Source organism: Rhipicephalus microplus, unplaced genomic scaffold (genome assembly GCF_043290135.1).
Source record: "Rhipicephalus microplus isolate Deutch F79 unplaced genomic scaffold, USDA_Rmic scaffold_43, whole genome shotgun sequence".
Taxonomy (NCBI): Eukaryota; Metazoa; Arthropoda; class Arachnida; order Ixodida; family Ixodidae; genus Rhipicephalus; species Rhipicephalus microplus.
Window position 1 is genome coordinate 941,924 of NW_027464616.1, and position 288,358 is coordinate 1,230,281.

The 288,358-nt window shown below is 46.6% G+C and overlaps 2 protein-coding genes across 3 annotated transcripts; both read right to left on the bottom strand.

The window, feature by feature from the left end:
* Positions 1–50,087: 50,087 nt before the first annotated feature.
* LOC142787054 (uncharacterized) lies at positions 50,088–53,449 on the bottom strand. Its single transcript, XM_075884686.1, has 3 exons — positions 53,044–53,449; positions 51,975–52,237; positions 50,088–50,758 (listed from the first exon to the last, which is right to left on the bottom strand). Exons 1-3 carry the CDS (start codon positions 53,357–53,359, stop codon positions 50,123–50,125), a joined length of 1,215 nt encoding a protein of 404 aa, XP_075740801.1. The 5' UTR covers positions 53,360–53,449; the 3' UTR covers positions 50,088–50,122.
* Positions 53,450–58,480: 5,031 nt separating this feature from the next.
* On the bottom strand, positions 58,481–236,512 carry LOC142787053 (solute carrier family 35 member F1-like). Of its 2 annotated transcripts, XM_075884683.1 has the most exons (8): positions 236,322–236,512; positions 169,178–169,636; positions 82,448–82,557; positions 80,291–80,484; positions 77,346–77,674; positions 68,532–68,587; positions 63,514–63,668; positions 58,481–62,411 (listed from the first exon to the last, which is right to left on the bottom strand). In XM_075884683.1, the coding sequence occupies exons 2-8, from the start codon at positions 169,423–169,425 to the stop codon at positions 62,118–62,120; spliced, it is 1,386 nt and encodes a 461-aa protein (XP_075740798.1). In that variant the 5' UTR covers positions 169,426–169,636; positions 236,322–236,512; the 3' UTR covers positions 58,481–62,117. The 2 variants fall into 2 exon arrangements, with proteins under 2 accessions (XP_075740798.1, XP_075740800.1); XM_075884685.1 differs by lacking the exons at positions 169,178–169,636; positions 236,322–236,512 and adding an exon at positions 102,889–103,075.
* Positions 236,513–288,358: the final 51,846 nt, after the last annotated feature.

The following is a 288,358-nucleotide window of genomic DNA, read 5'->3' on the forward strand; positions in this document are numbered from 1 at the left end:
ACCCTAGTGACCGCATAAACCTAAAGTTTACTCAGTGGATCCAGGAAAATCTGAAGTAAATACAAGCGAGGAGGAGACACAAAAGAGGAAAAGTGGAAGGAGAGAACAATGTTTGAAGGCACAGAGAGACAGCAGAAGGCGACTGCTGATTTCTAGCGAGAGGGTCGACCCGAGGTATGATCTACTAGGCCGGGCCAAAGGGTTGCGTTGCCTCCCCCAGAGAGCCCTAAAGATCCAATCACCTAACGACAGCTCAATCACCAGGACACTCTTCTCCCCAGGCACGGCTCATATATACGTACGGCTCGTGGTGGCAGGGGGTCAGAGCCCTCTCGTTAGCGCAGGTCTATGGAGTCGTTACTCATGAAACGCCGACAAAAGCAGACACCGCGGACCCTTCTGCTCGAGCCTATCAACAAACAAATGACAAGGCATGCTTTTAAGTAGATTTCTCTTTATGAGAAGACTGAGATAGAAAAAAAGTGGCACTCTGATAAATACTGAAGTTTGGCCCAGATTGATTGTGGTCGTTACCCGTATTATTTCATTGTATAGCTTGGAATTATTAAGGAGCATCATCAGATGGCATTCAATGATTGGCAGGGTCAGATAGGACGATGCCCATGCATATACCACTGGACGACCAGCACTGCCGGCCTGCGTGAACGGTTACCCAGTTAGAAGCGTGCATACGGGGGTGACGGGTGAGGGAGTGATCTAGGGAGCATGACGGCTAATCATAAACCGGCTCTCGTAAAGGCCGCAGATGCTGGCTAAATAATGGAGCCAGTAGAACGCGTTACCATAGCAACTGAGAAGGGTGCGAACGCATTGTAGCACAGAGAAGTCTGGCACTGTCACATAGCTTACAATAGAATATGTATATATATATATATATATATATATATATATATATATATATATATATTGGCATTAGTGTCTGTTATGTCTCATTAATATTGTGTAAAACACGAAAACGAGCCCTTAAGTATACACTTGTTTCCCTTATATATATATATATATATATATATATATATATATATATATATATATATATATATATATATATATATATATATATACTGACGCAAGGCAGACGCACAATGCAAACTACACGCGCTAGTTTGTGCGCCCCCCAAGAGACCAGCGGCTTGATGATGAAACAAGAAGAGGCCGTGACGGCGCGCGCCTCCTCAGCACGGGATTTTGATGAAAAAGAAGTGGTGCACCGCTCGAGGGATTCTCGGAGATTGATCCCCTTTTGCTGATCGCCTGTTAGAAATGCCGCTACATTTTCCTTTACTTTCCGGGCACAAGTTAGCCCCAATTAACAATTATTCGTACACCATTTGGATTGTGCGTAACAATTCTGGTGGAGGAGCCGGGTAATGATCCCAAAACCAGTTGGACTTCGAGGAAGCAGCCGGAATCACGAGCAGTCGAACCAACTGAGCTCACGCCAGTTCATCAGCGCTCCAGCCGTCGTCTACGTGGTGAGCCACCGGAATTTCCCTGCCACCAGAGCCTAGCGTGTCTCCAGCTGTCTCCGGTGAGAGTACCGAAATGTCGTCTCCAACCGCTGCCGCACACGTCGTTTCGTCTCCAGTCGCTGCCACGCCCGTCATTGTCGATGAGCCACGGACACCCGACCCTTTTCCTGGCGATCCTCATGAAGACGCCGAGGATTGGCCGGAGGGTTTTGAGCGCGTCGCCAACTGCAACGAATGGACCGAAAAACGGAAGCTCCGCTGAGTTTATTTCACGTTGCAGGACAGCGCACGAACGTGGTTCGAAAACCATGAAAGTGCCATTCGGTCGTAGAATGATTTCCGACGGGAGCTACTGGCCACATACCCGAGTACAGACCGCAAGGAAAGAGCTGAAGCTGCCTTGCAAACAAGAAACCAGCGCAACATTGAAAGCGTCACAATGCATGTGGAAGACATGTGCCGGTTATTTCGCCGGTCTGATCAAAATATGAGCGAAGACAAGAAACTTCGGCACCTGACGCGTGGGATGAAACAGGAGATTTTTGCTGGTTTGCTCCGATGCCCCCCGCGGAACGTCGCTGAATTTCGCACCGAGGCGACAGCGGTTGAAAAGACTCTGCAACAGCAAGCGAGACACTACAATCGTGATGTTAACGTCGCATCCGTAGACGCGGTGTCAGCAGCCTTCGGGAATGGCATCGACGTATTACGAGAGCTCATTCGATCGGTGGTTCGAGAAGAGCTCCAGAAGCTAAACGGCAACTCCTCAACGGTATCGTCATTAGCGAAAGTTGTTCGGGAGGAAGTGAGACAGGCAGTCTGTGAGCAACAGCCGCAAGCCGAGCCTGCTCTAGCGTTGGTTCCGATGCAGCCCAGAAACTCGTACGCCGAGGTGCTGAGAGGCACCCCTGTACCTCCTTTCGCCGCCCCTGCACCTCATTTCGCCGCAGCAAGCACGCATCTGCCGAAACCTCGATTCACGCCGTCCCCAGCCGAGACGAGGATACGAAAAGCTGATATATGGCGTACTCCTGATTGAATTCCGCTTTGTTATCACTGCGGTGAAGCTGGCCATCTTTAACGGATGTGTGAATATCGCCGAGCTGGTTTTCGAGGTTTTCCCGTAAACGCAGCCCGTCCACGGAATGGGGAGCGACTTTTTGAAATCAAGGAGTACTTGTTAACGCGTCAATGTGCTCACTCCTCGCAGCAGCATCAGTCTCGGTCGACAGCGCCACTGAGGTATCGGTCACCAAGTCCGCGCCCATCTGCAAACTGTCCGAGGCCACTTCCCCAAAGCCCGCTTCGCGAAAACTATAATCGGTGACCTGGGGAGGTAAAGTCGCTGCCGACGCAAGAAAACAACCTCCAGTGCCGACTTCAAAATGTGATGATGGACACGAGACTACTTGCGGAAACGGTAACGTCGCATCTGATTTGTCGGTAATTATAGACGGCTACGAAACAAATGCTTTGGTAGACACAGGCACAGACTGTTCCGTCATAAGCAGGGGACTTGCCAGAACGCTGAAAAAAAAGCTGACCCCTTGGATAGGACCACAATCGCGAACCGCCGGGGGATACCTTATCGATCCGGCAGGCATGTGTACCTGTAGAGTCGGAATACGCGACTTCACATACGTCGCCAGCTTTATTGTCTCGTCGGAGTGTTCAAGAGAGAGAGAGAGAGAGATAAAGATACAAGGAAAGGCAGGGAGGTTAACCAGGTGCACATCCGGTTTGCTACCCTGCACTGGGGAAGGGATAAAGGGGAGAAAAGAGGTTGTACAAAGATGAGAAGGTACACACAATCACGAGCACACTCGGTGAGCACACACAGTTCACAGGCGGTCGCTCAGGTTTGTTGACTTAAGGTAAAGAAGCAGTGCTTTAGTTGCTTTCTGCGCAACTGAGGCAGATGCCCAAGGTCCTAGTATCTTCTGCACACAAAATGGTCCGGGGTCAAGTCGATTCAAAACCATCCGTAGCTGGCATCGCTGTGTGTCGTAGCAAGCGCAGCTGCAGAGGACGTGTTCGATGGTTTCTTCATCTCCGCAGTAGTCGCATGTAGGAGTGTCTGCCATACCAATGCGAAAGGAGTACACCTTTGTGAATGCAACACCCAACCAAAGGCGGCATAACAGTGTCGCATCGGAGCGGGAAAGTTGTGATGGTAGCTTTAGCTTTAGCGAAGGATCCAGTTCATAAAATTGACACCTTTGGAAGCTGGTAGACGACCAGAACGTGCGTGTGAGATCTCGAGCCAGCAGGTAAAGTTGTCTTGCTGCATCATTCCTTGATAGAGGAATCGGGACTACACGGGTTTCTTCATGGGCTGAGCGGGCTGCATCATCGGCTAGTTCATTTCCGGTAATACCGATATGTCCAGGCAGCCATTGATATATAATATCATGCCCTCGTGCTAGAGCTTCATGATGGCAATGTCTTATTTCTTGTACCAGTTGGTCATGGCTCCTCCTACGCATGGCAGACTGCAAACTCTGAAGCGCTGCCTTCGAATCACAGAATATGACCCATTTTCCTGGACGTTCTTGAACGAGATATTGTAAAGCAGCCCTTATAGCAGCAAGCTCTGATTCCGTAGATGTAGTCATATGAGACAACTTAAACTTGATTGTCATTTCTGCAGCCGGAATTACAGCGGCACTTGATGAGCTGCTGGATGAGACGGACCCATCAGTGTATATCTGCGTTCGGTCTAAGTACAACTCATGTAATAATAGCAGTGTTGCTTGCTTCAATGCTACTCTGGAGTGACTGCTTTTCTTTTTGATTCCCGGAATTTCTAGACGTACTTGCGGCTGGTCGAGGCACCACAAAGGGCATGCCGTTCTCGCAGCTGGCATATATCCTGATGGAATGCTGTTTAGGTGCTTGGCTATGACGTCTGAAAACGTAGCACGTGGTCTTCCGGAAGGTAGAAGGGCCAAGTGGTGGTCGGGGACACGGCTAGCATGTCGAATGTGCGCTCTGAGGCAATCCACAGCTATATATGTCCTGACCGGATGGTCTTTGGCAAGCATGATTGTGGCATAAGTAGAAGCGCATCGGGGCAGTCCTAGGCAGATACGCAGTGCCTGACCCTGCAAACTCTCCAATGAATGAGTATTCGATTTGCAAGTGTTAGTCATTACAGGCAAGCTGTAGCGCAATAAACCCAGAAATAGGGCCCTGTACAGCTGTAGCATGGAGGCCACAGAAGTTCCCCATGCTTTACCGCACAAGAATTTCATGATATGCACAATAGATAGCAGTTTCTTCTTCAAGTACGCACAATGTGGGCTCCACGAAAGACTTCTGTCGATTATTATGCCCAGGAAACGATGCGTCCGTGCATATTTGGCACTCTGCCCATTGATGTAAACAGGGTATGGCGTCATTGGAGTGTTCAAGAGATGCAATTATCGGAATGGACTTTTTGCAGGCCAATGGCGCAGTGATAAACTTTCAGGAAACGTGCGTCTCGTTTTCGACGAAACACGCCATCGCGACATTCGAGAGTGAAAAATGATTCGATGCACTCCAGATTGCAGGTGATGATGTAACAGTACCTGCAAGATCCATCATCGTTGTCACCATAAAATGCAATATGTAACGACTATGAAGGAATGGCAGAAAGTAATACTGGGCTATTACTCGAGAAAGGGATCTGTGCAGCAAGAGGTATTGTACGACTGCGTGATAGGTGTACGAGTGTCTTGCTGACAAATTTCCGAAACGAGGTGCAGCATCTTGCGAAGGGAACTGTTGTTGGTCACTTGCACTATTACGTTTCGATTACGGATTTGAATTCTTTCGAGACTGCACCACTACACCCTGACGGTATAGATTCCATACTCGCATCTATCCACATCGAAGCAGCCCTATCACCGGACCAGAAACAAAAAATCGAGAGCCTTATACGGGAGTACGCCTCGTGCTTTTCCACGACATTGAAAGTCCATCCCCGTCAATGAGCATCCATCCCCGAACACCGCATCATAATCGATCAATCTGTTAGACCTATTTGCCAGTTTGCCAGCACCCGTACCGAGTGCCACAAAAGAGAGAGAAGTCATCAAAGGCCAATTTAAAGAAATGCTCAGGGACGACCTAATTCAACCGTCGGCCAGCCCATGGGCCTCACCTGTAGTGCTGGTAAAAAAAAAAGACCAGACCTTACGCTTCTGCGTTGACTACCAAAAATTGAACATTGTCTAAAAAGCGGAATGTGTATCCCCTTCCAAGGATCGATGACACCCTTGACAGACTACGAGACGCGAAATTCTCCTCTCTAGACCTCAAGAGCGGATACTGGCAGATAGAAGTGGACGAACGAGATCGCGAGAAAACTGCTTTCGTCACCCCAAATGGGTTATGCGAGTTCAAGGTACTCCCATTTGGCCTGTGTTCCGCACCCGCCACATTTCAGCGGATGATGGATATTGTGCTGTCCGGGTTAAAATCGCAGTCCTGCCTTGTTTATCTGGATGACGTCGTGATCTTTTCGGCAACTTTCGATCAGCATGTGGAACTACTACGGACTGTGCTCGAAGCGATTTGTTCAGCTGGGCTGACGAAAAAACCGCAAGAGTGACATTTTGGTTTTCATGAACTGCTTTTCCTTGGTCATGTGGTTAGCTCTGAAGGCATTCGACCTGACCCCGAAAAGACAGCAGCTTTAGAAAAGTTTCCTAGACCGACGGATAAAAGTGCAGTGAGACGATTCTTAGGACTTTGTGCCTATTACAGAAGATTCATGAACAATTGTTTGAAGATTGCGGAACCACTAACCCGACTGACGGAAGAAGACACGCCTTTCACCTGGACAAGCGAGCAAGAAGACGTGTTCAATGAGCTACGACAGCTACTCCTAAACCACTTCGTCCTGGCACATTTCCATGAAAAAGCCGGAACAGAGATTCACACGGACGCAAGCAATTTGGGACTAGGCGCCGTCCTTGTGCAGCTGCAAAACGGAGAGAAAAGAGTGATCGCATATGCTAGTCGCACTCTTTCGAGAGTTGAAATAAATTATTTGGTGACGGAAAAAGAGTGTTTGGCGGTAATATGGGCCATACAAAAATTCCGACCATACTTATATGGTAGAGCATTTCGAGCCGTGAGCGACCATCACTCGCTGTGCTGGGTCCCAGGCCTGAAGTACCCATCTGGGCGACTTGCTAGATGGAGCCTCAGGTTGCAAGAATACGACATAACAGTCTTATATAAGTCGGGTCGCAAGCACAGCGATGCTGATTGTCTGTCACGCGCACCAATGGAATCTGCATGTGTGGAATATGGAGACGACTTTCCGTTTCTTGAAGCCGTCAGCACCACACACATCACTGAAAATATTGTCACGTTACAACGTAACTGTAACCTGTAGATAATGGCACACAAGGACGTCAAACTGATTTGAACAACGGCAATACAACTTTATCGTTTTTTTCTGCACGCGCATCTTCGTCCTCTTCTGAACAGCGGCACATACAAGCCTGCCAGTATCTACGGAAATAATACTTTCAGAACTTGTAGTAGTGGCATTACCCCCCTTCCCAAAGAACATCGTCCCGATGTCACAACATAATTACCAGATGGAAAGAAAAGACATACGATAAGCAGTACACAAGGGGGTGTTTACACTCACTGTAAGTCTACTCAAGGACGTTTGACGAATAGTCAGCGTTGTTAAAATGGTTTCATCCTCGAAACATGGACGACGTGTGGCTGTTGTGAACGGTGGGATTTATGAGCCATGTCCTCGTCAAGGACCTCGTAATTTACTTCGCTGAGAAAGCGGAGAACTCTACAGGGACCAGAATAGCGGCGTAACAACTTTTACGACCGGCCCCGTTGTCTAGTGGGAGTCCACAACCATACTCGTTCTCTGGGTTGGTAAGAGACATCGCGACGACAAGCGTTGTACCGCAACGAGTTGATGCATTGTTGCTTGTGGATTCGTTCGACTGCAAGCTTACGAGCTGCGTCTGCCAGTCTGATAAATTCGTTCGTCTTGACACTAATCTGGCGTCTGTCTGGTAGAAGCGTGGCATCCAGCATTGTAGTGACCTCCCTTTCGTGAAGCAACCGGAATGGTGTGAATCCAGTTGTTTCTTGCACAGCGGTGTTGTAAGCGAAAGTGACGTAAGGGAGGATGTCATCCCAGTTTTTGTGGTCTTGGTCGACGTACATGGATAGCATGTCGGTGATAGTCTTGTTTAGTCGCTCTGTGAGGCCGTTGCTTTGTGGGTGGTATGCAGTATTTTTTCGATGTACTGTGCCGCTAAGCTGCATGACGTCTTGCATCATCCGGGCGGTAAAAGCTCTGCCACGATCAGTTATGACAACTGCTGGTGCTCCATGCCAGAGGACGATGTTCTTCATTAAAAAGTTGGCAGTCTCAATGGTGGTGCCACGTTGTAATTCCTTCGTTTCGGTAGCGCGTCATGTAATCAGTAGCGACTACAATCCAGCGGTTGCCGTCACGAGATTTGGAAAACGGTCGGAGTATACTATCTATAGATCCATGCCAATTTGTTGGAACGGTTGTGTCGGAGGAGTGACGGGCTTCAAAAAGCCGGCGGGGCGCTGATGTGGTGCTTTACGACGCTGGCACTCGTGACACGTCTTCACGTACTGCTTCACGTCTCGATTGAGCTTAGGCCAGTAATAGTGTTGGCGAATCCGGGCCAAGGTACGTGTGAATCCTAAGTGGCCTGAGAAAGACTCATCGTGACAGGCGGACAAGACATCGGCTCGTAACGCTGGCGGGACGACGAGCAGGTACTCAGTCGCGTAAGGGTCGAAGTTTCTTTTATAGAGGATATTTCTGCGAAAGCAGAACGATGATGGCGAGCGGGCGAATGCTGGTGGTAGATGCGGCGTACGGCCTTCGAGAAATTCGATGAATTGTCGAAGCTCTGAATCGTTCTTCTGCTGTTCAGCCAAGTCGGATACACTAATGGCGCAGAGAAAACGGCCGTCGAGATCGTGATCACCTGACGCTGTCTTAAGAGGAGCTCGGCAAAGGCAGTCCGCGTCAGTATGCTTCCGGCCAAACTTGTACACGACTGTCAAATCGAACTCCTGAAGGCATAGGCTCCACCTGGCCAGACGTCCGGAAGGGTCTTTAAGGTTCGCCAACCAGCAGAGCGCATGATGATCGGTAACAACTCTGAACGGGCGACCATACAGGTATGGTCTGAATTTAGCTATTGCCCAGACAACAGCTAGGCACTCCTTTTCAGTGGTTGTGTAAATCACTTCCGCAGATGATAAAATCTGGCTCGCATAAGCAATAGGGTGTTCGACGCTGCCTTGCCACTGGACGAGGACTGCACTAAGGTCGATGTTACTGGCGTCTGTGTGTAGTTCAGTGTCGGCATATTCGTCATAGTGTCCGAGTAAGGGCTCAGACTGGAGACGCTGCTGGAGCTCGGAGAAAGCGAGTGCTTGCTCAGGGCCCCACACGAAGGGAACATCTTCTTTTATCAGACAAGTGAGGGGTTTGGCAATGTTTGCGAAATTTTGCACAAAGCGTCTGTAGTATGCGCAGTGGCCTAAAAATCGACGCACATCACGTTTGTTGGCCGGTGGTGGAAAATCTGCGACAGCCAATGTTTTGTCTGGGTCTGGCCGAATACCATAAGGGCTAACAATGTCGCCGAGAAACTTTAATTTGTTGTAACCAAAAGGACATTTTTCTGGTTTCAGTGATAGGCCTGCCGTGCGAATTGCAGCAACCACAGATCTAAGTCTCTGCTAGTGCTGCTCAAACGTTTGCGAGAAGACAACGACGTCGTCTAAGTAAACAAGGCATGCTTCCTACTTGAGACCGGAGAGCACTGTATCCATCATCCTCTGGAATGTCGCAGGGGCAGAACACAGACCGAAGGGCAGTACCTTGAATTCGAACAGACCATCAGGCGTTATGAATGCTGTTTACTCTCGGTCGCGTTCATAAACTTCGATCTGCCAGTAGCCACTGCGTAAATCCATAGAGGAGAAGTATCGGGCGTGTCGGAGGCGGTCTAGTGAGTCGTCGATGCGCGGAAGCGGATAAACGTCTTTCTTTGTGACTTTGTTGAGTTTGCGGTAATCGACGCAAAATCGGAGAGTGCCGTCCTTCTTTCTTTACTAGTACGACGGGGGACGACCATGGACTGTTCGAGGTTTGGATTACGCCATCTTCGAGCATCTGCCTCACTTGAGAACGTATTGCCTCTTGTTTGTTTTTGTGATACTCGGTAGGCATGCTGACGTATGGGTCGCTCAGCATGGTCAGTGACAATGCGGTGCTTTACGGTAGGCGTTTGTTTTATCTTAGATGCAGACGCGAAACAGTCGCTAAACATGTTGAGAATACAGTGGATTTGCTCTTTCTGCGCACATGACAGCTTCGGATTGACATCAACTGTATCGGCTACCGCGGTGTCACTTTCAACGGCTGCAGAAATCGGGGCTATCGTCGGACGCGCTTCGTCGTCAATGGCTTCGAAATGAGCGATAGTTGTTCGCTTGGCCAAATGTTGGTATGCTCCACTAAAATTGGTGACCAACAACTCAGTCGTCCTACGTTTAAATTGAATTATGCCGCGGGAACGCAGATTTGCTGTGACAAGAGCACCGAAAGGTTGGCTTCAGCGCTACCACTACCATCATGGTCTATGTGACCCTGTACAGTAACGAACATACTGGAGCGTGGCGGAAGTGCGATGGTGTCGTCGACGTCGACAATGCGAAGCGCAGTCTTCTGTGGATCGGTATCACTAGGTTTCGGGCCATAGTCGTCAGCAAACGTTACGAGGCAGTCTCGAAGATTTATAACAGCGCCGCGCTCGCGAAGGAAATCTATGCCAAGGATGACTTTCCGGGAGCGTTCGGGAAGCACAACGAGAGAAGCAACGAACGTCGACTCACAGATTTGCAGCCTTGCGGTGCATCTCCCGATTGGTGTCAAGATATGACCACCTGCTGTCCGAAGATTTGGTCCATGCCCCCAAGGAGTCGTGACCTTCCTGAGTTCAGCCACAAGTTCAGCGCTGATAACTGAATAGTCGGCGCCGGTGCCGACCAGAGCAGTTACTGGGTGGTTGTCGACAAGGACGGCAATGTCAGCAGAAACGGCTTCGTCCGCGATGTGAGGTGTCGGCTGAAAGGAATCGTCGAAGGTCGGCGGATGGGTCAGAGGAGGCTGTTTTGACGATAGCTTAACAGCAGTCCCACCCCCGGAGGCCGCTGATTCTAGTTTCCCCGGCGTGGACTTGGGGACCTAGCGGATCGTCCCGCAACAACATCGGCGAAAGTAGAGTATTGATTCGTGGACGTAGTGTGTCGAGGAGACGGAGAGCGTGATTGGCGTCGCTGAAGATTCGGAGACGGTCGACTTGCTAAGTATTCTGCGATGGCGCGGCGTCGTTCCCCGTCCCTAGGCCGACGAGCGACTGGCCGAAATCCAGGTAGGCCCATCTGTCTGTACGAGCACTCCCGGTACAAGTGACCTGGCTCACCACAGTGGTAGCATAGTGGCCGATTGTCGGAAGCGTGCCACACACTAGATTTCCGCAAACTAGGTCGCGGATTCTCATAGTGTGGCGGGCCCGAGAGGTACTGCGGCATCTGCAGACAAGTCGGTCGTTGGTTTTCATAGCGTGGCCAGCCAGAGAAGTACTGTGGCGTCTGCAGGCTAGTCGGTCGGGGAAAATAGCTGGCTGCCGGTGCAGGAGTGCGTACAGCTTCCGCGTACGTTAGCAGATGAGCTTCGGTTGGAGGGGGCACCAATGGTCGTACCAGCTGCCACACCTCTTCACGGAGGACGTCTGTCAGAGCAGCCACTTCAGGCTGTGAAGGCACTGCGTGAAGCTTTTGTAGCTTGTCGTGCACAATGCTACGGACTAGCGCAGCAAGGTCTCTCACGCTCGTGGCATCGGGTGTTACCACGGGTGGTGACAGACATGCAAGGTTGTCGGACCGCTCATACTGCGAAGACCGCTGCTGTAGCATTCGCTCCATTGTCGTCGCTCCACGGAGGAATTCTGCCACGGTAGCTGGTAGGTTTCGTACAAGTCCTGCAAACAGCTGCTCCTTGACACCCCGCATCAGAATGCGTACCTTTTGTCTTCCGTCATTGCAGAATCAGCTCGACGGAACAGACGAGACATCTCCTCAACGAACATGGCCACACTTTCATTGGGTCTTTGATTGCGAGAATTGAGGAGACGTTCGGCTTGTTCTTTCCGGTCGGCGCTACCATACGTGATCCGCAGCTGAGTGCAAAACACCGGCCAGGTTGTCAGGGTGGCCTCATGGTTCTCGAACCAAATACGCGCCGAATCCTCCAGGTAGAAATAAATATACCGCAGTTTCCGGTGCTCGTCCCACTCGTTGGCGACAGCGACTCGATTGTATTGGTCCAGCCAGTATTCAACGTCTTCGTAGGGCTCCCCATGGAAGGGCTTTGGGGTTAGAGAGGCTGGTAGCCATGGAGCTGGCGGAGTTGCGGTCTGTTCAGTCTGGCTTGCACTTGTCGCATATGCCATGATTCTGGAGCGTTCCGGAAAAGGGCTGAATTGGGGTGGTAGGCCTAGTTGCCGCCGACTGCGTCGAAGGTTGGCTGTTTCTACCAAGGCGTCGATGTTGGGGCCGAGATCTTCCTCGTAGTAACAGTGCATAGACTATTACCCAGCGCCTCCACCAGTTGTCACGTGTAAGGAAAGGACTTAAAGACGCCGAGGAGCATCAAACCAGAACTGAAGAAGACGAGCGGAGAGCAGGTGGCACGAAGGCGACAACAAGAAATGAAGAAAAGAAGGCACGTGCGATTACGAGTCAACTGTGCGCCAATCAGCTCATGACCAGTGGTGGCCCATAGAGGTGGCGTGCCACGATTGGGCCACGGGCGACCATTACGTGGCAGTAGGCTGTGTGGCTGGGGACGAGCCGGAGCAGCGGCAGACGGGAGACAGCGGGCCGAAGCGTCGGACGCAGGCGATCCAGCTTCCGGCCAGGGAACGCGGCCGTTCACGCTACTGCCGTCCTACTACCAGCTGGGGCGGCGTTGCCGGCACGAGTACTGCATCTCGGGGCGCGGCCTGGCCTGCTGTTCTCTTCCTTGCCGAGGGCATCGCGGATCTCGGCGAGGCGTCTCCACGGTCAGCCGTTCGACACAGCGATGAACGTGGCCTGGCTAATGGTCACGGTTGCGTCGAGCATCGCGTCTCGGCGCACGCTCTTCGCTGGACGGGCTGGCCATGCCCCGCATGGAGCATCGCGTCTCCGATGCGGGTTGACTGCTCCGTGGCCGCACCCACGCCATCAAGCGCCGGTGTCACTTCGGCAAGGGACGAGCGAGATGTTCTGCCGGGCGAGACGCGGGCGTGTGTACGGAGGACCATGGAGCCGGGCGAGGTTCAGGGTGGCCGAGGATTCAGATGCCAGGGGAGTTGCTGGCTGAATCAAGGATCGCCGAGTGGTGCCGAGCCGTACCGAGCGACGCACCAGCCTCGGAAGTGGGCCGCGAGCTCACGAGGGGCGCACCCGAGGGTACCTGGCTGTGCCCTGGCCAAGGCGACGAACGCCGGTGAGTGATCTGCCGCACCGCAGCTGTAGCGAGCAGCATTTCAGCACGGCACAGACGGTGCTGTGCTGGCCAGAACCCGCACGTGGAACCGCTACGCCCGGAAGGTGATCAAAAGCTTGGAAACGAGGTCCGAGGTCGCGCTGGTCAAGGCATCTCCGCCACTGCAGCTCGAGAGTTGAGGCCACGAAGGCAGACGAAACGGTGTGCCGCTCGAGAGGACGAGTTCCTGGCAGCGTTCCTGAGCCGGACGTGAGACCCGTACGTGTCGGCCAGGTCGAGCTCCGGTGTGTCTGTTCAAGGTTCAAGGCCGAGACCTGCCGAACGGCTCCTGCCTGAGTGCAGAGGCCGGGAGCAGGTTCGTGGACGAGGCCTACCGGGTGTGGTCGTCGTGAGCCGTGGCCTGATCCAGGACCTCCGGAGTTGCGACCCTGACTGCTGGGTTGGCCGCGACGTCCGACTCAACGGCGCTGCACACGGTAGCGTATCCGTGCGTCGTCAGCCGTTCCACCCATGCCATGAAATAAAAAGTTCATGTTAATGCTTTCTCGTCCGCTATCAACAAACATAGTGACGAACGTCCGTTTAACCACTACATCACGTTACAACGTAACTGTAACCTGTAAATAATGGCACACAAGGACGTCAAACTGATTCGAACAACGGCAATACGACTTTATCGTTTTTCTCTGCACGCGCATCTTCGTCCTCTTCTGAACAGCGGCACATACAAGCCTGCCAGCATCTATGAAAACAATACTTTCAGAACTTGTACTAGTGGCAATATATATATATATACATATATATATAAATAAATAAATAAATATATATATATATATATATATATTGCGACGAGCAAGGTTGCGTAAAAACACAGGTTATTATTCGAGAAACTTTAGCCGCAACAGGCTGGTACAGGCAGGCACCCGGCAAGCACGAGCCACACACGGACGTCAACGTCTTCTTTTACGCTGGCACAGAGCTGGCGCCACTATGCTTCGGTACAATTACTCCCCGCGCAGAAAGGAGCCAACATGGCGACCTAGGGAAAGGACACGATAAGGGGGTCATAGCACGGTTTGAGGCGGGATACGTGTACTGTTTCACGCCCATGGCAGCGTTGGTCCGAAGGTGGATCAATAGGCTCAACTTCATAGTTGACAGGAGATGTTTGCCGCACCACACGGTAGGGGCCATAGTATTTCGACGAAAGCATCGGGGGAAGACCGGGAGGGGTAGACGGGACCCAGAGCCAAACCAGCATTCCTGGGTTATAGTGTACAGTAGACGCAGAGGAATCGTGGTCAGTTTTCTGGCGCCATTGGTCTTGTGCGGTGAATGAGCGAGCGAGTTGACGACACTCTTCGGCATAAGCAGCTGCTTCGGAAACAGGCGTCGCTTCGGAAACATCAGGCCTGTAAGAAAGAATGGTGTCCATGGAGCATGATGGCTCACGTCCGTACAGGAGGAAGAAAGGAGAAAAGCCAGTGGTTGTTTGTGGCGCAGAATTGTACGCGTACGTGACAAAAGGGAGCACTTAGTCCCAATCAGTGTGGTCGTCAGAGGCGTACATGGCAAGCATATCTCCAAGGGTATGGTTAAAGCATTCCGTCATGCCATTGGTTTGAGGATGGTATGCCGAGGATTTCCGATGGACAGTGCGACATGCCTTGAGCAGCTCGTCGACTGCGTTCGGGAGAAACACGCGTCCACGGTCACTCAGTAATTCACGAGGTGCACCGTGTCGCAAAATGAGATGGTGAAAAAAAAGGACGTAACGTCTTTCGAAGTGGTAGCAGGCAGCGCAGATGTTTCAGCGTAGCGTGTCAAATGATCCACGGCGACGATAATCCACCGGTTGCCTCGAAGAGAGTTGGGTAGAGGACCATAAATATCAATTCCGACGCGGTCAAATGGTCTCGCTGGGCAGGTTAAGGGTTGCAAAGGGCCAGCAGTGCTGTGAGAAGGCGTCTTGCGTCGTTGACACGTGGTGCATGACCGAACGTACTGGCGAACGTGCCGTTACATGCCGCGCCAGTAGTATCTTAGACGAAGGCGAGAGTAAGTTTTAAATACTCCAGCGTGGCCACACTGGGGGTCATCGTGAAAGGCAGCGCAGATGTCCGAACGCAAATGACGAGGGATGACAAGGAGCCACCTACGGCCGTCTGTCACGTAATTGTGGCGATACAACAAGCCTTCTCGGACAGCAAAGTGTCTTGCTTGACGAGAGAGGGAGCGTGAAGTCGTTTCTGACGAACTGTGAGAGAGGACGTCGAGCAAAGAATTTATCTAAGGATCCTTGCGCTGTTCGGATGGCATGTCAGTGATGCTCAACGATGACGAATCGTAAATGGCAGTTGATAAGCAGGCAAGGTCAGAAGACAGTGGAGAACGGGATAGTGCATCGGCGTCTGAATGTCTGCGTCCTGAGCGATAAACAACACGGATATCGTATTCCTGAAGGCGTAAAGCCCAACGAGCGAGGCGGCCAGTAGGATCTTTCATGGACGCTAACCAGCATAAGGCATGGTGATCTGTGACAACATCAAACTGGCATCCGTAAAGCTAGGTGCAAAATTTTCCTATAACCCAAATGATAGCCAAGCACTCCTTTTCCGTGACGGAATAGTTGGACTCTGCCTTCGTTAGTGTACGGCTGGCATAGGCGACAACCTACTCGTCGCAGCCATCCTTGCGTTGAGCGAGAATGGCACCGAGGCCGACACTGCTTGCATCTGTGTGAATTTCAGTGGGTGCGTTGATTGATTGATTGATTGATATGTGGGGCTTAACGTCCCCAAACCAACATATGATTATGGGAGACGCCGTAGTGGAGGGCTCCGGAAATTTTGACCACCTGGGGTTCTTTAACGTGCACTCAAATCTGAGCACACGGGCCTACACCATTTCCGTCTCCATCGGAAATGAGTGGGTGCATTGGGATCGAGGGGGCGGAGAACTGGTGGAGACGTGAGTAGCCGGCGTAGCGCCGTGAATGCCTCATCGCAGTGGGAATTCCAGCCAGAGAGGTCCGCGCTACGGGAGAGAAGCTGAGCCAGAGGGGCAATTATAGAGGCAAAATTGCGAATGAAACGCCAAAAATAGGAACACAAGCCTACGAAACTACGAAGCTCCTTTAGGGTAGTAGGCTTGGGGTACTCGGCAACGGCACGCAGTTTGGCAGGTCTGGCGATATTCCTTCCTTTGAAACGACGTGGCCGAGAATTGTGAGTTTGAGGGCATCAAAACGACATTTCTTGAAGTTTAGTTGCAACCCGGCTGCCGTAAGGCACTGGGGAACTTGTTCCAGACGGGAAAGATGACTTTCGAAATTCGCCGAGAGTACAACTACAGTAAAACTTGCGTTGGGTCTAGTTGGTACATAGCACAAAAAAAGAAGTTAACTTCTTTGGCGCAAACAATACGGAAAAAGGAAAAAAGAAGGCGAGGAAAGAAACAGATTGACGCCAATCTGTTTCTTTCCTCGCCTTCTTTTTTCCTTTTTCCGTATTGTTTGCGCCAAAGAAGTTAACTTCTTTTTTTGTGAGAGTACAACTATGTCATCTAAATAGCAAAGACAGATGTGCCATTAAAGTCCCCTGAGGACACTGTCCATCACTCTTTCAAAGTCGCAGGCGCATTGCAAAGACCGAAGGGCATTACACTAAATTCATATAAGCCGTCAGGGGTCACAAACGCCGTTTTCGGACGGTCTGGTTCAGCCATTAGCACTTGCCAATATCCAGAGCGCAGATCCAGTGGAAGAGAAAAACTCCGCACCTTGAAGGCAATCCAAGGCGTTATCAATGCGTGGCAGGGGATAAACATCTTTGCGTGTGATGCTGTTTAGTCGACGATAATCCATGCAAAACCTGATGGAGCCATCCTTTTTTCGCACGAGGACCACTGGCGAAGCCCATGGACTGTGTGAGTGCTGAATAACACCACGTTGCAGCATCTCGTCGGCGTGTTGAGTGATGACGTCACGTTCAGCCTGCGAGACGCGGTAGGGGCGCTGACGAAGTGGAGTATGATGACCGGTGTCGATATGGTGAGCGACAACTGACGTGCGTCCCAAGGGAGGTTGTCCGTGGTCGAAGGAGGCGCGGAAACGGTCAAGTAGTTGAATGAGCTGATTGCGCTGGTCTTGCGTAAGGCCGGTGTCTACGCTGCGCAACAGAACGTTTTCGTCAGGTAGAGAGGGTGCGGTGGCAGCAGTGACAGCATCCACGGATATCGGTGTCGTATCAGAACGGGCTTCGAAAGGAAAGATGTCATCATAAGTGTCGAGACTCCCAATGTATTCGCCATGCAATAACGTTGCGGGACAAGGAAACGGATTGCACACGTACACGGCACTGGAGCCATCGGCAAGTGTTATGACGGCAAACGGGACGACAAGGTTTCGGTGACGAGCGCATTCTTGTGACGGCATACATAGGGCAGTTGAATCGGAAACGGAGTTGCACAAAAGAGATACCACGGTGACCGAAAAAGCAGAAATGACGACGTCAGCGGCGACGATCACCTTTTTGGGGGAGCGAGGGAGATCTATGAATGTCGTGCTGAATGCAAAGAAAACGAGTTGAGCACGAGCGCGGTCAACAACCGCATGATTAGCGGAAAGAAAGTTCCAATCCAGGATCATTTCATGAGACGCATGCGGAAGGACAACAAATTCAACAAAAGCACTCCTTGAATCACAACACGAGCAGTGCATGTGGCAGAAGGTTGGACGTGTTGCGAACTCGCTGTGCGTAAAAAAATTCAACCAGTGGAGTCGTCACTTTGTTCAGTTTTCGGCATAACACTTCACTGATTATAGCGGCACCTGTGTCGACAAGAGCAGTTGTGGCGAAACCGTCCACAAACACGGCAATCTCGTTAGGGGGCAAAAAATGAGGCCTTGGAAATTTCGTCGGTGGCGCAGCGCTTGCCTCAGGAACTGTGACTGTTAGTTTTCCTCCTGGGCTTGGTTGGAACGGCGAAGCATGGGGGAAGGAGACCGAAGACGGGGTGAAGGAGATCGACGTCGGCTGAAGTCTGGTCGACGTGAGCGGGGGTCATGGGATTCAGGTGTCACATGCGATTCTGATTGCAGAGGTATGTTGCCGGAATGCTGAACATCATTAAATTAGAACCCACGGCGACGACAGTAGCGCGCGACATGTCCTGGAATACCACAGTTGTAGCAGACGGGCCGATTATCCGGAGTACGCCAAGAGTTTACAGTTGCTCGAGGTGGTGGAAAGGGCCGATTTACCGGATAAACCAAAACTGGTGACCTGTAGTAGTTGGTGGCTGGACTGTATGAAGGGAGCGGCGGTTGGGCAGGAGGTCGGCGGACGGCTTCTGCATAAGTCAGCGGTGCAGCCACTGATATTGTGGATGCGGGCGAAGGGAGAGCCTCGGCAACTTGCGTCTGAATAGCACGGCGAAGTGAGTGGTCCAGTGTTGTGGGGGTCTCGTTGATGGTGGCGACAAGAGAAAGCTGTCGAGCAACTTCCTCCCGGATGTACTGTTGAATTTGAGGCATTAACACGCTGTAGTCGGGGCCACTTCTTTTGCACTCCAAGGCCGAAATATCAGCTGTTCGCGTATTAGCGCGACGTGTAGAAATTCGTTGCTTGTGCAGCTCATCGAAACTTTGACATAGCTGAATCACGGCCGTGACGGTCTGTGGGTCTTTGGCCAAAACCATATGAAAAGCGTCGTCATCAATGCCTTTCATTATATTCTTTATTCTGTCAGCCTGGCATCAACTCGCCTACAGAGGCTGATCACATTCTCAATGTAGATCGTGAAGCTCTCACCATTGCGCTGAAATCGTCCCCGCAGTCCCAGTTCAGCACAAAGCTTACGCATGGCTGGACGACCGAAAAATGAGGTGATGGCCTCTTTGAAAACCGACCAGGTGGGGATGTCGGCTTGGTGGTTGGTGAACCATAGGTTGACCAAATCCGTCAAGTAGAAGATGACGTGAGTCAGCTTCGCAGGGTCATCCTACTTGTTAATCGCGCTGGCATGCTCGTACTACTCTGCCAGCCAGTCCTCGACATCTTGATCTTCAGTGCCGTTGTATACTGGTGGGTCACGCAGACGAAGTACACCAGAACACATGACAGGTGGCAGCGCGGAAGAACCTTGTGGGGGATCGACGCGCTCGGTCATCGCGGACTGAGATGGTAGCTTACGGCTGCGGAACTCCAGGACGTTACCCAGCACGTTTCCACCAAATACAACGAGCAAGGTTGCGTAAAAACACAGGTTATTATTCGAGAAACGTTAGCCGCAACAAGCTGGTACAGGCAGGAACCCGGCAAGCACGAGCCACACACGGACGTCAACGTCTTCTTTCACGCTGGCACAGAGCTGGCGCCACTATACTTTGGTACAATATATATATATTATATATATATATATATATATATATATATATATATATATATATATATACTGAGCGGTTTCCTATAAGCACTCAAAGCAGCGAATGCGCACAGCCATTTGCTGGCCTACGCCACTGTTGAGGCATACAACGAAAAACAATGCAGGTTAGCAGTACAGAAGGCTATGGGCACGAAGCCCAATTATGCCATCGCGACTAACTCTTGAAGGCGAAGATTAAGCATCCACGATTTTTAACAGTATTTTCTCTTATACTTTTGTTTAAATACGTGTCGTGTTTATTCCACTTTTGAGATATAATGTTTCTCGGTCATTTGGGATTGGACGAAGTCTAGGTCATATCTATATATACGAAAGACCTATTAAAGTGGTGTATGATTGTCCCACATTGTGCTGGAATGGAATAGAATGAAAAACCTTATTTGAATGGAATAGAAAACTTCACATTGTGCTGGTTGGCCAATCTACAAGACCCTACAAGGCGACTAGCACGAGGGAGTCTGCGCTTTCAAAAATTCCATTTTATGATCAGGTACAAGTCGGGCAAAACGTACCAAGATGCCTATATGCCCCCCAACCGCCTTTCGAATCTTACAATGCCGCCGCAGAAGAGGACGGTGTTTTCGTGGTAGCACTCAGTGCTCCGGATCAATTGACAAAACAGTGAAATGACGTTACCTACGACTGACAATCTATTACTTATAATGTGGCTACGGACTGATTCCTCGTCTGCTTTTGTTAAAGTTGGCATCATTTTGTCTGCGCGAGAGCGTCTTCTACAGATCAAACGCCGGGGCTCGCCACTGATCTCATATTCTGGTCTTGCGTCAAGCCCTCTGCAACGTGATACTCTGAGCTGCCACGATGAGCATCCATCTGACCATCTGGGCCACTCAAGAACTTCCATATCGTGTCGGAGGCGGTTGAGAAGCTTGACCTGACGGTCTCGAAGTGAACGTCGCTCTCCAAGAACCAATGTACGTCTAGCCAGACCTCAAAAATTTCGCACCACCGATCCCACCATAATCACTGCCCATTGGATGCCTGCTAACAGCTGTCTGCAAACGCGCCGCCCCCCCCCCCCCCACCCCATAATTTATACACACTACGGCGCCACCGCATCTGAATCTTTCGTCATGCATACCTCACTGCATAGAGTTTCATACAATAATATCTAGAAGAAAATCTGGCGCTAGTGTCTACGCAGGCTCCTTCAGCGGCGCTTGTACCCGCGCGGGAATTATGGGAAGTACAGGCTTCAGATCTGCTTCGGATGAAATACATTCTTGAGATTCACGACGCTTGTTTGTTGAGTGTAAAACAAAGGGATATAAAGTTATGCCTAGTTGAAACTTCCTTCATTGTTTGTACGCAAACTTTCTTGCAAAATGTTTTTGCGATTAGGTGATATCAGAGAAACCTGGACAAATTTAACCACCAGGGTATGCATTGCTCTCCCATTGCGTTCCAGATTTCGCATAAATGTTTAATAAATTATTCCTTACAATATTTCAAAACAAACATTCTTGTTTTGCTCTCGAAAGTATGCAATCCATAGTTATAGAAATAAGAGCCCTGTATTAAATGAGAAACACTTAACGTTTCGTCTGCTGCGATGCCAGGTGCGTCTGTTCAAGTGGTCTGCCCCCAACGCACCTCTCGTTTTGTTGTGAAGTCAAGTCGGAAAAGCGTGGCGGTGCGTCTACTTCGCGTCGCCATCGTTTTGCAGAGCTTTGGCAAGAAGCACTAACAACAAACGTGAACTCGATGTAACATCCTGCACTGGCATGCGAGGCTACATCTATGCGCAGCGGTGAGTAAACGATGCTTCGCTTAAACTGTCAAACAGGACTTATACAGCTCCAGCGTTGCAGTAAATTGAGAGGCATGGCGAATTTCAGCTTCTTTGAACAACAAAGGCGCGATTTCAGTCCTTTGCACTCACCCCACTACCCACTCTACGCGAAGAACGAAACTGAAACTGTAGAAAGAGATTTGTAAACAGTTTGCTGGCTAACGCGATCCAATTTGAAGTCTGTACTTCCCATAATTCCCATGAGGGTACACCATCGCAGCGCCAGATTCCTCTATTGGCATTATTGTATGAAACTCTATACCTCAGTGTTTTCAAATGACGAAGTGTGCCACTCTCGTTGACGCAATTATGCCAGTAAGCGTACAATCAGGACGAAAGACAGACCTGAAGTTATCCACCTTGAGAGCCGTACAACACTTTGACCTTAATGTGTATCAGTAGATAATCACGCATATATAATATAAACTATATATTGTAAAATAATAAATACAACCAGTCACTTCAGCGGTACGTACAACGAAAGAATGCTAGACGACGGGAAATGCAAGAGCGGCTGCGAGAAGAATCCGAAGCGATGGAAACCCAACGCGAACGACGAAGAGCCCGTACATTGATGCGAGACGCGACCAGTCGGCTTCGGCGCGAGTTTCTGTCTTGGGAGTCTGGACGCCCGTGTCGTCTCTGTGAGTGTCTGTGATTGATCTCTAATTGCTGTGCGCGGAGCACCAACGAAGAAACAGCCCTTCATTACCAATTTAAAGCCTAGCGACAAGCTCAGAAGCACCCTGTATATAACGTCGTATCACCTAACCGAAGCCCAGAAACAACACAGAAGCAACCAAACTAGACTTCAGAATCGTTGTTTTTTTTATTGATAAATGTCGTAGAACTCGTTTTTAGGCTATACTGCCTCACGCCTAACTTGAGAACAATAATAAGTATGCACCTATTTTTATTTTAAGTTTGGACGTATAAACAGGCTCAGAGTGTGTGCACAGAGTACGCATCGACATAATTAAGCACCATGTACGACGAACAGTACCTCTTGCCCTGCTAAGCAAAAAGAGTCGATAGCAATCATGCGCAGTGTTCAGCGGCCGGCGTATCGTATGCCTCGTCTTTAATGTTGAAATATACTAGAATCATTTTTGCCACCCATCCTGACTAAGAACTTCATGTTCCATCGTCTTTGCTAATATTTCAGCCCATCAACCGCCGAGCGTGTAGAGATTGGCGACGTAGTCATACGCTATTGGCGCTAATAAAAATAGCAATAAGAATACACAACAGAATGAAAAGTCGGGCTAGTTGAATATGCATGGTATAACAGTCATTCAAGCGCACGAATAATTACAAAGGAAGAGAGGACAAGCGCTTGTCCTCTCTTTCTTTGTGTTTATCCGTGCGCTTGAACGACTGTTATACCATGCATATCCAACTAGCCCGACTTTTCATTCTGTTGTATATTCTTATTGCTATTTTTATTAGCACCAAAAGCGTATGACTATCTATGACTACGTATGACTACGAACACAAAACGTATGAACTCTAATTCCCAAAACATCTTGCTCTTTGGAAACGCTTTGTTAACAGTCTCTCCGCTCGTCTGCACTCACGCTGCTTTTTCAAAGTCTGCCGGCCTTTTAATCCTGAAGAGTTGCTCTGGGCACTGGCGGAATCCTCCTGCAAACATCGGCTCCAATCAGACGGCATTTGAAAACTCGCAGTACTTAAAAAAGAGAACATTGAAAAAAGCGGCGTCATGCTAAAGTGAAATGTAAATTCTGTCGACAATGCAGCAGACAGCCAGCCGGATGAAGTTGTATGTGTCTCTCGTGCACGACATGCAGCAAGATGAGCCTGCCGTTATTAAGTTGATCGCATTCTCATTTCATCGTTTCGTTTCTCATGAAAAGCTCTTTTGCCGCATTTCTCGAAGGAATATACAACATGGATTTAAAGTATGCTAACCAGTGACAATTATTTTTTTGTGCTGGTCGAGCCACCGACGACTAGATGAATTGAAGCAACTATGTAATCTTACAACCAAATCCTCCAAACTTATCTCTCTAATTCTGGGCTACGGCAATATAAGTCTGTAGATGCAATTAAACGTCCCGTTAATCCAGTGGTAGCATCAACGACAAAATGATGATATTGTAGAAAAGTTCAAGCCATTTTTTAGCAAAAGGCTGAATGGTGGAGATTAGTATGACTGTTTCATTCTAGTTGGCTCAGCTTTGCCGGAAAGAGGTTGCGGTTACTCTACAGGAGGTTATATAAAGATATGCAAAGTCTCAATCAAGCTTCCCGTATCTAAATTCTTGAGGGGCTCCCAAAATTTACGATGGGCTCAAAAAAGAGGTCACAGCAGCATACAGTTGCAAATCTGTGCCGAAGTATGTGAAAAACCCGTCACATCTCGTCGAGCAAGCTGATCTAACAGGGATTATACAGGGACCTGTTTCCTCGAAGCCTATTTGCGGAAGTCAAAACTAGAATGGAAAATTGAAAATGAAACCATAGCAACATTCTAAACAAAGCCTGCTGGTTAGTTCACTTTCTCTTTGACGTTAGCCTACCAAGTAATATCATCCTGCGAATGCGCCAGCGATAATGTCGATCAACATTCATGCACATGCACATTATTCTGCAAAATAGTCGACCTATGACAAAACTATTGGTTCGCACAAAGGCGAGCGACCATCAAATGCAAATTAACTCATTGTTTATTCACATATAGACTAGTAATGTGCCCCTGAATGTTTCCGCGCTGATTTTGGTGTTGTATAACCGGCTGAATGAATAGTGTGTACAGCCCCGCCGCGGTGGTCTTGTGGCTAAGGTACTCGGCTGTTGACCCGCAGGTCGCGGGATCGAATCCTGGCTGCGGCGGCTGCATTTCCGATTGAGGCGGAAATGTTGTATATCCGTGTGCTCAGATTTGAGTGCACGTTAAAGAACCTCAGCTGGTAGAAATTTCCGGAGCCTTCCACTACGGCGTCTCTCATAATCATATGGTGGTTTTGGGACGTTAAACCCCACATATAAATCAATGAAATATTGTGTACAGAGTCAGCGGAGTAGTAAGTATGTTTACACCAGCCCCGAAAAGAAAAAAAAGCACCAGGCCTGCGCGGAACCTGCAGGCCAGTCACAGCAAAAGTTGGAAGAGGAGCCTTTCAGAGCCTTTTTTAAACACTCCTTGAGTAACTGCTACAAGCGCATTTGCAGGGTACCAAATTCGCCATAAATCATGATTCTTGTGTAGTCTGGCGTCGTTCGCTTCTCTATCCTTCGTCATTTTTCGGAGAAGCGTGGCACCCGTTACACGCTTGCAACAAATTCTGTGGAATTTTTCGATGCTGTGGCTGACAACGGTGAAGAATCAGGCCTGAAGCTTTGTTAATGGGGGTTGGTACATCTGACAACCCACTCTTCACGCGATTCGCATTGAGTGGCGCCTGGTTGTTCCTTTGGTGTTCTAAGGCACTTTATTATTCATATACTACGCGATTTTTTTCCCGACATCAAGCCTGCCTATGGTCAGGTTGCAATGGAGTTTCAAGTACCGGCGAGGCTCTTTGGCAGAACGCTGGGCTGGCACACAGGTAACCCGGGTTTCAATCCCATTGTGTCCTTAGTTTTTTAATTGCTTAATATTTTTATTTGCTGCGATAGTGGTTATTGACAGTGGCGGCGGTGGCGGACAACTATGGCGCACGCGACTGTTGTTGTGATCTTCTAACAGGTTGCGCTGCAAAATAGCGGTCATTCTTTGATACTTTTCAAAGCTCCCATCTGAAATTTGTTTCGACATTGATCTTTTTTATTTTATAGTGCATTGCAACAAAATCAACAATAACTTCGGTAGACTAGGCACGGCGTACAACGCTAACGCCTCACAAGCAGCAGTTGAAATCAGTTCACCAAGATGCAGATGTGAAAAAATATTGAACGAAACTATAGGTCTCTAACAGTCGAAAACACTGCAATGTAAGTACGATGGACAAGGGTGCATTGTCCTGTCAAATTATTTCGCGAGCAGTCTCGCGGTATTCTTCGAGTCCAATGAGATAAGTGTGACAGTTAGTAAGGAGAAGAATATGGGAAAGGAGGAAGAAAAGTAAGTGACAGCGCAGCGTTGTTTCGCTAGTGAAACGTGGCACGTTAAATACCCACTGAACCCTGTTTATGCTATAGCTTGACTCAAGTCTAATTAAACCTGGTCATCATGGAAATTACTTACGGAAGTTCCTGTATACTGAAATTACCACTCTCCTTGCCTTTAACATTCAGCTCTAGCTCAGAGCAAGAAGACGTGCATCGAGGTGATACTGCTATGTCTTGAAGGTGGAAATTTTTCTATCATTTACCTTATAGGATAATGAAGCCTATCACGAGCTAAGCCCATACTAAAGATTCCACTGGCAGCCCAGATATAAGACTTTTAAATGGCAGCGACAACGACATATTTCGTGTCAGTCAAGCAATCGAACGCATTGCATTTTCTTTCATATCTATGCTGTGTTCACGACTAACTTTTTTACATTATCAACACAATAACTAGGCCTGAAACTGGAAACTTCTTTCTACTGTGAGTCCCACTTATCAGTAGAGCACCGGCTTTGCAAATGGAACGCCAAGTATCATTATGAAAATAAAACCTATCTTTTTATTTCGTCGTTCTTACGAATGTCAATCGTGATTCGGCTCTTCGTCAGCAGTAACACCGCGCATCCTAACTATATACCGCATGATAGTGATAAGCAGCGGTCTTCATAACAAGAATTTAGAGTGCAGATAAACGAGTCTTCTTGACGAACGAAGGCCCTCAGCGAGGAGAAAAAAACAGGAACGAAAGACACAAATCTTTGTTGACTTTACGAATAGCGATGATGCGCTACAGTTGCTCACTCGGATTGATTAGGTTGCAACAACACGCTCAAATTTTATTCATTTTATTTTTTTTCTTTAGCGCAGTCACACAACACTATAAAAAGGCAAAGCACGCTTTCTTCGTACCCTACCAAAATCCCGGCAGAAGGCAAGCGGCTCAATACCAGCAGTTACAAACTCCTACGCAACCCATTTGCATCTGTACGGGAACTACAGACGCCTATGCCCCAACAACTGATGTAGACTATGCAAAATAAAAAAAAACGTCATACAATTACGCATACTCTGAAAAAGTCCCGAAACATCATCAAGTTCTCCTGAACCTCTCCGTGAGCACTGGCGCAGCGCAGCTATGCTAAGAGTTTAAAGATAAAAAAAATTGGCCCTAATCTACATGTTACACGGTAAATGTCATCTAAAGGCGATAGTCTTGCGTCTGGAGAGAATGAACAAAACGTTTATTTGATATTCTGCGCAAGAAAATCGGTGAATGGTATTCTGCATGCGCTGTGTTAGAGTGCCTCAAGCGCGTGGCGGAGGCGAACAAGCGCATCTATAGGCACGTTAGACACAAGTGCAATCTGACAGTTATCTTCGAAAACGAAGGCGTGACGCCCGTGGAGAAAGGTGCGCGCCAGTCACGGAGGTGATAAGGTGTAGAATGCAAAGCGACGGGCAGGTGCCACCACCTTGTCGTCGTAGCAAAGCGCTGGAAACACCTTTTTGAGCATCGCGTTGCACTGTCAGCGCAGCGCGATTAAACACTACATTCCTTGGAGTTACTTTGTGTGTGCCTCATCTAGTATAAAGGCAGACATAGAAAACATCGAAGCGTTGTTGTGGCGCCTTCGATATGCGCAATAACTGCATTTTAATTGACAATCGCACAACTATGAACGCTTAACCTTGAGCAATATTGGTGGGAGCTGCAGATGGGGTTGGCCGTTTGGTGCCGTTTGAGAACAGCAAGATCATAAAATGTAAATCATGACGTTCATGACTTAAGTTTCATTATTTTCATGTTATGACTAGTCAGTTATGTTCGCCATACAGTCACGTCATGCCAATTTCGGTATCGATACCTTTGTCCAAACGGCCAGGAGAACTAAATGTCATAGGCGGCTAGATAGATAGAAAGATAAATAAATAGATAAATAGATAAATAAATAGATAGATAAATAGATAAATAGATAGATAGATAGATAGATAGATAGATAGATAGATAGATAGATAGATAGATAAATAGATAAATAGATAGATAGATAGATAGATAGATAGATAGATAGATAGATAGATAGATAGATAGATAGATAGATAGATAGATAGATAGATAGATAGATAGATAGATAGATAGATAGATAGATAGATAGATAGATAGATAGATAGATAGACCAAAACTTTTCGCCGAAGGTCCCGAAGAAAGACTATCGTCTTTGAAAGTAACCTATTTAGCTGACCAAGGCGTCTGAAGGCGGGATCCCTCGAACTCCCTTCACCTAACGGGCCGCACGTAAGAAAATTCACGCCCGCAGGGGCCAGGACAGCGACGATGGTAGAAGCGGGAGAGAGGGGGGAAGAAATATTTTACACAAAATATTAGCTAAAGTTTCCTCTTAAAGTAGGCCTTTCTGATCTCTGATAAATGGTCAACTCGAACGGGGATTTGGTGTGAGGATTCAATCAATACATTGATAGGTATCTCCGCTCTTAACTAAAGCTTGGACGCCGATTCTGTAGGGCTCAGTTTTGTGTCACGATTATTTATCATCAATGGTGAACGCAGGGTTGCATGACGAATCAAATTATTTCCGCAAGTCTTGCATGTGTCGTTCATGAACATGCTTATAACAATAAAGTAACAAAATAATATGGAAACAATCACGTGCGGATCGCGGGCCGCATGCGGTCCCCGAGCCACACGTTTGAGAACCCTGGTATAAGGATACGAGATTTCCTTGCCTCTACATTAGTGGTCTAGGATGGACCACATACCAGGCGCATCTCATAATAAACTCACTCACTCAATCGCTCACTCACTCACTCCGAGATATGGCAGAATATAAAGACACGCAGTGTACCTCAACATTTCCGGACGAGGCCTACTAGTTTTGTTCATAGTAGTATACATGTATAAGGTATGGTCAATCAAATATCTCTTTTATTCTTGATTGTACATGGAAGTTTGATTACAGCCAGTGCTGCGGGACTCCATCGATAAATGCAATGACTTATTCGGGAATGCTCAACCTCTAACCGTTACAGTTGGTTCTCACCCATTGTCATGGTGTAATAAATAATCCCTTAATGTTCGCGTAAACTTTCTACCTCCACAGTATTTCGTTCAATGTTACCGTGGAGCTTTCTCTTTACTTGACGTCAACAACGTGCATTGCTTCTTTTCCAGAGCTGGTTATATTGCAAACGTTATATAAAGGATAGTTTGCCTGGATGTTTTCAGTTTTATCTTGTGTTATGCCTCTCTTGTGCTGCCCGGTGGAGAGCGCGAACAAGAGTTACGACGCGCTTAAGCTCCCGCGGCAACTGCGCGCATTTGTCTATGAATAATGACTGTAGGCATACAACGCCTAATTAATGAACCACGTCGTAATCCAACGCGTAATTTGCTGTTGGTCGGGTTGTTGCTTCTCGCGCCTGATTAATGTTGCTATCGAAAAGACGAGAACACATGCACAACGAAGGTTGGTGCTGTTATAGCTATGTGGTTGCCGTTCTCAGTGCTAACCTTGAGGCATAAATTTCGCACATCAGTCTTTCAAAAAAATTTCAGAATTCATTAGATTTCACACAAAGTGTTAGTTCAAACAAAGCTATGTTTTTGCAGTTCAAAGCACCTAATCTTGCTTTTGTCTCAAACGCAATAATTTTATTTTTTTTCACAGTACCACAGCCCTTGTTTAACTAGAGCATATGAGCGTTTTACTTTCATTTTAATAAAAAAATTAAAGTGTGTTTCAATGTAAGCCCCTTCGTCTTAAGCTTTCGAGCTTCCGTAGTATCTTTTGTCCTGTATTGAGTCGCAGTAAGATCGCAGCAATTGCAGCAGTTGGCAAAGCAAAGTACTATATTTGCCTATTCACATACCAGAACTCTACCAGCCGAGCAGTAGTTGCTATAGAGTGAGCCAAGCGTGCGGACTCCGGGTAGAGGCTCCTTCTTCTTCTTCTTAGGGAGATTATGAAGAAAGCAGTTGTCCGGTGGGAGGATTACACGATATCTGTTTTGTGTGTACTAAGAGATATTCGAGCTACGCCGGTGAAGCTGCACCTCAACAAGAGCAGAACCTCAACAGGAGCAAAGTTGTAACAGTAATATCAACAAAGTTTAGCAGTGTTCCACATAAATCGTCCATGTGTAGTAGCAAAACGCAGAAATGGCTTCATCTTGAAAGTGCAACAAGAGGATTTGATTTATATGTGGGGTTTAACGTCCCAAAACCACCATATTATTATGAGAGACGCCGTAGTGGAGGGCTCGGGAAATTTCGACCACTTGGGGTTCTTTAACCTGCACTCAGATCTGAGCACACGGGGCTACAACATTTCCGCCTCCATCGGAAATGCAGCCGCCGCAGGCGGGATTTTAACCCGCAATCTGCGGGTCAGCGGCCGAGTAACTTAGACACTAGACCACCGTGGCTGGGCAAGTGCAACAAAAGGGGAAGCACAAGTAACAGCAAAGCGACGCACTTCGGGTATACATCAAAACGAGCCATTCATTAGAAAAATACATATGTATAGGCGAATATGTTTGCGGATGGTTTGCTGCGGTTCCCTATATATAGAGAGTGGTGACTTACACATAAATGATGGGACGTTATCAACGAATCATGATAAAATCAGTGCCTGATATTACATGAATCGTGTTTGAATTTTCTTTCTTAGTCATCCGGCCTCCACGTAAAGAAACGCTAAAACGACACTTCTCTGAATGAAGACTGTCCTTGATACGCGCATCGTCATATGCGAAAGGGGGGGGGGGGGGGTTGGATGGGTGTTTAATACCGACTAGACATACATGGGTACATTACACATTGTCTATGTCTATATGCGGATAAACGTGTATATGACGATTACCGCGGCAGCTAGAGTTCTTTACTTGCAGGCATAGAGATTACGCAGACAACAGAAGACACACACGCCTTCGTACGAATAATATTTCTGGCGTCACCTGGGATTTTTGACATAATCAACACACACTATTTGCAATTGACACACATGCCTTATTTACCGAAGTATTTCAGACCAGATAATAGATGATTCACAAAGGACAATTCCAGTGAGCCATCAGCAGTAAGTCACAGGAGCTCAGCAATCGTGCTTAGAAACCGTGCACTTGTTTGGAAGTCACCTGCAGCACTTCTCGAAAATTTAAGCGAATAGGTATCTGTGCAAATTAGGAAAATAATAGTTCGCAAAGATTTGTTTGCAGAACAAAGCTACGAATGCGTGTGAATTTCTCAAACAAATCCTTCTCATTCGACAAAAACTGCAGTTTCGAAATTCTCGTTTAGGATATCAAACCAGCAGGAATGTTTCTTCAAATGTGAAGTTTTCTTCAGAGCATTTGATAAGCATCATGCTTCAGCTTTGTGCTTCAAGCAAATGCATGTGAATTTCGTCTATCATAACCCTTCCTCCACCACGCTGAATTTCGCAAAGTTTATTTGTTATCTTTACAAGTGATTTTCATAAAAGTTAATGGTGCTGGCTTTTCAAACAAAACTTTAAGTAATGCTCTTTCTTTATGCGGGGAATCTAGATCGTCAGGTTATTTTCACAAAGTAGAAAAGTACGACCGGAAAGACGAAATATAACGTAATTACGACGATAGCAAAGTGAAAGAATGCCTGAGTCTATAATTTCAAGGAGTGGAATAAGAGATGTGTACGTGCTCTGACAAATACAAAACACAAAAAAAACCTGAATAGTGTTCACTCAATTGCCGATAGGCTAATCAATGTCTACCATCTGGCACGGATCAAACGCAATTCTGTTCGAGACGCATTGCTGAAATTCGGCATGGCGGTCTTTTTTTTTTTTCGAAAAGATGTATTTTTCTTATTACAGTATTTAAAGAAACTCAAATCCTTATCTAAACTCATTCTGGAGGCTTTGTCATGCGTTCTGGCTTCTTTTATGCATAAATTACTTTTTGATGGGGCTACTTATGGCATAACGCAATCAAATGTAGAAGTTGCATGATACAAGTATCGTAAAAAAGATTTCTAAACGTTGCATATGGTTTCACCGTTCTCTCTGCTGAAATTGCACAGTATTCAGCTACGATTGTATGAAATTAAGTAAGAATTTTGCAGAGGCGAAGAAAGCAGAGAAAGGAAAATCAACACGATCAGTTGCCTGTTTGCTATCCTAAGCTAGGGTAAGGCGATCAATACAATGAAAAATAAAAAAAGATATTCAAATAAGTGGTGAGCAAACGAAAACTGTTTCAAGTTAGATACTGCCACGTTCTATGCACGACCAACAAAGACTAAGTTCATGTCTTGACAGTTTCGCGATATGAGTGCAGGACCTCAGCTGTTTCACGTTCGCCAGCACAAATCGATGCATTTCCAACCTCATTAGTGCATAAACTAGTTCCTACACTAGTTTACGGAAGTTGGTGCCTCCTCAATAATGCCTACTCAAGTTTTGCGAGTTCTAGACTTGAAGCAAACAGTGCCTGTTGTGCAAATCGAGCGTGCTGTGATTTGAGCTTGTCGATGAATATGCTGTGCGTCGGTTACAATTATAAAATCACTATGATCACTGATTTGTCATACAAAATCAGCTAGTCGGTCGAAGCTTCAGAGTTTAGTGCTGCCAATGTGCACTGGGAACCTGCATGCATGTCACTGCAACTTCGGCACCGCAGGCCAAGCTGCGTCAGTTTTATTTATGCCTTCTTTGACACTCTGGTTCGTACCGGCCAATCTGCGTGACTGTGGTTTCTACGGTTCACGCCAAACTAACTGAGCCCGCAGCAACCATGCTTTTTACGGAATTCTTCCTTCTCCTGTCCTCCAATGGCCTGGGTGTAAGGGAGGTGGTGAATAAGGGCGGGGAAGAGGAGTTCGAGATGCATAGACTTTGTTTGATGAACTTAAGCGACGATGGCTCCACTTTACTGTGGTTTTAGCAGCTTTGCGATGTGATGAATGGTGCGTCATCATTTGTTTTACTGTTACTATCTTCGTCTTGATACTTTGGAATTATTTTGAGGAAGATCCGAGTGATACATTAAAATTCGAATCTTTGATAACAATAGTTTTTCACATATGCGCAAAATGGCTTCCAACGTATCGAAATTATATTGCCCTAATCTCGCTTTCCCCTTGATGCAACTTCAAGCAGTCTTCACATTGAAGTGGTTAATGCAATGACATTTTGTGGCGGAGAAAATTGAATGAATACGTAAAACTACTCGGTTTACATATGGAATGTTTTCAATCGGGTGCGGTAAACATTTTTGTGCAGAGTGACTGCAAAAAGACATTGTACAATCACAATGACGTTACGAACTGAAACACAGAACTAAGGGGGCAAGATGCCCCTAATGATCAAAGAACATCGCAAGCAACAAAATAACATGCCACGAGCTCAGTGAAATTACTAATAAAATACACGCTTATTACTCTAACAACTATTGTTAAATTTTTATTGGCCCCCTAACACTGCCTCTCGCAGCATTGATAAGGCCCCAATAAAACGACAGCATGTGCAATGAGCACGATTTTACAGGAGTGACCAATTTATTCTCGCAATAGATTGCATGAAGTGGTTCAAACACAACCTGATAAATTACAGCTGGAGAAACTGGAGCACGTCGCCGGGAAAAAAAAAGGGAGGGGGGATTCTTTCGAGAAAGGTTAGAAGCAAGAAGTGGTGCCACTAATTCGCTGTAGCGAACTATACGCTGACTACTTCTGGTGTCTTCAGCACTCGGTGTAGCCTCCGAATAATCAGAAATGATTATAACGACCCTGATTCAAGATCAGTAGCACGAAAAGTCTGAGGAAGCCAATCAAGTAGGAGTGTCCACATGATGTCCCCAGGCACCTGATCTTAAGCGCGGTGCTCTTCCTTCTGTGTCGAAGGGAATCGCTATCACCCTCTTCTTCTTGATTTTCATCCTTTTTCTCTGTGTGTACTTTTCGTGTTCATGACTCCATCGTCAAAACATGGAAGTAGAGCCAAAAAAGACACCCTTCGTTACGTTGCAGTTGCCCCAGTACTTAAAGGGGTCTGATGTTCAGTACTATCTCGGTTGCTGATGAGTGGAATGCGCGGTGAATATACTCCCCGCTGTGTACAATTAGGTTAGCTGTCTCCTCTCCCGGTCTCTAACGAAACTGCTAGGCTAACGTAAAGCAAACATGTGTTGCCCGTAGACACTATAGTACATTCCCTAACTGACGGTGACCTTCTGGCTTTGTTTTGTTGTGCCTTCACCATGGCAAAACTTTACTGAATTGGCGTTTTCTGCCCTGTATAAATTATTACTCAATGATGGCACTACCCATCTAACTCAGTGAAATAACGCTTCAAGCAAGACGAGTGATACACCTATTTCTCGTTAGGAATTTTTGGGGCTGGCCTATGGGGGCCCTTCTTGGGACGTTCACTGATTGATACAAGCCGGATCTTCTAAAACTTTCTTCGGCAGAAAGAAAAAAGACTATAGCTTGAAATATCCACACGGGAATACGGTAATTCTACAAAAAAAGGTCACCTCCTCCCTCCACCCGCACCCACACCCGCAGTGTAAGGCCGAACCACATCAAAAAATCTGGTAAAACATTTTTTTCGTGCGTGACACAGATATCGTCCTTCTCACATTTCGCTTGAGCAGATAATCTTACTTGAGTAACCATATCTTGTTAAATTTGGAGTCCAAGCTTGCATATAACCACAAAAGCTGAGAGGAATGCGCTAACTTCTAAATACCACACACAGTAGTTCATTGGTGTCAGAATTCGCCAGCATTCTGCGGCAATGCGATTTATTAGTCGCCATACGTTAAAAACTTTGTTTCAGTGGCTTGGTCATCATGGCGTTCCTCTGCTCAGCAAGAAATCTCGGTTTCGGTTCAAGTCACACAACTGCCGAATAATGATGGAATCGTAAAGCCGGGAAGCCCGTTTACTGAAATTGAGGAGACCGTTATAACTGTCAAATGAATTGTGGTTTTCACTCCTCGAACCATTCGATTTGATGGCCTATATGTTTGTTTCAGTATGTTTAGACAAAGATGTTGATTTTCCTGAAATGCTAGTAAGAACCAATGTATAGGTCAATTGTCATTTTGTGTACGTTTGATTATAAATTGTGGCGAGCCAACCGGCAAAATGTACGCAAAATTCAAGCTGTTTTGGAAGCTTTAGTCTACCACCCATCCTCTTTTTATATGGTGTTTGCTTATTTGTGTCTTAATAGCGTGGAAGCTTTGAAGAGAATTCGGCCAAACCACTTCAGTTTTCTCTCCGAGTGAATTCGTTGAAGTTTTGCAGGTGTTCAAGGGGGCTGGTCTCTCAGGGGCTGACAACCTCCTTCCATCTCCCCTTTCCAGCTCTTCCTCGCAGGGAGAGTTCTTGTTCTCCTTCTCCCCCAAGTGTCACGGTTGTGCTGTCCTCACCTGAGAGACAGTTACTGCGTCACTTAACCCCACTCTTCATCCTCCTTCAATTCAAAAATCTCTTCTTGAGAACAAGCCGCGTCCAATTCTTCGACCTTGTGCATAGACTTGGTGCAGCATGCTCGTGACCTTACTGGACGTTGCCTACCGCTATGCCATGTCTGAGTGTATTTCGCGGACTCTTTCCCCTCTCTCGTAGGTGAAGCGCCGAGACCGCAGGATACCATATTGGCTGAAGGTGCAGGCAATGGTTTTAGTACCCAGAGTTGGCAGACGCAGGGCTACAAAGCGTGTATATATTTTGTACAATAAGTCCTTCTCGGCCACTTCTCAACTATTTCTCACTTCTCCTTAAGATTTTCACTATTGCAACGTTAAGGCTGTTTTTTACAAGTGTCTCTCCTCTCTTAAACGTCGAACGATGAGTCCGAAGACGGGGGCAAGCTTCCCTTGAAGAGACCCGCCAGACAAGGGTTCCCAGCGACTGGTATGAGGGAGGAGATGCTGCAACTTCCAGGACCGACAACTGGAGGCAGTGATGGAATGCAGCCTATAGGAAGACGGTACAACTGCTACCGGCGGTGGCATGCTCCTGAACTCTGAGATCCAACAGAGGACTCTGAACGAAGACGACACAACGAGTGCAAATCACCGCTGCTGTGTCTTCTTCGTCCTGTTTGTCCTGCCACATATTTCGTGTTTTGTAACATCAGCGCCAATAACCATTTATACTCCAACGGGCTCTTACACGTGCCGAAAAAACTAAATTGCCGAAAAAACTAAATTGCCGAAAAACTAAATGCCGAAAAAACTAAATTGAGTCAGAAAAAAAACAGGCATCAAGTCTGAGTAAAAATCCCACGGCGTGTCATGATGTGACGATCATTACTCCAACTGCTGTCGATGTTATAGGCCGCCCTGAAATGTCACCAGAAAAGCTTTCTCCATCAAAATATTTTTTCATAACTTCTAGTATCTCACCTCCTTACACTATATTATAATCCTGCACTTTTGCACTACTCTTTATATTAACACGAGAGTAGTTTATGCCGGAGTCCAGCACGGCTCTGCTGATGTACGTCTGTCACGGAAGTGACGTTGAAAAATATATTCTATGGTACTGCAAAGAAAAAAAACCAGAAGACAATGTTCTGTTGCGCGAAATTTCACCAGCGACCTCTCGATTCACAGTGCGCGGCACTAACCACTACGACACAGAGCATACGTTGTCTGGAAAGCTAACAGTAAGTCATTTATATACACCAAACCCGTCTGGCAGTACTGAGAGGTTGAAATCTTTAGCGCGCCCCGCCGCGGTGGTCTAGTGGCTAAGGTACTCGGCTGTTGATCCGCAGGTCGCGGGATCGAATCCGGGCTGCGGCGGCTGCAAGTGTTGTAGGCCCGTGTGCTCGGATTTGGGTGCACGTTAAGGAACCCCAGGTGGTCGAAATTTCCGGAGCCCTCTACTACGGCGTCTCTCATAATGATATGATGGTTTTGGGACGTTAAACTCCACATACAAATCAATCAATCAACATTTTAGCGCGTTTTCGTTATCAGACGGCACGACAGGCTCCCGTTGCGTAAACTGCTTTAAAGGTCGTCGCCGCCACGAAGCGCCACCTCCATGGAGCGTGGTTTATTCTGCGCGCGAGCTTATAAGACTCGTAATTCATGAGAGGTCGAATGTCACTTAACTTGGCGCCACGGCCGCGTTTGCGAAAAGAGCGTGGTGCTGACACACGACGCAGGAAGAATTGTGACAGTTGTTCGCGCTTGACCTGTGTATAGTTGTGCGCTCGGTTCGCGCGACCTTCAGTTTCAACAGCGGTCTTTAGGTGTCGAACTGTGAGAGTTGTTAGTGCGCGCTCACCCCTTCTATGCTAATGTCGTGCGTGCTTTCTGCTTGAAATGTGCGCTGCAAGTTTGGAGCTGCCTGCCGTTCCTAACGTGACTTTGCAATTTTTTACTTTTGCTCAATTAATCCGCAACAAGTTTCCAGCTACCTCTGTGAAGACAATGTTTCTATTTCGCGTTATACCGGTTCCTGTGTAGGAGGATCAGCCACGTTTTTTTTTTTTTTACTTCAGATGCCTCTCTCTCTCGTCATTCCTCTCTTAGGCTATATCGTTTCCTAATGGAGTAGGTGGGCATTGCGCTAGAATACAAGCACTTAGCATACTTGCTCACGTGTTTTATTACAATAGCGACTATAAATACAGTCTCACCTGGTTGTTACCGTTGTCACCGCAGCTGTCATGCACAGTATATGTATACGTATCTATATATAGGAAACTCAAGAAAGCAAAAAAAAAGCCGCCCGCGCTCGGCACCCAGCTCGTCGCGATGCGTTAACGCGCGCTTATCTCCAACGCGTACTTTGCCAGACACATGGGGGCGTGGGTTAGGTGCTTGCGCACCTGCGCTTATCCCTCGGTGGCGCAAATCGTGTGTCTTGGCCTTTAACCGGAATGACTGCGTCGCATGCCTGGGCCACAAAAGTCAACTTCGCTCACTGGGCAGGCCCCAATTGCCAAAAGAGCGCGCTTTTCAAACACAGCGAAGTAACAACTGGGACACTCTTTAGTTCGCCCTCATATCTGTACCTGTCATTACATTTCGTGCGTCGTTTATGTTTCAACAGCGCGTTAAGCGTCAAGCTGTAAATGTTGTTAGGCAGCTCTCGTCAAGAGTGTGTTGTTTTCGTGCGTGATTCGTGCGTAAGCAGCGCTTCTCGTTTCGACCTGGTAGCAGATCTCGGCATCACATTCCAAGTTATTGCTGTCCCATTTCTTGCTTCGCACTTGCACCGAAACTGCGACTTTTTCTCCGCAGCTAGTTTTTCAGCGTGTACTACACTGTCCTACTGTCGAAAAAGCTCAAAACACCACACCGACGCGATCCTCATAGATAGTCCATTGCGATCACCCCAGACAGTGCTACGTAATATCCTCATGCTGCGCTGCATATCTTGCCATTGAAAGACGACTCAGTAGAGCAGACACGAGCTCTTTTCCCCCTCTATCTTTTGATCAAATTCCTACTCAACATCCTTTCCCAACACATGGCCACGGGATATTATTTTCATTTCATTGTACCCATGCATACAACTGTAAATCATTTAGTAACTTATGTTCATTTCAATTACGGACGGAACCTTTCACTTGCCTCTTTCTTCTCACCAGTAAGAAAACAAAACTATCGTCCCAGAAACAAGCCTGGGCTTGCTAAAAGCGCGTTTTCTCACAGGGTCCTTCTTGTGATTTTTTATTTCTTAGCGCACGCGAGTCGCACTTCTTCATCTCCACTCCGATGCTATGTGCTCAGAAGGAAGACGTAAGTCGGGAGACTCAGGCGTCAAAGTGCTGTTTCCCCACAGGGATGTTCTCGAACTAAGGAGGTATGTGCACGAACGTAATATTACATGAAAGCACGCCTAGAGAAACACTGGCAGCAAGAATAAGAACAAGCACACACGATCTGAGAGCGCACTGTAATATCTATAGTCGGCTTCACATTTTGGCAGATGGCCAATATTGCCTTTCTATTGCCGCTTCAAGAGGATGAAAAGGCGTGAAGCTTCTCGGCGTGAAGCTATGAAGAACCAATGACGGATCGATGACATTCCTGTTCAGGTTAATTGGCAGAAATGTGGCCACACAGACTGTTCGAGGTTGTTAGCTTGTTCCTCAGAAGCTCGGACAGCAAGCACTCGGGATTTCTTCGAGCCATTTTCGAATGTCATCCTCAAGTTCATCGGTAGGAGTAGCAAGTCCTGAGTATATAGTAATCTAACAGAAGGTTATAGCACTGTCACATAAATATTCATATCAATTCTTTATATAATTGTTAGCACGAGTGCTATCTACCATAGCCGCATGCAAAAAGTGATCGTTGCATTTGTTTACTTGTGAAATATCAGAATATTCGACATTTGAAAAGATTAGTGTGCTAGGGATCACAGTGTTTGAGTTGTCTTTGAGCCTGCAGATTGCAGCCCATATTTTTGCGGGGTCACCTGATATCGATGCAAATATATTTTTGTGGTGCTCAGTGCGAGCTTTACGAAGATCTGAGTTAAGCTTGTTCCTCATATTTTTATATTTCAGAAGTACCGTTTAATCTTTTACGCGAATGAAAGTATATATTAATCGATCCCTCATTCGAAATTTGTGGTATAATTCACGGGTAGCCCATGATTTCCTAAATGTCCGGTGATCTTTAATTGAATGAAGTGGAAACTGAGTGTCATACGAGTGTTTGACCTTTTGCAAAAATAAATAGGATAAATTCGGATCTGTCTGATTATACATCTGTTCAATCTATATTCTTGATCATGAGCAGACAAGCATCCAGTGTCTCACTATTAAAGTTTCTTCTAAAATGGGGGCATCGTGTGCGCAATCACATCTTTTCAGGCGTGGTACGAAAACAGATTGGCAGATAATAACTGACGTCAAAAGTAATGATTCCGAAAACACACCTGCGACAATATAATTTATCAAACACGAATCAATTAAGCTTTCTGTATCGGCCGTTATTCTCGTGGGCGAATTAATAGTGTTAGCACAATTACATGACTCTATTCCATTGATAAAAACTTGCGCTTGCGAATCGGCTAATGACTACTTTATATTAAACCGACAGACCTATTATAGTAGCAAAATGAAGAACCCTCCTCAAAAAAAAATTCAATTCATGAAACGCACCAGTAGGTAGCGATAAATAGTCGCGATCATTGTACAGCGACACTTCACAGCAATCGACTTGTAATCACCATTAACAGCCGAAGATTGAGCAAGAACAGTGTAGTTCCTGTGATTTTTAATGTAAAGTGAACAACCACCACCTCGACATTGTTTTTTGTATGCCACTTTCAGTGTTCCAAACCACGAAAGCATAAACAATGACATCAGAAACCGAATAAATACACGCGTCTGTAAATGCGATAATGTAGAATTTATGATTTAATGCATCCAAAGCAATTCTTAATTTAATGTCCTTACTACTCAAGCTACAGCCATTCACAATAAATATAGAAAAATGATCACTGGGTTTTTAAAACCGATCCCGCAAAGCAGAATTGAAGATACAGCTGTTATAGTAACTGATACTATGTGATTCGGCCATCAGGAAAAAGAAAAGAAGTTTTCAAGTTATGAATCAAACAAGCACTCACTCTAAATCCACTTTGAGGTCAATGCGGATCACCCGCTCACCAAACAACTTTCCTTCTTTGTGCCAAACAAACTGATATTGTTTTTCTTCTGTCCTACTCCTCATGAGTCATAAAAGCTTCTTGTTTTCTGCCGTCACATTATTTAGGAAGTAGACGTCCGATTGTGTGGTCTTCAAATGGCCTTTCTTCCATTCGTCCCGTGTAACGCGCGCCACAAAGCGAATGAGCACCGCTGGTTCTTAACCTGGCTAAGGCGGAAGCCCACGAAAGTCGTCAAAACTAGCTGGCGTGATTTCAACAAGATTTACCTGTTTCGCTACATTGTTCAGTTTATCAAGCAAGTGTTCGTTTAGGCTATGTGGCTGACCATGAACTTCTGAATTTTCACCTGTCGTATATATGGTTTCTGAATTTCCAGAGTATCGTTGATCGTTGCAGCACATCCAACTATTTCATTTAGAGTAGCTGTTCCAGGTATTTTCTTTTTCATCTCGATGAGTGCTTTCTCGTACTGCGCCGACAATTGTTCGACTGATTGTTCCATGTTTTGGACTGTGTCCTTCAACCGCATTAGTTTATCCTCTTTGCATTTATAGGCGGGTATTTCTGAAAGCTTGAGATTAATTTCTGCCAAATATCTTTTCAGTGTCAGGTGTCTGCTACAGCCGCAACTTTCCGATGCCAGCGTTTGTGTGGGTAGCTTGAATAAGACACGTTTGATGTTTCCATGCCTTCCTTGCTGCCTCGTCACTCGACTTAAATGTTGTCTTTGTGACTACTGAGCAGCTCCCATTGTAATAACCATACCTATATTCTGAACACATTAGGTAACTTTCGGTATTGGGAAGTCCCTCATTTCACACTAAACACAAGTCAGAGTCGTGGCATATTAAAGGCATAATTTAAAGTCAGAAAACCTTTGGTAGCGCAGAGCTCGTAAAAAAAGAACAAAATGCAAAAGAGCAAAAAAGCAAAACATTGTGAAAAAAAAAAAACTAGAGTGTGCATGGTCGTGTATGGTTGGCGGCAGAAGAGAGAAATAATAGTAAGGCTTAGTGACTAACCCACAAGATTCGAAGAAATCAGTGGCCTGTGAGTCCTGTGAGTGTCTGGTGATGGGCTCATTTCTTTTTCATGTACCACAGCAACGACGCATAAACTGCACCAGTTCTTCATTTTCGTTAGGGAAGGATGTTAGGCAAGGTGTGCGTGTGCGTGAGAGTGTGTGCGCGTGTGCGCGCGTGTGCGCGTGTGTGCGTGTGTGTGTGTGCGTGTGCGTGTGTGTGTGTGTGTTCAGAAAGCATTTGACTATAGCCGAAGATGTGGGATCTTCAAGCTAGTCGTAAGCGGATAGACGTAATCCGATAACGCGCCGCAGCTCAGAAAAGGTTCTTGCTAGTACAAAACCAATAATACTGGTGGCGTTTTTCGGCATGCTGCTATTGCTGTGAGAGATTGGCAGAGTTTGTCCACTAATTCCTTCCTTCTACCAGTCGTATCATCCTGGCTCGACACAGCGAGCACTCCCGGCAACTCATTAGGTTCCAATGTAGCGTTGCGAAGCCGCGAAAAAAACTTCTTAATGCTCTTGCTTGTTTCCGGAACCCGCAGACGGAAGGAAGACGCATACTACAGTTCACTCTCAAGCATAACTCTTTTCGACCCTTAAAGCCATCTCGGCCGCACTGCGAAAGCCTTCAATCAAGGGGATAAATCAAAGTATGGAAACAGTGGCTTGCCTTACTGATGTGCAGCCGCTTGCGAAGAGCATGCCTTATCTGAAGTGAGAAATAAAATAGAATTTCTGCAGAGAGCGTGAATATTTGCAGCGTCACCCCACGGCTCCTAATTGAAGTGTAAATTATGGTCTCCGGCATTTCTACTGTTCTTCAAAATTTAAGAGCCGTAGTTGAAATTGCGGTTGAATGTCGTGCGATGTCGTGGCAAAGAATTACGCTGACTGTCGGCTTTTTTTCTATTTTACTTCTCATTTCAACTTACCTTTTCTAGTAATACGTAACAATCACAGCTAGATTGAAAAACAAGTGCAAATGATACCTCCTCAAGAAGTTGTGCTGAAACAAAAAAAAAAAAACGTCGACATCTGGGATTCAAACCCCGGCCTTCCGAGTCAGAAGCGACCATTCTACATGAGCATTCTTTTGTGGAAGCATGCGCAACTCTTAAAACAACGACGCATTACAGACTGACAATCCCATCGCCCCAAGCGGAGTTACCCTGCTGGAGTTTCTTTTGGAGGTTCCTGGGACTCTCCTACACACAGTGTGTTCCTGTACGCTGAATATTTCAAATCTATATTGCGGCTAATGTCTACATAGGCCACTGTCGTCGATTCTCAGGAATAACTTATTCACTAACAGCTCTAACCGAATGCAGGGAAAGTTCCGTGTCTTGTCCCTCACTTTTCGAGTTAGAGCGATGGCGTCAACTTGGACTTGAATTAGCTCGTAAAAGGGGTCTTACACCACTTGAATGTATGGTATAGAGGCATTTTGCGATGAAATTGGCACCATCTGCGTGCTTCCGTCGGGCGGTGTGGTGGCAATGAGTGGGCGTGAAGAGTGAGTGGTCCATCCTAGCAAGAGCTGCGCTATTCTAGACTGTATATATAGACAGCGTTTTCTTGGTCTTGGTTTTTATCGAAAGGCTTAAAAAGTGGTCTAGGTCTTCTTCCGAGCTCGTTTTATGCCGTGCCGTTTTGTATGGTATCATTTCTTCTTCAAGGAAGAGATAGGTGGCCAATACCTTTATTTACTGCAACCTATTTCAAATGTATCATCTTCGGCCGAAAGAAGGGTGTCATACTCTATAGCGGTAAACTCGAAGAGAATTGTGAAGAAGCGAAGAGAAGTAGAAAAGTCGGCCTGTTACTTTTTTTTATGCTTGTTGTGCCTTACCGCATCGTCTGCTAGCCCTAAAATTTGAAAAAATAATTGTTCAACGCAAACACTCTAAAAAGCAACTAGGACACAAATGAAACAGACTGCATAGATGAGAGCATGTTGGTTGCTTTTTTCACAATTGTTTACGCAGCGCTGGCTTGATGAACTTGGCTCAGTTTAAATTAAACAAATGCAAGATTTACCTCAATTTTAAGATGGAAACTGCCTATATGATTTCACCTTACAATCAAGAATTGGCCCATTATAGTTCCTATTGTTTTAGAAGTGTACGATACTTGAGCATGCTCTACGCTCCGGTGAAATTCAGCCTATTTACGGTTTCTACATATGGATCTTTTTTTTAAATGCTTCGTATATCACATGCAGTGTTGTGCGCTTAAACCTCTTGTTTTTTAGCTTCATTATTGTTTCTTTCCGTTTTAGGGCTGTCCGGATGGGGAAACTTCCCGAGTGCAATGGAAACCTATTTAAAGATAGAACAGCTGTGTCTGAATTGTACGCAGAAAACTCACAAAGGTAAAATTATTTAAATGCCTGTTTCATTTATTTATTTATTTATTTGTTTATTTATCAAGAAGACGACGCAGCTCGTGGTGCACTCATCATGCATCGACGTTGCAGTGGCCAGAGAAAGCGAGAAATATTTGAAAATGTATGATGACCGAAGTGAAACACGCTGATCTGCTTCCCGGGAGAAGGCTTTTCTTTTTTTTTTCGTGGGTTTAGTGCATCTAGTGATCTGCGGCCGATGAGCGAATGTCGCATACTTTTTCCGGGGTTAACATGGGCTCCACATCCTGTTCTTTCTCACCGCACCTCACCTTTTTCGTTCTGTCTTCGTAAAGAATAGACCGTAATCAATCATTTACTGATACCCGCCCTACGTTTTCCTGCCCTTTAAGCAAATTGCTTTTTGCCACATTTTCTGCTTTTTGATATTGTGACAAACGTCTGAATTCAATACACATCTTACGGACGTCAACTACTGACTGTGCCTTGTAAAAAAGTATTCCCAAATTTTGTTATTTTCGTTGTTCATACACAATCGAAAGAATCAACACAAACCGAATAGATATGCAAACGCAACGTTAACAACTTCGAAAAAGCGCAACCCCGAACCATAATACAAGTATTGCTACTTAGCGAACAAATTGAAGAAAACAAATTGAAATATCGGTGTCCATGCAGGCATGTCGTTCGCAAAACGCTGAAAAGAAAAATGCATGGCGAAAAGTCTTACATGCAGCGACCACCACTATATGGACATTCTAAACGGGGCCTTTGTTGTCCCCGTTGCCGTCGCTGTTGCATCATGTTCCGTTTGATGTTCAAACTATTACAGTACGCATTGTATGTTCTACCCGCGAGTAAAACCGCGCACGTTGCACGGAGGGCGCATGCGATAACATCATCGCAGGTGCGAAGCCTACCACCAATTGCTGCCCAAGCAAGAAGGAAGCGGCCCCCTCCACCGTTTCGACGTTGCATGAAGCGACATCAGAATAGGGAGTGTGCATGTGTGTGCGCGGGGGAGAGGGTGGTGGTGGTTTGAGCAACAACATTTAACTTTGGTCATAAGGACACGATCGGCATGGCTGGTGCGCGCACTGCATGTCTCGGCAGACAAGAGCAAGCAGCTCGTATATCCTTTCAGGTGCAGTGATCTCACCGATTCACGTTGAGGTGACTGACCACACGCAAGCCGCTTTTCTGCCTGGATTAGCAGTGTTTTCGTAAAATCTGCGTTTCGTAGAGCTACACGTGATCGAAATAAAATAAGTTAGCCGCTAGCCTTAATTTGTTTAACATTTCATTTTCTTGCTATTGCATGCACTGCTTTGCTCTTTGAGCCAAACTGTGATTTTCCGCTTACTCTTTAATATGAGTGTGCAACAAAACTGCCTTTTTAGAGAAAGGGTGTGGGCGACAATTCATTCTCTTTAGGTATATCTTGTTACGGCGCATCATGGCTCGACCTGGTTTTTCGTCGCACCTTTTGACCACAACAGCTTTTACAGTGCACACATGCACTCAGCTTTCAGCAATGAAATTGTAGCAGTTGTGAGGTTGTTCCTTCCTATCACTTGCCATTGTAGCGGCTGTAACATATTGTACCTCATTATGTTAAGCGCAGAGCAGACTTCTTACCACACGCAAATTTGGTAAGCTAGTCATTAATCAATGTCAACTAGGTAAAGAGAAATGGTCAGAGCAGTCTCGCGCGAAAAAATATTCTCTATGCTTAGTCTGTTCTTGCCTAGCTTCATTCACGCTGTACCCTGCGCTGTGTCGCTTTCTATGAGTTTTGCCATTAACTTATTTCCCAGCACTCTTCTCCTGTCTTCATGCCTTATTACTTTTTGCTTCGTAGCAAAGTGCAAAGGTATACATGGCTTTTTTCAGTAACTATCTGTGTGAAGCGTTATAACTCTCTCTCTCTCTCTCTGCCAATCCGTCACAAGCGAAGAGTCAATTACGTTAATTCGTGATTGGGGAAAACACGCACGTATATTATCCTTAGTGCGGTTGCAGTATCGATTTTGTGTGCTGCTGTGGTTCGAATTAAATATGTGCATTCATTTTTTTTTTTCACCTGCAATTACTGCCTCTCTCACTATCAGCATTCTCGGGTTAGCGTGCACATAAATACTCCACAAAATGAAAGACAGGGCGACCGCCACCAAAGCTAAATTCATAGAGCATACATGACTATTTTGATACACTTAAAAAGTCCCCCATGGCCCTAATATGGCGTGAAAAATGTGCAAAACTTGAACATAGCGAAAGCCGTAAGACCTTGTGACGTCATTTTTTGTATGTCTTTTTATTACTTTGTTATGCGTACGAAACAAAAGAACTGAATGGGCACTCTGGTTCGGTATGTCACCACGAAGTGAACTGTTTCGAAACTTGTTGCAAACCAAAAAGTAGGGTGTGCTAGAAATTTCTGCCAGTTTTGAGAAGGGACACCATAAAAAAGTTCTCATGTATTTATTGTATATACATGCACTTTAGATAATATGAATAAAATATGTGTGACCTTTCTTGCTACAAGCGTACACGTCATCTTCTTTTGGTGTTCCGCAACATAACTTCTCACACTCATTTTTTCCACGCAAGTTGCACCCGTGTGGCCGTTGGGTGGACATCAAAAGGCGCCAGAACTCCAGAAGTTTAAAAGTACTAAGAAAATAGCCATGGTGCCAACTAGAATTTTTCGTTGCCAAACGGGTTGAAAGGTAGCCGATTTGGCGCAATGTAGCCCCCAACGGAAACTCTTGTGATTAACGAAGGAAGCACAGCTGACCTCGATACTGCAAAAAAAAATTGTTCCCTATTTTGGGCATTCTTTTGCACGCAATTAGCTAGCGTAGTGCTCTCAGATCGTGAGGTCGTAGACAGGGAGCAAAGCGTTTTGCACACGTTGTCATGGTTACCGCCTCATCGACACAACCTTCCAGTGATCTACCCCTCTCGCGCAGGCTGATCAGCGAGCGAGCAAACAGGACTCGTCTTCCTTGAATTTGCTCTTCGCAGATGAGAATACCGTGCGTTATTTACGCAGACTCGTTTCCACAGTGGCGATCCATCACATCGTAAAGGAGACTGTAGTGAGAAAGTCCCGTCCAGCGTAAAATACGATCAAGACAGAGACTGAAAGAGGTAGAAACAGAAAACGAAATGCTTTCAATTCTCTCTCTCTCTCTTTGTTTGTTTTGTATTGTTTTTATATTCTCATTGTTTTGTTTTCTCTGTCATTCTTTTGCACTGAACGTCACTTGTTCTTTATGTAGCAGCTTGCGTGCAAGAAAGATTTACCGAGGCGGCATCATTCACTTGCAGTTTTCACTAACTTCCGTTTTAAATGCGAAGCATTTTTTTTTCAAACATGCTTGTTTGACCACTTTTATACCTATCTGTCTATCTAGCTTTATGTCTAGCCATCTATGCTTAAGTGCTCTTGTAGCCACCTCCAAAATTTGGCCCATACTTAAATTTGCGCAGCTGAGGGCGAGTTTTTGGTGAACATGACTGACAGGTCTAAACCTGAATAACGCGTAAAGCCATTCAGGTTCGTTATGAAACCCATTTTACTAGTCTCGCAGTCGAGTGACACATACTCACAAACCATGGGTCTTTGTATGCGGGTGCGCCCATCAAGTGCTTAACGGTCTCTGTCGAGCTATACTTTGTGAATCATAATTCGACAGGTTAAAGGAGCCCGCGTTTCAGAAAATGTGGCACCCGTGTCGGTGGAGTTGCCCGTGGACATACTATGCTTATCACAATGAAGAAAAAAAGAATTCTGGCTTGAGCCGGAATCGAACCCAGGCGTTGTGCATTCCTCTGAAGTATATATTCTACCACGTATTCGTCGAAAATTTAGAATCAGGTTTTTGAAAGAATCTGCCTGTCGAGGAAACGTCGATTGTGGCTGTAGTGTTGCCTATACACTTAAACATATATTAGACAGTAATGTACACTGCTATGACTCGGCAAGTTGTGTTCAAGCGCTGTTCGACCCTCGAAGAACAACCACATGAAGATTACTGATGTCATGCACACTATAGCACCGTAGCGCGCACTTCATTGCGATAAAATTTACGTCTGCGCTTCAACACGAGGGTTGACGTCACGTCGTGCACCAACCAACTTTTTATACGTCAGCGTAGTCGACATGTCAGTAGGGCCACTCAGACTAATTAGGCCCGTAATCACAAACGCTCCTCGACTCGACCCTTTACTCGAAACGCTCCTTGAGTGGCGTTTTTCCATTCAGAAACCGCCCTTCACTTGAAACGCTTCCTTCACTTGAGAAAATCTTGGGCGTTTCCTCGAGATTTCCAAGGAAGCGATCGAGCTACCTTGAATCGTCCCTCGAGCCAAGTATCATAGCGGACTACGCGTCGTTCGTCGATTATGTTCTCCACGTCGACGAGCTGTTTGGCGACGTGGAGGACTGTGTAAGCATGCCACGCCAACAATTGAGAGACTAGTCGAACCCCATGGAGCACTTCACAGACAGTGAATTTCTCGCGCGCTATCGCTTCACCAAGAGCAGCATGAAGAAGCTACTTGAGTGCTTGCCATTTGAGGAGAGCTGCAGCAATCGTGGCCACCCTCTTCCACCTGTGATGCAGCTTCTGATTACGCTGCGCTTTTATGGAGCGGGTACTTTTCAGGTAGTGATGGGCGACTTGGTGAATGTGTCTCAGCCGATGGTGAGCCGCGTCATCGAACGTGTGTCACGGCTGATCGCGAAGCACTTGTTCCTGGCTGTCGTGAATTTCCCTAACTCCGATGACAGGTTCCGTGAGACGATGGTGGAATTTTACCGGATCACCAAGTTTCCTGGTGTGACAGGGTGCATAGATTGCACCCACGTCTGTATCAAATCACCTGGTGGGCCGAATGGCGAAGTTTACCGCAACCGGAAGGGGTACTTCTCCATAAATGTTCAGGTAACTTGCTCATTCTTCGCTGCTAACGTTGAAAGCTTTGCAGTACTTCTAAAATGTAGTAATTCAACATTAACCTTGCACAAGGCATTCCATGAACTGCATATTACCAAAAAAAAAAACTTCATGGTAGATAATTCGATTATAAAACCCCGTGCATGCTATTGTAACAACGCGGCGTTTTTTTTATTATTTCGTTTAGCTTGTTTGCAACCCAGTAAAGCTGTATTCACAAGAAAGACCAAATCGCGATTTAAACCCACGGATTGCTTGCTACAACACCAAACATCACATGTTCTCTCGCGGTCCTCCTTAAGTCCGCGCTAAGCAATTCGCGAGATGAGCGAGCAGGCCCAGGTCCCATTTGCAATGCTAGGGGTGGAGTGGAAGGGGGGGGACTGAAGTTTTTGGTTGCAGTGGTAATTCACCCCTCTCGTGCGAGTGCTGGCTGTGGAGCGATCCGAATAGCGTCATATACATTCCATGAGTGTTTCGTCTGCGATGACGCCTGTCCCGTGAATGCAGCTGATATTGGCCCACAAATGGAATAGCTTTAAATTTTTATGACTGTAGCTTTGCACTCTGAAACAAAAGTGAATACTACTGCACTGAAACAAGATCATGCAGGCATTAAGTACGTTCGTAGTAGACGGCTGCTTCAGCACAAAAACACAGTATAACATGTATTGCATTTTCAATAGGTGATTGCAGGGCCAAAGCTACAATTATACGACGTCGTTTCGAGCTGGCCGGGATCAGTGCGTGACAGTCGTATTTTCGACAACAGTCGTGCACGCTTTCTGGACGAGAAAAAACGAGTACCGGGTCTCCTACTTGGCGATGCTGGATGCCGCTGCACGTCTTTCCTCATGACACCGATGTTTGACCCGCCACCGGACAGCCCTGAGAGCCGGTTAGTACGCCTGTATAACCCTTTAACTTTCATCTCCAGAACGAAACGTGTACGTGTGTGCTACCTATCGCGCTTGGTCTTTTATTACAATAAGTGTGGTACATATTTCGTTTCTTGTGCCCTGAATATATCCCACGTTACAATAGAATCGGCATATTAGCAGCAACAGTTTTGACTAGCGGCCTGGCTATAATACTCAAGTGTATCGTTTAATAAGTGTAAGTTCATACAGTAATACGACATTGATTTCTTTACATAGGTATCAAGCAGCTCACATGCGCACTAGAAACACAATCGAGCGGGCCTTTGGCGTGTGGAAACGTCGCTTCCCGTGTTTAGACATGGGGCTACAAAACTTGGCGGAGCGCTCCGCCGTCATTACAACGGCGTGTGCTGCCCTACACAACCTTGCAGTCCTAAGGCAAGACGCGGAACCACCACCTGTGATTATCCCACAACATTTAAGGCGGCAGCAGCCTGATGTGGCGAACCAAGCCGACACCCTACTCGGATCTCAATGCCGAATGTGGCTGATTACTCGTGCATTTACCTCGCCTAATGAATAAATTGTGTAACATGTTCTTTTGAGTAGACCAACAACCTCAGATTGGGAAGTCTATGCATGTTCACATACGAGAGCATGCTGAAAAGTTCCTGAATTCGTCACGTTTTAGGTTTTCTTTTCATCCTTGCTGACTCGCAACAATAAAATTTTTTATCACACATGCAGCTGTTGCAGATGTCTTTTAAATAAAAGCATCAGGTGTGTGAGATTGCACACATGCTTTATTTTTGTTCCGGCTAGGTTTCTATGCACTGCTGCTGTTTTTCATGTAATTCAAAAAGAAGCTTCTGGCGCTCGATGTTGAAGCGCCATTTTTGCTGCTCCAGCTGCTGCTCCAACAGCTGCACTTGCATTTTATGCAGCTCCTGCTCCCGCTGCACTTGCATCCGATGCATTTTTCGTTGGTGCAAGAGCTGCTGCTTACGTAAGCGCAGCTCCAGGGCATGCAGCTGTGCCTTGCGCTGCTCATCAGTTTTCAGTGCCTCCATTCGGGCCGTAGCTTCTGGGACGAGCCCACGCTCTATGGCTGCTAGGCGGCTTCGCGTTGATTTCGGCCGTTGGCGTTCTTCTGCACCAACTAAATTTTCCCCATTTTCTTCTGAAGCTGCTGCTGCTGTTCGTGACTCCTCGTTTCCAGGAGCAACTACTGCCAAGGTGTGAGAGGGACAGCTTGCGCAAGCACCTTCCGTGGATGGCTGTGTAGTCTGAGGTCCTGGGGAACCAGCACCCTCGCTCGATCGCAGTTGTGGCTGAATTGTCTCGTCTGCACACACACAATACAATTGCATAAGGTAGGGAAATGTAACACGTGTAAGCAGTGTCAGCATGACTGTTAGATGCTGCTGCAAGTATAAATACAAGCACGTTTTATATCACGCATCAGGCCTGCAAGTAAAAGAGAAGTGTGGCAATTTATCCGGGTCATGCCCGGCCTGTTACTTGCACACATAATTCATAATACTTTCCTGTCCAACCTCAATATCGCTATGGCAGTAGCTAAGAGAGCTTTACTGCGGAATACCTCAGCAGCATTTTATTTAAAATAACTTTACCTACATCCTTTTTCTGAAGTGTGTGATATACGTTAACCACATATTTCATGCAAAAGGCAGGCTTTTTTTACATAAAACTGTAGAAATAATTTATCTTCAATATTCCTGTTTTATGTTAGTCACACAACCCAAGAAGCCATGTCGCCAGCACTTTTATATTTGCATGCAGTTGGGCCGTATGACTAGCGGCGCCTGTGCTCCCGATGTCGGCAAACCCATAGCTCTTGGCGACTCCAACAGCTGGCCATGGCATGAAATTGGTTGTGTCTGCACATACAAAAGAAGCAGAACTGGTGCTCTGCTGGCATGCGACGTAATCAGAAAAGCCTCTTTATGGTACAGGCACAAATATTTGTGTGTTTCCATGCTTCTACGTGAACACGCGACATTTTTAACAAATCAGTACGTGATGGAAATATAAAAAGTAATAACAGTTGTAAATATGAAAATAAATAATGTGAGCTGGTGGCATGCAACACCGTCACTCTGCAAACATACAAACCCCTTACGAGTAATCACACATGGTGACATACTTCATGTGTATGCATACGGTATCAGACACAAACACAATAAAAAAAGCGACTGCCCTTCACGAATATGAGCTTCAGTTGTAGCAAAAATATTGAATCAATTGGTGAATTCTATCCCTGGCAAATGAAGAGAACTAGCTCGTGGGCTAGTCAGCTTCTTGCTGCCGGGAAGTGGCGCTGGGAAAAGGGCATCTGCACACAAAAGCAAAGTTGAAATACGATTCCAAAGTTGGGCTTATTATAAGGCCACCCATGATGTGAAATGTATGTGTCACACAAGTACTTGCTGAACCACGTCAAACTATGCTAGGAACGTTTTAAAAGAGTAATGGCAGGCTTATTACATAGCATTACTTTCTGTTAACACCATGGCATGTTCTTGTAATGAGAATGAGAATTATTTGTACACGTAAATTTTAGTAAAATGGATATACAAATGGTAGGAACAGAGGCATTAGTCACAAAACAAAACAACATTGAAACGCAACACCTCCCACATTCTATACATGCATAAGTTGATGCAATATAGCAGCACGACAGTTGCTACATGTGACAGTTTTTGCCCATTCGTCTTTTACCAAGCAGTTCTTCCGTGTTGTCTTGGCTACCAGTGAGCATACCCTCGACGGCGATGAAGAAAGCACTTGCTGATAGAGGTGGACTCCATCGCTGTCATACGAGTTCTGGAGCCGTGTCCCCATGTGTGATGCCGCCGCTCCAACAAGCGCCAATGAGGGGCTCATTGGCCGGCAGGTAGATGGCCCGCCCCCTAAGGTGTGAAAATGTTGTTACGTGGATACATTGAAATTTCAAGTGACAGCACAAAGAAAGTGCTTAAGGAAGACAACGCATATGCGAGAGAAATGGGCAGCGAAAATTTATGGTACACAGATAACTATTTAATGTACTACTACTACTACCCATTTATTTATTTATTCATCAAACCTTACAAAGCCTATTACGGAATCGAGTAAGAGGGGCTAGTACAAAGTAAATAGAGAAATATACATCAGTAAGTACAAGAAAAGAAATTAAGAGAAAAAACTGTACAGTGATTTAAGTTGGAGGAGAAATTATGTCCTGCAAAAATACACAGAAATACTGACAAAGAAACCAAAACTTGCACTTATATATAGTATATATGTATATAGAGTGCAAAGCACGTTCAAACTGAGCAAAAGCATTTCTTAATTCATAATGAAATGACACACTTGGCGCCCGATGGCGAAAAAAAAAAGTGCAGGAAGATTTTGCCGAAAAAAAATGAACGGTGGCGACCTGATGCTATTTTAAAAAAAGTTTCTGCAAGCGAAAAACCGTCACCCCCTTCCCCTGAAGGAGAACCCTGTGCACGCCTATGATTCGCACAATTCTTGCAGGTACACATTTATTTACGACATATAATTCAGAGCGGAACCTATGCCCTTATTAGGGCGTTTTCGGATAGCTTACGCAAGAGACGCAATTTGAAAACTCATATATGACCCCCATACGCAAATGCTACGCCCCCGAGGCCTGCTAACTTAGTGCTATTCGAAACTCCCCGTTTACAGTAGTGAACAAACGTAAACTTACCTGTGGCATGCAAGTTTCGCTTTTCCCCTGACTGCTTCTTCTTCCACCTGGACTTTTCATTGTCCCACAACTTACGCAGCTGTGCCACCGTAACGCGACGAATGCCTGGTTGGCTGTTGTATTCGCTCGTCAGCTTTTCCCAGGCACTGTCCTTAGCGCGCTGGGCGAGCGCGTCTGTTCCCTTGTTTTCGATAACTGCCTTGTGCCGCGTCACCAGATTGACAAGCAGTTCACGCTCCTCACGCGTGACCGCGAACCGCGTTGCGGTGGTCTTCCTGCCGTCACGCGTGACGCCCCGGTCATCGTTGAAAGACATTGCACCGTTCGTCACTACGGCACCACGACACGAGGTGCAACAAAACTTCGTTCACGCGTGCAAACGAGTCTTCGCAAAACCGGCATCTAATCCTGGCGGCTTCGGCTCTGGCGTGGCTTGACTAATATGGTGCCTGCCTGATATCGAAACTAGCTTATAGTATTTGAACTCTCGCTTAATACTTCCACCGTATACACATTTAATGACAGTCGACAATTTTTAACCTATCCAAAGTGTTTCAACCTAAATTTGTGTTATTTAATGTGGTATTTTATCACATACCCTCGCTACCGGATGCGTCTTGCGTAAGTCAAGTGAAGGAGCGTTTCTCGAGTCGGCCCTTGGCGAAGGAGCCCTCGAGTAGCGTTCATGAAACACATCGGCTCCTTGAGTGGAGGAGCACGCTCCGCCTTGACTTCGTCAAGTCGAGGGGAGCCCTTGAGTGAACGAGCGTTTGTGAATACGGGCCAAAGCCCTTCTACAAGAACGTTGTCGTCTTCCATTCAGCGCCATTTCAATGGCTCAGCTGAAGCGGTGTTTCTATAGTCGTGACAATATAACTCTTTAGTTTAGACGCATTTATATGAATAATCATAAACCCGGAAGTAAGCACTCGACCGGAAATACTTGAAAGAGAGACAAGAGTGTCACTCGGTTGTCACGCCACTAGCAAAATCACTGAGTATTGTTCTCGCTTTCTGAAAGCGTCTTTTTTTGTCTGCGTATACTGAAACTAAATTTACACGAAATTCACGACAGTACGAACAAGGAGGACAAAGAAGAGACCGGAACGCTGCGTCTTTTCTACGGCATAATGAACCAACTCACCGAGCAACGCACTTTATTAATATGCAAAATAGCTGTTCAAATTTTACAATGGAAGAAATGAGCTCCTGTATAACTGGTCCTGCTTGAAAAGGCAGGACAAAAAGTCGAAATTGGGATAAGCACGCTGGGAAGTACGACAGCCAGCATTGTTTCGCACTTCCGCTGCATCATATTCGTGAATAAAATTTGCGCCTATATGAAGCATTCAATAGCCACACATTCCCGACGTCGTTCACTTATTTGCATATATAAGCAAATAAGGGACACGAACGACGATCCTAAATTACAAAGCTGTAACGTAGTTTGAAAATATTATCGCTTGAATTCTCGCACCATCTTACGCTATTAATTTCTACCACAGAGACAGGATGTTTCTTGAGCTATTCATCTGCATAATTAAACACTGATGAAGAGTTCTTCTTGTCATTATTGCCCTGGTAACAATGACGCTTCCGTCAAGTTATCCTGCATTCTAAAGGGTAAATGGCAAGCGTGAGGACGCGAAGCAACTTTAGTATAGCGCAGTATTTCCCTGAGTAGTGATACAGCTCCAATAACAAAAGTACCATGGTCATTTTTCCACTCTGTACCCCCGAATCATGAAGCTATGCTTGCTGACGTCCATAGTACGCGCGCTACGTCGCCACGATAAGCCAATGAGCACAAGCATGATGGTATGAACCACGAAACTTTGTTTTTATAAATCACCACGCGTCGTGTCGGTGTGCGTTACATGGGCGAACCGACAGAAATGTATATTCGCGCTGTAAACAAAAATGACAACGTACTCTAACAGATCTCCAAGCAGCAATAACTTCAGAATCTAATTGACCATTTATAAAGTATCATTAACGTCATACTAGGGTGCAGTTTCAGCGCCAGTGTAATTACTTCATTACACTGGTGTAATGCGAGAAGAGACCGTATATACAAAGTTTTTGCATGAAATCATAGAAAGCTCAGGGGAAAATGAAAAATTAGGTTAACAAGACTTTTTCGTGAGCTGCTCCTCTAAGCTAAAGGCAGCGCCGAATAAAACCACCCAAATTTAGCACAGTTCATGCACACCAAAATGTTCAGCGCCACATTTTCACACTATTCCGCAAGGCTACAGCGGTTAACTTGTAGTTCATCTATGCTAAAAGACAAGCAGTTGGTTTCTATGAACGGCGGCCGCATTCGATGAAGGTTTCTCGGTTGGTAAAATTTTACTGCTGGTCCTCAGAGACGCGACTAGCGTGCGCTCGTCCCCTCCCATGCTGACAAGGTTATTGGTGTGACCGTAACATTGTACTACATCTCTAAACATTGTAGATAAAAACATCATCCGTGCACTTCAGTTGGGCGCACGTTAATATATCCATGGGGTCATGGATCCTGTAACGTGTGCCTAGCTTGACAGGCTACCGGTAGCGGCAGCACCGTGAAAACATCGCTCATACCTTGACGCATCTGTTACAGTTGACGTTGTCGACGCTGTGGATACTTCATTCCTGTGCTCTATCCTCCAGCCCGACCAACATGCACGTCTTGAGATGCTGCGACTATGATCCACCAAAATTATGACACACTGCAAGTGACGCCCCTCGTCGCGTGAACATGTCGGCTGCGCTGGTTCCAACCCATCCGAGCGGAAGTTGCACAGGCAAGGTTCCTTGGCACGAACTTGATTCAAGTGGCACATCTTCACGGTGGGCCAAAGCGCTAGCGGTAGCACCGTGTCAACATCGCTCACACCTTGTCACACTGTTACGGGTAAATTATTCAACTACGCTTCTGCTGACGTATGTACAGGCGCTGCAAACGTTAACCGAAGCATGCGAGCTGTGGCCCTTCGGGCGGAAAATGCGTGCCAGCGCGCTCTATCGCAATGTGCGCTGCATATACCGAGAGTGTGACAGCATATCAGGCTCACACATTTCGATATCCTGTTGCCCACTTTATCGCCGGCTCCAGCAAAACCGCGCTGCTACCATCACCGCTCGCCAGGGAATGCCTTTTTTTTGTCCACATTATGAGGAAACATCTGAAAGCATGCTTTTTTTTGCGCATTAGTTGAATGCCACCACCTTTGCCCTTGACGAGGAGTGATCCATGATAGTAGCGCGGCATCGCTCCTGCCAGCGATAAGGCGCGCACCACGATATCGAGATATATGAGCTAGATATGCAGATGAACTCTCGCTTTGCGCAACGCACCTTCTGATAGAGTGCATTGGCATTTAGTTTAGCGCCGTAGTTTCCTGGACTACCGCGTTTAGTCGCGTACTACAAGCACGGATTGCCACAGGCTAAGGTTCGCTAGTGTTTGTTACAATATCGCTAATGTATGCTATATGATGGGCGACGTTGAGTCATGCCCACTGAGTGATCCCTTGAGTTGATTGATGTTGCTTACTACTAGCCAACGTCTACTAGTTCTGCGACACTCTGGGTAAATTCCCGTAAAATATTTGCCTATGCTAGCTAACCGTTGCATGGGGGCGGCGCCTGACTGGACTGGTTGGTAGATGATTACAACGTAAACGGCACCAGTGTCGGGACACCTCTTCCTCATCTTGTTCATCGATTCAGCAAAAAAAAAACAAGCTTCGAAGTGAACGCAAAAAAAATGAAAATGAGGCGACGACGTGTTTTATAATAAACAACGGCCTGCCTCAGGTTCCCCGATTTAGGGGGGTTCAGATTGGTTGCGTACAGTCCATAGCAGAGCTACAAGGCTTCACCACAAATGCAACATCCGCGTTCTTTCCTCGGTTGCCTTTATCCTCCAAAACCTGCGTGGGCATAAATTAGGCATTGCCATAGACCTGTATATCCAGCAATGACGGGGGCGTCCTACAAATCGAAGGTACGGGACAGGCACGGCGTTCATCCCTCAGGGGGCGGCGGCCACCCCTCGGTCCATGTCATGCGCGCGCTTATGAGGCCAGGACAAACAAAGCGCCGAGTGATAAGCGACAGCGCCTTCTCTATTTTTCAGGCACCATATTGTTTCAACAGCTGAATGTAAACATTCGTTATAAGTCTGTCTGCTTGGGTATAAAACTGGGAGATGATTTAGACTCCAACCAAACACATTGAAGAAACCCGACGTTTCGAAATCGACTTGGTTCCTTCGTCAGGGGTGACTGCAGGACTACGTAGCAGCGACGTCTTCAAAGCACTCGTGGGGTGGATAATGACCCTCTCTCTCTCTCTTCTTTTGCCGTGGAGCGCAGTCCATGTGTACACACTGGGGGAAGTGTTCCGAGAGAGCGGTTTATGTTATGGGCTGTCCTCTGTATGTGCCATCGGGTTTCTTCAAAACCTTTGGTTGTAGTCTAAATCATCTCCTAGCATAGCCTTGAATAGTACAGCACAGCAAGTACGTAGGACAGGGAATTAAGGGTGGGGAGTGAAAGAACGGGGGGGGGGGGGGGACAGCGTAGTACACATCGTAACCTTCTATAGTATTTCAAGGTGGTTTGAAATTACGAAAGGTAAAAATGAGGAGTAGGGTGAACGTGAGTATGTGAATGATATAGTGCACCAAGAAGGTGAGAAAGAGGAGCGAGAGGGAGGAGGAGTGATGCAAGGTTAGGGAGGAGGGAAACGACCGGGGCGCAGAATGAAGCCTAGCATTCTGTTCTGACTTCTGTTTGCGATACCCGTTCATTCTCTGCGCTATATTATGCTGGTTTCATTTTCTGCCACTTTGGTCGAAGCTTCTCTCCAACAGCTGTTCTTTCAGAATTAAGACTGCAACTTCTTTCAAGACGACGGCACATGAAAACTCTGACGCTTTTGTGCACCCACGAAAACCCGCTTTCTTGCCTTTCTGATCTTTTTCTTTCGAAGCCTGCTTGCTTGACATGAACTAGAGCAACTTATCGTACCTCAAAGATTAGATCATTCTATCCAAGCACTAACACATTCAAATTGTTGTTTTTTCCGCACGTCTGAACATTCGAGTTTGTTAGCTGCTGAAGTTCATTTTTCGCCGATTTCTCAATTTTTAAATGTCATTGCTAGTGTACAGTTTCCTTATATGATCATAATTCATTTCCTTTTATTTGGTTCTAAATGTTTTAATGTATGCTGTCTGCATACATTCACATGTACACTCACTCCTGCCACAACCCTATAGGACTGTTATGTGTATGAACAAAAAAATATCAATAGCCTTGCATTGTGTAGTATAGCAAAAGGGTGCCCAACTGCTGTTGTACAAACCGACACACGTACTTTAAATACGGTACATGTCTAAAGCCAATACAACATTATCATGAATAAACACAATAACTGCCGTACGTTTTGGTTTTTCGACGAAAACCGTCATTTATTCTACAAACATTTGAAGAAAAAAGAAATATTGTTCTAAACCAACCTATGCCCTAAATTTTCTATGGCAATATGTACAAGTAACAGTACCACACCGCCGGCGGTAGCATTCACACTTCTCGTAGAAACAATCATTTACAAACCCCACAGCGTTCCTGATCGCCGTTCTCCCACTTGTTCTGAGCTTTATCGCAGAAGTTTTGATTTTCAATTCCTACCGTCAATGAAGCTATGTCACAGCAGCGAGAAGTATCAACAAGAAAAAAAAAGCAGCCGCATGGCAAAAAAATCTTAACTCCCTACACCTTATCATTACTCGGCCGTTGAAAGTAGAATTTTCGATGCAAAAAACTAACAAAATAATATACGCATTATCTAAAGTGCGGCAAGCACCAATTCGACAAACTTATGCGTGAAGGCATTGCAACACTGTAATTGCTGATAGTTTCCGTAACCACCGTGCTCAAAAGCATACACACAAGCCAGTACACCACAAACGCGCTGCTGACGGCATCGGTATCTGTGACCCACATCCCAGTGATTCGAAGGAAACAAGATGAGGTCCGCGACGTGCCGTCAACTCGCATCCGAACGAATTTCCTCAGAAATTTAATGATATTCGCTTTGCGAAGACACAGTCTCTTCGAATAAAATTGCAGTGCCGCATGTCCACGAATGCTTGATGCATGACACGACACAATGGAGGGCTATGTCACAATTTGAGAAGATGCTTTCGTGGAAGTCAAACGCTGAGAACTCAGAGAGGTGGCTCGTTGAAGGTCCTGTGCTATCGGACGGTAGGGCAGTGTGACTCGGAGTCACAATGAGGAAACACCAGCATTTCGAAATATCGCAGACCGGACCCCAAAATATCGAGTGAGACATCATCAGTGAAGCCCTTGCTGCTGTCGTGTCTCAAGAGATTCCATCCGATGGCTAGAGGTGACGGGCGACTCCTGACGTATTTGACTGATATTTTTACATAAATTTTTTCTTCTCTCGCTTATTGTTATAATGAGAGAACGCAGTAAAAAGAAGTGCATTATACTTCGCTCCGTGTCAGTGATGTTTTTTTTTAATGAATACGCATGCTTGCTCAGCCATTAAACGTTCAAGTGTGTCTACCCACACTTTAAGTCATTAAGTGAAGTGCCCTATTTCGTACTATGTCGAGCGTGAGAAATGAGCTTATTTCCCAGATAGCGCGTAAGTTCATTTGACCGATGTACGTAGGGCAAATGCACCGAATATCTGACACCTTAATTAAAGTTACACACAAGTGACTGTCGTCTCGTGAAACCAAAAAAAAAAATACGGCATTACAACAGCTAACTCATGCATATGAAACAAAAGGCTCGATTTGCAGAAGTGCATAAATACACTGTAGAAAAAGAAGGGGGAATAAAGGCGTGCAAACGAGCACTGCAACACAAGAGGAGAAAGTTTAAACCATGAACGACTTTCAGTCTTGTTTCTTCGCCAATCAGTGGTTTTCCTTTACATACACAGTTGCGAGTAAGTACAAGTTGGCCACGCGACTTCTTCGCAAATAGTAATGAAGTATCACAAAACTCTCTTCGGCAAACACGAATCAGTATGATCAATATGAAGCAATTCTTTTCTTTTTGCATCAAACACGTGCAACATCTTCAAAATATGTTCATTAAGACCACAGTTTTAGTCTACCATGTTGCTTGTGAAGCCGAGCCAAATAGTTTTGTTAGCATAGACCGCTCTCGCTTTATCAGGTTAGCGGAGTTTCCTGGCAGATTAAGGTAAGTAAACTTATATTGTGACAAATGCATCAGCTATAAATGCTCCCAGAGATAAGCTTCCTGCCACCCAGTTCTTGGCCCATCCCCCTTTGTGGGTGAGCGCCATTCATATGAGGTCATCATGAACATCATTATAGAAAAGAAGCTGTTTAGCAAGACTGCTAGAGTAGGCTAAGTTTTCAAGACAAAAAAGAAAAGAACGCTGCTTTTTTGTTTGCAATAGTGCACACTACAAAACATGTATTTCTGGTGAGCACACGAGTTACACAAACTTAAGGCTACTAGCAATAAAAGCCTGAATATTCTGGAATCTCTAAAACCTTTGTTACTAGCAACTTCAGAAAAAAAACTTGACTGCATCTATATATGTTCTTGCAAGCTAACGAAACGAAAAAACTGGCATAAACATTTAAAATTGTGCTGGTTTTCTTTTTCCAACTACTACGTTTTACTTATAAATAAGAGCAATACATTTTGTACTTTATAAGACTTTACTTCGCTCAACACACTATCTGCCCACCATTTACCCACTTCTGCAGAGAAATCAGAGGTTAAGTTATGCATTTGTTTGACTGAAAGGCAGGAAACAACACTGACTTTCGGGCTGTTCCAACGTCTCCACAAACACCTAAAATTATCCAGCAGCTGTTTAGTTTATGTAAGTGGTGCAACGAATATTTGTCGACGGCTCTGAGCATAAAAAGCCCTGTTGTCAAGATGACACTGGTCAAGCATAAAAACACCCCGCGATCCCTAGTTTAGATTGCAATGCACTAGTTTAGATCAAAATAAATTTCTGTGTGATTCCGCAACAGGTGCTCTTTAAAACGTAACAAAGGCGTTGAGCAAAGCTACGCTGAGATTATCAGATAAGCTTGAACAATAAGAACGACAAACAGTGTTCAAACAGCACCGGAATCGAAACATATCGTTCAGGTCATAGACAAGCTCTAAAATGTGTCATACATATGCCTCTATAATGAAGAGACGCGTGCACGCAGCGTTCTCTTGTTCTTAAAGAGATCACATTTATATGGCGAGTAATCGAAGATTTTACATAATAATCTTTCATCACCCCTCGTAGCAACAAACAAGAAATGATCATTTTTTGTTTCTGTAGCACATAAAACTCTATTTTTTGATAAGTCATATCGTGACTATTTTAACAATAACATATTCCCACAAGAGAAGCACTATTGGAACTTGCTGCGAAACTTGGAAAACTTTCATCGACTCGACAAAAAAAAAAAACAAGGTCACTCTGTTGATCACCAAGCACATCAATGCCGAACTTGCACTCAATAGTCAACTTAAGGAAGATGCACAGGTGAAAATTGCTTCCCGCAAATAATGAACGAAAAATAAAATATACGCCCCTTACTTTACCTAATCTATTAGAACCAGTTCCCCTCATTTTTATATCAATCAGATTCTTCCGAAGACAGTCAATGCAAACATGAATGTCACTGTGGTGTCTGTTTTAAACAGCACATTGAACAAAACCAAGTACCGTGAGAAGCCATTACTGGCCAGGTCAGTCTATTTCTTATCGTTCACGCGGTAACCAGCATCTGGCCTATGCTTACAAAAGCACGTCGATGCAGGTTCGATGACGTTGTCAGCGGGGCCAGGCTGTTCCACAAGATCTACACTGACACAGCAGATGTTCCAGTTTTCGAACTTTTAAGAAAGGGGGTCACGTTCTCCTCGCGCAGGAAACGACCCCACTGCGTCGTAATGAAAAAAAAAATGGAAGGCGCACGGCATCAGTGTGGTTCATTGAGCAACGTTGGTCGTCGGCGTAGCAGGCGGAGGCGCTGGGCAGCCGCATGATCAGGAGACGGCACCGTTGGTCTTGGGGCTGGGCTCGTGCGCCGTGCCGAAGGCGTGGTGTACGCTCACGGCGTGAGACACTGAGATAAGAGGCCCCGCGCCGTGCTCGGTGCCCGAAGAGCCATACTGGGTGACGGGACACACGCCTCCGGCTACTCCTGCCGACGGCGCGTAGGCCAGCGCTTCTTCGGAGTCCCCTTCTCGGTGGCCCAGACCGAGCGGAGTGGGCTTGCATGAGTACAGCGCTACGCCCGCGATGACGAGGCAAAAGGACACCATGTACAGCCAGTGGAACTGCGACGTTAGATAAAAAGGCGTTGAAGAAGCAAAGGAAAACTCATGGCCCACACACTACGTACAGAAGATTAACCGTGCAGCGAAGCAAAAGCACCCGACACTGGCTTTAAGTATTGGGTCAATTTGGAGGGTTCATTAAAGTTCTACTAAACTATTCATTATACACCAGTCCAGAAACATCAGTTGGTCTTCACCGCCGCTGTGTTCCCTTCCTCGTCTTTAGTAGACTGGCGGTGCGTAGTGGTATTCGCCCTATTACCGAAGTATAAACGCTTTTTCCCGCTGACGACTCCAGTTTTAGTCGACCAGTTGCGAGTAATGGGGAGTGTTCGATATTGATGGCACACATGTGCTAGGAGTTCCCGCGTCTATTTGACGGTCGAATTTTGGTTTCAACTAGGCACATAGAGCGTCCTTGTAAAAGCAGAAATATTTAAATTCCCTTTTGTTCAAGTTACATAAAGCATCTTGACAGCTGTGTCATTGAAGAAAATTACCCTAAAACGAGATACAGAAAAGGCTACAACATTAAGAGCAATTGAACGCAACGTGTCGTGCTATAGCTGACCTTTCCTTTTAAACTCGCCCGGTGCTCTAAGACTCAACATCGCAATTCCAGAAGTTGTTCAACTGCTTCTCCTTCACAGCTAGGAACCAGTCTTTTCGAAAATGTTTTCCCATGCAAGTGAAGAATATAACACGTTAAATTGTAGCAAACAATGCGCACTGAGAGGTGAACATAACTCCGTATATCGCTCTTTCTGATTCATCGGCAACGTTTAATACTTTCTTAAGTTCGCGTGCGGGGAAGATTTCAACCACAGCTAACTTCGCCCGGTGCCCATTGTTTAAACTCTTTCTATTTAAAATGTATGTTGCTAGAATAAATCTGAATTCGGAAGGTGGGTAAATAATTCACTATACCAATGACATTATTCAATATATTGTTTACTAAGAGTGCACGCCCAAACGCTCTTCGCAGACTAGCTTCTCTATAGTAACTAGAAGTTTGCATAATCATGCAAGTGCAAGAAAATAAATCAACTACGTTACAGATAGAGAATTAGAACGCACATTGTATACGAAAACTTCACCGTACCTTGTAGTGGAAGACGAAGACGCCAATGGCGAGCGCGTAAAAATCTGCTGAGAGGATGGAGAGATTCGCCGCTGTGGCGCTCGACAGCCTAATGACCACCGGCATCAGAATGTACAGCAGGAACAGGCAGCCGGAGAAGCCTAGCAACATGGAAACTGCGAGGAAAAGGTGCGTGCGAATCACGCGCGCTGTGTTGTAGTGACGCCACTATAAGCAAGATTTGCAGCGATTCTTATGAAAACATACCAATATAGGAGCACACTATAGACCTAACGGACGAAGCCAATGGCCGATAGATAACAATAGATAATTTGCCACGGGCTACATATAATCACAATATTATTGAAAAGAAGGAAATATCAGCGTAAACTTACGGGCTGCTCTTATGTTGAATGGAAGTGCGCTGGCTGCGCCGACTACCGATGATGCTACGCACAATGTCACACGACCCATTGCTTTTGAGTTGTCTGCAACTGATTCGGCACGTTTGGCACTTTCTAAAGCTCGCATTGAATAACACCCCTAATGAGCTCGCTATGGCACCCAGCGATGGCCACTCCGGGTGATTTCGAACCATTTGGCCTTGAAGTCATATTCTGTAAACGAGATTCCGGGACCATGCACTTGTGCCCCCCGACAGCGTAGATGGCAACAAAAGGTCTACTAAAGTACTTACTCAACAGACCTGTGCGGCCACCTGGATGTGCTTCCCTAAGCATGCTTGTGATTCCTTCAATCTCTCTTGTTTCTCCTGTCTCTCTTTCCACCTCTTTATCCCTTCCCCCCGCAGGGTAGCGGACAGGATGTCAGGTTGAACTCCTTACCTTTCCTTGCTTCTCTGACTCTTTTTTTACATAGCGTGATACGCTTTGTTTCGCGGTTTATGCGACGATCCTATAAACATGTAATACCTCTGCCTCTACCGCCATTTCTCTGATTCCGTCTGTGAGTGTGAGCGCACTTATATGTGAAAACGCTTGCTTGCAGACGTTTTCGCAGAGACCTGCTGTAAACATAACTACGTTATATGTGCATAGAGCGAGGAAAGGGCCATAATTCGCATATGACAGCGAAAAGCAGGCGTTTCCCGTCATGGGCTCCAGCTGACAGACTATGGGCGAGCCAGTATCACCGGACATATATACGCATGTCTAAGAGATACCGCCATTTCTTAGTCATATAAAGGGCTGTCCCAGAGCTCCTCCGCTAGAGGGAACTTACTCGGCGAGCGTAACCATATCATGCCCAGTTTATAAGCCATCAGCGCCGAGGTGAGACCCCACGAGCGGAAAAAAGCACCATCTCTGGCATGGCTGTACACTGTTGCAGACGCTTTTCTTGCGGTGGTAGCTAAGTAACAGGCTTGGTTACTTGTTTTCTCTATAATTGGTATGGTAAGAAATGAGAGATTAACGGTCTTATGTGGCCCTACCACACAAACCTGCCAACTCATTCCCTCTCTTTTTCGCTTAGCATAAAAAGTCACAGTTTCGCCGCAAGGGCGAAGCAATAAATGCGATAGCAACAACTTGGAATGTAATGCTGATAGCAGATCCAAAAATGCAGTGCGCTGCTTACGCACAAATGACGCACAAAAACAACTCACACAAGACGAGAGAGAACTAGCAACGTTTACAACTCGACGCTTAACGCGCTGTTTAAACAACAACGACGCACGAAACTTAATCACAGCTGCAGATATGAGTGCGAACTAACGAGTGTCCCAGTTGTTACTTCGCTGTGTTTGAAAAGCGCGCTCTTTTCGCAAACGGGGCCTGTCCAGGAAGCGAGGTGACCTCTGTGGCCCAGGCAACTAACGCAATCGTTCCTGTGAAAGGCCAAGGCACATGATTCTCCCCACCGAAGAATAAGCGCGTGCACACAAGCACCTAATTCCCCCTCCCCCCTCCGCAGGACTAAGTAAGCGTGGATGATAAGCGCGCGTTGGCGCATCGCGACGAGCCGAGTGCAGAGTGCGGGCGGCTTTGTTAAAGACGATAGTCTTTCTTGGGGACCTTCGACGCATAAATTTTGGTCTGTCTGTCTGTCTGCCTGCACATTTGTCTGTTTGTCCACTCTATACGGCATCTGGTACCTGAAACGGCCGACCCCATCCGCAGCGCCCACCAATGTTGCTCTAGGTTTTGCGTTCATACTTGTGCAATTGCCAATTAAAAAGAAATTATTGCGCATGTCTGGGGCACCATAACAATACGTATATATTCTGCATGTGCGTCTTTTACTAGAAAAGGCATACATAAGTAAGTGTAAGGACCGTAGCGCTTATCACGCTGCGCTGACCATGCAACACTTGCACGAAAAGGCAAGTGTTTCCAACGCTTTCCTAAGACGAGACGGTGGTGGCACTTACCCGGGCGCGCACACCCGTGTCAGAGCCACGCGCTTCGTTTTGCAAGAAAACTGCCAAATGGCGCTCATGTCTCACGTGTTACGTGCCTTGCTTGAGGCGCTCGTTCACCTCCGCTGAGCGCTCGAGGCACTGTAGAGCAGCGCCTCCAGAATACCATTCACCAACAATCTTGCGCAGAACATCAAATAAATGTTTTGTTCACTTTCTCCACACGCAAGACTATTGTCTTTCGACGACATTTGCAGATTAACATGCAGATACGGGGCCTTTTTTGTTTCTTGAGCTTTCCTATATATAGATACGTATCAATATGCGCAGCATGATGGCGGCGGCGACGGCAAGAACCAGCTGAGACTGTCCATACGATTGCTATCGCCATAAAACAGAACCGACAAAGTATTACCTGAGTCCTTCTGTAACACACTTCGTAGTGAGGCCCCACCAATCTCATATCGGCGTGAGGCAACCACTTTGCGTTTAGGCCTGCGACGCCTGAAAGGCCTCCTAGTGGAACATTTCAAATTTACATATGCAGGCCGGTTGACCAATGCGGGGCTGCACGTGTAGCGATGTTTGGGTCTGACTGACGTACTCATAGAGATGACAGGGACATTTGATGAAAAACAAACAGGCATTTAATTAAATCAAGCGCAATGCAAGAGCCTACAAAAGTTAACAAAAGGGAAAAACAAAGATACGCGTGATGAAAAAAATAACTACAAAAAAACTAAGCTCTAAAAGTACACTACAAGTGGTACAAGTAAACAGAACTGGGTAAGTTCACGCTTCTGAGTTACTACATGCGACGCAACAAGCACAATACAATTATTGAAAGCGCGGTATAATAAAATACCGGTTGAAAAAAAAAGTACACTACATAGTTTCATAAGGACCAGTCGAGCTCATGGTTCACGTAAGGGAGTTTACGGGGCGCCGCTGATGGCCTCGCCAGTTTATGCAGACGACGAGGGTGCCCGGTGTTGCAGCCATCTCAACACGTTGCTCGGCACACTTCGTGCTTGCCGCCTACGCGTGACTCGCGACACCGACGACCGCGCTTTTCGCTGGTTCAACGTCAACTGCTCAAGCTGTCAAAATCTCTTCGGGGCGTTCGCATCCCCCATCGTGGAGGTCATTTGCCCCGAACAGCTCCGCGCCTCTCCCCTTCAGCACAGTAAGGGAAGACACGCCGGTGCCCTGAGGAGTAGTTGGTCGCCGGCAGCTTCTCCCCAAATACCAAGGCGCAAAGGGTGCAAGGGCGAGAATGCCAGACGTTTGTGACGTCTTCAATACTCTTGTATGACGTACATCCGGCCGAAATTATTGCGGTGGGGTTGAGCCTATGCTGATATAGCATAATTTTTTATAACGGTTGTGCAACACCGCAAGACTTTAAATCGTGACGTACACCACACAATGCTGGCGCTCTGCGCTGTGACGCCATATTTCGGAGCGTGTGTGCTCCGTCTCTCTCTCTTTTTTTCTTTCTTTACTGATCTTTCACCCCCCCCCCCATTCCTTTTCCATGTGGAGGTAGCACACCGATTATGCAAAATTGATATACGTCCTCGCCTTTCCTGTCTTTCTGATGTCCTTTCTTCCTAACGGTCTTTTTATACGCCAACGAAACGGCCGATTCCTGATTAGTCTGCCCGATTTGAGGCTTATGGCACACCACGAAATGAAGTCCGGCTCAATTTCCTTCTACGGAAGAAAAATGTTGCAGCACATCATAACGCCCTGCGAGATGCGACACAATTTCTCTCGCGAGTGTAACTTTTTCGTTGCGTGGTGCACAGGAATGAACTACAAGGAACCGCAGTCATTAAGAGCGCGGTAAAAAAAAAATGGCAGCATATCCGCGGGATGAACGATGGAGAGTGGGGCGAAGCATCCGTCCGTCCACTCGTTCTTGCTTCCGTCCGTCCATGCGTCCGTCTGTGTAACCGTCCGCGCGTCCATCCGCCCATCCGTGCGTGCGTCCATCCCTGCGTTCGTCCATGCATCCGCCCCTGCGTCAGTCTTTGCGCCCATACGTCCGTGCAGCCATCCATGCGTCCGTCCATGCATATGTGTGTGTCCGTTCGTCCATCGAGTCAACTCTCCAAGTACCACCATCTCGCATCTTTTCATCTTATATTCCGCATATAGAAGCACCGCCATCCGGCGGACATTTCAAGGACTAAACGAGAGGTGGCACACGCACACTTTCTTACGGCTTGCGCTTCATGTCTACTTCCCACCTTTAGCCACCTCAAGTTCATGGTATGTACTAGTTCACTGTATTCATTGCACTGCGTCCCTACGCTCGATTAACTTTTTTAAAACCAAGGAGGTTACGCCCAGCGAGTATAACGTAGCAACCTTTTCTTGTCAGATAGTGCTCAATGTATATGCCAATGGCTACTAATAAGGAATGAGAGACAGGAGAATTCGGCTTTTAGTGAACGCGCACGCTGCGAATTTTTTATTGTTCAACGACGCACAGGAGATATCTCCCACCGGCACCACATTGCAGGTCAAAGCGTGAAACATGTTACGTACTACCACGAAGGACGAACGGGTGCCGCTTTAAGGAGCTTCGCCCCTAAAACGTGCAACCAGACCAGGCCTTAAGCGTGACGTATTTTATCTACAAGGTACTTACCTTCTTGCCAATCATCCCAGTGAATTTCGCCCACTTTTTCCTTCTCCAGCAAGGCCCTACAAAAACAATGAAATAAGCGAATAAGCATGACGTTTACTAAACTATACTTAAGTCATCTTCAAAAAAGTTCACGTTTCTCTATATTATATAAATTTTCGATTCACTTTTTTTCATTTTGGGTGATATTTTTACTACCTTTTAACCAATGTACCGCCACATGCATGGTCTAGATATCCTTCCAGGTGGGTCGGGTCAGAAGAGTGTGACCAACAACTAACCATATAAATTTTCGATTCACTTTTTTTTCATTTTGGGTGATATTTTTACTACCTTTTCAACCAATGTACCGCCACATGCATGGTCTAGGTATCCTTCCAGGTGGGTCGGGTCAGAAGAGTGTGACCAACAACTAACCAAGAAGTCACAATTGCAAAACTGTGTCGGTATACGTTTAAATCGGGACTTGACGGAATGTCATAAGGTGCGCCTTAATAGCAACCTTTGATCCTAGAGACAGAGACGCTAACTTTTAGAATAGACCACGTACACCATGATAATGAAAACCGCAAATGACGTGACCAGACACCTGAACGAACAGAATGAGTTAATAACCGTGCGCACACAGTGCAACCTAAATCTTCTAGGAGGCCAAGTGCTTTTGGGACAACATAAATATTGACAACCACACTTATCGAGCTCCACCAAATAATACGGTTTCCCGCTTGCATTGCTGTAGATTACGTATGTTATTTAAGTTTTAATGTGCCGTTTTAAAAGAAAAATCACCGTTTTTCATTTGGTTTTCCTTCCACTGAGTGCAAACGTGCGCCCATGCAATGAATGTGTCAGAAGCTTTTCCTGATATTTTTGAAAGGCACGAGCTGCTTAAGTTAATTATGAAGCTTTTAATGCCTGCACTAAGTCTGCTTTAGAATAATCAGCACGGTAGCCTCTGAGATTCGTTCCTGACGAGCACCTCTCATCAGCGTCACCACAGCTAAACCTGAGGATCCGTATTAATTATCAGCCTGTACATTCTAGCGCGCTTCTCGGCTGGTGCGCACCTTATTTGTCCCCTTCATCATCTACTAGCACCCGAGCACGTGGCCGAGCTAACTAGCTATTTGGCCGGGCGCTTTACATGGCTAGTTATGCCAGGACATGCTATGACCAAGGTAATTTATCAATCCATAGTAAGACCGAGGTAATGGCGCCACATACTATAAGATCATGGTTATTAAACGATGTAAAACTAGAACTGTTATAACAATACATGCTACTTGGCACGCGAACTAAACTATGCTAATTAACGCGTCGTTATTCATGAGCACGCAAAGTGGAAGAGTGCTAATTAGACCTTACCAATATGATGACATTTATTATCGTACCAATAAGAATTCCGTTTTAGAGCTCTATACTAATGCTGTCTTTGCCAAATATACCCGTGATAATTATTGCCGTTTTTATTGAAACCTTATCAATTAACACAAGAGTGTTCAGCGTTATGTTCATTAAGCCCAAGGTAATTGGTGTAAACAAAAAAATAAGACAGAGCTGATGCGGCCTTCACTTCGAACCATACCAAGCAGATGAGTGGACGACCGAATTGAAGAGCTTTAAGCAGTTGTTTATCAAAAGCTGCTCTATGGCAGTTCGAAATGACCAAATTATGTTATATGCAAAGAAGCTGCTGCTTAGCATCCACAGCATCAAACACTTGACAGTTTCACAGGCACCATGACAGTCACGAGTTGAACGGGCCTATCAACGAGTTTGTATCCGAGCTCATCCGTCAATTAGTTTGATTGGCAGACGCCCGCTACGAAGGTCGGGTCCGCCCATGACTTTCACTCTTGCCAAGGAGCAGTGCTCACGCAGCAACGTCACTGAGCGGCAAGATTCATCTATCAGCTATATCGCGTGGACCATGCGCACATGCTCGCAGGCATAAAATTTATACCACCCCATGGCTACTACGTATCGCATTCGATTTCACCGCACTCACGACGTGTCAACTTACATCTGCGTTGCCGCCATGATGCGAGCGCCCATGGTGGCAACTTGTCTTTATATTTAACTGCAATATTTGATACAAGGAAAAAGAGCAGCACGAGAGTGCTGCGTGTGCACCCTTGCTGCCTTCGAGAGTGGAAATGCTCATGCTGAAGGTAAAACGAAAGAAGCTGCCCGAAAGAGCGCAAACGCCCACGAACACGACTGTGGGAGGCGCGTGCTGATTCGGCGATGAAGATAGCGCGGCAATCAAGCTGGCGGTCCTGCACTGCTGAAATGTTGACTGAGTTGTGGCGCTGACGTGTACGCACGTACGCTGTGTTGCTTTGACAACTACCGCAAATGTCCCGCATGCGTTTCTGTCGCCACGCGCGTTCCTGTAGTCATTTTTACCAGCGCTGCTATATATCACGCACTCCGCACTGTCTTAGTGCCATGGCCACCGTGGAGCGAGCTCGGAGCAACGTTGCTCGAGCAATCTTTAATAGCACCCCTGCGCAATGAAAAGAATAAAACTTTGTGGCAAGAAGGTTCCCTTCAGCACATGACGTAAACCTTTCACCGAATATGATGTGGGGTTTAACGTCCCAAAACCACCATATGATTATGAGAGACGCCGGAGTGGAGGGCTCCGGAAATTTTGACCACCTGGGGTCCTTTAACGTGCACCCAAATCTGAGCACACGGGCCTACAACATTTCCGCCTCCATCGGAAATGCAGCTCCCGCAGCCGGGATTCGAACCCGCGACCTGCGGGTCAGCAGCCGAGTACCTTAGCCACTAGACCACCACGGCGGGGCACATTCCACCGAATATTCAAAATGACTGTAGTGATGTCGCACAACTGAATGTCCCACAACTCTGAATGGACTGTAACTCAGCGTACAAAGCATAGCCAGCTATAGGTGACGATTCCATAATTCACGTTTACCTATAAACACGAAATCTCGGCTCGAACCCGTATACAGTGGCTGCGTTAAGATTGCAGAGGAACGCGAAAAAAAATGCCGCCATATCCACGAAGTGAATGATGATGAGTGGGCGAAGCTCCGGAGGTAAACCTGGTAAACCATGAATCCTCCGTACATTTTGCCCACTCGATTTTATTGCAACGCTCCCCCTAGCGTACGTCGCCGCACTATATCGAACGATGACACGCGCCATATGTGGCATCATTCCTATTTTATAACACCTCGCATCTTTCATAATCAACTACACGTACCGCCGTCTAGTTTATAACATCTTGCATCTTTTGGACGGACGGACGGACGGACGGACGGACGGACGGATGGATGGATGGACGGACGGATGGACGGATGGACGGATGGATATGGCTGTACCCTTTAGATCGGGCGGTGGCTAGCGTAATACTACGCTAGCCACTATATGTAGCCACTGTATGTAGTCCCCTGTATGTAGCCACGAGAGGTGGCTACATACAGGGGACGCACAGCCCACGCCTTAAGGAGCTTCGCTCCTAAAAGTCACAGCTTTGCCGCAAAGTTGGCTCAGTGGTTGGAGCAAAAGGTGGCTCCTCGGTGGCTCAGTGGCTAACGCCTCACACTCATGATTCGGAGGACCCAAGTTCAATTCCGCACGCCGGAGTCTTTTTCTCGTTTATTTTGCTTTGTGGCGCTTTCATATATATCGATACGTATACATATACGGTGAGCGACGACGACGCCGGCGGCAAAATCCAGCCGAAAGTGTCCATGTAATTGCTATCGCAAGAAAACTACCGAGATTTCCGTGCCTCCTGAATGACTTCTGCTGTTCGAAAATTGTCGATAGCACTCCAGCTAGCTCACCAATCGTGGCAGCAGCAATAGATTCAGACGTCTGACGATATTGATCAGTAAATAAACAGTGAAGAACCTTCAATGCATCTCCGCAAGACCACGTCAGTGTGTTTTGTTCGTGCACGCGAATGCAACTCAGTTTGTCTGCTTCCTCGCCCTTTTACAAGAAAAGCGCTCGCCCGCCCGTCTTTGTATAGCGTGCCGCCATTCAGTCACTGTCACACTTCTCGACTCGCCGCCACCGGTAACCAGCCGCGCCCTTCATGACGGACCCAATCGGCGGTCGCACCGCTCGCTAACGACCGCGTGGATTCGCATTGACGGTTCGGAAGCGGCGGGCTCACGTTCGGCAGGCCGGGCACGCCTCGGCTGGCCGACGCGCTAACGACAGTCCCACCACCACGGTAGCAGCGAGAGGTGCGACACACAACCGCGGTAATGACCACAGGGCTTCCCTAATTAGCATCCACCGGTGAAGCCCAGAGGTTCCGATCTCTACCTCCCCACCTTCCTACGATTCCTCCAAAGAGGAAGCGAAAATCGCAAATGACTTCGCCGGTGGCGAACACCTCGCTTGTTCGAAACGCGGTGCACGCCACCGGACGTTGTACCTTTCTTTGCTGCCTTTCAGTCCATAATGACAGCCCCGTTCCCGTAACAACCACGTTTCTCATTATCTTTCGCGCAAACAGTGCGCCGGATCGTAAACTTTGTCCCCCGTCACTTGCCTCACGTTACGTTCTCTTCTTTTCTTGAATGGTCTAGGATACATTGCTCGAATGAGATATACGACGTACTGAGCGTAATGATAGAACAATCACCAACATCATCCTCATAAGCATGAACACTAAAGAAGTGCGAACAATCCAAAAAAACCAACGAAATACAAAAGGGCTAAGCACGATTGGACTGCTGTGCCATTGTTCCAATAGGTGACCTCGTTCATGGGCGTAGGCAGCAAATCTCGCAAGCTCAAGCATTGAGAACATGTCTTGGACTGCCACGCTGTACTTCAACGATGGAAGTCGTTTCGGGAGCATGCGTAACACCAATACAGAGATATCTTTTATGCGAATCTTCAAGAGTATATCTCCGACTGTTGACCCGTCACAATCGTTATCCTTTATCAACAGTGCATACCCACCGACCGGACAGCACTTGCGCAAAAGCAATTTCACGCCATGAGAGCGTCATTCCCTCAGGCTTTGCTCCGGCGAAAGCTGCATAGGTACCAGCACGGACTTTATCAAGACCTGAGAAAGCGGGCGAGCGAATACAACGCCGCCTAGAGACGAACACCTATCACAGTCCGGCGGTCGCCAGGCATTTTTCACCAGACATCAGTGGCACCTGCTCGACTTTCCAGGTCCTGACCGACACCTACCACGTCGTCGCTTCGTGCCCCAAAAACCCCCTTCTTTTTTCACCCCCTTTCCTTATCCCAACTAGAGAGGCTAGGGAGAAGTACCTGCTCGGCTGCTCGACCTTGGATGCTCAACCTTCCTTGGTTAGGCGCGCTCGAGCAGCGGCCAACTCCATTGGCATCACGGAATAGGGTCCTGCCACACAAGCATGCAATATTTCGCAACTCTTAGGTGCATTTTCCTTAATAAAATGTTTTCTACTACCACCACCGATCCGTTCCCCGAGAGGGGAAAAAATAGCGTATACCCTCGCGTGGCCTAAAAACACTCACGTTATCTTTTATATCTACAGAATATTCCTCTCCCACACATGTCTTTACTGACGGGTCTGTGTCACCCACTGCTTCAACAGCGGCGTCCGTCATTCCAAAATTAAAGACCAGCGAACGCTTTCGTCTAGAGCATCGAAAAACATCAACAGTGGCAGAGATCGTGGTCATACGCGAGGTAATTCGTTATTTATCGACGAAGCCTCCTTGCAGCTGGACTATATATATTGTGAATCTAAACCAGCACTTGCTGCCATAGATTCGGCGCTTAAACGGGGGCCATATTATCTTCTTGCTCAAAAAGTGGCTGAATCACACAATGTAGCCCCGAAAACGGACCATCGTATAAGATATCAGTGGATTCCAGGTCACTGCGGCCTACACAAAAACGAGCAAGCCTACGAGGAAGCAAAGATGGCTCACAATAACGCCACAATATTGGCTATTCCGTTTTCACGACTGGATACTAACACAGTTGTGTATACACTCTTCCGAAAAACTACGGCAGCCTACGGCAGCCTATTTGCCCCTATCAATTCACCATCACCGCCATCTTCACGAACTCGACCTAGATATACACATTAGGTTATCGCCAACCATGAAAAAGGTGCAGTACAAGCCTATTGCGCCGGTTACGAATAAGTGTGGCGTTCACTCGTCGTTACGTAAACGTTATCGGCAGTGCCCCCAAAGGTGAGGCCTGAGACAGGTGAACATATCTTTTGCCCACGACATATAGCGCCAGGTAATTCAATGGCCACCGTCTTGATGAAATGTACCGAGCAGCAAGTTTCTGAAAAAAGTTCTGTTGGGAACACCATTTTGTCATCAGCGCGATATTCTGAAAGCGCTAACCAAGTTTTCACGACAGGCAGAACTCGACAAGAGAACTATAAAATGATCTAAGGTCTTGCTTCATCTTCATCTTCCTCATCATCATCAGTAACACCTTCTCTTTTCCCTTTCTTTCGCACCCCCTCCCCTCGCCCAACGCTGCGCAGCAGGCTGGAAAATGGATTCAGACCGACCTGCCATAGCTTTTCTGCCACAAGAAAAATTCCTCTCCCTCTCTAGGCAGAAACGTTTTACAGCGAAAGCTGTTATAAGATCACAACGTGGGTCACGTGCGGCACCGTAGTTGTCCGCCACCGCCATCGGTGTCCGTAACAACTATTGCACGCAATAAGAACAAAAAAACTTAAAGAAAAAAAGTTAGGCAGATCCCACGTACCTGGGAATCGACATTATGTTAAGCACGCGGAGGGAAGGTGACCGTGTTGCAATGTTTTTCATTGAGCGAGACGTCGTGAAATGGTGCTGAATATATGCACAAATTTTTCACGCACAGACATAGGTTGAAAAGTTGCAGATGTTTATATAGCCAGTTGTTTGAGCTTGCGCAACGATGTCAAATGGAACATGCGTATTAGCGACACCAGAAGCTGATATGAAGCGCTGATGCTTGCAAAGATGCTGGGCTGGCCCTGGGCACTGCTACATAAATAAACTTCAGCGCACGGCACCTAACCACGATTGACGTTAACCTGACGTGACGGCTTATCAAAGGAGTTCATATTGATATGATATATGAGGTTTAACGTCCCAAAATCACTATATGATTATGATAGACGCTGTAGTGGAGGCCTCCGGAAATTTAGGCCACCTGGGGCTCTTTAACGTGCACCCAAATCTGAGCACACGGGCCTACATTTCCGCCTCCATCGGAAATGCAGCCGCCGACCCCGGGATTTGATCCCGCGACCTGCGCATCAGCAGCCGAGTACCTTAGCCACTAGACCACCGCGGCGGGGCAAAGGAGTACATATGTAATGCTTTTTTTTTCTTTCAGGGGAGGGGGGAGGGGTTCATTTCGAGGTGGGCGCCTCCTTTAAATGGTGATTTTTAGCTCTGCATGCCATATTGAAACCAGTTTTGGTGGAGAGAGGGGACACGGGCCCGGGATACCACCCCATGGCTACGCCACTGATCTCGTTACGCAACCCTTGTCGAACGAGTTCTTGCAGCTGTAACACGAGAAAGTGCACAGTGCCGACTGCTTCAGAGACGCACGCACAACATCGTGGCAAGTTGTAAGCTACTTACTCCAGTCACTAAAAATCAGACACGAACAGAATATAGTCACAAAAATTATAAACAACCCGAACCATAGCAGTAACAAGCGTAATATCACGCAACGTTCGAGAACGGTGTGTCTCGTTGCAAAGGCTACTTAAAATTTTAGTCACCACTTGTGAACCAATTGTGAAATATGAATAAGTCTCCAGTCATTATTATGAATCATCGCTTACATAAGTGAGGAGCAACACCAAAGCAATTTAGAAACCCTGTATTTTGCCATGCCGCTTTAGCTTCCCAGTGTGGGGTGCCCCTCAAGCGACTAATCAGAAATAAATAACGTTTATTAGTACTGTCTGTTAGTAACTAAAGTAGGTGGGGCTGTTCATCTAGAGCTGCACTGGCTATAGCGGCTCGCCGGGCCTCGTCCAGGGTTACCAAGTGGCTTCCCAAGGCCTGATTCGAAAACCTCGCCTCCTACTGTATGGGAGCTGTATGAGCGTCAAACTTGCCGGAACAGCACACGAGGGAACCTGTATGTATTGTGTGTAAGTGTTGGTATCCGCCCGCACCATCGTGATATTCGGAAGGGTGTACTTTAGAATGTGTGTTTATACTGGGGTACGCGTTCGTCTAAATCAAGAAACGAAACCTTCCAATTGTGGTAGCATCACTTCGAAGCTTGCGTGTACCTGTTGTACTGGTAGGCAGCCAGCGACATGGGCGAGTGGATATAGCCGAGTTTCGGGTTGGCTGCTGCTCCATCCCTCGATAAACCACTTGGTCATCGAACGGCACTGGGTATTGTACCCGGTACCTCCCACATAGCAATTACCTATCAATCAGCAATACAATTTTAGGAAAGAAAAACTAAAACAAGTTTTCTATCACCTTTATTAATTACTAAAACGCTTTGCAATCTGCATGACCAGTTTTCGCAGTGGTTGCTGCCATCAACACCGACACCTTGAAGCTATATAGCTCTCCTTCAACAAATGAAGTACTTTCATTCTCGTCGTTTCATCAAAATGACAGAAAACCTCCAGACCTGAGTGCAACGCACAGCATATATAGTCAAAGCAAAAGGCACGCCAGCACAATAACAGCTCGTAATATATAAATGAAGTCGACACACGCGACAGCAGCGCAACCATGCAAAAACACACCTGGCCTTTTTTTTTTTTCGAGCAATCAAAAGCTTTGCAGCCGATGGCAGAACGGCAGCGCACTCACAGCTGGATGCCGTTGATGACGCTCCCGAAGAGTCCCACCGCGCCGAGAAACTCGACGGTGCCGCAGAGCTTGACGGAGGCCTCTTGCGCCACGTTGGATATGCCGTAGAGTGCGGCGCCGCCGAGGCAGAGCATGTCGCCCAGCAGACGGTTGGCCGAGGGCGACGCCTGTCCCGCCGAGTGAGATGCCTCGTGCGCGTCGGCCCACACCAGGCAGCCGACGCCCAGCAGCGCCACGCTGACGCCCATCACGTGCACCGGGTGGTAGCGCACCTTGAGCGCCAGCCAGGACAACGCCAGCACCACCGGAATCGTGAGGCAGTCCAGCAGCTGCGGTTTTAAGGCCAGACATCTATGGGCTGAACTCCATACCGGCTGTCCACTGACGATGACCGCCAGCGGCATCAATAGGAATGTTACCTAAAGGCATGTGAATGATGAAAGGGCGCCAGTGATTCTGTGATGTCATGCCCTGATGACGTAATCAGCGACGTTATGCTCAGACGTCATCTAGAGACCTTATTCGATGACATCGACCTTAACCGATATAGGAAATGGTGCAACACCGGATTAAGTGCGCAAGGTGGTGCAACAACTCAGAAGGCCTCACTTAAAAATTAAGGGATCCTGAAGGTTTGGCTTTAAGAGTTGAACGCAATAGCGATATCGCGTACCTAGTGCGTGCTTCAATCACTTTGTGCAAGAAATCTTTTTAACTTGCTGAGCACTCGTTGCGTGGCCTTTAGGGAATAGGCTCAGTAATGTGTGTGCTTATGTAGTGGGCGACAGACTTAAAACTATGAAGTCATTATGATAACCAAGTTTTCTGACGCCTGATGGCCATGTACACTTGTATCACGCATATTATTGCAGTATTCATGTTGTATTGTGAAAGCGAGTGTACAGTACGCTTGCGTTTGTAAAAGATGAAAGTTACTTTCACTCTATTTCAGAGCAGGGGAAGTCATTTTCGCTATCTATGCGATCAGACGCGTGGCTCTGTGGCCCGCTTGCCACCCGAGCAACAGGGTTCGATCCACAACCCGACTCAGAACTTTTATTATTCATTTCATTTGCATCTTTCTCAATTTTTCGGTCACGAACAAGATGATGACTTTTCCCTCACAACAAACGACGCCGACGCCGAAATTTCTGCGAAACGAGCTCTTTAACACTATCGCGTATTGAACTGTTTCCCAGGAGCATAGGTATCTAACTAAATTAAGGAAATGTCTAATTATTTTGCAATCAGCCAGTCTTCACTCCTGCGTAAAAAAGAGTCAAATACAAGGCTCGAAACGCAACCTAGTTTGTTCCTTGTTTGTATTCTTTCCGAGCAAAGAAACGTAAAGCTCTCGACATTGGTCCTGGAACACGGGGCGTCGAACTATTGTTTAACATGGCGGTGTCTCCAGCAAGGTAATCGAAACGAAATAAAATATAAATGACCTCTAGCTTTTCGATCAAGAAGCCCGTGCAAATGCGTTTGAAGCCATATGATGAAACACGCAATTCGTGACGCGCCTCCGCAGCTGATGCGTACAATTGCACACCCCGCCGCTGAAGCGGACATGTTCGATATCGATATTAAAACAACTAGGAAACGACCGTAATTCTAGACTTGCCTGTCTCGTAGTGGCTGTCTGGCATTTATTTGAACTTCGGATAAACTCATGTTTCGTCGCACTGACGAGGTGAAATTGATCAATTACTTAATTCTCATTATTAATCCTGACAGTCTTTTGGTCATTGTGTTTATTTATGTGTCGATCTCCTATGTAAACAACTCAACCTAAATCAATGAATCATAACCATCAATTTCGTACCTACTTGGAAGTGCTTGGAAATTGGAAGTGCTCGACTATAGACGTGTCTCGGAGAGAAGCAAGAGTGTCGCTAGGTGTGTGTCGCACTAAAAAGGCCTCTATTATATAGGCCAGATTGTTTTGACACTCGCACCCACGTTTAAAACAAGCATATGTAATCTTAATCACATTTATCTGCATATGAGGCTGGCGTTTGGGGCGCGGGATAATTACATCACAGACGATGTCGAGTCGACACTGGCGGCCATCATGTGTGGAGAACAGCGTAGTCGTCCGTTCCACGTAATCAGCTGTCACTCCCAAAGATGGCTGCGCCTTGCAAGTAATTAAAAAACTGGTCTATACAAAACCCCTCAATAAATATAGCTAAACGTAAATTCGACCTGGAGCGTGACTGCCGACGTGGCATTTGGGGCCCTTCATGGATAGTGAGCCAAGATACCGCTGCTTAGCGACATGTGCATATACTTAAAAAATCACCACCCAAGCACTCCGTACAGATGGTTAAGTAGCGAAGCTGAAACGTACAGCCGCAGGTGGCTTCAGACGTCACAGCCTAAGTCGAAGAAGCGGGCACTGTCCCCAGCGAGAGCGTTCCCGCCATCACCTCAATGACGCTGCTCTGTCCGCAACGCCGGTTCATCGGCTCGCCGTTGTCGCTTGCGTTTAACTCGGTCAGCTGCCGGATCCTCGGTGCGCAGTTTCTGCTTGCTTTTCGCCACTCATGCGTTTTCTTGTGCCCACACTGCTGCATCGGCCCGGCGAAAATGAATTCTCTCAAGCATCAGCTGTCAGCGATGTTCTTGAAAACGCGTCTTCTGGTCGGGCGTCTGTACAATCCTGCACGCGAGCTCGGAAGCACGGCTGCGAAACGATGAACGACGTCACTAACTACGCAGCCAATGGCACGCGTGCATGCTTGGGCACGACGCAGACAATGGCTTCCCTAACGGCGCAGCTGCCAATGGTGCGCGTGCTTTGGTGCGACGCAGATAACGACGTAACTCACGGCGCTCACAGAGGAGACTCTTATGACTTGTTTGTGGCGAACGTACAGCTTTGGTTTCGCCTAGCCATACACAGCCTTCACCGTAAAGTGGTCGAAGCGCACGGGGCATACCTGTACGCTGGTGAGCGTGGTGTACTGGTAGGCCTTGACCAGGAGATAGTTTGCCTCGACGTCCACCAACGCAAGGAGGAAGTAGCGTCCACCACGGGCTCTGAGCACAGGTATGAGGCCTGCATCACCGCCACGGCACGCCAGCCACGTGGTGAACACCGCACACAGCAGCACGTAGTTGACGAAGCTCTGCGCTGAATTCGAGAGGAGGCGTCGTCCGCGTTGTAACAACACGGCTGAATGCCGTGTCTATATACTGCGCTTCAACACTTGCAAGCAAATCTGTCAAGTTCCATCTGATTATGGTTGAGAGCAGCGCGACAGCCAACGACGATGATGAACCAGCAATTAAAAGGTTTTTCTTTTTAATTAGGAAAAACAACATGAAAATTCATCATTGTAGAAGCGCTACTACAACAAAGACTTCGCGAAACACAGGGCGAAACACTACTAAAACAAAAAATATTTAGGAACAAAAAACACCAAATTTAAGTGAAGTGTACGACCGTCATCACAAAGCCAGAGTCGTTATATGAAAAAAAGCCGTTGAACGAGTAGCGTTCACGACAGACTGAATACATGCAGTCACAATGCACATGTACGACCAATTAGATTTGTGAAGACACCTTGTTCATGTCCCACCTACCCGAGAATTGGCGACGCTTGTACTGAGCACTTAGCCTTGCAAGCCATGATACAGCGAACCTGGACGATTCTGGAAGGTAACCTCGTCGCTTCTAGGTCATTTCTAGGCCTTCATAAACTACAGTTTACGAAGGTTGTTTCTGGATAGATTTCTTTTAGGTTCTAGCTAGGCTGTGGCGAAGTGTTAGGGCGCTATGGCCAAGTTCAACCGATGGCTACGACGTTTTAGCCAACTACTAGTACGTAAGTATGAGTGAGAAAACAGCAAATATAAACGAGAGGTCACCTGTCGTGAGCAAGCTTAATCATCGTAGCCGTCGCACTCATCATAGTCATCATCATAAAAATCTCCTTCAATATAAACTCTGGGAAACTCATCGCGTTCATCCCTGCCACGAAAGACTTCGACCATGGTTTTATCTTCAGACACTAGCATTTCTTGTTGTTCCTCTTTCGAACTATGGGTCTGCGTTGCTTTACCAGGCGACTCTAGCTTTGGCAAATCTAATATTGCTTAGAAGCTTTATAGCCAAAACGACAGTTACTGATCACGGAGTACAAGTGTTATCGTAACTAGGACTGGGAAGAGCTTTATGGTGAGTCAGTGAATCGCGATACGGCATACTAATTACGGGAGCTCAAGCAGCTAACCTATTGAAATAAGGAATCCCTGCCACGGTGGTCAAGTGATTATTGTTTTCGACCATGGACCCGCAGATCTTGGGATCGAACCTCGGCCACGGCGGCAGCATTTCCGGGGACCTACACCACAGCATCTCTCATAGGTCGCTCCTTGCTCACCCCATAACAAAATACTATCATCATTATAAAACGGAAGGGGAGGAGGAGGAAAAACGAAGGAGGAAGGACAAGGACGTCAGCCAGTAAATAACTGGTATGTGCCACAAAAACTGCATGACTACCACTACGCACCGCTGGTTCACTACAAATGAGCAAGGCAACAGTTAGGCCAACAAATGGCTGAGAAGCCAAAACAAGAGCCAAACACTCTGACTACATACAGCGAGGCAATGCTAGGAAACGGGAGAGGCAACGGTGGCTGCGAAGATATTAAGTGTTGGAAGGCCAACGCCAACGACGATATGCCTATGTCGTGCGTATGACTTTCATCGACTAAACTCGAACCTCTCTGCGCTGAGAATCAACACAGAAACAACCTAACATCACCTAGCATCGGCATAAAAGCAAACCAGATTAGTCTTCAGAATCAGTTTCACTGTGTCAAGCGTTGCGCGGTTGATTGCAGCCTTCACAGATTTTTTTTTGGTGATATAAATTAAAAATGCAGTAGATCCAACATACCCTGGGAATCGAAGTTATGCGAAACATGCGGGTGGAAGGTGACTGTGTTTTTTTTCTCTCTCTTTTTGTTAGGGAAAAGTAACGAAATGGTTCCTTGCAGCTTACGCTAAAGATGGAAAACCGCTTACTTGCCCCTTAGCGTCTGCTGTAACGGACTGGGAGCCAAGCAGCCTTGATTGTATCACTCACCCGTGGGAATTTGCAGGTTGTGCTGCGACTGTAGGATTTGGCTGGTGACTCCAGTGCCGCACAGGAGGCCCGAGAGAACTTGGCCGAGCAGTAGCGCCTTCCACACCTCCCTGAAGAGGGAAGCGAAATCAAAATGAAGACGCAAGTAAGTATTTGTCAAGAAACACATGAGAAAAAAAAGATAAGAGAAAATGATGCGGAGCCAAAGTGTGCGGTGCGTACACCCAACAGCAAACAGGACGCCGGCTTCAGGAAATTTTTGCTCTTCTTTTGAATGACGTTTTCAATCTAGCGAGTGAATGTATAGGTTGCAATAACTGCGACAGGCTAGAATGTTTGTTCGGATGCTATGTTTCCAGGCAAAGCAGTAATATACGTTTTTCTGAAATGTCACGTCTTGCAAGTTCTTGCTGTTCGCTGTACAGTATCCAGAGCAATATGTTCTCAGCGAAAAAAGAGCAGGAAAAGAACGGGTGGACAGGTGGGTTAGCCGATTTTCAGACCATGTTGCAACCTTCTGTGCGGCAGGGCGTAAGGAGAATAAGATATGATAGAAAATAGATGTTATGGAGGAAGGAATAAAAAACAATAATACGGTAAACGACAATGCTTTAAGTCTGCCTCTACGAGCAGTTGTCCTCCAGAAACGCATCCACATTCAAAAGCCTTCCGTGCCGAAGACTGTCCCGGCCGCTGTTCTAAGGCCCTTTTCTCCGACAACGGACGATTGTCAAGTCTAACATTTTTGAAAGTCCGCTCACTTCATTATTCTTCGAGAGGTACAATTCAATTGCAAAAATGCCGCGTTTATGTTAAAATCAATTTACTGTGCTTAAACAGACTTTACATACGGCTGAACACAAAAACAAATGCAGCAGAAACTTCACGCGTACCTCTCGTTTCACTAGAAGCTTGAAGTAGCCTTTTAACTGCAACAAAACGTTGCAAGGCTTACAAGGCCGTTTTTAGTTAGTATTTGCGTTGCTTCTAGTTTTACAAAATTACTCGCAAACGTTGTTTAGCAAAAAAAAAAAGAACATGAGAATAGATTTCCTCACTGGTTTACACAACACTCGACTACCTGAAACAGCATGTCTTCTTTCTTGATCAGTTAATACAGTTGGGAATTGTTTTAAACCGATACCACCTCTAAGCACATGTTATATTGTTTATATGCTGTCTATTGAACGAGATAAAAAAAACAACCAGCCTCGTTCTCCGTCATCACAGCTCACACTATGCGTGATTTCAGGCTAAGTACGTTATCACGAAGAAAGACACAGCTTCTGCAAGTGCCTACATTCATATTTATTTCAATTCTCGACTAGTAAGTGTCAAAACAAATCTTATTTTTTTAGATCAAAATCTTATCGAGATCGCAACAAGGGTGCCGCAGCTGTCCGTCGCGGCCACCGCAGGTGTTCGTAACCACGATCGCGTGAAATAAAAAAAAAACTAAATAAGTGACGTAATGGAGTTACAACCTGGGCCCCCTTTGCGATACCCCTGTGTTTTACCACTGAGCTAGGCCAGTGCTTTTTGTTTATTTAATGCATTGAATCACTAGTTGTAAATGTTGCGAGTTGAGAAAAACAAAATTCGTCACACTAGAGTTATTTCAAGATAAACGACGCCCACATTGTTTCAATCTGTAAGAGGTATTTCAAACAATCGGGCTAACACACACAAGCGTTCAGAAGAGTAAGCCACTGCGGCACGGGGTCAATAGTTTAAACATCACAGCGCACTTGAGCAGCTTCGTCAATCGGTGCATGACACTTCATTCCAAAATCACCCTATACAGGCTCTATGTATAAGGAATCAAGTTAACATGTGTAATAAAGCGTTTTAGAACAGCAAAAAAAAAAAACCAGGCATCACACAGTGTGAACTACGTAGAGTAGGCAGTTGACTCCTCCAACTAATTACAAAACCCTCACATATAATTCTTCACTGTTATCACCCACAACAAGAACGAAATGCTCGTAGTGCCTTACAAGTCCATGGCGGGTATACCACACTTCTCCGAGAAATGGTGAATAATAGCATAGTAGACGCTCGATATAATTTATATCGCCGATTTGAATGATATGTGGGGTTTAACGTCCCAAAACCACCATATGATTATGATATGATATGATATGATATGATATGAGAGACGCCGTAGTGGAGGGCTCCGGACATTTCGACCACCTGGGGTTCTTTAACGTGCCCCCGAATCAGCACACGGGCCTTCAACACTTCCGCCTCCATCGAAAATGCAGCCGCCGCAGCCGGGATTCGATTCCGCGACCGGCGGTTCAGCAGCCGAGTACCTTAGCCACTAGACCACCACAGCGGGGCTAATTTACAGCAATACTTTTTTGCAGACTAGTTGGTTTATACTTAAAAAATTGAATTGCTGCACAAACTTGAAGAAAAAAAGAAGGGAGACAGGAAAGAGCGCAGCGCTCATTCAGACAGGAAAGGCTGCGCTCTTTCCTGTCTCCCTTCTTTTTTTCTTCAAGTTTGTGCAGCAATTCAATTTTTCAACTAATTTACAGGGCAGTGGGTACCGTGCAAGTGTGCTATGTATACTAGTTGCCCTAGACGTGTTTGAAAAGGCTCCAGAAAGGCTTTCAGCTTTCGCTGTGACGGTGATGCGCGTTCTGTGCAAGCCAGGTACTTTTTTATAGTCAATTTTTGTAAGCACGTTTTTCGCAATGCGCACACTGGTTCTGTCGCGTACATGCGCGGTTGCTGTCCATTGAATGGATTCATGCCCATCTAACTCAGCTGCAAGTTCAGCGTTTTTCCCGTCTCTACTCTTCGTCGATGTAGCTTGATCGTCAAGTTTTCGCTCATCAAAGCCACACGAACATTGTGAATGTCGCTACACAAAGAAGCCTGTGTTTGCACAGCTGCCCGTCCATCATGTTTTCTTGAAGGCAGCAAAGGCACAGTTAAAGAATAAAACAGAAATACACCAAGACGACGCAGAAAGAGTATGCCATTATACGTACAAAAAGGAGCACTGCAAAGCATTGCCTCACTAGGTTTCCGTTGCTCGCTCTTTTTGTGTTCCATCTTTTCATCACGCTTTATTTTCTCTCGCTTTCGCTCGCGCCTACTTCCTTTCAGCTTAAGTGCCGAGGGACCAAGTCGGGCCCGCGTCATGCATGCAAGAACTCGCACAGCCTGGCTCACAGAGATTAGCGGGACGGCCGACTATTTCGGAACACGAAGGATAACGCAACCTCGTGTTGGGGCAGCGCGAACGATCATAGCTGCGCGCATTAAGACAATTAGATGGGCGGCAAACATGGGATTACCACGACGAAACGCTTGTGAAGGAAAGGTGCGTTGACCTGTTCTTTGGAGGGGAGGAGGGGAACTAGGTGGTGTGCTTAAAGGGAGGGAGGGCTTGCCACCTGGGGCCGTCATTTGCAACGGGTGCAGTGATACCAACACCATGTTGAAATAAGCAGATATAACCTGAGAATCCGCTAATTGGGTGTTGCAAAACGACATGGCTTGAGGAAACACCGTGTGAGAGGGGCCCGAAGCAGTTGTGGTCAAATACGGTCTATATGGTTTACCGCATGGTATACATGGCCCATATAGACTACGCATTTAAAATTGCATACGACAACTACAAAAGGCTGTCCCGCATCGTATGTTGCTTCGATCGGTTTTAAATGTGATGTGCCTATTTGTACTACACAATTCGCGAGGGTCCAGTTCATGCACGTTAAACTTTTAGGAGCCTCGGAATAAGGTTGTGCAGTTTTGGAACATTTGTAACAAAAAAAAATCTGGAGAGACCCCCCCCCCCCCAGGAAACGAAAGCGCAACCCATACCACCTTCACAACTAATTAAATAGTATGCCCCTACAATTAGCAATGCGCTTCCAAGGCGTGGCCCCCGGCAAGACGTGTCATGACAGCCGTCTGGAGTACGCGCCAATGTTGGCGTTCGTTCCCTAATGTTTAATTGTTAACTTTTTTTTAACCCTAGTAGTTGCGCTGATGTTGTATGCTGCTAAACACTAAGTTACTGGATCAGTTCCCGGCCACAGCGGTGACATTTAAATAAAGCAGACATACCGAATAAAAATATAAACGAAAAATATGGAAAAACAATAGGGGTTATAGGCGACGAGTTAAGCTACACTTGCGGGACACAGGGGAGAAACAATACACTGCGGAATTGTTCCTCTCGTTGTTTGTTGCGAGAGCTCCTCTCTCTGATTGGATAAAGCTTTAGAAGTGCACGGCCTTTTTTTCCTTGAAGGATCATGCGCACAAGCCCATGCGAATCAGCGCACATTAGGGTTGTCAGCCATAGGATAATTGCCACACTTGTATGGTATGTTTTCTGGGGTAGTAGGGCGGTAATACGATTTTCTTATTGAGCGTAAGATAATTTTCACTTTTCGAATGCCATCGATCACCGGAAGAGCTCAACGGTTGATACGACATCCGTGAAAGTAACATTCCTGAATACATCTGAAAACTAAATCTTTCTTTAAATAAAGCCAAACACGCCGACGTTGACGGCGAAATCCAGCCGAGAATGTCCATATAATTGCAATAAATTGTCTCCAGCATAGCGCAGACTCGAAGGGTAATACGCTAATCTTTGGAGGGCACTGCAATGAATACAGTCACCGGAGAAGAAGAAAAACATGGTTGATCCCTTGTCCTAAGAATCGGTATAACACTAAACTGAAACGTGTTCAAACAGAAGTATTTGATTTATTTCTGTCACCGACCTGCTTACCTCTCCAATGCTGTCCCTAAAACCCAAGCGCTCATGTGGGCTAGTGACCTAGCACGCACCCAGTTGGATGACCGACTTAAACTAATCATTGAACTAAACTAAAGCTGAACCTTAAACTTAAACTAAACAGCACATCAGACTAAACTCCAAACTTGCAGCGCACACCTCAAGCAGAGATAACGCATGAAATGAGCGTAAACAAGACGAGCGTGCACAAGCAACACTCAAATCACACTGCTCAAACAGAAAGACGCACGAAATTAGTGCACAGGCATACAAAGAACGAGCGCGAAACACTGTCACCATTCTTACTTCGTTTGTGAGCAGCGCACTTCTTTCGTAAGAGCCGCCGTGGCAGCGAGCGCATTGATGGTCGTGCTCTCTTTCACTACTGTAACTTCAAAGCTAACTTGCAGAGGAAGCACAAGAAGTAAAAAGCGCTCGAATCCTGAGATAAGCGCGCGCGCGAGTGTGCCACCCCGCTAAAGAGCATCTATACGCACTTAAACCCGTCATGTGACTGTGGCCTAGCACGCAGCACCACTTCTCAGGGGTGGTGCTTGCGAGAAGTGGTGGGTCCCACAGCCACGCGAGAAGCGGTGGAGCACGACGACCTTTAGCACGCGCGCCCGACGCGCGTCAGTCGTGGCATCTCACTACTGATGACGAGAACGCGCTGAAGAGGACCCCCAGTGGTACATGGTGCATATAAACCACTGCTCGCCGTTAACTAAGTGTAGATGGCTCGCTTTGTGGCTTTGTGGATAGCATCGCGTGCTAAGGAACGCGAGGTCGCGGGTTTGATGCACCGCTGCGAAACCTTTCCTTGTCGTTTTTTTTTTCTTCGCCATCCTTTAGTACATATTTTACAACGTCATATCCGTAACGGAAATACGTCATCGGAGCTGTAGTGGACCCCGGCATAAAACACTTTCGCGTTAAGAATTATGAATGATAAAGTAGGGTAACTTTGACTATGACGTGGGTACTTTTCAAGACAACTTTAGCGCGCGCGCGCGCGTGTGTGTGTGTGTGTGTGTGTGTGTGTGTGTGTGTGTGTGTGTGTGTGTGTGTGTGTGTGTGTGTGTGTGTGTGTGTGTGTGTGTGTGTGTGTGTGACGGGGGATAATTTGAGGCTTCATAGCGTACCGATCGGTAAATGTTCATTTTTTTTTAAATACGCTGGATGTAACTAGACAAGTGTAACATAGACGGCCCAAGAGAAGCAAGAACGAAAGAGAACGCCGAGATCGCTGAAGCACACGAGTACCAGAAATATAGAATACGTGCGTCAACAGCACCGCACCAGTTTAGAGCTCTTCACTACGTAGCGTCATACGCCCTGCCGACACGAAACCCTACACAAATTGTACGAGTGTACTGAAACCAACTCATTAATAAGCAACAGGTTCGGACAACTTCGTAACTCCACTCCACAAAATAAAGGTAGGGGGAGGGATCGTTACTTTCACCTAAGGGACGCACATAGTACTCCAAAATCGCGGTATAACGAAGTCACGAGCGAAAGCTAGCGCGAGACTGCAGCCGAGATTCAAGGGTGATTACAAAACGTGAAAAAAGAATCCCTACAAATGCTGTGAGGGCGACCTACAAAAGCCATCGGAAGGTAAGCGCAAAAACTACATTCTTGCCCTGCTCACCGGTGGCTCGCAGTCGGCTCACTCTACAGCGACACAAAGGCTAGAAAAAAAACAATGAAAGAAGGAGAATCTGAGCAGATTGTGCAGCGAGCTTGGTAGTGTAGAAAAGGCGGAATAATTCGGGCAAGATAAAAGAACGAGTGAGGTACGTGTACCCACGACTTTGGCTGCGCATTCGTCGGGCTTCGCGATTTTCCCGCGACAAGCTGGAGTCTATAGCTTCGCCACCACTGTTCTTTCAATTGTTTCTTTTTTCAGTTCTCAGCACTCGCACTCGTTTATTTTTTTTTTCGCGTAAATCTACAGCAAAATGGAAGAATCAAAATGAGGACTAAAATACGGAGAAGAGAAAGAAACGCGCTCGGCTTCGCGAGGGCTTTAATCTACCCCGCTCGGTTCTCCTCTCAGTGGCGCAAGCGACGGAGCAAGCAGCCAGCCCGCGTTGAGATGGGATCTCCATTTCAAATGAACACAGAACCGACCATTCATTGTGTTGCTTTTCTTTTGCGTGGGAACGCGCCCGTCTGATTACCGTGTTCCGCTTACTCAGCGAGCAATGCGAGGAGTGGTGCTTGTTCGGAGGAATGGGACTGAAGAACAAACAAGAAACAACGAATGAAGACCGAAGCATAAACGCGTAATAGGAAGCCGGCGAGAAGCAAGTCAAGAGAAATCGGGATATACAAGACGTACAAGAGACGCATTTGGGTAAGCAAAACTAGAAACGATGTGGGCCAAGGGAAAGGAGCCGTAAGTTAGAACTCAGGTAATACTGGTTTATGCAAGGCAACGAAGAAATGAAACTAATAACGAGAAAAAAGCTAGTTTTCAAGATAACAATCTTACCCTTGACCTTAAAAGATGGGGCAGAATGCATCCAGAGAAGGGTAGGGGAGTATCAGTAAATCGAGGCTAAAAAAAAAAAAAGACGATGACTTTTGCTATGGAGTCGTCTTTGGTGAATACGTAAGAGACCCTGTGAGGGTTTTCTATTCATTTTTTTTTAGCGTTAAGCGCACCATGAACACCTAAATTCTCTGTTACCGTTGCCTGTTGCACTACCTGCGCAACAAAACATCAAGGCGAGGGTTTCCCGCTTTATTCCTTTAGTACGCTGCTATTCATGAGATCTTTTGAACCTAAGCATTCTAAGCATGTCTACAGCTTCTACCACGTGCTTTACAGGACGCTCAGACTGGAGGAAGCAAGCGCTTTTATTCCGGAGTGCGTGCGACAGATGCAGGTGAATGGAACGTAGGTGAAGCTGTGTACTAATTGCCGGAACAGCATTGACGATTCGCTCGGCGCTCATCACAAACCCTGCCTAGCTTCTGTGAACGCATGCCGGGGATTCGCAGGACACTAACCAATCAATACTCGTACCTAGTCTGCGATCGTGCTCGGCAATCAGAAGTTTGCGGTTGCAGTGCAGCGGCGGAGTTATTAACGCGGCAACCGCGCGAACCAGTCACATCATGCAAGCTTGCTGCCTGCGCAGCCTAATTCAATATATATACTTGCACAGTCTTTGCGTAGCGCACATGGTTTGTAACAAATTGTATTACCGGCGTTGGCTGCAAACTCGCGCGCATTCATCATACAGGCTTGCAAATTGGCCAGGCTGACGACTAAACTGCCAACTTACCGAGGAAATGATTTATCGTAAAGTCCATTAAAACTAACAATTAGTGTGCGGCCAGCATCTCTACAAATGAAACACAGCCTAACTATAAAACTAGGCGTGTGCGAAAAGTGGATTTTGAAAACGGATCAAATACGAATCGAATAGTGATGTAACAGAATCGAATGAAAATACTAATCGAATGCTGTTCGAATAGTTTTCGAACAGTAAGTTAACAATTTTCAGAACAGCCCTAAAACACAACAGTAGATTCATTTGAAACAACTAATGACAAAGTTTCACCGAAACACATTACGATCAGTTTTATATGACGCAAAATACCACAATCACGCTAACAAAGGTAAGGTCTTATGCAGCATTTTGTAACTGTAGGTCTAAATACGTCAATCCCTAACGAAATTATCGATGTAAGACTTTTCAGCCTGATTTACAATAAAATTGGGACACTAAAACTTGACAATTTCGCGCAAATATAAAGCTGTGTCTGCCTAATTGAAGACCTTGTGATTATGATTGGCCACCAGTCGCTATTTATGTGGCCTGGTTCATTCCAACTGCCACGTATTTCCTAACTTAAACGCACTTGAAAGCCATTGTGGCAACATTTTGATTTATATGTGAGGTTTAACGTCCCAAAACCACCATATGTTTATGAGAGACGCCATAGTAGAGGGCTCCGGAAATTTCGACCATCTCGGTTTTTTTTTAAGTGCACCCAAATCTGAGCACACGGGCCTACAACATTTCCGCCTCCGTCAGAAATGCGGCCGACAAAGCCGCGATTCGATCCCGCGGCCTGCGGGTACGCAGCCGAGTACCTTAGCCACTAGACCACTGCGGCAGGGCTTGTGGCTGCATTTTGACGTCACACATTTGGTTGAGAACTGTTTTGAACACCTATAACATGTTTTTTTTAACGAACTAGAAGAGATGAAACAGCAACGTAGATAGAGAATATGTTTCAGAATGGATTGCAGTGAATAACTGCTACTTTCAACGCTGTTACTCTGCGCCCTCTGTGCGAACCCGAAAACTTTTCAGCACCCTTGCATGTGTTTACCTTTTTGCATTCATATACAATGACAATTCAACTGCGAAATATGCCAGTGCAGATTTTGAGCATGAAGTTTACATGAACGCCAACACTCGCCATGGTCGTCTAGTGAGTGGTACACTACTGACCTGAAGCTGGCAAGATTGAATCGAGGTGGCGGCGGCCGTATTTACACAGGAGGTGAAAGCGTTAGAGGCGCGCGTACCTAGATCTAAGTTCACGTGATATAATCCCAGGTGGTCAAAATTTCCAGTATCCTCCACTTCCGCGTCTCTCACAACCAACTTCATGGTGGTTTTGGGACGCTAAGCCCCATCTATTCAAAAGAAAAATATTTACAGAATTGAATCACGTCAAATTCAACGAAAGGATAGTCCCCAGAACCGTAAAACGTAAAGTAAACGGCTTACATGAACCTGTCTTTTATTACAGCTTTTTTGTTAGCAAGTGAGCTCTGCGGATACCCACAAGGTTATGGAAGGGTCAAGAAAGTAAAATTGAAAACCACCCGTTTGTATCACGAGGCCACACGGAAAGCCATACCGATTATAGGGAAAGATGTGTCTTGGTGGCCGAAAAACTCGTCCTATAGTCTCGGGAGCAGGTGGAGGACCATTGCTTTTACAGGGTGGTTGATCTATCAGTTCAGCGAACCAGGAAGCTAAGATTTACAGCTCAAGATCGAATCCATCGCCAACGAATAAATCAAGAAAAGTTTTCAGCAACTGAAAAAAAGCTTTATTTTTGAGAAATTCGTACAAATCTGTATTGACTGGGAGCTAAAAACAGATAATTGTAAATTTCTATTTGTTGGTGATTCACTTTTTCATTCATTTTTATAACCATTTATTCGTTTATTATTTGCAGACACCACTGAAACAGCAAAGCTGGCGGCTCGCTTCGTCAGGTTAACGCATTTATATGTTTCTCAAGTATTCCGGGTGTGTTTTTACACTGATATTTTATTATACACCAGTTTTTAAGCTTCGAGGTGGTAGTACAACCTCCGCACTCTATAACCACAAAGTATCACGCTACACTTGTGTGAGTGTGGTAACGCGCACACTATTTAATGGGCTATCTGTTGCTATGATTCGCGTGTAGGGGCTTTACTCCATTCCTGTCATACTTTCACGTTTATAGTAATGATAACTTTCTGACAGATCGCACGGAGTTCTGTGGCACACACGATCATTTGTTGAGATAACAGTTGCCTTCATTTTTTTAGCAGACTGCCAGTGAGGAGGTGGACTTACCCAATATCTGCGGCGTAAACCCGCTTATGATGCCCACAAGCGTTGCTATGGACCGCAGACATGAGAGGCTCTAACAAAACCAGCCTTACTGTTCATATTAAAAGCCTTCCCACGATAGTTATGGCACTAACTATTCAAAGCAGCGCATACTTTCGCACCTTCATTACCGATGCACCGAATTGTACTAACGACCGTTCAGCGCCATCGCTTGGGAAACGCCCGAAAGCAGCTTAAAAGTGCAAGAGGAGTACGCTCGCTTCGAAAGTTACAAACAGTGGCTTTTCATTTTACGATCGAACAGTAAGACGAAAGAGGAAAAAAAATGACGAAAGAGCATGGATATCCCACGCTAAAAAAACAACAAAAAGCTGCAGGTGATGGCGGTCCAGCTTGTGTAAAAGGGGGCGATACTATACCGAACCCTCGAGCAAGCATGGAGAACCTTCACCTCCGGCAACGTCCTTCCGATTCACTTCGTTATAAAGTATAATGAATGGCCGCTAAGACGGTTAGCGCCGAAAGTGCTCGAGAAAAGCGAGCGCCGCTGCGGTTCGATGCACAATTATCGCGCTGCCATGCACGCAGGGCTTCCAAAAAGCACAGAAAGAAAGTCTAACCTGCAATCATCATCAATATATATATATATATATATATATATATATATATATATATATATATATATATATAGGCAGGCATGGTGGTTGAGTGGCCGTAGCGTTGCATATAGTCCAGTAGATCCTCCGTGAGCGGTCACAACGTGGTGTATTTCGACGATTCGGCCTAGAGTCTGGCCTTCATCAGGATTCCTGATGAAGGCCAGACTCTAGGCCTAAACGTCAAAATAAACCACGTTGTGACAGCTCACAGAGGATTTACTGGACTATATATATATATATATATATATATATATATATATATATATATATATATATATATAGTGGGAGTAATCATTCAATGGGCCAGTTAGTCTTTGTGAAGGTATGGGATATGGCACAACGGGAAATAAATATAAATAAAATATATTTATCCCTGTTGACAACGCTCCCGTTGTGCCATATCCCATACCTATATATACATATAAATATATATATATATATATATATATATATATATATATATATATATATATATATATATATATATATATAAGGGGGAGAAGTGTATACCTAAGGGCTCGTATTTCCGTGTTTTAACACAATATTAATGAGATATAACAGACAGTAATGCCCAGGAATGTACAGGGGAAGTTATTAGAATCAAATGGAATGCAAATAAGAAGAAAGAAGAAAGAAAAGTGGATGAAAAAATTACCAGCTGTGAGCAGGAAACGAACCTACGACCTTCGAATAACGCGTTCGATGCTCTAACCACTTAGCTATCACAGCGGCCGTCCCCCCATCCACTTTTTGGGGTTTATATGTGAATTTAGAAGTAGGAGTGACAGTCAGCGCCATCTATAAGCCAAACAACAAGTGTAAAAACACTCTTATTCGCATGTTTGGCGTCACGTGGCACGTGAACTTATTATGAGCGGGCAGCTGATTAATTGTCCCTCTTATACAACCTAAACACACCAAGTCTGCCAGTACGAGACCCTCGTTCAATGAAATAAGGGGGAGAAGTGTATACCTAATGGCTCGTATTTCCGTGTTTTAACACAATATTAATGAGATATAACAGACAGTAATGCCATATATATATATATATATATATATATATATATATATATATATATATATATGTGTGTGTGTGTGTGTGTGTGTGTGTGTGTGTGTGTGTGTGTGTGTGTGTTCGAGTAGGTCCTGTAGCGGTTATCTCCTCAGACTATGGCTTCAAACGACTTCTTGTCTTCGGTTAGCCTTTCTTTTTTGTTATGGTAACACCTGAACTACTATTGACAACGAATTCACGCAACATGGCCGAACGTAACACAGACCGAAATGGCGTTCAAGGAAGGTAGACTATAGCCAGACATATTTTAGCGGCACTAGCCACAACTAACACATTCTCATCCCGGTGGAGAGTGGGGCAGTTTATGTCAGAGTTGTACCAGCGTTTCTTTCCGTTTCAAGAAGGGCGTCAAGTATTATAGCACTTTTATTCGTCAATAGCGCAAAACAGGCCGTAGGCGTGGTTTCGTAAATTTCCCCTTCACGAGTTTCCCTAACGTGCATCTAAACTTAAGAAAATGGGGTTCCACCGCTATCTTATCCATCAAAACAGCGGCCGCCTCGGCGGAGATCGAACCCGCGACATTTCGAATCAGCAGTCGAGCTTCGTAACCGTTTCACCACAATGGCATCCGGACTGTGGGAAGCAAAAAATTAAGCAGACTCAAGCGACAATACCAAAGATACGTGTATCGAGGACTAAAAAACAAACCAACAATTTTTCCTGTAGCGTTGATAGCTCGCTTAATAAAAACAACATCACGTCACCGAGCGAAATAGCCTTACCGCTTCGAAAGTGTGGTAACAAACGTCTTCCCCACAACCAGCTTTCCGCATGTAAAGTCAATGCATTCCAGGCTAAAAAAAAAAACAACTAAACATTTAAGCTGCTTCGCAATAGTGGTGCCAGGTATGAAGAAAGTGCGAACCTAGGTGGCTTCCTTTGTTTGTTTTTATTTTTCTGTTTCTTTCTGCTCAGTCATCCCTGCGTTTTTTTATTTGTATTTCTATCTCCCTATATCCATTTCGTTCTTTTGCACTGTTTATTTCTTGGCTTTTTCTCTCCCCTTCTCTTGCTCTGTTTCCAGCTTCCCTCCTCATCTTTTCGATTTCTTTACGTAATTTTACATTTCTTTTCTATCTGTAATTCTCTCCCGTTATCTCTTTCGTTCTCTATATTTCTGTTTTTCTACGCTATGCTGTAGTCCCTCCCCTCCTCTTTTCCCTCCTCCACAACTTCACTTTCCTTTCCCACACACTTCCTATACCCTACCGTACCATGCCGGGCCAGAGTATACATTCGGCGAGCGCGCCTGGATAGCCGCATGGTAACCACGCTCGCCTTCTGATCGTGGATACGTGAGCTCAAGACGTGTCTCGCCAGGAACTTTTTCCCCTTTTCGCTCTATCTTTGCTTCATTCTGTCTTGTCTTTCGTTATCTTTTGGTGCCTGTTCTCTCGCACATCGGAGTTATCGCCTCCCACGTTTATCGAATCGACGCGCGCGTAGGGCGAGCGAAGGAAAAGAAGATGGCGAAACAAAGAGCGCACGTGTTCACAATGATAATCATTTCTGTTCACGCGTCACGCTGCTATGCTATTCCTAAACAGTTCCACCGTTAGAAAAGAAACCGCACTCTTCGTTACGAGTAGCGGTTAAAGAGGCTTTTCCGCTCGCTAGATTTCGAACGTTGGAAAGCAATAACGTATTTCTGTTTAGAAATATTTAGCAGCGCTACCTTAACTAAGTCATTCTAACCATGCTGGAACGCTATTTGTTTCGGCATGGTTAGAATTCATAGAATAAAAAAGCGCCATGTTTGGTGTTCATACAATTTGAAGAATTGATTGATTGATGGATTAATTTTAAAATTGAGGCTAAGTGAATGAAACGTAATATCATTCAAGGAAAGTAATCCCGTTAGCGCCGAGCCCTTTCTGCGCCAACATTTGCAGAGACACTGAATTGAAGTGTCCACAATTTGAGGTCGCATCAATGTGAAAGGCGCGCAGCGTAAAGTTCGCGGTGTAGCCTGTATAATAAGTGTGTTTTTATCCCACCGATCATTTTTCTGTGAAAGCGCTCATTAGAAAAGCGTCTGATCCATATGCGCGTCCACGCACTTTAATCGTATACACACCTTAACCAAACAGTTAAGCGACCACTCAGCCACCTTAACTCACATCAAAATTTCTTGTTTCACGCAGCTTTTTTTTCGAAGAACAAGTTACTAGAAGTAGTTATTGACCATACTTCAAAGTCGTTCGTTCATATTGGTAATAATCCTTCTTTTTACTTTAACATATAACGTTATACTGCACAATTAACACGAAGTAAATAAGACTCACTTCTTCTGCATTTTGGGTTAATCTACATTACGATTTCGTTCTATATAAGGTACTCTTGTTAATTTGATTGATTGATATGTGGGGCTTAACGTTCCAAAACCACCGTATGATTATGAGAGACAGGCTCCGGAAATTTCGACCACCTGGGTTCTTTAACGTGCACCCAAATCTGAGCACACGGGCCTACAACATTTCCGCCTCCATCGGAAATGCAGCCGCCGCAGCCGGGATTCGATCCCACGACCTGTGGGTCAGCAGCCGAGTACCTTAGCCACTAGACCACCGCGGCAGGGCAAGGTACTCTTGTCCTCGCATATACCTTTTGTTTACAAGATTCGAGCTACATTCATTTAGAAATGAATCCTATTACACAGTTTACCGCATTTGGCGACGTCACTGTTTATTCTCTACTTATTGTTTTGCTGTTCCTATTTACGTACCCCCTCCTGCTTGCGGCTGAATGCGGACTCTACTATTTGAAACAAATAAATAAATGAATGAACAGTAAACAAATATGCAAATAGCGTTGCAGCAGTAAAACTACACCAGCGCATCCCTCTTGCCTCTCGCACGACAATCAACAAGGAATGACCGAAACCAAAGTACACAATTGGTGTAAGAAGAAAGGAGGAACCCGACAGAGAGCGAACGCCGGCGCACTGATCGCACACTCTCCGTGCATGGCGGGTGATCCATCTCACGTAGCGACTTCGATCACCATATTTTTATTTTATTTATTTTTTCGCAGCGACATATCTACAGCACACTTTCTCGAAGAGCACTCAGCCTTCGCAATCCACATATATCCAACTCCCTGTTTCCTTCTGGTTGGATGCTTTTATTTATTTCTCTTGCTTTCTCCCCGAAGAACGCCCGTCTATCAACCGTCACTCAGTCTTATATACGACTTCCTCTGTTACTGCTAAAAAGATGCGTGTCGCGCATTTCTGCGTTATTTTTTTCCCTCTCTGTTTCTCACCATGCCTTAACAGAAGCATCGCTTTCGAAATCGCAACTTGAGAGTGAATCGCTTTTTCTGTTCTCCCAGCATTCCAAGCGACAACCTTCTTTGTGTTTTTTTTTCTCTTTAGAACGGAGTAAAAGTCACGTACACGTTGCGTAAAGCACTCGCTCCCGTTATACAATAACTTTCTCTTTACATTCCTGCTTCTGCTTTGTTGAACTTGCAGAGCCGCAGTTTCTCTTTTAGGGGGTATCAAAAAAAAAAGACAAGCGTCAACAGTCTCTCTAGATTTTTGAACACTTGCAAGCAGTTTCTTTTTTTCTTCTTCTTCAAAGTAAACAGCGAAAGACATACAAAGTAACATGACGTAAAAAAGTCAAACAGAAAAACTACGTCTATACGACATCTATGAACACAGGCGCTTCTACAGATGTACAGAGATGAACCTGAAGGTGGCGCAAACCCCGACGACACCGGCACAGGTCGTAAATAACTCCGGAGCTGAACAGAAGACAGCTCAGTCCTAAAAGGACACAAACTGCCTGACTCCTGGTCTATCTTCGCCCCTTCTAGTCACTGGAGCTTCACCGAGTGCCGAAGAGATAGTGGTACGGCCCGCAGTTAAAAAAAGAAACAGTGCCGAGAGAACCAAAAGACGTCAACATACTCGTTAGGGGGCAGTGCCGTCAGCAGCTATCACCACCGTTCCCGCAGGCATGCGGCACCCTATAGATGCATAGCGCGCAGAAGAGAAAATGCTGAGGCACTCTATGAACAAACAGACAAAAAGAAAATAGACACCACGCTATATTAACGCGATGCTTGATGTGAGGCAAAGAGAAGCGAAGTGAGAGTGATATCTTTTTTTTTATTGTCTGTATGCGCATTCTTGGTTCCCGTGCGAGAGATTATTGCAGTCAGATTATTGCCCAAGATGAGCGGTTGCACAACGCTCGCATGATATTCCTTCGGCATACGAGGACTCCCAAAGAACCGGGACTGAATGAAAAGATGGCAGCTATATGGCTTAGCCGCAGTAATTAAGAACCTAAGATGGTTAGCAGCCTAGGCGGCATTGTTGGGCACCTTATGATCGTAGCTGTCGGGAGAATGCTGCAGTCGCGCAGCATTACACCAGCATTTGCTTTCGCAGTCGGTATGCGACGTGTCCGAACTAGCTGATGTGGTATAATATTCAATATCAACACACGCAAACTGCAGGTGCATTCGAAAACATAGCAGGCGCTTGGTTTTTGTTGGAAACAGGCCTGTTTGGGCAAGTTCATGTTAATCCCGAATACTTTAAGGGGTCTTGCAACATTTTCTTTGAAGGTGCTCAGAAAAAGCTGCCAATCAGTGATGCTCAATTTATATTTGATTAACAATTAACGATTCAATAAAGCATAATTCAATTAACGACGTTTGCCACCATTACCAATGATTCATGAAGCAATATTGGTAAGGTTTTTTTCTGTTGTTTTTGTTGAATAATATCGATCGTCATTTTTGGCAGGCGCATTCGACAAGGCTGTAACAGTTCACATTCACATAAAGTTCATACAGCCCAACCTTCCCAACAATTAGAGACTGTTCTATTTACATTCAATGTACATGGAGCAAACATGAAAAAAGAAACCATTGCGCAACGGTCTGATCAATTATATTTAGTTTGTTAATATCAAAATAGCGTTACTAGGCATGAATATACAAACAAGGAATAAACAATATGTCATGTAAAGCCAAATCAGACAGCAATCCAGGGCACAGTGAAGAATTCTTGCGGATCACTTCTTGGATTGGAGACTTCTTGGAGACTTCTGGGAGACTTCCCTGAGAGGCTCGCACCCGTATCGATCTTGATGTCCACAGTATGTCCACAGGAATAGAGACAGGGGGCAGTAGAGGAAGGAGGCTGTGGAGGTAAAAGAGTGTGGTGGTGGGCGCTTGCTATGTGGGAATGCTGCTGCAGTATGACCAACGCGAGAAACTAGAGATGACGAGACGGCGGGTAGCACTCACGCCGAGCAAGAAGTGCAGGGGCGTCGATAACGGCAATGCGAATGCAGACAACAAAAGCGGGACCATTCAAAGGCGGCGAATGATGCGGCCAAAGACCCCGAGCCCGAGGAAGCGTATCGCCGTCTGCTGTCGCTCACGGCGCATGATCTGGCATAGAAGCGTCGACGACTCCCATCTGCTCATCTTCATGGATTCAAATTTATACTGCCATCTACTTACAAGTATTCTTAAGCAGTCTCGTCGATACGCCATTTCAATATTTCGTTGAACACAGGCGCGAATTAAGGAAGAAGACACCTTAACCTCGCCGCCTCCCCACCAGCTCTTTCGAGGAATTTCTTGTCTAATTGGTGTTATTTTGTATCTAGGGCACTATGCAGCATCGCCCCTGCGGAGTTTTGCCAAACGCGGAATTTCTCCCAGTTCTAGCGACACCTCCTTTTGAATGAGGCAACAGTGCGAAATAGTCGGATCCACCCCTCAGCGCGCTGCGTTTCATTGGTTACGATGAAATCCGGCATTGCGTCGACAAAGTTGGGCGGTGTTTTCAAACCAGAGGTATCTTATTTGTTTGTCCTTCCAGTGAGTGCGGAAGTGCACCCATGCAATAAATGTGTCAGAAGCTTTTTTTGAATATATTTGTTAAGGCACAAGCTGTTTAAATTCATTTTGAAGCTTTCGTAGCCTGCACTAAGTCTGCTTTAGATTAATCAGCATAACGGCCTCTGAGATTCGTTCCGGCCGAGCACCTCACAACATCGCGACAGCAGCGAAACTTGAGGCCACGTTTTAATCATCATGGTCAGCCTGTGCATTATAGCGCGCTTCTTGGCAGGTACGTGCCTACTTGTTGTTTTCATCGTCCCCTAGAACGTGCGGCTAGCTAATTAGCTATTTGGCTGGGCGGCATACTTGGCTAGTTCGACCAGGACATGATATGACCAAAAAAACTAGGCCAAGTCATGGTAGGATCGAGGTAATAATGCCACGTAATAATACGATCAAGATAATGAAGCCATGTAAAGCTAGAACCATGCTAACTAAAGTACATGCTAGTTGACGCACTAACTAAACCACAATGACTAACGCGGTGTTATATAGAGTATACCATGTAAGTCCATGCTAACTATACCTTACTAATACGATGACAATTAGTCTCGGGTTAAAGAATTACGGTAAATATCTCTATACTAATGAGGGTCTTGCTAATTGCACCCGAGATAACTTTACCGTTTTCATTAAAACCTTCTCAATTAAGACAAAATTGTTCATTATTATGTTCATTAAACGCTAGGTAATTAGCATAATCAAAATTAGTACAGAGCTCATGAGGTCGTCACTTCGGAACAGACCAAGTAGGCGAGTAGACGACCAATTCGAAAAGCTGGAAGAAGCTATAGGTTATCACAACCTCAATTCAATGGCAGCGCAAGATTCCCAAATTATTTTATACGTAAGCTACTGCTTAGCATGCACCACCTCAAACACTTCACGGTCACACAGCCACCACGACAGTCCCGAGTTGAACTGGGGCCTTCTCAGAATCAACGAGTTTGTATCAAAGTTCACGCGTCAACCAGTTTTCTTGGCAGACGCCCGCGGCAATGATCGGTCCGCCCACCACGTCTGCTCCTGTCGAGGAGCAGCGCTCACACAGCAACGCCAGCGAGCGGCACGATTCATCTCTCAGCTTTATCGTGCATACTATGCACACACGCACGCAGGAGTAAAAGTTATACCATAACGTTGCTACTATGAATCCTATTCAATTTTACCGTACTCAAGACGTATCCACTCACAGCAGCGTTGCCGCCATGATGCCAATGCCCCTGTTGAAATCCTGTCCTGTATTCAGCCCAGTATTCTGTCTAGAAAAATTTTGTCCTCAAATACAGCCCAGTATTCTACCATTGAGCTACACCACTTTTTTTTTTCTGGGCGGGGATATTCGCCAGTATCCCTTGATAACCCACCAGTCTTTTTTTTAAAATGAAGTTGATTCTCTGTGTGTGTGTGTCATGGTATTTTCGAAACTCCATTGCAAACTGACCCTAAGCAGGCTTCACGTAGGGAAAGAAATCACGTTAATATCAGTAAGTAATCATTTTAGAACAGCAAAGAAACAACCAGGCGTCCCATCATGAGAATTTCGTAACGAGTGGGTCATCGAATGCTCCAACCTTCATTACAAAAGGCAGGTAAGTACTAAACTCTCATAACGATCCAACGAAGAATAACTGGCTTCAGGCATAATTCTTCATCGTCGTCAGCCACGGCATGAAAATGTTGCACGAAATTTCTTGCAAGTGTGTAGCGGGTACCACGCTTCTCTGAAGAATGACCAATAATGGCATTGTGAACGTCTTGCTACTACACAAAAGTTATGATGATATATAGAGTAGTGGGTACCCTGCCAGTGTGCTTATAGAATTTACCCAAGAAGTGTTTGAAAAGGATCTAGAAAGGCCACTATTCCAGCTTTCGCTGAGACCGCCGCACATAACCAGTCGCCCATAAACGCCTTATCGCAAGACAGTGAGACTTCGAAGCCCTTTCTTGCTAGTTTCTGTTTTTTTAAATTATAAAGCTTACTATAAATGTCGTAAACATTGTCATCAGCCTAATTGCGCTGATTCTTGGTACTTTCATTTCCACCAACATCTAACTGTAACAATAATTTGTGGATTGGTGCGTGGTGAAGGATGCTCCACTACGCACCAATCCACAAATATTAACGATACGATTATGCAGCGTGCCGTAGTGGAAGGTGCTGAAAATTCCTGCCACCAGGAATTCTTTAACGTGCACTTAAAGTAAGTACACAGGCTTACTATATTTCGCTTCCATCGAAGTCGGACCACCACGGCTCGGTTCGTACCTGCGTCTATCGGGCGAGAAGCCGAGCATCTCTACCACACCCCAGCGCGGCGGCTTTTTCGACATCACTTCGTGCACGAAGCCTTCCGGGCCGCTGTCTGCTTTTTGTGCGCCCAAACACGCAAATACACACAAGCACACACACAAACACACACACGCACACACAAAAACAAAATGTTCTTACTCACTTCATGGACGCAAGTCACGCGAACACGTCTGTTCCATCGTCCTGCAGCTCGCATCTTCCAAAAGCGTTCCTTTCTCGCTCGCTTACCTCTCAGTCTGGCGTGGATCCAGAAAATATTGTTACAGTATACCTCGCTTCGGGCACAGTACCAAACACAAGGCGACGCTCGGCTACCACGTGACGTGTCTCAGATTCGCCGCAGTATACGGGGAGACGGACAAAGTTTTGAGCTTTAGAACCTCTGTCATGCCTTTCGGGTGTCGCCTTTCCCGGCGTCGCGATGTGGCGAGCGACTTGTCATCGTTTCAACGCGCAGCGCCTGCTTTCCCACCGAGGCACGCACGGGTTGCTGCGTGAAGCGCCTTTTCAGCCTGGTTGCCACACACTTCCAGCAAGCCGGCCTTCCGTGCGCGAAAAATAAAATGAAGTTTTAATCAGCGCACGCACCGACAACGTCGCGTGATTAACAGAGCGTGTTCTAACGGCGTGCGCGGAGAGGTGCATCGTACTTTATTGTTAATGTTGAAGGTGGTTTCGTTGGTGGTTGCTTATTAATTGCTTGTATAGGATGTTAGTTCACAAGGTCTTCTCAAAAAAGAGAGCTGCGTACACGCAAGAGTGAACAGTTGACACTAACGCATGTGTCATCTGCTCACAGCGTCGTCTGCTCGCATGTTCGTGTCCTTGTTGTAGCAATTGTTTCTCGTTTTTTTATCCTTTCTGGTTCTGGACCTTTTGCTCATCATGGTAAATCACCTACGTGCTCTTTCACCTGGCTGTTGCGACTTTCTTTTTAATAGTTATTGCAGTTTGTAACCTCTAATGACGACAGTGATTATATACAAGGCGTATACATGCTACAGAACACGCGAGCGTGAATCTCTGTAGACAAGCGTACATTCTCGAGTCATCTTTTTTAGATGAAGGCCCACTCGCATTACTGCGGCAGGTTAAGGACAACAGCGTTGCGTTGGTGTGCTCAAGGTCGATAGTTCGATGTCAGCCGCATCTCAAGTAGGGCGAAATGTTCAGATGTATACTGTCAGCGGCCAATGTTTGTGGCATCTAAAGCGTGTGGCAAATCGGCGCTAAACTGCAATGTTGTGCCGCATGCTTTCACACAGCGTGGTGTCGAGCCTACCAGCTGTGGCCTCTTCAATGAGCTCCACCAACACTCTAAACTTGTTCAGGAATAGATGCGATTTCGGGTGCCTATATAGTAAGGGTGTTTAGGTTGAGAGTACCTGCGTTCTAGACTTCATAACCCTTACTATATGTGCGCGAAATAACATACATCTGTTACAAGGTTTACAGTATTTGTAGAGCTAATTGTAGATTCCACAACCGGCAGACTCGACACCGCGCTGTGTTAAGGCAGGCGGCGCAGCAACGCAGTTTTCTACCGCTCCGCCGCGTGCTTCAGGTGCCGCAAACATTAGCAGCCGACGGTAGGTATACACAGCGGACCACTGACATGCGGAACATCGGAGCTCAGGGCGGCCGCGTTCAGAGATCAGAGGATGGTGCGCTCACCGTTGTCCGGCGGTGAACGCACCGCCAGACGGCGGTGAAAACGAGCTCCGTACAGCTTCTTCGCACACTACAAATGCGCCTCTTTTGTCGTCCGCCACCGTTTGTGGCCCTGATGAACAATTCCGTGCGCGTGTGCGTGCGCGTGTGCGTGTGTGTGCGCGTGTGCGTGCGTGCTTGCTGTTGTGTGCACGTGTGCGCTTGTGTGCGTGCGTGCGTGTGTGCGTGCGTGCGTGTGCGTGCGGCGCGTGTGCGTGTGTGTGTGTGCGTGCGTGTGTGTGTGTGCGTGCATGGGTGGCGTGCGTGCGTGCGTGTGCGTGCGTGCGTGTGCGTGCGTGTGCGCGCGTGTGTGTGCGTGCGTGTGCACGTGCGTGCGTGTGTGCGTGCGGCGCGTGTGCGTGTGTGTGTGTGCGCGCGTGTGCGCGTGTGTGCGTGCCTGCGTGTGCGTGCGTGTGTGTACGTGTGTGCGTGCGTGTGTGTGTCTGTGTGCATGTGTGTGTGCGTGTGTGCGTGCGTGTGCGTGCCTGCGTGTGTGTGCGTGTGTGCGTGCGTGTGCGTGTGCGCGTGTGTGCGTGCGTGCGTGTGCGTGCGTGCGTGTGCGTGTGTGTGTGTGTGTACGTGCGTGCGTGTGTCTGTGTGTGTGCGTGTGTGTGTGTGTGCGCGTGTGAGTGTGTGCGTGTGCGTGCGTGTGTGCGTGCGTTCTTGCGTGCGTGTGCGTGTGTGTACATGTGTGCGTGCGTGCGTGTGTGTGTGAGTGTGTGTGCGTATGCGTGTGTGTGCATGTGTGTGTGTGTATGCGTATGTGTGCATGCGTGCATGCGTGTGCGAGTGTGTGCGTGCGTGCGTGTGTGTGTGTGCGTGTGCGTGTGTGCGCGTGTGTGCGTGCGTGCGTGCGTTTGCGTACGTGTGCGTGCGTGTGTGCGTGCGTATGTGCGTGCGTATGCGTGTGCGAGTGTGTGAGTGTGTGCGCGTGCGTGTGCGTGTGTGTCAGTGTGTGAGCGTGCGTGTGCGTGTGTGTGTGAGTGTGTGCATGCGTGCGTGCGTGTGTGCGTGCGTATGCGCGTGTGTGCGAGTGTGTGCGTGTGTGCGTGCGTGTGCGCGCGTGTCGTGTGTGTGCGTGCGTGCGTGTGTGTGTGCGAGTGTGTGAGTGTGCACGTGCGTGCATGTGCGTGCCTGCGTGTGCATGCGTGTGTGCGTGCGTGCGTGTGCGTGTGTGTGCGTGTGTGCGTGCGCGTCTGTATGAGAGTGTGTGAGTGTGTGCGCATGTGCACGTGTGTGCGAGCGTTCGCGTGCGTGCCTACGTGTGCGTGCGTGTGTGCGTGCGTGTGCGTGCGTGGGTGCGTGTGTGCGTGCGTGTGTGTGTGAGTGTGTGCGCGTGCGCGTGCGTGCGTGCGTGTGCGCGTGTTTGTGTGTGTGAGTGTGTGCGCGTGTGTGCGTGTGCGTGCGTGCGTGTGTGTGTGTGTGTGTGTGTGTGTGTGTGTGTGTGTGTGTGTGTGTGTGTGTGTGTGTGTGTGTGTGTGTGTGTGTGTGTGTGTGTGTGTGTGTGTGTGTGTGAGCGTGACTCTGTAGAGAGAGCTACTTGTCAGCCTTTATAACCCTTGCAACGGCTGTGTAAACCAACACCACTCACGGTAATCGCTTCACGCTAAGTTCGGTACCACACAAGGTTACGGGAACACTTTGATGCAGGCCCTACGTATTCTGGCATAACGCAAGTTTTCACATTCGCAGAATGATGGTTGTATCCTAATTCAATGCTAAACGACAACCAAGAAGGAAGCACAATTTCAAAGGCAACAACTTTTTTCGTTGATATTCTACCAAAATGCATATAATGACAAAAGAAAAAGAGTTTGTGAAATATCAATTATGGTATACTCACTACATTGATACGTTAGAATTAATTAAACATGAAAGCGGAAAAAAAAATATGACCTAACCTTAGGAAATTGCCCGACCCGCATATCTTGCGTTTCGTGTATCGGTAATCTCTACCGTTCTCTTTATGTCTGTGTACCTTATATATGCGGGCGGCCATCGTCATTCACCAAAAAAAAGAGTAGATGGATAATGTGTCCAGTGAAGTAGGGCGCGCAATGCACTTAAGGTGATACTGTTTATAGCGATAAAATTGCACGACGTTCTACCTGAGCAAGCGATGCACGGGAGAAGCGAGGCTATCAATCCGAGGAAGCACCGCATCGTCGAATAAGTGTGCGCTTCTAATCGATCACGCTTCCCTTTGGCGTGTAGTTTTCATGTAACAAAACACCGGGTATTCTATTGCTGCTTTGCGTATATCCTTCCTAGCCTCTCCTGTACAGGTCTGCGAACATAGCTTGGCAGAGAAGCGACTGGGAAAATGAATGGAGACGCCGCCATGAGGGCCGCGGTGTTCGCGCGAAGTTATATGCAGTGCTTGGTTGGGTGTTGCATTCACAAAGGTGTACTCCTTTCGCATTTGTATGGCAGACACATCTACATGCGACTACTGTGGAGCTGAAGAGACCATTGAACACGTCCTGTGCAGCTGCGCTTGCTACGACACACAGCGATGCCAGCTCCGGATGGTTTTGAATCAACTTGACTCTAGACCATTCTGTGTGCAGAAGATTCTGGGACCTTGGGCATCTGCCGCAGTTGCACGGAAAGCGTGTGTGTCGGTGTTTTTCTTTTATTTATTTTTTAACTCTCCCTTTCTCTTTCAACCCCCTATTCCCCAACCCCAGTGTAGGGTAGCATACCGGGTACTAGCATCTGGTTAACCTCCCTGCCTTCCTTTTTTCTCGTTTCTCTCTCTCTCTCTGCACGGAAAGCGACTAAAGCACTCCTACTTTACTTAAAGACAACGAACCTGAGCGACCGCTTGTAGACTGTGTGTGCTCCCCCGAGTGTGCTCGTGATTGTGTGTACCTTCTTATCTCTCTGCTACCTCGTTTCTCCCCTACATCTCTTCTGCAGTGCAGGGTAGCAAACCGGATGTGCGTCTGGTTAACCTCCCTGCCTTTTCATGCATCTTTATCTCTCTCTCTCTCTCTCTCTCTCTCTATATATATATATATATATATATATATATATATATATATATATATATATATATATATATATATATGCAGTGCTACTGACATGTCACTCCTCACTTTAAACGGACTCGCTCTTCGCTCACTGTAGCTAGAGCGCCCGCACTTAATTGTCATCATTATCATCAGTCTGACTACGCCCACTCCAGGGCAACGGTCTCTCCCATGATTAAAATACTGTGCTAGAGTTGCTGGAACATTCGCTTGTCGTTTTTACTTCATAACTTGTTCTTGCTAACCTTTTTTTTAATTTTTTTTCGATAAGTGCAGCACAGTATTTTAATCATGCAAGATCGACAATCCCGATACCGTCACCTTGCTGGCCTCTTCCTTGTTGCGTCAATCAACCCGGTCCTGCGCTTTTTTGCTGTCACGATGTATCTGCAATCTTCTTAATCTCATGTGTCCACCTAATTTTGCATCTCCCCATCATGAAAATAACCTTGCACTGGTCATTAAAGGCAATTGCGTGGATTTCAAGAGAAGACAAATGCTTCGTGATGTTCTGTCCTAAAGTTAGATGGTGTGGTTGGATTACTGAACTTTAATGACGTTCGAGAGCACAGGAAAAATGCGAAAAGAAAAATATCATGTTGGTCCCTTCATCATACGAATTAGTATATCACGAAAGCAAAACGCGCCCTTGCCGAACTAATTCAATGTTTACTGTACATTTATGTAAGAGAGTGTTACAAGCTGCCACTCTAGCGTCGCCAGCGCGAAGTCGGCGACGGGAATGACAGCAGGTTGGTTCGTTCCGTACGCAAGCAGAGACAGTAAAGAGATCAGAGACGTGGGAAAACAAAACAACTTTACTCTAGTGATATTGCAGCACACGGGATCTAATACAACACTTCAATACGACTAACAAAATATATCAACACTTGATACAACTAAAGAAATATATAACAGGAACAATAGATCAGCTTACGAGAGAGAACTATCACAAACTACACAACTAACAATAATCGACTACGGAGGAGAAAGTTCGAAGGTATAAACAGGTGAAGGCATACGTGTGATGACCGGCAGCGTTGTGTCCCCGACGATCGGATGCGAGAAGTCGAAGAGAGTTCTGGCACGACTGCGATGTCGGCGGTGTTGCAACGCTGGTGGCTCCGGGAGGCTAGTGCTTGCAGGTGACTTCGAGCAGGTTGAGCTAACTCGAAGCGAAGTCCCGATGTCTACGTTGCAGACGTTAATATCGCGTCACAGCTAGACGAACGGCTAAGTTTAGGTGGCCAGCCGATACAGAGCCACACTAAAAACTTCTAGAAGAGATGCTTGTTGATCTGTTTCTACACCATCTTGGTCAGCGACTAGTCTGCCTAGCAGGGCAAAATCCTGCGCTTAAATCCCTCTTATGTCTCCTCGCTCTCTTCCTTGGGGACAAGAGACCTCTACCTGGGTCCAATCATGCGCGTTTAATTGATGGGAGACTCCGCCCCAAAAATATTTCGGCCCCACCCCTTTTTAATTGGGAGAGGGCCCGCAACTAGCGAGAGTGACAACCTGTCGGGTTGTTGTCATACGGCTTGGCCACCAGAGCGTTTCCCACGCTTTTCTCCGTGGGAACGGTCAACCACTTAGCTCTCAGCCGGGCGTCTTGTAGTCTCATCCTTGTACGGGGTATACCGCGGCCTTCTACGACCTTGCAGACGCCGCTACAGTTACAAAAGGATTAACCGTCGGCGGCGACGTTCTAAGGAGAGCACCCCATTTTGCACTTATCGGTTCCCTTTCATGTGCCGCCGTTTCTCACGGTCAGTCGGGGAGTACGGCGCCCGTTAATTGCCGTGACGCGGTGTCGCCGAAAATAGCCGTCCGTGACATTGCCCCCCACTTTCAGAATGTTATTCATAACATTTGTTCGCACGGAGGGGAATTTTTTCGACAACAAAGAACAAAACACCACCAACAAGGGAGGCATGAGGACTGTCCCTCTCATACACAACATACATAGGCAGAGTGCATCAAAGTAACAACAAAAGGAAAAACAAACAATTGTTAGAGTACCAGCTTCATTTACACGCTACGATATCAATGCGCCATACAACCAAGAAGAGGAAATAGCCGTGTACGGCAGCCATCAATACAGAATACACTGCACGAATGTATACTACGAAACAAAACGGAACAGGTGCGCTCCTCTACTGTAGTGCAATCCTTCAATGTGCATTACAGCAAGTAAAAACAACCAATGCACCAAGCAAAAAGAAAATAACTTAAAATACACTTCTTATACAATGAAATACGTACATACAAACAGAAAACAACCGACGGAAGGAAAAATAAACAACATGCTCATAGACCTCAAGAACTATATCCGGCTCAAGTAATCGGCTCCCACGTTTTCGCTGCCCTTAATATGCGTAATGGTGAACTGGTACTCTTGGAGTAGTAAACTCCATCGAAGTACTCGAGCGTTCAGCTGTTTTGCCCGTTGGATATAACTCAGAGGCTGGTGGTCTGTCTGGCCACAAAAATGTACACCATATAAGTACATGGAGAATTTCTGAATTCCCGATACCAACGCGAGACATTCGCGTTCGATGGTACTATAGGAAGCCTCCCGTGGAAGCAGCTTTCGGCTGGCATAAGCTGTGGGGTGGAGCTTGCCTTCGTGGACCTGCATGAGCACGGCTCCGAGACTTGTCTCCGATGCGTCCGTTCGAAGTACGAATGGTTGGTGCAAATCTGGTAGCCGTAGTATCGGCTCCGTCGAGACATGTTGTTTGAGACTTTGAAAAGCCTACTCGTGGGCTGCTGTCCATTTCACCGAGTTAGCTTCACCCTTCCGAGTTAAATCTGTAAGGGGAGCGCTGACTTCTGCGTAATTCGGAATAAATTCCCGATAGTACCCGGTCAAACTGACGAAGGCGCGCACTTGTCGCTTGGTTGAAGGACGTGGTGCAGCTTCGATCTTGTCGAGTGTTTTCCCCAGTGGTTGCAATCTGCCCCTGCCAACTCGGTGTCCCAAGAAGTCGATTTCTTCTACCCCAAGTTCGCATTTACTGGGGTGCACTGTAAGCCCGGCCCTCTGTATGCGCTCAAAAAGCAGTCCCAGAGACCTCAGGTGCTCTTCCCATGTCTCGGTGGCTACCAGTACATCATCGTAGTAGTGGTCCACACCGGGTATACCTTCTGCAACCTTCCGCATCAACTTAGCAAATACAGCAGGCGCTGTCTTGATGCCGAATGGCATGAAGCGGAACTGATATAGTCCCGATGTCGTCGAGAAGGCCGTCTTCGCTTTGGACTCTTCGGTCAGCGGGATCTGCCAATAGCCCTTCACGAAGTCGAGCTTCGAGAAATACTTCTTCTTTCCCACTGTAGCAAACACCGCGTCAGTTCTTGTCATAGGTTCGGAGTCGGCCACCAGAACGTTGTTCAGGCGTCGAAAATCGATACACAGTCGATTTTTCCCGTCGGGTTTCTTTACCAAAATGACTGGCGAATTATAAGGGGACTCTGATTTCTCAATGTCGCGGACGCCAGTTTTGTTACAAGCTGCCACTCTAGCGTCGCCAGCGCGAAGTCGGCGACGGGAATGACAGCAGGTTGGTTCGTTCCGTACGCAAGCAGAGACAGTAAAGAGATCAGAGACGTGGGAAAACAAAACAACTTTACTCTAGTGATATTGCAGCACACGGGATCTAATACAACACTTCAATACGACTAACAAAATATATCAACACTTGATACAACTAAAGAAATATATAACAGGAACAATAGATCAGCTTACGAGAGAGAACTATCACAAACTACACAACTAACAATAATCGACTACGGAGGAGAAAGTTCGAAGGTATAAACAGGTGAAGGCATACGTGTGATGACCGGCAGCGTTGTGTCCCCGACGATCGGATGCGAGAAGTCGAAGAGAGTTCTGGCACGACTGCGATGTCGGCGGTGTTGCAACGCTGGTGGCTCCGGGAGGCTAGTGCTTGCAGGTGACTTCGAGCAGGTTGAGCTAACTCGAAGCGAAGTCCCGATGTCTACGTTGCAGACGTTAATATCGCGTCACAGCTAGACGAACGGCTAAGTTTAGGTGGCCAGCCGATACAGAGCCACACTAAAAACTTCTAGAAGAGATGCTTGTTGATCTGTTTCTACACCATCTTGGTCAGCGACTAGTCTGCCTAGCAGGGCAAAATCCTGCGCTTAAATCCCTCTTATGTCTCCTCGCTCTCTTCCTTGGGGACAAGAGACCTCTACCTGGGTCCAATCATGCGCGTTTAATTGATGGGAGACTCCGCCCCAAAAATATTTCGGCCCCACCCCTTTTTAATTGGGAGAGGGCCCGCAACTAGCGAGAGTGACAACCTGTCGGGTTGTTGTCATACGGCTTGGCCACCAGAGCGTTTCCCACGCTTTTCTCCGTGGGAACGGTCAACCACTTAGCTCTCAGCCGGGCGTCTTGTAGTCTCATCCTTGTACGGGGTATACCGCGGCCTTCTACGACCTTGCAGACGCCGCTACAGTTACAAAAGGATTAACCGTCGGCGGCGACGTTCTAAGGAGAGCACCCCATTTTGCACTTATCGGTTCCCTTTCATGTGCCGCCGTTTCTCACGGTCAGTCGGGGAGTACGGCGCCCGTTAATTGCCGTGACGCGGTGTCGCCGAAAATAGCCGTCCGTGACAGAGAGTTTGCACAATTATATTGGCGTTTGACTGTTACAGCACAGCTGAACGTTGATGGACTCACTTTGACGCTTGGTGGTACATCTTCATCCCGATGAGTAACGTCGATGATCAATGATATATAATTAAACAAAACATTGTGGTAACTGCAGTACGTAACAGCGAGAGAGTTATCACAGAAAGCCACGTGACAGCCTGAAGAGCATCGCATATTGTGCGCAGAACTTGGGCATAGGTCACCAGGCCACGGCATGGTAAGGTGTTGTTGAACATCACGGCCCGACTACAGGAAAACGGTAAGCGCGTCGTGTCGCCCCAGTAGCCCAGCCGTGATTTTTCTCGGGGCGAGCGTAAGTTGGGAAGGCGATGTTACACAGCCAGGTGAGGCAAGCGCACTTCGCTGAGCTATTTTGGCTTTGTACGAATTGTATGAGTGAGGCCGGCGCTAGTGCTAAGATTGCCGCCTCGGGCTGCGTTCAGGCATTGATTGATTTGTGGGGTTTAACGTCCCAAAACCACCATTTGATTATGAGAGACGCCGTAGTGGAGGGCTCCGGAAATTTTGACCACCTGGGGTTCTTTAACGTGCACCCAAATCTGAGTACATGGGCCTACAACATTTCCGCCTCCATCGGAAATGCAGCCGCCGCAGCCGGGAATCGAACCCGCGACCTGCGGGTCAGCAGCCGAGTACCTTAGCCACTAGACCACCGCGGCGGGCGGGCGTTCAGGCATTGAGAGTTCATCACTTCAACTGAAAATTCGCCTGATGAAACGGGCGTGCAGCAACACGCGTTGAAAGGGCTGATTGCGGAGGCCACTGTAATGATAAGCTAATTTACCACTACCAAAGGGCGACACCACCCGCCACACACTGGTTTACTGTGAGGGGAAAGCGTGAAATATAAAAGCCGCGTTTGTAATGATTATAGAGTCTGTAGCCGTGGTGCAGTGCGTCAATGTGTCACTGACGTATTTTCGTGTATTTTGTCTTAGTGATCTTTTGCACTAAACAATAAAAAAAAGGGAGACCGTCGAACAGTGAACAGCGTATCCGTCATATGCTCCAGACGGAGCAATCCTTGTTTCGATGCCTCTTTATTATTTTTTCTATGTGATAGTGCCCATTTTTAGACGTCATTTTCCTGACGGAAATGCGTCAATGAAGTCTTGGTGGACCGTGTCATAAAACACTTTCGTGTTCAAAGAAGCGTGCAGAGGCAGTAAAAAGGAAGAGTAGGAACGCAGTCAGAGCTCTTCCTGTCTTTTTTTTCTTGCGTCCGCACTTTTTTTATACATTTTGCTTATTCATCGCAAATGCTTCAGAATACTTTGCCTTACTCGAACACTTCTTGATCACTCACCAAGGTATTCAGCAATACGAATTCATTATTTTTAGCAGAAAATAAGCAATCGCGAAGAAAAAGAACCGCAACCACCAACAGTGGAACGAGGAACGTATACCCAGAAGATTTCTTTCGAAGGGGGAAGGGGCAGGATAACCAAAGCTGACGTATGTCCATGCGTGAGTTTGTATATGTAGTACGCACAGGCGAAACTTGAAAATTCCGACAAACGCTTTGAAACCTCCCACATACGCCCCTTTGTAGAATCATTAGCGGCGAAAATTACGTATATACAGGCGCAGGGACAGAAGCACTGGAGATATTATTTAGACCTTACTATAGGAACTTGTAGCAAAAAAAAATGGCAGCATATCTACGGATTGATTGATATGTGGGGTTTAACGTCCCAAAACCACCATATGATTATGAGAGACGCCGTAGTGGAGGGCTCCGGAAAATTAGACCACCTGGCGTTTTTTAACGTGCACCCAAATCTGAGCACACGGGCCTACAACATTTCCGCCTCCATCGGAAATGCAGCCGCCGCAGCCGGGATTCAAACCCGCGACCTGCGGGTCAGCTGCCGAGTACCTTAGCCACTAGACCACCACGGCGGGGCAGCATATCCACGGAGTGAATGATGGGGAGTGAGGCGAAGCATTCGTCCGTCCATTCGTTCTTGCTTCCGTCCGTTCCTGCGTACGTCTGTGTAACCGTCCATGCGTCCATCCACCCGTCCGTGCGTGCATCTGTTTGTGCGTCCGTCCCTGCGTTCGTCCATGCATCCGCGCCTGCGTCCGTTCATGCGTCCATCCATGCATCTGTCTGTGTGTCCGTTCGTCCATCTATTCAGCACTCCAAGTACAACCATCTCGCATCTTTTCATCATATATTCTCCATATAGAAGCACCGCCATCCAGCGGACATTTCAAGGACTAAACGGGAGGTGGCACATGCACTGTGGTAAAAAAACGCTGCCCTGGAGAGTGTGCGTCATGCTTTGACGTAGAAAATCAGTGTGCGGGGCCGATTTAGTATTTCAGGGTGCGCGGGAATCATCATGATGGTGATAGCGGTAAAAACTATGAGCTCGCCTATGCGCGTGCTTGTGTGAGTACCACGTGAAAAGCTCCCGAGTCACGGGGACAGCTCGGCTAACCCCAGAGAGCAGAGAGCAAGGACAAGTTCGGGCCACGCCCCGGCAGCTCGTTCTGACCCTCCGTGTCCGGGCCTCGTCTCGGCGTTAAAGTCCTCGGGTGCGCCCTTGACTGGGCGTCGCCCCACCTCGCCCCCACGTTGGTCTGAAGCGGCGTTCGTCACGGCCAGCTGCTGTTCTGGTCTCGGAGCGAGACGCTGTCCCAGGTCTGTTCGCGGCAGTCGGCGATACGCTGTTCTCGGTGGTGTATAGGCAAGCCCAGGCGTTGACCAAAGTACTGGGATGCCCCTGGCGGTTATCTTCTAGACCGGGCCCCGCCTCGGTACGAACTCCGCAAGCACAAGGCACACCGCCTCCTGACTACCAGAGAGCTCAAGGTCAAGCACAACGTTCACGCCCCAAGAGTAGAATGTGAGTGGACGAACAAGAACATTAACTCTCTTTCGCGTAGGACCGTGAACGCGTGTATATATGTGGGACTTTATGTTGTGTGTATTCCTTTGTCCGTCTTCGTGTATATAAAAGTCTCTCGTTGTCCTAGAACGTCCTCTGTCCTCATCTGGCTAACCTGTGCCCACAGTTGCCCACAAATTTTGGCGAGCCTGCCAGGATAGATCAGCCTTACCTTCTTGCCGAGAGCTAGACGGGCGGGACGAACCAATGGATTTAGAGAAATTGCATGCGATTGGAACGGACATGGGCCTTGCCAGGATCGGCACTCAACATCTTTCAGGCGAGAATTGGTCGCACACAGGATGCCTGTAAACGTGCAAAGACTGCTTTGTATTGGTGAGGAGGTCGGGTGGTCTTGCGCCGACTTAGAGCGAATGTGGCGAGAAGACCTTGATGAGGAACAAAAGAGAATTGATTTCGAACTGCGGTACATGTGCCAAAATGACAATGAGCGTGTGCGTTTGCGACAGGAAGGAGAGAAGCTGTTGTCTGAGATCAGCACAGCTATCTTGGAAATCCGAGAGATTGCAAATAGGGTAGCGCTTAAGGAGGTTAATGAAGAGGACCAAGTCAATAATCTCAAGGATGAGATAGTGATCCATGATGTGGACACAAGTCTGTCAGACACACTCGAAAAAGTGTATGTCGGAGAACATGATGATGTAGCTCTGTGTACACGATCTGCAAGTGAATGTGTTATGCAGATACGTGATGGCATTGAAGGTGACAGAAGTATGGAGCAGCATGGTTTCTGCAGTCGTCAGATGAAACCTCTCGGCCAAAGAAAGAGCACGTCATGCGTATCTGAGACTCTTGCTTCGGAGCCCAACGAAAAGCGAGTGGCAATGACAAACTCTAAAATAGAGCCAGAAGATGATCATAATTCGAGCAAGAGGGGCCGGAACTGCCAGAGTAGTAGTAGGGCTAGGAACGCTGTGAGCCCACAACATGGTACTCCGTACCGTGCGGAGGCACACCAACTTCAAGACAACCGAAAGATGTGGCGTGCTTTGGACTGCGTAGCTTGGCGCTCGGACCCAAATGTTTGGATTGAATACTGCTCCATCTATATGAACATGGAGAAGCCACCGCGGTACACAGAAACACATAGGAAGAAAGAAGTCTGGTTCTGCGCTAGTACGTGGAAGAAAAGGAGGAAGAGTACAAACCTGGTTGACCAATTCCGAACTGAACTGCGACACGACAATGGACTTCGAACTAGATGCATAACAACAACAAAGGTACCAAGCTAAAGGCATTCCTATATTCTTCAACACTTCAACACCGGGAAGCACGTGACAGCGTTCGAAGCAGCGAAGCGGGCAAGGACAGACGGTTCTTGGCTGGACGACTGGTCCGGGGAACTAGGAGACGTCCTCTAGGTCCTGTACTGTCCTGGATTCCGGCTGGGTGACTGGCCCAGGAACCAGGCGATCCGCTGCTGTTCCGGCTGCCGTTCCTGACAGCTGCACAACCGGTGAATGAGGCCTCGACTCCGGCTGGGTGACTGGCCCAGGGACCAGGCGAGGTTCCGCTGTTTCGGCTGCCGTCCCGAGTGGTTACGAGTTCCTGTTTGCTGTGGGCCACTGGTCCTGCTGCCGTTCCGGGTGGCTGGCACGACCCAGGCGTGCTACTGGGACGAACGCGGCGGCTGAGAGCTGTTGCTCGAGGGCGGAGCTTCCAAGCGACCGCTACCCTCCTGCTGCTACGGCGGCAGAAGGCCGTGAGATGGCGTGGGCCAACTCATGTTGAAGACGTCAACGGGAAAGACGACATGTCATGCGAGCGATCGGCGTCCAAGCCCAATCAAAAAAACGGCGAGAGACGTCTAACTAAGTGAGAGATTTCGCATAGAACTGCACTTGACAGGCCATGTTAGAGATGATCCATTAATAGTTGCTTTCTCCGTGTAAATATATTTTGTGTGTGTGTGTGTGTGTGTGTGTGTGTGTGTGTGTGTGTGTGTGTGTGTGTGTGTGTGTGTGTGTGTGTGTGTGTGTGTACACAAAGAACTCATGACGCGGGTAATACGTTGTCTACTCTATGAACATGCCTACCCTTTTTATCCCACCGTTTCGCTGTTTTTGAACTGGGGGGAAGATGTGGTAAAAAAACGCTGCCCTGGAGAGTGTGCGTCATGCTTTGACGTAGAAAATCAGTGTGCGGGGCCGATTTAGTATTTCAGGGTTCGCGGGAATCATCATGATGGTGATAGCGGTAAAAACTATGAGCTCGCCTATGCGCGTGCTCGTGCGAGTACCACGTGAAAAGCTCCCGAGCCACGGGGACAGCTCGGCTAACCCCAGAGAGCAGAGAGCAAGGACAAGTTCGGGCCACGCCCCGGCTGCTCGTTCTGACCCTCCGTGTCCGGGCCTCGTCTCGGCGTTGAAGTCCTCGGGTGCGTCCTGGACTGGGCGTCGCCCCACCTCGCCCCCACGTTGGTCTGAAGCGGCGTTCGTCACGGCCAGCTGCTGTTCTGGTCTCGGAGCGAGACGCTGTCCCAGGTCTGTTCGCGGCAGTCGGCGATACGCTGTTCTCGGTGGTGTACAGGCAAGCTCAGGCGTTGACCACCGTACTGGGTTGCCCCTGGCGGTTATCTTCTAGACCGGGCCCCGCCTCGGTACGAACTCCGCAAGCACAAGGCACACCGCCTCCTGACTACCAGAGAGCTCAAGGTCAAGCACAACGTTCTCGCCCCAAGAGTAGAATGTGAGTGGACGAATAAGAACATTAACTCCCGTTCGCGTAGGACCGTGAACGCGTGTATATATGTGTGAGTTTATGTTGTGTGTATCCCTTTGTCCGTCTTCGTATATATAAAGGTCTCTCGTTGTCCTAGAACGTCCTCTGTCCTCATCTGGCTAACCTGTGCCCACAGTTGCCCACATGAACACTTTCTTACGGCTTGCGCTTCGGGTTTACTTCCCACCTTTAACCACCTCGAGTTCATGGTATATACTAGTTCTCTGTATTCATGGCTATGCGGCCCAACGCACGCTAAACCTTTCTAAAACCAAGGAGGTTACACCCAGCGAGTATAACGTAGCAAACCGTTCTTGTCAGATCGTGCTCAATGTACACGCCAATAGCTGCTAATGGGGATCGCAGCGTGCGCGTTACCTAAAGGCCGAATGCTCCTGTCTCTCATTCCCCCTTAGCAGCCATTAACATGTGCATTGAGCACTTTTATTGTTCAACAACGCACAGAAAAAATCTCTCACCGGAACCACCTTGGAGATCAAAATCGTAAGGACCGCTATTTCGGGTATGTGCCACTCGTGGTTACGTGCTACGAGGGACGTACTACAGCTGCGAGCGTGCTATGAGCGTAGCATGTTATCATGTTTCACATGACACACATATCAAGATTATCGTGTTTGGACAGTATCATTGTTCGTTCACGTCACCTGATACCAAGTTTGGTATATGTGGAGCAAGCGAAACAGCCGAGAGTGCATCATGAGTGGGTTATGTTGTCATGTTCATACATGACGCTCATGTCATGATTATCAAGTTTGCACCAGTCATATAGTTTCGTCACCCATCTACGTCACGCAACAACAAATTTGAATATGTGAAACCAGCGAAACTGCCGCGAGCGGATCGTGAGCGTGACATGTAGTCATGTTATTACATGACACGCATCTCCTGATTATCATGTTTCTACCAGTCATGCACTTTCGTCAATGATTCATGTATCGTTATAACAAATTTTGTATATGTGAAGCAAGCGAAATGACCGCGAGCGCACCATGAGCGTGGCGTGTAGTCATTATTAGTCATAAGATAAAGATAATGACAGCATGTCAGGATTTACACGTTAGGGAGTGTCACTTACGTTCGCTATGCACTCATGTCATACCATGCCAGTGTTGCAAAATGTCATGGGAACGAAACCACCGCAAAAGCTACAGAACCATGAAATGCAAGACAAAATCCTGCTGACGTCCATGGCGAGCGGTGACGTCATGACATTCATGACCTACATGTCATGATTTTCATGTTATGAGTAGTCACTTATAGTCGCCATTCACTCATATGTCACGTCTCCCCAATGTCGGTATCGATACCGTTAACGAAACGGCCAGGAGAGCTCAAAGTTGTAGGCGGATAGATAGATAGATAGATAGATAGATAGATAGATAGATAGATAGATAGATAGATAGATAGATAGATAGATAGATAGATAGATAGATAGATAGATAGATAGATAGACAGACAGACAGACAGACAGACAGACAGACAGACAGACAGACAGACAGACAGACAGACAGACAGATAGATAGATAGATAGATAGATAGATAGATAGATAGATAGATAGATAGATAGATAGATAGATAGATAGATAGATAGATAGATAGATAGATAGATAGATAGATAGATAGATAGATAGATAGATAGATAGATAGACAGACAGACAGACAGACAGACAGACAGACAGACAGACAGATAGACAGATAGACAGATAGATAGATAGATAGATAGATAGATAGATAGATAGATAGATAGATAGATAGAAACACTCAAAGTCACCGAAATTTCCTAAGAAATGCTTCGCATTTAAGACAGAGAAAACGGAACATAGGGCGAAATGCTGGACAAATGCGCAAGCGAGTCGCCGAACTGCGGCGTTAGGGCTCAGCACGCAACGGACTATAGGCTGTGGCGTAGCGAGCAGTAGCTCCGCTGTCGGGTAACGACAGGCGAAACTGCAAGGTCAGACAGGCGAATGACATCAAGGACACGAGCCAGCCAAATCGCAGTGGCAGCCTGTTCTCACGAACCGAGAGAACGGGGGCGTTCGTAAAGTAATAAATAAGCCACGCGTCGACCGTTAGGCAATAACGGAGGCAACGAGGTACCGTCACGCAACAACTTGCAGAGGAAGATCCGAATTTGATTTTTCTTTTTGGCTTACGGCCCCTACCACTTCCCCTCGTTTCAGGAATTGCCTTTTTTATTCGTTTACGTAAGGAACAAACTGCCTTGCTCAGCGTTACCCTCCTTCTCCCCCTAACGCGCATAGACCACGTGATTCTTTTGAGGAGAGAAATGCCACATGAGCCCGAAGAAGACCGATGGGCGTGGTTATCTCCTTTGCAGTCTTTGTTTCGATCTTAGTTAGTTTTTTACATGCTTCACCTTTGGCGGGACGCAGGAGGGCACACTGCGCAAGCTTAAAGATTTAAGGAGAGAGTGGAAGGGGCAACGCGATAGAGAGAAACCACGAAATAGAGTCAAGACAGCTCGCTCCAGTTCGACGTATATCCATCCCATTTGTTTTATTTATTGCCCATAGGCACGTATATACGCAATCAATGAAAGACGTACAGGCCATTGGCGAGAGGAACAAACACCAATAAAGAGCTCAACCGTGAAAGGGAAGATGAAAAAAAGGCGCAGTTCGCTTTGGATTGCTTCGTGGTGAACGCGGGACCGAAAGCGTAATAAAGGAGCCAATAGTGAGCATCGGAGTGGAAAAAGAGGTGGAAGAAAAGTAGGTAACGAGATGTACGGAGAAAAAAAAAAGGAGAGACTGAGGGAAAAGAAATAACGTTGCAAGCGTGCATCGAGGCGCTTGCTGGCGGACGTTCCGATGTGGTCACGTGACGGGACAGCCCTCCGGGGCCGCGTCGGAACCCTGTAGCTTTTGGCTTTCTACGTCGGCCACCACATACCGGCGAGTCATTCAATCGACTCCCTTCATTCCCGCTATTTTTGTTTATTTCCCGCTCAGAAACTACCTCCTTTAGAAGACACGTTTCCCTTTCTTGCCATGTTTCTTCTATCGGCCTTCTTTGTCCTTTCATTTCGTTCCCGTCGCGACGCAACAAAGAATCAACGGGGGATATTCAAAGGAGAAAAAAAAGGAGACGCAAGGGGGGAAAAGGAGATGCAAAGAGGGAAGAAAAAGGAGGTACCCGAAAGGCGCCCATTAGTTGCTACAGCAATGGGGCGAGAGGACGGCAGCAATGATGGGGCCGAGAGCCAAAGCCAAGCCATCACTCGCGCACAACAAAACGCCTTCTCGCTCCCGCTTCGCCGAGGTCGGTGGGCGTGATTAATATCCTGACGTCTGGCTTGGTACGAAATATGGAGTCCCTCGGCGGAGGCCGCTCCTCGAGAAGGACCCACATCGTGGTCGCCCTTAGAGACAGACAGCGAGGAGCCCGAGTAAGCCGGCTGAGGTATGGCGGCCACTTGCATTCTCTCGTCGTACTCCTTACCTTCTTTGCCTTTTTATAGTAGGAAAAAGCCTATATACGAACGAGCGTCCCGTGACAACTTTTGAAAAAAAATTTAGGGGCAAATATTATAGCTTCTTGCAATTAACTAGAGGGGACTTTGGGGCTGCTATCGTTCAGCCACGATGGGAATGATGGGTAGTACCCATTGCAAGCTTGCCTAGTCTTCATGCATGCGGGATTCAAACGCACCATCGTATTTGTTGACTGCTGTGCTTCAGTTTCACTTCAAATCCAAGAAGAGACTATTGTGAGCATCGTCACCTGATTCGAATTTGTGAGCCTAAAATGTTTAGGTGGGGAAGTACACCTGCCTAACAATTTCTCGCGACAAAAGGGCTTCAAGCCACCTGAAGCCAAACGGAGACGAGAAAAAAACGGAGATCAGATAAAGTTGCGTACTACACATCATTCCAACGATCGCTGAAGCACCGTGCGTTGCAGCTCTCATAGACACTAGCACCAGAGTTCCGTCTAGTGTATTCATTGGAAAACTCTATGCTCCGACGTCCTATAGTGCGCAGATTCTAACACGTAAGACGCCGCGCAGACAGGTACAACCGGTACCAGAAGCACCTACCAGGCTGGCTGCATGATGTCTCCCTTCCTACTGCTTCCTTCCGCCTCGTGTGTACCACTGGTAGTTCCATCAACAGCCTTTGCTTCAAGGTACGTGCGCTGGTAAATATGCGTCACTATTCTTATCTACTTCTTTTTAGGAGCTTGCTCCTTCTGCTCGAGGCTTGTCTTATGTCGGCGGCGTGTACACTAGTGTTACCTGTACACTTATGCAGCCACTCTCAAGGTCACCTCTCCGGTGATTCCAACAATGTTCAGTAGAAGGCTCACCACCTTTATTCCTAATACAAATTTTTGGGCGTTTGGATCAGTAACGGAGCGGAGTACCTAAGGGAGCATGAAAGATACGTCATGGCTAAGGGTAACAGGAATGCAGCTGTATTTAAAAATAGGGCACTGTGGAACTACCATAGGTGAACGTGAGAGGGATTTGGAAAGGTGTCATGGTCCCAAGTTTAACGTTCGGTAATGCGGTCTTGTGCATGAGATCAGAGGTTCAAGCAAGACTGGAAATTAAACAACGTAGTATAGGTAAACTTGATTTGGGAGCACACAGGAACACCCAAATCAGGGGGTACAGGGTGACATGGGATGGACACCGTTCGAGTGCAGGGAAGCTAGCAGGATGATATAATTTCCGGAGCGAATGAAAAAAAAAGGTAAATGAGAGCTGGGCTAGAAACGTTTTCAGCTACTTGTACATTATGAATGTTGATACTAAATGAAAGAAGCGAACTCGAAAATTGTCAAGCAAGCATTTAGACAACAGCAGACTACCAATCCAAAAGGAACCATCGGTTAAGAAGAAAGTGAAAAAAACAGAGGAGGACATGTGGAAGATTGGAATGCTTACAAAATTATCACTCGAGAGCTGCCTAACTTTCTAGCAAGTCTTGCAAAACAAAATATCTACGATAATTCTCGGAGTAGTTATCTTCTGTTCGAGGCCAAAACGGGAGTACTGAGGACCAAGACGTACCGAGCCAAATACGAAGGCACATACATGTAGTGCGTGTGGAGAGGCAGAGGAAACAGCTGATCATTTGATAAAGTTCTGTAAAGGTCTCCACCCTATAGTTCAAGAGAATGGCGCGGAATTTTTCAAAGCATTGGGTTTAAGAACTGTGAAGGCAAAATATACTTTAAACAGGTAGAAATAACCAGGAGGAGGCTAACTGATTGGTTGCTACAATCAAGGCACGAGTGAAATCAATCCTTCAACACATAGTGATAGTATTTAAATTTATGGCTAGGTGGCGTGAGCCGCCACCCGACCTAAAGGGTACAGCCGGTTACATCCGTCCATTCATCCATCGCGCGCTCGCCTTCTCGAAGAGGACTTGAAAGAAATGGAAGTAAAGAGAAAGGTGTGTCGTTGTAGCTGCCTCTCCCTGAGGATGTCCCCTACACACGCCACACGGGGGATGAGTAGTGGATAGAGATAAGAATGTGAAAGAGAGAGCAAAAGAGGAGGTTGTAAGTATGGTGTCAGTGGTGTTGGGTCTGGCCGCGCGCGCCAGCTTCCATAACGCCGGTTTTAAGGTTGATTTCTCGCTAGACGGCGCACCATGCCTAACGGCGGCGCACACCACTCTCTGCACGTCTGCTTCCTTTCTCTCCACCAGGAGCTCACGCAGTGAGCATACTCACTGCGTGAGCAGTGAGTATGCTTGTGGGTTGTACATGTCGCCGCTCGGCCACATGTACAACCCACAAGCCAAGGCAGCAGCGTTGCGAGCTCGCAACGCAGGTGCAGTTCGGGCTCGCCTCCAAAAAGCTGCAGTGACAGCCCGGGAGGGCAAAGCCAAGAGGGCTCGCTCGCAAGTCAACCCGGAGCTGCGGGGCAACGAGGCCGCAGTGAAGAGGGCCCACCGTCAAGAAAACCCGGAGATTCGGGCTAGCAAAGCAGAAGCAATGCGGAAGCGGTGGCAATAGAACCCCTAAGTGCGGGCGCGGGATGCCGCGGCCAAGCGCAAAAGGCGCTCGCTACCTCGCCGACGCACGCTTCCAGAGCGACTTTCTCGACCACACATTCATTCGGCCACAGCTGCAAGGTATGCGACCGCTTGTGGTTCGACAACAACATGACGAAAATCGCTCGCAATCGCAACGACCAATTCCACGCCAATGTTGTCGAAGTCTTTCAATGAGATCTCCCGGTCCCTTTCACGTCATCGGCCCCGACACCATACTGCAGAATATACAGAGTTTGGTACGCGTTTAAAGAACCTCTGGTGGCGGGACAAGTTCGTAATATATATATTAAAATTTAATAAACATTGTGTGCGTAATGTACACATAACAACGCTGTCTGTCTATATATATGACAATGGGAGATGTGTACGGAAGCTTCGCGGGTTACCCGACCATATCCGTGCAAGCTGATGTTGGAGGAGCAAGCTCCTCCAACATCATTCATTTTGTTGATATGACGGCAATTTTTTTTCTGTAAGCTTCTTCCATGTGTACACGTTTTCATAAAGCTGACCACAGCCTTGCTTCTTCGCGATATATTAGTGACAAGGGCAAAAAAAAAACCACGCATAGTAAAATTCATGTCGACATACATGTAACGCAAAGCTCCATGCAAATGCTTGAACGCTACTTCAAACTGCGTGTCTTCATTTGTTTCAAACAAACAACGTCGCAAACTCGGCCAGTGAAAGATGCCATAGTATAAGGCTCCCGGAAATAGACAACCTAAAGCTTTAGCACTTCGCATCTGTCACATGGCGATCACCGGGACCGGAATCGAACCCACGCCTTTAGGCACAACACTCGAGCACCATGGCTCCAACGCCACAGTGCAACTTCAGAATTGACGCAGTCGGAGACGCTCGGGAAAACCACATTCATGTTGCCGTAGTCCTTGTGTGCTAATATTGGTATTTACACCTATACTAACAATATAATATTGCATCACTCAGAAGTCACCCGCAGTCATAAATTAAAAAGAAAAAGACTTAGTTTAAAGAGAGAGAGAGAGAAATAAATTAAAGGAAGAGACAGCGAGGCTAACCTAGAATAACTGGTTTGCTACCCTGTACAGGGGTGGAGAAACTGGAAAAAGGTGAGAAATAGAGATATATAAAATAAATTAGAAAAAAAATCCACTATAGCCTCAACCTTCGAAGCATTGGCGCCTTCTCTTTGGTTGCCCCGAATACCACGCCCTGTATTTCATTCGGGACACTTTTTTTTTCGGGGAATTGTGTTTATTTTTTCCCTGCTTACGCTTTCGTGAATTGTGTTCCAAATAGTAAGAGCTAACACTTCTTTTTTTTTTTTAATCTTTCAAGCAAACAATTCCGCAACACCTGTCGAAAACACAAAACACGCTTCCCCGTCAAGCGTCTCTTGATGTGAAAAAGCCAGCTTTGTAGGCAGTAACAAAAGTTTAATACGGGTCGCACGGGCCGTGTGCTCGAATAAGTGTCGTAAAAAAATCGAGTTCCGAGTTTTATTGCTCTGGCGCATCAAAAGAAACACGTAGGATTGTTATACAGTTGTGTTCTTGTGCTACGGCAATAACAAAGTACGAACTACATTCCCGCTCACGTACGCCGGAGAGCACAAAACGCTGCTAATGCTGCTGTGCCCTCTCCTCACTGCCCCCTGTCGTTTCCCAAAGTCTCTCAGGGGGCATAGCCGATAGCTGCTGCTTCCATAGTTAGCCCTCGAAGCAGACATTACGATGGTTACAGTTCAGTTTTGTTCAGTAGGGTTCTTCAAGAGTATGACACATACCCACTCTGATGGATTCTTTTTTGTTTGTTTTTCTTTAAAAAAACGATGACACGTACCACTCTGGGATATTCACCAAAAATGAACAGTCGAAAATTCTGAGATTTTAAAGAACAAAAAAGAGAGAAATTACAATACATTAAGACCAGTAATATTGTCCCGGGATCTTGACGTGGCCGATGCGTGTTCAGGGGAGCTATTCTGGACACTGTCTAATTCCTCCATATTGTCGAATTTCGCAATGGCTGCATTTTAAGCCAATCAGAGAGGTCATGGCAGCTCACTGGGCCAATTAGCATAGATCAATGGCAAAATCTGACAACATGGCGGAATTCGGCAACGTCCAGAATAGCACCCCAGATCAAACTGTTTATTTGGCTGAACCTGCGGCCGGTAAACTAAAAGTCAGATTCCAGTAGCCCACTGGCACTGAAAGCGGCGAACGTAGCGTCGGCCGTTAATCAGCTGACAAGCTGCGAAGCACGACGGAATTAATACGTATGCCATCGAATATTGAAGCCTTACCAGTTGTACTGACGCAAGCCCTGGAATAATCTCGAGTGTTCGCGTCTTGCGCGTAATGTCAACAGGACGATCTATATTAGTCTCCAACATTCTCTAACAATGAGGCGCGATCCACGCTGATCATTCCTCAAAGTCTGTGTAAGCGAAAACCAAACGAAACGAAAGTGCGTTGCAATAGGCTTTTAAGCACGTCTAACGCGCCGTAATAACCTGATCAGCATAATTTTGAAGATATTAGTGATAGTCTACCACATCTTAACAATGAAATATATACCATGCTAAAATGTTACTCGTTTAGTAAGGTATGGTATGGAGAAATTTTATTCAGGTCCGTCGGGGCGTGAACTAGCACGTAGCGGGCCGCTCCCACGTCGGTACAGGTGAGCCCAACCTCACCGCCACATAGTGGGCCCGTTGGACTGCTTATGGCTGCGTCCTTAAATCCGTACTGCGTAGCGCAGCATCCCGCTTCGACGATGTAACGTTTTTCAACCCGTAATGCTGGGCATCGCCAGAGCACGTGATATAAGCTGGCAAAGTCTCAGCAAAGCACGCATGTGTATGACGTCTGAATTTCTGAATAAATTTTGTGGAAGAGTGCGGGACTGGCACGTGCTACGACCTGCAGGAGTCTGAGCGTCAAAGCCTGAGGCCCGTTCAGTTTACTGTGCGGTGGCAGATACTTTCGCATCCTCAGATAAAAGCTCTTAGTAAGTAGTTTGAATAAAAATACACACGACTTCAAAAGTATTCCTATAGCAGTATCCCATACCTGAGGCGTCGAAGCTTAATAACATTTCTTCAGTTAAGGATAAGCTTATTTTTTAAAGCGGACTAATGAGAAGTCGTATAATATTTGGGAATTGGCCAAGACTACTTCATTTTTGCATCTTAAAAACAATTAGAAGAATTTGTACAGACCTAAAAGTATAAGAAAGGAGAATGTATCAAAAGCACAGCGCAGCCATTGTGCGATTGTGCAAGCAGGTCAAACAGCTAAATTAACCTTACAAGGGTCATTTCAAATAGGTGAGAATATAACACATTCACGGATGCTCCTACGCATTATTATTATTATTATTATTATTATTATTATTATTATTATTATTATTATTTGTTGCTTTAGTAGTTAACTGCGAAAGAGTAACCCCTGTACGCACATTTCTGTGCTTTTGAATCGGTTACAGCGGCGGCGTGTTTCTCGCAGAAACTGTAGCAGACATGAGTGGTTTTCCAATCCATCGACGGACGCAGCTATGGTCCAATAAGCAAAGACCCCAAAAATGGTATACTAGAGTTCTGTAAAACAAAATTTGCAGTCAAAACAATATCTTGATATCTATACTACCAGAACAATCTCCGAGACACAAACGGCAATGCCCCCTTCCCCTAAAAATTTTAAAAAATATTTACAGCATATTCACAAGGTGAATGATGACGCGTGGAGAGAAGGGGACGGACCGATGGACGCACGAACGGATGCACAGAGAAACACACGGACGGACGGATGAACCAAAGCATGAAAGAACGGTCGGACGGACACACGCACGGAAGCACGGATGGACTGACGGACGCTTCGCTCCACTTATCATCACTCCTCTGTGGATAAGCTGTAACGCCATTTATATTGACATGTATAGAAATGCAACTGGCTACTACGCCGACAAAGACGACACGGGATGCATACGACCCATGGCGTGAGAGGCTTTGCCCCTAAAATCTAGTTAAGACCCTCTGCGCACAGAATGCTTTCTATTGTTTTAGATGTTTTGAAGCGTAAGTCACCCTTCTAGCCTCGTGTTTGTTGTATCAAAACGATAAGGAAAGCAAAAATAATGTATTGCGCTAAGCAGCCTTAGCTTAGCTGGCGGCACATCACAAACACATACACAATGTACAAATGAGGAGGAAACAGAATACAAGGATAGTTTCAAGGTTAATAGAACTGCGTCAAGAGAGAAAAACTGAGGAGAAAGGCGGGGAGGTTAACCAGGGCTGATCCCCGGTAGGCTACCTTGCACTGGGAAAGAGGAAAGGGGGAAAGGAACAAGCTTTCTACTCTACACACGGGAAGGGAAAGGAAAGGGCAAAAGTGAAAAAGAAGGAGAAAGCCATCGGTGTACACATTTCATAAAACACGAACAGTACAGAGTACCACAGGCGGTCACTCAATGCGGCCGTCTTCAAGAACGCCAGGAGCATTCGTGTGGCTCTCTATAGCCTGTTGAACTCCGAGGCCAGGCTACGAAAATCTTTCCTTCAGTAAGCGGCTGTTCCATTATTTGCTGTTTTTTTTTAACTTTGGCGTTCATCTTTGTTTTGTGATGCTCGAGATAAAACAGCATGAAAGAAAAACATTTGTCGGCTCCGCTAAGGTATCATAGTTGTATTACTAGACAACGTACAGAAACGAGGTTATCTCGTTAAATACCCCATTATGTATAGCACGATACCGAGCGAAGTGTAAATTTTCTCGTGCACAATTTTGCCAGAAGCTTAAAATCGATGCTGAACCAGCTACAACGAGAAAAACCGCTGAAGATGCAGGGGTCGAAAATCGAATACAGGCTAATGTTTCAATAAGTTATTATAAGATCATCCGCAGACTTTCACTTGCTAGATCTTATATATATATATATATATATATATATATATATATATATATATATATATATATATATATATATATATATATATATATATATATATATATATATATATATATATATATATATATATATATATATATATATATATATATATATATATATATATATAGACTCAACAATAAATATATTCTGATGCAGAAATTTCAAAATGTGACGTTGCTGAGAAGGATCCAAGCATTTTCTCCGGACCTAGTGGGTCTTGTGAACATGAACGTATTCTGTTTTGGAGACTAGTAGATCTTTGTTCTCTTCATAGCTGGAAATCTCACCTGACTTCATTTTCTTGAACTTGCTTGATTATTGCTACTATACAACAGCAGGGGCAGTATGGGCCAGAGGTGAAATGAAGGTGGCACATACATACGGGCTTTTTATGAAAAGCAGAAATACCACTTCTTTTGGCTGACAATAGATTAGTAGGGAGTGGGGGCGCAATTAATCCTAAATTACAGCCATTCCATGGGGCTCTGGACGCATCCTCTGTCTGCTGGACGGCCAAGAGCTGATCTTCAGGGCGTTAACGCATTTGATAAACTGTAAAGTGACTCCCATTACAGTCATTAGGTTCTTGCATATGCACATGCCACAGTCACAATAACTCTCGTTTCCTTTTCTTGTAATGCCCTTCTTTTACATAGGACCTCTCAGTCCCCAATTCCATTTTTTACACAGGGCTTACAGAGTTGCATGTAGCCTGCTTTTATATGCGACGGTATAGTTATGTGTTCATTAAAAGCCTTTCTCCCTGCTTTGATCCTGAATGAATTTGAGCTAGCTAGGAAGAAAGAACGCTCTCTGTTTACTCAAACCAACGCTCTAGTACAGAGGTCCCCAACCTGCGGCCCACGGGCAGGATGTGGCCAGGAAGGCAGAATTATGCGGCCCCTAGCCTGATTTCACGAACCAGCTCTTTACTCTTGTCGCTTACGAAAAGTGGCGTTACACATCGTTTCTATTTGTAATTTTGCTCTACATCCAGACTTGCTGAGTTTTAGTCTTAAACATAGCCAAACCTCAAGCAGTCTTGCGCGTTATTGTCGATTCACTGAATTCTTTTTCTACGCCCGCAAAGCCCCTCCCTCCCCCTTCCCCCTCATTATTTGCCGTGCGGCTCCCGACCTTCTCGGCTTCATGTGCATGATTTCGCCCTGTGGCTCAAATGGCTGCCGATCACTGTTGTAAAGCATTTCTAAAGCGGAAGCTTTAGTGGCCTATTCGAGCAAGCTCCACCACGTACCTCCATTTAACCTTGAGGCGATGAAAGCATGCCGCGTGACCAGCTGTGTCCGCCGCATCCACTGCTCCAACCACCACTAGGATGACAAACGCTGGCTCACCACCCTTCTCCACGTAATTAATCACGTGCCTCACCATTCACTATCCCGTCAGTTCAGCGGTCGAGCGCTTCAGTTCAACCGTTGACTCATGGTTGCCACTGGTTGCTTTGTTTTGTCAAATAGGCGAAATCGAGAAGCCTGCCACGACCTAAAATTATTAATGGCAACAAGGCGAATCTACGATGAATTTAGGCATACATCGAGAAAGTATTGTACAAAAATAAAAGTCGAGCGCAAGAAAGACGAGACTCGAGACAAGAAGACGGCCGGGAACGGGCGCTGGTTCGAACTGAATATTATTAAGAAAGAACAGTGAGAAAGATGTGGATCATTTTTTGCGCTCTATTTTTTTTAGACAATGCACCAACTCACCTAGCAACGCACTTTATGGAGTTATACATTTTATGCTCAGTATCTTCCCCAAAGATTAAGTAAGAGCATTTTTTTTCTTTTTTTCTCAGTTTTTGGCCCACCCACCAGCAGAAGAAACACTTTACGCACATTTAAGCACGTCTGTTCTCTTTCTCATGCATATCTACTTAATTCGTCTAGATCCTACAGGTACTGATGCGCCCACCAACAACCTCCCAGACAAAGTTTAAGTCAGACTGCTTCGCTTGCCACGAGGTCGTGGTGTTATACTAAGCCCTTTGGGTACTTCTTGAGTTTCTGTATAAAGTTTGGCTTCTGAAGAGGCTGACGATGGTTAAGCTTCATGTTCCGACCGTATTTCCAACTGTTCTGAGTAGCTTGTCGACTTCTTCACAGCTGCAGTACCTCATAATTAGGTATTTAGAGATGAATTTCTTCAGTAACATACTTTTCTGGCAGCCCAAGAAGTCTGTTTTTCTGGGCAGCCTTCAGAAACAGTGAGAGAGGCAGTGACAGGGGTTATTGATGGTACCGTATTCTACGATGCAATACAGAATTAGCAATCTTTATTACAAGGCATGCTGCGCATATCTAGAGTAGCAACTAACTTTTTTTTTTGGGGGGGGGGGGGGATTTCAAGAAAAATTCCAACACTTGGCAACAATGACTCGAAAGTCAGTGGCAACACTGGCCGTTGTGCCCTGGTAGCACGATAGAACGCGAGAGCAAGGCCGCTGGTCTATTCGTGCTGAAGTTGCCTGCGTGGTGACAGTGGCGAATGTGGCAAACTGCGCCGCACCATCCTGCGCATATCGCTCGGCCAGCTGATTCGTGCGAAATAAAGCAACAAAGGCGAGCCAGAGAAGAGGCATTGCAGGCAGAACAGCGTCAACGTGGTAACGACCGAAACGCGTTCGCCGGGGCCAACGCCCGCTTTCATCGGAAGTTTTTCGAGCAGTTCGGCTCCGTCTGCCAAAGCCTGTTGCAGCACGTTTCATCTTTGCTGGTTAACCGCCTATACGGAGTGCTTGGGCAGTGATGTTTCTTTACAACTGCCACTGAGCTAATTAAGACGTGCGTGACTTTGCAGAGACGGAATAAGCAGGTCTAAAATGCAAAGTGGGTCGACATTTGTGAAGTAAGATAGGTCAATAAACTTCCAGACCATCATACTTGTGCTGTTTACAAACCTCCTTTCAGCTGCGGCCATGAGGGCAGCCAGACCATTCTATATTATTAAGAGGTTAATTTTGCACAAAAGGTCTTCAACTAGAAAATCGTCATCTAGTTTTTCTTTGCAGTATCGAAATCCTCAATATGTGCCACAATTTGATCACTGCATCGTTTTGCACAAACACATCAACAAAGCTTGATGATTGATATGTGGGGTTTAACGTCCCGAAACCACCATATGATTAGGAGAGACGCCGTAGTGGAAGGCTCCGGGAATTCCGACCACCTGGGGTTCTTTAACTTGCGCCAAAATCTGAGCACGCGGGCCTACAGCATTTTCACCTCAATCGAAAATGCAGCCGCCGTAGCCGGGACTCTATCCGCCGACCTGCGAGTCAGCAGCCGAGTACTTTAGCCACAAGACCACCGCTGCAGGGCACATAAACGAAGAAACGTGTCTGGTGGTTTAGGCATGACTTATCGATAGTAAAAGAAGCGCATGCCTCGATGCAATTGCATAGAGAACTAATGAAATGTCTACACAGTTGTCTCTCGCAATGTGGCCCCCTAAGGGGTAGTGAGGGTCGTCTCCGGATCAAATAAAGTTCTTTGCCTGCCTGCCTGCTACCGCAAGTTTGACCGATTGACTGGCGGCGCTTCTTGAAGGGCCCTCTAACGCTTGGAAACATCGGTGCCGACTGCGTAACTCGTAGTGGCGCTCCCCAAAACTACTGCGAGCGAAAATGACGCCGAAAGGTTGCGGCTATATTTCATTTCATTCATTTCATTTATTACATCCTTAAAAGCCCGAGGGCATTACATAAGGGGGGGGGGGCAACAAATAGACTGTGAGGGTGTACAATTCAATGTGAACAACTTATTGTAAACAATACAGTTCTAAATACGCATACAGTAGTTTGGTCAAGGATGACAACAAAAACTAATTGGATAAATGTGACGTTAGTTGGGATCACAGCGTTACATAAAAATAGGGATTACTGTTGGATTTGTTTTTTCATTATCCTAATGTTTTTTTACTCCATGCGACATAGAATAAAGCTATCCGACTTTTCCAGCTTGAATACCGCAAAGCTCGCAAAAGAATGCGCCAAACGCCATGTGCTGGAGAAAACGTACCGGCAACGCTCCAGGCACCGTTATTTGAAGAAACTAAAAGAAACAAACGTAAGAGCGTTGATATATATGCGCAATCGCAAAAATAAATATCAGTAAAGCTACGAAACATTCTAGAAGCGTTCGCGAGATGGCTCTTTTTGCACGTTTCGTTCCCTCTTCAAGTGCCAGATTGTTACCATCGCAACGGCGTCCTTAACACGCTGGACGTAACAGGCAGTATGTCATGCCAGCTTCCTGTACGGTAGCGCTTTCAGTTAATTTCATTGCGCAGCCATCCGACGTCAGAAGGCGAGGGAAACTCGAGAAGTTGAGCACGCGAAAATCGAGTCGAGGGTAACTATATATCCATTTCATTGTATTTTGATAGCTCTGCGCGGAATAACTTTGCGCAGCGTGCCTTTATCGCTGCCGTTCTTGCAGCACTTATCTTTTAATTAAGGCGTCAGTGTACGCAACCAGCTGGAAAAACATGTAAAACTGTGAAGTCGCGAAAAGTGTTGGAGGGCCCCTTTAATAAGTCTGCGGATATAATATTGTGTCCACCTCGTTTTCCACCACTTCGACTACTGCTCACCCGTTCTTTTGATTTTCGCACTTCATGTTGTCTCGTTCAGCACCGCTGTATCCTTGTTTGAACGCGCATTGTATTTCGTGATGAATACTTACCAGCCAGTTTAATTTTCGACTCATCAAAACTTTAGAAAACTATTCAGCTTATATTCTGCCTAAAGGATGTGAAGTAAGCAAAAAGCAGACCTCCACTATTTCTTAAGCTCCATTCAAATACCTTAACGTTGGTCAAATACGTGACCCAAACTTGCAAAATTCACTGGAACGAGAACTGTGGCTTCAAAATAGGACTTGCAAGGCAGCGCCGTGCTTATTTCCAGCTCCATGAGCAGTTACAATACCGTGCCGGAAAGCGTGAATATGCCTGATTATGCGTGAATATCTATTGTATCGTTATACCTTTGAATCGTGATATCACATTGATTTCTTGTGTACATGTATGCCGACATTATCATGTATATTAGAGCAAATGTCTTCACTGCAACTGTTAGTCGTGAAATATAGATGTGCCGAAGTGTATGTGCCCTGTTACTGGAATGGTATGAAGCCTTTTTGTTCTGTACATGCTGTAAATATTTTTTTTTTCTAAACGAAGATGCCGAAGATGTTACAGAGTCTTGTTCAAGCACCGTCCGCTGTGCGGGCGGTGCTTAGAGACGCGAAGCTCGTTTGGTGACGATTTAAGCAGCAAGTTTCAGAGCGTCCTTAGGTCTGAGATATTACCCTTCCAACCTCTTTCCACAAAGACCGTATAACACTAGTTCCCAAGAAAGCCCCACTGTCCAGGCCACCAGAAGATAGGCGCCCTATTACCCTGCTCAATGTAGATTACAAGCTCTTGTCCAACATCTTGGTGCGCCGAATCAGTACATCTCTTGCAACATTAATCGCTCCCTACCAGGTCTGCTCTGTTCCGTGCCGAGAAATACACACACATACGTAGTTAACGCGTGACATCATTCAATACAGCACTAGCCGATGTGCGCAAGGAAAGTTGGTTCCCTTAAATCAGGAGAAAGCTTTTGATTTCATAGAACATGGCTACATACTAAGTGTATTACATGCATTCGGACTCCCGGATACGTTCACTGAGCTCATCCACGCGATGTACACTAATTCAGAAAGAACCCTTTGCATAGATTCCCGTGAGAGTCACGCATTTAGAGTCACGCGTGGGGTCCGTGAAGGGTGTCCCCTCTCCCCAGTGTTATTTATCCTTGCAGTAGAACCCTTCTTAAGGGCCGTTGAACATCACCCGCAGATTCGTGGCTTACCTCTGCCCGGTAACACTCAAGTAAGGTCACTGCATATGCAGATGAAAATACTCTATATGTACATAATGAACAGTCACTGCAGCATGCTCTTGATATTTTCCATGATTTCGGCATAATCTCTGGTGCAAGTTTAAACTTTTCTAAAAGCCAGACTTTGTCATTGGCAAACCCAGCGGTCATAACAACATCACGTCGCCTTTACAATCGTCCCTTAACATTGCAATACTCGGAGTTACTTCCACTGCATTTGGTGTACAGGATAGAATCTGGTTATCCGTTGTACAATATCTTCAAAGTGATATCAAAGCATCCAGGTACTTCGAATTCCCCTTCTTGGAACACCAACACTTAATTCAAACGGTCTACCGAAAAATTTTGGTACCTTTGCCATTCTGTTAAACCACCACTCCACGTCTGTAGGAAAGTGCGAAACTGCATCAGTTCATTTTTTTTTTTGGTCTGGTGGCACAGAATTGTTATCTCGTCCAGCGTTCGCTCAACCGCGAGATCAAGGCAGTTTTGTACTCCCCGACGTTTCCGTCACGGCTTCTACATTGTGCCTCCGCACTCTATTGCGAATACTAAGCAATGATGGCATGTCCGCTCAGACACTGGCTCGCTACCATTTGGGGCCATCACTACGTGTATTCCTGTCGGATAGCCAAATTAATCAAGGTCCCCAATCAACTGAATTACCATCTTTGATCGAGCTCTTCTGGCATTTCACCGACGTTTGGAAGCTACGTGCCCAGAGATAGAGGTGGATGATTCTAAAGTGGTGGACACAATGGCGGCCCTTCTACGGCCCTTGGTGCCCCAGCATTGTCAATCTATATAATGAACTGCGCTTGGAAACCAATAACTGCCTTAGTGTTGCCAGGGCATCTCAGAGACTTTGTCTGGAGGTTGGGCTGGGGCTTGCTCCCCACGCAAGATCGATTGCAGCGGTGGCAGGTGGTTCGCACTTCCTTTTGCCCCAACTGCGTCATGGTAGAGACCAATCGACATGCGACGATTGAATGTGTGGTTTCCCACCTTGTTTGGCGTGTGGTTCAAGCTGGTTTTTCGGGGACAGGGTGTACAAACTTTCGTTTCCAACGGCCGATTTCCGCATGTCCGCTTCTCCGCTCTTTTAATATTTGCGGGGCTGTTCAGCCTTTGGAGAAACCGATGTGAGGCCGTAGCTGCCAATTGGTGCCGGCGTGCTTTGCGGCCGATAGCGGGGAGAATGAGACGAGAGATCCTCGTGTTCCTCTTTGAGGAGCTTTTCTTCCTCGGGGAGCACGAGTTTCTGTGGCATTGGTCGTGCCTTTTTGTCAAGGTGGAACACGAAAAAATACAACTGATTTTTCAATCGACTTGGTGCTAAGCAGCGCCCGTTCAGTTGTTATATATCATTTCATTTGTTACAAATCGTGTTTCATTGCATCTATTCTATCGTTATACCATTGTATAATGATATCGCATTGAGTTCTTGTGTACATGTATGCCAACATTGTCATGTATATTAGAGCAAATGTCTTCACTGTACCGTAGTGATGTTGGTCATGATACATAGATGTGTCGAAGTGTATGTGCCCTGTTATTGGAATGTTATGAAGGCTTTGTGTTCTGTAGATACTGTAAATAATTTTTTCTAAACGGAAATATAACACATATGCACCATCTTTTTACGCACATTTCGAAACGGCTTTATGCTCTCCTATAGTAGAGTACCACGCAGACTAAATCGTTAAACACTTTTTTTTTCAGATACACGCGTGCTTGAAGAGCATAAAGTTATTTTATAGTAGAGTTATTCTACACACACCCCGCATTCAGAAACGCTCCTGGACTTCTATTTTACTAGTCATCACCTTCAATGCCCCACAAACGCGTTTCGAACTCGCTGTCTTCAGTCCATGCTGTAAGGTAGAAAGTGTTTGTATCTTACACCGTGCCTCAGGCGGTGCCAAGGCAGCAGAAACGTGTTTCAAACGCTGCCTTGAGGCGGTGGGAAGTCAAGCTCAAAGTTAGAGATCGTTTCTGAATGCGGGGGTTAATATCTGTATAAAACATCACATCACTTGTGCATCATGCTCGGAGTCATCAAACGTTACTTCAAAACAAACGAGGAAAGCTTAGCGAGTGAAGCTGAAAATGAGTGGTGAGAAGCCTGCGGCCCGTGGGCTGCATGCGCAGCGCACCAACCTGTGCTTCACTTTTGGTTCGGCTTGGGCATAAGTGTCGTCAACCAATATTTTCGTGATGGCTTTGGGAACAAAGCTCCAGGCCATTGCTAAACGGTACTCGCATTACTGTCTCACCTACTGCGATTAATAACGCTTTCTTCGTGTAAGCAATGTAGGCGTGAAGGTCTAAAGCAAGGGTGAGCCCTTTTTCATTTCTAGGGGCGAAGCTGCTTATGCCGTTGGTCGTGCGTCCGCTGTGTGTGTAATACTCGTAGCAGTTGTTGTTGTAGTCGTCGTCGTAGAAGTAGATAGCCACCTCTCATTTGGTCCTTGGAATGTCTTCTGGATGACGGTACTTCTATATGATGAATATATGATGAAAAGATGCAAGATGCCGGTACATGGAGTGTTCACTAGATGAAAGGACGGATGAATGGACGTACGGATGGGCGGACGGACGCATGGACGAGCGCAGGGACGGACGCACGGACGGAGACAGACATACGTGCGGACGGACAAATGAACGCACAGACGGACGGATGAATGCACAGACGGACGAATGCACGGACGGACAGGTGGACGCACGAATGGGCGCACGAATGGGTGCACGGACGGATGCATGGACGGATGCATGGACGGTCACATGAACGGTCACACGAACGGACGTACGAACAGACGCATAGACAAACGGAAGCAAGAACGATTGGACGGGGGGAAGCGCGAACGGACTGGCGGGCGCTTCGCCCCACTCATCAACATTGAGTACATGAATATGCTGTGTGCTTTTTTTTTTTTTTGCCATGTGGCTTCCATGGTTCTCGACTTGATACAGTTTGGACCTTCGGCGCAAAAGAATGTCTGCCTCTGCTCTAGTACAACCAACATTCTGTTATTGACCTGCTTTTGAAGCAATGACTAAACCAGAACTGCTTGGTCATTACATTGTAACAGAAGTAATCACAGGTGTATAATACAAGTTTATTCTATAATGTAATCTTCTGACACAGAGATGGCGTACAGCATTTAAGGATGCGCATCAGTAGGCCTCAAATAGGCGCAATACCACTTCGTCAAATGTACAACGCGAGCGTTCAATATTAAATCAAATGCGGCCAAGGACACCACTGTGTAGGCCGTGTCGAAAGTGGTTCAGCCTGACATATTGCTCTGCCTACATGTGAAACCTGCTTAAAGGTGCACCCAGTTCAGCACGAGGTGTAACATATCCATCACTACAGTCTGCGTGGGAAGAACGTACCGGTGGTACTTTAGGCCCAGCAACTCAGTATGTCAGCGCCGAAAAGTGGCGGAATAAGCACGCATTTTCTTGTTTAAAATTGCCGTTTAAAGTTTCTACAAGTTGACAGCCATTCTTCAGCGTTCATTAATTTTGTTTCTGAGTGCGCCTTTCAGAAATGGCAAATATATTGTCACCAGAAAAATACAGTGGAAATTTGGGTTTGTCCCAGCATTATCGTCGAAAAAAATTTGCGCCGTTTTAACAAGGACACAAAGAAAAGAAATACGACACAACGTTACGTGTCTTCTTCAAGTGCCTTTGTCCAACCAGCGCTATGTCCTTCGACGAAAAAACACGTTCGCGTAGTAACTACGTGCTACTTCTAGACTGTCGGACCCAGCGCTTCCCTTTTCAAGTACCAACAGATGCCGGGCCGCCCCGAGCAATTGGTGACCCGCGCCACGGGTACAGATAGTGGCAGTGGGTGTGCTGTGAGTGGCTGTCCTAAGGGACAGTCACTCCCAGCAGCTCATCAAAGGCTACTCTTCCAACCGTCCATTGTGCCTGCGCGTCTGGCAACGAGCTACTTGGGATGGAAGAAGAAACGCTTCCGCTGCCAGTTCCCGGCGACTTTTAAAGCTCCCCCTCTTCAGATGAGCTTGTCGCCAATCCACGACCTTTGAAAAACGGGAAACGAAGCAAACATACGAAATGAAGCCAGGAAGTGAGGCACGTGGGAGCATGAAGGTACGCACTGTTGAAGAGAGAGAGAGAGATGAGAGAAGGATGTCACGCAGTTGCAATGCCATCAGACGCCATCGAGACAACGTCGCCTGAAAAACGAAGAATAAACGAGCGAGTAAAGAACGAATAGAGGAAGAGGTGGAAGGCCGAGAAGAATTTCTTTTGTTTCAACGGAAGATGCGTTGCAGTGCCCCCGATTTCATCTTCACTACCGCCCCAGGACTAACACATTGCTCCAGCCGCTTTTCGTCCTTTTCCCCTTAGCACCACTTTTTTTTTTTCAGAGGGCCCGACCAAGCCACAAGAGCGAGATCGATTTGGCTGCTCAACTTCAGAGAAGCGGAAGCTCCCCTCCAAATGCCGTACTCCATTCTCCACGCCCAATGTTCAGGCCTCAACCTTTCTTAGCCCATTTTCTGCCGGCTTTTTACGCAAATGCGCTATGCGTGAAGTACGTGCGGAGTTTGGGAGGGGCACGAGCGGATATAGGACGCCAATCGGTCGACCAGACCTACTCGGTCTGGCATTTTTTTTTCCTTTTCTTGTTTTGGTCGGCTTGGCAAGCCGCGATGGTCCTTTCCATCCACTCAGCTCGTATTCTTTCTCTTCCTTCGTTGACGCTGTTTTCCCGCTGAATCTCGTTTTCCCCGCATCCCTAAGCACACCAATAAAAATTCAAGACACTCTGAATAGGCCCTGCTGTCCTTTTTTTATTGAACTAGTAAATAAAAATATCTCCCGCAAACTCAAGTGAGTGGAAAGTGTTATTTGTTTTATGCGATGATGCGAAAGAAATTCCCCGCAGTCGTTGCGGAATTTGTTATTTTAACGAAAGTCGGGAAGAAGACAAAATGTCACTGAAAAACAATATAGCGTGGCATATCGTCAGAGAAACGAGAAGTTACATCAAAATTGTCATCGTGATCTTTTATCACTGACGGGCCACTAAAGTTATTAAAGTTCGTTGACCTGTACTCCTAATAAAGAAAACAAATAGCATTAGTAAAAACCATAAACGAAGAAAAAAAGACACAGGATGGGTACATTGGCAATGATGTGCTGGAGACTTCTGTCTAAAAAATTCCCTAGTTTGCAACGCCAGAAGCTTGGCGAAAGCTATGGTACATACTGCGATCATATGGACAAATGAACAGCACGCGTACATAGCTTTTTAAAGCACCACATGCAGAACAAGGTTAGCTGCATGGTTTTGCTTAGGCACACCGAATTCTAAAAACTAACAGTCGCTTTTGTCGTGCATGACACTCAGGTATACCACCTCTCCAGGAGTAGCGAATAGGCCGCAACTGTAAGCTGAAGGTAACCTGCATTGCACATCTACTTCCACTAACAAAGCGTCGCTTTGACAAGAAGATGTAGCAGCGACACTCAACGACGTGTATATGTTACAGAGAACGTGTGTTCAAAAAAAAAAGTGGTTAACGATTTAGAGTACTTAGTACTCCACTATGGGAGAGCACAAAGTTGTCGCGTGGGCCTCACACTTGCAGAGGATTGCAATCACTACACACTGGCGAGTGCGAGCACTGTGAATTATTGCACGAGTTCTGAAAAATCGGTTCTACGATCGTAATGTACAAGTTTCCTTATAGGCTTGAGTAGGCTGCGCCATCTAGCGGCACAGCAACATAGTTCACACGTGGCACATGTACTGAAGTATATTCAGACATTGTCTCCATAAGTAAAACGACGGCTTCGGTCAGCTAAATCCCGAATAAATTTTCAACCACCCCCTCTTTTACAGAGAAGTCTGCATATGGCTAGGTGAAACAAATATCCACGGGGTGAATGATGGAGAGTGCGGCCAAACATCCGTCCGTCCGTCCATGCGTCCGTCTGTGTGACCAGCCGTGCATGCGTCCGCACGTCCATCCGTGCATCTATCCCTGCGTTCGTCCATGCATCCGCCCCTGCGTCCGTCCATGCGTCCATCCGTCTGTGCAGCCATCCGTGCGTCCATCCATGCATCTGTCTGTGTGTCCGTTCGTCCATCTAGTCAACACTCCAAGTAACACCATCTCGCATCTTTTCATCATATATTCCACTTATAGAAGCCCTGCCATCCAGCGGACGTTCCAAGGAATAAACGAGAGGTGGCACACGCACACTTTTTTACGGCTTGCGCTTCGGGTCTACTTCCCACCTTCAACCACCTCGAGTTCATGGTATATACTAGTTCACTGTATGCATGGCACTGCGGCCCAATGCTCGCAAAACCTATCTAAAACCAAGGAGGTTACGCCCAGCGAGTATAACGTAGCAACCCTTTCTTGTCAGATAGGGCTCAATGTACATGCCAATGGCTGCTGATGGGGAATGAGAGACAGGAGAATTCAGCTTTTAGTTAACGCACACGCTGCTAATTTTTCATTGTTCAACAACGCACAGGAGAAATCTCCCACCGGCACCACCTTGCAGGTCAAAGCGTAAGGCATGTTACGCACTACTACGAGGGACGAACGGGTGTCGCTTTAAGAAGCTTCGCCCCTGAAAGCCGTTTGCCAAGAGAAAAGATACCAGTCTTCATTGGCTGATTCGTCAGTTACGTCATTCTCTACGTTCTGCCCAAGCATGTGCGCATTGAGAGCACCGTCGGCGTTTTATTATTGGGCAGCCCAATGACCCAATTGTGCGCGAATGCAAGACAGTTAAATACCTCCCTATATATACAGTCAACCACAAAAGTTTACAGACCATGCGAGTGCGTGGTCAAGAGCCTCTTCGCGACATTTCGGCTACGTCAGCGGCGATCGATAAGAGTGCGGTGCCCAAGGCGCGTCCCTCCTTTAATCGATGGCCTGTCTATTTTCCGACTGGACGCAAATAATTTTCACCTTTCACATTTTAACGAGACGTGCTCTTTGGCCACCACGGCTACTCGGTTCTGTCTCGAGAGCAGTCGTAGCAATATTTCTTGCAGAGTGACATCTACCCCCGCCGTTCGAAGCACGTAGTGATATCTTTGATTCTGCTATAGAAACAAGAGTGTGGCGGTCATATTGCAGGTAAACGCTTTGCACGAGAACTGAGAACTAGCAATATGCCGCGCAAATTGGAAGGCCAGTGAATATAACAAGACGTATTTCAGACCCTCAACTGTGGTCGACGGTAGATGGCGTTACCGCTATGTGGCGCAGATAAGCAGTTCGGCAAGCGCTCGCGTGGTCCGTAAACATTTAAGGATGACTTCAAACACCAAAGTGAATCATATGTCCTAAAAAGGTCAATCGTCTTAAAAAAGAACTGCGTCTTGGTATCTGCGTCCTGTCGTTTCACATCATCATAGAGAGAACACTCAGGAGCATCAGAGACAAGCTTTTTTAATAAAAGAGGCCGAGAAGACGAGGAGAAGCAAGCAACGCGAAAGATGCTAAACAGACTCGCTCATTAGCTTTCCGGGGCCAGTGTTTTAGATAGCCACAGTTCCACCTGTAGTTCGAAGCTTTCATTGCTTCGTTCATCTTGGAAGGTCATTCGACGCCCAGCTAAGTTTTGTTTCGACACGATAACGCGGTAAGACGCGAGAACGCATCAAAGTAAAAGACAAAGCAGAAAAGAAGCCATAATGAGAGGAACGTCTGAAAAGACGGGCACAAGCGTTGCAAATTGACCGCTTAGCATGCCTCAATGCACATCGGCGCTTACGTTTAGGTGTCACCACAAGTGCGCGGAAGTTTTAAAAGCAAGAGAGAAAAAGTCTCGATATAGACACACCGCTTCGCAGCTGGTGCTTGTTCTCTTGAAAGCCGAACTATGGATGGTTCCACCGTGCCGCACTCAATGGCGCTTCTTTTGCCGCTGGCTTCGCTAACTTTGTCTCTTACCAATGCACGTCGCTGCTTCGGGGCGGCCGTATATCACGCGGTTATCGTTTCACACACAGCCGTCGTTGCTGCTTCTTGCTCTTTCAATACGCGGGTAAACGTTCTCGGAAACCGGTGCGCCTTCTTTCAGTTTTTTTTTCTCTCTCTCTCTCTTTCGCGCCGCGGGAGGTGGCTCAGGGGGCTCAACCGCAACGAGATGAAAAGCAGAGCGAGACAATGCTGATGACGCCTGCCGGGCCGACCACCGCAAGCGCGCCACGCTCCCCGCTGAGAGCTACCGTCGGGATAGCGGTGCTGAAACATTCACGCGATGATCACCACGTCCTCGCTTCACCAGAAAGCTCGACTAGCAAAGTTTCCTCTCTCTCTTGCCTTGCGAAGAAGACGGGAGAAGGGAGAAAACAAGGACGACTCAGTCAAAGGAAGGTAGCGAGCAGGAGAGAATGCTCTTTTCCCCATGTGACTCTCTTTCTGTCTCTCATTCGCCTCATCCCGTTTTCACAAAGGACCGCGAGTACCCTTTCTGTTTATAGTGCACTCGTGCACGTTTCTACGCCAGAACAAAAACAGTGGAAACTGCGAGCTCAGGCGAAAAAGGTGCCCCGCGGGGCGCCCCGTTGCCGAATGACATTTCCCTTTTGTCCGACGCGGGCTGGGCGACGCCACTGGGCGCAGTAACGACGCCAGGACAATAGCGTCAACCGTATTTTAACGGTGCAACTGTCTCATGCGGCCCAACCTGCGGCAAAAAAAATGGATTAGGGGGATATAAAAGCGAAAAACGCGAAAAAAAAGAAAAGGGTGTAGCGGACAAAGTGCGCAAAGTAAAGACAAATGTGCAATCTCCTGCTATTCGCTCTGCCACTTCCTTCAGTATAAGTCTCGGAGATAACTTTCCGCCGTAATCTAGCGTGTTTTCAAGGAAACAAACCTTAGACGCAACACTAAACACGAGACGTGACCATCGGCGGCTGTGATGTCAACACAAAACAGACGAAAAAAAATTGAGCGACAGCAGTGTGTTTGAATGTATGACATCATCATGACAGGACAGGTCACCGATATGCATGACTTCATGATGACGCCATCGCATCACATTGTCGCTTGGTCAAGAGTAGCCCAACCGGAGGCAGTGCAACACTTGAATGCATGCTGACTGCGGAGCTCATCAAGCCAGTCGCAATCTGTCCAACGCGAACAATAAACCGCTGGCGCGCATGTGCCACAGGCATTAGGCAGGCCACGCTACGGAGTACAAAGAGTGTCAGCGGCCCCGCCACGGTGGTCAAGTGCCTAAGGTACTCGGATGCTGACCCGCAGGACGCGGGATCAAATCTCGGCTGCGGCGGCTGCATTTCCGATGGAGGCGTAAATCTTGAAGGCCCGTTTGCTCAGATTTAGGTGCACGTTTAAGAGCCCCAGGTGGTCGACATTTCCGGAGCCCTTAACTACGGCGTCTCTCATATGGTGGTTTTGGGACGTCAAAACTCACATATCAAAAGAGTGTCAGCGTTAAAAAATAAAAACGCAAAAGAGAGAGAGAGAGAAAGGAAGCGATAAAAAGAAACAGACAAATAGACATAAAGTGAACAAACACAAAGACATCACACCGACGCCGATATCGACGCTGGAATTTCCGCTAAACGAGTTTTTTTAATGCTTAGTGCAGCTTTCAGCTTGAACAGCGCAAAATGAGGGGAAGAAATTTGTCGAGGTTGGGGGGGGGGGGTTCGTGAGGTGGTGGGCTGATTTTCTGAAACGTATAACCTGAGCAGACAGATGCAGCAAACTAACTGAATCCTTCATATTCACTTAGATATCAAATTTAGCGGACACACTAAGAATGCAGCTTCTCTGCTGGGCAGTGAGTACATTACGAGTCATCTGCAGCGGTTTACTCTGCAACAGTATTCTGAGCGGTGTAATTTTGATAGTAGTAGTAGCAGTAGTAGTAGTAGTAATATATTATTATTATTATTATTATATTTTATTATTATTATCATTATTATTATTATTATTATTATTATTATTATTATTATTATTATTATTATTATTATTATTATTATTATTATTATTATTATTATTATTATTATTATTATTATTATTATTATTATTATTATTATTATTATTACCGGTTTCGCACACTAAAAACACGATACGTTTATGAGGCACGCCGTAGTGTAGTCGCCAGAAATTTCGACGAGCTAGTGTTCTTTAACGAGCACTGACGTCACCAGAGTACACGGGCCTCTACCATTTCCCCTGCATTAAAATGCAATCGCGGCTGCAACCTTCGGATCAGCAGACGAGCAACATCTGTGTTACAGAACTATAGACGACTTATCTGCGTAATAGGGGCTTGTATTGAAGATTGCGTTCCTTCTAAAAACGAAAACAAAAAGTTTCCCACTACTACTACTATTACTCTCTGAGAAAGTCAATCTAGCAAAAATAAAAGAGCTTTGTGAAGTGCTCTATTTTTTTAAGGAAGATTATGTCGTATTTTTCTTTTTCTTGTTGTCTTTTACAAGTTTAACAACAGCGACATGAACATGTGACTATTCGAAATAACCCCGTACAAACCACTTCGCCTCAAACGCACCCTTTGAGCGGCAGAGCACGCTTTACAGGTAATTTTCCAAATGTGGCACGCGTTGGATTTCGACCGTCGAATGGGTCTCAAATGGCAAAGAACTTATTGCGTAGCGATCGTGAATTTGACTAGACACCACCCGAAACAGAAATTATTTGCTGTTCTAACGTGCTCGTTGTCCTAAAATGCCATAAAATGCTTTTGCACGAACGAATTTACGCAAGTTGCGAAGCAAAAGCTTCATTGACGTTTCGAAAGCCCAACTCATACCAGTAGCAGTGGGGGCAACTTGAAAAGGGCGCTGGTAATTGAGCTCTTTTCGCTTAGTCAGTCAGTCAGCGGCAGATGGTTCACAGAATGCATGAAGATTTTGTAGGATTACACTGTTGTAGGCGCGTGTAACTAGTGCTGCCTTATAATTCATACCAACCAACGTAGTAGAGTACATTCCGAGGGACCATTACGAAGGTTTTCGGACCATTCTTTCATCTCTCGAATATCAAGAAACATTTTGGAGCCCCCCCCCCCCCCATTTCGGTAGTGATAACGTGTTTTCGCTGAACTATTTTTTAAAGAAAGTACGTTTTGAAACAAGCTGCATCATCCTCCTGACTCCATAAAAATCCAAGCTTGTTTTTTGTTTGTTTTTCGTTCGTTTCATTGCTGTTGTTTTTTTTAATATAAGCAACCAGTAAAAAGAAGGCACCACACCAAAGAGAAATCGCATGGACGGTCTCTAGCTTTACAAGAACTAGTAAGTTCACTGGCCGTCCGTGTGATTTTTCTTCTATGTGCAACGCCTTTTTCACTCCTTGCTAACACTTCTTTTTTTTTAAATTATGAACCAACTGGCTCAACATTCTACATTAGTCACCCAACTTTTCTCTTATTTACGTGTTCAGAATAAATTGTAAACGCTTTAGAGCAGTACTATACACACTGTACTATGGGAGAGCTTCAAGCTGTCCCGTTAATGAGCGGTTAGTACGTGAATGTGAGACGAAGAACCGAATCACACGAAGGCTACAAAGTTTCAGTTGTTGGTGCATCGCATTTCGACCAATCCTTTCTTTATCTGCTGTGGTCGATTGTATACTGGTGAACTTCAAGATTTCTTTGCAACAAACCTCAGCCAACTCACCCAACCCGCCATCTTGGTAACTCTACAAAGATCCTTTCTTCAACGACACATATCTATCCACCTCTACTCGAGCTTCTATGTAAACTGTGGAATAGAACCGATCGTGAACGTTCAAATTAGTTCTTATCCTTATTCAGTTCTCTGAATAAGGATAAAGCGAAAAAACGAGAGCATAACTACCATAAAGTATGAATGATCAGACTGCAACGCAACTTCCTTCCGTCTTTGTTATTGACGTTCTGCCACTGCTACTCCTTTTTAATTAGTAAGCGCTTAGAGCACAAGTCCTCTGTATAAAATTATTTATTAAATAGCAAATATTTAAAACAGTGCAATCGGTGTTCATCGAAACTCTTCTCAACAGAGCGACGTTTATGAACGAAAGAACAAAGTGCTCTGCACCGGAGTTTAAATTCTGAGCACCAGGAGTGTCGCAAGTGCATTTACTTCCTGGCAAAGCCACGTTTTCCGCTGTCATCAAGACACGCGGGCATTAGCGATCATTACATTTGTATACAAGAAGAAAACGTTGTACTGTCTCGGGCACGCTTCGTTTCAAAGAAACGTTCACTATGAAACTCGACTTTAAATGTACTCGCACGCTCTTATTGAAAGCAACTGCAGGAACAACGCCTGCTCGGCACCCAGCTCGCCATTTGAACTTGGCGCAACGCTGGCATGTTCTGGTTATTCGTTCTGGCTCTTCGTGACGATTATTCATAAACTGCTTATTAAATTACGGCCGTACTCCTTGCATGCAACGAAAGAGAATAAGTATGCGCGCACCCAGCGCAGACACTTCATTGGGGTCAGGCCAACTCTGTGATATAATTAGATAAGGGACGAAAAATTGTTCCTGTAAATTGGTTTGTCGAAGCTCTTGTAATTCCTACAGTGAACAAACCACGCTGATTCTTGGTTTTGATGTCTTCCTCGTACGCACTGGCACTAGTGAAAAGGCGAGTTCGTAGTTCTGTACACGGATCCAGCGTACAAACTTAACCAAGTTTTTTTTTTCTTTTTTCCTTCGGGGTCTTTGGAGGACCTTGACCAACAACAACGTCTCGTCGCCAGAACCAAGGAGGCAGCGAGGGCCAGAGGGTTCCTGGAATAAGGAGACCTCCCACCTAAGGTGGACGCGGAAAACCTACACCGCTACACCGTTTCGAAAAATAAACGTTTATTCCTCCTCCTCCTCCTCCTTCGGCGTCTCTCTTATTTGACTAGGCAAGAAAAACAACAGCCTAATTACACTTTAACTCTATTTCAGCGTCCAAGCGATTGCGTTACCTTTCATCGAAAATGCGGAACGTGTTGCGAATTTGTTGCTTCGTCATGGGGCATATCTTTCGAGATATTTTTTTAAACGTTTCCTATTTGTCTGTCAAAGCGCGCTGTTATCATTTGAAAGTCTCCACGATAGAGGACTGGCACAGAACATATCAATGGGGACATGTAGAATACATACGTTAGTGCCTCAATACCACAGTTTCTTACAAAGCATTGTCACTGTTATTTTTATTAGCGGACGGCTAATAATAATAATAATAATAATAATAATAATAATAATAATAATAATAATAATCTACAACCTTCCGGTAACCAGTCAAGCACCATAACCAGAACACCACCACGGTGGGTTTTATAGCGGACGAACAATGCGCGCCCGTAGCGAACTGAGCTTTTTGGGACAGCTTACGAAAAGCGTCGCGTCGGCGTTTCCCGCTACTGCGCATGCTTCGTACGCTAACCTCTTGCGGCCTCGCGTTAAGTTACTGAAATATTGGGCGACCACAACGAACACCACCTTCGGGTACGCTAATCTAAAGCTTCCTTCCTATAGTGTCGTGTAATACGCTATGACCTCGAAACTGATAACACCACACCCACTGCAAAGGAGAAGCGCGAGACCTATATTATTGATGGGAGGGTAGGCGTCCCGCTGATTAGACGTGGCCTATATAGAGCTACGCGAAAACTCACTTTACTTTCCCACAGAGCTATGCCCCACCTAGCGTTCACTCTTCGCTCGCTACAACCTCAACGGGACCGCAGTACGTTCCCTTATTGCACGGAAACGTAGCCGGGACAAATTCGTAGATGGCGTAGATGGCACGAGCCACTCATGTGGGGCTAGCGAGAGTGGAATGGCAGTCACGCTGACGACGCAATGCGGCGCCTATAACAGCGTACGAGGGTGTTGCGACATTGCGGCGGCGCTGACGCCCCCGTAAATGCGCCTACAAGGCACGGCTAATTAGAGACGCGCAGCGGGCGCGAACGAAAGTTTTTAGAGGAAAGCGAGCGACCGTGGAAACGGCGGAGCGGGTCCCAGGAGAGACGAGGGATGGAATTTGCGCACGACGAGTGCACTTCGAACCGCGGCGAATGTTTCTCTCCCCCCCACTTTCTTGTTTTCTTCTTGTAGAGGCAACATGCGACTGTCATTTACAGAGTTCGTGCCGCAAACAACGCGTGCCGCCCCCTCCCGGCGGCCGACGGCGCCTGATGAGTCAATTAGAGAGGAACTGGCATCGTTATGTGTCAGCGTGCAAATGTGACAGCGCGCGGCCTAGCTCGCGCGTTCGTTCAAGCTTCGTTCCGAGGAAGTCTTTGCGGTACACCCGATGCTGGGAATGAGAACGCTCCGATGGACGCCATATACACAACGACGGGGCGCTCCTCATTCGCTAGACGTAAAGTCAGTGAGACGGCGGCCGTTCCTCTCACTGTATGTTAACCGTCCCATGCGTGGTGCGTGCTTCCCACTGCTTCCTGAGCGTGCCTCTCTGGTAAACGAGTCACTTTGTTTCAAATTTTACTATCGAATCTGGACGACGAACTGATCGAGCTTTATATTGGGTCGCTGCATTCGGTAACCTCGACACGGCGTATAGTAAACCGTTGTTTTCAAATAGTTAGGAGAGTAGATTGGCCAAGCTAGTTGAGCTTTATGATGGCAGTGCAGACTAACGAAGATGCCGTAGTAACTAAGTACAGAAGGTGAAGAAAGCCATACACAGGCTACACGCAAAGGATCGGGGTTTCGCACTATTTCTTTCCATGCTTCATCTTCTCCCCTAGAGTCTACAAAAGTACTACAGCGTGGGTACTACGTTGTAAGCTGAAATGTACACGGGCACCTTTGTGCGCAACTCAGTATAAACGTGTGGGCCGTATCTTTTTTTAGCATGCATTTCCTTATGTCTGGTAATTAATTGAATGAGTTTAAACTTTGTCAAACCTAGTTATCCCAAGCGCAAAGTATGTCTGTCTTGAGTCAGCAAAGAATACAAATACTGGGCTGAAATTCAAGCTGCTGCTTATACTCATTGTTACCTTTGTTGAACGACAGTGGCCACTGCAGAAGCGTCGATCTGACGCGCTGCCGTGCTTACTAAGCTCCTCTGTGGGGCGATAATATGGCCTCCTTTTGCTCTGGTGTTTGAGAGTGTGATCTCGCATTTGCTTTAGATTTCCTGCCGCGTAGTTGTGTTGGCTAGATGGTTTTATTCAAGCCGTCACTTACGCTGAAGCGCACGCACAGACGGCACAGCCGGCGCGCCATTCACCCAGATATTTTGCGGCCCAGGGCCCGTGAAGCGATCGGCGCGCTATGGCGTTGTCACGGAGTGCTACAGCGGTGAGGCGCACTGCGAGCGCCTCTTCGACGCATTTTCATGAGCCATTCACGTGACCTGGCGTCACTCCTGCCACGCTGGCGCTCGAGCAGCTCAAGGTAACTGCGTCGCTGTGCATAACCTTGGGAGGCAGGTCGAAGCAGAGCTATCGCTCTAACACACGCGAAAACTTCCGAATGCTTCTTAAGTCTTCATCATGATCAGCCTAATTCTTAAGTCTTCATCATGATCAGCCTAACTACGCCTACTGTAGGGCAAAGGACGTAGTTGGGCTGATCAAACGTTTTCACTCGTTTTGAAGCGAAAGCTCTGCCACGCCCTGCATCCCAGACAGCGATACGATGTATAACTCTAGCGTTTGCATCTACGCGTTCGTATGGCGACAAAGAGCCATTGTTTGGGTCGAAACGTTCATAAAACCGATGCTGCTTAGCCACCTACAAGCAAAAGCGACAGAAATGTGGCAAACGACCGCAAACTGCAGGAAAGAGCAGATGAGATAAAGGCGCTGCTCGATTAGAGCCCTTGTGTGGTCGGGTTGACTGTGTGTTTCCCTTAACTACCATTAAAAAAAATTCAAGTAATGACAATGTTTTTAAGGCGAGAGCTACAAACAAGATAGCATAAATCAAAAGCCAGGAAAAATATTTGTGGATTCCCAGCTCATATTAGCTAATGTTTTTAAAGGTATTTCATAGTGCCTCAGACAGCAACTAGCAACTACCCAACAAACTTGCTTGCCAAATGGTGAAACCGGTCATTGATTGATTCATATGTGAGGTTTAACGTGTGAGGTTTAACCATATGATTATGATAGACGCCATAGTGGAGGTCTCCGCAAATTGCAACCACCTGGGGCTCTTTAACGTGCACCCAAATCTGAGCACATGGGCCTACAGCATTTTCGCCTCCATCAAAAATGCAGCCCCAGCAGCCGGGATTTGATCCGGCGACCTGGGGATTAGCAGCCGAGTAGCTTAGCCACTAGACAACCGCGGTGGGGCACTTTTTGAAACATTTACTTTAACACTAACATGCTAAAAAATTTGTTGTGAAAAGGGTTTCCAGACAGCCCACCTACGCGTTACTATCGCAGTGCACCTGTGCGCCACAAACATTATTATTATTAGATGCAAAGAGGCTATTTGACTAGCCTGTGTAACTCTGTTCTTCCGTACGAACGCGCCGCGCGCCGAAGGTATTGGCGCTGCGCCAAGTAGGTCACACCACTGCTGCGCGTTGACGGCACGCTCCCCTCTCAGTGCGTGCTGACGTTACTTTTTACCTTGCCTGCCGCGTGCTCACCGCGGCGCCCGCAGATTCCGCCTCGTCCGTTTGTTCGCCCGCAACACTTGCCGTGACCGCCACTCGCTACACCATCGACTGGTAGGTTCACGAGTAATAAACTTGACGCGCACCTGCATTAAGCATTCAAACATGTCTGTACGTGTCACCTACAGACATCATCGCTTCAAACGTATCTTCCAGCGATCACCGCAGTACCCACGTTAGCGCTGTTCAAACCATGACATTATTATTATTATTATTATTATTATTATTATTATTATTATTATTATTATTAGTAGTAGTAGTAGTAGTAGTAGTAGTAGTAGTAGTAGTAGTAGTATTGAAAAATGAAAAACAAGGAAGGAGTAGGCTCCCAACTGCAGCCCGGATTGGCAACGCCCGTTCACAGAAATTGTCTCCTTCAACTATTTTTCACCAGTAAAACCGTTGCGATGTTTTACAATTGCGAGCTTGAATGCAATCACCGCCGTAAACCTCGAAATTGTACTTTTTTATGAAGACGTCAGCCTATATTACGTTCGCTCATTCGGGTAACATCAAAGGCGAAGCCATACGATCACTCACAGCCTAGTTTTGTGAGAGCAGCTCTTACTGTGCCGGTGGAGAACTGATAAAACAGTGACCAAGGATAGTCTTCTTCAATCTTCACGGCATTAATTGGTCTCGCTCGTGCTGGCGATATGAACACCGGCGCAACGGCTCGCGATAATAGGGACGACTAAATCAGTTATCGTTGTCTTAAAACCGTCTCAAGCTATTTCCAGGCTATCTTAAGGAGCGCTAAAACTTTAATTGGATCCGCGCAGGAACGCGCAAGTCTTGCTAAAACGCTTGCGTGCACACATTTTTCGAGGCTACGCTTCCGCGCAACCCTCAGAGTTCCACTCATGCGACAACAGTGCCTGCAAGGAATTATAACTGTGCATGTATTATAGCACGACGCCCACCTTCGTATCGCTTTAAAACGCCGCTACTGGGAAACGGATCGCTCTTCACAGCACGCGGAAGAAATAGGGCACGCTGCGAAGGTGGCTTACGTGAAATCCCCTGGCGGCACTATTTGCACAACAATTAGCACGATTACGAAATGTTCATTCCAGGAGGGCTTAGCGCGTTCAACCCAACGTTTCTAGGTACATAATTAGTCCGACATGTCCGTTCTGCCTAGCGGGTTATTCCAGAACGCTCCTGCTGCTCGAATGGTTTCATCAGGCGCGGATTAGGTAACTTACGCTGGCGCAAGTACTAACACCCACAAAGAGACAAGCGCACATTCGCGAAAGCAATGTAGATATGTTTCATTGGCGAGTCATTAAGCAGTGTAAAGCTTAACTTCATGTTTTCAATAGAGGCAACACCTGAGGCCATACAGCACTACTTCACGCCCCTTCTGAGTTAGATAATGAGTGATATCTAGCGAGAAAACCAAACGCCACCAGTCTGAGCCATTCCTTCTTCTTCGCGAACAGTATCTCAACGATCTTGCACGGTGATTTTACTCGAAAATCACTATTATACCAAAGCAGCTAGTTGCCGCTCACATGTCCATGATTTAGGCAATTGAAGCGGCTGAAACTTAATACACGCCCAAATCATGCTATCCTATGAAGACAACAGTTGTGGAAGGCTCCGAAAATTATGACCATCTTGTTTCCTTCAACGCGAAACTAACGTGAAGCTAATTGAGAAATAAGTATATATATGCTTCCAGAATGTTTCATGCGCAAAAATTGGGCCACCGCGGCTGGTACCGGAACCAGGACATTCGTGGGTCGAGAACCATAGCCCTAACATCCCCACAGGCAATCAGGCTGGGGCCTTTCTCTGGACACTTCGTTCGAGAGTGCACTGTGGCACATCCACCGTCACGCAGACTACGCAGTGTGTAATTCCTAAAGGCATCCTCGAATAACCTAGGCCGCCCACCCCATGTTGCTTATTCAGTGGCTGTTATGCGTGCAGTTGCATGCGATGCTTTTTGTTCTGCTGCTGCTGCTGCTGCTGCTGCTGCTGCTGCTGCTGCTGCTGCTGCTGCTGCTGCTGCTGCTGCTGTTGTTGTTGTTGTTGTTGATATTGTTGTTGTTGTTGTTTTGAAAAAAAACGAGCGTAAGACAGTTGATAATCAATCAGCCTCACAAACGTTACCAGCAATAAGAGTGATTGATAATAATAACTGAGATGATGATGACAATAGTGGCGTTGTTTAATGCACATCAGAACGTAAGCTCTCGCCTTCTCTACGAACAATATTATATCGATGACTATTATGATGTGTGTGCCGTTTAATGGCAAGAGAGTGGATGGTATGATCAAAATAACGGCAAGATTGTAAGCGACGGTCACTTCCCGAGCGATAAAAAGAAATGTTTCCGGCAGTCTGAAGAAATAAATTAGAAGAAAAGAGAGAGAGCCGCTGTGACAGCCCTTTACACGCTTTAAGCTGCCTACGTGTGACAAAGCACCGAAGAAGCTTTTTCGACTCGGTTGATCCTTCTCAAAAGAAAAAGCGCCGCAAACACTGCAAATCACCGACCGAACTTAACCCGCAGGATATTCGGAGGCGGCAAGGCGGAAGTGACAGAAGGGACGACTTGGTGCGTAAGAAAAAAAAAAACATTGGCGCACGCAACAGAAAAGAATTATAATAATAAGGTTAATATAAGTGTGGCACCTTCACCGAGCAGGTTCTGTGTCTTGGGTGTATAACAATCTTGGCAAGTAGAGCGAAACAACAAAATCGCGCCAAAAGGAAAAAGGGAAGAGAAAAGGGGAAGGCTAAGCAGTGGCTATCGATTAGGTGTCATAACCCGACAGGCATTATTAACGGCACGCCGACCGGCGGCGAAGTCTCACGGACTCGCCGCGCTCTCTCCTTGGGGCTCCTTGCAACGGGTGAGGTCTCGAAGCCAGGCGAGCGAGAAGAGCTCCTCTGGCGCGCGAGCCAGCTTAGCGAAATGAGCGTTCGAAGGCCCTGTTGCTCGGGCAACACTCTTCGAAACGCGCACTGGCGTGCTTCAGTGAGCGACGAAGCGAGGGCGCCATGCCCTCGCGCCAAGCCCGCTGAAAGCTCACTCAAAAGCTTCTTGAACGGCTCAAGCTGAGCACGTTGTTTACTTTGCTATCCAGTGTTCACTAAAGCCTGAAGCAGCATGACCGTGCCGAATTTTCACCGGCGCCTAGGTTTTGTGCCAATCATTTTATTTCGTTCTTTTTTTTTTTTCGTTTAGGCCCATCCATACGCTCCCCACGGTGAGGCCGTGACATTGATCCGGCGTTCGGTGCGACTGGTGATAAGTTAACGACATAACGGTAAGAATTGACTGCCTGCAAAGTACGCTTTTCTTTTTTTTTCTGATACGTAAGTGCAAAACCTCCTCCGTCATTTTTTTTTTTTTCACGTGATATCACCGTTCGTCGAAGTAACCATCTTTGAAATAAATTTAAAATGGAAGTTTCTACACCTATAGGGGTGCAAATAGGCGATAAGCCAAGCTTTATCTGGTGTGTATCGGTGCGTCTTGAGTTTATTCTTCCCTATTTACGTAGCTGAACACTTCCCGATTAATGCTCGCACACGTTTCAATTACCAACGCATTCCATTCCAATGTCTGCTTCTTGGGTAAGTCTTTTTTCTTTCTTTTATTCTTCTCATCTTGCGCAAACATTTATTTAGCACGAAATTCAGGTGTTGAAAAAAAATGGCAGCATATCCACGGCGTGAATGATGGAGAGTGGGGCGAAGCATTCGTCCGTCCATGCGTCCGTCTGTGTGACCGTCCATGCGTCTGTTTGTGCGCCCGTCCCTGCGTTATTTCATGCATCCGCCCCTGCGTCCGTTCATGCGTCCATCCATGCATCTGTTTGTGTGTCCGTTCGTTCATCTATTCAACACTCCAAGTCCCACCATCTCGCATCTTTTTATCATATATTCCCCATATAGAAGCATCGCCATCCAGCGGACATTCCAAGGACTAAACGAGAGGTGGCACACGCACACTTTCTTACTGCCCGCGCTTTGGGTCCACTTCCCACCTTTAACCACCTCGAGTTCATGGTATATTCTAGTTCACTGTATTCATGGCACTGCGACCAAACGCTCGCTAAACCTTTCGAAAACCAAGGAGGTTACGCCCAGCGAGTATAACGTAGCAACCTTTCCCTGTCAGATAGGGCTCAATTTACATGCCAATGGCTGCTAATGAGAAATGAGAGACAGGAGAATTCGGCTTTTACTTTCTTACGGCTTGCGCTTCGTATCTACTTCTCATTTTTAACCACCTTGAGTTCATTCATGGTATATACAAGTTCATTGTATTCATGGCACTGCGGCTCAACGCTCGCTAAACCTTTCTAAAGCTAAGGAGGTTACACCCAGCGAGTACAACGTAGCATCCCTTTCTTGTCCGATAGTGCTCAATGTACATGCCAATGGCTGCTAATGGGGATCGCAGCGTGCGCGTTGACTAAAAGCCGAATGCTCATGTCTCTCATTCCCCATTAGCAGCCATTGGCATGTACATTGAGCACTATTTTTTATTGTTAAACAACGCACAGAAGAAATCTCTCACTGGCACCACCTTAAAGGTCAAGTGTACCTATTTCGGGTATGTGCCACTGGTGGTTACATACGAGGGACGCCCAAGCCAGGCCATAAGGAGCTTCGCCCCTAAAAAAATAACCAACGAATGTTGTTAGACAAACAACTACCTCATGATGCACAGGCGTGCGCAGAGTTCCTTTTTAGGGGTGGGGGCGGGGGGGGGGGGGGGAGCGACAGATTTTTGCGAAACCCCTTCCCTATTATGTCAATGTATGTGGCTGACTTCTGCCTATTCCGCTTCCTTTCTGATCAGCCCGTTGTGGCCGCTGTAGCCTTGCTGTGACGTCACGCATTCATTCGGACACCAGCAATTAACCATTTATTCAGTTATCCGATTAATCTGTGCACTGGTGATTAATTCACATTTTAAGCAAATACAGTGCGTTACTTCTGTAGTGACATATATGAACACAAAACTACCCGGATATGTCGCTTCAGGTCAGAGCGTGCCGATATATTTATTAAAGCAATAACTTTAAGCTATAATAAAGACAACAGAACTTCTAGAATCCTTAAAACATTTAAAAACGTATAAGTGAAATTGCTTTCTGTTGTTTGACATATGATTCATAGGGAACTTCTCGGGATACTGATTGCGCTGTGCGTGATTTTTTTTTGCCCGAATCCCACGACCCAGCTCATCATATACATGTATACATGTATACATGTAGATATATAACCTCTAGGAATGCGTAATGACATACGCGGCTGGCAAACTCATCGAGTTTCCTAATATACACTATAGAGGGAACTCTGGCGCTAGTTTTTAAGGGAGCTGCAACGCACGGCGCTTCTGCGAGCATGGGAATGATGGGTAGTACACGCATTTGTCTAATCTTTGTACTTCTGGCCTGCTTTTGGCTCTGTGTGTGTTCGTGTGGCTGGAATCTGTTTTCTCACAAAACAAATCTCAGCAAATGTTCAGCGGTTGCACTTCACCATCTTATCCTTTTAGACTTACCTTTCCAAATCGGGTCACGAAGTTAAAAGGGGTTGAATCTTTCTTTCAAAACAAAACCGAAACACAGCTATAAACAAAGCCGCAAGTACGATTCGCCGTCCGCAAGTACGAAGACTAGGCAAATGTGTGTACTACCTATCATTGCTGAACGATCGCAGCACCCGAGTCTCCTATAGTTTTTTAGGAAACTCTATGGGAGTACTCACCACAACACTGTGTTTACTAGACCTATAACTGAACTCTGTGAAGACGTGCTCAATGAACTTCTAATAAGCTTCGGCCCGACCAGCGCTGGATTCCCTGAAGGTTTTTTCACTTCTTATCCTTTGCTCAATACGCTTTTCTTGGGCTTCGGCTGCTCTCTGCGGTTCTCGTCGCAAGATGTAGGGGAAAGGTTTGCTGGAGCATTCGAAATTCATGAGCTGACACGAAGTTCTGAATTGGAAGCACGACACGTAAAAAGATAAGAAAAAGAAAATACAAAGGTTTGCAAGCTTTGAAACAAAGTATGCATGGTGCATCGAAAGTAATGTTTCGAAATTGAAAAAAAGGAAATCTATTGATCTGGAATGGGAAGACGGCGTCAGCGCTCTTCGATGTATGTCGTTGTTGGAAATGTGCGAATGTGGAAACTATACCAAGGGCTCGGGTGAATTCAAATAAGGTGGAATTATTATAAAACATAAAGAGGTGAGTTCTTTGAATACCCTGTATGCTTATAGGTAAAGGAAGCTTCAGAAAATGGTACATAAAGTGTACTGCCTTGGACAAGTGTGTATAGACACTCCTAACACGCTCATGATTTATATATGGGATTTAACGCCCCAGAACCACCACATGGTTATGGGAGACGCCGTAGTGGAGGGCTCCGGAAATTTAGACCACCTGGGGTTCTTTAACGTGCACTCAAATCTGAGCACACAGGCCTGCAACATTTCCGCCTCCATAGGAAATGCAGCCGCCGCAGCCAGGATTCGATCCCACGACCTGCGGGTCAGCAGACGAGTACGTTAGCCGCTAGACCACCGCGGCGGCGACTCCTATCACGCTCGAAACGTCCATAGTATGCGAACGAACTGCCTCGCCGCGTGACATAAACATGCCCAGGCGAGTAACTGCTGTCACGTTCACCCGAGCAGCCCAAGCTAGCGGAAATACGAAGGAAGTGATGCCTTCCGTCGTCTTCTAACGTTCCCCGACGTCGGAGCAGGCCGAGAGACGGAAAGCAGGCAGGTTTAATAGAGCACACGAGAAGCATTGGCAGCGGCAACGCAGGATGACCGCTAGTGCGTCGATTGCTGCCCCTGGGGCGATCGGCGTCTTCGTACTGACTGTATATAGAGGAGGAGTAGGAAGACGGAAGGAGCGAGGGAGCCTTACCATGTGGGCAGCTGCGCGAGACGGCGCCCGTCCCACCGTAATCGATGGTCGGCGTAGAACGCAGGTATATATGGCCGCATGGGAGCGCCCCTGTGGCATGCATAAGCGCTAGCGTCTGAAGCCGGTGGGATTAAGCGGTGGACGAAATGCGAACGGGCAAACTGGAAGGTGGTATCGGGAAGGTGTTATTGTCTTTTCGAAGTTAAACAACTTCTATAGTGTGCGTTTGGTTTTTACTAATAATTGTGTGTTCAGCGGTAAGAAAAATGATGGTGGTACGGGAAAGTAGCGCACCGGTTTCGAAATGTTAAGCGACCCGTCTTGGCCCTGTCAGGCACTTACGAACAGTGCAAATAAAATCATGGTGCAAGTGGTTTCCTTTTTAACTGTACATGGACGAACGTGTACAAGCACTTGACTTACAATATACGAAGATGCAAACAGGCTTCATAAAAACTTCGGCCAACGTTATCAGCATATCGCAGCTGTGCGTCTTAAACGCGGAGAACATTGAGGCATATTACACAGGTGTCCGAAAAAAAAAAGACAAGCCTAATGTATGCACGATCAGGGCACGAACCGTCCGCCCCCCCCCCCCTCGCTTGTGTTCTTCCTGGAGGAAATATGGTCAAAAGACAACGCATAAAATCTCCCCTCCCTTCCCCCCCCCCCCCATCACACGCAACAAGAGAATTCTGTTGCTGTGTGTGTTCTCGAATTAAAAAAAAAATTCAGGCGCGGAACTACACATCACAGACAACTTTGCCTAATCTCGACCTGAACTAAAGGAGAGGTGGCTCCTATGACTACGACACGGACATACTACCCACGACGTAAAAAAGCTTCCCTTGAACACAGCCTTGTATTGCCTTGTCACGTGAACACAGCCTTGTATTGTTACTCGGGAGTAAAGCGCATTCGGCACATATACAGTGCTCACGGATTGAAACAGTACACGCGTAGCGCGTGGCTGCCGGTGCATGTGCTGCCGCTCATGGGTGCTCGCGGAACCAGGGTGTTGCATTGTTGTACAGAGTGAAGGCGAGAACAGCTACGGAGCAGACTCACTCCATCCGGTCGTTAAATAGTCGGCCAGTAGTCCACCGTGCGTACACTGCCAGCGTGGCAATGCAAGGCTCGCTCGCTTTTGTATGCATGCAACCGGAATTCAGTGGACGGTGCAAATCATTTATATCGTGGTGCAAGTGCACGATGCTCTCGATTGGCGCCCTTCGACGATTGGGCATGCAGGCTGCGCAAGTAAGAAATTGGATACCGCTAAGATGTCACGCCTGAAATGCACTCGTAGACATAAATGGCTGCGCAAAAGCATATAAAGTTTGTCAAGCTTTTTGTCATGACACAAAAGAAAAGCAGCATTCATGAGACTGTTTCCGTGCAGCATCAAAACAGTGACTTAGCATTGACTTAGTCAAATGTGCGTACAGCTATTCTGCGTGGTAAGCATCTTTAGAGCTGTCGGCCACGGAATAACGAGCGAGCTTCTGCTTTTTTTTTATTTCAACAATAGGCTACAGTTAGCACACACCACACTAATACATAATATTATTTCCATGCTGCATGAAGGCAAGTCTGGCACTCATTTTCTTTCTTGTCGAGGCAGAAACCAGAAGTAAACTTTCCATTATTTTATTCACATGTTTATCATGTCTACGAAAGCAATCAAGGTGCAATGTCTAACTATATCCTGTGTTTTACTTGCACAGCATACATATCACTTCGCCTAAGCACACGGAACGAGAGGGTCGTCTGCTGGCGTGGCAAAAAAAGTGATGCGCAGCGGCGAGCCAGTTCGGTTGCCATGCGAATGTGCGTGAGCCTTGCAGCGCCACCTTGGCAGTGTACACGTGGTGAACTACAGGCGGGCAATTTGGCGACCGGAAGGAGTAATGCTGCTCCGTAGGTGTTCTCCCCCTAGCTATATACCACGATGCAGCACATTGGTTCTACGCGCACCCACGAGCGGCGGAACATGTACTGTCGGCCACACGCTCCGAGCGTACTGTTTCATTCCGTGAGTATTGTACATTCAGCATAAACTGCACTCGCCAACAGCCACGCACACGCATCGCGCCCGTAGCAAGGCTCATCAAAGCAACGCGTGACGCCCTTCCACAGAACGTGGCCTTCGTGTCAGTCTTTCGCAAAATGTGCCTTCGCTCGAACCGATCAATAAACCATTGCAAAATCTCTTTTTTGCACTGATCCTGATGCGGTTCGCTTAAAAAGAAAGAAATCTCCCCCCCCCCCTTCCTCAGTTTCAGATTCCGGCAACTGCTTCCGGTAACTGCCATAAAGCTCGGCTCAGCGTCTTTCTCGGCGCCTGTTTAAACAAATGAAAAATACACTGAAAGAACAATTTCTTCCGGGGATCCATTTCTCCCACAACTCGGGTGGCTTTGACATCACACCATAGACAACACGCACCACAGCGCTTTTTTTTTTTACCGAAACAACAAGGCAACCACGAAAAAGTTTTTTTTTCCTTTCTCACTTTGTTCCCTTAGAGGTGGGTTCAAATAAATAAGTAATATTAAAAACGGGTCGTCAGCTATCGTATTTTTCAACAAGGCGGAAGGGAAAGTGTTGATAAATTCCGTTTCAGACTATTATATTTCTCACTCCATATATATATATATATATATATATATATATATATATATATTAGTAATGCAGCAGTTTAAACGGCGAAAGAGGGAAAAGGGTGCCGCTCCTCGAAAACTTTGCTCCAAGAAAATTACATTAGAGCAAAAAGAAAGGTAAATAAAAAAATATGTGTATTCTCTCACAATAAGAAATGCATCATAACCGGTAAAAAAAAACGTGCTTTTAGCCGCTCAGAAGCGTGCAACGCTGCGGCAGCTAAACTATCTCCCACGAAAACGCTGCAGTGCTTTGCCCTCCTATATAAGACTCTTACAAACATCCCAATCGAGAACTGCAGTGCCGTTGTTTGTGAGTGGGAATTTATTACGTTGGTTTAACGGCGACGCGAACACTAAAGTGCCCATCGATTTGTCCAAACTTTGACTCGACGCCATCAAAGACGTTCTGCGGCGTTAGCCCATTACGTCGTCCTGTCGTGTAATCAAAGAGGCGATGATGACAACGATGACGATGGCGTCTGTGTGCTAGGCTTTGTGGGTTTTCTTGCGCGGTAATGTAGATAGTTAGAGATCGAAATCGCAGTAAGTACTGCTTAAAATTGGGTCCAGTTATTGTAACCTCATCTCAGCTCTCTGATTGCAGGAAAGAAGACTACAACTTTTTGTTTCATTTGTATGTGTGTGTTTCAGTTTTAAGTAGAGTCCAATTGAACTGCTTTCAGCTTGCACAGCATTCTTTACTTTTTTTTTGCTAGCTCGGGTTGAGACCGCTGCTTTTCACAGATAAACGCAAAGGTATAAATCGCAAAATAACGAGCCTTAGAAACGTCTCAAACCATAAGCACAAGAATTACACAATCGTATGATCACGGCTTGATCAAGTAGCTTTCGCAGGAAGTAACGACATTACTAGTTTAAAATCTTCACTGGTCTTAGTTACTGGTTGTTTGCGGTTGATAGTTAAACACGCATGTTCATGACACATCTAACACCTGAGAGCACTTTCCGCCCCCCCCCCCTTTTTGTTTCTCGTTATCTTTACCACGGTGTAAGACAGTAAGCCACAAGCGCGCATGGTTGACTTCTCAGTTTCTTTTTGACGAGGACGTTAATGACGGTAGCCAACCAAATCACTTGTTCCAGCTAACCGCGCGCTTCTCCACATGCGAACTTGGCACGTTATTCGGTAGCACCTTGTTCAACGTGCTCGCTGCATAAGAGATACAGAGGGAGATTCGTCATTGCACTGAGAGGGTCAGTCAATTGACACCAATCAATACCCACCTCGCCATGCAAGAAGAATTAGAGATTCGCTAGCTAAAATTCCTCACCAGTGACACGTCCCGAAAGGTCGACGTTTTCTGGGATGAAATAAGGCGGCCTCCTGAGCGTGATGATGGTCTTAACTCAAGATGCACTGCACGCTTTTCTTCAGCCGAGACATACAATCACTTCCCCGCCAGGGAGTCGGGGCAACCTTTGCTCTACAGGAACAGGCTGATAAGAGTGAGCCCCGGCGCCATAAACTTAACAATTTTGAAGCTGTTCTCCGGCTCGGAAAACCGCATAGATAGGCTCGTACTTGCGGTGCGTTCGCATAGGAGTGACGGCTGTTGGAAAAGAGAAGACGCGCCTGCTGCCCACATGTACCAACCTTCCGGTCAAGTAGTTAGGTCATCCACTTTCTTCGCCGGAAGTACTGCATTCTATTCCCAGGGTCACCGGCACCCGCCGGCTTTTATTGCGATAGCATCTTCACGAACATTCCGGATGCATTTACGCACTGGCCATCGCCGCGCGGCTGCATATAAGCCCTTTAGGGCGACAACATCTTCCTGTGGGTCTTACGTTCTACATTTAAAAAAAGTAGAAAAGGCCCATGATGGTGATTCTGAAGACGTGGACTGCGTTTCTCAAGTATAAACTGCGCACTTAGCGTCAGTTTTGGGGGAGTTTAGGCTGCGTACTTTGAGTTACAACCACCGCCAACCCCCACATTGACAAGGGTTAGCAGACAGCTCATATCTGCAGTTACCTTAATTCAATATTGTTCACCGCTGGCTCTATTTCATTTCTTTCAAACCTTTTTTTACAACAAAAGCTTGGATGAAATCACCACAAGCGTCGCGTGCACCGTAGTTGTCCGCTGCCATTGTGTAAAATAAGAAAAATAAAACAGGCACAATGGGATTTGAACCCGAGTCCCCTGCAGGCTAGCCCACTATACTACCACTGCCCCACGTTGTTTTGTTTCTTTATTTATTACCTTCTTGACTACAGGTCAAGCTAATCTGACAATCACTATCACACGTGTTTCATGCGGGATAACGCTTCGAACAAAGATATTACATCGTCAACACAGTCGGTAGTCTTATACACATCTCGCACTTTTATAACAGCTTCCACGAAACACCCATTAACAGATAGAACTCTCACATCACAGTGTCTGTACGATAGCATACTACGCCAAACCGAATGAATACCGAGTAAAAATATAACATCCAAATTTTGCACAGAACTATAACAAGGCAAAAAAACGAATTCCATATGAAGTAAGAGGTAAATATTTTTCAAAGTCCTCTGTAAAATGTCCCAAAAGAAAATAGCGTTCTTACAATCAATAAACACATGTTCAATGGTCTCAGGTTTGTTACACAGGAGACAGCTGCTTCCCCATGGTACATACATCCCTCTCTCTTCAAGCCACGTTTTTACTGGCAAGGTTCCCGTATGAAGTTCAAAAAAAAAGGTTTTCACATTGGGTGGTATACACATGTTTTTCACTCGCTTTAGTACGTCATGACCATATGATTTTTCATACTTTGAACGGTACAGGGGCACAGGAAAAACATTTTGTATTAAGCCTTTCATAAGGCGCTTTCTTTTCACATTATTTAGGTAATCTATCGAAAGCCTTGCCCTTAGGAAACGATATGGGAGCACAACTTCGGTGTTTGAAACTATGCAGCAAAGAGACTGCAGGAAGGCTTAATGCCGGGAAAGGAATGGCGTAACTATGAGTAATAATCCTAAAAACGGTAGGAAGGGGAAGATACAAGCTTGCGATGAAAAATCCTTAAACAGGCGTTGTGTCGAGCCAATGTTTCTACAAGCGGACATGTCTTCCTCGATGCTAGAACAGAACTGATTTCTCCAGCGCTAGCGTGTCTACACATCGTGCCATCTCTTCCATCCTAACAAAGAAAGGGCAACATTGGATATGGTGGTGTGTGAGAGCGGGGGAGGGGGGGATTGCTATGAAGAATTGCATGAGTGAAAAATTAACACGTATTCCGTGAACAAAAAAAGGGGGGGGGGAGCGGTGGGGAGGTAAGGAGGAACACGTGTAGCTGCGTCTCACGTGTAGCTGCGGATGAACACGTGTAGCTGCGGTTTGGAATTGAAAACTCATAGGGGTTTTCTTTGTGTATGTACCATACCGAATGAATTATTGAACCCCTTTAAAGACGTTTATACCTACTGGCTGGAGCGCATTAAACTTGTGAATAAGGTACGACTCTATATTTTCTGTCTCTTGCGAACCAAAAGCTTCAAGCATGTAGAGTTTGAGATCGTGTAAGTCGTATCCTACAACATTAAAACATTGTGCCGCTGCTTTTGGAGATTTCCTTGCCCTGCCCGAACGATGAGCGTTTAATATAACAATAACAGGTGTCCCTGTTTCACCAATGTACTGTTTATGACAATATGAAGATTCAATAAGGTAATAACACTCTCACTAGTGCCGGCAAAACTACATATTGTCGCTACTGGCAGATCGAAGTTGATGAACGAGATCGTAAAAAACCGCCTTCGTTACACCGGATGGCCTATATGAATTCAAAGTGCTTCCCTTCGGCCTCTGTTCTACACCTGCGACATTCCAGAGAATGATGGACACTGTTTTTACCGGTCTAAAGTGTCACACGTGCTTAGTTCACGTCGACGATGCTGTCCTGTTTTCTGCCCCCTTTGAGGAGCACCTGAAGCGTCTGCAGAATGTGCTGGTAGCGCTCCGCTCTGCTAACCTGACACTTAAGCCAGAAAAATGCCATTTGGGTTACAAGCAACTTAAGTTTCTCGGCCATGTTGTCAGTGCGGATGGTATTCGACCAGACCCTGACAAAAGTACCGCCGTGGCCTCGTTTCCTGTTCCACGTGATAAGAAGGCAGTGCGTCACTTTCTAGGGCTCTGCGCGTACTATCGCCACTTTATAGCCAATTTTTCTTGGATTGCTGAACCGCTCACTCGACTCACTCGTGAAGATGTTCCATTCGTCGGGGAGGAAGAACAGGACGCAGCTTTCTCAACTACGGGACCGTTTGCAGACACCACCAGTCCTCGCTCACTTTGACCAAGACGCTGATACTGAAATTTATACTGACGCCAGAAACGTGTGTCTTGGTGCTGTCCTCGTACAACAAGAGGGCACAGAGCGCGTGATGGCGTACGCAGGCCGCACCCTTTCCCGCGCGGAGGTCAACTACTCCACGTCAGAGAAAGAGTGCCTCGTTTGTTGTATGGGCCACGATGAAATTTAGGCCTTACCTTTACGGACGCCACTTCAAGGTAGTGACCGACCATCATTCGTTGTGCTGGTTAGCCAACCTATGGGACCCGTGTGGGCGACTGGCACGATGGAGTCTTCGTCGGCAGGAATGCATTTTCACGATCGCTTACAAATCGGGCCGCAAGCACGAAGATGCTGATTCATTATCCCGTGCTCCTGTCGAAGTTTGTGGCCACGACACCAAGGAAGACGATAGTTTCCTTGGGGCCCTTACTACAACATATCTGATTACGCGACAGCGTGCGGACGATGAAACTCGCGCAGTTATCTAAAACCTTGAAGGACGCAACTCTTCCACACCTCGATGTATTTCTCGAAGTCTGTCATCGTTCTGTCTGCGAGATGGGGTCCTGTATAAGAAAAACTCCAACGGCAATGAGAGAACCTATCTTCTAGTCGTGCCAACTGACATGCGTGACGACATTCTTCTTGCCTGCCACGATGAGCCCACATCTGGTCACTTAGGTTCCTCTCGAACTCTCGCTCGAGTTCGACAAGCATACTACTGGCCTAAGCTTTCTGCATCAGTTAAGCGATACGTGAAAATCTGCCGGGAATGTCAACGCCGCAAATCCCCGCCACTAAAGCCCGCGGGGCTTCTTCAACCAATAGAACCACCCAGAGCGCCATTTGATCAAATAGGAATGGATTTACTGGGGCCCTTTCCGCTATCATCTGCCGGCAACAAGTGGATCGTAGTAGCCACCGACTATTTGACGAAGTACGCCGAAACAAAGGCACTACAATGAGCTACTGCTTCCGACGTCGCCCAATTCTTTATGGACCAGATCGTTCTTCGACATGGCGCCCCGTCGTGCGTAATCACAGACAGAGGAACAGCAATCACGGCCCAGCTCATTCATGACGTATTCAAGCTCAGCTACACGAGCCATCGCCAGACCACGGCATATCATCCGCAGAGCAACAGCTTGACAGAGCGACTCAGCAAGACCATCGCTGACATGTTATCTATGTACTTAGATGTTCAGCATAAGAACTGGGACCAGGTGCTACCGTAAGTCCCATTCGCGTACAATACTGCCGTCCAGGAAACTACGCGATTCACGTCGTTTCGTTTTGTCAATGGACGTGAGGTCCATACCATGCTAGATGCGATGCTTCCACACAATTGCGATGCTTTGATCACTCCTGATGCTGTGCACCTTACCCAGTACGCCGAAGAAGCACGCCAGTTAGCACGCCTACACATTACACGCCAGCAGAGTACAGACGCATGCAGCTACAACGCTCGCCATCGACAAGTTGAATACCATCCAGGCGATCAAGTTTGGGTGTGGACTCCAGTCCGATGCCCGGGATTGTCAGAAAAACTGCTCAGTCGCTACTTCGGACCATACAAAGTCTTGCGACGCGTGAGCGATGTGAACTACGAGGTAGTCCCTGACGGCGCCTTCTCGCCACGACGGCGAAGGCACTCCTCAGAGATTGTCCACGTGGTGCGCCTGAAGCCATACTTCACGCGGTAGTGCGACTGCGCATGAACCATATCGCTGTTTTTATGTATGCGCGTATTTTCTGTTGGTTCGTCCCGACTTTGCCTTTGTACTTTCCGAGCATCAGAGTGATGCCTTTTTTTTTTCTCAGAGGGTGAATAATGCCACTTGGTCACTAGTTACGGCGAGCACAAGCCATGACTGCCCGCGAGAAAGAAAGACGATGTTCTGGGCAGCGCGTGCTCTGGCTAGTTGTTTATTATTGAAGCAGCTATCTTGTCAGTTTTCGTTGCGTCTCCCCACCGGCTCAGTTCATCCTAGTTGAAGACCTTTTGTAGCAGGTGACAATACATAGAATGAACAGAATCACTTCTGGCACTTTTAACTACGATGTCGTCTTGTAGGTGTTTACAAGTCTTGCATCTTGGAAGGGAGCGAGCAAAGTGTTATTTGGGCAATAGAACTACTCTACTTTTTTATGCATTATCATGTTCTTCAAATTCAGAAATGCTGAAATTCACTCTATATAGTGCATACACAAATAAAACCACTGCGAGATAAGCCCTTCATCTAGAAAATTCAATCCTGCCATTGCTAATTTCTGGAAACCGGTTCGACAACTTAGACTCTGCGATACATGTAGATCCTTACCTACCCAACACTTCGTTTTTTTTTTGTTCACAGAATACCTGTTCCTTTTTTTTTATACATGAAAATCGTCACCGCTATTCCCCATTCCATACTTTCTCACACCACCATATCCAATGTTGCCCCTCCTTTGATAGGATGAAGGAAAGGACACAAAGCGTAAACACGCTAGCACTAAAGAAATAATTTCTGTTCTAGCCTTGATGAAGACAAGTCCGCTTGTCTAAACATTGGCTCGATAAGACCCCTGTTTACAGATTTTTCGTTTGTGTAATAAAGCGTTTTAGAATAGCCAAAGGACAACCAGGCATCACACAATGCGAATTGCGTAACGAGTGGGTCATCGAATGTTCTAACTCGTTACAAACGCTTCCGGCGCAATTCTTCACCGTTGTCAGCAACAGCATAAAAAATGCACACAGTTCTTCTCTCGTGTGTAGCGGGTACCACGCTTCTCGGAAGAATAACAAAGGATGGCATACTGAATGCCTCGCTGCTACGCAGATACTGTGATGATCAATGGCGCAGTGGGTACCTTGAAAGTGTGCTTGTAGCAGTTATTCAATGAATGCTTAAAAGAGCTCTGAAAGGCCACTCTTCCAGCTTCTGCTATGACATGTGCTATGCGTTCCGCCATGACCTGGCGGTTTTTTAACGCAAATGCATTACTTAGTCTGGATATCTCCAGCATCCGGCGTTGTCCGCGTTGGTGTCCGCGCGATGGAAGGTCTTATCTCTCCGCTCTCACTCCCTCTCCTATATCAGCCCCTGCGGGCGCACGCAGTTATCCTCGCCCCAATCATCCGAAGCATGTGGAGTGAAAGAGTGTAGGAGAAGGTAGGTACAGTGCTTCACCGCTCCTCTCAACGTTCGCTCTCTCTCCTCCCTGCGTCCCACTCTTCCGTCCACTCGCGCCTCCCTCTCGGCCATTCGCTGACTGGCCGCCTCACAAGAACATCCTAAAATTTGTGCTCGAGACGCCGTGTGAAACGCCAACTCTGAGCCAAGAACGCTGGCGCCCGACTCTCTCGTCCGCTCGCTCCTAACTTTCGACCGTTCGCTGGCTGGGCGCTTCTCAAGCCGATGGCAGAAGTCGGGGAAGGCAAATGTCTGACGGCAACATTACTCTCTCTCTCGGCGCAAGAAATGCATTCGCAGTTCGTCAGAATTCTTTTTGGGGAAGTGGGGGCATTTCTTTAAAGGGCCAGTCAACAGGCTCCGTAACGTGCAGGAAAAGCTCGCGCATTTTTCCTGCGCGTGACCAACCTTCTTCCACACGCAGTGACGTCAACTCGGCGATCGGCGACGTTGACTAAATTACTCTTATTGATACCTGGTTCAGACCAATTGACAAGCTGCGTGCTACGCCACGTCACCGATCGCCGAGTTGGTGTCGCCGCGCGTGGAAGGAGGTTGGTCACGCACAGCGAAAATGCGCGACCTTATCCTGCGTGTTCCGGAGCCTGCTGACTGGCACTTTAGGTAACACTGCTTCACCGGAAAGCATAGAGGGTTGGCGTAATACTCACCACCGCCCGAGCCTGGAGAAGGAGGAGCACGCCCTGGCGCACACAGATCTTGTCCTCGTGGAGCTGGAAGCCAGGTCGGCGTCGCCTCCTCCCGTCGAGCCCGTGCAGGTGTTGGTGACAACGCCACCAGGAGTCGTGGTGGCGGTTGCGGCGTTCGTGCCAGCCGTGCCACCTCCCCTGGTATCCAGGGAGGAAGGCAGGCCGTTCATGTCGTAGGCCGAGAGGACGCAGAAGCGGCCCTCGTCCATGCAGCAGTGCGGACAGCCCGACAGCGTTACCGCCGCCACGGCTGCGCTGCTAAGGACGGACTGGCGGCAGAGGCCCAATGGGCGACGCGGTCGGGGCCGCGTCGGCGATACTCACCCGTCGGTCAAAAACGACGACGGGAATGGGACGGAACTCGAAGGCGTGCCTGCCGCCCTTCGAAGACTTTTATCAGAAACCGCAATGATTGATCTCCTGTGAGCGGTAAAGAGAAAAAGTAAGGACACATTAGCGAGCATTATATATAATGTACAGTACAATCTCGCTGTAACAAAGTCGATTAGTTTCTTATTTAGATGAAATTGTTAAAACGACGGCTGAGAAGGAAAATAATGCTACTAAGAAACGAAATTGACGTAATTATGTTCAGTGTATCGTTATAAGAGGTATAGATACAAGTTAACGCAGAACAAAAAAACTTGCGAAGATATTTGTGTTTTTTTTTTGACAATCGCTTTATTCATCATTAGCAGGTCTTGTTACACCAAGTTTCTCCTGTAAGTTGTTTTGCATTGCAGTCCAAACGGCGGACTTTCTTTCTTTTTTTTATTTCACTTTTCCCACGTGCAGGGTGGCCACCCACTCTAAAAACTGGCTAAGCTTCCTGTCTTGAAATCATGATGATTCAAAAGCGATGTTGCATATATAAACGTTTACCTCTTTCTGGAATAAACATTGCTGCAAGTAAAGCCTGTCCCATGTTCATCTGTCCATGTGCTTTTTTGTGCGTTAGAAACTTCAGCACTGTCTTTGCGCCTGTTTTCTTCTTTTTTACTATACTCTCACTCCAAGTTAGCTTGTTCTGTGAAATATCAGGTGAATTCCTCACATTTTGAGCTGTCTCCGATCAAGTAACTGTTAATAATGTTGCGGCTCAAGTCGCACCATCTGGTGTGCTTCTACTCAGGTGCATTGTTCAAAAGGAACTGCGATTCTTAACCAATCATGTAAAATTAGGATTTGTTAATTGCTAAAGTGACTTGGAATACGCAATACTAATTCTGAGTTATATTACCAGGCCGTCTACTAGCCCCGTTATTAACCGTCGAGGCATTGCGGAACGATACGCAGACGTGACTTCGAGGTGGTGGAGCACGTGCGTCCCAGGCGAAATGAGAAAGAGCTAGCGTGAATGCGAGACATCCTTAAGGCCGTTACATTATGACCCACATGATGAAGAAATGCGACACCTCTTACAAATACAGGGGGAATAAGAGGCGCGAGCGACAGCCACGAGCACTGGCTGACTCAGTTGATATATGTTACCTTCAATGTATCCAGACGAACGGGTCTGGGTCTCCTCTTCGTTGTCTACAGCCCATACGCACCAGTGGTGCAATGGCTGACGAAGTAGCTGTGCTGCATGGTGGCGTTTCCCACCCCTTTCTCTTACTCTAACCGTCACTTCTCTTCCCATCCCCGCAGTGGTGTACTAAACGAGACTGTACCATACAAGACTACGCTATGCTTTATCATCCTCTTTGTCCTTTTGCTCCTCCTGACCCTGTGTTTCCTTTGCCACACCTATACTATACATGTATATACTATGTTCCACTCAATCATTCTCACCCTCACATCCCCCTTCGTTCCACCCATTGCCATACTTTACAACAGATAGCTAATATATGCTTTACCCCGCCCCCTTGTCCTTTCTATCCTCCTCACTCACACATCTCTCCTCCTGATCCTTGCATCGCCCCCTCTCCTTTCTGCACTGTATAAACCATCCATGGCTATGCTATGCTTTACGCTACCCCTCATCTTTTCCTTGCTCCTGCTGTCACATTCTTATTCTCTTCCTATGCTATGCTATGCTTTACTATGCATGCACTCTCCTCCACCTCTCCTGCGTACCGTTGCGTTGTAGAAGTATACTCGGCTTTTCTTCTCTCTTTGATTCCCCGTCTCTCCCTCCTCGCAAGTTTCGCGTGGTCTACAAACGACGGTACTGTAAGTCTGAACAGTTCTAAAAGGTGGCTGTTCCGACCACCGACACCTTTTTTTATGGCGCACCTGCTTTCTATATCTTCGCAGCACACGTTATGTACACTGAGAACAGAAAAATAGCCCACCCTTGTCGCACGAACAATCTTTCAGTTATCTGAAAATGAAAATGTCGTATATTAGCCGTGAAATGCATCCGTTATACGCTCTACTTGTTTAGTCGCCCTACCATTGGCGGATAAGCGCAGGTTTAGGGCGTCCTACAGTTACTGTATATGCTATGAAATCCCCCCCCCTCCCGACATTTCCATGTTTTCCACGTGTACATATACACGCACACATAAAGACACACTGACGAGCATACATACTCAAAAGACGATAGAACCAAGTCAACGTCATGATCATGCATGATGCGAAGTCAGTGTACGTTAAACTCCCATGAAACAAACTAAGTCTACGTTAAGGCCGCGTCATCCACAATACTGAAAAGACTCCTACGAGAACGGCTACGATGGAGCAACGGCCAGCGCGCACCGCAATCTTCAAATGCACGCACCGCCATTCGGTGCTTCCGACTCTCCCAGCGTAATCAATGCCGCCCTTACGAGCCACGTTTTCCCATTCACGGCACTTATTCGGCGAACGGCTTTCAGCATCACCAATGACCCTCGAGTAAACACCTATCACCCGACAAAGACAAAGCGAGGGTCATTCTCTTTTTTTTATTTCTTGCTTACGGGAGACTGGAAACAGAAAGACCGGGTCGCTGCAGAGGGCGCTCCTGAAATCATAAAAAAAAACGCAAACCAACGCGCAAATTGCGAGCAGCAATTAGCGACCAGAGCGCCGGCTCCCGAATCGGCTGGTCGTTTGGCGCCCCCGACTAGGGTGCAATCTGCCTCGAGCAGATGACGTGACGCACTTAACGTCACAGCTCTCGACAGAGAGAGGGTTTAGACTCGCAATTCGCGGAGTAAGACGACGCCCAATCGTGCTAGTTTTAGGCGCGGGAGATGGGCGACGCCTTAGTCACGGCGAGATTGGATGCTGCTTGGCCCAAACCTTTTTTCATGCAAGCTGACTGCGGCGCTGCTCAAATACGGGCTTCTGTGAGACGTGGCGTCTTTAGAAGGGTCGAGACGGGACGTTATCATCGAATAGCATTTGGATAGAATGGCAGCATAAGAACGACGGGTCAGTCGGAATCGATTCGTACGGGACCCCCCGTTTGCCAAGGCCATCGGTAATGTCCGCAGAAGGGATTTGCACGTTACGCAAGCGGACGGGGGCGCGGCACCGGAGAAAATACCTCATTTCCATCGCCAAGACGAGAGCGCACAAATCAACTCGATCCGGTCATCAGGATCCTCCTGAAAAGAACCGAGGGATGTTTCCTGGGAGACGGAGCTTAAATTATGGGTGAAGGTCTTTATTTTTTGGGAGGCTCGCATAAGTACGAGAGAAACTTCAACACTAATGGAAGCATGGCCGTGATGATTATGACCTGAAACAGCGTTGTCGCAATGAGGAGAATCGATCGAGCCCGTTTAATGTGATTCAAGACGTAAAGTCTCTGCGAAGAGCTGAATAAAGCAAGTGCTAAAATGAAGGAAGAACATGACGATGATATGTGGGGTTTAACGTCCCAACACCGTCCTATGAGTATGAGAGACGCCGTAGAGGAGGGCTCCGGAAATTTCGTCCACCTGGGGTTCTTTTAACGTGCACCCATCTGAGCACACGGGCCTACAGCAATTTCGCCTCCATCGAAAATGCAGCCGCCGCAGCCGGTATTAGATCCCGCGACCTGCGGTCAGCCGCCAAGTACCTTAGCCGCTAGACCACCCCGGCGGGGCTGAAGGAACATCGCAGCCAGAGCAGTCGTACATGTGCATTCTCTGACCAGGGCTGGGCGGTGTAACATTCAGAGAGAGGGTGACGTAAGGTTTGGCTTACTTTCTTTAACGTTCCCAAGCGATTAAGGCTACGGAAATGTCTTGTTTGAGTCCCCGTGTAATTCCGGTCACCTGGAGTATCTCGACGTGCGCTGACATCACTAGTGCACAGATATTTTGCGTTTTTCCGCCATTGAAATGCGACCGTGGCGGTCACCATCGAGCCGACGTTTTTAAGGTCAGCAGCAAAGCAGATGGCCATAAGGGCAATGCTTGGAGGGTATGTGCATAACTCTGTTGCCTACCCTGCAATAAAAAGAAGAGGGGCAGAAAGGCCGGTAGGTAACGAGGAAGAGAAAACTTCTGCCTAAAACAAGCACACAAAGCACAGTTCAGCGTCAAGTTCACCTAAAATTGGTTTATTTTGTATGCGATGTCTCAAAAGGCTAAGAAACACTTCCAGATGGTGCATTGAAGTCCAAGGAAGCCGAACCTGAATGCAGTTCCTATTTCTTATAATTAGGAACTAACATAAAATGATGCCAACTAAATAATAAGCGATGTTGTTGGAAGTAATTGTGATGTAAATGCGAAGAAAGAATTGTGAATGAAAAGACAACTTGCCGCCAGCAAAAACCGTACCTGCGACCTTCGCATAACGCGGCCGATGCTCTAACATCGGACTCTTCATCTAACATTCGTTTGGAGTTGCGACGAAGTTCTGCGTTGCACTAAATTATACTTACAAGCAGACCTTATATGGCATTCCCGTACAACTGAGCTGCGTACATTGTACAAATAGAAAAAAAGTATAATTTCTCAATAGCGAAATGGGCACACATCACATGTAGGACGACTGACCAAATCAAGACCTTTTTAAAGCAAGACTATATTGAAACGACTGTATTGACTCACTGTGCTCTCTTCTGGTCCCTAAGGGACAGGAACAGGGCTGAGTGGGTCAGAAAATAAACGGGTTGTAAGGACATCATAGTCGAAAAGAAGAAGGAGAAATGGTCATGGGCAGGGCGCGTAGCGCGGAGGGAAGATAAGCACTCGTCATAAAGGATCACACACTGGATTCCAAGAAAAGGTAAATTGGTTAGGGGGAAACAGAAAATTAGGTGGGCAGATAAGACTAGGAGGTTTGCGGGTATAACGTGGCTCCAGCAAGCACAAGACCGAGATGACTGGCGGAACATGCATGGGAGAGGCCTTGGTCCTGCAGTGGGTGTAGTCAGTATGATGATGATGATATTGAAATGGGTATCCCGCAGATTGAATGAGCCCTTGGGCGACACGTCACAAAGTATGCGAAGTCCCATAATCTTCGATGAGGCACGTACGAGAACTGCACCCGTTTTCGCTTTTGCACTTGACGCTATGGCGCAAATTAGTATAATACGTAACTACAATTACAGTACCTACATTCGTCCATCGCTTGAATACGCACCATCCATGTGGGATCTTGGTGGCACTACACTAACACATGAATTGGAAGCCGTCCAGAATCGTTCAGTTCGCTTTATCTCGTCCAGTTATACCCGCATGGCCATTGTTACACAAATAAAATCTCAGCTCAACCTTCCTGAACTCACCCTTCGGCGTAAAATAGCCCGGCTTAGCCTCTTTCATAAGCTTTATTATTATAACAATAGCCTTCGTGAACATTTTCATAAACCCCCCCTCATCCACACCATCCAGAATCGATCATCCACAAAAAGTTTATGTTCCTCAATGCGGAACCACAACCAATTTGCACGCTTTTAATCCAAGACCTTCATCTCAATGCAGTATGCTCGCATCATCAGCTGCCGCAATCACCGACACATCACGTTTTAAGATTTTTTTTTACAGAACATGTTTGGCGCTACTTGATTTCTGCTTCGTGTTCGTGTTATATATATATATATATATATATATATATATATATATATATATATATATATATATATATATATATATATATATATATATATATATATATATATATATATATATATATATATATAGTCAAGTAGATCCTCTGTGAGCGGTCACAACGTGGTTTATTTCGACGTTTCGGCCTAGAGTCCGGCCTTCATCAGGATGAAGAAGATGTGGCTCTACGCCTGGTGAAGGCCACACTCTAGGCCGAAACGTCGAAATAAACCACGTTGTGACCACTCACGTAGGATCTACTTGACTGTATGCAACGCTACGGATATAAATATATATATGCGTGTGTGTGTGTGTGTGTGTGTGTGTGTGTCCTTTTTTGTTTTTTTGCTGTTTCTTGGGGGGATTGTTTGCTGTTCTTTGCTTAGTTCTTGAACATGTCCTACCTGAATTATCGCTACTGCTACGTTGTCTTTGTTGACGTAGTTTATATATTGCCACGTTCCGTTTCCCAAGTTTTCGTTATCGTCCCAAAACACCACACGATTCTCAGCGCGAACCGCGCCTGCAGTTTTCCAGAAGGTTCCGGACTGTAGTAGATCATTTCGATAAGATCACGCCCACTGTGCGAACGGTACAGATTGTTCTTGAACCTACGCCACCGCCAGCGATAACGCTAGAACATTCGATGGCAAGAGTATAAATGCCGACGCGCTTCGCCACTTGTCAGTAGTTGTTGATCGAAGGCCGACGCTCTGTTCGCCGCTATCAGTCCGAGACTGCTATCTGTGCGAGACTGCTGCTGTAATTGGACTTTCCTTTTACCGGGCGAAGGTTCGCCCAAATAAACAGTTAAATACCAACACGAAGTTTCCTGTCTTCGGCCACGTCACGACCCCGTGACATCTGGTGGAGGTGCTGCTTCGTTCATGTACCGGACGCCCCCGTCAAGCTGTGAACCCAGCCCACGTCGCGAAGAAGATACCGACGCCAACCAGGAGCAGCGAACAAGCCGCCGACAGCAAGGGCTACCACCGGAGTACGGGCTTCTGCAAGACAAGGCGCGGAAGACCAAGGCCATGACCGCGACTGCAGCGACAATGACAACCGCAGCGTCCCAGCCCACGATGGTCATGCATCGACCCAGGGAACCCCCAATTTTCCATGGGTCATCGTTCGAAGACCCGGAGTCCTGGCTAGAAACATACGACCGTGTGGCCGCCCTCAACCACTGGGACCATGACGAAAAGCTGCGTCGTGTGTTCTTCTATTTGGAAGGCACCGCAAGGACCTGGCTCGAAAATCGGGAGTCCACGCTCCGAACGTGGGATGTTTTCTGCGGCGCATTCCTGCAAACGTTCGCGAGCGTCGCTCGCAAAGAGAGGGCCGCTGCTTTATTAGAGACCCGGGTTCAGCTACCAAATGAAAATGTCACCATTTTCACAGAAGAAATTATCCGACTATTCCGTCATGCTGACCCAGACATGCCTGAGGAGAAAAAAGTTCGTTTCCTCATACGAGGGGTCAAACAGGAGCTCTTCGCGGGACTGATGAGAAACCCACCGAAAACCGTCCAAGAATTTGTAGCCGAAGCGACCACCATCGAAAAAACCCTGGACATGCGCACCAGACAGTATAATCGTCGCCTGACTCCAGAATGCGCTGCTGCTCAAGCCAGTGACTCCGACAACCTGCGTGAAACGATCCGAGCGATCGTGCGGGAAGAGCTGCGCAAACTGTTGCCTTCGGCGCAACCTCAAGTGGATTCGATCGCCGACATTGTGCGAGAAGAAGTTCGGCAATCGCTTCGAATTCCCCAAACACCACTGCCCGAGCCAGAAACTATGAGCTACGCCGCTGCAGTGCGCCACAACGCTCCTCCCCGTCCACGCCGAAACGCCGCCCCGTCGCACTTCCGTCGCCAGACACCACCACCGCCACCGACGACCTACCGTTCGCCAGCGGGCCAGCGCAGTGCGCCGAGGAAAACCGACGTCTGGCGCACCCCTGACCACCGCCCACTCTGCTACCACTGCGGCGAGGCCGGGCACACTTACCGCCGTTGCCAGTACCGACAGATGGGACTGCGTGGCTTCGCCGTCGATGCATCACGTCCGCAGCCAGGGGAACGGCCACGTGACATCGCCGACTACCTGACAGAAACTCAATGGAGACCATGAAGTCCTTCCCGTTCGCCGCCGCCCAGCCGCCGCATGTCGCCGCACCCCCGGCAGTACTCCGGCCCAACGCAGGGCTGGTCTCCTAGCCCGTATCCGAGAAACTAAGGGCAGCAACCGGTGGAGGCGCGGTTGCTGTGCGACGAACTACCGAAGATCCTCCGACGACGACGACGCCGCGACGGAGGTTTCCGAACACAACGCCAACCAGGAAAAGCCCTGACGGCGAAAGCTCACTTACCGAAGGTGGCCTGACGACGCAACATGGAAGCAGCGGAACAAGCCGACGCAGCCGTGACCCGACGCCACGCCCTAACTGTAATGCGAGACGGCGAACTAGCGACCTCGACGTTCTTATCGACGGCCACAGTGTGACTGCTCTCGTCGATACTGGAGCTGACTATTCTGTCATCAGTGGGTCGTTCGCCGCGAAGTTAAAGAAAGTTAGGACAGCTTGGAAAGGCCCTGAAATCCGCACAGCTGGAGGTCATCTCGTAACGCCTGCAGGAATCTGCACAGCGAGAGTCACCATTAACGGTCGTATTTATCCTACAGACTTCGTAGTCCTACAGCGTTGCTCGAGAGATGTCATCCTTGGCATGGACTTCTTATGCCTCCATGGTGCTGTCATCAACCTAAAAACAAAGTCGATAACGTTATCCACAGAAGAAGCACTACCGCCGCACACGCCGTCAGGACACCATGCCTTGAATGTGCTGGAAGAACAAGTCACCATTCCGCCTCGCTCAAGCGTCATTATTTCAGTCGGCGCTCCTACATCACCTGACTTGGAAGGCGTCGTTGAAGGCAGTCAGAATCTGTTGGTCACCCGAAATATTTGCGTCGCAAGAGGAATCGCAGAGCTGCGGGGAGGCAAAGCAACGGTTATGCTCACGAATTTCAGCAATGAGTACAAACATGTGAACAAAGGAACAACGGTCGCATACATCGAAGAAATTGTCGAAGCCACCAGTGCTTTCGCCCTCGCCGATTCTGCGGAACCTGCTCAGAGGAACCAAGCCCCTCCCATAGCTTTCGACGTCAATCCCAGACTTCCGAACGATAAGCAAGCACAGCTCAAGGCCCTGCTCCTGCAATACGAAGATTGCTTTTCGTCGTCATTGAAAATTCGGCAGACCCCAATCACGAAACATCGCATCATAACCGAAGAAAATGCCAGACCACTTCGTCAGAGTCCGTACAGGCTTTCGACGCGAGAACGTGAGGCCATGAAGAGACAAGTTGATGAAATGCTGCGGGATGACATTATCCAGCCGTCCAAGAGCCCATGGGCGTCCCCCGTGGTGTTAGTGAAGAAAAAGGATGGGACCCTACGTTTCTGCGTCGATTATCGCCGCCTGAACAAAATCACAAGAAAGGACGTGTATCATCTCCCACGAATAGACGACGCACTTGATCGGCTCCATAACGCCAAGTACTTTTCGTCAATGGACCTCAAGACTGGCTATTGGCAAATCGAAGTCGACGAAAGAGACCGAGAGAAGACGGCGTTTATAACACCGGACGGCCTCTTCGAGTTTAAGGTGATTCCTGTCGGCCTTTGCTCAGCGCCTGCAACTTTTAAACGCGTTATGGATACAGTACTGGCAGGATTGAAGTGGCAGACTTGCCTTGTGTACTTGGACGACGTCGTCGTGTTTTCCTCGAGTTTCGATGCGCATCTTCGGCGCCTTGAAGCTGTACTTCAAGCCATCAAGACGTCCGGACTCACACTGAAGCCAGAAAAGTGCAGATTTGCGTATGAGGAGCTCTTGTTTCTGGGGCACGTTATCAGCAAGTCTGGAGTTCGTCCCGATCCGCGGAAAACAGCCGCCATCACCAACTTCCCGCCGCCTACTGACAAGAAGGCCGTGCGCCGATTTCTGGACCTGTGCGCCTATTATAGGCGGTTCGTGAAAAACTTCGCCCGCATCGCCGATCCTCTCACTAACCTTACCAAGGCCGACGTGGAATTCAAGTGGGAAACGCCACAGGAACACGCTTTCCAGGAGCTTAAACATCGCCTCCAGACGCCTCCGTTACTTGCCCATTTTGACGAATTCGCCGAGACAGAAATACATACTGACGCAAGCAGCGTAGGTCTTGGCACCGTTCTTGTGCAGAGGGCTGACGGACTTGAAAGGGTTATTGGTTACGCCAGCCGATCGCTATCCAAAGCAGAAGCAAGTTATTCCACAACAGAAAAGGAGTGCCTCGCCATCATCTGGGCTACGTCGAAATTTCGCCCCTACCTCTACAGCAGGCCCTTCAAAGTTGTGAGCGACCACCACGCCTTGTGTTGGCTAGCCACCTTGAAGGACCCTTCAGGTCGCCTCGCACGATGGAGCCTGAGACTTCAAGAATATGACATTACTGTCATTTACAAGTCCGGCAAAAAACACTCCGACGCCGACTGTCTCTCTCGTGCGCCTGTCGACCAACCGCTACCCGACGACCCGGATGACGACTACTTCTTGGGAACGATAACTACAGACGACTTCGCTGAACGACAGCGGGCCGACCCGGAACTTAAGGCCCTAATAGAATACCTCGAAGGCAGGACCACCGAAGTCGCGAAGATATTCAAGCGCGCACTTGCGTCGTTCTTCCTACGAAACGGTCTTCTACAAAAGAAAAACTTTTCACCGCTTCGAGCTAAGTACCTCCTTGTGGTGCCTTCAGCTCTGCGACCAGAACTCCTGCAGGCCCTACACGACGATCCGACGGCAGGGCACCTCGGTGTTTCTCGCACGCTCGCGAGGATACAAGAAAGGTACTACTGGCCACGTCTTACCACCGACGTCACTCGTTATGTGAGGACATGCCGGGACTGTCAGCGACGCAAGACACCGCCGATAAGGCCAGCGGGACTTCTGCAGCCAATTGATCCACCTTGTCGACCTTTTCAGCAGATTGGTATGGACCTACTAGGGCCGTTCTCGACGTCGGCTTTCAGAAACAAGTGAATCGTGGTAGCTACCGACTACCTCACCCGCTACACCGAGACAAAAGCCCTGCCAAAAGGCAGTGCATCCGAGGTAGCTAAGTTCTTCGTCGAAAATATCGTCTTACGTCACGGCGCTCCGGAGGTCCTTATCACCGACAGAGGAACGGCATTCACTGCCGACTTAACTCAAGCGATCTTGGCATACAGCCAAACAAACCACCGCCGGACGACAGCGTACCATCCACAGACCAACGGCCTCACCGAGCGGCTTAACAAGACGATCGCCGACATGCTGTCAATGTACGTCGATGTCGAACATAAGACGTGGGACGCCATTCTTCCGTATGTGACCTTCGCATACAACACGGCGGTGCAGGAGACGACGCAGATATCTCCATACAAATTGGTCTACGGAAGGAGCCCGGCAACGACGCTCGATGCCATGTTACCCAACGTCACCGACGAAGAAAGCCTCGATGTGAGCGAGTACCTTCAACGTGCCGAAGAAGCCCGACAACTTGCGCGTCTCCGTATCAAGAATCAACAGACGATAGACAGCCACCGTTACAACCTTCGACGACGCTTCGTGGAATACCAGCCCGGTGAACGTGTTTGGGTGTGGACGCCGATACGCCGACGTGGACTAAGTGAAAAGCTTCTGCGACGCTACTTCGGACCGTACAGGGTGGTTCGACGTCTCGGCCCACTTGATTACGAGGTTGTCCCCGACGGCATCACGAACTCTCAACGACGCCGATCGCGACCTGAAGTCGTGCATGTCGCGCGCCTCAAGCCGTTTCATGCGCGTTAACAAACTGAAACAGTGTTTTTTTATTACTGTTTCATCGTAATTTATTCATTGTACTTTCTTGCATTATTATTGTACCTTCATCTTTAGTTAGAGCATCGGGACGATGCCCTTTTTTCAGAGGGGGGCAATGCCACGTTCAGTTTCCCAAGTTTTCGTTATCGTCCCAAAACACCACACGATTCTCAGCGCAAACCGCGCCTGCAGTTTTCCAGAAGGTTCCGGACTGTAGTAGATCATTTCGATAGGATCACGCCCACTGTGCGAACGGTACAGATTGTTCTGGAACCTACGCCACCGCCAGCGATAACGCTAGAACATTCGATGGCAAGAGTATAAATGCCGACGCGCTTCGCCACTTGTCAGTAGTTGTTGATCGAAGGCCGACGCTCTGTTCGCCGCTATCAGTCCGAGACTGCTATCTGTGCGAGACTGCTGCTGTAATTGGACTTTCCTTTTACCGGGCACAGGTTCGCCCAAATAAACAGTTAAATCCCAACACAAAGTCTCCTGTCTTCGGCCACGTCATGACCCCATGACAATATAACGTATTTCTGCATCATTCTGCCAATTATTGAAATTTCGTTCTTTCATATGTTTATCAAGTGTTGTTTCACATTTTTGACATGTAACATGCCCCTTCCTCTGTAATTTGAAAAGCCTGAGCGTATAATAAATAATTTAATAAATAAACAAATAATTAAATGAACAAATAAATAAATAAATAAACAATAAATAAATATCGTCGAAGAAAATCACGCACGGTGAACAGGGACATCTAAAAAGCCCTAAGGACGCAAACCGTTCACTGCAGTGCCATGTGTTTCGTCCGTCACTAGTATCTTTACTCCCAGTGCTATTTTATTCAAGGATGCGAATAAAGTTCTGTTTGTCTTTCTACCACAACAATCCCGGGCATTACCTGCGCTTTGTAAATATCGTCAACGACATCATGGCGGTCCGATTGCCTTACCTCCTGCTGTCTTGTTGCGCGTACCGGTTCACCAACGCCATAATAATAAAGGCTCTTTATTCAATAAAGATGGATTCAGCCGCAGCACCGGCAAGCGCACGCGCCACTGACGAAGCACGCAATTACAACAAAGGCAGTAATGCCTCGTATACGCATTATGATATATATATATACATATATATATATATATATATATATATATATATATATATATATATATTAAGCGTGTACAACACTTTTCTAAATTAAAATTATACCTTACTTTCCAAAACCTTTTTTGGGTGCCACGACTCTTTGAGGAGATTATAATGATCTCCAAAGAAGATGCGTGTACTTTTTAATTACAGCGCCTTCCTTGGCAACTCGATCAGGACAGATAAAAAGAAAGAATGTCAAAGGGTTGTCTCTTTTTTTTGTAGTTGTTGTTTTAGCTTGCATTGTGGAGGAAAGCAGAAAAAGCGTTTGCTTTTTCTCACAGCATTAAATATACCTCCGTCACGAACAAGGAGGGACATCAAAGGAGTAATGCCCACGCAAGAGAGTAGGGTGATTTATCAACGCCGTGCTCTTATTAAGCCGCCGCCCCGTCTTAGCTATGTTTCTACGCCGCGACGATAGACAGGTTTGTTGATGGATGAACACGAAAATAGAGACCGCCAACTTCAACGTGCATCCTCGTCTCTTCTCCCAGCCGAAATCTGTCAGTCCCAAAGAAACCGTCTACCGTAAACGGGCGTCAATTCCTGGAGGGCTTGTTTACAATCGCGATTTTTTTCTTCAGGAACTACTCTTATTTCACATTTTGTTCGCTGTCATTTCTTTTCTTCTCGTACTAGTTTAAGCAAAGAGAAGCCGGGTTCTTACCTTTAGGCTTTTGGTAGAAACCTGCTCTCTCCAGCACTCGTCTCTTAGCAAGCACAACGTCTTTTGACAAACAACTATTCCCTGCACCCCAAAACGCCTCGGGCATTCAACGACACGCGTCGGCACACAGAGCGAACACTGTCGCCGAGCGTTACATCTGAGCTAAACGGTTCGCCTTTTTCGTGTCACTGAATATTTCGTCGTTTGCTTGTTTTGTTATTATTTCTGCAGTCTGTCTGACGTTTTTAGAACCTCTAGAAACGCTGCTTCATCCTGATTCGACCTTTTATTTTAAACGTGTAACGCTTGCTCACGCTGAAGGCAACAAGGCGGCGTCAAGAAGGTACCACCGTTTACATAAACGTTTGCAGTTAGCATTTTGTTTTTACGCGTTACATTCTCCTGGTGCTGCTGCTACCAACATTACCTTCTTTGTTGTTTTTGTTGGTTCGTTGCTCGCGTATTTGTCACAATCACGGTGGAAAAAACATACACCGCGGTTACACAGTTTCACATGAGTGACCTCTCCTCGGAGCCAATCACAGGTCGCCGAGCCACCCTCGTCAGTGGCCAATTCCGATCGATAACGCAGGTCACGAATGGCGCCTCGTTCGCAACATTAGCGAGCATCTAACTACTATAAATAATCCTCAAAAATAATGTACAGAGTAAAACAAGGCGTTTGAAAATAACCCTTCTTTACGGAACGCCTGAACCGTGTAAGTTGCTTAGCAATGGCAAAGCCAACGAGAGCATTGAGCTGATTAAAGGTCTTGTTCGGGAATACTTCGCACTGCTTTTTCTGTTAGCACGCATCCTATTCATTTCACTAAAAAAAAAGAAATTACCGTGCTTGAAGCTGACCCTGCACTCCACTAAAATAATTTTTTTTTGTTGTTAAAAACGTAAAGACACGTCAGTTGTTATATCACGCCAAACAGTGGCGCAGGTTTGTTCACTGTCTGCTGTTTTTTTTTCATTACTTTTGCTTCTTCCCGCCGCAAGTGCACATTCCCGGATTTAGGATCACTTCCTCGCACTTGTAGCACTATGTATAAAGTATTCATCATCATCATCGTCGTCATCATCATTATCATGCGCAAGGCTGCAGTCATATAAGGAAAACGCGAGGTTAACCACTGTCTCACGTGCTTAATGTACTGTACGTATCACCTCTTCTCTTCCCCATTGTCATACCTAACACACTTTCCCACTTTCCTGTCTGGTGAATGCAAAAGCGGGCCAGAGTGTACCAGCACTTCTAGCGCACTTTTTCTCTAGTTCTCGCCACAACAGCATCTCTTTCTTTAGTCATTGTGAAAATATGTAAATTATTCATACAAATAATATTATGTTTCTCTTTCCTTTAAATTTAACATGCTTGCTAACACGGCTTCCTGTGCATTGCGAAGATTTAGAACGATTTCATTGTGTTACATTCTATGTCAGGACGGTGTGTAGACAGCTCTAACACGCGCATTAATGCACTGTGCAAAATATATTGCAGGGAAATCTCTCGAGACAGGTTAATTTGGAAAGTAAAAAAAGTGTTCACTTTGCCACGTCTTCCTCTTGTACTGCGTAGTACAGTGGCCGAGAGTTCAGCAAAATGTTGTGCCTAGCTTCGCATATGCTCTACGATCTGCTGCTTGAGAATTGCCTGCAAGGGGCTACGGGATGCCGTACCAACACCGCAACCACGAAGCACCTCAAACAATTAACAAACCATTGTTAAATTATCCGAAGTTGATGATATGTGGGGTTTAACGTCCCAAAACCGTATATGATTATGGAGACGCCGCAGTGGAGGGCTCCGGAAGTTTCGACCACCCGGGGTTCTTTAACGCGTACCCAAATCTGAGCAGACGGGCCTACAGCATCTGTGCCTCCATCGGAAATGCAGCCACCACAGCCGGGATTCGATCCCGCGACCTGCAGGTCAGCAGCCGAGTACCTTAGCCACTAGACCACCGCGGCGGGGAACCATTCGAGGTCGAGCGGTGGTTTGCGTCAACTTAGCGTGCAGTGATGACCGCAAGCAGCATTTGTCTATGTGGCCCTTACAAGGCTTGTAAATGATGGGAAGTTTAAAGACCGTGCTGTGTCCCTGTGTGTGGGCATAATACCTAAACAGTGGCGTAGCCAGAAGGTGGCACACCTGGCATAGCCCCCCCCCCCCTTAAATTTTTCTTTGCCATGGCGTACAGAGCTAAAAAAATTGGAGGAGAGGGCCTCTTAATAGTCATTTTTAACAGTTAAACGCAATAGCGATATCCTGTAGCTAGTACGTGCTTTTAAGACTTCGTGCATGAAATCTTTTCGAACTTCCTATGCACCCACTAAGTGGCCTAAACGTTATAAGCGCAGTAACATGTGTGCCTTTTGAAGTGAGAGACCGGCTTTGAACCACGAAGTTGTTATGATACCCCATGGCAATATACGCTTGTACAACGCATTGTTACGGCAACATTTCACGTTGCATTGTGAACTATTTATACAGGACACATGTGTCAGTAAAGCATGAAAGTTACTTTCACTGCATTCCCAAGCAGAGGAAGTTATATATCTTCGCTGTATCCAAAGCAGATGCAAGAGCTAAACGCAGAACCCACAATTTCTTCTTGCACACATTTTATATGGCTGTTCACCTGAAAGACATTTATGATGAAGTGGACGTGAAGCCGGACTAATACCCCACCTTGATGAGGTTCTTGGCCTCGTCACCTTTCCTGCTTAACGCGATTTTAAGAACACCCGCTGCTCTACTAAACTTCGTTAATCATCGATTGTTTCCTCAGTAACGCTAGAGCGCTTGTTCAGTGGCGTACCAACTCTTTCACGAGTTGGGGGGTAAGGATCAAACATAACTGGCTCCTCGTCAGCCGGGATATATATATATATATATATATATATATATATATATATATATATATATATATACATACATATATATATATATATATATATATATATATATATATATATATACATATATATATATATTATATAAGACAGCAAATATTTCATCGACGCGCTCGCACATTAATGAGCTTTTTCATACATATATGCGTGTCATGCAAGTAATAGTATTACACACGACGCTTTTTATGCATTACTTCAAAACTTTTTGAATGAATACGATTATGTTGATGGCAGCCTCTCGAACAGTCCATATTTGTATAATTCAATGAAATTTTAATGGCTAAAAGCAGCTCAAAAAGAATCGAGTTTTTAAGTGCGAAGCAATCCTCACAGAAACAAAGGTACTTCGAGCGATTTCTGTCTACTTATCTATCTATCTGGCTAGTTACCTCTTGGTGCTCGCTTAGTTGTCTCATCACTCTAGTATAGACCAGAATCAGCATATGGGGGCACTAGGGCATGAGAACATGTGCCTGGTCCCGACATAAATGACGTGAAAATCATGGCGTGTACGTCATGGAACTTCCAGTTATGTGTGTCATCCGGCCGTATACTACGCGCTTTGGTATGCGGGAGTGCACATTAACGTTCGAATCTACCTAAGAGCGGTGGCAACAGACGTTGGTGATTTAACGTTTTAAAAATGTGGCATCGGCAGTCTTGATCCAACGACTGCCGAGAATAGCAATCAAGATTAAAGCTACAATTCAATTCAAGCCATTCATGTGGCAGTAATGTATTATACCACATAAGGCACGAAAGCTCTGCATAGGCAATCCGCACCGCAAAGAGAATACATATACAAAGAAAATCGTCACAGGAAAAAATGTTGGAGAAATTTCACTATATTGTAAAATTACCTCGTAACAACATAATGGAGTGATTACTGTGGTGAAGGAACACTTCGTCCTAATTGCTGGTTTACCCAGCATGCAGCCAACAGTGACGTGGAAAGTTTGAGGGGGGGGGGGGGGGTTGCCCCCAAACTTTTTTCAGGGGGGGGGGGGGTCTCACGTTTCTCTTGCTCCCTCCGGCTGGTACGCCTATGTCCTTGTTGCCCCTGCGTGATTTAACTCATGTTTCATACTATCAGTGTCAGTTTCTGTTCATTCTAGCACTCATTTTAACAAATACCATAAAATAAAAAAAAGACACGTGGCTCTGTCACAGAACTACCGCTTGCCACTCAAATGACCCGGTTTCAATCCCCCACTTGGACCTAGAATATTTATTATTTATTTTTTGCATTTCCTGAATTTTTCCGTCAAGCCTAGGATGATGATTCGCTCACAATGATGCCAATAACAACGCCGGAATTTCTGCAAAACTAACTCTTTAACGCTATCGCGTTAAAAGTACCATTTCAAGAAGCCCTCCCCCCCCCCCCCTCCTTTTCAAAAAATATTACTGCCTACGCCCCTGATGTGCAAGTAACTGCGCGTCGATATTTTACGTGTCACACACACACGCGCGCGCACATGTGCGTTAACACATATACATGCGGCGTGCAAAACATGACCTCTTTTACGCACGTGCACTCTTAGTTCATCCGCACTGTCGGATATTTTCTATTCTACTCGCTGTTAAGCCAGTGGTGCATATCTAAATTCAATCTTGCAATCCTGCAGTCCTGCATGGACCATACTTGGTCCGCAGTATGTGATAAATAAATAAAAAATAAAATAAATATTTCATGCGTTTTCTTCGTTTGCAGTGTGGTCGTGATTTTAACGCAAAATTAATTACTTATTTCATATATCCCCGAATGTTTGCACTCTGTTGAGAGAGTATTAGCACGACCGGTGCACACAGCGTACACGGTGTGGCAGCCATGGTCTTAGTGTTGTTATTATTATTCGAGCGGATTATTGTTTCACAGCCCACTTCGATTTATAAAGAACGCCGCTGCCGACGAGAAGAGCGCATCGATTCCGTGAGATGCACGTCGATTATTGCCTGGATTGCGCGGAAAGTGAAATTCCTGCCTCCGATCAATCGATTCCCCGTCTAGGTCGCCACGCTTTCGCGGCGTGTTCGGCTTCCCTTCTATGTACTCCGGAGCGGTCACGTTGGAATGCACCCACTTGGAATTGCGTTTTCCGACGAGGAATGAGGGGCATGCCCACAGCGGGAAGTTCGTGAGTTGGGAGTGCAGCCGCTCTCGAATCGATGGAGCACCTTGAAGAGACGTCGCGCTGCCCCGCATAGAAGGGGATCGATGGCGCACCTCGTTGAATGTGCGCCTGTTGCGGTTTGATATGCTACGAAGTGCAGTGACTTATCGTTAGGATATTCTAACTATAGCCTGACCTAACATAATCTTATCTTCTAAAGTAACGTAACCTTGCTAACAGAACCTAGCATAGCCTTCTCACCTCCTTGTTCATTCTACCGAGACTGTATAGGTCAGGACTTGAATAAATAAGTGAATTTGACCTGGGTGGCGTTGCAGCAAGCAACATAGCAAATATGAAGAGAACACCGAAATATCCACACTCACTACCTTATAGAAGAAACTTGGGGACAGAGAATATTGTTCAGAGGTTACATTTTGCAAAGGTTCGAGCCAGGCCCGTAGCTAAGGGGGAGGAAAAAATGCCCTAAGGGCCCATCCCCCGCCCCACAACTCTGGTGGAAGGGGTGTTTTACCGAGAACAAATAATGAAAATTTTTGTTTTTCAAGAACGTCAACAGGAGGTGCAGCTGGAAGATACCGAGGGGCAGAAAGCGCGTGATTAACATTACACGGAGGGAATGATCTGCAGGATAGAGCAGGTCCGGCAGCAAATATACCAAACAGTAATTAGAGACTTCTTGTGCCAGATTCAAATTTCCAGCTTGATCGCCCGTCACAAAGGGCAGGGCAACAAATATCATCGTCTTCATCATCATCATCATCATCATCATCATCATCATTACCATCATCTGTGTGAAAAATGAATATTCGGTTAATTCTAGCGGGAATAGAGTTTACAAAATTACCGAAAACAATTTTTAAGGGTTTAGTCCTATATATCTCTTCTTCGTGATGACGCGACCAATTAGCACGAATATATGAACAAAAACTTTCGAAACTTAGTTGAACAATACTGTGACATATTAAGCTACATTCAAAAATAGCTCAGGTGCTTCCTCAGATGGTCGCATAAAGCTACATTTAAATGCAGATAAGAAAATCGCTTTCCATACAGTGCAATAAACAGCGCTAACCCTCACTGACACACTACCGCGTAATTTCTTTTTCTAAACACTAATTTTCTTCTGCTGTCTGTCAATGACCACGTGGTCACAGCGCTCGCAATTCATGTCTGATTCCGAAAAATAATTCAAATCTAATCAACTTCGCGTTGATAATCATCAAGCTACTGCTGGATGATAACAGCATTCAGCAGTATATATATATATATATATATATATATATATATATATATATATATATATATATATATATATATATATATATATATATATATATATAAGGGAAAGAAGTGTATACCTAAGGGCTCGTTTTTCCGTGTTTTGGCACAATAATAATGGGATCTAACAGACAGTAATGCCAAGGAATATACAGGGGAAGCTGGTAGGTGTTCTGTGGGGGAAGTTATTAGAACCAATGGAATATAAATAAGAAAGAAAAGTGGGTGAAAAAATTACCCGTGAGCAGGCTGGTCATTTTTTCACCCACTTTTCTTTCTTATTTATATTCCATTGGTTCTAATAACTTCCCCTGTATATTGCTTGGCATTACTGTCTGTTAGGTCTCATTATATATATATATATATATATATATATATATATATATATATATATATATATATATATATATTCTGATGACATATTATCCAATATTGCTCATAAACGATAGGGGACCGATCAGCTATTTTAAAGAGTTGAACGTGACAGCGATATTTTGTTCCGAGTGCGTACATCAAACACTTAGTGTATGAAATCTTTTCAAACTTGCTATGCACCCACTACATTGCCTGAAGGGTAGCATGTGTGCTTATTGTAGTGGGTGACTGGCTTTAAACGATGAAGTCGTTACGATACTCCCATTTTCCGACGCCCAATGACAATGTACGCTTGTACCACGCATTTTTCACGGCAATATTTCACGTTGCATTGTGAAGCACGTATACAGGACACGCGTTTTTTTTTTTTTTAACATGACAGTTGTTCTCACTGTCCATCCAAGCAGAGGAGGTTATTTTTATTGTTTTTTACGAGCAGAGGCATGTTAGACAGGCATGAGGAACCAACAGTGTCATCACTATCCCAGCTCGCACAAACGATACCTATCACTGCGCAGACATAAGACTTATGAACAGCTGAAGTTTCAGCCGGACTGGTCTACATAGTTCACGAAGTTTGCTGCTTAAATACCTTTGTATTTGTTTGGGATTTGTTTTATAATGTATATAGGTAAACCGCATTTATATTAAATACATGTAAAATAAGCAGAAGCGTGGCTGTGTGATAGAACGCCAGCTTTCCACGCAAATTACTTGGATTAAACCCCCCTCATACCCAGATTTTTTATTATTTGCTTTATTTGCATTTTTCTTGATTCAGTCAGTCGCGCATAGATGATTTTTCGCTCACAACCAACGACACCGACGCCGGGATTTCTGCGAAACCAGCTCGTTAACTCTATAGCGCTAAAATTTATTATCATAATGTTCAACGCATAATAGTATTGCTTCTCGCTGAAGGCCTTGTTAGGAAATAAAAACAAATATTTGTGTCGCGGTTAAAGTGATAGACTCGAAGCACGGAATAACTACAACAAAGTGTGTTTCTCGCAGATGAAGTTACATGGTGAAAAAATATTTGTTGCTGAATAGAGGCTCGTTCAGCGCAAAGCAAAAGATCAGATGCCCTGATAGACGTATTGAGACGTTTCGTTCTATACAATTGCTAGAATTATTATAGAATTCTGCTAAAGCAAATTAAAAATAAAGAACAAGTAATCAACAAAAGCGACGCGAACAGATGCTTCTCACTTTTCACTAAGTAGACTTCCGAGAATAAGCCCTTTCGCCATTACTTCAGACTACACGTATGCTAGTCTCCATCAAGCAGGAAGCAGACGCCAAGATAAGCGATGGTGGTTGGGCGTCAGAGCTTTACAAGCTGCCACCTAACAAGTTTTTTTTTTACACGATACATTTATTGCAGGGTTGAAAAGACTAATTCTTTACGCCAGCGAGATCATCGTGCACTTGTCTTTTTCAAAAAAAAAAACTAACGAAAAGGAAGAAAACAAACCAAACGAAATGACAGAGAGAAACTTATTTTTCGAAACACGACGCAGCACAAGCATCAAAAGCAAACGCGAGTCCTTTTGTCCTATAACAATAAGACGTCGCCACGCCACTGTACGGAGACGCGCTATAACAAAAGGTATATTCAACTACAGTCGCACAAGAGCACTGGTTAACACGGTGTTCTCCGGCGCACAAGCCGGTTCCACTCGCGTAAATAACAGATGCCGGGGAGCGACGAAATCTCGAGGCCGTGGCGCGAAGCCGCTCCTCTGTCGCAACAAAGCGCGCGCCAGCGTGACATGAAAGCATGCGCTCACACTCATTGCAGTCCTTTCTTTTTTCGCAAGCCACACGACGAAGCTAAGCGTAACAGCAACTACACCGACGCACCTCCCTATCGCCAAGACCTGCTGTCACCGTCGCCGGTTTCAAAAGCTCACACCAGCCGCCGACACCGCAACCTCGAATGCCGCGCAGACACGAGTGGGTGCACTACACGTGCCAGAACACAGCACACCAAGCACGCTTGTTTCTATGCAGCGACCGCCGGCAACAACGGGAAGCCCCTCCCAACCTACACACAATGCAGTGGCGCCGCGATGGTTTCAACGTGTCAACCGAAGGCCCGCTTTTCACCGGGGCTCCTTTTGTTTGCCAAACACCATTTGCTAGGTTCCGATTGTTCGTCGGCGCTACCAGCCGCAGCCATTTTGTTTCTCGGTGGCGTCTCTTTTTTTTTTTTTTTTCAGAACTGCAGGTGCAGCAACGGCTACCACCGAGCGCCTTTTCTCTCCCCATATCTATTTTTCTCTCTCACTCTTTTCCACGTCACCACCCTTGGGATACGGCGCGTTTTCAACTAGCGTTACGCCTCCCCTCCCCATCGCGCGCTCCAGAACTTTTCCGGATCCGTACGTCACAAGGTCCCTCCTTCCCCCCAAGCATCCTTTCTCAAAGCCATTTCCCTCCTCTCCGGAGCGTTTCAGATTTATAGTCTTTCCACGTCGCCGTTCCGCGCCGCTACGAAATTGCAGGAAAGCGCTGGCACACCTCTTCCCCTATTTCCCTGTCGCGTTGTTTCTGCCGCCACGTTCTTGTTTCTGCGCTCCGCGAGAAAGCAACAGAGCCCCACAAAACACGCGGCAGTAGAAACATAGCGGCCGCCTATAATTTGGAACTATATGAAGACAAGCGAAGGAAATAATACGGTTAAATGAGGCTTACCGCAGCGACGCGGATCGGGAACGTGAAGCAAGAAGACAACTGGGAAGAGCTCCCTCCTGCGGATTATATCTCGGCGTTGAAAGAGACTTCAAACTTGCCAGCATTGCCAAGAAACGCGCAGCCTCTCTACAGCGTTCCAGAGCCCTCACCTTACGTGTGTGGAGGCGGCATTCATGAACCTCCGCCCCCCCCCCCCCCCCCCGTCTTCCTCTCAACCTTTGAGACGGCAGCGCCTGCCGCCACAATTGCTCCTGCGGCGATACATTATACAGCGATGCACCTAACATCCAGCGAACAGGCTTGACACGGCACGCCCGTTCGCTTTGCGGCTCACCGACTACCCAATCGTAATTTTCGGCTATACCATCGCAAGATGCGCAAAGAAATTCGGAGTGCTTGCTACCGCTGTTGCCATCTTTCTATTTATTTAATTATTTCGACATACTGCCAATCCCATCAGGGATTTTAGCAGGAAGGGCGTGAACATAAAAATTCGAATGGGTACACAATAAAGACATACATCGCGATAAAGTACAGAATGAAACTAACAGAATCGGATCATTTAACAATTTCAGACCAAAGAAGGCATAAAATATTAGTGTAAAGAAAAGTTGTCAGAAGAGAATAAATGCAGCGACTTGGTTAACACATTGGTTGACATATTGGCATATGCATCAAGAAACACAACAAGAAATTACAGCAATAAGAAACTACCCTACAATATGGCGAAGTATTTCAAGGAAGGGCAAATTTATACACACTGAAAAACAGAAACATGGTAAAGAATCAACAGAGCGATTTCTCTTCACCTGGATTCAGTACTAAAAATTGCTTAAAGAAAAAATATGATGACATGATACTTCGGTCGTACAATGTTCACACGAACACACATATTAAAATCAACCAGGTGATTCCGTTTGCATAATACAAAGTTCATTTTCGACAAGGGTTAGAAATTTTGCTAATTCGGTAGTGCTGGAGATACTCGGATCCAGTTTATTCCATTCATTAGTGGCTAACGGAAAGAATGAGTACTTAAAGCAGTTTGTTTTGAAGGAGTATTCGTTAAGTCTCATTGGGTGTTTTTGGCGCATTGTTCTAGTTTGATCAAACGTAAGATAGGCGGATACATCAATGTTTAAATGACCATGTATTAATTCATGTATGAATTTTGCACGTGCTAACCTTGTTCTATTCATTAGAGTAAGTAATCCAGCTTTTTTCATTAGTTTAGTCGGAGAATCTGTATGTCTGTACTTGTTGTAAATGAACCTCATAGCTTTCCTTTGTATTCCTTCCAGTTTCGTGATTTGCTGTTTTGTGAATGGTGACCAAATAATATTACCGTATTCAAGTAATGATCGCACAAGGGAAGTGTATGCAAGCAGTTTTAGAGAGGGCGGGGCCTGGCGAAGCCGGTATCTGAGTGTAAACAAGCAGCGTAGTGCAGCTGAAGTAACGTAACTTATGTGTGCATCCCATCTTAGATCTTCAGTTATAATAATTCCAAGATATTTATGCTGACTTACTCTAGTTATGGGAATGTCATTAATGGCGCAAAGAAAATTTGACCTAGTTTTTTTCGACTTACTGATAAAATTGTACACTTGTTTGCATTAAGTGACATCTGCCATTTACGGCACCAGCAGGAAACATCTTGTAAAGCACTATTTATAGCTACATGGTCCTCCGTTGAGTTTATTTCTCGATATAGCACGCAGTCATCCGCGAATAATTTGATTTTTTCCTTAATATTTGTAGGAAATCATTAATAAAGAGAAGAAACAAAATTGGCGCCAGCACACAGCCCTGCGGAACTCCAGATGTGACGGAGGTGGTAGCAGAGGTTTCATCGTTAAATTCCACATACTGTGTACGATCAGTAAGATAATTTTTGATCCAGTTAAGAACAGTAGAATTTCCTAAGGTGGCCTCAAGTTTTTGAAGTATTTTCTTGTGTGATACCTTGTCGAATGCTTTGGCAAAATCGAGGAAGATTAGATCAGTTTGTTTTTGGTTGTCAATACTCTGAGATACCTCATGTGTTAATTCCACTAATTGAGTTATGGTTGAAAGACCTCGGCGAAAGCCATGCTGATCGGGAGATAATATACGTTTTTCTTCTAGGAAAACAGTTATTTGTTTAAGAATTATGTGCTCCAAGATTTTACAGATTGTACATGTCAGGGATATAGGTCTAAAGTTAGATATATCATTTCCGCATCCTCCTTTATGCACAGGAACAACTTTGGCCTTTTTCCACTCCACAGGTAAAGAGCACGTTGATAGTGATTTGTTAAACATGACGCACAGATATTTAGCTAGCACCTCTATTCGGGATTTTGTGGATAGATCTGTGTGAACTTTTATTTATTTATTATTGTGACAGCAATTACATGGACACTCTCGGCTGGATTCCGCCACCGGCGTCGGTGTCGATATCATGCACGTATATGTATACGTATCTATAAATATGGAAACACAAGAAAACCTAATAGAAAACCTAATAGATAGATAGATAGATAGATAGATAGATAGATAGATAGATAGATAGATAGATAGATAGATAGATAGATAGATAGATAGATAGATAGATAGATAGATAGATAGATAGATAGATAGATAGATAGATAGATAGATAGATAGATAGATAGATAGATAGATAGATAGATAGATCTCACCAACTGCTACCTTTTGCACGGGATCGCGACGTGAGGTAGTATACACAGAGTGAGATAAACTGTATTTGGTTACAACATTCAGTTACGTGCACTGCCACATGATACGCGAGTCTGGCTTGGACACCTTTTTTTTTTTTCTTAGATAAGCGGTTTTATGGGTTCGCGGCGAGCCGATCCAGCGGTAGACGCCGCAAGAATCGATGCAAAACCGATCGGCGAGGATTAGGACCTTTCGGCGGCAAGAATGCTCAGTGTGAACGAGCATTCGCCTTTAAAAGCGAAGTTTGGACGCCCTTCAAATTGTTTACTTTCTTTTATGGTTGCGAACGTCTTTTTTTTTTTCTGGGATGCCAATGTGTCTCACGGCGCCATTAGTAATCAACTATACAGCGAATCCAACCAGCAGGCGAGATAGACCGCTCACAGTTCAAGTGATACCAACGTTTCTACAAGCACTGAGTGATATGGTTGGTCGACGAATATTACCCGAAGGAGCCGACTCAACTTGGGTCTAACGAAGCCAATAATACGGCGCGACATTTCCTCATTTTGATTTCTTCGTGTTTCTTTTTCCTTAATAAATAAAATGAACCTAAATTTTGCCCTTTTCAGAGCCTAAACCCTGATGTTAAAAATTTTCTTACTAAAACGTTTCATGTGCTATTTCAATAAGGTCGCATGATTCCGTCATCATTTTGTGGAGTATAGGTTTCAGATCAATTTTCTTTAATTTTTTTAATTATCTTGAAGGCTAGATATGGAATAATTGGAATGCTTAAAGAACTTTTCGATTGGGTACTCCGTGACTCCAGATAATATTTCTTCATTAACGAGCACCTAAGTGTAAGTGAACGATTCCTCATCGACGTTTCAGCCGCATCGGTGGAACTGTCATGGCCGGGGTTGAACCCGTGACCTTCATTCATCTCGGAAGCGCAGCGCTAGCTTCTTGCTGATCTCCCCCATCCCTCTCCCATGCGCAGGGTAGCAAACCGGCTGCCTATAGGGTGGTTAACCTCCTTGCCTTTCTTTTCCCTCTATTTTCCTTCCTTCCTTCTTGCTGATCTAGCCCAGCTAGCCATGGGCCTCACTGTACGAGTGCTAAGTGGTGCCGAACACGACTAAGTCGGTCACCGAGTATACGATCAGAGGCTTACGCATGCAGAGACGTAGGGCAGGAAAGAAAATCCTAGAGAAGGGGCCGAACACTCCCAGACAGCTGGAATAAGATGGGTCTCAACAAGCAATTAAAGAGAGCATGTAATCCTTCAAAAAAAATGGGCTACTACAAACGAAAAACGTGAAAGAAGCGTGATCAAGAAAATCGGGGAACACGAAACAAGCTGATGGAGCCGTCGAGTAAAGAAGACGGCAGAGATATGCGTGTGACACCAGAAAAAGAAAACAAAAGATGCACGAAAACCCGAACGTACAGACAGCATATGGCCTTCCTCGAAATCTGCACACATCCTCGTTTTCCTACTTCGTCTCCCACTCCCTGCCAACCTCTCTCTCACTGATTTCTTTTGGGGTACCTTTAGTGTGTGTGTGCGTTTGTGTTTCTTTTTTTTTCTTCTTGCAGCGTTTTGTCAGGTTGCCGCCCAAGCATCCATGCAGCACGCTTTTCAGAACCTCCAAGAATCTCATATATTTAGAAATGCCCGTTTCGCAATAGGTACACGTCAAGCAAGCCACCAATTAGAAAACGATCACACTCCATTTTTCCCTTCCCCCTTCTTCTCCGGGATCAAATTTGCTGATTCATTCACTTGTAAGGCTGGAAAATTTATACAACACAAATAGAAAGTCAACGAACTGCGTAAGGTAATTTTTTTTTTCTCCTAAGCCGGCCCTTCTTGCAACCACCTCGGGGAACAGGTTTTACGAACACATCGCGTATACCAAATACTATGCAACGATAGAATTTTGGATAAAGGGCTCTTTCCGAAGCGCCTGTTCTCAGCTCGGACTTCAGTGACAGATGGCCCTTGTAATAAGTGATGGCAAATGTGCAGCGATAGCATTGATCGATTTAGTATAAGTGAATTGAACGAATAAAACAGCAAACAAAACCACGAGATCTGCATTGCATATAGACTGGCCAGACATCTGTGCATTCGACGACGTGATATAAAACAAACTGAACATTAATCAACTGTAAGCAGTAGGTCGTGTGTACTATAGCATATAGAGTTGAATATGTAAATAGGAACAACGTTAAAAGTAACCAAGTGGATCATTTAGGCCAGTTGGTACCGGTCTCTATTCCTTTACGGGAACAAGATTCATGTTTAAGTTTATTGGTGTCGCACTTGCCCACATTGAGTGACCACTGTTGTCAAGAGCATAAAAAAAGTCTCTGCTTCGCTGCAAAGGTGAAGCAACAAATGCGATAGCAGCAAATTGGAATGCTGTACGAAGTAAAGCTAGCATATATGTCCTTTTTCAACTCGCTTTGCTTAACTAAACGAAGCGCCCGCATCAGGGAACTTAGCCGCTGCATCGGACGAAGCGAACTTTGTGCTGTTTATCACGTCAACGCCTACGAAGCGCTGAAAAGACAGCACGTACGAAGAACTGCCGATCCCTGTCAGTATAGCCAGTTCATATATTTAACACTCATATATTTCGAAAAATAAGAATGGGCTGGAGCACATTTGGCAAGCACTGTCTAATTATGACAGGTAGATTGCCACTATCCCTCAAGAGGAAGGTATATAACAGCTGTATCTTGCCGGTACTTAGCTACGGAGCAGAAACCTGCAGAGAGGGTTCAGCTTAAATTGAGGACGACGCAGCGAGCAATAGAAAGAAAAATGATAGGTGTAACTTTAAGAGACAAGAAGAGGGCAGAGTGGATTAGGGAACAAACGGGGGTTAAGGATATCATAGTTGAAATCAAGAAGAGGAAATGGACGTGGGCCGGGCATGTAGCGCGTAGACAGGATAACCGCTGGTCATTAAGGGTAACTACCTAGATTCCCAGAGAAAGCAAGCGGGTTAGGGGGAGACAGAAGGTTAGATGGGCAGATGAGATTAAGAAGTTTCCGGGTGTAAATTGGCAGCAGCAAGCACAGTACCGGGTTAACTGGCGGAACATGGGAGAGGCCTTTGTCCTGCAGTGGACGTGGTCAGGCTGATGATGATGATGATGATGGTGGTGATGATGATTATGATGATGATAATTATGATGATGATATTTAACGCGACAGCGTTAAAGAGCAGCTTTCACAGAACTTCCGGCGTCAGCGTCAGTGTTTCGGCGCCACCTCATATACTGCCGGATATTTCATCATACGTCCCACGTAAATGGGTTGATGAGAGGAGTATTCAACCGTTATTGTTGCATTTCGCATTAAAGTTTCGTTATTTGCTGGTGGGCAGGGACTTCATTAGCAGACCCACAGAGTTTTCACTCACCGGGCCTTAGCTCTCCCACACGGAACGTCGAGGCCTTGCCTAACCGCTGCCTCAGAGCCTGCTGCGGTCCAAGGTTGGTCGCCGACGCTGGGGTTGCGCAAGACAGCGAGGCAGCGGCCCACCGCGGCGGAAGAGTTCCGGAGTTAGGACCTTGCGGGTTTTTTGTAACGGTCCAATTTTATTCGCAAGTTAGGGCCAAAGTCAGCCCACGTAATGGGAAGCGTCATGCACTTACAGCATAATAGAGCACCGTGTATCTGTCTGCCTCTATTTCTCTACAAATGCTCGAGAATTTGCGCTACCAGGCAGCCGATTTCTTGAGGTCACATCCGTAATTTTTATAACGCAGCTGACTACTCCACATTTCGCGCACGTCTAAGTTTTGACGGCCATTATATCAGCAATTAGGCTGCCGGTCACAACGTTTTTTTTTTTTTTTTCAGAGCTTAATGTTTTACTGAGTTAACGCCACCAATTCGTGTTTCTATCACTCTCTTTCTCTTCTTGACTCATTGGACTCCAACGTCCATGCGTTCTCGACAGCAGCGCCAGCGAAAGCCATGCAATCGTCGAAACATTGCAGAGAGACAGATATCGAGAGGACAAAAGGACGCATCGCGAGGTATTCATTTTGCATTTACGTTACTATTCTGTCGCTTACTTTTTTTTTCTACCCACTGCATTTTCTTCGTCCGCGACCGCAATTGTAAAACAGTATGAATGATGCTGACGGGCCGAGCGCAAACAACGAGTATGGGAGATGAAAAATAGCCACGACGGAACTGAATTTCGGGAATACAAACGAAAGGGACGCGAGGCGGTCGCAAAAAGAAGTCACGCTCGCAGCACACAGCGGTAAAAAATTGTGTGTGCTTTTCCTCCGAAAGAGAATGGCGGAATGAATCCCCGTTGCGGTCACCGCCTTCTGTGAACGCTTTCTTCCACAGTTCTAGCGTCGCTCGCGTTAGAACAGCAAGAAAACAGGAAACACGTGCGCGAACTTTCATATACACGCACACAAGCACACACACACACACACTCATACATACATACATACATACATACATACATACATACATACATACATACATACATACATACATACATACATACATACATACATACATACATACATACATACATACATACATACATACATACATACGTGCATACATACATACATACATACATACATACATACATACATACATACATACATACATACATACATACATACATACATACATACATACATACATACATACATACATACATACATACATGCATACATACATTGCAACCCCAAGCAACTTAGCGCAGCTCTCGTCAAACTGCGCCGGGAAGAGTCAGTCACGCACGTCACCTCCACAGCTCTTCTTTTACAGCTACGTCGTAGCCGACAGCCGTCCATCTTTGCGTTCAAATTCTTTTCTTCTCTAGATCCTGGGCCAACTTCACGGGCTTCAGGCCTGGCACGCCAGAACGAACGGAGGAAAAGCGAACCGAAGAAAGAGAACGACCCCGCGTTCAACTCGGGCGTGTGGAATTTCTCATCGTTTAGAAAGCTCCCGTCTACAGAGCGCTGGGATCTCGCGAAAGACAAAAACGCTTCGCTTAAGGGAAGGCATTCTCTTCCCCCACGCCTCTCTCTCTCATTCTATCGGTCGTGGTTCAATACGGACGAATCCCGAACACTGCTCTGCGGAAGAAAGGAAAACAAGCGAAAGAGGAGAAACAGCCGAGTCTGGGTACCGGAAGCGCCAACGGATACTCGCGCCATTCAAAGGCCCCGGCAAGTTTGCCCCTCGATGGCTTTTGCTGTACCGTCTTCGCTTCCGTTCAAGTGCACGCGGATGGAGACACACAGCAGCCACGCAGCGTTCGCTTTGCTAGGCGCGCCTTCGCCGCCCACTCGCTTCTGCCGCAGGGGCTTTCGAAAACGGGCGCTACAATCTACGCCCCGTCACTGTTTGCGAACTTTTATTTATGCGCCTGACACTTTGTTTCTACGTGTTGTCGTTGTAGTTGTTGTTGCTGTTGTTGTTGTTACTGTTGTTGTTGTTGTTGTTGTTGTTGTTGTTGTTGTTGTTGTTGTTGTTGTTGTTGTTGTTGTTGTTGTTGTTGTTGTTGTTGTTGTTGTTGTTGTTGTTTGTATTGTGCCTTTCTCATATAGAGCGTAAAAACTTGCGCCAAGACTTATCGCCAGACACGAACGCGAAGAGGCGTGAGGGTGACGAATGCGAAGCTAAGCGGAGATGCGTGTAAGTCCACAATCGGTGTTTCTTTTTATCTTCTTTATTTATCGATATCAAATAAAGAAATACAAATATAAATGCGTAAAAGTTTCTGCAATTATTAGCAACGCATGCAAAGCGATTCAGGCGGGAAATGCCCTGAACGAATGCAGCCTTATCGACCGGCATGTCAGGAGATCAAACCCCGGCTTAGCGGCCGCATTTTCGACGGAGGCCAAAATACTTGAAGTCCGTCGGCTTGAGTTAGGTGCACGCTAAAAAAACCCGGGTAATTAAATCTTTCAGAGACCTCTACTGAGGCGTCTCTTTAAATAATATGGTGGTTTTGAGAGATTAAGCCTCCACAATTCTTTTGGTTGTTGCCTTATCGTGGAGAGAAATTGTTTATATTTGCCAATTCAGCTTACAAACTGTTCACTTTGATAAACAACCTTTTTTTCGTTCATTCTTTTCTCCCAGCTTCCTCTGTCATTTTCTTGACTGATGTGACACTGAATTCACACAACAAATCCATTTATATTCAAGAAGTGTTATTTTATTACTCTGTTATCCTTACATTCACTGATATACGTTTGTTGATAGAAGACGAATGCGAAAATCGAAGTTTCGTTTTTGAATTTCACGCCCTCTCCTCTTTGTGTAAATAAAGCGCCACATACCGGATTTTAGAGTGTTTTTTCGGCTAGTATAGACGTCTTCAAGTTCTGTAACGTCACGGCGCGCATATATGCGGAAACTTTAAAGGGGCGTCACTATCTATATTTCCTTTCTCCGCGTTTTCTCTCTCGCCAAACGTGTTCTAACGGTATAAGAGTTGCACTTTTCGTATTGTGAAACAGCAATATAGTCACACGATAAATATCGTATGTCTCTTTATTATCTCTTCTAAACCCCCGATGCAAACACTGATACACGATCGTAGACTTAGTGCGAAATACCTAAAAAAACACTAGAGGTGGTGTTTAGTGATTCGAGACCCAAATGCGCACTGTGCAGTGTGGGGCTCTTCAAGGGTGTGGCCCATCACTGCAGCACACTTGATTTCTAAACAATGGTATCACGTCGTCGACAAGAGCGTACAAAAATCTTCAGGAAAAAATTACGGGACTTTGCCGCAAATAGCGCCGAGAAAAACAAAGTACGATGCTTGCACTCAGTCGCGCAAGGCTTGAAACAGGGAATCTGCACCATTACAATGACTGATATGGTGGCTTATAGGTCGTTCCTAGGCTTTATCTGGGTTGTGCGTATACGTTGATTTTTAGCGCACAGTTGAATCACGGACAGTCGCTGACACGACACGGGCCCGTCGTCATTGGCGTAGGCTTTCAGTCGCTTCGGGGTCTTCTCGTAGCCGCCATTGCTTTTCCCGTTTCTTAGTATTCCCACATCGTGAGTAAGTACGTATATAAAGCATCTTCAGCTCACTGACGTCAATTCGTAGCCATTTTTAGGCGAACTGCGCTGCTGCCTTCATTTTTATAGTCCACCAATGGTGAGTAGTGGAATTTAGGCAATCTTTGTCGTACATACCAATTCACGATAATGATAGTTTACGTTGACAGCTTCAGTGTTGTCGTAGCGGTGTCTACATGTGGTACCGTCTGGCGGCGACGCCTGGCTGCCTAGCAACGGATTCGCTTTGTTTCGCTTTCTTCGTGCAGGCCATTCATGTGAATTCGGCGTTTTCGTTAAGCCACTTCGGGTGATTTGTGGTGAAGCTGTGATCACTATAGTATGATTAATTCAAGCTGCAGTCCTCGCCATCAAGAAACACGCACGCAGCGTCTTACCAGCCAGCGTGGCCCAAGTGGCCCAAGCTTGCGTCTTCACCATCCTCATTGCTGCTCGGTCGGGCGTTGATTTCAGAGTCACTGCTCAGCTGCTGAAAAAGGATCGAACCGAAAATGATTCACCGCACCGCGAATCGCTGCGGTTTAATATTTCTTAGTGTTTTCATCCTCGCTTGCTGACGCTGATGACGGCGGTGACGACAATGACGGAGGCGAAGACACGCCGAGCAGACGAAATGTCAACCGAAAATCACGTCACCATTCCATGTGGCCACGAGATCAAATGGCGCGGGACCACGGCAGGTGACCGCTTGGCAGCGTTGAAACGGGTGCACGGCGGGCGGTGCACCCGCTTTGAATTAGTTTCAATACTGGTCATACTAATCGACATTGGACATACTAATTCGTCCTTCTGTTGCATTGTTAGTACTGAATTCGTACTAGGACATCGATGTCTACACGTTGACGCCAAAAACGCAACATGCGTCAAGTTGATGTCACTGCTCCTTTAAAGAAGCGGAGGAGGTCGTATTGAATCCGGACTCCCCTCAAAACAGCGTGCATCACGACTGCTGTGTTTTTGCATACAGTACAGGATCAACACAGCTTTAACACATCTTGATTGTCCCATTATTTATTAGCACTTGTATTATTGAAAAAAAAATTATCACGCACTAAGACGAGTCGACGGCGGGAGCATGTCGTCTGCGCTATATCGACGTCCCAATCAGCTTCTTTCAAGTAAGTCCTAATTACTTTCTATATTACATCATAACTTCTTTAAATCACGCCTTTTGCTGCCTAATCACCCTCCGTCATTTTCATTGCTCTTATGGTATTTAGTAGAGGCTAGGCATCCTGTATGACGCATGGACCCAAGAGCCGCGTCGTTCGCTGTTCTTGCCTTGTTTGAGAAATCCCTTCTCCTTGACGCCGACGGCAACTTCTCGCGCTTGATGAGAGATCTAAGCTTTTTCGGCTTTAAGACACGTGGAGACGAGCTGGCCCATAATCGCGTTAACGCGGCTCGTTTATCACGTTCCGCCTTTCGAGAAAGCCCGCCTAAAAGCGTCCCGAATATCCACGCTTGCTTTCACGGCCGGAAATTAGTTCCAAGGTTAAGTGCACCCCACGCTTCGCACTGTAACACAGCAGCCTACTGTACGTTATAAACAAGAAATGCTGGACCCTTCACCCAATAAAAAGAGTTTACGAGCGGCGTACATCGCGGACCGACGTGTACGAGCCTTCTTTTCTTTCTCTCAGGGCCGTTTTCATTTTGTTCCGAGTAAACGAAAAGGCGCCGTCGCGAAGTCCCTGTCCTGAGGTTATTATTACGATCCGTAGACAGCGGAAGCTGCTACGAAGCCTGGCGAGTAGTCCTTTACGATCCATGTATCATGTGCCTTGATATATATATATATATATATATATATATATATATATATATATATATATATATGTATAAATATATATATATATATATAAATATATATATATATATATATAAATATATATATATATATATAAATATATATATATAAATATATATATATAAATATATATATATATAAATATATATATATATATATATATATATATATATATATATATAGAGAGAGAGAGAGAGAGAGAGAGAGAGAGAGACGAACGACTCAGCGAAAGCGTGCGTTAACCGCACCCATAAAGTCTCGGTGGTAAACTTGTAAAGAACTTCTCCTCGAGAGGTCTTCAGGTGTCTTCAGATAACAAGTGCTCACGCGCCAGCAGATGAGGGACCAGCAACGTTGCCAGGTAAAAACTAAGTACCTATACCCGGCCATTATCTGGCCCCCCCAGGTGTCACACCGGTCCCGTTAATTAGGGAGGCGATCGCCGGGCTAATTCCAAGGGCCGAAGTATCGGCCCCCCCGAACCGCACCACGAAAGCGTGGACAATTTAGAAGTGGTCCTTTTTGGCGCGCCAGCGGACGCCGGCTGTGGCCCAAAGAACAAGTCAGAGCCGAGAGTTGATAAACAAACAAATTATATTCTCAATAATGGCAGATCGAAAATAATACACAAAAATGCACACTCCATAATAGTTGCATACAATATGTCACCAATCAAACCAATCAATCAACGTACTACACAATACAATCAGCCACACTTGAAACAACGGACACGGACAACAATACGCACTACAATGCAGTCGCATGCATTGAACAACCAAGACACTTAAGACTAAAGAGACAGAAAACCTATTCAGTCCAAAGTTCTTGGAACCAAGGTCGAGATGATACTCTTCCGATAATCACTCCCTCAAAGTCCAGCCTTGTTGTCGTTCCGCAGCCCTCGAAGTTTCTCTTCCAGGAAACCTCCCGTCTTCAATTGGCCACTCTTCAAACTTCAACTTCTTCGCCGGAACACGTCGGCTTCACACCCGCAGCTGTTGCCACGGGTCTTCGCTCGATAGCGGTAAACACACGCTCTTGCCTGTAGCCCGAGCCTTCACCCCTCAGGTGGAAATCCTCTTCATCTCCGGCTTCGTCCCTACGGACCAAAACCTTCGCCGACTACACGGCGGAATCCCTGAGCGCTCTGGCGTTAACTTCCGTCTCCTCCTGATCTCTCATCTCGGCTGCTCGGTTAAATACCTTGCGTGCGGCATTCCAGACGGTCTCGTCATTTCGTCGGCGCGATACGCAGCGAAAGCTGGGAAGAGGGCGAGACGGTTGGAATGCCCTCTCCGGCCGATGAGTCAACTCGGTATGACCACGCCCCTTTCGTTCTGGAAAAATCGAGTGCTTGCTCGGCCGCCGTTGTGGGGTGAGGAGGTCCGTCGTGAAGCCACGCTTCTGCGGGGAGAGCGCGCACCCGGGGAGCCTTGGACGTTTGCTTTCTTTTTTTTTCTTTTGACCTCGCGGCGTTTCTCCCGCCCGTTATCGCAAGAATTTGGCGGCGCGCCCGTTTTTAGCGCTCGTTCTGTGACACCAGGGCACAACTAGATTAGAGTGAACTTGAAAGGATTATCTGTACTCGCGCGGGGCGCCCACACAGTTGACGCTCGCATGCCAGTCAGGTTGTTTTGGTGATTACTGTAGCTCGTACCTTAGAATAGAATATTTCAAGAATGTGTTGTTTTTAGCTATCCTTATTTCCTCTTTCAAAGAATGTTGCGATGACATCTCCACATTGCTCGCATTGCTTAAGAAGTAGAGGGAAATATACGGAGAGAAAATAGCATACATGCACAAGGTAGATGTTCACTACTACTTTCACGGTTTCTTTGCTTGCTTATCCCCTTTGTATTACTTTTTTGGGATGAGGCGTCCTTTGATGCATAATACTTTGTCTATGTCTGTATTGTAAGCGTGCTGTAACACTTGCATATACATTGAATCAGTGCCTTGTAGAACCTGTGAGCATGTATCGAGTGGCCTGTGCTGCTCGGGAAGCTATAGCGAAAGCTATTTTGACACTTGGCATGTCACGAATCTGTTTACATCACTGGAATAGAACAATACGGACACGTAACACCCAGAGGTATAGAAGTGACCAGTTCCGCGTCAAGATGACAGGCGATGAATGGACACCCCAGTGCGAAGGTTCTCTAAGCACGACATTCTCCGCCCTAATGAGAAGAATATGAGGGATTAGGATCACGCTGGGATAAGAGCGCGTACATCTTGCCATAAAAACTTGCTTCTGTGGCTACATTCCTACGTCTCATCAATGTAAAGCCACTGACAACACATAAAGGCTTGCAGCTATCCTAAGAAATCATGTGGTTCAAATACGTAGTGGTTCACTCTGAAATCTCGATCGCATGACATTTCCTGTGAGCAGTCAAGAGGCCTAGTGCTCTACCGCGACCAACAGCAATGATCCACGGGACGGATCTTTGCTCTCACATAGTAGAGTACCAAGTACTCTAAATCGTTAACAACTTTTTAAATGCGAATGAACTTTTAGCCGGGCTTTCTCAGGCATCCGGCGTTGTCCGCGGTGCCACTCTCACTCTCTTCTATAGCAACAGCTGCGGGCGCAAGAGCTTATCCTCTTCCCTAGCAAGCGGAACATAAGGTGGGAGAGAGTATAGGAGAAATCACGTACGGTACTTCACCACTCCTGCTCTCGCCGTTCAGCTCACCCCTCACTATCAACCGTTTGCTGGCTGGGCGCCTCTCAAGAATATTCGAAAATGTGTGCACGCTGTTTGTTTTAAATGCGAAGCATTTTTTAGAGAACTTCGGCGACATTGAGCGCATTTATATATATATATATATATATATATATATATATATATATATATATATATATATATATCCGCCTATACAACTTAGAGCTCTCCTGGCGTTTCGTTAACGCTATAGATACCAAAATTGGTGTGACGTAAATGAATCTATGACGAGCCTAAGTGACTAGTCATAACATGAAAATCATGACATGTATGTCATGAATGTCATGATATACATTTCATAGTGCTGCTCCTTTTGCGGTGGTTTCGTTCACATGACATAATGCAATATAGGTATGATATGACATGACTGCATCATCAACATTATGACAGACCCTAACGTGGAAATCATGACATTCATGTCATGCAACTCATGCCCACACGCCGCGCTCACGGAGCGCTCGCGGTCGTTTCGCTAGCTTCACGCATACCAAAATTGGTGTTGCGTGACGTCACTGGACTACGAAGGTGCATGACTCGTGCAAACATGATAATCATGAAATGCGTGTCATGTAATTCACATGTGGGGTCTAACGTCCTACAACAATCATATGATTATGAAAGGTGCCGTAGGAAAGGGCTCTGGAAATTTCGACCAGCTGGTGTTCTCTATGTGCACCCAAATCTGAGCACACGGGCCTGCAGAATTTTCGCCTCCATTGAAAATGCAGCCGTCGCAGCCGGGATTCAATCCTGTGACCTGCGGGTAAGCAGCCGAGTATCTTAGCCACTAGACCAGAGCGGCGGGGCATGCGTGCCATGTAAGAACATGACTACACGCCGCGCTCATGATGCGCTTGCGGCCGTTTTTCTAGCTTCACATATTCCAAATCTGGTATTAGTTGACGCCAACGGACGACGAAGGTAAATGACGCGTCCAAACATGATAATCATGACATGCATGTAATGTAAGACATGACTACATGCTACGCACATAGCTCGTTCGCAGCCCTTTCGCTAGCTCCACATCTATCAAACTCTGTATGAAGTGATGTGAAAAGACGACGAAGGTAAATGATACGTCCAAACACGACAATCATCACATGGAAGTCATGTACGGCATAATTTACGTCAGCCTCGTAACGTTGTCCTGATTTTGAAGTTTCATATCAACCCTCCTCATTCATGATTCGCATATCATCGATTCCCTCTGTATTTGGACCTGCCAATTTTCGTTGTCTTCATGATATTTTTAAATGCGAAGAATTTCTTAGTGAACTTCGGCGACATAGAGCGTATCTATCTATCTATCTATCTATCTATCTATCTATCTATCTATCTATCTATCTATCTATCTATCTATCTATCTATCTATCTATCTATCTATCAATCTATCTATCTATCTATCTATCTACCTAGCTAGCTAGCTAGCTATCTAGTTGCCTACGACTTATAGCTCTCCTGACCGTTTCGATAATGTATCAATACCAAAATGGGTATGACATCACATGACTGCATGACGAGCATAAGTGACAAGTCATAACACGAAAATAATGGCATGTATGTCATGAATGTAATAATCTACATGTCATGGTATTCCTGCCCTTGCTGTGGTTTAAGTCACATGACAAAAAAAGCAGCCGAGTGCCTTAGCCACTAGACCACCGCGGCGGGGCAGGAGGAAACCCACGCACGTTAATCATAAATAAAAAAAGATAGTTGTTTCTGATGAAATAACCTAGAGAGACGAGTATCGGCACCTTATTCTCCAATAAAATTTGCCTTGAATTTTGATGCTTAAAGAAAACTAGTAAGAGAACGACGCACTTTGAATACTATCTGACTAGAAGAGGTTGCCAAGTGTCACAAAACGAGCGCTCAAAAAAGGGCGCGCCGCCAAATTCTCGTGACGAAGCTACAGAGAGACACCTCGAGGTCAACGATAAAAAAAGAAAACAAGCATTCAAAGACTCCCCGGGCGCGCGCCCCTCTCCCCTCGGAAGCGTAGGTTCGCCGACGAACCTTCTCACATCGCGGCCGAGCAAGCCCTGGAAATTTCTCGATGGAAAGGGGCGTGGTGATACCGGGTTGCGTCATTCGTCGCGGACGGCCGTCGAACCGTCTCGCGCTTTCCCCCAGCCTTCGCTGCGCATCGCGCCGACGAAATGGTGAGAATTTTCTGGAATCTCGCGCAAAAGGTATTTAACCGAGCAGCAGAGATGGGAGATCAAAAGAAGGAAGTTAGCGCCACTGCGCGTGGGGTCATTCCGCCGCGTCTGTCGGTGAAGGTTTTGTTCTTAGTGACAAAGCGGGAGAAGAAGAAAGTATGCGCCAGAGTGCGTAGGGTGTTCCGACGTGTGGGCGAAGCTTTTTGTCTTCCGTGACAAAGAAGGAGAAGAAGAGGATTTCCACCTGACGGGTGAAGACTCGAGCTACAGGCAAGAGTGTGTGTCTACCGCTATCGAGCGAAGACGCGTGGCAAGAGCTGTGTGTGTGAAGCCGACGTGTTTCCGGCGAAAACATTTGGAGCCTGGAGAGTGGCCAATTGAAGACGCGAGGTTTCCTGGAAGAGAAACTCGGGGGCAGCGGAACGACAACAACGCTGGACTTTGAGTGAGTGATTCTCGGAAGAGTATCATCCAGACTTTTGTTCCAAGAACTTTGGACTGAATAAGTTTTCTAACTCTTTAGTCTTTAAGTGTCTTGGTTGTTCGATGCATGCGACTGCATTGTAGTGCGTATTGTTGTCTGTGTCCGTTGTTTCGAGTGTGGCTGATTGTACTGCGTAGTACGTTGTTTGATTGGTGACATATTGTATTCAAATATTGTCGAGTGTGCATACTTGTGTATCGTTTTGATCTGCCATAATTGAGAATATAATTTTGTTTTGTTTATCAACTCTCGGCTCTGACTTGTTCTTTGGGCCACAGCCGGCGTCCGCTGGCGCGCCAAATAGGACCACTTCGAAATTGTCCACGCTTTCGTGGTGCGGTTCGGGGGGCCGATACTTCGGCCCTTGGAATTAGCCCGGCGATCACCTCCCGAATTAACGGGACCGGTGACACCAAGTTAGACTCGCTGGACGTAACCTGCTTGGTTTTAGCAAGGTGCACCGAAGATCGGGCCACAGTTCCATAGACTATAGAGGCAAGGAAACTTTTTTTTTGCTTCATTGCATGTTCGTAGTTACGTACATCAAACCACAAGCATAACAGAAACGAGCGATGGCAGTTCTACGAGATGGACACCATCTAAGATGTCTTAAGTGCTACCAAGGGTTCTACCCTCGACAACCACTCAGGCACAATCTCCCGAGTTTTGTGCAGTTCAACCAACTAAGCCATACATTCACTGAAATACATTTGTGCAGGCCGTGCATTCTGATCTCAACAAAATTCCGCCATGCGGGCCCACTGTAAACAGTGAAGGCCACATAGCGTAATAAAACCAAAAGATATTCCCTCTTCATCAATTATTGGCAGAAATCTCATACCATGAGAATTGAAAGGTAATTCCTTCTTTACCTTCCTTTTAAATACATACCAAAAAAAATACACCTTCCCAACAATGTAAGAAAACATGGTCTATAGTTTCCAGTTTTTCACGCGTAAGGCAATTTGTCCCCCAAAGCGAGTAAAAATCACAGTCTGCTTAAAGTGTCCTGACAGATAATGTACCCGCGTGAAGGTTTAAAAAAAGGCAGCATATCCACGGGCTGAATGATGGAGAGTGGGGCGAAGCATCCGTCCGCCCATTCGTTCTTACTTCCGTTCGTCCATGCGTCCGTCTGTGTGACCGTCCATGTGTCCATCTGCCCGTCCGTGCGAGCGTCTGTTCGTGCTTCCGCACGTCCATCCATGCATCCGTCCCTGCGTTCGTCCATGCATCCGCCCCAGCATCCGTCCATGCGTCCATCCGTCCGTGCAGCCATCCGTGCGTCCGTCCATGCATCTGTCTGTGTGTCCGTTCGTTCATCTAGTCAACACTCCAAGTATCACCATCTCGCATCTTTTCATCATATATGCGTCCGTCTGTGTGACCATCCGTGCGTCCATCCGCCCGTCCGTGCGTGCGTCTGATCATGCGTCCGCACGTCCATCCGTGCGTCCGTCCCTGCGTTCGTTCATGCATCCGCCCCTGCGCCGTTCATGTGTCCATCCGTCCGTGCGGCCATCCGTACGTCCGTCCATGCATCTGTCTGTGTGTCCGTTCGTCCATCTAGTCAACACTCCAAGTACCACCATCTCGCATCTTTTCATCATATATTCCGCATATAGAAGCACCGCCATCCGGCGGACATTCCAAGGACTAAACGAGAGGTGGCACACGCACACTTTCTTACGGCTTGCGCTTCGTGTCTACTTCACAACTTTAACCATCTCGAGTTCATGGTATATACTAGTTCACTGTATTCGTGGCACTGCGGCCCAACGCTCGCTAAACCTTTCTAAAAGCAAGGAGGTTACGCCCAGCGAGTATAACCTAGCAACCATTTCTTGTCCGATAGTGCTCAATGTACAAGCCAATGGCTGCTAATTGGGAATGAGAGACAGGAGAATTCGGCTTTTAGTTAACGCGCGCGCTGCGAATTTTTTGTTGTTCAACAAGGCACAGGAGAAATCTCCTACCGGCACCACCTTGCAGGTCAAAGTGTAAGACTAGTTACGCACTACGACTACGGCGAGGGTCGAACGGGTGCCGCTTTAAGAAGCTTCGCCCCTAAAACTGGTGAGAGGGAGGGTCATCCAAAGCGCTACACCGGCCTTATCTCGCAAGGTCAGAAGTACGAAACCACGCCTTGAGCATATCCACGGAGCGCATTTATGATGATGAGTGAGACGAAGACTCCTTCAGTCCGTCCGCGCTTCCGTCCGTCCGTGCGTCTGTCTGTGTGTCCGTTCGTGCGTCTGTTCATCCGTGCATCCACCCATCCAGTGAACACTCTAAGTACCGCCGTCTCGCATCTTTTCATCATATATACAGGAAAGCGTTTGATTCGGTTAAACAGAATATTTTATTACTGAAACTACCTCCATACCGAATTAAAGGAAAGGCTCTAGATCTTATAAAAAGCTATCTAAGTAACCGACAGCAGTGCACTAGTCTCGGTGACACTAAACTAACATAGGTTATATCACTTGTGGCGTGCCACATGGATCAATCTTAGGGCCTTCGCTTTTCTTAATTCGCATCAATGATCTACTTAATATACCACTAACACCCGATGTAGTTCCATACGCTGATGATACCAATATATTCTTCGCTGGCAACTCCCTCAATCGCCTTGAACAACAAGCAAACCTGCGGCTGACACATCTATCCGAATGGCTTGAGAGTAATAGATTAGAACTAAACACCAAAAAAACTAAGTATGTTTTATTCCGACCACGCAACAAGACTATATCGCAAGCGAGCCTACAATATCTTTTGTAGGACAAAATATTGAACGTGTCACAGCGCATAAATTTCTTGCTATTTTTTTTCAAGAACACTTAGATTGGTCTTTACACTCCAACCATGTTCGTACCAAGACTTCCCGATCCACGGGTATCATGTGCAAATTGCGCCAACTTCTCCCTCCGTGGTTAAAAAACAACAACTATATTACTCAATTGTTCACTCACATCTCCATTACTGTCTCATTGTATGGGGTAATACGACTAAAGCAAACACTCATAAAATTCACATCTTACAAAATAAAGCTTTAGGGTATCCTTCGGGCATCACATTGCGCCTCTCTTCAAGGAACATAAAATACTAACGATAACCAACGTCATGACTATGCTTATTTATAAACAGGTACGATCTGATCATTCAGGGTTTTATCAAAGCCATTTACCGAGAGATCATGGTCACAATTTACGGCATAGGGCATATACATATGAAACACCACGTACCAATAACGGCACACAAAAACTATTGTACCAAGTTTTGCATTTTTTGAACGAACACCCGACTCTAGCTACTCTAATAGACGATACTGGCTCATACGGCAATTTTAAAAGGAACATACAGGCTTACTTACTGCCTACGCAAACATAATCACCGTCATCATTCTTTTTGTTTCGTATTCTTTTTGTACTTTTGTACTGAATTTCATTTTGTGTGTTTTATGTATCCTAATGTAAATAACATTAGCATTTGAGTATATTCTATAAACCGTTTTTCTTTAGTTGTTCCCGTAGATGATTTGTGGATGTCTTACCTGAGCGAATTTCTATCATATATTTTTTTTAATCTTCGCACAGATGTGATTTGCATGTAGCAACACATTTATGTTTAATTTTACGCTGAGCGTCGTATTATTTTGGTGGATTTTGGGTTTACAGGGGCCAGGCGCTTCATCAAGCTTTCATGCCTTTTCGCCGGTCCCCTAGGCAAAGAGGCAATTAGTACATTTCCTTTTATTGTACCGCTTTTCCTTTTGCCTAAAATAAACTTCAATTTCAATCTCAATATATTGATCATACAAGCGGACATTATAAGAAATAAACGAGAGGTGGCACGGCCGGACTAGAGAAACGGCACGCGCGCTATATTATATATATATATATATATATATATATATATATATATATATATATATATATATATATATATATATATATATATATATATATATATATATATATATATATATATATATATATATATATACAGCGTTTTCACGTGTATACATTATGGTAGAAGATGTGGATTCGCGGGTTACCCCGATTACCTCCGAGCAATCTCCTCCAATATTCACTGTAGGATGCGGTAATTTTTTTCATAAGTGTTCTAAGAAAGTCTTTCAAAAATAGAAATCGATGGTTCTCGTTGATTGGCAATTATATCGAATGAATATGATATCAGGGCATATAGTTTTTTAAGATAAAAACAAAATAACCAACTGGATAATTGGGAAACATTAACATAATGAATCCGTACAAAGATTGTGAACATCTGTGATTGTCGCAGTACCTGGCGTAGCGGCAGTGGCGTAGCCAGGAGGTGGCACACCAAGCCCCCGCGCCCCTCCCACCTTCATCATCACCTTCATCATCATCATCATCATCACCATCATCATCCTAACTACGTTCACTGCAGGACAAAGGCCTCTCCCATGTTCCGCCAGTCAACTCGGTCCTGTGCACGCTGCTGCTACTTTATACCCGCAAACTTTTTAATCTAATCTGCCTACCTAACTTTCCGTCTCCACCTAACCCGCTTGCTATCTCTGAGAATCCAGTCAGTTAACCTTAATTATTAGCGATTATCCTGCCTAAGCGCTAGACGGTCAACCCATGTCCATTTCCTTTTCTTGATTTAACTACGATATCATTAACCCTAGTTTGTTGCCTGATCCACTCAGCTCTCTTCTTGTCTCTTAAGGTTATGCCTATCATTTTTCTTTCCATCGCTGACGGCGTCGTCCTCAATTTAAGCTGAACCCTCTTTGTAAGTCTCCATGTTTCTGCTTCATAGATAAGTACCGGAAAGATGGCATACAGAGCGAAGAAATGACCATTTGCGAAGAGCTGCCCTGCTAACCCTTTTTCGCAAAAATTTCTGCCACCAACCCGGGGGAGTAGATATCGTTAACGCGGTTCCACATACGTTGCCTCCAAAATCCGCTTCGGCAGCACACGAAGCACAAATTTAAGCCTAACGACGTTTGAAAAAAAATCCTTGATTAAGCCAAAGAACACACCCACCAGGGTGCACAGTGCAGACGCCCACATGCGTGTGCCACTACCTGGAAGCCATGACCAGGATTACGGAGGTCACCTCCAAATTTTCTTTCGTTCATTTCTCAGCTGTTTTCACCCCCCTCTCTTCAACTTTTTCTCTTATCGTTGTATTTATGACGCTGTTTCGCATAAACTCACAAAGTATACAGTACATCTTTCCTCAGGTATCTTATTGTGTTAGTTTGACGAAGTTACCTGAATATATTTTTGCTTCAGACATGCGTGCTCATCAACAGCGAGCCTTTCAGATTGATTGATTGATTGATTGATTGATTGATTGATGAATTAGATGCCATTCATGCAATCTGCGACATATAATAGCACGGTCCTTCGATCTTCACTATAAGACCCAGCATTTCTCGCGTAACATGACGCGCACGAATCCCCCCCCCCCCCGCCCCAGCAAGTGCACCACACTCCTCGGGCCTCAGGAAAACGTGGCTTACAGCCTTCATTAAGGTTAATTAAGATGATGCCGACTTTCTCCAAAAGTTGGGCTTTATTCAAGACAAGAGGGAAAACTCATTTTGCGGGCTTTAGCCTTTCTTAGAGAATCACTGAAACGAGCTGGGCGCACGAAAGTTAAAACCGGCTGCAGAGTTACAACAAAGATGGCACTTCATTAGGCGCCACAATAACGAAGTTCAGTTTTAGCCGCGCCTCGTTCGCATACTGCGGCAGCTCCCTTACACCGCTATTGTTAGCGAGCGCATTAACATGTCCCGACGTCTTTGCATGGCTCCCGCCAGCCCACTGAAATTCAGTACAATGCAGATTACGTTCGCAGCAGCTCATGCTTGCTGCGACGAGTAAGAAAAAGCAATTAGTTAAGAGACTCCAAAAGCTTTTCACTCGCTATCTATTTAAGCTCATTTTCTTGTGAACTTACTCGAAAATAGCTTCTATTTGCTATAGTTTTCTACTTCATGGGAGCTTTCCGAGTTTTCTTGTTTTGCCTTTTATATGACTAGCATAAATTTCGCCATTGTTCTTCTCTTTGGATTCCAGACTGCTTTGTCTCCTCATTTTTACAGCGGCTGGCTGCTGTTTTCATGCCGCTTACAACACAACATACGCATCTCAGCATGCGTTAACACGGCGTGTTGCACTGGGTGAGTGTGTGTGTGTGTGAACAAAAAAATAATGTTCGTGCGTGAGTTATAACTAAGCATGTGACACCATGCACGTGAATTGCACTGAGAACTGTGTTAAGAAAAAACAAATGGATGTAAATGAAAACCAGGGTTGTTAACCCGAAGATAACCTGGTTAGCTACTACACAAAGGGTAAGCGTAAACAAATAGAATGTAAAAGCGATCCTAACGAATGAATTAGTTAGGGTTCTAATTGTGGCACTGGCACTGAATGTGTTGATAAACTAGTGATTCACTGTGCGCCACCTTCATTTTCTTTTATGTCAGTGCATTAAATTTTGCCCCCTTAACTTCTGTTACGCCTGCGTGTCCACACCGAACTCCGTGTCCACGCCTGTGTGTCCACACCGACTGCAAATGCAATCTTTGTCAGGGCCAGCAATAGAGCCCGCCTGACACGATCGACTCAACGACGTCATGAAGCGGCAGCGCCGGTCTGTCCCGCAACGTACAGCGAGCTCCTTCAGCCCATGAGCCCGTTGAAGCAATGGGCGCCTTCCAGTCTGGCGAGTCTTACGCAATGCGTGGGAACGTCACTCGTCCTTGGCTGGAACCACGCGCAGCGGCTACGGATTTGATGAGCATGATGCGGCCCAGCGGCGAGCCCCATTGGAGGATTCTGACATCACGGCCAGCGGCGCTTCTGGTTGGACGTTGGTCACTCAAAGGATTCACCCAGTGCCTATAAAAAAAGCCCTGCGGCGCGTCGCCGGCAGTAGACCTATGCGTTAGTGAAGTCTCTCGATGCTTCGAGTCTCCACGCAGTCGGCGCGCCCGGTGTCCTTGGCAGCAACGAGTTTCGTGGCCCCCATCGTAACCTCGTCGACGGTACGCTTCGTAACAGCGTGCGAGAGAAGACATCTCGGCTCTTCGGGTCCCTAAACTGTCAGCCCCAGTGCCGAATTTGTAACGCCTCTAATTATATGCTGTACATACACCTTGCCTTAACTCACCGTCATCTCGTCCGCTCGTCTATCAGCTCTGCGCAGAAGCAGTTGCGAGCTGAGTAACACACGCTACCAAACAGCTGGTGACCTTGTCGGCGGAGTTCGGAGCAGTAGCACCTTCGGGACCGTGTTGGCGTCTCTGCTTCGTAACACTTCCACCCGAAACCTTTCTGGACCTAACGTCGTTCTATACTGCTTCAGGTGTCGAAATCATTGCATGCTATGTCCCTCATTCTCTCCCCTATGTGTAGGGTAGCAAACTGAACGTACTCTAGTTAACCTCCATACATTTCCCACATTCCTTCTTTCTCTCTCTCTCTTTTTGAGCCTCACAGGGTTTTTGCACTGCCTACAGGGTCGGCACACCACCAACGCCGTGATGATTTAGAATGATGACGTCATCGCGTGACGTCATGTGTTTCTATCGCATCACACCTACCAGCCATCAAGTCATGACATCCGATCCCGTGACTGCATTCGACGCCAGTGAGCCGGCTACCCTTCTTTCTAGTTTACTGTACCATGTTACAGCTATAAGAGCAACTGGTGACGTAAGGAGGCACGCGCGTGATAAAATTGAAGAACGAAGAGCGAGTTTTGCGACGCCTGGCGAGCGCAGGAGCAAGTGCAGCATACGCGTGAGCACTGTCCGGTAGTGTACAGGGTCTGTCACACGTTCCCAGGATGCTATCCCGTGTATTGCTACGGCAGTGTGGCATGGGAACTTTTGACGGATCCTGTACACGAGGCAAACGCTGAGTAACTCGGTGCACAGCTGGCGCAGTGGGAGGGAGAGAGCGTGTGGCGAGGAGAATATGACGTCAACATGCCAGATGCCCACGGCCCTTTAGCATATTTTAAGTTACGGCATACCTTAATGTTCGCTCGATCATATTGCCGCCCTTGGCTTAACCCATTACATCCCTTTCATATACGTTTAAGTCCTTTGTGTGCCCTGGTGTATTCCTTAGACGAACTTCCATCTGCGCGCTGCCATGCAAAAAGAAGCTCGTCTTTGAGACAGTGGGCGGCAAATCAATGTATTTGCTCTCAGCTGCGGAGCGCCGATGTTACAACTGGCAGTTGCCGGGCATCCTACTAGGAAATAAATCACGAACAGAAAATTTCTTTCATGGCATAACTGGTGACTTCTAGAAATATTGCGAAAGAACGAACAATTGAGATGATCTTTCCCACTTCGCATGCATGCGCAATGCGCTCATGCCTGTTTTCAGGTCCGCTGGCCTCTTGGGCAATGTGTTCATAAAATTTTGTTATTCTTTTTTTTATTTGTTCGTGTTTTCTGAAGAGGCGAAAGTTAAGCTGACTGATTTCTCAGTAAGACAAAAGTCAATCGGCACAAACGAGATGAAATTTTTATTGTATGTTTTGTATAAAGAAACTGACAAACGTAGTGCGAAAGTATTGATCTTTGATACTAGTTGTGTGAAACAGTTTTATTTACAACTCACATACGAACGTAATAAGCAAACGTTGAACCGAGAATATCCGAACCAATGCAAAAATGATCAACAATAGCGAGTAGGACACGTCGTATTTGACCTAACCACGTTTGTTGTGACGGTGCGCATATATTTCTGAGAGAACTTGAGCACCAAACGAGACTGAAGTGCAGAGACACGAAGAGGTTTGAAGCAATCAGAAGGTTTTCGAGAAATAACGTGCCTGGAAACAGTGTTTAGGCAAGTTAACTTGCCTTCATCAGGCCAAAAGCGTTGCCTTGACGAAGAAAAGTTCACTAGTCAAAACGTTCGCTCCATCGTCATTTTCTGTAATGATTTTTAGAAGCATTTAGTCCATCACGTGTACTTGAGTGACACTATTAGAAATAAAGACTCAAGTTTTCAAACCACGGCTACAAGAATTTAACGAGCACGAAGCAGCCTATAATAGCATGACATGCATTTGAACTACACGCCGAAAGTAAAAGAAACTAAAACTATGTAGCTGAGCCAATTCGAATTCAAGTCTTTCAATAAACGCGTTTTCCTAACAGGAGCTTGGCTGCCGTCTTCACCAATTAGTCAAGTGACACTGCACTTCTGTCAGTCCAGTCAGGCTTGCAGAGAACTTCGTTTACTCATATGTACTCACGCAAGATTGATGCCTGTTCAAAAAATAATGAGTTCGAATTCTAGTGCTCGTCCGTAGCCTTTAGGAAACGCTGCAAAACCTCCGCGGAACTAGAAATTCCCGGGTTAGCCATCCGTAGAGCCGCGGAAAGCATGTGTTGCCCGATTAAGCCATCTTCGACGAATGCATGGTTGACTTGTTCGGCGTAACTCACTGCGTCTTCTGTTCTTTGCCCGCCAGAACTTGCTGCCTTTATCTTTCTCGTAGTTGACACGCCAACCGAGCGAGACAACTGAGCGCGATCAAACTTCTAATATCACTGAGCGAAGGGCGAGAATGTGCGGAGCCAAGCGCTATACGAACGCAAGTCAATCACTTCTTGCGCTTAGCCTAATATAAAACTCACGAAATAGGGAATAAAAAAAGATATATATACAAAATAAAAGTTCATTACAGGGGTATCGAGTTTTTTTTTTTATTTGTAAAATCTTGTGAACACTAATGAATGCGAACATTCACATCAACCTCCCTCCTTTCAACCGGATCTATATAGGACGCCCCGCAACCGCTACGAGTGTGCATGCATGTTCTTTGAAACAAAAACTAGCGCCGAGTTTTCGGGGCCCGGCGTAACGTCAGATGAAAGCGAGAAAGATGAAGCTTTCGCTAGATACACGATGGCTTTCTCATTCATTTCCGAGGCCATAGCTCCCTTGTGGAAATCAGTTGAGTGCTGGCTACTGCCCGTCTCTGCAGTGTACGTGTTGGTAAAGGCCCCTTTGCCGCCGCCTGCATCTCAATGCCTGCTTGCGTGTGATTTATAGGTCAGCATAGGACGTTCTTTCGACGAGAGAAAAAAAAAGAGAAAAAAGAGCGGAGACAAAAACCCTTTTTGTCGCTTTTATGTTGTACTGTTCACCGTGCACGAAGTATCTAATTCAGACCACGTATTCTAAGCAGCGAAAAGCGAAACCCAGTGGCGCGCCTTAGACGAAAAGAAGACGGCGGGTTGATGCAGGAGGCAGAGACATTTTTTTTTTCTCTGCGCAACTAGCCGAGTTCTCCTGCCGCAAGGCGAATAACAATATTTACCTTTTTGTTATGGATCATTTTATGCATTTTGTGTTGTATGATGTGTTAGTTAAGTGCAATTATTCGCGCCAACTACTTAGTTCCCTATAACATGTATGCCAATGCATATCGCAAACAAAAACCTTCAAATATTCAAGCGCAAACGCAAGCACACATAATAATAATAATAATACTAATAATAATAATAATAATAATATAACAATAATAATATTAATAATAACAATAATAATAATAATAACTGGGGATTTAACGTCCGAAAACCGCGACGCGATTATGAGAGACGTCGCCGTAAAGAGCTCCGGAAATTTCGACCATATGATGTTCTTAATTGTTCACTGACATTACACAGCAGCACATGATCTGGCATTTTGCTCCACCGAAATGGGACCATCGCTGCAGGGATTTAACGTGCGGCCTTCAGCTCAGCAGCGCAAAAGCACAGAGGACGCACCCAAACATTTGCAAGTTCCGAAGCAATGTAAATTGAAGCTCTAAAATAACTTACACAGCAGCGCAAACGAAAATGCTCAAGGGTTTGCAATACCACACACAATAACCGCACGAGAAATTATAGAAGCCGCTTTTTTTTTTTTTGCGACGTTTCGCACTGTATTCGTTGATTTAAGATTTCCCGCTGGCGTTGACCTCGGCTCAGCTGGAAGGTCAGATTCGCGCAAGGAGGTGGTCTCTGGGATCGCGCCACGGTGTAAGAATATTCTTACGCCATATTGTTTGTACTAAGAGGAGCAGAGCTATCGTACGCAAATTGAACGTAAACATTCTAGTCAGAAGTGGCACGAAGCGGCATTATGTAACAATTTATTGGCTGATTGGCCGTGAGATTGAGCACTCTTTGCACACCTCAAGACAAAATCCTGCTGCGGATTGCTCCCTGCGTCGTTTTATGTCATGTTTGCATGTGCGCATACATAATTCACTTGCTGAAAAGGTGTTTTGTTCAGTTACGTTAGCGCAATTTCATCGATTTGTAAGTGTGCCTAAGGTGACGTGCAGAAGCATTTGGCCTTGCTCGGTTGCGTATGCATTGTAATAATATCAGTGAGTGGTATACTTTCGAGACTGCTGTATGTTATCGTCGTACCTTCGGTTCACCCGCTTCATTTCAGTCCATGCAGGTGCCACTTTCTTGCTCAAGCACATCGTAAAGGCAACTTAGTATGATCTCAAACACGGTGAGTATTATACAGTGTGTGAATGCAGCGTTTTAGCGACTCGAGGGTAAACAAAGACGAAGCTCTAGGCCACGCACTTTCGTGTTGTTGTTAGGTGACTAACGGCGGCGCTGTAGTTTATCGGTTATGCGATGACGTTTAGTTGTGCTTAAGATGTCCTTTTTTCGTGTGGCCGTGGTACCGCTGAGAGAAATATTTCTACCAAATAAAGTCTGACACTTCGGTACTTAAACTGTCCCTTAAAAATAGAAATTGGTATGAAATGAAAGTGATAGAACGCAATGACCGTGCCTAACTTTAACTTGGAGCAAAATTTATGCCGGAATCCCCATGTGCTATATAGGTAAGCTTTAAAGAACAATGATGTTAAAAAATTAATCTTGATGGCTTGCCCTACATGGATATCCTCTTATTTCGCGCAAAACTTCGTATTTTAAGTGCGAAGCATTTCTTTGCGTACTGCAAGCACTTTTGACGTCTGTCTGCGTATCTATCTATCTATCTAGTTGTTTACGACTGGGTGCTCTCGTGATCACCCCCTTGGCGTCAATCAAAATTAGTATGGGAGGCAAATAAGATGATTTCACGAATATGACGCACCATTCAAGAGTGTAACAACGTCACAATCCCGCCGCGTATGGTGTAAAACACACGGCGCATACCCGCGGGCGGGTATGTGTCGCTGGTATGCGGGTATGTGCCAGAGGTGCTTGAAACTTAGTATCTATAACCCGGAAGGGTGAGAACACACATGGGTAATTTTAGCGCGTTGGCGTTGAGACAAAAGCTAACATCGGCATCGTTGAACGGGCGCATACAATAAATATCATAGTTTCAGCAGGAATCAAACGACCATTGTTTCTCCTGTGCCAAAACATGAAGCCCACTGTCCTACTGGTTTTCCGCGGTTTCTACATTCAGACCACGGCACTTCGCACATTCAGGAGCACCTGAGCTTGCGACGCATTAAATGTGCGCACTGCACATTTCACGGCTCAAGTTTTAAATAAAAGACGCAAGACTATACGGCACCTAGCAGTGCTACCGCAAGTGAGACGAAAATTAAAGAGGCTTCTGAGCTTACAGAGAAACCATTTGTTACAACTGAGACGTGCGGACGCATTCGAAAGACCGCTTGTTTTAATTAACATGCGCGCTCCTGCAGCGTGAACCGTTCAAGCTTAAGTTGGACGGAATTGAACACGGCCGCGCAGTGTGCACCATCTTCTAGTGTGACACTCAGCCTCTCTCTCTCTCTCTCTCTCTCTCTTACCCCGCGAACGCGGCCACCATTGTTTCAGCGCAGTCACGCATCGCCAAGCCACATAGTACCCCGACGTAAAATATACGGCACCGCATATATTAAGCCGCAATGGGTCGAGCGGCTGTGACGCCCGGACCCGAGGGTTTCACCGCGTTATGGGCCTCGCACGCCGTAAATTTTAACACCAGCGCCGCGTGCAAACGATACACAAGTTGAGAAAGAGTCTTTCTTTTGTTTCTTCTTTCCATTCCCTATGTATTGCTCTTAAGTATGAAGTGCATACATTGCCATGAGTAGTTTTCGAGTTACCCCAGGGCGAAAGACTTCCAAACTTCTCACCGTTCACTCACAGCTGTTGTTAAAAGCTCGTTCGTTCCGCTCTATAACTCATATTCAAGAAAAAAGATATTCATTCAATTACGCTAACTTTTCGGCGGCACTGGCCAGAACCACGATCGCGCGATCAACGCTTTATTGAAACGGATGACAAGCTGACAAAGAGTTTCATTTCTCATTCTCATCGTTCGTGTTTATTTTTTGCTTTTTTTAGATATCATGAAGATTTTTATTACGCGAGATCAAGGGCCAGCGCGTAATATTCACCCCCTTAATTGCGCTCGATGCACGTACGATCCTGTACGAAAATGTAAGAGTTCCGGATCCACTTAGAAGCACATAGAACGACAATAAGAGGACTGAGCTGTTTTTAAGTGACTCGGTCGAAGAAATGGCCGACATCAAAGCACGTTTGTTTCGCTGACTTCCACTTAATAGAACACTTCGTCATATATAACTCTGGTCTTGGGACGTTAAACCCCACAAATCAATCAATCGCCATATATAACTCTACTTGCTCGAACACTTAACGAAATCAACTGGATCTTTGTACGCAACTAGGTTACGAATGCAGCACATAAATACGATGCACCAACCTTACAAACTGATTAGGACAAGTAAGATTGATTCGAGCTACGAATTCGAGACGACAAATAAACGAGCGAATCGACGCGCTCGAAAAAAAAAATGCCGTTGTTTTCTGTAATTTATCGAGGAACCCGAAAAACTGCCTTGGAAAATAAAGGATGTAATCGATGGGCCGATGGGGAGAGAACTCTCGAAAAACAACGACGCAGAAATTGGACGTACAGCTGCAAGAAGTTATCGGGGTGAAGTGAATATTTTTGGGTCAGTAAAAAAAGTGCACGCGCAACTATTCATCGCCGAACGGCGGTCATTTCGAATACGGCCGGACCTTTTATTCTTGCTCTCTGCGAGCGCTTCCTAGCGCGCGGTCATTTCCTTTCGAAGACGTCTCGTAATATATTATGAGTCGGCACTCAATGCCCTTGCACTGAATCGGGCATGTATAAAGTTAAGTCGAACGAAAACGGCCCTGGCGTCCTCTCCTTCATGCAGGAACAAAATGAATTACGCTCCTATGCCGTTTCCCTCTTTACGCTTAGTTCCGTGCATGGGGGCATACGGAAACTGAGCATATATATCTTGACTCAGAGCGACTCGCCTGTGTTTCTTCTGAGTGCGAGAAGCTGTCCTGCTGAACTGGCTTCGAATTAGTAGCCTAAACGTACACTGCACGGTACTATTTTTATTCATGGAACTCATGAAAAGTTGAGCACGTGGAATTTCGGCACACAATGGTCCCGATCTGCCACACTGGCTTAGTGACTGGGGCGTTGGGCGGCTGCACGAGCATAAGAGGTCGTGGGGTTGGTTCCCGCCCCGGTGGTGGCTAAACACAGGAGATATTTATTGAGCTGAAAAATAACATAGCTGTGATAACAATCACCTAGGTTTTTATACGCTTCGAGATAAATAATTGTATTCGCCGGCGATGAAAAAATATCTCGCCGTTCGTGCAAGAATATAAGCCGACTCTACTCTGTGTACGCAAAGTATCCGATCTCTTTACGTCACATCGTAGTCCGCCTGTCATCCTTGAGTGCATTTTATTTTACTTGTGACCTATTGTGTAACTGTAACGGCCAAAATGTTATTTGGGGCACGAGAACTTCAGCAGTTGACAGAGAAAATATCGTTTCTCATCGTGATGTGTTATCATTGTTTAATGGCAGACCTTTTAGAGGCAAATCCCCTAACGCCATGGGTCGTATATCCCGTGTCGTATGTCCCGTGCCAGGTGGCGCTCATGTCTCACGGGTGACGTGACTTGATGCGCTCGTTCGCCTTCGCTGCACGCTCGAGGCACACTAACGCAGCGCCTCTAGAATACCATTCACCGATTTTCTTGCGCAGAACATCAAATAAATGTCTTGTTCACTCTCTCTACACGCAAGACTATCGTCTTTCGACGTCATTTGCAGACGAAATGCAGATACGGGGCCAATTTTTTCAATTGACAACCAACAAGTATGAACGCTGAATCTTGAGCGACATTGGTGGGCGCTGCGGATGTGGTACCCCGTTCGGGGTATCGGCTGGTGCCGTTTTAAATACCCGGTATCATTAAAGGTGGACAAACAGACAAATGGACAGGCAGACCAACATTTTTGCGTCGAACGTCTCCAAGAAAGGCTATCGTCTTTAAAATACTGGGCAACTCCAGCAGAGCTAGGTAAGTGTAAGCGTTAGATGTTGCTCATCTCAGTCGTTTTTATACCCTACCTGCACACTTGAAAGGTTTGGAGTTCAGGTCCCTATATGTTCTAAAGGTTAATTTTTCGAAACTCTCACTTTAACGGTTTGCAGTAAAGTCGTCACTTCAATACCTTTGTGGGCCTTTGGAGTTCGAGTTCCTCTGTGTTACTGCACACATGCACAGGAAGTCAAGGGTTCTTACAGCCATATATGCTTTCAGGTATTCCCAACGCAGCCTCACTTCTTCCCAAGAGAAAGGCGTTATACGTTAAGCGCAGCCGACGAATTTTCCAGGGAAGTGGCTGAAGAGTGCTCACGCATTGAAGGAAGGTCTGTCGCATTGCGAAATCACGTGCATTCCACAAAAGAAACCCACACCGGCACGAGTGGCTGTGTGAACTGTCGGGATCCATCTAACGCAATACAGCGAGCGTTAGCGGCGAAGTGGCTTCGGAGTGAATTCGCTTACAGCTGCCTTGTTGCGACGAGCCAAAAAGCGTAGAGACAACCTCGGTTGCACGTTAGAAGCACCGCGCGGTACGAAAACCCTTCGCACAGGGAAAGCCCGCATTCGCCAGCCGCGCGGATGGATACAAAAGCGTCGCTGCGTGCTACCGTCCGAACAAAAACCCGCTGAAAGCCCGCTAATGGCTCGTTCCACTCCGCATGCAGCGCAATTAGTAACACGGCCTATACGCAGACGACGATTTCTTTTTTTTTCTCGTGTTTATATACGACTTCCTCGCGCTCTTTTTTTTTTAACCACTTGCGGCCGAAATGTGGCATGCCGTGGCACTGAACATTAACCAGGTTATATAGTGCGAGCAAAGAGTATAACAGGAATCTTTTTTTTTTTTTAGTTCATACTCAAGCGCACTGCGCCAAAGTATATCCGCCAGACAGAATTCATTGTCTAGTGCAGATTATTTATTTATTTATTTATTTATATATTTATTTATTTATTCTGCAGACCCGTCTGTCGCTTCATTACCGATTACGCAGTCGACGCACTCAACGCATGCTCAGTAACCTCCGCACCGCATTCGAAATTTGTTATTCGTCTCGGCTTACTAAAACACTCGGCTTACTGAAACACTCGGCTGACTAATCAGACGGCGCGAATGCGACGCGTGTGAAAGAAAACAAGCAGCTTCTGTACTGAAAATTCCGAATCGACGCACTATCACGCATTAAAAAACTCGAAGATCTTCCTCTCGTGTCCGTGCTCTCACTCATATCCTTTCGATGACTATAAATAACTTTGGCGGCATAAAAGAGTGGTGCTGCGAAGCAATCGATTGCAACGCTTAAATGAAAGAAATCCCCAAATGGACGGCGCTATTACTGCGCAGACAGAAGAGGGCCTCTGTTCGATTGTCCGGGCAAGGATTTCATCACGCCAGAGAGTCCAATCGTTTGCTGTGCGCCGAGCTTGCAGCAATCTCTCTTGTTTTCGCACCTATTTCAGTGGGTCTTCACTCAATTCCTGCTATATATATATATATATATATATATATATATATATATATATATATATATATATATATATATATATATATATATATATATATATATATATATATATATATATATATATATATATAGGCAGGCATGGTGGTTGAGTGGCCGTAGCGTTGCATATAGTCCAGTAGATCCTCCGTGAGCGGTCACAACGTGGTTTATTTCGACGTTTCGGCCTAGAGTCTATCTCACGTTGTGACCGCTCACGGAGGATCTACTGGACTATATATATATATATATATATATATATATATATATATATATATATATATATATATATATATATATATATATATATATAGAGAGAGAGAGAGAGAGAGAGGAATATGGGGAAAAGGAGACGACGTGGCAGTGGCTGGGAAGGAAGCGCACTCTGTCCATCGGAGCAACGCAAGAGAAAAATCACGCCGAAGCGTCTGACAGACCAAAGCAAATCAGATAGATAGATAGATTAGATAGATAGATAGATAGATAGATAGATAGATAGATAGATAGATACATAGATAGATAGATAGATAGACAGATAGATAGATAGATAGATAGATAGATAGATAGATAGACAGACAGACAGACAGACAGATAAATAGATAGATAGATAGATAGATAGATAGATAGATAGATAGATAGATAGATAGATAGATAGACAGACAGACAGACAGATAGATAGATAGATAGATAGATAGATAGATAGATAGATAGATAGATAGATAGATAGATAGATAGATAGATAGATAGATAGATAGATAGATAGATAAATTTCTCTTCATTTATTTATTTCTTTATCCAGGTTCAGGACAGTATTAAAATAGCCCTAGGGGACACGCCTAAAGGAAAATGTCGCCTTACTGGGCCACGCTACCTATAGAGCAGCAGCAGCAGCAGCAGTAAAAAGATGACAATTTTAAAATATAAAAAAGGACATGAATATCAATGAGTACCCTTTCTTTACACATGTGGAATGTAAATTCATCAAAATCAAAATGAACAATCCAAAACAAACATAGACATAAATTCTATGCAGTCTCCTGAGCACTTGCTAAGCACTACAAAAGTTCATAGGTAAACACAGCATTGAATACTTCCGCAAGCGCATTTATGACCATGGTTATAGCATTATTTTTCATTTCTATTTTTTGTCTTCTATCCTTTGTTTTCTTCTATCATTTGCTTTCTTTCTCCGCCCCTCTTTCCCTCTCTCTGTTTTTCTCTATCTTGTCTTTCGCAACGACTCGCACGCCGGGAATTCCTCGAAGCAATGCCGATCTAATCACAGCGAGCTGGGGACTTTCAGAAGACCCGGGCTTTTGGAGGGAGGCTCGCCTTTTCATTCTGACTGCTCAGCGACGCCTTTGTTGAAGCTTACATATGCCTCCCCGGCTGCCTGACATAAAAACGCTCTCTCGCACACAAAACGCAGCTGCGGAGTCGGCGATGCCCTCGGCGCCCATTGTTTTCGTGTCGGGAAGGAAAATGACTTGCAGACAACGTAATTATTGACGGGGAACGCCGTTTTCAGTGAACTCAGTTTTTTTTTTTTTCAAGCGAAGATGAAATGAACTTTTCTTCGAAGTTGCCGATGCAACGTAAACGTTTCTTTTTTCTTTGTCTGCGTTCATCTTCCTCGTAAGCATTGCAGAATTGCTGTGCTTTTTTTTTTTTGTGAATGCGATTGAGCATACTGGGGAGTAAACGGGGCTTTAGGGAGCAGTTATTTTACAGAAAAAGCTGTTATGACATCAGAACACGAGTCACGTGCGGCGCCGTAGTTGTCCGCCGCCGCCGCCCGTGTCCAAAACCACGAAAAAACAACTAGGCAAATAAAAAAAAATTGGCAGATGCCACGTACAGTGTGAATCGATGATATGCGAAGCAGGAATGAGGAAGGTAGATATGTCACTTTAAAATCAGCACAACGTTACGAGGTGAATGTAAATAATGCTTTACATGACTTGTGATGATTAACATGTTCGGATGTGTTGTTCACCATCGTCATCTATTCACGTCACGTGATACCAAATTTAGTATATTGTAACAGACTAGAAAAAGGTAGAGAAGAGCAGCAGAGGAAGACGAAGGCACGATCGCAGTGTGCTGCCGCAAACGACCATCGTTCGCCTCCTGTAAATAAAACCATCTTATCACAGCTCGCTGTTACAGTTGTGGTGGAGGTGCTGGGTAATCGACACCTGAAGACGGAAGGTGAACCGCAAGTTCTTCGACGGAGCCATCGCATTGCTGGACTTCCACCGAATCCATCTGGTCTGGACATGTCCCACAACGCAAATGAACACCGACCCCTCTCGACTTCTGCGCCGACCAGTTCGGCTCCACAACTGAGAGATGCTCGTCCCTTTGCCGGCAGACCAGATGAAGACGTCGAGGCTTGGCTCATCCATTACAAACGGGTGAGCGCCGCTAACAAATGGGATGCCGCTTCTCAGCTTTTGTACGTCGCGTTCTTTCTGACCGATACTGCACTAATGTGGTACGAGAATCTGGAGGAAACGCTAACGACGTGGGACAGATTTGTTTCTGAAATCAAAGAGCGTTTCGGCGACCCAACAACGATAAAGAAAAGAGCAGAACAGACGCTAATGCAACGCGCTCAAGTGCCAGGTGAAACTTGCACGACCTACATTGAGGAAGTCATAAAGCTATGTAGGACCATTGACTCCGGAATGTCTGAGGAAGACAAAGTCGGGCACATTCTAAAAGGAATCGCCGAGGATGTTTACAGTTTCTTCATCGTGAAAGACACCTTGACATCTGTCACCGATGTCATTCGTCATTGCCGCACTTTTGAACAACTAAAGACGAGACGCATCACGCCGAAGTTCGGCAGGCTACCCAATGTGACGACCATCGCGAGCATAGACAGCAACCAGGCGCTTGATCTTTCATCAACAATCCGGCAAATAGTACGTGAAGAAGTTGGCCTGTACGCACAAGTGGCAAACCGCCCAAGCACTCATCCTCCCTACCAGCCACCCGAGTTCGAGCGAAACGTTGCTTCATTCTCCTCGCACCGAGTGGCGGAAGGCTTTGAGGATTCTGATGCCACACCTCAGTATCAGCCACGTCTATACGATAGAGGCCCTGCCTATGACGCATGATCACGACGAGCACAGCCACATCCTTATACTCAGGGCTCTCAGCCGGACTACGTCCCACTACGGCAAGGACAGTACCAACCCTACTACCAAGATCTAACTTACGACGAATACAATGAATTCCAGAGAGTGGCAGAAACCCGTTCTTCGCGTGATAACGAACTTCCTCGCCGACAGCAGCGGCCCAGGATTCGTTCCATTAAATATAGTATAAACCGTGACCCTCCCGTTTGCTACAACTGTGGTTTCACTGGGCATATCGCTCGGTATTGCCGCCAACAACGCCGCCAATCACGAAGGACACCAGCCATGTCTTCGCCACCAAGACCCGGTGCTTCATATGACCTGCGGACAACCGACTTGTTTCAAAGGGACTGTTTTTCGCGCGAGACCAGACGCAGTGATTCGCCAGCATCTGAGCGGAGTTTGACACCACCTTCCAACCGTTCTCGCCGCTCGCCGTCTCCTCTGCGTCGTTCTTCTCCGCCGCCGGGAAACTAGCATCCGCGGCCAATGGAGGTGAGGTCGCCGGACGGTCTTATCAAGATATACCTCTGCCTATTGTTATGATCAAAAACAAAGTGAATGTGTTGATTCATGGAATACCGACGATGGCGTTAGTTGACACTGGGGCGACTGTGTCTGTGATGAGCCTCGCCTTCAGAAACCGCTTAGGTCGCAAAGTTATGTTTTCATGGGACGATACAATTACCTTTCGTGGTGTAGGAGGCGAGTGGCTTAATCCTCTTGGTGTATGTGTTGTCAGTGTTTCATTGTCTGGAAAAGTATTTGTATCGGAATTTCTGGTTCTATCTGGTTGTACGCACGATGTCATTCTTGGTATCGATTTCCTGGAGCAATGCGGTGCTTCCGTTGACTGTGGTAGTGGGGAAATATCACTAAACAATATGTTTCTACCATCGCTTTCCGAAGAAGACTACTGTGGCGAAGACAGGAACACACTTAGTGTGATTGATGAAGTGATAGCACCATCTTGGTGCCTGTCACCCGTTCGAGTCTCTTGCACAGCGGTTGATGATGCTTGTGTTGACCTCGTAGTGGGGCCTCTACGCAAGAGCTGTTTTAAGAAGGACATACTTGTGCCTTGTTCTGTTGTGTGCATGACAAAAGAAGTAGCAACATTGTGGGCGCTGAACTGTTCTGCCACGCCAGTTGTGCTTCCTCGCGGGATGAAGAAAGCTCTCTTTGATGAAGCCTCATTCAACTCGATAGCAGCAATAGCTACGGACCTCCCTATCTCTTCCTCTGCTTGTGATATCCGCCACAATGAAGATCTAATGCTCGCTATGATCAGCAAGACTCTCAGTACGACCGAACGGCAAGCGCTGGTGCAGGTCCTTTCCCGGCATGTTGCTGCTTTCGACTTCAAACATAGAGATGCACCCCTTCATTTACCCTCGTCCCGCGCTCGTCACAGAATAGACACTGGCTCTGCACACCCCATCCGCCGAAAGACCTACCGAGTGTCATCCTCTGAGCGCAAAGTTATCGCCGAACAAGTAAAGGACATGCTGAACAAAGAGGTCGTGCAAGAGTCGTCCAGCCCGTGGGCAGCCCCGGTAATTCTTGTCAGGAAAAAGGATGGTTCCTGGAGATTCTGCGTAGATTACAGGCGTCTAAACACTGTTACGAACGAAGAAAGATGTATATTCCTTACCGCGGATTGATGACGTCATAGATTGCTTGCATGCCGCTTCCTATTTTTCAACACTTGATTTGCGGTCAGGTTATTGGCAAATACCTGTGGAACCCGGCGACAAAGAAAAGACTGCTTTCATAACTCCGGATAGCTTATTTGAATTTAATGTCATGCCTTTTGGCCTTTGTAATGCTCCAGCCACCTTTGAAAGATTTATGGACACAGTATTACGTGGTCTAAAATGGGAGATATGCATGTGCTACCTTGACGATGTTGTGATCTTTGGCCGTACGTTTGAGGAACATAACAACCGTCTCAGTCTTGTTCTCGACTGCATCGAAAAAGCTGGGCTGGTTCTGAATTCTAAAAAATGTCGCTTTGGCGATCGTCGAACTCTCGTGCTGGGGCACTTGGTCGACAAGGATGGCGTCAGACCTGATCCTCGCAAGATAGAAGCAGTGACCTCTTTTAAATCACCGCAGTCTGCACGAGAACTTCGCTCATTTGTCGGCCTATGCTCATATTTTCGTCGTTTTGTTCCACGATTTGCGGAGATCGTGTATCCGCTGACAAACGTCTTGCGACAGGATGCAACCTTCAACTGGACACCAGAGTGTGACGCCGCATTCTCACAACTTAAGTTTGTACTAACGTCAGCACCACTGTTGCGTCACTTCGATCCATCTTGCCCTACTGAGGTCCACACGGACGCTAGTGGTATTGGTGTAGGCGCGGTGCTTGTACAACGTCACAAGGGCGCAGAGCATGTCGTGGCATATGCCAGCCGTTGCCTGAGCAAATCAGAACGCAATTACACAGTTACGGAACAGGAATGTCTGGCAGCTGTTTTCGCTGTACAGAAGTTTCGTTGTTATCTTTACGGGAGGCCATTAAAGATAATTACCGATCACCATTCGTTATGCTGGCTGGTTGGTTTGCGTGACCCCTCTGGCCGCCTCGCACGTTGGGCGCTGCGACTTCAGGAATACGACTTTACGGTGTCGTACAAGAGTGGCCGTCGTCACGCTGACGCAGACTGCCTCTCCCGGATTCTTCTTGTGACCACTGACTGCGATGCTGAGAATTTTGACGACTGCCTTGCTGCTGTTACAAGCACGTTCCCCAACGCGGCTGATTTCTGGAGAGAACATCTCAACTTGGATCCTCTTTTTGCCGCCGCACGTGTCTCCCAACACAGCGGTCGCTTTACTGTCCGAGACAAGTTGCTATATAAAACTAACTACTCCAGACCTGGAGCACGTTTTCTTCTAGTTGTCCCCGAGAGCCTTCGCTCCGCTGTTCTACGTGCCATGCATGACGATGCGACGTCCGGTCACTTCGGCTTCATTAGAACGCTGAACCGCACGCAGGAACGCTTTTACTGGCCCAAGATGTACGAAACGACAAAGCGTTACGTCGCTAGCTGCGAGACGTGCCAACGCCACAAGCGCCCGGCCACCGCTACACCAGGTCCCCTTCAGCCGTTAACACCACCCAGCACACCTTTTGAACAAGTAGGAATTGACATTATGGGTCCATTTCCCTTATCTAACAATAAGAAGCGTTGGATAATCGTCTGCGTAGATCATCTTACGTGGTATGCCGAAACCGCAGCTATTCCCTCTTCTACCGCTGCATCCGTGGCGGACTTCTTGCTTCACTCCGTGGTCCTTCGCCATGGCCCGCCGCGTGTTATTATCAGCGACCGTGGCCGCCAGTTCACGGCCGATGCCGTTGAAGAATTACTACGCATGAGCACGACACAGTTCCGTCATTCCACACCGTATCACCCATTGACGAATGGCCTCGTTGAACGGACAAACAGAACGCTGACCAACGTGCTTGCCATGTACGTTTCTTCCAATCACAAGAACTGGGATGAAGTGCTGCGTTTTATCACGTGCGCGTACAACACGGCAAAACATGAAACAACGAACTTCAGCCCATTTTATCTGTTGTACGCCAGGTTGCCACTAAGCCCTGTAGACACTTTCTTATCCTTCATTCTACACAATGACGACTCTGCATCAAACACCCTGTGCCTCGCGGAAGAAGCCCGTCGAATCGCTCGTCTTCGTACTCTGGCCTCTCAACGTCGTTTGAAGGAACGATACGACGACCGTCACGAACCGGTTTTATTCGAAAAAGGTGACTTGGTGTTACTTTGGACACCGCAACGCAAGCGTGGATTGTGTCAAAAGCTTCTGTCACGATATTCAGGCCCATTTGTAGTTTTGGAGCGTCTAAGCCAGCTCACTTACGTAATAGCTCGTCTTTTATCCAATGGTCGACGATCGAGCAGAACGCAGCTCACTCACGTTGCTCGCCTGAAACCTTTCTACCCTCCTTGTGCATCATAACTCACCCTACGGGCTTCGTCTGCTTGCGGGGGAATGTAACAGACTAGAAAAAGGTAGAGAAGAAAGGCAGAGGAAGACGAAGAGTCTTGGCACGATCGCAGTGGGCTGCCGCAAACGACCATCGTTCACCTCCTGTAAATAAAACCATCTTATCACAGCTCGCTGTTACAATATTAGACTTCGTGTTCACAAATAACCATGATCTCATCCAGTTTCTGTCAGTCGTTCCAGGTCTCAGCGATCACTCTGCCATTCACTTTCTCGTACCGAACACGCCGTCAAAAATTAGTAAAACTACAAAAATAATCAGAGATTACGGGAGAGCTGACTAAACGTTAATAATTGCTGAACTGGAGACATTTTCACATGAATTTATTTCTAGCTTTTCTGAACACTCGGTAAACAAAACCTGGCTACGTTTTGGAGCGAAACCGATAACAATCGGTCTGCTTGGTTCACGCCTACTTTAAGGCGGCTACTTAATGAAAAGAAGCGCATCTTTCGAAGTGCGAAGCTCTCGGGCAATATCAAAAGATCGGATGATTATCGTAATGTAGCCGACGAGTACGCACGCGCACTTTCACTTGCCAAGCACTCATATTTTGAACAAACGTTGCCTTCTTTGTTAGTAACTAATCCTCGTAGATTTTGGCAGGTAATCGGTAGAAATAAAAAAGAAATCGACCTGGTTTCATGGAGCGAATCATTTATTTCAAGAGTAAATTGTTGCATAGCTCTTAACAGTGTATTTTCATCATCATTTGTAAACGTGACGCCTACCACTGTTCCTAACTTGTCAACTCACAACTACGATCTAATGGAGCCAGTACATCTTGATTGGGAGGGCATAAGGAAATTAATTGAAAATCTCAAGCCTTCTTCTTCCCCCGGAGATGACGGAATTAACGCCGTTTCTTAAAAACAACGCATTGTTAATACTGTCCAGAATTTTTTCACAGTCTTTAGAATCGAGTACCCTGCCAAACGACTGGAAAGTGGGGAAGGTGGTTCCTGTTCACAAGTCAGGTAGCACCAACGATCCCCACAATTATAGACCCATCTCACTAACCAGTGTGCCATGTAAGCTATTAGAACATGTCATTTACTGCAACTTAGTCAACTTTCTTGAAAATAATTCTCTTTTTACTAACTTTCAACACGGTTCTAGAAAAAGTTACTCGTGTGAAACTCAGCTCTTATGCTTTACTAATGATTTGTTCTCTGCTATTGATCGTGGTACTTTTATTGATTGTGTATATATCGACTTTTCTAAAGCATTTGACACAGTTTGTCACGAATTACTACTTTTAGAGTAAGTAAACTAAATCTTGACCCACACATCTTAAAATGGATGGAGTGCTTCTTACATAACCGCGAGCAATTTGTGACTGCTAATGAATGTAACACTCTTCCTACTGCCGTAACCTCAGGTGTGTCTCAAGGCTCTGTTTTGGGTCCCTTACATTTTTAATATATAATAATGATTTGCCTCATAACATTTCCTCCTCCATTAGGTTACTTGTTGACGATTGTGTTATTTACCGTGAAATTTTACCTCTAACGACACTGACACCCTGCAATCTGACCTGGACAATTTCTTGGTGGTGTAGTAATTGGCGAATGAAACTTAACACGAATAAACGCAAATCAATGAGGATAGCTTGTAACCTTTCAAAAGTTGCGTCCTCCTCGTACCTACTTAATAACACTCCCCTAAACAACGTTTCTTCTTACAAGTACCTCGGTGTTAACATTTCTAACAACCTGTCATGACAGGCTCACGTTGAGTCACAAGTACTGGGAGATTTATTAAACCACCGGGTAGCAAACTCTAGGACGATGTGTCAGTCGTGGCTGGCTCTCGAGCAGAGAAAAAGAAGCACGCGATCTTCTTTTTCCTTCAGATTGAGAGCCGCTCTTGCTGTCGACCCATTACGTGCTGGTGGCATTATCCCCCCTTCCGAAAAAAAAAAAAACAAGTCCCCAAAAGAGGAAAGAAAAGTACATAGCATCACCGCGATGCTACTACATAGGCACGTGAAAAAAAAATCGGAAATTCGGATAAAGTGAAAGTAAAAATTGAAGAGCGTGCCAATATAAGAAACGTCAATGAAGGGGGGACGCGCCCTTTGAAAACCGAAAAATCACGAAAAAGTCGATTTTTTGAAAACCAACTACTCGGGCAGTATGACTCATAAACTGCCTCTACTGTAAATATCAATGTCTAATTCATCGCGAAAGTACGTCAAATAAATTTTATAACATGCCGCGGCAGCCCGCAAGCGGCGAGCGAGCGCCAGAAATACCCCAACTTCGCGCGCTCGCCATTTCCCAACCGCTCGGCCGATCGCGGCCATCTTGATGTTGTTTTGCTCGTGAATTCTTGCGCTTTTTTTTTCGCCACCCGCGGCAGTGGCGGTGGCGCTCCGAGGCGGGAGTCGCTCACGATTGGGGGGCTCGCGGAAGCTTTAGAATGTCCCGCTGCCTGGATGCGAAGCCGCGATTGGACAAAGCGCGCGCCTCTCGAAGGGAACGCGCGGCTCCTATTGGCTGCTGCGCGCGATGACGTAGCTGCTTCTCCGGCATGCGCCGGCTCGTCGTCTGCACCGGCGCTTGCAATGCCGGCGTTCTTTGTGTGCCCCGTTTGCCATCATTCCGATCGGTCGTCACACGTGCTCCTCTATCTTGCACCGTCTTCACGAGACGATCTTCTAGCGTCTTCACGAGACGATCTTCTACCGTCTTCACGAGACGATCTTCTACCGTCTTTACGAGACGATCACTACCGTCCTCACGAGACGATCTTCCGCCGTGTTCACGGGACGCGGATTGTTGCGCTGACGGTCACTATGGGCATTTCGAAGTTCAAGACTCGGCAGGCGTTCGGTTCAAGAAAGCGTCAGCTGAAGCTCGTACGCATGGCGAAGCTCACCTGCACGCCCACGCGCGGCGACAGTTGCACCGATGCTTCCGCTTCATCTTTTCAAGACGATTGCGTCGACGCTTCTAGCGACGAGACTTCTACACCATCGGCACAAGGATCCGTCGTGACGAGTGAGGCTGGTGTTTCGCGCTCAAGTGCGCCTGGTGTGTCGCGCTCGCCAACCGCATTGATTCCGGCCCCGAACAGTAAGACCGCGTCGTCGACTGTGCACTTCCAAACACGTTTTCGGACTTGCGAGGAGTTGGCGACGGCGGAGAGAGAACGTGCTGCTGTGCAACGAAAGCTTGGCGCTATGCCAGTGACCGAGAGGAAGTTTCAAGCGATGATGCCTGAACCCGAAGCTGCCACCGCTACGACCGAAGGCGAGGGATATTTCCTCGTGCAAAGGGGATGCCCTTAGCGACATGCTGTCCAAGACCCCGTGCCCGCGCTGCCTCGCAACCGGGATGAAAGTTCAAGGAGGCACCCAGCTTGGACTTGCCACGAAGCTTGAGTTGGTATGTCCACATTGTGGAATAGTTTCAAGTTCGTGGAGCTCTGCTCGTCAGAACGAGTCAAGGGCCTTCGACGTGAATATAAGAGCCATTACGGCCATGAAACAAATAGGGAAGGGACAGACAGCCCTCAACGACTTTTGGGCAACTATGAATGTTTCCCACTGTGGCCTGCACCACAGAACATTCCAGAGGCACCTGAAGCAATTCAGAGAACAACAGCAACAGACCCTGGATAAATTCTGTGAAGAATCGGCTTCTGCTGTGAAAAAGGTGTATCTGCTGTGAAAAAGGTGAAAAAGGACCTATCTAGCTACTCTGCAGGGTCATTTTAGACCATAATAAATGTTTGAAACTTTCGAAGTCAATTTTCTCAGAATGACTTTTTTGGCCAGTGAGGCTGCTTAGTCAGGTGATCTCTCTGGAACTGCTGGTCTGATTTCTATCAGGTTTTTTTTATTATGCACCTTAATAAATTGCCCAGGGCAAGACAAGCCCGCTTTTTCAATTTATCGTGTCTGTAATTTGTAATAATTAACTAAATCTTCATTGATGAGAGCCAAATTGTGAACACTCAATTCAGTGCTCTGCTAACATTTTTTGGCAAAGAAATTTAAAAAAAAGGCTCTGTCTTGCCCTAAAGCACCTATCCAGGAATCATCATAGTGAATTTCACAGTGCTAGCACATTTTTCAAATTCTCCAGACCCTGACTAAGGGACCCATGTGGACTACCCTGATAAATTGCTGTAACTTGGGAACCAGTGAACATAACTGCATAAAACTTTGTGGTTATTCAAATGGCTTTGTTATTAGTGTACCCTGAAAATTTCATTAAGATATCTCAACAAACAAAAAAGTTGCTCTTCGAAGGTAGCCTTCCCCTTCGAGAAAGCAAGTTCACACAAATAAACAAAAAACACAAAGAATGCTGTACGGTAAAGGAAATGTTACGAGCAACGCGCAATAAATGGTTTCATGCGCAACACATGAACGACGTCCGGCCTCAGTCGTGTCCTGCTCCGTGCATGGGGTGTTGAGTCCGGAACCACTTCGTAATTCACGTCACTGACGCGGCGTAACACTTTATATGGGCCAAAGTACCGGCTCAGTAACTTTTCACTAAGGCCACGGCGGCGGACGGGCGTCCACACCCAAACTTGATCTCCGGGGTTGTAAAACACTTGTCTGTGGCGGGTGTTATAGCATCGTGCGTCTGCCTGCTGTTGCTGGCCGATGTGCAGTCGCGCGAGTTGCCGGGCTTCCTCAGCACGCTCTGCGAATTCTTCGGCGTCAGTTGCCAACTCGTCTTCGTTTTGACACGGTAGCATAGAGTCTAGCATGGTCTGCACTTCGCGGCCGTAGAGAAGCCGAAATGGCGTGAATCGCGTGGTCTCTTGCACGGCGGTATTATACGCGAAGGTCACGTAAGGTAAGATCCGGTCCCATGTTTTGTGCTGTACGTCGATGTACATTGAGATCATGTCTGCGAGGGTCTTATTCAGTCGCTCGGTAAGTCCGTTGGTTTGCGGGTGGTACGCAGTTGTCCTTCGGTGTCTGGTGTTGCTCAGTTTGAAAACTTCGTCCGTAAGCTGCGCCGTGAATGCCGTCCCTCTGTCCGTTATCACAATGGAAGGAGCACCGTGTCGTAACACGATGTGGCGCATAAAAAATTGTGCTACTTCAGAAGCCGTGGCTCGTGGGATCGCCTGCGTCTCAGCGTAGCGTGTCAAATAGTCGGTCGCGACGATCACCCATTTGTTGCTGTCCGCAGACAGGGGAAACGGCCCGAGAATGTCCATGCCGACTTGGTCGAACGGCGTGCAGGGTGCTTCGATGGGCTGAAGCAAACCAGCTGGTTTAACCAGTTGCAAACCGGTTGCTTTCGGAGCTGGCATTCCCGACAGCTCTTGACGTACTTTTTGATGCTTGCTGAAAATCCTGGCCAATAGTACCTCTCGCTCACTCTGGCAAGTGTCCTTGAGTAGCCCAGATGACCGGATGTGGGTTCGTCATGGCAAGCGAAGAAGACGTCGTCTCGCATGTCTCGAGGAACCACCAGGAGGTAAGCACGGCTGTTCGAACGAGCGTTCTTCTTTTACAGCACACCATCTCGCAGGCAGAACGACGTCAACGAGCGGGATAAATGACGTGGTATGATAGCGCCCTGGCCCTCTAAATGATCAATGATTGGACGAATCTCTGCGTCATCTCGCTGCCGTTTGCTCAAGTCTGATGCGCTAACGGCGCCCAGGAAGCCTTCGTCTTCCTCTGTTTCCTGACTGACGACATGAAGGGGTGCGCGTGACAGTGTGTCAGCGTCTTCATGCTTACGGCCGGACTTATGGACGATGGTGACATCAAATTCCTGCAGCCGCAAGCTCCACCGTGCTAGCCGTCCTGGAGGGTCACGCAGGCTTGCCAACCAACAGAGCGCGTGATGGTCCGTCACTATCTTGAAGGGACGACCATGAAGGTACGGGCGAAACTTTGTGATTGCCCACACGACTGCGAGGCACTCTTTCTCCGTAGTGGAATAATTCGCCTCGGCACGGGATAGAGAGTGGCTGGCGTAGGCTATGACTCTTTCGGCGTCCTCTTGACGCTGAACGAGCACTGCACCGAGCCCAATGTTACTAGCGTCGGTATGGACCTCCGTGTCAGCATCATCATCGAAATGAGCGAGAACGGGCGCTGATTGCATGCGCTGTCGCAGCTCATCAAAAGCTGCTTGTTGCTCGTTTTCCCAGCCAAACGGCGTGTCGTCCCTTGTTAGACGAGTCAGAGCTTCTGCTATCTGTGAAAGGCCATGAATGAACCGGCGATAGTAGGCGCACAAACAAAGGAAGCGCCGGACGGCTTTCTTATCGACAGGAGCTTGTAATTCGGCAACAGCGGCAAGCTTGTCCGGATCGGGCCGGATTCCTTCGGCGCTAACTACATGTTCAAGAAATTTTAGTTCTTTATAGCCGAAGTGGCACTTCTGTGGCTTAAGTGTGAGGTCCGCTGATCGGATAGCCTCCAGCACGCTGCGCAGGCGGTGAAGGTGCTGCTCGAACGTGGCAGAGAAGACCACCACATCATCAAGGTAGACAAGACAAGTCTGCCACTTGAGCCCTGTGAGGACAGTGTCCATCATTTGCTGGAAAGTTGCCGGCGATGAACACAAGCCAAAAGGGAGCACTCGAAATTGGTATAGGCCGTCTGGAGTCACGAAGGCTGTTTTCTCACGGTCTCGCTGATCTACCTCAATTTGCCAATACCCGCTTTTGAGATCGAGAGAAGTGAAATAATGGGCACGACGAAGTCTATCCAGCGAATCGTCGATACGTGGCAGCGGATACACATCCTTTTTGGTCACGTTGTTAAGCTTTCGGTAGTCGACGCAGAAGCGTAGCGACCCGTCCTTCTTTTTGACAAGTACGACTGGAGATGACCACGGGCTGTAAGATGGTTCAATAACGCCATCACCAAGCATCTCGCTGACACTATACACAACCTCGGTCTCAGTCTGTCAAGTGGTGCTTACAGAACATCACCTGTGCAAAGTCTATACGTAGAATGCAATGAGCCCCCTCTATGTGATCGAAGAGCATTGCTAACCTTGTCATATGTTTTAAGAATAAGGTCGTCACCTGAACACATCTGCTACGAAATTGCCGCAAAATGTGACTCACGCTCACACTACCTCAACAAACCGAACCTAATCAAACCACTTGTCCTACGTTTCGAAGAATACTGCCGCTTTTATACCACCCCTGATGGATCACTAGATGTCGCTATTAAACCAGCAAGACTGCCGCCATGGTTCGACCTGTCACAGTTATGCGAATTTTCACTAAGCCGTTTCAACAAAAAAAGCACCCCACGAGAACACATAATCCAAGAATTTTATACACTTCAGCACGAATATAGGGATCACGAAGAATTTTACACAGATGGCTCAAAAACGCAGGACCACGTGGGTATTGGGATTGCGACGACGAAAAGCGCAATTTTTGTGAAAGTGCCTCGTAGTTTTTCTATTTTTTCAGCTGAAGCTTATGCCTTGAGTGAAGCAGTTCGGAAAATCATCGCTGAAAAATACAAGAAAGCAATCATATACACCGACTCACTAAGCACACTAAAAGCACTACATATAAAATCCGAATATGAGCCAATAGTGGGCGACATTTTAAACATGGTATACTTAAACAGCCAGGCAACCTGCATCCGTTTCTGCTGGGTCCCAAGTCATGTTGGGATACCCGGAAACAAAAAAGCAGGTAAGTATGCTTCCCAGGCAGCCCATAAAACAGTAACAGAAGTAAAAATTCCCTTTAAAGATATCCAGAGAACAATTCGCCTGGCCCTACTAGCAAAATGGCAAAAGCAATGGAACACCTGCACGAACAATAAGCTCCACCTGGTGAAACCCACACTCGGGGAATGGAAGACCTGCCGTCACCAGCAACGGTTTATTGAAGTTGTATTATGCCGACTTCGCATTGGACACACACACTTGACACACAACTTCTTACTCGCGAAGGAAGAACAACCAACGTGTGAAAAATGCCAAGAAGCGTTAACACTTATGCACATCCTAATCACATGTCCTACCGATGAAACACAGAGACAAAAACATTTCAGCAAGCTATACAAACAACACGTACCTTTACACCCTGCTTTGTTCCTAGGAGATGACCCTCTAGTACCTCTGCCTGACTTGCTAAACTTTCTGAAAGAATGTAACCTGTTAAATAAGCTTTAAAATCTCATCTTTTTAGTGTCCATTCCTGAAAGTCTTGTGTCTGGCACAGCATAGCCTTAGCTGCTTTTGCGCCATAAAAACCAAATTAACCTAACCCAAAATACTAAAATTAAGCAGCTGCAATGAATGTCGTGCCGTTTGGTTCTAATTGGTCCTTCTAACTGAAGAATAGGCTTAAGGGATCACCGACCAGCCCTCTGTGTGCCCAGTTAACGGCATCTCTCGTTAGAGGCGTAAACAGAATTCTTTTTTGAGTGGGGGGGGGGGGAAGACCTGGGGGCCTGGTGTGCCATCCCTTTCGCTACGCCACTGTTTCTCGTTGTCTGAAGGAATGGCGACATGCAGAACGGTGTCGCTGCTTCCGGAATATAGCGCTAGTCATTCTTTATGACAACAGTAACCAATTGCTTGCTTGCTACATCTATATGGCTTTCAAATAGATAAAGTTCGTACGAGTAATTTGCAGTACCACAAAGTGAATCTCTCATGTCTGGTTCCTGAGAAAAAAAATACGTTTTGCAAAAGGGAGTTTTATATTCGTATTCGAGAAATGTCCAATGTTACTCGTACTCAGTTTTCATAATTTGTTTTCGCTTCGAATTTGAAACTTAGATAATCGCACCTCTCAAATAATTATGTATCCGTGAAGCTAGCTTTTAGATGACAATAAAACTAAATTTGTAACATTATGTAATGAAAAAAAAAGTGGCAAGTTGTTTCACTCTGATGGTCTCTGATAAACATCACTCTGATCACTCTGATCACTCTGATCAACATTTTCGCCAGCGAACAGTGGTCTAAAACGGTGCCGGAATAATTTCTCGTTAACGCAACATTCCTTGACTCATAACTGCGTTATACAGCGTACCTTTGAAGAATGTGCGCTTTGCTTGTGGCTCCTCAGTTTCACAATAAAAGGTGGGTGATCCTGCGTGCTTGTAAAATTACTCGAAATATTCAATTAGGAAGTGTCTCGGTCAGAAGCGAATAAACACAAAGGTTCCACGAACTGGTAAAAAGAAGAGGCGAATAATTGAACAATACATCCGCTGAAAGACGCTGCAATATTTCTGGATATATGCGAAAACCTGAGTGCCTGAATAACTAATTTTCGACACTGCACACAGCCCATTATCTCTTTGAATGCTGAAAACAAGCTTGACTACTTTGTTGACATTGCCAATTTTCGCGGAAAGAAACATTCCCGGGGCAGTTGAAACCCTCTGATATACGACTGGTTTTCCGAGCGTTACTCCATTCGGCTGCCACGAAACTCCCTGCTTGTACCTTTACGACAGGCTTCACGTGAACAATTTTCACGCGTTTTTTCTTGAGGTTGCAACAGTTTTCTGTGTGGGCAAAAGGTGCCGCCAGCAGCCCGTGAATTACAAAGTAAGTGAATTGTAAAGTTTTAGTGATTTCTGTGCATTGCCGCTGTCTTTGCAGAGTGTGCCCTTTATTGTGGGTAGGAAACATCATTGAGAGAAGGCATGGAGGACGCGTTTTGCATGAAAAAAAAAAATGGGACATTCGAGTGTTACAGCGCTTGCTTTACCATTTCCGCCTTACCTACGAACCGGCCAAGTGTTCTTTTCATTTAGTTCTGTGCTTGCGGACGACGCACGCAGTTCTGTGTTTATCTTAATCGTTTCAGCGTTTTAAAACACTGGTTTGTTTAGTTATCATTTGACGATCGCCAATACGTCAAAGGCATAGTTGCTACTTTTAAAATCAAACACACTTCTAAAACACTTAGCACGAAGTGGGAAGTGCCTGCTGGTTGATAGCTGTCCACCATACTTTTTTGTCCGTTTGGTTTCGTTGCCATATAGGCCCGACAGACAGGGGCGGATCCAGCCACTCATTTTAGGGGGGGGGGGGGGGGTGTTGCCTAGTGTAACACCGGAGAGAGGGGCATGGTCAGGACTTGCTTGTTTTTACTAGCACAAAAACCTTTAACTATTGTTAATGTGAGCTCACTGTGGTTTCACTCATGTGTCTTAATTGGTGATAAAAGGTTGACTCCAAGCACTAAAATGAGGAGGGAGGGGTACGGTGACACAGTCTACTGTTGGGGGGGGGGGGGGGGGCGATCGCTTTTGTCTGGATCCGCCACTGGTTAGGGAATAGAGATTATATTAAAAAATAAGTAACCAAGAAATACAAGAATACCGAAGCTGCTCAGTACACCAGGGATGACTGATAATACACTGAAACAATGAGGTATCTTGCACAAAAACAGTGCAGGCAGGGCAATAGTTCTAGTTTCTGCTACTACTGCGAAGAAAATATTTAGAAAGCAGGTTTCTCATTGACACGTGATGAAATTTCGTGTTTAAAAAAAATGCTCGACGATTAAGAGAACAATGTATTTTACTGTGGGAGAGCATCGAGCTGTCCCAGTACAATTCATGAGAACCGAAAGAGTCAATGTGTGTTTAGAAGAAGTGGTTAACGATGTAGAATACTTTGTACTGTAATAGGTGACAATATGAAGCCGTCCCGTCTCCTCACACTCGATGAGGTCATGTTGACAAAAATTAGCAACAAAGTTGAACGGCACTACACCGAGTTGTGTTTAGAACAAACGTTCGACGGTTTAGAGTATGATGAACTCTACTATAGGGGAGCAACAAGCTGTCCCTGTTTCTAGAAGCCATAGGGTATGGTGGAAATGAATGGGTGTTAAGAAAAAGTGGTTAACTATTTACCCCCGTATTCTAGAACGCCCCTTGACTCAACGCTCATCCTTCACTTGAAAAAGCCGGAGGTAGCGCCATCTCCAGACAGGGAAAGTCAGTGCATATAAGTGATAATTTGCTGCTATTCTTGAGTAGCGCAGCGTCATTTCAGCCGAGCAGCGGCGCAGTGTACAACTCTGTCAAATGAAGGGTGAAAGTCGAGTCGAGGAGCACTTGTAAATACCGGGGTTAGAGTACTACGTACTGTACTATGGGAGAACATAAAGCCATCCCGCGGGCCTAGAGGCACCGATATTGTGTTTAGAAAAAATTGGTCAACGATTTGGAATACTTGGTACTCTACTATGGGAGGGCCTGAAGCTTTACTGTGGGTAAGGGCACCCGACCGTGTACTGAGTCATGATAGTATCTTGCACAGGGATGATTTGTGTTCAGAAAAAAAAGAGTAATGATTTAGAGTACCAGGTACTCTACTATGGGAGAGCTGAAGGCCGTCCCGTGGCAGAGTGGACTGCGCCTAACGCTGGAATACCCACACAATGCTTTAAGATAGCACGTCAGTGCTGCCAACCAGCGGAGCCACTTCTCCCGTCTCTGCAGTAAAAAAAAAAAAAATCCCTAGATTTCTCTAGATCTTCGTGGAGAGTGATTTGTAGAAGACTAATGTCTTTGTGCTGTGGAAACCAATTTAAATATTCACTGTTATGATACATAGTGCATTCGTTTGTGTATTGATGTATTCACTGAATATTCACTAAAATCCCCGTGATGAAGGTGAAAAAAATGTCGCATTACAAATTGCAAAGCTTGAAATACCATTTTATTTCATGAAGCCACAAAGGTAAAGCGGTCATCACATTGGGGGGGGGGGGGGAGGACTCGTAGTTTCGCCGTATTTTACAGAAATCACCACGAAAAAAGGAGTCATTTTGTCTACACCCAATCATACAATATTTAAAGAATCACTACATATATTACAAAGCATTCCATATAGGCTGAAGAAGGGATAAATTACCCAAATGATATTCAAGAATACTGCAAGCTGTTCAATTCAGAACACGGAAATCCTACACGACTATAGAGTGCACTTGTAATAGCATACATGTGACGACGACAACAACAACAACAACAACAACAACAACAACAACAACAACAACAACAACGACGACGACGACGACGACGACGACGACAATGACAACAATAATAACAATAATAACAATAATAACTATAATAATAATAATAATAATAATAATAATAACAATAATAATAACAACCAGAACGAGCATACAAAGCGCAGTACATGTATTATTCCAGCGAGCAAGCTTAGAAATTTATCAAATGTGTTATTTTGCAACTATCTTGCAGCAAATGCTTGGTGGTGTTGATATAAAACACAAAACGATGCACGCCTACATAACCTATAAACAATGTATTGAAAAACGTACTCTCAAGCTTTCTCATGTGATATCTAATACAAGATATTGTGACAAAAAATAGCTTAAACAAGAAAGCATATAATGCCAGTTGGCAGGACATCCCTCTCGACCTGCCTAATGGTTGCGAAAGGATATGCTTATTAGAAATGTTGGCTGTCATACATTCGTTTGAAATATATCCTTGCAGTTTTCCACCAGCCACTTTTTTTCGACTTTTTTTTCAGCTGTGCAAATAACCGCATACAAGCAGCCTACTACTCTGGCTGCGCTTTTCACAGAACCTTGGTGACCTTTGGCTGGGCCACATGGGTCTTCAGGGCAGCCCACTAGCAACGTGACAGCATTCGCAAAGAAGGCGAACTGATAAAAAAAAAACAGCAACAGACTAAAGAAGAAACGCCGCTGGTGAAAGGCTAGAAAATGGGAAGTTGGTGTAAAGAAAACATATACTTGGTGGGTTCAGGAGAGACTTTTTAAATGCGAAGCATTTCTTAGGGAACTTCGGCGACGTTGAGCGTATCTATCTATCTTAGCGAACTTCGGTGACTTTGAGCGTATCTATCTATCTATCTATCTATCTATCTATCTATCTATCTATCTATCTATCTATCTATCTATCTATCTATCTATCTATCTATCTATCTATCTATCTATCTATCTATCTATCTATCTATCTATCTATCTATCTATCTAGCCGCCTACGACTTTTAGCTCGGCTGGCCGTTTCAATAATGGTATCGATACGAACCTTGGTATACCATAACATGACTGTATGAAGAACATATTTGACTAGTCATAACATGAAAATCATGACATGGATGTCATGAATGTCATAATTTACATTTCATGGCCCTGCAGATTTTGGGGCTGTTTCGTTCACATGGCATGTTGCAAAACTGGTAGGGTATGACATGATTGCAGGACGAACAAAAGGAACAGATCCTAACATGAAAATCATGACATGCGTGTCATGTAACATGACTACATGCCAAGCTCATGATGCGCTCGCGGGCGTTTCGCTAGCTTCACATATGCCAAATTTGGTATTACGTGACGCCAATCGATGTCGAAGGTATGTGACTGGTGCAAACATAATAAACATGAGATACGTGTCAGGTGAGCACGTGACTACATGCTATACTCATGATGCGCTCGCGGCCGTTTCGATAGCTTCACATATACCAAATTCGGTATTACTTGACGTCAACGAATGACGAAGGTATGTGACTGGTGCAAACATGATAATCATGATATGCGTGTCATGTGAGAACATGACTACATGTCACAGTCAAGGCGCCAATACACTTTGACGTGACCCGGCGTGCGTGCGCGCTGGTGTTCGTTTCGGCGCGTCACGCCGGCGTTGCCACGCCAGGCGCTGGTCCTGCCATATATTCGCAGGCGCAAGCTGCGCTGCGTTGCTTTGACGCATGCGCGTTTCAGCGCGTCCCGCGTCTCTTCGTCACGAAAAGAGGTAGACGCAGTGTTGTCTGGGTAACGCATCGCCGCGAAATAGAGCATGTCGCATTTCGCGCCAGTTGCCGTCGGGCCGCACCGACAGACGCTGGTCGCGCCTGGAGTCAGACTATAGAGTGCTCGCGTTTTGCTAACGTAGCGTCGCTGTGCCCAGCGTGCACGCTCGTCAATGCTACCCTGCAGTATGATCAGCCTTTCATCATGCTCGCGGCCGTTTCGCTAGCCCCACATACACCAAATTTGGTGTTACGTGACGTCATTACATGAGGAAATATAAGACTGGTGCAAATATGATAATACTGACACGCGTGTTATGTAATAACATGAGAACATACCACGCTCATAGCGAGCTCGCGGCCGTTTCGCTAGCTCTACATATACAAAATTTGGTTTCATGTGAAGTGAATAGAGGACGAAGGCAAACAAGACATGATAATCACGACACAGAAGTCATGTACGGCACCATTTACTTTCACCTGATTTTAACGTGCTCATTTTAAAGTGACATATGAACATTTCTCATTTGTGCTTCACATATCATTGATCCCCACTGTACGGGGGATCTGCCAGTTTTTTGTTAGTTCTTTGGTTCGAATCAGGATTCAGGCAATCGACGTCGAACACCGACGGCACAGAATGAACCGCAATGAAGTGGAGGGGAGAGGAGAGCGCTGACCCAGTAAAGGGGGGGGGGGGCAGACCGGCCCTGTCGCTTTTTGCACGGCATCGCACAGCGCCGTTGGGTTAGTGTAGAAACGGTGTAAAAAAGAAAAGGTGGAAAGACGAACGAAAAAAAGGTTGTTGGTGGTAGATCCCATCGACGATCTGCTTGTTTCTCGTGTAAGTGGAATAGAGATGCTGACTAATTTCTCTTTTCCCCTAAGTACATCCAGAATCATCCCTAGATCTGTGTTCTAGAAAACTATAGTTACTCCACTATAGGAGAGTTTCAAGCCGTCCCGCGGCGGTGCTGTTTCAAATTTCCCAAAAGTTGTCTGCACTGTAACACGCATTGGTCAAGTTGCCTAGTGCTGAGTAAGTTCCAGACGACAACTGTAGTTGAGCACCTTTCATGTACACAATGTTTTAGCGTAGCGTGTGAACTGTGTTGCTTGATAGAATGGTTGATGTGCTAGCGTGCCTTCTGTCTGCGTGTAGCCTATTCTTTTAATTAACCTGAAGTCTGGGGATACTTTTGAGAACTGAAGACGCACACACGCCTTTTTTCCCCGTGGTGGTTATATGGCTCTAAAAGTCCGATGCGCGCACTTGTGGGTGCAACCTCTTGCCATTGGTGAGATCAGTACTTCGTTGACCATGCCGAAATAGCTCTATTGGGAGTCCAATCTCTCGTCATATAAACGCGAGATTTTCGATGTTATTTTATGGCTGAAACAGTGAGGTACCACACATGCTTAAAATACCAAAACTTTGGCAACTATAATTGTCACTAAAGAGACATTTGAAATTATTTTTCCTAGCAGAAAGTTTGTAGCCGTAATAAAATATTATAATCAGAAATATTAAAGGCCACCCTAATCTTTGGGCTTGGCGCCTGGTAGTGACACTAGCACTTCGGCTTCATGGTGCCCTGGTCTAATTTCTCTTGGGTTAAGTTCGTTTTTAACTCGCACTTCTGGGGTGGATCTCAGGCCACCGAGATGAAAGCTCGAAGTGGGGATCTGCTCAAGGAGGATTCTAAAAAAATTGCTGGAGTGGAAATGATTGCCCAGGAGTGAAGTTGTGCCTATGGCAAGACGGTGTCTGTGGCGGTCATCTTACTAGGGGCACGATAAAGTATCACCGTTCAGCGATGAAGAATGGAGCGTTTTCTTCGCACGCCCAACGAGTTTATTATGGAAACTTTTCGGTTCACATAGGGCTCCAAGTGCGTCTTACCGCCACATTCTAGATCGTCCCTTCACTGAACGCTTCACATAGACTCGACAAAGTCGATGGGAGTGCCATATCTTCGCATACGAAGCCACATCATATCAGCAATAATCTGCAGCGATTCTTGAGAAGCGCAGCGTCTATTTCAGTCGAGCAGTGGCGCAGTACTCAACTCAGTCAAATGAAGGACCGAATTCGAGTCAAGGAGCGTTTGTGAGTACGATTGTTAGTGTTGCTATTTTTCCTTAGTAAGCCTCTCATTGGAGGCAAAGTTTTAGGGGCGAAGCTCCTTATAGCGGCACCCGTTCGTGCCGCTATAACTTCCTGTCACAGAACGAGCGCTAAAAACGGGCGCGCCGCCAAATTCTTGCGATAACGCGCCCAGAGAGACGCGGCGAGGTCAACGAAAAAAAAAAGGAAAAGAGAAAACAAGCATCCAAGGCTCCCCGGGCGCGCGACGCCTCTCCTCTCGGAAGCGTGGCTTCGCCGATGAACCTCCTCACCCCACAGCGGCGGCCGGGCAAGTGCTAGAAATTTCCAGAAGGAAAGGGGCGTGTATGCCGAGTTGAGTCATCTGTCGGGGACGGCCCCCGTACAGTCTCGCACCTCTCCCCAGCCTCCGCTGCGCATCGCGCCGACGAAATGAGGATGACTTCCTAGAATGTCGCGCGGAAGGTATTTAACCGAGCAGCCGAGATGAGAGATCAGGAGAAGACGGAAGTTGCGCCAGAGTGCGAAGGGATCCCGCCGTGTAGTCGGCGAAGGTTTGTCCGTTGGGACGAAGCAGGAGATGAAGAGGATTTCCTCCTGAGGTGTGAAGGCTCGAGCTACAGGCAAGAGTGTGTGTTTACCGCTATCGAGCGAGGACGCGTGGCGACAGCTGCGTGAGTGAAGCCGACGTGTTCGGGCGAAGAAGTTGGGAGCTTGGAGAGTGGCCAATTGAAGACGCGAGGTTTCCTGGAAGAGAAACTTCGAGGGCGCGGAACGACAACAACGCTGGACTTTGAGTGAGTGATTCTCGGAAGAGTATCATTCAGACTTTTGTTCCAAGGACTTTGGACTGAATAGGTTTCATATCTCTTTAGTCTTTAAGTGTCTTGGTTGTTCAATGCATGCGACTGCATTGTAGTGCGTATCGTTGTCTGTGTCCGTTGTTTTGAGTGTGGCTGATTGTACTGTGTAGTACGTTGTTTGATTGGTGACGTATTGTATGTAACTATTGTGGAGTGTGCATTCTTGTGTGTTGTTTTCGATCTGCCATTTTTGAGAATATAACATTTGTTTTGTTTATCAACTCTCGGCTCTGACTTGTTCTTTGGGCCACAGCCGGCGTCTGCTGGCGCGCCAAAAAGGACCACTTCTAAATTGTCCACGCTTTCGTGGTGCGGTTCGGGGGGCCAATACTTCAGGCCTGGGAATTAGCCCGGCGATCGCCTCCCTAATTAACGGGACTGGTGTGACAATTAATCTGGCGTCCGCGACAGGACTTTTTGGTGCACAGTGTGTCCAAAGTAGTAAGAAAGAGCCTCGAGTGTTGATAGTGCTATCGGAACGATTTTGTGTGTTGTGCAGTGTTCTCGTTAACGAGTGCAGGGGAGTATTCCGATAGACTGATTTAGGCAGATACTTTTTACACGCGGCAAGGCTCTATTTGCGAGACACCATGGATCTCAAAAGTTAGTCGCCCTTGGTGAGAAGATGGGTCTTTCTGGCGCCGAACTACGGAAGTGGGTCACCCAGAAGGAAAAAGAAGAAAAAGAGAGGGCCAAAGAAGAAAAGGCAGCTGAGCTGGAAAAGGAAAGGCTGGCGGTCGAAAGAGCCAAAGCGGAAAAAGAAGCTTAGTTGGAACGAGAGAGGTTGGCAGCTGAGAGAGCCAAGGAAGAAAAAGCAGCTGAGTTGGAGAGAGAAAAGTTGGCAGCCGAAAGGGCGAGAGAAGAAAGAGAGCAGCAATTGAAGTTGGAGCTGGAGAGAGAAAAACCGGCAGCTGAGAGGGCGAAAGAAGAAAGAGAAGCGGAGATGGCTGAAAGGGAACGGCAGCGGCAGCACGAGATGGAACTCGAGCGGCTCCGTTTGCAACAGCGAAGTGAAACTCCCGTCCAAGCTAGAGTTGAAAGCAGCGAGCGGGAAGATCATGGCTTCCGCTTGAACCCAAGCAAGCTGCTCGTGGCGTTTGATGAAAGGAAGGACGACCTTGACTCGTGCCTTCACCGACTTGAGACGATTGCGAAGAGCCAGAATTGGCCAGAACATCAATGGGCAACTGTTTGAGTACTTGCTTGAGTGGTGAAGCGCTCAGTGTGTACGGTAGGCTGATGCCGACCGATGCAGCCAACTATGCAAAGGTGAAAGCTGCTTTGCTAAAGCGATTTAGATTTACTGTAGAAGGTTTCCGGGACAGATTTCGGACAGGAAAGCCAGCTGATGGTGAGACGGCTACGCAGTATGCCGCCAGACTTTGCCATTCTTTCGACAGATGGATTGAACTTTCAGGGATAGCGCAGGAGTACGATGAACTTAGAAAGCTCCTAATTAGAGAACAATTTCTTACTAGTTGCCACCCAAGCCTGTCGCTGTATTTGAAAGAGAGGAAGGCTGAGTCACTTGAAGGAATGCTTGAATTGGCTGATCAATTCTTGGAAGCGCAAGGTGGAACTAATTTGGCCAATCAAGAAGGATTGTCCCAATGATTCGAAGAAATTGGCTCCCGAAGAAAAGAAGCGTGCACCAGAGAGCATTCCGCGATGTTTTCTGTGCAACCGAGTGGGTCACCGCGCGAAAAACTGCCGAACGATCTTTACGAGCCCTACGGCAGTAAAATGTTTCAAGTGTGGTCAGACTGGGCACAAAGCAGACGCTTGTCGGAACGGAGTGAGTCAAACTCACCAGGTATCCTGTGTGCAAGTGGCACCGAAATCTGATAATAATGCCGTCACCGATGGATTCGTAGAGTTGAAGAATGGGGAGAAAATTCCTATTGTGGGAGCTGTAATGTCAAAACGGCCAACCGGTGTTACGAAGGGAATGCCAACGCTGCCTGGAAAGGTTGCGGGGAAGAAGATTACAGTTCTAAGAGATACCGGTAGCTCCACGGTTATCGTGCGGAGAAATTTGGTACGGGAAAGTGAGTTGACCGGCAAAACGAAACCGGTTTGCTTAATTGACCGTACAGTTCGGATGCTTCCCGAAGCAGAGATTGAGGTTGAAACCCCGTACTTCAGCGGGAAGGTTACTGCTTTATGCATGACGACCCCCCTGTATGACCTTGTCATCGGAAACATCGACGGGGCGCGAGGGCCGAATGATCCAGAACGTTTGGGGGAAGACCCGAAGATAGAGCCCTCACCTACCCGGTGGCCGCGAGATACAGTGGAGGAGCATCCCGTGACGGATATCACTCGAGCCCAAGGTGAAGCCGCGGCGCAAGAGACAGTGAAGGAGAAGATGATCGTGTTGAATGAGTTCACGGGCCGAGCAACCGGACTTACGTCGGCACGACCTCAACCGACCGACAGTATAAAGGTGACGGAGTCGGCCAGCCGGGCCAAATATCGAGACATGAACAAGCTGGTAAATAAACAGACAGGACCCGCTGAACGTTATGACCCGTTAACGGTGTCGGAAGTGACCACGATGGCTAAGACGCCGCCTCAGATATCGTCGTTGGAAATAGCTCGCCGAAAAAGAACGTGGAAACACAAGAAGAGATCGAGCGAGCACCGCAAGCAAGGGCGCAAGCGCCGCTCAATGTACACAGGATAAGTGCTGAAGTCGAATAAGAATGTGTTTGGCAGTGCTGAGTGCCATACGTTGTGTTAATGTTGTGTTATCCTGTGTCACAAGTGTCGAAGTGTCTGTACTGTGGTGTGATGTATAGTGTTGTATATTTGTTGTAATGAGAGAACCTTGTACGTTTGTATTGTTTGGAATGAGTGATGAGGTGTTGTAGTCATGCACCTGTGGCTATATTTCATGTGTTGTGGAATTGAACTACAATGTAAGATTGTATTGAGCGATCTAGTGCGAATGTGAAGAGTCATGAGCGACGGTTTGTGTTACAGTCTTTCAGAGTGTGTGGTGACTGTTCGCGCTCGTTTGTGTGGTTTTGAATATTATGAGATAATATTCTTAAAGTGGGGGGCAGTGTCACAGAACGAGCGCTAAAAACGGGCGCGCCGCCAAATTCTTGCGATAACGCGCCCAGAGAGACGCGGCGAGGTCAACGAAAAAAAAAGGAAAAGAGAAAACAAGCATCCAAGGCTCCCCGGGCGCGCGACGCCTCTCCTCTCGGAAGCGTGGCTTCGCCGATGAACCTCCTCACCCCACAGCGGCGGCCGGGCAAGCGCTAGAAATTTCCAGAAGGGAAGGGGCGTGTATGCCGAGTTGAGTCATCTGTCGGGGACGGCCCCCGTACAGTCTCGCACCTCTCCCCAGCCTCCGCTGCGCATCACGCCGACGAAATGAGGAGAACTTTCTAGAATGTCACGCGGAAGGTATTTAACCGAGCAGCCGAGATGAGAGATCAGGAGAAGACGGAAGTTGCGCCAGAGTGCGAAGGGATCCCGCCGTGTAGTCGGCGAAGGTTTGTCCGTTGGGACGAAGCAGGAGATGAAGAGGATTTCCTCCTGGTGGGTGAAGGCTCGAGCTACAGGCAAGAGTGTGTGTTTACCGCTATCGAGCGAGGACGCGTGGCGACAGCTGCGTGAGTGAAGCCGACGTGTTCGGGCGAAGAAGTTGGGAGCTTGGAGAGTGGCCAATTGAAGACGCGAGGTTTCCTGGAAGAGAAACTTCGAGGGCGCGGAACGACAACAACGCTGGACTTTGAGTGAGTGATTCTCGGAAGAGTATCATTCAGACTTTTGTTCCAAGGACTTTGGACTGAATAGGTTTTATATCTCTTTAGTCTTTAAGTGTCTTGGTTGTTCAATGCATGCGACTGCATTGTAGTGCGTATCGTTGTCTATGTCCGTTGTTTTGAGTGTGGCTGATTGTACTGTGTAGTACGTTGTTTGATTGGTGACGTATTGTATGTAACTATTGTGGAGTGTGCATTCTTGTGTGTTGTTTTCGATCTGCCATTTTTGAGAATATAACATTTGTTTTGTTTATCAACTCTCGGCTCTGACTTGTTCTTTGGGCCACAGCCGGCGTCTGCTGGCGCGCCAAAGAGGACCACTTCTAAATTGTCCACGCTTTCGTGGTGCGGTTCGGGGGGCCAATACTTCAGCCCTTGGAATTAGCCCGGCGATCGCCTCCCTAATTAACGGGACTGGTGTGACACTTCCGTAGCCCTCCACTACGGATTTCCGGAGCCCTAATTTCAGGAGCCCCACCTAATTTCCGGAGCCCTCCACTACGGCGTGTCTCAAAATCATATGGTGGTTTTGGGATGTTAAACCCGACCTATCAATCAATCACCCATACTTGTTTCGTCGAGAACAACTACCTTTTAATATAGAACTAACGTAGCACTTAAATTAACATATCAAAGCCACTTGATCTCTAAAAGGGCACTACCTGAAAAGGGCATGTTTACGTCATCAGGGAAACGCAGTGCGTGTTGTGCCGTGTCTGTTGGCCGGCCTCGACTTTCCGCGGGGCGAGCGCAAACGGCGAACGCGGAGTTAGACGTCCAAACGAAGCACGCGCGTTGCTCTATATGCGTTTCAGAGCTATTTTTTTGGTATGGATAAATGCTATGAGGCACACCGACTTTTGGGGTAGGATCGCTACCTAAGGGTGTGTTTGGCGTTGACAGAACTGTACATAGTGCTTTTAGAAACACGCCGAATGTGACAGACGCTTAGAAACTGTGGGTTGAAGGACACTGCCTTGTTTTCGTTTTTTTATTTTGCTGTCTTCGAACAAATAGCGATAAGTTTTATTTGTATCTTGTAGCCATTTTTTACCTTTTTTTACAATGAATGGGAGTAATTATACTGCCGTAAATTGGTTTCTTTCCTTTGTGAATTGTGAATTTGACCTATGCCGTTGCTTCGAAGAATGTTGCGTAATGCCTTTTTTGTATTGTTTTTTTTCTTTCCATGTGCAACTCTATTCATTACTTCGAGCTTCTGGTAGGTTACCTTGTTTTAATCAAAACCTCCTTGGTTTTAATGCCCCACTTCAGCCGAATGCCTCCATAGAAGGGTGGCGTATATAACAATATACGTAAAAAAATATGAGCCAAAGTAATAAAATTTCTAGGAGAAACTTATCATTGCACTCGATTGAGCGAAGTGATCTGAAATTAACCCTAGCATGTACAAATTTCACACGCCCTCATCGTTGTCCGCCGTTAGCGAGTGCATTTTATGTTTTCATTGACACCGCTGACAGACAGTGTGAGTGTGTAGGTGAAGATAGATATGTGGGATTCGATGTCCTAAGACCTCCATGTGATTATGATAGACGCCGGTCTTTCTGTGTGCATGCGTGGTTAACACGTTATCATGAAAGCAATGACCTCGTTTAGAAGCGCAGACCTGTGATTTTCAAACGTGCCCTGCCCCATTGCGGTGGTCTAGCGGCTAAGGTGCTCGGCTGCTGACCCGCAGGTCGCAGGATCGGATCGTGGCTGCGGCGGCTGCATTTCCGATGGAGGTGGAAATGCTGTAGGCCCATTTGCTCAGACTTGGGTGCACGTTAAAGAACCACAGGGGGTCGAAATTTTTGGAGCCCTCCACTACGGCGTCTCTCATAATCATATGGCGGTTTTGGGACGTTAAGCCTCACACATCAATAAATCGATTCAATCTTGCCCTGAATTTAGCCGTAACTTCAGCTTATAACAGCGGGCACCTATTACCCGTATCGTCGGGAACTCTTCGATAAATGGCCGAATGGGTCTACGGCTAGTGCTGTCGAGGAGCAAGAATCTGTAGCGTGCAATATACGACGCTTTGGCCCAGTCAGCCGTTCGGGCAGCCGTTTAAGGATAAACCTTCGAGCAATCGATACTTTAAAGTGGCTCCACAACAAGTGTCCACACGGGAAGGCTGGCGCGCGAAGCATGTGTAGTGGCCGCCCCGATAGTGGTGGACGTTTGAAAGGCGCTTTCATGGGACATAGAGGCGTTAGCTGAAGAATAAAAAAATAGAAACAAGATAATAAGTAGTACAAAAAGTGGGAATAATAGCTTCAATCGGCGAGATACGTGAAATGACTTCTGCTTAAATGGCAGCGTGAGTTGACTTGTTAAAGCTGCCCCCTGCGCCCTCGCTCCTCGCTTTTTTTTTCTGCCCCCGGGCCTTGCAGGACTAAATTTCGTGACGGAAACCCGCTAGATAAGGTGAGGTGTAGACCTCTGCTCTACATCTTGAACTTAAATAATCATTCAATCCGTGTATATGGAGGTTGACCGCTGCAATATGAAACTTGAGTTGCTTCTATAAGACACGGCACTCATAACATTTGTCACAAATATGGCTCTTGCTGGGAGGGATCATGATTTCAAAAGAACCGCGCAACATTTTTGCACCTTCCGCAGTTGCTGGAAGGGCAAACACTACATATTGATTGGCTTTTGCATTGCTAAGACGACTGTATCGGAAGCGATTTGGATGAGGCTGCTCCTAGAAGCCTTACGTATGACACAGCGATAAAGTGAACATGCAGTGAGCAGGGTGAGAATAGATGACATTTTTCACGGAGAGCTGTCTTAACTCAGTGCTTTTGGAAATGTGACGATTGCTGAAGTGTGCGCTGAATAGTTTGCAGTTCGAGTCATACACGTCTACTGCGGATGGAAGGGCTGCTCTAAACACTGGTGCCATTCACTGCTGCTACCTCGCGTGAGTGACAAGCTTCCGTTCATGCTTTAACTAGCAGAAGGACCTGGCACGTGGTATGACTGTCTAGCATCATTATGGCATGGGCCTCTGCACATTTTGCAAAAAGAAAAAAAGGGGTAGTGAAGCTGCCTATTGGTCAGTCTCGGCAATTGGGACTCAAACTGTGCGCCATTGGTCACATGCGGATAGCCGCTTATGAATTGCCGCGACGCCAATCAATCAATCAATCAATCAATCAATCAATCAATCAATCAATCAATCAATGATTTTCTTATTGATGACAATTTACAACCAGCACTTCCCTATTTTTCCTTTCCCCTTTTCCCCATTACGTAGAGAAGCAGGCTACAGGGCCTGTTTGTGCCATATCTCAATGCAGTCAAGATGCATTCACTTGATAGCGTCATGCGTCTTACGTCTTACTTTGCCATTTTCCTCGCAGAAGAAGAAAAAAAAAAACTACTTGTCCGGTGTTTGCTGGGAGGCTTTGGAGTGATCCGATAATATTACCAGTGAAAAGTGCTATAGCCCTCGTTTGTTTGCCAAAATCTCTGTCGCTCTACTTTTTCCCGTACTTCCGTGATAATGTTGTGTGCAGACTACGCTTTTTATCGATCGTCTTATAAAATTGAACTTGCCCGTTGAATTCAAGAAGTGGCATACAGGTAAGAAGATAAAGCAAAACAATGACACAAAGACAGCAATGGCTGAATTCTTCAGGAAAAAGCGGAATACAAATGAGAAGATAAAGCAAAACATCGATACAAAGACAGCAATGGTTAAGAAAAAAATCCCACAAAGCATAGCCTTACGCAAGTATTGAAGCAATAAAGAGTGCTGTGAGACAAAAATAGCACAAAGAAGTCTGTAATGGCTTCGAGCTCTGCCGTGAGCCAGTTAGCTTAGTGCCTCAGCAGGGGCACCTGAGTTTGTCGTAGTTGCTAGCGATGTTTGAAGCGCCACGTCCGGACGGTTGCCCCGAGGCGCTGGCTTCGTCGGCAAACGTTTGTCAAAGCGGGGTGGAGGTGGCATCGAGTTGGGCTCACCTCCTCGCAGCCGCAGGCAAACAAGCCCGAACGATAAGGCCAAAAATAAACATGAAGCTGGGTCACAGGAAAAAAAAAAGGAATGTCACGAGATTGGTTCGTTTGACAAAAAAGCGTCCCCCTCCGGGCACGGCGCGCGATGACGTTGAACGGTGCTTTCTCGACGGGTCGACTTGTTTGTAACAAAAAAGGCGTGTAAGTTGATTCTTCTTTATGTTTGCATTTTTAGCAGGGCACTGTGCGCAATCTTGTCGTGGGCGCGTTCAATTTGCCAGGAGGTTGTGCCTGAATCACCACTTATCGCGCCAGTTTGTTGAGAAGAAAGAAAATGGCTTTGAAGAAAACTGCCCATCGCACTTGCAGCTTTTAGAACGACGTAGGTAAGCTGATGCATCGTAGGGTGACTGGCTATTTGTTTTTAGATGGTCATGAAGATTGCGTTGACTTCTGACAAATAGAAAGAAAAAAATTATGCAGAGTTCAGTTATTATCTCTACACGGTTGTCATTTACAACGACAGATGAGTAGTTGGAAATTGCAGCACAATTAGTGACGTGCTCGAAGCTTTCACAGCTACACTTATTCTCAATAAATGCAGTAAAAACACCGACGAAGATAGGGGTTTAACAAGGAGATACAATCCTTGCTTTCAGTTGTTAATGGCATGTTCAGACGAATTATATAAACGAGAATGGGAGAAAAAATAGATGTGAAGAACAATGAAAATATTATTATGGTTCGCAGACTACACTGTGCCACTTTGCTCTTCGGTAATGATGGCGACTAGTTGCAAAAAAAGTGTCTCATAACGTAAAGAGAGAGTGTCAGAGTATGAAGGGTCGAACATGGCTATGCAGAATACAAATATAACTCCAGGTTGTCTGGTGAGTGAGCAAAAGCTCGTGATAGACATCCGGACCTCAGATACAGTAGACGAGTGTGTGCGACATTGTTCTACTTCTATTGTATCTAGGCCGAATATATACTAACAGAAAACCCACTGATGTGAAGGAGTTTCCCTGAAGATAAATAACGGGCTATCAGGGTGAGGTGGAGTAAAATGCAAGAAAAATTCCAAAATTTTGATTATTTATTTTTATTTCACTCGTTACAAATAAAGACCAATGCAGAAACTTTCCCTTGGGTACTAGGTATGTGCGACATAAACATTGTCATGTTGCCACCATTCAAAACATCAGTTTAAAAATAAATAAAAAACGCACAGAGATGTCTCATTTTGCCCCAACCGGCAATGCGAAACGAGACGCTGCGTGGGGCAAAACGAGACAGCGAGGACAAAAAAAATGCCAGCATATCCACGGGGTGAATGATTGAGAGTGGGGCGAAGCATCCGTCCGTCCATTCGTTCTTGCTTCCGTCCGTCCATGCGTCTGTCAGTGTGACCGTCCGTGCGTCCATCCGCCCGTCCGTGCGTACGTCTGTTCGTGCATCCGAACGTCCATCAATGTGTCCGTCCCTGCGTTCGTCCATGCATCCGCCCCTGCGTCCGTCCATGCATCTGTCTGTGTCTCCGTTCATCCATCTAGTCAACACTCCAAGTACCACCATCTCGCATCTTTTCATCATATATTCCCCATATAGAAGCACCGCCATCCAGCGGACATTCCAAGGACTAAACGAGAGGTGGCACACGCACATTTTCTTACGGCTTGCGCTTCGGGTCTACTTCCCACATTTAACCACCTCGAGTTCATTTATGGTATATACTAGTTCACTGTATTCATGGCACTGCGGCTCAACGCTCGCTAAACCTTTCTAAAATCAAGGAGGTTACGCCCAGCGAATATAACGTAGCAACCCTTTCTTGTCAGGTAGGGCTCAATGTACATGCAAATGGCTGCTAATGGGGAATGAGAGAAAGGAGATTTTGGCTTTTAGTTAACATGCACGCTGCGAATTTTTTTTATTGTTCAACCACACACAGGAGAAATCTCCCACCGGCACCACCTTACAGGTCAAAGCGTAAGACATGTTACGCACTACGACTAGGGACGAACGGGTGCCACTTTAAGAAGCTTCGCCCCTAAAAACTCATTCCTTAATTCAGTTTTTGCAGCAGAAAGACTCTAATCAATGAATCTGTACTGAACGCGGTGTTGTGTTGCCCTGAAACTTTTTTTGCAGATCAAACACCGCCAGTCTTTCTTTGTGCTAATGTTGCCTTTAGTTGAACGCTTGCACCTAATTTGATTATTCGAAAATTGTAGGCTAGATATGTTTTGGCGTATCTTCTTTACCTCTTTTTGCTGTTTTGATGCAGAACTGCTCAGGTGTTTCATGGCTTTTATTTTCCTCCGCAGGGCTTTTTAAGACAACGAATTTATGAAACTGTGCTATTTTTTCAGTTGGGGTATTGGAGAAAAGTAATTGAAACTCAATTCCAAGACGTGTTTGTGAAAGACTTGACTTGTGGATTCCACCATTTTTTCATGCGTCTCTTGAGAGCAGCATCCTTGGGAACACGGAAAAACTTTGATGCAGTGCGATGCAGTGAGCTCTGTCCTCAACAGCAGTCAGTACTTTTTCAAGTCGTTTTATTCCCAGGAAGTTTTATATGATATTCTACTGTATGTGCAAACCATTCTAAACGGAGAAATGTAATATATAAAGAGCGTAAGTTAATGGTTCAATTCATAAAACACTCGCTAAGGCATGCCTTTTTGTTGTATTTTGCCCCTCTCACATGCCTGAATCCAGAAAAATTTCCCTTTTGGACCATGGCACAAATTGAACTAAACTTTTTGTGGCATGTACCTTCGTACACGGATCCGAAAATTCGGCCGAGCGGAATTTCGCCCCTTTTTGAGGGGTCGAAAACCCACGGACATCAAGGAGCCGCGTATTTTTTGCTGCGCGAATGCTGTGAGCAATCATCCACTTTTACACATGAAAATGTAGACAAGGACCGGCAGTTACCGCTAGAAAATATAAACAAAGAAAAGTAGTTTTTGCACGAGCTAAAGAACCCGGCAAAATCGAAATATCACGTTTTACCCCGTGCCTCATTTTACCACACCCTACCCTAAACTTACGCTATTCTCAACGACAGCCGAATTACAGTTGTTAAAGCGCAAAATGTGCCACGGCTGCCTTAGGTCAGGTTTAACAAATTAAACATAGCTGTTAGAATGATGAAAGTCGAGAAGTGAAGAACTGCGCAGCATGCCACTGAACGAAAAGTGAGAGGCACAAAATTAAGAGAAAGGAAGTCATGAGACTGAATAAAATATTAAACAAGGGTAGTCGATATTTTACCTGGAGAGGTCAGGAGAAAATGAAAATTAGGGGACCCAAAAGCTTCGGCTTTAGGAGTTTAACGTGATAGTGATATCCTGTTCGTAGTGCTTACTTCGAACAGTTGGTGCACGAAACCTGTTAGAACTTGCTGTGCACCCACTGGCCTTAACGGAATAGACGCAGTAAGGTGTCTGCCTTTTGAAGTGGGGTGCCGGCTTTCAACCACGGAGCCATTATTATAATCGCATATCTTGACGACCGTTGGCAATGAACGCTCGACCACGCATTATTACGGCAATATTTCATGTTGCGTTGTGAAGCATATATACAGGAGGCGTGTGTTTGTGAAGCTGAAAGCTACTTTCACGGCATTTACAAGCAAATGAAGTTTTTGTTTCACTATTTTTACGAGCAGAGGCATGCCCGTGTGGTAGAACATTCGCTTTCTACGAGAACGACAGGGGTTTAATCCCCACTCGGACCACAGCAACTCTTGTTCGGTCCACACTCGGCTCCAGGGTTTTAATTATTACTCACATTTTATTTGCATCGTTCTCGATTTTTCGGTCACGCATAAGATGATGATTTCCACTCACAACCAACGACGCCGACACCAACGCGAACGCCGACGCGAACACCAGAATTTCTACGAAATGAGCTCTTTAACGCTATCGCGTTAAAATGGACCTGGGCAGGTCACGTCATGGGAAACACGGGCAAAAGATGGTCACAAAGAACACTGGAGTGGATACGAGGAGATGGTAAGTGTGGTCGTAGACGTCGGAGGGCTACGTGTAGTAACAGAACTATGGATTTGGCAGGCATAAAGTTGAACCAGGGGTGTTACGCAAGGTGGCGTGCTTAGTTGTGCGTTGTTTATAGTGAATATGAACTCCCTCAAAACAGTCCTCCCACCCACCATGTTCTATTCTGTATATGTAGATGACGTGCAAATAGGTCTCAAGTCGGGCAATCTTGCCGTCTGCGAACATGTTCAACTTTGCCTAAATAGAGTTGGTTAATGGTTGGACCAAAATGTATTTAGGCTGAGCCCACAAAAAAGCACATGCGTTCTCTTCACAAATAAGAGAGGGTTAGTACCGCACCCTACAATTGAGGTCTGCGGAAGTACAATACCGGTAGTCTCTGAGCACAAATTTCTCGGCATCATTCTTGACACAGACTCACGTTCATTCCTCACTTGAAACACTTGAAAGCGAAGTGTCTGAAGGCGATGAACATACTAAAGCTTCTTGTACACACAACATGGGGAAGTGACAGAAAATGTCTGACGAACCTGTACAAAAGCCTTATTTTGTCGTGTTTAGATTACGGTGCTATTGTTTACAATTCTGCCACACCGACTGCCCTCAAGATGTTAGGCCCTGTTCACCATCTGGGTATCCACCTAGCGACCGGTGCTTTTAGAACTAGTCCACTACAGAGCCTATATGCAGAATCAAATCAGTGGTCACTCCAGCTACAAAGGGCATACACCAGTTTCACATATTTCTTGTAAGTCAGCTCCATGTCAGAACACCCCTGCTACTCTATCTCAAATGACACATCATCGCTTACATTTTTATGCAACCGACCCACTGTTAGGGAGACGTTCTCACTGCGCGTGAGAGGCCTTGCTGAAGAAATAAATGTCCCACTTTTAGAACATCGTCTAATGCCACCAGCAAGACTTCTACCAGCATGGCAGTGGCAACTAGCCGACTGTGACTCATCGTTTATGGAAATCTCGAAGCATGCTCCTGAGGTACACATTCAAATGTACTTTCGAGAGCTTCAGGCTAAATACTCATGCGCGGAATACTACACGGATGCATCAAACTCATATACTGGAGTAGCTTATGCAGCACTTCGACCGTCCTTTTCCGAATCTGATGTTCTCCACACTGAAACGAGTATACCTACGGCTTAGGCATACGCTGTAATATCGGCCATTAAACGCATAAAACACACAAATGTACAGAAAGCTGTTATATTTACCGATTCTTTAAGGGTTGTAAAATCTCTTTTGCACTTTTTCAAAAGCAAAAATCCGGTCTTGAATGAGCTCTATTCCTTATTGTGTTCGGTGCTTATATCTAAGCAGCATGTAACATTATGTTAGGTACCAGGCCATAGAGCCATCAGGGGAAACATGGCTGCAGACCAAACCGCAGTACGGGCGGCAACAAAACCTACAAATCTGTTAGGAGCCGTACCAGCCTTAGACATGAAATATTTCCTCCACAAAAACCTTAGAGGCTACTGCTAACGCCTGTGGGACAGTGAAACATCGAATAAGTTCCATGCCATAAAGCCCCAACTCAAAAACTGTCCGCAAAGTACGGCGTACTGAAGTCATTTTTCGTCGCCTTAGAATAGGTCATACGTACGGCACACACTCCTTTTTGTTGACCGGCCGTGAAGCGCCTATTTGCGATAAATGCGACAAGCCCCTGACAGTATTGCATGTCTTGATAGAATTCTATGAACTTGAAACTGTAAGAAAGTGTGATGAGCGAGACAGAGAACAAGAGACAACACCCGATCCTGGGCCAGCTGTTCTTATTCTGTCTTCTTCTTCCTCTACCTTCCCTTAGCTGCTCATCGGACCATCAGTGGACGGTGTCCATGCCTCCTCTGTGGTACCAGGGCATCACCCAATGGACACTATGCTACCACTTCGCGGCCGTAATACGCACGGGCTCCTGTTCTTTGGGAATGCTGTTCAAGCTTCCCATGGCCTGCATTCCCTGTCCGGTACTCTTCCAACACATGAGCCGCCAAGAAACGCTGTTCATGCTTCCCTGGACGTGCGTGTCACCACCGTGAGTACTACTAGAACCACGTACTTCACGGACGCGAACCAAAGCGGTTCAGAAGCCTCGTGCGACAGTGCCGTGGAGCTGCGGCGTACCATCGCACTGCTCCACGCCGAGACTAACAAACTGACAGCGTTGATCGCCGAGCGAGCTCCTACAATGTTGCCAGCATTGTGTGATATTAACGCAGTGTTGGATGTAGCTGCCTCATACGATCTTGAGGCAAGCAAACCGGAGCAACGCAGGGAGCTTCGGTCTTCACTGATCGAGCTCTCACACCAGCTCGACTGCTTCGCGTCGGTGATCTCTGCGTTGCCACCTGCCACCTCACAATCACCAGCCGTCTGCGAACTACAGGAATTCCACGGGGTCCGGAACGACGCCGACAGCTGGGTGGCAACCGTCAACGCAATAGCAATGCGCGAGGCCTGGACGGAATCTCAGAAATGGACCGTGACTGTAGACCGTCTTCGTGAAGGTGCAGCGGCGTGGCACCGGTATGAAGGCTGGAAGCAGCAGTCATGGGCGGAGTGGAGCTCCAAGCTCATAGCTGCCTTCGGCCGGACACTCTCCGATCTCCCTTCCACCACCCAGTCCAACCTGACCGGTACCGAGGATGGAGTTCAAGAAGGGTTTCATCTCGAGGCTCCAGCTGAGCACTCCAGTTCTCCACATGAGCTTCCAGACTCGTCGCTGGTACTGGACCCAAATTCGTGTCAGCCATCGGCCACCCCGTCCTTTTTCGGGGGGGGATACAGAGGGGCACAGGGTAGCTGGACCCTTCGTCAACGCGCCCACTACCATATATCGAGCTCATTTGGGGCGGCAGCTCAATGTCTCATCGCAGTCCTCCAGTCTGACAACAGGCAACAAGACCACCCTCGAGCCTCAGCAATATGCATCGCAGCCTGTCCAGAACGCCGACAGCAATGAAGACCAGTGCCCCAAACTGTACCAACGGAATTGCCTGCTAAGCGTGCTGCGTCTGCTACGAGATAGCCATGGTCACCGACCAGAGTGTTCGACAGCCCCGCAAAGCGAGTCATCGCGTCCACGAGAGGGACCCCACAGACGCAGCCAATACGATGACAGCTTCACAGAATGTCCTGCCGCAGATGCCAAGACCGCCCGTGAATTATGTTTTCTGCCACACATCACAGAAGTTGCGTACCCACTCTCGACACCAGCCAAGGCACCTAGCGCGCCTTTTGGGATACGCTTTCGGCAACCCTCGTCCGGCGTTTTACGTCAGCCGCTGATATTGCGGCCCGTCCGAAGCGCGCTGTCAGGTGCATGTTTAGCTGCTTCTCACAGAGAGTCTCTGCATGGCCGAGACCAACCACAACGATGCAGCTATTTTCGACCTCCCGATAGACTTGTGGCAGACTCCGGCGCCCAGTTCCAGCGTGGTCGAGGCCGACCTCCGAGATGCAGCCAGTATCGACCACCAGATCTACGGCAGATACCCGGACCAAATCGCAGCATGGCCGAGAGCGTCGGCCGCAACGGGGCAGCCAGTGCCGGCCGCCTGAGTCCACAGCACTTTTTCAAGAGACATCGTGGCGTGCAAAAGAGCGACCGGCTCGAGGCAGCCAGTGCCGTCCACCAGAGACGCTTTCCCCAGACCGTCGCTCCATCTTGCATTGTGGTCCGGGCTGACCACCACGATGCAGCCAAGCCTGCTTACCAGAAACGTTGCCGCCAGCTCCGCGCGCGCGCAGTCATGGCCTAGTGTCATGACCAAGAAAGACACTGGGGCTCCGGCACGCGGGTAGCTAGAGCAAGGAAGAGAAGAACGAAGTGAGAATAAGAACAGCTGGCCCAGGATCGGGTGTTGTCTCTTGTTCTCTGTCTCGCTCATCACAGAAAGAAACACTTTCCTGCGTTTCACAGACAACACATTCCCCTTCATCCACAAATGTTCCTTGGCAAGAACCTTTTCTCAATACCAAACAAGTATTAGAGTATATATGTGACACTAGTCTGTGGCAATTTATCCGGCGATCGGATTCGTAGCACGGCCTCTTTTTAGAGAGTGGTGCTGTGATCTAGAACTTGTACAGCAGACGCTTCCTGACCCTTGAACCCAAGGGTGCCGGAGACAGACTGCTTCTGATAACCCGACATTAGCGTTTTTATCACATTTCGTAGCTTTTTATATGTTTTATATGTTTCACCATGATCTTATTGAATATACCCAACGTGCATTTAACGAAGTTTTTAAGGCCGCTTTACAGCCCTAACAGTGGGTCGGTTGCAGAAAATGTAAGCGATGATGTGTTATTTGAGATAGAGTAGCAGGGGTGTTCTGACATGGAGCTGACTTTCAAGAAATATGTGAAACTGGTGTATGCCCTTTGTAGCTGGAGTGACCACTCATTTGATTCTGCATATAGGTTCTGTACTGGACTAGTTCTAAAAGCATTGACCACCAGAAAATCACCTCCAACTAACAGCTCATTATGTCTAGTATGGCACTCTTTGGCCAGCACTGGCCTTTGCGCCACTAACCTCCAATAATCAAATCAATCAAAGTTGAACCAGTTCGCGCGTTACGAAGTGGGTTAGAGATCGATGCTTTCATTATTGTGGGGGACGTTTTGCTTTTGCTTTTGGAACCTCATTTTGCTTTTGTGGCCTGCTAATATACTAGCGGTTTTAATTGACTCATGCTTGGTGTCGCCTTGATGCCTCATGCACATCCTCGAGAGGAGTTTTCATAACCTTCTCGCTTTTCAGCAACCTTTGCAGATAAAGGTTAATGTTAAAATATAGAAAGGAAGCATTTTTATATTGCAATGAAATCGCTTTCTTTTTGTCGCTAGCACTTCTGAGGTGTTGCTGTAATACAATGCTTGTCTAACATCTCCGGAAGGCAGTCAAACTCATTGGTTGAGGGTGATGCACTTTGGAGGCTATGACTTTTCTCATTATCACCGCGACGGTGACTCATCGGTTACGGCACTACAGTGCTCACCCGAAAGACGCAGGTTCGATTCGAGCCAGGACGGCTGCATTTCGGTGGGGGCAAACAGCTAGAGGGCAGTGTACGGTGCAGTGTCAGTATACGTTGAGGAACTACAGATTGTCAAAATTATCTGGAGCCCTCCACTAAGGCACTCTTCGTAGCCTCATTCTCTTAATATTTTAAATCTCACAAACCAACCAACGTCTTCTTTCACAACAAAGTCCAAGTTAATCAAGAGTGCGCATCAGCGCAAACGTCAAGAGAAGACTAAAGAAAGAAACTGGAGTATTTAAGGAAGGACAAAGTGTTCTGTGTCGTTTATTCTGTCTTTTCTTGTCGTTTGCACGGACACGCCTCCTTAATCCAGGTGTACCGACACGCCCGATCTTACAGAATTCGAGTTAATAATGATGTACAGACATTCAACGCAGTTTGCCGTAAAAAGTTTTTTTCCTGCGCATCCTCAGTGCAAATGCACTGTGCGAAGCATAAAATAAGCGTTAAGCGTGATAAGGCACTAAGAGTGTATTTTAAGTACACGTATTTTTCCCCTGCTCCGCCGCGGTGGTCTAGTTGCTAAGGTACTCGGCTGCTGACCCGCAGGTCGCGGGTTCGGATCCCGGCGGCGGCGGCATTTCCGATGGAGGCGGCAATGTTGTAGGCCCGTGTGCTCAGATTTGGATGCACGTTAAAGAACCCCAGGTGGTCGAAATTTCCGGAGCCCTCCACTACGGCGTCTCTCATAATCATATGGTGGTTTTGGGACGTTAAACCCCACATATAAATCAATCAATTGTTTTTTTACCCGACAGAGGTAGTCTACCACAGCAGGCTCTTGGTGCCTTGGGACACCATGAATCCGAGTAAAGTGGTTCCAGGCAAGTCATTTCATATTTATTTAGAAGGGGCTGCTCTAATGTAGTACTGACACTTAGTCCACGCATCTTTAATTTTCATATTGCCCCAACAAAGGTTCAAGACGCACAGTTTCCTGACAACTGCCGGCTACTAGGTATTGTCAGTGGCTGAATATGACGCTTTTCCTTGGCTTCGAATGCCTTTCGTGGCTTCCGATGTCCTTAAACTTCACATATCAGCTCACATTTCTTTCAGTCCGACATTCGTCTCGTCTCTTTCTGAGCATAGCTGCCTGCCATACTAGGAATCGAACTCGTAAAGAATTTAAGTCGTGGAAGATATTGCTACCAATTTGTCGTGCGTGACTTAATTGCGATCATTAGCTCCACTGTTCTTGTACGTATTACGCTTTTGTGCATTCGAGTTCCCCGACTGTCTTTTACATTAATTGGCATCTCTTCAAGCCGGTGGACGTTTCCTGTTTTGTAAAACTATCATGCCGATGTCTACAGAACCCGCTACACTTCGCAATGGGTCAATTCAAGCAAGCGATAAATTCGGTGAACTCGCGCCCGGTATTGCAGTTCACTGTATAATGAAGCAAAATCTTAAGCTTGCATGGGTAATGTAGTGTTATTCGATATGGACAAAAACCACTTTTTAGTCACAGGAACGAAGGAAACAGTTTGATAGCAATCAATTGCAATGTTATTAGAAGAGAGACTAGAAGCTAACTCTTTTGTATCTGATATCAAGTTACGATTTATGCATGGCTTTAACTCAAATAAATGCAAAGTGAGGCAAAACTAGGTCAACACGGGCATTGTTCAGCACTGAAGAAACCTCCTCTCTGTTTAACTACCTGTATATCTCCGAAGTTTAACTCGACCTTTCTTGCACTCGCCACCCACTGTACTATGCTACACTCCCCTTCCCTCTTTCACTCCTTCTCACCCTTCCTTCTTTTTTCAACCCCTGGCTGATTTCCGCCATAGATGGCTATACATGGCTACCATACGGAGTCATACATGGCAATATAGGGATGGCCATAAGGTTCCTAAATAGTCATACTTGGCCATACAGGTGCCATGCATGACTACCATACGGAACTTAAGCTCATTGTACACAATAACTAATAAGACAGTACAGTTACCATCACTTATACCTTCTTTGACTTCATTATCTGCTGATTTTATTATTGTGTGCATCTGAAACTTACTAGCGACTAGTAGTACGCCAAAAGCTTTGCAAACCCCTACTTAACTTAAAGGAAGTATGAAGGAAGTACAATAACTTGGTTTAAGCTACTCTTCTCTATAAAACATTGCTTTTACATCTGCATTTTAATGATTTGCTAACTATTCACTAGAGCACGTCTATCTCACAACCGCTCTGCTGGCGAACAAAGTGGAGACCAAGGCGGAGATGCGAAGCAGCTCTTTTACTAGCCTGTGTAACGCTGTCACTCCGTCCGCACTGCACTCTTCTGGCCACAGGTGTTGGGGCGGTGCCAAGTAGGTCACACCTTTCCTCGAACTGCGCGCGCGTTGACGTCATTCTCTCCCTAGCCTGTCACCGCTCGCCGCGTGTCATCTTTCTCGCTTCACCCTCTCCACCGCTGGCATTGTTCAAGCGCACACCAAGCGAAAACTCTTTCTGCGATGAAACTAACAGGAAGCCCAACCCGCCTTTGCGTTTCAAACAAACGTTCACTCGAGTAAACGCTACAGTTTCGCTTCAGACCGTTCTTCCAGCCCTCGCGTCGACACCCGTTTCAACCGAGTCAACGCCGTGCGCGGGAGACGCTCTAGGTGCCGACCAGTGCGGACGCGCGAAGATCGGCTCCTGCTTTCAAGAATGCTTTCCTGTGGTAATCACCAATTTGTCGCCGAGTTTTCAGTCCCATTGTGTGCCTAAGTTCTCAAGAAATCAGCAGACACCACATTTGTGCTGGTGAGTGGACTTTTAAACCGTTTTTGGGGCATTTTTACACGGCAACGCCACCGGGGGATTTAGGCCTAACAACCAAGGAGGCGATTGTCGCCGATGCTCCGACCCGGCGCCAACGTGACTCAACGCTCTGCGCGTTCCAGAACCTGCAACTGAGAATGGAAAACAGAGTAGATGGAGAGGACATCTCTCCAGAGGATTGCACGGAAGACATGGGTTGGAAGGAAGCCGAAACGAGACGCTCAAGGAATAAGCAAGCCGCGGTTAGCGTTCCTGCTGCCAAGGGTTCGACCAAGGCTGGCGTTGCGGGAGACGCTCGAGCCAGTCGTAGTAGGTATGATACCAAGCATACAATCGTGCGAGCTGGACGCATGCCGCCACTACCCAAGGACTTCAGCAAAATTGTGCTACGACCACGTGGAGGATTAAATATCTCGAGAATTGGCACTGGAGCCGTGGCAGACGCGATAGTACTGGTGGCCGGCATCAAAGAGGAGGAGGCCATGCAGGACATCATCTGTCCCAACTTGGAGCAGAACATTATGGTGGCAAGCACTCCGGACCAAGACAGAGCTTCAAAATACCTCAAGGTCAAGCAAATTGACATTGGAGGCAAAGTTTTCGAGGTTAGCGCGTACGCCACAGCACCCCACGATACTTGTAAAGGAGTGATTCGCGGGATCCCCGTAAGCGATACTCAGGACATTTTGACCCGAAAGATTGTGAACGCGAACAACCCGCTCGCGCTGGAGGCCAAGAGAATCAAGGACACCGGGACAATCACCATAGCGTTCGAAGGACACAAGGTGCCCAGATTCGTGAGATATGGACCTTCACTTTTGCAGTGCTCCCTTTACCGCAAGAACATCGATATTTGTTACGTCTGCGGAAAGCTGGGACATCGGTCTGACGTCTGTCCGAACCCAGCTGAAACCATCTGCAGAGGCTGCGAGATCAAGAACCCAGATAGCCTGCCCCAGTGCAATCCAAGATGCAGGCTGTGTGACGGTCACCATCCCACGGCAGACAAAGAGTGCAAGAACAGGTTCTTAGTGCCATACGTCGTCAGACGCAGACGTTGGGAAAGATCACGAGATGCCGCAGAAGCCCGGGACACATCAATCACATCGAGTCCAGACATCAACGACAAGCAGCTTATTCCAGCCTACGGGACCCAGCGCATCCAGACTACTCAAGAACAGGAAAGGCGGCCCCACTCCAGGGGGAGGTCGCGTTCCAGAAGAGGTTCTAGACCAAAAGCCCGCTCCCAATCACGGGGGCGCTCGAGTTCTCAAGGTCACCATCAGGGTCGGGATCAGCCTGGGCGGCACCCGAATGGCCAGCTGCCTGGCGTTCAGTTCGAGATCACGGCTTCACACCCGTGGAGGACGCCTGCAGTTACATCGAAAGGCAGCTGGGCTGAGCGAGTGCGCAATAGCGCGGCAGAGGTGATGACAGGTAAGCTGCCTGAGCATGATAGAATTGCACAGCTAGAGCAAGAAAACGCGAGACTTACAAAATCGAATGAGAGGCTATCAGCTGAGTTAAAGGAAATAAAAATTCTTCTCACTAAGCTAACCAGCGCGCAGACTTCACAGCCAATGCCTCAGCCAGTTGATGTCCCTGTGGCTGAAAACGTGGGGGACTCGAGAACCACAAAAAAGAGGGCAGTCATGACAGAACACGTGGAAGCCAACCAAACGACCATGTCAGATATGAAAGAGGCCTTTGACACGCTCAGCAAAGTAGTAGCCAATCTTAGCGAGCAGATGGGTAGGCTACAGTCAAGCGTGGCGGCACTGAAAGAGCATATGACTTTGCGCATTACAAAGGTTGAAGCATATCTGCACAATACAGCAAGGCCTCCTCATGCACCAAACTCACCCCTTCGGCCACCAATACTAGTGGTACCAAACCTGTCGACAGGTGCAACATCAGGCTCTCGCCGCCCATGTAATAACCATGATGGCAGCGCTACGTGAAACATTTCGTATCTGGCAATGGAACTGTAGAGGTTACCTTAAAAAGAAGGCAGCCCTACAGCAGTATATCAGGAGCAGCCAAGAAAAGCCTCATATTGTATTATTACAAGAAACCCTTTCACCGCAAGCAACGTTGCCTGGATTCCAGCCTGTAATAGGGGATGCTGAAGGGAGGGTAGTCTGCACCTTCATATGCAACAAACTAACGCACGTAACCCACGACCTCAAGATAGAAGCAGGCCGGTTGGAACACGTCATGGTAGAGATCGTGCCAGCTACCAGCAACCGTCAGAGCATTTTCATTCTTAATATATACAGCAGTCCAAAGGAACAAAAGCAAGGGTTCAAGACGGTTCTAAAGAAAGCTGTTAATATCGCCGGGGAATGTCCACTCGTCATAGCCGGTGATTTCAACGCCCCTCATCATACATGGGGTTACAAGTACAACACTGGGAAAGGAAATCGACTTTGGCAAAGTGCCAGTGAACTTGATCTCACCCTAATCACAGACCCCAGCCTACCAACAAGGCTTGGTACATCTTGCTGCAGGGATTCCGCCCCGGACCTTACATTTGTAAGGAACATCAAGAAGGCCCAGTGGATGAACCTTGCTGTAGACCTAGGGAGTGACCACTGCAATCTTGCCATGACCTTCTCCGTGGAGCGTAAAAAGCAGAGAGAATTCCACTTCACAGACTGGGATAAGTTCAGGAAGATAAGGATGGAAAGGGAACAAGATGGCCACAGACAAGGCTTGGAGCAGTGGGTCAAACAGAATAAAGATGACATCAAATCCGTCTCCTCCACCATTACCACAGATTTTCCAGTTGAAAGAATGGATGACCGGCTCGCTCATCTTCTTGAGGCAAAGCAAGCACAACTGAACCGTTGGAAGGGTCAGCGCCTGAACCGAAGACTGAGGAAGAAGATAGCTGAGGTAAACAGATCAGTCGAGGAACATTGTCGCGCACTATCCAGGCAGCAATGGGACGAAATCTGCAACTCCGTCGATGGTCAGATGCGCAATGGCAAGACATGGAATATGTTAAAGCATCTTCTCAACGAAAACACCACCAAAACAAATCAAAAGCATGTTATCGCTCGAAGTTTGCATAAAGAGATAGGGTGCACTACAGAACAGCAAGTTGTGCAGCGGCTCGTGCATAAGTACCTCCCAATCAAAAGATGATTGGCACCACCAAGTAGACAGTACCAGGGCAGGCCCAATCCAGGTCTTGAGGGCGACTTTAACATCGAGGAGATCAGAAGAGCCTTGCATGATCTCAACGGCAGGTCGGCCCCTGGCCCGGACGGTATATCAAACAAGGCCCTTCGTAACCTTGATGATGATTCAATTGAAACCCTGAAGGATATGATCAATGCAGCATGGAAAGAAGGCAGGGTGCCAGAGCAGTGGAAGCTGGCCAGGACGATCCTTATTCCTAAGCCAGGAAAGCCCCCTAACTTGGACAACATCAGGCCAATATCCTTGAATCATGTATCGGCAAGGTTGCAGAACATGCCATACTGCACAGGATAAACAAGTACTTGGAAGATAACGACATATATACACACAATATGGTTGGATTCAGGGCAGGGCTATCCACACAAGATGCATTGAAGCTTATCAAACACCAGGTCATCGACAACAAAACGAGAGACGTGAGAGCCATTCTGTGCCTAGATCTAGAAAAAGCGTTTGACAACATCCACCACTCATTCATACTCGAAGCAATTTCCAAGCTTGGTCTGGGGAAAGCCTTCTATGACTACGTATGGTCCTTTCTTACAGATCGGAAAGCCGTGATGAAGATTGCAGATATCGAGACCGCAGCAATCGAACTAGAAGCAAGGGGCACGCCGCAAGGGGCAGTGATTTCACCAATGCTGTTCAACATTGCCATGACTGGACTGTCAAAGAAATTATCGAGCATTGAAGGATTGAAGCACAGCATCTACGCAGATGACATTACCATCTGGTGCACAGGTGGAAGCGAGGGGCAGATTGAGAGCGCCCTGCAAGAGGCGATTGACACGGTAGAAGAGTACCTTCGTCCTTCTGGGCTCAAGTGCTCCTCGAGTAAGTCAGAACTTTTACTGTATCGGACTGCACGCCGGGGACCGAAGCCCAGGAGATGGAAGCCGTTAAACCAGATAGACATCCACCTCCGTACAAATCAAGCGGATTCCATCCAGAAGGTCGACTCCATCAAAGTCCTGGGCATGCTGATAGAGTCTACCGGCGCCAACAGCAAATCTATAGCCAAGTTAACTTGGAAAACAGACAGTGCGGTGCACCTCATACGCAGAGTGGCCAACAAAAGAAATGGGATCAAGGAAGACAACCTCATCAGGTTGATGCATGCGTTTGTTCTAAGCCACTTCCCGTACGAGGCAGCAATGCACAACTGGTCAAGAGCAGAGTCCGAGACACTGAATGTGCTCCTCAGGAAAGTTATCAAGAAGGTCCTGGGCCTACCCATACATACCAGCACCGAGCGTCTGCTTGAGCTTGGCATTCACAACACGCTCGAAGAAATAGCAGAAGCCCAAGAGAGAGCACAGTTTGCAAGGTTATCTACAACAAGGTCGGGGAGAATGATCCTGCAGGAGCTGGGCCAACACCCAACGGCAATCAGGCACAATTACAATGATATCCCCGACAACATCAGGGAGAATATCACGGTGTCTCCTATACCAAGAAACATGCATCCAGAACACAACGTCGGAAGACGAGTAGCGAGGGCCAGGACTACTCTTCGTCAAGTCTCAAACGAGGAACGAGGGGTCGTATTTGTTGACGCGGCTTCCTACGCCAATGGGAAAGCGTTTGTGGCAGTGGTGGTTGATGGGGCTGGCCATGTCGTCAACTCAGCGACGGTCAGGACGAAAGACCCAATCATTGCGGAACAGGTGGCCATCGCCTTAGCACTCAAGATGGATAACATTGAAGTCGTCTACAGTGATTCCATGGAAGCACTACGGGCGTTCGCCAAGGGGACGGTCTCTGAACAAACGCTGAGAATACTGCAAGGCAAGAACATAACGCATCATCTTCTGAGTTGGTTCCCAGCTCACCTTGGGCAAATCAACGATTCCCCTCGCAATCTTAATGAAGCAGCACACGAGGCGGCGCGAGAACTCTCCAACCGCGCCTCCCCGGGGATGCGTTCTACCGGTGAAGGGGATAACCGGGAAATTCTTACAATATATAACGAGCTCACTAAACATTTCTACCTGTCTAGAAGGATTTTCCCTCCACCTCACAAAAATCTAACCCGGCCCCAAGCACTTACATTAAGGCTTTTGCAAACGCGGATGTACCCTACTTTGAAAATGTTACACATCATGTACCCTGACCTGTACCCAAGTAATCTTTGTCCACATTGTAGGGAAATAGCTTCATTAGAACACATACTCTGGCAGTGCACCGAATTCGCTCATATATCGAACATCACCTCTGCCAGATGGGAGGCGGCAATCCGCAGCTCATCCTTGGCAGATCAGCTCTGGGCTGTCCACCAATCCCGCGAGGCGGCTGAGGAGCTTGGCATCTCAGTCCCCACGTGTGAGCTGCCCGCAACACAGTGATCTGTGTTTTGGAGGACAACTAAAAGCTTATCCAATCGAATCCAACGCCGTGCGCACCGCTGCTGCCTCGCATTCTATCAGGATTCCATTCGGGGAGATGGTGCATAATTTTTTTTCTATAATCACCTGGGTCATTTACTCGATTTTTTAGGAAAAGGTGAACATCTTCCTGACAGACATATTAGTGTAGACTGGACTGGATAAGCGCCTGTGACATATAGCTAGGGGTTGTGATGTATGGAATGATGTGTTAGTAAATATACTGTGAGCAGAATAAAAACGGTGTGCCTGTGGATGTTTTATGGTAGTGTGAACTGTCGCAAGCAAACTGTACATTGCCATTTTACTTCAACTTGTCTCAGCATGCTATTAGGTTTTCTTTCTTTTTTGCTGATTGTTCCTTTTGGGTACCATTCGTTATTTTTTTCACTGCAGAACTTATGGATATGGAGTAGCCGAGCTAATATAGATTTAATGCTCTTCACAACAAAGCAGTTAGAACAGATTCACTAGATCGTCAGTGTAATAAATTGCTGAAGAGATTTCTCAGCTGCTGTCTTTCTACCTATTGCTAATTGTCCTTTAAAGTTGTTGCTTTGTAAGGTTTCACGTTTGTTGCGCCATGCGTTGTGTCGTTCTATTTTCGAAGCCTAGAGTGAAGAAGAGCTTGCTGTTTTATTCTTATGTCACGTTTTTCGTCATGCCAATCCTTGCGAACCAAAGTGGGCATGCACTCATTTCCTTCAATGTAAAAAAAAGCAATTAAAATAGAGGGTGCACTGTATTCGTTTGTACCAGAGTCACTGTATATGCTCCCTACGGGAGTAGAGTAGGGCACAGGTTCGCCATCTTGCCTGTTTAGCAACAATAGTTACGCGGCGAAGGCGCGCTATGTTTTTCCATACGATCACCACTCGACGTGCCTGGCGTGTTAGCGACCAGCGAAGAAAGAAGAAACACCTGCTTTGATGAGTGTGCCACCGGAGTTCAAAAGCATTTCTTAGTCTGTCGAGTAACGCAAAGTGCAAAGGGGTAGCGTAGGGCCGAATAGCATGCACCGCTGCTGCCACACGGTCAAGTGGCGTCAGCTATGGAAGATAAGCAACAACTGACAAACGCAAAATCTAGGTCCTTCGATATTCAATGAGCGCCCCACTAAGCCTACAGCATTGATTATTTCAGCATGTTGTTCGAAAGTGGTGCCGAATTCACGCAAATAGTTTGATGTCTTAAATTTATTGCAAAGGAAAGCACCAGTTTGTAGCTAACCAGCTACAGAGCGCATGGCTGTGACTTGAAGGATTCCAGGTCGACGGCGACCGCTTTCGGCAATGCGTCCTGTGCACCAGCTTCCGCGCAGTGCATGGTTGCTAGCGGCGTTGCAAAACAAATGACGAAAAACACAAAATCAGCGTTTGGTTGCTTGCGCCTGGCGCTATTACTTCAGGCCTTGCGCATCAGTGAAATTCAGCAATAATGCATTCGCGCTTCTTCGAAAGATGAAGCAAGGCCCTCCTTTCGGTACACCTACATCCCACCGTGCTGCAAGTTTGAACCTGTAGGAACACGACGTGATGGAGTAGTTAGTGGTAGGCGGCTAGTTTCATGAACTAATCTATATACACGCCGCCATTTAACCCCTCCGGTGCAGTAAACTTCGACAAAGCGCATACGGAGGGTAAGGGGTGGAAGTGATGGCCGCCCAGACGGTACCCATGTGTTTTCCTCTGAGTGGTTACGGGAACTTACCCGCAGGGCTTAATAACGATGAGCTACTCCACCGCGAAATAGACAAGCAGAGGTCGGCTAGGGTGGGTCAGCGTGGTCCCTATAATTAGGTTCCGCTATGCGTCTAGTTGTCGGTGAGTGCAAAAAAAATGGCAGCATATCCACGGAGTGAATGATGGAGAGTGGGGCGAAGCATCCGTCCGTCGATTCGTCCATCTGTGTGACCATCTGTGCATCCATCCGCACATCCGTGCGTGCATCTGTTCGTGCGTCCGCACGTCTATCTGTGCGTACGTCCCTACGTTCGTCCATGCATCCGCCACTGCGTCCGTCCATGCGTCCATCAGTCCGTGCAGCCATCTGTGCATCCGTCTATACATCTGTCTGTGTGTCCGTGCATTCATCTATTCAACACTACAAGTACCACCATCTCGCATCTTTTCATCATATATTACCCATATAGAAGCACGGCCATCCAGTGGACAATCCAAGGACTAAACGAGAGGTGGCATACGCACACTTTCTTACGGCTCGCGCTTCGTGTCTACTTTCCACCTTTAACCACCTCGAGTTCATGGTATATACTTGTTCACTGTATTCATGGCACTGCAGCCCAACGCTCGCTAAACCTTTTTCAAACCTAGGTGGTTACGCCCCGCGAGTATAACGTAGCAACCCTTTCTTGTCAGATAGTGCTCAATGTACATGCCAATGGCTGTTAATGGGGAATGAGAGACAGGAGAATTCAGCTTTTAGGTAACGTGCACGATGCGAATTTTTTATTGTTCAACAACGCAAAGAAGAAATCTCCCACCGGCTCCATCTTGCAAGTCAAAACGCAAGACTTGCTACACAATACGACTATACGACTACTACGAGTGACAAACGGGTGCCGCTTTAAGGATCTTCACAACTAAAACCACCTTGAAGACCTGGGTGTGGTGTCGTTCAGGGAAGAGAAGGTCCCTCTGTGCAGCCGGTGAGAAGAGGGAAGTGGCGCAGATGAAAAGAACGCTGTACTTTTCAATTACTGCCATCTGCCGTTCTCTCGAGCCTGCTGCTTTTTTTTCTCTTCACTTGCGACAGTGGCGCCCCTGTAACACGCCACGAGCTTGCAGTTTGCTTTCAAGCCTGTGAGAGGAGGAAGCGGTGCCGATCAAATGAATTCTGTACTTTTCCGAAAGTATAGGGGCTTTAGCTAGGCCACCATAAGCTATGCGTGTGCGGGTGCTCACACTAGCGCACCACACCTTTGGTATGAGCGTACATATTTCGCAAGAAAACAAAACCTTCTTTCTGCACGTGGGAGAATGCGACGAACATGGTTAGGTACTCTTATTTTGAAAGGCAATTATTTCATGTGATACGCGTAGTTATCGAAGCTCCGGAGGTAAACCTGGTAAACCATGAATCCTCTGTACATTTTGCCCACTCGATTTTATTACATCGCTCCCCCTAGCGTACGTCGCCGCACTAAATCGAACGATTGCCTTCAACCAATGACACGCGCCATATGTGACATCATTCCTATTTTATAAGATCTCACGTCTTTCATCAACTACAAGTACCGCTTTCTAGTTTATAACATCTTGCATCTTTTCATCATCAGCTACAAGTACCACCATCTAGTAAACACTACAAGAACTAAACGAGAGGTGGCTACATACAGGAGACGGTACCGCCATCTAGTGAACACTGCAAGAACTAAACTAGAGGTGGCTACATACAGGGGACGGTACCGCCATCTAGTGAACACTGCAAGAACTAAACTAGAGGTGGCTACATACAGGGGACGCACAGCCCACGCCCTAAGGAGCTTCGCCTCTAAAAAGTTTTTTTTTTTCACCCCGGAAGGATCTGCAACGTGTTATCGGAGTTGAGAGGAGCCGAAGGGTAAAGAAAAAAATAGATAAATGTGCTTTAGCCAATAGCAATTAAATCGGGAGGTATTTCCTCTATACGAGTCCGTGATCGAACTTAGAGTCACGCTGCGTGGATGCTGAGATGAGACCAAGAGCCCGAAACCTTTGTAGTCTCGCTTCTCGAGTCGAATAGACACCGCCCTCCCTTCTCTCACTCCTAGAAAAATTCCTAGCTTGCGCTTTAGACTTTTCTTGTGCTATATACTACACCTATAAGTGCGTGCAATGGTAAGCCTTAATTCCAGCCCCCCCCCCCTCCATCGGAAAAGAACGCAATGATGACAAAACTTGCAGCAGCGAAGCCGACGTGGGCAATGTGCCTAGTCACCGAAAATGATGACGCAACGCTGTGCTGGAAGGCTGGTTGTCTCACTAAACTCCTAGAAGCATGCGGTTATTATAAAGCGGCACATGGTGCTATCAAACGGCTCGTATAGGTTTCGTTGCCTGTCTTGTCCGGCCTGCACAATAAAGTTGGCGCATAACCATGTCTTTGACCAAGGTCACATATCTCTTGCAGTTTCAACGAACACTCACCAGGATATCATATTACAAAAAAAAAAAGAGCGCAATATGCTTCCTTGATACTTCTTGTCCTTCTTACGCATTTCTGTGACGCAGAAAGTAGTTCCCGTGATGTTCATAGTGTACATGCTCTCGATCGGTCCATATTGGTCCGATTGGTTCAATTTTGGAGCGTTTCTTTAAACGAGAATTACCAACACCATGGTGGATCAGTGGCTACGGTGCTCTGCTGACCCGAAGGTCTGGGGTTCGATCCCCACCGTGGCTGTTGCATTTCGGTGGGGGAGAAATCATTCAGACGAGTAATACATTAAAGTAGGATAGAGTCGGTCAGATGTGAGCTTCGAAGTGCTTTTTTTCGTTATGCAGTTTTCCCAAACTTATTCACCTTTAGCCCAATGTCGTGTTTCAAGTCTTCTCCTCCTGATTATAGCTTTCTAAGCGTAAGAACTATAAACAGTAAAGAACTTTTTAAGCGTTCTTCGTATACACGTCGATGAAATGACAAAGGAAAAAAAAAGAAAACACGCTATCCGGCAAATCGATTTTGTTGTGAACAGAAATATCTAAATATGTCTCAATAAATACCATTATCCCTTCAATTTACCGAAATCCCACCACACACACCTTGCCGACTAATGTTCCTGTGCTGAAGTTGACCATTTAGAGAAGCGCTTTGATTGAAGGAGCTGTGTGTGCTGTACATGGAGCGTCCGCTGAAATATCTTTGTCTTATTTGTCTCGTGTCGAGAATTGCATGTTCCTAGGCGGTGCGATTGCTCATTTCGAGTTCGGCTTTCTTACCTCGCTTACCTTTCAGAATGCTACCACAACTGCCGTGTGCACTGTGGGTTTCTTCGAAAATTCATTTTAACGAATCCCTGCTATTCGCTTTCGCGTAATGTGCTCGTGTGTCTTCGGAGACAACCTTCGTGGACGTAGCAAAGAGGGGAACGCGTGGAATATACTTGCTTTGCGAATGACAGTTTATTAATTTTTCAAATTGAATACTTTGGAAAACATCCCTGAGAACGAACGATTTCGTTTAAGTATAAGGAGGCTGACATCGGGCGAACTGCGAATTAACGTTTGCGTTTCAATGGGCGAATCAATGTACATGTTTAAACGATACGCATCTGGATCAGGCTCTTTCGAGGAAACAAATAATCTGAATGACGTGAATCGGGCCATACTCTGGAGAAAACGCTTCTGCGAGTTCAAGAGGGGCCATTTGGCTGCGTGACACTTCTTTGGATGCATGTATGCGAAGAAAATAATGGCGACATCGTGGTGGTGGTGAGTGCGGAAAACTGACGAGTTCAGAAAGAGTAACGTTTTTTTTTTGCTTCAAATTTTAGGATAGCTGCAGTGTCAGTTGCCGTGGCCACTTAATTGTTGCACTCTCGAATCTTCTTATGAAAGGTTTTATGGGAAAGCTGCAACTCGGGTAGCGTCTGTTTAAATACATTTCAACAGTGGACTGGCATGTAATAGTTCCTCAGATGATGAGCTGTATCACTCGCAGACGTAGAAGCGGTTCTTCGCTATTGTGACCTGAGTGGGTCTGCATGCTAGTGAAATGAAAGCACACCCATGCGTCGAGATTCAGGCATACTTATTAAGCCCCGGTGAAAACTTAAATGCAGTCTTCTAGTATACCGCGTCTCATAGGGCGTGTTTTTGACACCTAAAACCAAATAAAGTATGGAAGTTTTACTCTGTGTAGGTTATTTTTCTGGTGAACACACTATCAAACATGGCATTTTTCTTACTTTTTTCCAGACCGAAAGAATAAATAAATGTCCGGTCACTGAAGGCAGCAAATTTTCGACTTATGAAACCATTTTTTCACTTCATATAATATTTTTAATAAGCCTTCAACGTTGGTGCATAGATAACTATGGACTGTAGATCGATGCTTTATACCCATTGATATGATGCGTACATTGTACACCTTAAAAATACTTCTACTGAATGAAGCTTAGAGCTCTACTTGCCTCAACTATCGTTCACTCGGTCGTATAATATTCCAAGCCGGTAAATATATTGTCACGACGTCAAAACAGAGGTCTTGCCGTAGAGACTGAGAGACCAGAAGCAGGTCGATCTTTTTAATTAGAACGCGCAAGCGAGTTCTTCTTCTTCGTCCAATTCGTAGTCCTTCGTGGCACATGCACAACTGTCATCGTCTTTCTTGGGCAAGCACGTGACATTTGCCTCCCTCCGAAAGAAGCATCGTCCCGATGCGCAACTTAGGTGCTCTACCAGGCGTATGAAGTGGTCGTACGAAAACGGTAACCGGGAGCTAATTAACTCAATAAATACGGTTTCATACGCACGACGTGCACGACTTCGGGCAAATGCTTTTGGCGCTTAGAACTACAATTAGTGTCGGGAACGATTTCGTAGTTCACGTCGTTCAAGCGTCGCGTGACGCTGTATGGACCAAAGTACCGTCTTAGCAGTTTCTCAGACAGTCCACGTCGACGTATCGGAATCCAGACCCACACTTTGTCGCCTGGTGAGTAGCTAACAAACTTGTGTCGGGTGTCGTAGCGTTGTGCATCTTGATGCTGCTGATGACAGATGCGCACGCGCGCGAGCTGTCTGGCTTCTTCGGCACGCTGAGTGAATTCTTCGGCGTCTACATTGATGTCGTCACACTCATGCGGCAACATGGCGTCCAATGTTGTCGTGACTTCGCGACCATAGATCAGACTGAACGGTGTCATTCCAGTGGTTTCTTGTCGAGCGGTTTTATAAGCAAAGGTCACGTACGGCAATATCTGATCCCAGTTTTTATGTTCCGTTTCAACGTACATACTGATCATGTCTGTGAGGGTCCTATTGAGGCGCTCCGTCAGTCCGTTTGTCTGCGGATGGTATGCAGTTGTTCTCCGGTGAGCTGTACCGCTGAGTCTGAGAACCGACTCCAAAAGCTCTGCGGTGAAGGCAGGTCCTCTGTCTGTGATCACTGTTGTCGGAGCGCCATGACGAAGGACGATGTTTTCGATGAAAAACTGAGCGGCTTCTGCTGCTGTGCCACGCTGCATAGCTTTAGTCTCCGCATAACGGGACAGGTAATCAGTGACCACAATAATCCATCTGTTCCCTGTTGTGGAAGTTGGAAAGGGACCCAGGAAATCCATTCCAATCTGGGTGAACGGCTTTTCTGGTGCTTCGACTGGATGTAAAAGACCGGCTGGCTTGCTGGGAGGCGCTTTGCGTCTTTGGCAGTCGGTGCACGTTCGCACGTGATGGTTAACAGCAGCAGGTAACTTTGGCCAGTAGTACTTGCATCGTAGTCGGCACAATGTTCGGGTGTAGCCTAGATGACCAGAAGTTGCTTCATCATGGCACGCTTCCATAATTTCTTTTCGAAGAGAGGCAGGCACGACGAGCAAGTGCGGGTTACCGGTTGGTGAGAAGTTTTTCTTATAGAGAACATCGTTTCGCAAGCAAACAGATGGCAGTCATCTAGCAAATAACCGCGGCACGTCTTTACGTCGTCCTTCTAAATATTCAATGAGTGGTAACAGCTCAGGGTCACTGCGCTGCTCTCGTGCAATAGTGGCCGTGTTGACAACTCCCAAGAATGCCGCGTCGATGTTTTCGTCATCAGGAGCGACAGTTTCCACTGGCGACCGTGAGAGACAGTCGGCGTCGGTGTGCCTCTTCCCGGATTTGTAGACGATGGTCATGTCAAACTCTTGAAGTCTTAGGCTCCAGCGCGCCAAACGACCAGATGGATCTTTAAGGTTGGTGAGCCAGCACAAAGAGTGATGGTCGCTAACAACCTTGAAGGAGCGGCCGTACAAATACGGACGAAATTTGATGACTGCCCACACCACGGCGAGACACTCCTTCTCGGTGGTCGAGTAGTTCTCCTCCGTGCGAGAGAGAGTTCTGCTGGCGTAGGCTATTACTCTTTCACAGCCGTCTTGCCACTGCACTAGAACGGCACCTAGACCTACATTGCTGGCGTCAGTGTGAAGTACTGTAGGGGCGTCCTGGTCGAAGTGCGCAAGGACTGGAGGTGTTTGCAAGCGTTGTCGCAGTTCATTGAATGCCATTTGCTCCTGTTCACCCCAAAAGAAGGGGACGTCCTCACGTGTGAGTCGTGTCAATGGCGCCGCAAAAGACGAAAAGTCCTCGATAAATCGTCGGTAATAGGCGCACAACCCTAAGAAGCGTCTCACAGCCTTTTTGTCACGGGGTGCAGGAAATTGCACTACGGCGTCTATTTTGGCCGGGTCAGGTCGAACACCCTCGTTACTGACGACGTGGCCTAGGAAGCTGAGTTCGTTGAAACCAAAATGACATTTTTCTGGTTTTAAAGTCAGGCCGGCCGAGCGTATGGCTTGGAGTACGGTGGATAGACGGCTGAGATGTTCCTCGAATGATGCTGAGAATACAACAACATCGTCTAGATAGACCAAGCATGTTTGCCACTTCAGGCCCGATAGTACGGTGTCCATGAGACGCTGAAAAGTGGCTGGCGCCGAGCACAACCCAAAAGGAAGCACCTTAAATTCGTAAAGGCCATCAGGCGTCACAAAGGCCGTTTTTTCACGATCTCTCTCGTCTACTTCTATCTGCCAGTAGCCGCTTCGGAGGTCCATTGAAGAGAAATAGCGCGCATGACGCAGCCGATCGAGTGAATCGTCTATGCGAGGCAGTGGATAGACGTCTTTCTTCGTGACTTGGTTCAACTTGCGATAATCAATACAGAAACGCAAGCTGCCGTCTTTTTTCTTGACCAAAACCACGGGGGACGCCCAAGGACTTTTCGAAGGTTGTATGACGTCATCCACGAATATCTTCTGTACTTGCTTCTGAATCTCCTCGCGTTCTTTTGGAGCCACACGGTAGGGGTTCTGCCGAATCGGTCGCGTGTTGTCTTCGGTAATGATGCGGTGCTTGGTCAATGATGTCCGCTGGACCTTTGATGTACGCGAAAAGCAGTCTTCGAATTGGTGTATAAGTCCAAGCAGACGCTTCCTATCAGAGGGCGGTAGCGTCGAGCAGATGTCCACCGACAAAGTTGTCGAGGCAGGGACTGTCGCGTCATCTGGTTGCAAAGCACAGCAATCCCCGGCTTGGTCTATATCGTCGAAGTAGGCAATTGCGGTACCCTTCTGGATTTGACGGCGCTCGTTGCTGAAGTTTGTAAGGAGCACTTCTGCCTGTCCACCAGTAAGCGTTAGGATGCCTCTCGCGATGGAAATGCTTTGCGTGAGCAAAAGAGCGACTATGTGCTCCACTATCACATCCTTATAGGAAGGCCACCCACTGGACACAGACACAAGGCAGCAGGATCTCGGTGGGAGCGTCTCATCGTCGGCTATTCGCAAACTGCCGCGTAGTTTGTCGCTGCTGTCGTCGACATACGGATGTGCGCAAAACGTCACCATGCGTTGAGGGATGTTGATAACAGCGCCGTGATCTCGAAGAAAATCCATGCCCAAAATTAGCTCTTTACAGCAGTCTGGCAACAGGACGAAAGTGGCCACGAAGCTAGAATTCCCAATGCGAAGTCGAGCGGTGCATTTACCCGTGGGAATCATCAGCTGACCACCAGCACTTCTTATGTGTGGCCCTGTCCACGGTGTCTTGACCTTTCTAAGGTGGTCGGCGAGTTCTTGTCGCATGATTGAGAAGTCGGCGCCAGTGTCGACCAGTGCTGTAACGTAATGTCCGTCAATGAAAACGCCAAGATCAGCACGTACAACTTCACCGGCATTAGTATTCGTTGTCGTATTCGTCGTCGTATTCGTCATGGTTGTCGTCATATCTTCTTGCGATGATAGGGGGAAGTTTTCGGTGTCTCGACGATTGGCAACCTTGCCCCCGGAGGTCGCAGCAGTTAGTTTCCCCGGCGCGGGCTAGGCGAACGGCCTCTGGTGACGTCCGCGTAGCTCTGAGGGAAGTCACGGTGACGCGCAGGAGATGGAGATCGCCAGCGACGCGGTGTAGTTGCTTGGCCAGTCGACAGTTGATCGGCATTGTGGGCACGACGGTCTTCAGAGCGGAAAGAAGCGGGACGAGAAAAGTTCCCGAAGCCGGAATCGCTATGACGGCAATAGCCAGCAATGTGACCTGGTTCTCCGCAGCGGAAGCAAATAGGTCGACGGTCGGCCATGCGCCACAAGTCAGTTGGGCGAACTGGTGGTCGTCTCATGGAATCCCGTTGCCACCAAGGTACGGCCGCGGGTCGTGGCTGGAAGGGTGTCGCCACAAATGACGGTGGAGGACGACGGACCACATCAGCGTAGCTCGCTGGATGTGGCTCAGGACTTGGCGCCGGTGGTGTAACGGCTTGCCTCAACTCCTGGCGGACGATTTCGGCAACAGATGCGACGGGCGGTTGGGTAGGAGGGACGCAGAGGGCCCGAAGTTCCTCACGCAGTATTTCCCTAATCATTTGTCGTAGGGAACTTTCACACACGGCAGTGTTCTGAGCTGCAGCACTTACTGCCGTGTGGTTCGGCAGGCGGTCAAAGTGTCGGTATCGTTGTCGCAGTGCGCGCTCGATGACAGTCGCCTCTCTTATGAATTCATCTACTGTTGTAGGTGGATTTCGTACGAGGCCCGCAAACACTGGTTCTTTGACACCCTGCATTAGGTGACGCACCTTCTTTGCCTCGGGCATGTCAGGGTCAGCTCGTCGAAACAGACGGATCATACCCTCTGCGTACATGGCGGCTGTTTCGTTGGGTTTTTGTGCGCGAGCCTCAATCAGTTGCTGTGCGCGATCCCGTCGGTCCGTGTTCAAAAAGGTGGCGAGGAGCTTTCGACGGAAATCTTCCCAAGATTGGAAAGTAGCTTCGTGGTTCTCGTACCACGTGCGAGCGCTATCTTCCAGGGCGAAATATGCACGGCCAAGTTTGTGCTGTTCGTTCCAGTGGTTAGATACAGCGACCCGTTCGAACTGTTCGAGCCAGTCCTCGACATCCTCGTACTCTTCCCCATGGAAAACTTCAGGAACGCGAGGATGTTCAAGAGTCACCTGGGAGGGAAGAGTGGTCTGTGATGGAAGGGTAGCCGTGGATGTGGTAGGAGCTTGCATGCTGGTTAGAGGCGGAACAGGTACGGACTCCGGACTTAGGCCTAGTAGGCGCCGACTGAAACGGTGCACCGGAGTCGTGACGAGGGGCCGGGTCTCTGGACTAGGTGAACGGGTCCGAGCAAGACTGTCCTGCATCCGGTTGTAGGCTCCAGCACCTCCACCAGTGTCACGACGTCAAAACAGAGGTCTTGCCGTAGAGACTGAGAGACCAGAAGCAGGTCGATCTTTTTAATTAGAACGCGCAAGCGAGTTCTTCTTCTTCGTCCAATTCGTAGTCCTTCGTGGCACATGCACAACTGTCATCGTCTTTCTTGGGCAAGCACGTGACAATATGCAGCGAAGGAGTTCATGTGACCATAATGCACATGAATGAAGCGTGATTTTTTTTATAGGCTCCTGTATACATGTGACGTGTGGGATTCTGGAGAAGGGTCTCCGCCACAGTGACAAACATTCAGGTGTTTGAAGTACTGTAAGTGGCAGATATACATTAGGCTGTGTTGTGTGTATTGCTAGCAGCTTTAACGTCTGGCAGCTTTAAGGCTCAAATCATTTGTTGCAGCGAAAACTTTTATGAGATCAGAACAGGGTTGCGTGTGCCCGCCGCCGCCTGTGTTCATAACCACTGTCGCACAAAATAATGAAAACCACGTATACAAACAAACAAACAAACAAACAAACAAACAAACAAACAAACAAACAAACACTAGGGACACACAAGGATTCATTTTTAGGTTCACTGCGTGCCAGCACAGTATTCTACCTCAAAGCCACCTTGGTGCTGGAAACTTACTTGCAAATTAGCCTTAGGCAGGCTTGATGTCGGTAAAGGAATCGCGTTAACATAAGTAATAATGTGTTTTAAAACAGCAAAGGAACAACCAGGCGTCACGCTACGTGAATTGCGTAAGGAGTGGGTAGTCAAATTCTACAATACATTACACAAGATGCAGACATAAGTTTTCATCGTCGTCATCTACAACATCAGATACTTGCGCTAAATTGCTTCCAAGTGGGTAGCGGGTACCACTCTTATTCGAAGAATGAGGAAGAATACGATGATATTTTCCCCTACAAGCAGAAATTACGATCAAACCAGGACTTAAACAGCGAACTGCGAGATTATCTTGCACACGTAGAGCCCCAGATGCTTCAGTGAGGGAAGAAAAGATAGGTGTAGGGATATACTCCCGTTTGCTGGCTGGTCTTTTTCAGTAAGACTTCCGGAGTACACCCCCGTTTTTGAAACAGAGCTCTTGGCAATTATTATAGTGCTGCTAAAATTACCAGGGAATGTTCATAATGCAATCATAATTACCAACTCTCTGTCTGTCTGCACGTCGCTTACAGCGTCATCAAAATTAACGGTCTTAACGACGTTTTTCTTGCTAGTTCCCTGACAGCTGAAGCTATTCTAGTTAGTATGGATACCTGGTCATTGTGGATTAGGATTAAATGAAATGGCTGACCCTCTAACACTAGCAGCATTGAATTGTCCAGTTTTCGGTCCTTCCTGAAGTGGCCACAGTAACTGCGATAAGGTGCAGAAAATTTTCGCTTCGTCAGATGCCATAGAATTAGTGACGTCGTGGGCAGAGTTCAGTCATTTAAAATTTCCGTGGAAAATTCAGTGGTGTCCTGCCAGACAACTGGAAATCGCATTAACTAGATTACGTTGTCGTGTCCCACCGTTAAATTTGTATTCATACAGGGCTGCTCTGGTGATATCTCCTTTATGCAATTTTTGTTTAGAACACGAAACAATACAA

Excerpts from the sequence above, each read along its gene's own strand:
- LOC142787054 (XM_075884686.1), bottom strand. The coding sequence starts at position 53,359 with ATGTCTTTCAACGATGACCGGGGCGTCACGCGTGACGGCAGGAAGACC. Across the intron at positions 52,238-53,043 it reads GCGAAACTTGCATGCCACAG|GGGGCGGGCCATCTACCTGC; the intron begins GTAAGTTTACGT and ends TTCACACCTTAG. Across the intron at positions 50,759-51,974 it reads TATTGCATCAACTTATGCAT|TATAAAACGTGCTTGTATTT; the intron begins GTATAGAATGTG and ends CCTGATGCGTGA.
- LOC142787053 (XM_075884683.1), bottom strand. The coding sequence starts at position 169,425 with ATGGACGAGGGCCGCTTCTGCGTCCTCTCGGCCTACGACATGAACGGC. Across the intron at positions 77,675-80,290 it reads CCACGCTCACCAGCGTACAG|CTGCTGGACTGCCTCACGAT; the intron begins GTATGCCCCGTG and ends TTAAAACCGCAG. Across the intron at positions 62,412-63,513 it reads TCTTCGTCTTCCACTACAAG|TTCCACTGGCTGTACATGGT; the intron begins GTACGGTGAAGT and ends CTAACGTCGCAG.